The sequence below is a fragment of the Mobula birostris genome, chromosome 14, assembly GCF_030028105.1.
Source record: "Mobula birostris isolate sMobBir1 chromosome 14, sMobBir1.hap1, whole genome shotgun sequence".
Classification (NCBI taxonomy): Eukaryota; Metazoa; Chordata; class Chondrichthyes; order Myliobatiformes; family Myliobatidae; genus Mobula; species Mobula birostris.
In genome coordinates, this window is record NC_092383.1 from 99,330,447 (window position 1) to 99,618,804 (window position 288,358).

Genomic DNA, 288,358 nt, shown 5'->3' on the forward strand with positions numbered 1-288,358 from the left:
CTCCCTGTCTCTGTAAACCCCTCTGGCCACTACACGCCTCCCTGTCTCTGTAACCCCTTCTAGCCCTACACCCCTCCCTGTCTCTGTAACCCCCTCCGGCCCTACACCCCTCCCTGTCTCCGTAACCCACTCCGGCCCTACACCCCTCCCTGTCTCTGTAACCCCCTCCGGCCCCTACACCCCTCCCTGTAACCCCCTCCGGCCCTACACCCCTCCCTGTCTCTGTAAACCCCTCCAGCTCCTGCACCCCTCCCTGTCTCTGTAACCCCCTCCAGCCCCTACACCCCTCCGTCTCAGTAACACCCTCCGGCCCCTACACCCCTCCCTGTCTCTGTAACCCCCTCCGATCCCGACACCCCTCCCTGTCTCTGTAACCCCCAGTCCCTACACCCCTCCCTGTCTCTGTAACCCCCTCCGGCCCCAACACCCCTCCCTGTCTCTGTAAACCCCTCCGGCCCTACACCCCTCCCTGTCTCTGTAACCCCCTCCGATCCCGACACCCCTCCCTGTCTCTGTTACCCCCTCCGATCCCCACACCCCTCCCTGTCCCTGTAACCCCCTCTGGCCCCTACACTCCTCCCTGTCTCAGTAACCCCCTCCAGCCCCTACAGCCCTCCTTGTCTCTGTACCCCCTCCGGCACCTACACCACTCCCTGTCTCTGTAACCCCCTCCGGCACCTACACCCCTCCCTGTCTCTGTAACCCTCTCTGGCCACTACAACCCTCCCTGTCTCTGTAACCCCCTCCGGCCCCTACACCCCTCCCTGTCTCTGTAATCTCCTCTGATCCCTACACCCCTCCTTGTCTCTGTAACACCCTCTGGCCCCTACACCCCTCCCTGTCTCTGTAACCCCCTCCGATCCCGACACCCGTCCCTGTCTCTGTAACCCCCTCTGGCCCTACAGCCCTCCCTGTCTCTGTAACCCCCTCTGGCACCTACACCACTCCCTGTCTCTGTAACCCCTTCTGGCCCTACACCCCTCCCTGTCTCTGTAACCCCCTCCGGCCCTACACCCCTCCCTGTCTCCGTAACCCACTCCGGCCCCTACACCCCTCCCTGTAACCCCCTCCGGCCCTACACCCCTCCCTGTCTCTGTACCCCCTCCAGCTCCTACACAACTCCCTGTCTATGTAACCCCCTCCAACCCCTACACCCCTCTCTGTCTCTGTTACCCCCTCTGGCCACTACACCCCTCCCTGTCCCTGTAACCCCCTCTGGCCCCTACACTCCTCCCTGTCTCAGTAACCCCCTCCAGCCCCTACAGCCCTCCTTGTCTCTGTACCCCCTCCGGCACCTACACCACTCCCTGTCTCTGTAACCCCCTCCGGCACCTACACCCCTCCCTGTCTCTGTAACCCTCTCTGGCCACTACAACCCTCCCTGTCTCTGTAACCCCCTCTGGCCCCTACACCCCTCCCTGTCTCTGTAATCTCCTCTGATCCCTACACCCCTCCTTGTCTCTGTAACACCCTCTGGCCCCTACACCCCTCCCTGTCTCTGTAAACTCCTCTGATCCCTACACCCCTCCCTGTCTCTGTAACCCCCTCAAATCCCTACACCCCTCCCTGTCTCTGTAAGCCCCGCAAATCCCTACACCCCTCCCTGTCTCTGTAACCCCCTCAAATCCCTACACCCCTCCCTGTCTCTGTAACCGTCTCCAGTCCCTACACCCTTCCTGTCTCTGTAACCCCCTCCGGCACCTACACCCCTCACTGTCTCTGTAACCCCCACCGGCCCCTACACCCCTCACCGTCTCTGTAACCCCCTCCAATCCCTCCACCCCTCCCTGTCTCTGTAACCCCCTCCGATCCCGACACCCGTCCCTGTCTCTGTAACCCCTTCTGGCCCTACAGCCCTCCCTGTCTCTGTAACCCCCTCTGGCACCTACACAACTCCCTGTCTCTGTAACCCCTTCTGGCCCTACACCCCTCCCTGTCTCTGTAACCCCCTCCGGCCCTACACCCCTCCCTGTCTCCGTAACCCACTCCAGCCCCTACACCCCTCCCTGTAACCCCCTCCGGCCCTACACCCCTCCCTGTCTCTGTACCCCCTCCAGCTCCTACACAACTCCCTGTCTATGTAACCCCCTCCAACCCCTACACCCCTCTCTGTCTCTGTTACCCCCTCTGGCCACTACACCCCTCCCTGTCTCTGTAACCCCCTCCAGTCCCTACACACCTCCCTGTCTCTGTAACCCCCTCCGGCCCTACACCCCTCCCTGTCTCCGTAACCCACTCCGGCCCCTACACCCCTCCCTGTAACCCCCTCCGGCCCTACACCCCTCCCTGTCTCTGTACCCCCTCCAGCTCCTACACAACTCCCTGTCTATGTAACCCCCTCCAACCCCTACACCCCTCTCTGTCTCTGTTACCCCCTCTGGCCACTACACCCCTCCCTGTCCCTGTAACCCCCTCTGGCCCCTACACTCCTCCCTGTCTCAGTAACCCCCTCCAGCCCCTACAGCCCTCCTTGTCTCTGTTCCCCCTCCGGCACCTACACCACTCCCTGTCTCTGTAACCCCCTCCGGCACCTACACCCCTCCCTGTCTCTGTAACCCTCTCTGGCCACTACAACCCTCCCTGTCTCTGTAACCCCCTCTGGCCCCTACACCCCTCCCTGTCTCTGTAATCTCCTCTGATCCCTACACCCCTCCTTGTCTCTGTAACACCCTCTGGCCCCTACACCCCTCCCTGTCTCTGTAAACTCCTCTGATCCCTACACCCCTCCCTGTCTCTGTAACCCCCTCAAATCCCTACACCCCTCCCTGTCTCTGTAAGCCCCGCAAATCCCTACACCCCTCCCTGTCTCTGTAACCCCCTCAAATCCCTACACCCCTCCCTGTCTCTGTAACCGTCTCCAGTCCCTACACCCTTCCTGTCTCTGTAACCCCCTCCGGCACCTACACCCCTCACTGTCTCTGTAACCCCCACCGGCCCCTACACCCCTCACCGTCTCTGTAACCCCCTCCAATCCCTCCACCCCTCCCTGTCTCTGTAACCCCCTCCGATCCCGACACCCGTCCCTGTCTCTGTAACCCCCTCTGGCCCTACAGCCCTCCCTGTCTCTGTAACCCCCTCTGGCACCTACACAACTCCCTGTCTCTGTAACCCCTTCTGGCCCTACACCCCTCCCTGTCTCTGTAACCCCCTCCGGCCCTACACCCCTCCCTGTCTCCGTAACCCACTCCAGCCCCTACACCCCTCCCTGTAACCCCCTCCGGCCCTACACCCCTCCCTGTCTCTGTACCCCCTCCAGCTCCTACACAACTCCCTGTCTATGTAACCCCCTCCAACCCCTACACCCCTCTCTGTCTCTGTTACCCCCTCTGGCCACTACACCCCTCCCTGTCTCTGTAACCCCCTCCAGTCCCTACACACCTCCCTGTCTCTGTAACCCCCTCTGGCCACTACACCCCTCCCTGTCTCTGTAACCCCCTCCAGTCCCTACACCCCTCCCTGTCTCTGTAACCCACTCCGGCCAATACACCCCTCCCTGTCTCTGTCACCCCCTCCAGCACCTGCACCCCTCCCTGTCTCTGTAACCTCCTCTGATCCCTACACCCCTCCGTCTCTGTAACCCCCTCCTGCCCCTACACCCCTCCCTGTCTCTGTAACCCCCTCCAGTCCCTACACCCCTCCCTGTCTCTGTAACCCCCTCTGGCCACCACACCCCTCCCTGTCTCTGTAACCCCCTGCAGTCCCTACACCCCTCCCTGTCTCTGTAAACCCCTCTGGCCACTACACGCCTCCCTGTCTCTGTAACCCCTTCTGGCCCTACACCCCTCCCTGTCTCTGTAACCCCCTCCGGCCCTACACCCCTCCCTGTCTCCGTAACCCACTCCGGCCCTACACCCCTCCCTGTCTCTGTAACCCCCTCCGGCCCCTACACCCCTCCCTGTAACCCCCTCCGGCCCTACACCCCTCCCTGTCTCTGTAAACCCCTCCAGCTCCTGCACCCCTCCCTGTCTCTGTAACCCCCTCCAGCCCCTACACCCCTCCGTCTCAGTAACCCCCTCCGGTCCCTACACCCCTCCCTGTCTCTGTAACCCCCTCCGATCCCGACGCCCCTCCCTGTCTCTGTAACCCCCTCCAGTCCCTACACCCCTCCCTGTCTCTGTAACCCCTTCCGGTCCCTACACCCCTCCCTGTCTCTGTAAACCCCTCCGGCCCTACACCCCTCCCTGTCTCTGTAACCCCCTCCGATCCCGTCACCCCTCCCTGTCTCTGTTACCCCCTCCAATCCCCACACCCCTCCCTGTCCATGTAACCCCCTCTGGCCCCTACACTCCTCCCTGTCTCAGTAACCCCCTCCAGCCCCTACAGCCCTCCTTGTCTCTGTACCCCCTCCGGCACCTACACCACTCCCTGTCTCTGTAACCCCCTCCGGCACCTACACCCCTCCCTGTCTCTGTAACCCTCTCTGGCCACTACAACCCTCCCTGTCTCTGTAACCCCCTCCGGCCCCTACACCCCTCCCTGTCTCTGTAATCTCCTCTGATCCCTACACCCCTCCTTGTCTCTGTAACACCCTCTGGCCCCTACACCCCTCCCTGTCTCTGTAAACTCCTCTGATCCCTACACCCCTCCCTGTCTCTGTAACCCCCTCAAATCCCTACACCCCTCCCTGTCTCTGTAACCATCTCCAGTCCCTACACCCTCCCTGTCTCTGTAACCCCCTCCGGCCCTACACCCCTCCCTGTCTCTGTAACCCCCTCCGGCACCTACACCCCTCACTGTCTCTGTAACCCCCTCCGATCCCGACACCCCTCCCTGTCTCTGTAACCCCCACCGGCCCCTACACCCCTCACTGTCTCTGTAACCCCCTCCAATCCCTACACCCCTCCCTGTCTCTGTAACCCCCTCCGATCCCTACACTCCTCCCTGTCTCTGTAACCCCCTCCGGCCCCTACAGCCCTCCCTGTCCATGTAACCCCCTCTGGCCCTACAGCCCTCCCTGTCTCTGTAACCTCCTCTGATCCCTACACCACTCCTCGTCTCTGTAACACCCTCTGGCCCCTACACCCCTCCCTGTCTCTGTAAACTCCTCTGATCCCTACACCCCTCCCTGTCTCTGTAACCCCCTCAAATCCCTACACCCCTCCCTGTCTCTGTAAGCCCCGCAAATCCCTACACCCCTCCCTGTCTCTGTAACCCCCTCAAATCCCTACACCCCTCCCTGTCTCTGTAACCGTCTCCAGTCCCTACACCCTCCCTGTCACTGTAACCCCCTCCGGCACCTACACCCCTCACTGTCTCGGTAACCCCCACCGGCCCCTACACCCCTCACCGTCTCTGTAACCCCCTCCAATCCCTCCACCCCTCCCTGTCTCTGTAACCCCCTCCGATCCCGACACCCGTCCCTGTCTCTGTAACCCCCTCTGGCCCTACAGCCCTCCCTGTCTCTGTAACCCCCTCTGGCACCTACACCACTCCCTGTCTCTGTAACCCCTTCTGGCCCTACACCCCTCCCTGTCTCTGTAACCCCCTCCGGCCCTACACCCCTCCCTGTCTCCGTAACCCACTCCGGCCCCTACACCCCTCCCTGTAACCCCCTCCGGCCCTACACCCCTCCCTGTCTCTGTACCCCCTCCGGCACCTACACCACTCCCTGTCTCTGTAACCCCCCTCTGGCCCTACACCCCTCCCTGTCTCTGTAACCCCCTCCAGCCCTACACCCCTCCCTGTCTATGTAACCCCCTCCAACCCCTACACCCCTCCCTGTCTCTGTAATCCCCTCCAGTCCCTACACCCCTCCCTGTCTCTGTAACCCCCTCCGGCCCCTACACCCCACCCTGTCTCTGTAACCCCCTCCAGCACCTACACCCCTCCCTGTCTCTGTAACCTCCTCTGATCCCTACACCCCTCCCTGTCTCTGTAACACCCTCTGGCCCCTACATCCCTCCCTGTCTCTGTAACCTCCTCTGATCCCTACACCCTCCCCGTCTCTGTAACCCCCTCCGGCTCCTACACCCCTCCCTGTCTCTGTAACCCCCTCCGGCCCTACACCCCTCCCTGTCTCTGTATCCCCCTCCGATCCCGACACCCCTCCCTGTCTCTGTTACCCCCTCCGATCCCCACACCCCTCCCTGTCTCTGTAACCCCCTCTGGCCCCTACACTCCTCCCTGTCTCAGTAACCCCCTCCAGCCCCTACAGCCCTCCTTGTCTCTGTACCCCCTCCGGCACCTACACCACTCCCTGTCTTTGTAACCCCCTCCGGCACCTACACGCCTCCCTGTCTCTGTAACGCCCTCCAGCCCTACAGCCCTCCCTGTTTCTGTAACCCCCGCAAATCCCTACACCCCTCCCTGTCTCTGTAACCCCCTCCGGCACCTACACCCCTCCCTGTCTCTGTAACCCCCTCCAACCCCTACACCCCTCCCTGTCTCTGTAACCCCCTCCAACCCCTACACCCCTCCCTGTCTCTGTAACCCCCTCCAGTCCCTACACCCCTCCCTGTCTCTGTAACCCCCTCCGGCCCCTACACCCCTCCCTGTCTCTGTAACCCCCTCTGATCCCTACACCCCTCCCTGTCTCTGTAACCCCCTCCGGCTCCTACACCCCTCCCTGTCTCTGTAACCCCCTCCGGCACCGACACCCCTCCCTGTCTCTGTAACCCCATCCAACCCCTACACCCCTCCCTGTCTCTGTAACCCCCTCCAACCCCTACACCCCTCCCTGTCTCTGTAACCCCCTCCAGTCCCTACACCCCTCCCTGTCTCTGTAACCCCCTCCAGTCCCTACACCCCTCCCTGTCTCTGTAACCCCCTCCGGCCCCTACACCCCTCCCTGTCTCTGTAACCTCCTCTGATCCCTACACCCCTCCCTGTCTCTGTAACCCCCTCCGGCTCCTACACCCCTCCCTGTCTCTGTAACCCCCTCCGGCACCGATACCCCTCCCTGTCTCTGTAACCCCCTCCAGTCCCTACACCTCTCCCTGTCTCTGTAACCCCCTCTGGCCACTACATCCCTTCCTGTCTCTGTAACCCCCTCCAACCCCTACACCCCTCCCTGTCTCTGTAACCCCCTCCAACCCCTACACCCCTCCCTGTCTCTGTAACCCCCTCCAGTCCCTACACCCCTCCCTGTCTCTGTAACCCCCTCCTGTCCCTACACCCCTCCCTGTCTCCTTAACCCCCTCCAGCCCCTACACCCCTCCCTGTCTCTGTAACCCCCTCCAGCACCTACACCCCTCCCTGTCTCTGTAACCTCCTCTGATCCCTACACCCCTCCCTGTCTCTGTTACACCCTCTGGCCCCTACATCCCTCCCTGTCTCTGTAACCTCCTCTGATCCCTACACCCCTCCCTGTCTCTGTAACCCCCTCAAATCCCTAAAACCCTCCCTGTCTCTGTAACCCCCTTAAATCCCCACACCCCTCCGTGTCTCTGTAACCCCCTCAAATCCCTACACCCCTCCCTGTTTCTGTAACCCCTTCCAGTCCCTACACCCTCCCTGTCTCTGTAACCCCCTCCGGCTCCTACACCCCTCCCTGTCTCTGTAACCCCCTCCGGCACCTACACCCCTCCCTGTCTCTGTAACCCCCTCCAGTCCCTACACCCCTCCCTGTCTCTGTAACCCACTCCGGCCCCTACACCCCTCCCTGTCTCTGTAACCCCCTTCAGCACCTACACCCCTCCCTGTCTCTGTAACCTCCTCTGATCCCTACACCCCTCCCTGTCTCTGTAACCCCCTCCAGTCCCTACACCTCTCCCTGTCTCTGTAACCCCCTCTGGCCACTACACCCCTCCCTGTCTCTGTAACCCCCTCCAACCCCTACACCCCTCCCTGTCTCTGTAACCCCCTCCAGTCCCTACACCCCTCCCTGTCTCTGTAACCCCCTCCTGTCCCTACACCCCTCCCTGTCTCTGTAACCCCCTCCAGCACCTACACCCCTCCCTGTCTCTGTCACCTCCTCTGATCCCTACACCCCTCCCTGTCTCTGTAACACCCTCTGGCCCCTACATCCCTCCCTGTCTCTGTAACCTCCTCTGATCCCTACACCCCTCCCTGTCTCTGTAACCTCCTCAAATCCCTAAACCCTCCCTGTCTCTGTAACCCCCTTAAATCCCCACACCCCTCCCTGTCTCTGTAACCCCCTCAAATCCCTACACCCCTCCCTGTTTCTGTAACCCCTTCCAGTCCCTACACCCTCCCTGTCTCTGTAACCCCCTCCGGCACCTACACCCCTCCCTGTCTCTGTAACCCCCTCCAACCCCTACACCCCTCCCTGTCTCTGTAACCCCCTCTGGCCACTACACCCCTCCCTGTCTCTGTAACCCCCTCCAGTACCTACACCCCTCCCTGTCTCTGTAACCCCCTCCAGTCCCTACACCTCTCCCTGTCTCTGTAACCCCCTTTGGCCACTATACCCCTTCCTGTCTCTGTAACCCCCTCCGGCCCCTGCACCCCTCCCTGTCTCTGTAACCCCCTCCGGCACCTACACCCCTCCCTGTCTGTGTAACCTCCTCTGATCCCTACACCCCTCCCTGTCTCTGTAACCCCCTCTGATCCCTACACCCCTCTCTGTCTCTGTAACCCCCTCAAATCCCTACACCCCTCCCTGTCTCTGTAACCCTCTCAAATCCCTACACCCCTCACTGTCTCTGTAACCCCCTCCAACCCCTACACCCCTCCCTCTCTGTGTAACCCCCTCTGGCCATTACACCCCTCCCTGTCTCTGTAACCCCCTCCAGTCCCTACACCCCTCCCTGTCTCTGTAAACCCCTCTGGCCACTACACCCCTCCCTGTCTCTGTAACCCCCTACAGTCCCTACACCCCTCCCTGTCTCTGTAACCCCCTCAAATCCCTACACCCCTCCCTCTCTCTGTAACCCCCTCTGGCCATTACACCCCTCCCTGTCTCTGTAACCCCCTCCAGTCCCTACACCCCTCCCTGTCTCTGTAACCCCCTCTGGCCACTACACCCCTCCCTGTTTCTGTAAGCCCCAACAGTCCCTACACCTCTCCCTGTCTCTGTAACCCCCTCCGGCCCCCACACCCCTCCCTGTCTCTGTAACCCTCCCCCTCCCCCGCAGCCCCTTCCCTACTGTCACAAGCCTCTTCTCTGACTCCCTCTGCGGGTGTCCATTCGCTGTCAATATCCTCACTCGATGAAGGCTGTAGACCTGAAACGATGCTCTCCGTTTCCCCCGACCGCTGAGTTCCTCCAACACTCCGTTTAATTCTTTAAAGGTAGCACAGAATAGGTGATTCCAGTCCTTCGAACAGCAACGGCAGTAATCCCCTGATTTAACCCTAGCCTAATCATGGGATGATTTACAATGACCAGTTATGACCATAAGACCATGAGATATAGAAGCAGAATTAGGCCATTTGGCCCATCGAGTCTGCTCTGCCATTTCATCATGGCTGATCCATAGAACCATAGAACCATAGAAACTACAGCACAGAAACAGGCCCTTTGGCCCTTCTTGGCTGTGCCGTACCATTTTCTGCCTAGTCCCACTGACCTGCACACGGACCATATCGCTCCATACACCTCCCATCCATGTATCTGTCCAATTTATTCTTAAATGTTAAAAAAAGAACCCGCATTTACCACCTCATCTGGCAGCTCATTCCATACTCCCACCACTCTCTGTGTGAAGAAGCCCCCCCTAATGTTCCCTTTAAACTTTTCCCCCCTCACCCTTAACCCATGTCCTCTGGTTTTTTTCTCTCCTTGCCTCAGTGGAAAAAGCCTGCTTGCATTCACTCTATCAGTACCCATCATAATTTTATACACCTCTATCAAATCTCCCCTCATTCTTCTACGCTCCAGGGAATAAAGTCCTAACCTATTCAACCTTTCTCTGTGACTGAGTTTCTCAAGTCCCGGCAACATCCTTGTAAACCTTCTCTGCACTCTTTCAACCTTATTTATATCCTTCCTGTAATTTGGTGACCAAAACTGAACACAATACTCCAGATTCGGCCTCACCAATGCCTTATACAACCTCATCATAACATTCCAGCTCTTATACTCAATACTTTGATTAATAAAGGCCAATGTACCAAAAGCTCTCTTTACGACCCTATCTACCTGTGACAACACTTTTAGGGAATTTTGTATCTGTATTCCCAGATCCCTCTGTTCCACTGCACTCCTCAGTGCCTTACCGTTAACCCTGTATGTTCTACATTGGTTTGTCCTTCCAACGTGCAATACCTCACACTTGTCTGTATTAAACTCCATCTGCCATTTTTCAGCCCATTTTTCCAGCTGGTCCAAGTCCCTCTGCAGGTTCTGAAAACCTTCCTCGCTGTCTACTACACCTCCAATCTTTGTATCATCAGCAAACTTGCTGATCCAATTTACCACATTATCATCCAGATCATTCATATAGATAACAAATAACAATGGACCCAGCACTGATCCCTGTGGCACACCACTAGTCACAGGCCTCCACTCGGAGAAGCAATTCTCTACCACCACTCCCCACCCATCCAATACCGTCCCACAGCCCACAGACTCTCCCCCACCCATCCAATACCCTCCCACAGCCCACAGACCCTCCCCCACCCATCGAACACCCCCCTCGTCTTCATTCTAAAAGGATGTCCCTCTAGGATGAAGGTGTGTCCTCTGATCATAGACCCCCCACCATAGGAAACATCCTCTCCATATCCACTCTATCGAGTCTTTCAACATTTGACAGGCTTCAATGAGATCTCCCCTCAGTCTTCTGAATTCCAGTGAGTAGAGACCAGCGCCGTCAAACACTCCTGCTTTGATGAGCTTTGCAAACCCGGAATCATTTCCATGAACCTCCTTTCAACCGTTTCCAATGTCAGCACATCCTTTCTTAGATAACAGGCCCAAAATTACTCACAATACTCCAAGTGAGGCCTCGTTAATTCTTTATCAAGCCTCAACATTACATCCTTGCTTGTATACTCTAGTTCTCTCGAACTGAGTGCTGACATCTCACCACTGACTCAACCTGCAAATTAAGCTTTAGGAAATCCTGCACGAGGACTCCCAGGTCCCTTTGTACCCCAGATTTCTGAATTTACTTACTATTTAGAAAATAGCCTATACTTTTTTTCTTCTACCAAAGTGCATGACCATACACTTCCCGACTCTGTATTCCATCTGACATCTCTTTGCCCATTCTCTGAATCTGCCTACATACTTCTGTAGTCTCTCTGCTTCCTCAACGTTACCTGCCCCTCCACTTACCTTCATATCATCCACAAACTTGGCCACAAAACCATCAATTTCATCATCCAAATCATTGACATATATTGTAACAGGAAGCGGCCCCCGTGGAAACCCACTAGCCACGGGCAGCCATTCAGAAGAGGCTCTGTTTATACCCCCTCTTTGCCTCCCGCCAATCAGCAATGCCTTATCCATGCTAGAATCTTTCGGGTTATACCATGGGCCCGTAACTTGAGAAGCCGCCTCATGTGCGGCACTTTGCCAAGGGCTTCTGAAAGTCCAAGTATACAACCTCGACTGATTCTCCTCTATCCATCCAGCTGGGTATTTCTTCAAAGAATTCCAACAGATTTGTCAGGCAATATTTTCCCTTGAGGAAACAATGCTGACTACGGCCTCTTTCATCATGTCCCACCCAGTAGCCGGAAATCACATTGATTTGATTTGATTTAATCTTTTACCAACAGAGCCACGTCACTCATCAGCCTTCCTGCCTGTCCTTTTGATTCAATTTGTATGCTTGGATGTTACGCTCACGGCTATAATCTTCTTTCAGCCACAATTCAGTGATGCCCACAGCACCATACATTTCAAACTCTATCTCTGCTACTAGTGCATCTACCTTATTCCATACACTACATGTCCTTCAGTCCTGTATTCATCGCCCTTTTCGATTTTGTCCCCCCTTACATTGTAATTCATCTCATTGACTGCAATTTTGCCCCATCAGCAGCCCGTCTTTGTGAGTACTTTCACTACACACTGCACTTAATTGAGTACTAACTGTCCTGTCCTGAGCCCTATCACTCCAGTTCCCATCCCCCTGCCAGATTGGCCCCCTTGGGTTCAGGTGCAACCTGTCCTTTTTGTACAGTACAGGTTGTACCTTCCCCAGACGAGAACCCCATGATCCATCAATCTGAACTCCTGCCCACTTGTCCCAGTTCCTCAGCCAAATCATCCTGTTCTTACCCACACTGGCACATGGCACGGGCAGCAATCCAGAAACTCCTACCCTGGACGTCACGTTTCTCCCTAGCTCCCTAAGATCTCTCTTCAGGACTTCTTCACCTTCTCTACCTCTGTCATTGGTGCTAATATGTACCAAGTCTTTAGGCTGCTCAGCCGCTTCGTTTAGAAATCTGTGGACCTGATCCGAGACATCCTGACCCTGGAACCAGGGAGGCAGCATACCATTCAGGTGTGCCTATCGTGCCCACAGAATCTCATCTCTGTTCCTCTGACTAAGGAATCTTCTATCACCACTGCAGTCCTCTTCACCTCTCTGTTCTTCTGAGCCACAGTGTGTGACTCAGAGCCAGAGACCCGGTCACTGTAGCTCCTCCCCGGTGGGTCAACCCCCTCAACAGTATCTAAAGTGGTATACGTACTTACTATTGAGAACAGCCACAACAGTGCCCTGCACTGCCAGCCCAGCTCCCTTCCTCCTGACAGTCACCTGGTTCTCTGCCTCCTGCAGCCTGGGGTGTCTACCTCCCTGTAGCTCCTGTCTATCACCTCCTCAGGCTCCTGTTTGAGCTGAGGGTCTTCGAGCTGCAGCTCCAGTTCCTTAACTCGTTCCCTGAGGAGCTGAGGCTCAGTGCACCGGGTGAAGATGTGGTTATCCGAGCGGCTGCAGGTCTCCCAGAATTCCCACATCCCACAGCAAAGAACACAGCACAGGCCTTGGGGCCATTCTCACCACAGTAACTGTGCCTTGGGGCTATTCTCACCGTAACAACTGTGTCCTGGGGCCATTCTCACTGACTAACTGTGCCCTAACAGAGGAGGGTTAAAAATGAAGAAGAAAAAGGAAGTTACCAGATACTCACTCACTGACTCTCTATCCCTCTTGTCCCTCCCCTCTCACTGTCTCCCCCTCCTCTCCCCCCACTGACTCTTTACCCTCCTCCCTCTCCCTGACTTCTCTACCTCTCCTCCCTCCCCCTTCCTCTGTTCCAGACTCCCAGATTCCCCCTGCAGAGCGTGATCGAGTTGGCCTGTTTCTGTCTGCCTCCGTTCTGTTGCTGTTCTTGCTGCTGGTGTTGCTGTGGATGTGTTGCCGAGCGAGACCCTCCTAGAGCTGAAGGAAAGAAGGAAACCCCGCTGGTCCCAGGGTAGACTGACAGGCTGGTCCCGGGGTGCACTGAGAGGCTGGTCCCGGGGTAGACTGAGAAGCTGGTCCCGGGGTAGACTGACAGGCTGGTTCCGGGGTAGACTGAGAGGCTGGTCCCGGGGTGCACTGACAGGCTGGTCCCGGGGTGCACTGAGAGGCTGGTCCCGGGGTGCACTGAGAGGCTGGTCCCGGGGTGCACTGAGAGGCTGGTCCCAGGATAGACTGACAGGCTGGTCCCGGGGTAGACTGACAGGCTGGTCCCGGGGTAGACTGACAGGCTGGTCCCGGGGTAGACTGAGAAGCTGGTCCCGGGATAGACTGACAGGCTGGTCCCGGGGTACACTGAGAGGCTGGTCCCGGGGTAGACTGACAGGCTGGTCCCGGGGTACACTGAGAGGCTGGTCCCGGGGTAGACTGACAGGCTGGTCCCGGGGTACACTGAGAGGCTGGTCCCGGGGTGCACTGAAGGCCGGTCCCATGCACCCCAACGCACAAGGGACTGAGGCTGGGCAAGGGAGCAGCTGCTGACATCCCCTCCAGGAGGTGGGCCAGGGCAGAAGGGGCAATACAGATGATACCCTCACTGAGCGAGACCACTCAGTCCTTCCAAAGGGCTAGTCAAGCACAGGCGGCCATCAACCACTCCTGATCTTGATACGCAGGCTTATCAGGGAATGGAAATTAGAATCTGAACCAGGTTTATTATCACAAATATATTATGAAACTTGTCATTTTGCAGCACAAGTTATATATTAAATGAATAAAGACAAATGCACAGGTAAAGAATAAAGTGAGGGTGGTGTTCCTGGGTTCATCCACGGTCCTGAAATCTGATGGTGGAGGGGAAGAAACTGTCCCTGAAACTTCTGTTTGAAGACGTTGCTGGTAAAGCCCAGCGATTACTTACAGGCGGCATACAAAACGAAGAAAGCAACTGCAAACACGAGGAAATCTGCAGATGCTGGAATTTCAAGCAACACATACAAAAAATGCTGGTGAACACAGCAGGCCAGGCAGCATCTGTAGGAAGAGGTACAGTCGACGTTTCGGGCCAGACCCTTCGTTAGGACTAACTGAAGGAAGAGTGAGTAAGAGATTTGAAAGTGGGAGGGGTAGGGGGAGATCCAAAATGATAGGAGAAGACAGGAGGGGGAGGGATGGAGCCAAGAGCTGGACAGGTGATAGGCAAAAGGGGATACGAGAGGATCATGGGACAGGAGGTCCGGGAAGAAAGACAAGGGGGTGGGGAACCCAGAGGATGGGCAATGAGTATAGTCAGAGGGACAGAGGGAGAGAAAAGAGAAAAAAAAGGGGGTAAAAGAATAAATAAATAAATAGATAGATAGATAGATAAATAAGGGATGAGGTACGAAGTAGATGTGAGCATTAATGGAAGTTTGAGAAGCCAATGTTCATGCCATCGGGTTGGAGGCTACCCAGACGGAATATAAGGTGTTGTTCCTCCAACCTGAGTGTGGCTTCATCTTTACAGTAGAGGAGGCCGTGGATAGACATGTCAGAATGGGAATGGGATGTGGAATTAAAATGTGTGGCCACTGGGAGATCCTGCTTTCTCTGGCGGACAGAGTGTAGGTGTTTAGCGAAACGGTCTCCCAGTCTGCGTCGGGTCTCGCCAATATATAGAAAGCCACATCGGGAGCACCGGACGCAGTATATCACCCCAGTTGACTCACAGGTGAAGTGTTGCCTCACCTGGAAGGACTGTCTGGGGCCCTGAATGGTGGTAAGGGAGAAAGTGTAAGGGCATGTGTAGCACTTGTTCCGCTTACAAGGATAAGTGCCAGGAGGGAGATCAGTGGGGAGGGATGGGGGGCGCGAATGGACAAGGGAGTCGCGTAGGGAGCGATCCCTGCAGAAAGCCGGGGGGGGGGGGGGGACGGTAAGATGTGCTTAGTGGTGGGATCCCGTTGGAGGTGGCGGAAGTTACGGAGAATAATATGTTGGACCCGGAGGCTGGTGGGGTGGTAGGTGAGGACCAGGGGAACCCTATTCCTAGTGGGGTGGCGGGAGGATGGAGTGAGAGCAAATGTGCGTGAAATGGGAGAGATGTGTTTGAGAGCAGAGTTGATGGTGGAGGAAGGGAAGCCCCTTTCTTTAAAAAAGGAGGACATTTCCCTCGTCCTAGAATGAAAAGCCTCATCCTGAGAGCAGATGCGGCGAAGACGGAGGAACTGCGAGAAGGGGATGGCATTTTTGCAAGAGACAGGATGGGAAGAGGAATAGTCTAGATAGCTGTGAGAGTCCATCGACTTACAGTAGACATCGGTAGATAAGCTATTTCAGAGATAGAGACAGAAAGATCAAGAAAGGGGAGGGAGGTGTCGGAAATGGACCAGGTAAACTTGAGGGCAGTGTGAAAGTTGGAGACAAAGTTAATGAAGTCAACGAGCTCAGCATGCGTGCAGGAAGCAGCGCCAATGCAGTCGTCGATGTAGCGAAGGAAAAGTGGGAGACAGATACCAGTACAGGCTTGGAACATGGATTGTTCCACAAAGCCAACAAAAAGGCAGGCATAGCTAGGACCCATACGGGTGCCCATAGCTACACCTTTAGTTTGGAGGAAGTGGGAGGAGCCAAAGGAGAAATTATTAAGAGTAAGGACTAATTCCGCTAGACGGAGCAGAGTGGTGGTAGAGGGGAACTGGTTAGGCCTGGAATCCAAAAAGAAGCGGAGAGCTTCGAGACCTTCCTGGTGGGGGATGGAAGTATATAGGGACTGGACACCCATGGTGAAGATAAAGTGGTGGGGGCCAGGGAACTTAAAATCATTGAAAAAATTCAGAGCGTGAGAGGTGTCACGAACATAGGTAGGAAGGGATTGAACAAGGGGGGATAAAACAGTGATGAGGTATGCAGACACATAAAAATTGCTGCAGAAATGAGTTTGTTTGGGCAGGAGCAAGCTGAGACAATAGGTCTGCCAGGACAGGCAGGTTTGTGGATCTTGGGTAGGAGGTAGAAACGGGAAGTGCGGGGTGTGGGAACTATAAGGTTGGTAGCAGTGGATGGGAGATCCCCTGAGCGGATAAAGTCGGTGATGGTGTGGGAGACAATGGCCTGGTGCTCCTTAGTGGGGTCATGATTGAGGGGTAAATAAGAGGAGGTATCCGCGAGTTGTCGCTGTGCCTCGGCAAGGTAGAGGTCAGTACACCAGACTACAACAGCAGCCCCCTTATCGGCGGCTTTAATAATGTTAGGATTAGTGCGGAGGGAGTGGAGAGCAGAGCGTTCCGAAGGAGTGAGGTTGGAATGGGAACAAGGTGCGGTGAAGTCGAGACGGTTGATGTCCCGTCGGCAGTTAGCGATAAAGAGATCCAGAGCAGGCAGAAGACCAGAGCGGGGTGTCCATGAAGAGGAGGAGGGTTGAAGATGGGAGAGGGGGTCATCGGTGTGGTTGGAAGAGTCCTTGCCGAAGAAGTAGGCTCGGAAACGGAGACGGCGGAAGAAGAGTTCCGCGTCATGGCGAACACGGAACTCGCTGAGATGTGGGCGAAGGGGGACAAACGTGAGGCCCTTACTGAGAACAGAGCGTTCTGCCTCAGAGAGTTGAAGGTCGGAGGGGATGGTAAAGACCCGGCACGGATGAGAGCTGGGATCGAGGGGGAGAGGGGGGGAGGCTGGGGGTGTCAGTGGAGAGGGGATGGTTGGGGTGAGAGGAAGATGGAGCCTCTGAGGGCCCAGGAGCTGACGATGGGATCTGAAGGAGACGGGGTTGCAGAGTGGTGGTGGGGGAAGGGGAGACGGGAGTCACAACAGCAGCATATAAAGACCCGGCCTGGAGTTCAAGGCTGGCGTCGCAGTTGGTGGTCGTGCAATCGCTGTGAAGGTGTCCATGGTCGTTGCTGGAGTCCGGGTTTTGAATATGCCCTGAGGTGTTGGAGCCGGTGAGATCAGTGGCAGGGGCCACAATCTGAAGTTCATGCCTGCTAGTGTCGGGGCCGGCAGGCTCTGGAGTCCGTAGATGTAGCATCTTGCGATCTTTGCCTAACATGACAAAGTCAAAAAAAATGGCGATTGCAGGCGTGAATCCGACGGAGGGTGAAATAACGGGTAGGACCATTACAGACGGCGAAGAAAGTGTCCCGAAGGTGTGGAAGGGTCTGGGATAGGGACACCAAGTACCTCCTCATGGCGGAGAGAGTTGCCTTCAGAGCTTGACGGGAGAAGCGGCGAGAGGCAGAGTCAATAAAATGTGAGTACCCGGGATCCTCAGAAGGTCCAAATTGAGAGGCTTGGAAACGAATCCTAAAGCCAACTGGAGTAAATTGGTGGTGGAGACACGTTCCAAGAAAGGATATATGGCTGTGATAGCGAGTCTGAATCAAAATGTGGTCGAAAAGTTGAAAGGCCAAAGAAATTATAGATGGGGAGCAGTGAGAGAGGGTTTCACTGAACTCCCATCGAAGAGAGGATCTAAACTTCACTGTAGGCATCACTGGAAGAGGCTTCACAGTACTGAATTTAAAAACGCAAACACGAGGAAATCTGTAGATGCTGGAATTTCAAGCAACACACACAAAAATGCTGGTGAACACAGCAGGCCAGGCAGCATCTATAGGAAAAGGTACAGTCGACGTTTCGGCCTGCGACCCTTCGTCAGGACTAACTGAAAGCAACTGAACACTTTTCCTGGTAAAATTTATGGTAAACAATGAAGAGGCAAGTGAAAGCAAGGCTGAGTCGAGGGTGGATGAGTGGGTGTGAAGCAAAGTCTGGCCGAGCAGAGTGGACTAAAATTGGAACAGAGGAGAGGCAGACTGGAGGCCCAGAGCGAGGTTTCATCGATTTAGGTGCCCGGCCAATGTAGAAAAGTCGGTGTCAGGCTGAAACGTGGCAGTGGGGTCCAGGGCGTATCAATGTGACAGGGCCCGGGCTCCAGTGTGAAGAATGGCGTGAAGTCTGGACGATTTAAATGCTGGGTCTGATTGATTGAAGGGGCTGGGTGTCCGCACCAGAGGTGAAGGTCGGGCCAGATCTGCTGGCAGCTACGTGACGTTTACTTGGCTCTGAGCTCTGAGACCAAGGCTGTGCGTGGCCTGCTCAGGGATTTATGACTGTGGACTCACTTTCGTTCTGAATGCTGTTTGCTTATTTCTATTGCTTGCACAATTTGTTTGTTTTTCTCTCTCTGTACATTGGGTATTTGACTTTTTTAAATGGGCTCTTTTGTGTTTCTTCGTTTTATAGCTGCCTGTGAGGGGATGAAAGTTGTATAATGTATACATACATTGATAATAAGTGGACTTGGAAGACTTGGAACATTGAGTGTGTGTCTTCAGGCTCCTGTACCTCCTCCTTGATGATAGCAATGAGAAGAGGGCATGTCCTGGGTGACGGGGGTCCTTAATGTTGGATGCTGCCTTTTTGAAGATGTCCTCAACGATTGGGACGCTAGAGTCCATGAAGCAGCTGATTGAGTTCACAACTTTCTGCAGCTATTTCCAATCCTGTGCAGTGTCCCCTTCATACCAGAAAGTGATGAAACCAGTTAAATTCTCTCCACGGTACATCAGTAGAAATTTGCAATGTCTTTGGTGACACACCAAATCTCCTCAAACTCCTAATGAAATATACCCGCTTGTCTTGCCTTCTTCACAGTTTTTCAGAGATGTAGACACAGCTCACCCTTTCCACTTCTGATCCATATTGATGTGGTCCCTCCACTTCCCCCTTCCGATGTCCACAATCGATGCCTTGGTCTTACTGATGCTGAGTGCAAGGTTGTAGTTGCAACAGCACTCAACCAGCTGATCTATCTGACTCCCACACGTCTCCTTGTCACCATCTGAAATTCTGCCAACAATAGTTACGTCATCGGCAAATTTATAGATGGCACTTGAGCTCTGCTTAGCCACACAGTCATGAGTGTAGAGAGAGCAGAGCAGTGGGCTGAGCACACATCCTTGAGGTGAACCAGTGTTGACTGTCAGCGAGGAGATGATATTTCCCATCCACATAGACTGTGGTTTCCTCTTGTTCAATGTCAGCAAGACCGTGGAAATGATTGATTTCAGGAGAATGAAATCAGAGCTCCATGAGCCAGAACTGATCAGGGAATCAGAGGTAGAGAGGGTCAGCAACTTCAAATTGCTTGGTGTTATCATTTCAGAGGATCTGTCCTGCCTGAAGCACACAAGTGCAATTATTAAGAAGGCACAGAAGCGCATCCATCTTCTTAGAAGTTTCCAAGATTTGGCATGGCAACTAAAACTTTGATAAACTTCTATAGATGTGTAATGGGACAATATACCGACTGGTTGCATCATGGCCTACTATGGAAACCCTAATGCCCTTGAACGGAAAATCCTACAAAAAGTAGTGAATACAGCCCAGTCCCTCACGGGTAAAGCCCTCCCCGACAAAGAGCACATTTACATGGAGTGCTGTCGCAGGAAAGCAGCATCCATGATCAAGCACCCATACCTTCCAGGCTACGCTCTCTTCTCACTGCTGCCATCAGGAAGGTACAGGAGCCTCAGGACTCACACCACCAGGTTCAGGAACAGTTATTATCCCTCAACCATCAGGCTCCTGAACCAAAGGGGATAACATCCTAAACCGTTTCCACAGCCCTATGGACTCACTTTTAAGGACTCTCTATCTCATGTTTCCAATATTGATTGCTTTTTTATTATTATTTGTTTTTTTCCTCTTTGTATTTGCACACGTTGTTGTATTTTGCACATTGGTTGTTGCCCGTACTGCTGGGTGCATTCTTTCATTGATTCTACTGTGTTTCTTGTATTTACTGTAGATGCCCACAAGAAAATGAATCTCAGGGTTGCATATATGTACTTCAATAAAAAATTTCCTTTGAACTTTTTTCACAATCAAAAAAAGTTTATTTCTGAAATAAAGAATACACTCCTGGTTCTGTGCTGGCTCCTCAAGTTTCCCCCAGTAGGACCCGTGGAAGACAAGTTTCCCCCAGTAGGACCCGTGGAAGACAAGTTTCCCCCAGTAGGACCCGTGGAAGACAGTGGAGGCCAACAACGGACAGGAACTGCTCCTCCCACAGCCGGAGCCCCTCGAAGAGTGCAGATCTTCTTCAGCACCTGCCGAGCAGCCCCATGCCCTGTGATGCCCTCTGCAGAAGAAAAACCCATGAACATGATGGCTGAGGTCTATCTCGTCCAGGACAATACATCGCTGGGTGGGAGGTGGTTTTATTGGGTTCACAGTCCTGACTCTGATCAAACAGACCACCCACACACCTCTGCTCTGCCCTCACTGCTGGGGACAGAGGGACACCGACCAATTACAACTCATGGAGACATCCCTGACCTTTGATTCCTGCTCTTAGAACTGTCCCTTCCCCCCCCCCCACCCCTCCCGACTCTCTCCCTCCCTTCCCTACTACAGGAGGCATCAATTCAGGACTCATCCACACCCGCCCAGGAACCCTCTCGTCCTTCCCTGACCCCCGGAGCAGCACGGGGCCCCAGCTATGGTGAGTGTGGGTTCAGATCTCCCGCTGCTGTCTGTGTATCCAGACCCAACCCACATCCCCACCGAACCTCCCCTCACCCCCTTGCTGCTCTCTGTCTGTGTATCCAGACCCTCCCCCCGCCCCCCTGCTGCTCTGTCTGTGTATCCAGACCCTCCCCCCGCCCCCCTGCTGCTCTCTGTCTGTGTATCCAGACCCTCCCCCTGCCCCCCTGCTGCTCTCTGTCTGTGTATCCAGACCCTTCCCCTGCCCCCTGCTGCTCTCTGTCTGTGTATCCAGACCCTCCCCCTGCCCCCTGCCCCCTGCTGCTCTCTGTCTGTGTATCCAGACCCTCCCCCTGCCCCCCTGCTGCTCTCTGTCTGTGTATCCAGACCCATCCCACGTCCCCACAGGCCGTGCTCATCTCTGGACCCCACAGTAGGGTAGCGGCTAGTGCGATGCTATTACAGCTCGGAGTGTCGGAGTTCGAAGTTCAGTCCCGACGTCCCCTGTAAGGAGTTTGTTCGTCCTGTCCATGGAATGCGCGGGTGTTTTCTGGGTGCTCCAAGATCCTCCCACAGTCCAAAGACGCACGGATTAGGTTAATTGGTCGTTGTAAACTGTACCCCATTTCGTTCAGGGTTAATCGGTTTTTTGGGGGGGATCACTGGGGTGGCACTGTTCAAAGGGCCGAAAGGCCTACTCTGCGCTGTATCGGTAAAGGGGCCCTCCTTCCCCCTCATACCCTTCAAATCAGTCTCCCTTTCCCAAGCACGGCCTGCCACTGCCTCCCCTCTGTGGAATGTATCTCCACGCTGAGAGACCACACCATCGCTCAGCACAGAGAGCGGCCCATCAGCTCTTGGTGAGCATACTGAACTGAGTTAGTCCCATGTGCCTGCTTGCCAAACCAGGGGTCCAAAACCCCTCAGTTAAAGCTGAGGTTCAACGCCATTAAAAAGGTTGGAGACCCCTGCTCGAAACCATGAGGCTGTCCACAGGTAATTAACTAAAACACTGCAACGGTACCCACCTCTATCAGCTACTCTGGTATTCCACACACCCAGAGAAGTGTGATGCTCAAGTCCTTGAAATTTGTCTGCTCTCATCTTAAACCTGTGCTCTCTAGATCCAGGCTCCCACACCGAGAGACCACCTACCTTGCCAAGCTCCCATTTGATAAGCTTCTCTAATCCCAAGCCTCAGCATCTTATACTCCAGGGGAAACTCACCGGCCTAGATACAAGCACCTGCTAATACTTAGCCCAGCCTCAACAGCCCACTGTGCCACTGAGCTGAGGGGCATCTTCCTGTCCTTCTTCGGAACAGTGCAGTTAGGTGCGGGGAAACCCTAACACCATACTGGGGTCACACCGACACCTTTAGGGAAGAGGGAGCAAATACAATTACTCCTGGGTCTACCAATGGGGAGCCTAGGTGGAGGGGCAGGAGCACAGAGTTGAGAGGATGACAGGGTGAACACCCCACCTCAGTGGCAGAGACGCTCAACGCTACGCTGTGCCTGGTAGATGCAGTCGTTCACCGACACGCCCTGGTACGAGGCTCCGATCAGCGTCAGAGGGAGGCGGTTATGCTCAATGAATCCAGAGATGTCAGCTGTGGGTGGGAGTGAGGGGAAGGAAGAGGGAGAAGTGGGTAGAGGAGGTGGGGAAGAAGAGGAGGAGAAGGGAAGGGAGGGGAGGGGAGAGGAAGTGGGATGAGTTTGAACAGAGAGAAGAATGGTGAGGTTAGAAGTGGAAAAGTGAGAGGGTGGTAAGGTATGTGTGAACGGATGGCGGAGGTGGGGGAGAAATGAGACCATAAGACATTGGAGCAGAATTAGGCCATTTAGCCCATCAAGACTGTACTGCCATTCAATCATGGCTGATCCTGTTCCCCACCCCCCCACTGGCCTTCTCCCCATAACCTTTGAAGCCGTGACCAATCAAGAACCTATCAAGCTCTGCCTTAAATACGCCCAACGACCTGGCCTCCACAGCTGCCTGTGGTAACAAATTCCACAAATTTGCCACCCTCTGGCTAAAGAAATTTCCCCGCATTAAATGGACGCTGCTCTGTCCAGAGGCTGTGCCCTCTTGTCCTAGACTCCCCCACCATGGGAAACATCCTTTCCACATCTACTCTGTCTAGGCCTTTCAACATTCAAAAGGTTTCAGCGAGATCCCCTCTTATCCTTCTAAATTCCAGTATATACAGGCCTAGAGCCATCAAATGTTCCTCGCATGATAACCCTTTCATTCTTGGAATTATCCTTGTGAACCTCCTCTGGACCCTCTCCAATGCCAGCACATCTTTTCCTAGATGAGAAGCCCAAAACTGCTCACAATGCTCAGTGTGAGGCCTCACCAGAAAGTTTCAGCATCACATCCCTGCTCTTGTATTCTGGAGCTCTTGAAAGGAATACTAACATTGCATTTGACTTCCTCCACTGATTCAACCTGCAAGTTAACCTTCAGTGTGTTCTGCACAAGGACTCCCAAGTCCCTTTGCATCTCAGATTTTTGGATTTTCTCCCCATTTAGAAAATAGTCTGCATATTTATTTCTACTACATAAGTGCATGACCATGCATTTTCCAACACTGTATTTCATTTCCCACTTTCTTGCCCATTCTCCTAATCTGTCTAAATCCTTCTGCAGCCTTCCTGTCTCCTCAACACTCCCTGCCCCTCCAATCTTCATATCATCTTAAACTTTGTAACAAAGCCATCTAAACCATCATCTAAATCATTTATATACAGCATAAAAAGTATTCAAAATACTCATTTAGTTCATCTGCTATCTCCTCGTCCCCCATTATTTCTTGGGTCTCATTTTCTAGTGGTCCTATATCCACTCTCATCTTTTATATTTTATATACTTAAAAAGCTTTGACTATCCACTTTGATTTTGTTTGCTAACTTGTTTTCATCTTTTCCCTCCAAATGATTCTTTTTGTTGTTTTCTGTAGGGTTTTAAAAGCTTCCCAATCCTCATCTTCCTGTTAATTTTTGATTTGGTGTATGCCCTCTTTGCTTTTACATTAGCGTTGACTTCCTTTGTCAGCCACAGTTGTGCTATATTGTCATTTGAGTATCTCTTTGTTTTTGGAAGACATTCATCTTGCATCTTCCTCATTTTTCAAGGAAACAAGACATTTCTGCTCTGCTGTCATCCCTGCCAGCATTTTCTTCCAATTTACTTTGGCCAATTCTTCTCTCACACCACTGTAATTTCCTTTACTCCACTGAAATGCTGCTACATCAGAATTTACTTTCTCCCTCTCAAATTTCAAGTTGAATTGAATCATATTGTGATCACTCTCTCCTAAGAATTCCTTTACCTTAAGCTCCCTAATCGCCTCTGGTTCATTAAATAACAGCCAATCCAGCATAGCTGATCCCATATTAGTCTCAATGACAAACTGACTGTAAGGATGGGAGCAGAATTAGACTATTCAGCCCATTAAGTCTGCTCCACCATTCTATCATGGCTGCTCAACCACATACATCTGCCTTCCACATCTCGGCGGGTTGGGCAGCATCTGCGGAGACGAGTTAGCCGTCAGCATATCAGGCCAAGAGCCTTCATCAGGACTGGAAGAATAAGCTGTGGGTTGAAGGGTGGAAAGAGACTTGTTTTGCTGTTGTTGTTGCTATCACGTGAATAGCCAGAAGCTTTTTCCCAAGGCTGAAGTGACTAACACTAGGAGGCATAGTTTTAAGGTGCTTGGAAATAGGTAGCAAGGGGATGTCAGCGGTAAGTTTTACACACACACAGAGGTGGGTGTGTGGAATGTACTGCCAGCAAAGGTGGTATAGATGGATACAATAGGGTCTTTTAAGAGACTCTCAGATAGGTACATGGAGCTTAGAAAAATAGAGGGCTATGGGCTAGGGGAATTCTAGGCAGTTTCTAGAGTAGGCTACATGGTCGGCACAACATTGTGGGCCGAAGGGCCTGTAATGTGCTGTAGATTTCAGTGTTCATATCCTTTGATGCTTGACTAACCAGGAAACTATCAATTTTCACTTTAAATATACCCACGGTCTTGGACTCAATGGCAGTCTGTGGCAGAACATTCCACAGATTCACTACTCTCTGGCTAAAAACATTCCTCTTTACCTCTTTCTAAAGGGTCGCCCATCAATTTTGTTGCTGTGCCCTCTAGATCTGGACACCCCCACCATAGGAAACATCCTCTCCACATCCACTTTATCAAGTCCTTCCAGCATTTGGTAGGCTTCAATGAAATACCACCACATTCTTCTAAATTCCAGTGAGTACAGGCCCAAAGCTGCCAAACACTCCTCATATGTTAACCCCTTCGTTCCCAGAATCATCCTCCTGAACCTCATCTGGCTCCCTCCGATGACAACACATCCGTTCTGAGATATACTGTTGACAATACTCCAAGTGCAGCCTGACTCGTCTCATAAAGCCTCAGCATTCTCTCCTTGTTTTTATATTCTATCCACCTTGAAATAAATGCCAACATTGCACTTGCCTTTTTTACCACAGACTCAACCTGTAAATTAACCTTCTGGGAATCTTGCACGAGGACTCCCAAGTCCCTTTGCACCTCTGGTGTTTGAATTTTCTCCCATTTCGATAATAGTCCACACTTTTATTCCTTTTACCAAAATGCATTATCTTACATTTCCCAACACTGTATTCCATCTGCCTCTTTTTTGCCCATTCTTCCAACTTGTCCAAGTCCTGCTGCAATCACATTGCTTCCTCAGCACTACCTACCCCTCCACCTATCTTTGTGTCACCGGCAAACTTTGCTACGAAACCATCAATTCCATTATCCAAATCATTGACAATCAATGTGAAAAGTAGCGGTCCCAGTACTGTCCCCTGAGGAACACCACAAGTCACTGACAGTCAATCAGAAAAAAACCCTTTATTCCCACTTGCTGCGTCCTGCCTGTCAGCCATTCCTCTATCCGTGCCAGTATTCACAAGAATGATTCCAGGAATGAAAGGGTTACCCAATGAGGAACATCTGGCAGCTCTTGGGCTGTATTCCCTGGAGTTCAGAAGAATAAGGAGGTATCTCATTGTGAATGTTAAAAGGCCTGAACAGATTAGATATGGCAAAGTTATTTCCCATGGTAAGGGAGTCTAGGACAAGGGGGCACAACTTCAGGATTGAAGGATGCTCACTTAGAACAGAGATTCGGAGAAATTACTTTAGTCAGAGGGTGATAAATCTGTGGAATTTGTTGCCACGAGCAGCTGTGGAGGCCAAGTCATCGGGTGTATTTAAGGCAGAGATGGATAGGTTCTTGATTAGCCAGGGCATCAAAGGGTATGGGGAGAAGGCAGGCGAGTTGGGTTGACTGGAAGAATTGGATCAACACATGATTGAATGGCAGAGCAGACTCGATGGGCCGAATGGCATACTTCTGCTCCTATATCTTATGGCCTTATATTATCTTCTGTGTAATGCCATGGGATTTTATCTTGATAAGCAGTCTCATGTGTGACATCTTATCAAATGCCTTCTCAAAATCCAAGTAAATTATGTCTCCACCCTGCTGTAACAGATTTGTCAGGCAAGATTTCCCTTTACAGAAACCATGATGACTTTGACATTTTATCATTAGCCTCCAAGCACCCCGAAACCTCATCCTTAATAATAGACTCCAACAATTTACCAACCACTGAAGTTAGGGCTAAGTGGTATATAATTTCCTTTCTTTTCTCTTCTTCCCTTCTTAAAGAGTGGAGTGACATTTGCAATCTTCTGGTCCTCCGGGACCATACCAAAATCAAGTGATTCGTGAAAGACCATGACCAATGCATCTGCTATCTCTTCAGCAACTTCTTTCAGAACTCTAGGATGTAGTCCATCTGGTCCAGGTGACTTAACCACCTTCAGATTTTCAGTTTGCCTAGCACTTTTTCCCTTTGTAATAGCAATGACACTCACTCCTGCTCCCTGACACTCACAGACCTCTGACACACTGCTAGTATCTTCCACAGTGAAGGTAGATGCAAAATACCAATTAAGTTCATCTGCCATTTCTTTGTTCCCCATTTCTACAACCAGCATCATTTTCCAGTGGTCCAATACATAACTGAAACAAACTTTTGGTATCCTGATTTATATTATTGGCTAGTTTGCACTCATATTTAATCTTTTTCCTTCTCGTGGCTTTTTTTTTAAGTTTCCTTTTGTTGTATTTTTAAGAGTTCCTTACCATCCAACTTCCCACTTACTTTTGGTAGATTATATACCCTTGGCTTTAATGCAGTCCTTAACTCCCCTTGTCAGCCACAGTTGCCTGCCCCTGCCATTTGACAACTTCTTCTGTGGGATATATCTGTCCGCACCTTGTGAGCTATTCCCAGAAGCTTCAACCACCTCTGTTCTGCTGCCATCCCACCAGGATCTCCCTCCACTCCACCTGGCCATTGTGATACTGATACATGTGAATTATACTTCTCCCTCTCGAACTGCAGTATGAACTCAATCATATTATGATCAATGTCTCCTAAAGGTTACCTTACCTTAAACTCCCTAATTATATCTGGATTATTGCACAACACCCATAGCCTTTCCCTAAGAAGGATCAAACACAATCTGCTCTAAAAAAAACCATCTCGTAGGCATTCAACAAATTCCCGCTCTTGCAATCTGACACCAAACTGGTTTTCACAATTCCCTTGCATTTTGAAGTCTCCCATTACAATCGTGTCATTACCCTTATTAATGCCTTTTCCAGCTCCACATTTTGGCTACTATTTGGAGGCCTATAGATGATTCCCATGATGCTTTTTTCACCTTTGTAGTTCTTATCTCTACCCACAAAGATTCGACGTTCTCTGACCCTAGGTCACTTCTTTCTAAAGATGTAATTTCATCTTTTACCAACAGAGCCACACCACCGCCTATGGACCAAACAATCACTAATTGCGCCACGAGTTCATCCACCTTATTCTGAACACTACGTGTATTTAAATACAGCTCCTTCAGTCCTGTGTTCTTCAGCCATTTGAATTTTGCCTCTGCGGTACAACTTAACTCTTTGTCTGCATTTGTTTTTGGTTTGTCATTGGTTTGTCCTTCCTTATATTCATGTTATATCTATCATCTACTTGTAAACCTGCTGGCTCAACCTCGGCTCTATCATGCTGGCAAAATCACTCTCGAGATCCACTTCAAACCTGATTTTCCCAAGCTACCTGCATGTTGAAATCTCCCAGGACTATCATAACATCACACTTTTGACAAGCCTTTTCTACTTCCTCTTCTAATCTGTAATCCACAACACAGCTACTAATTGGAGGCCTGTATATAACTGCCAGCAGGGTTCCTTACCCTTTCCAGTTTCTCAACTCAACCCTCAAGGATTCAACATCTTCCAATCCTATGTCACATCACAAATATTGCACCATCAGTGACACAAGGAGTAAAACATCATCCGACACACAGGCAGGGGTGAGCAGTCACAAAGAAATCATGGCGAGGGAGTTCTGGAACGTACAAATGGAGGAGGCAGGAAGAGGGGCAGAGGGATGCCGACAGATCAACGTCCAGTCAACTTCTGCACATGGACCTTCAACAACAGAGACAGGGACGAGTGTATGAGCTGGCAGCGTTACGGAAACGGAGAGGTGTAGGGGGCAGTGGTGGTTTCAGACACACGGAGAGGTGTAGGGGACAGTGATGGTTTCAGACACACGGAGGGGTGTAGGGACAGTGGGGGTTTCAGACACACGGAGAGGTGTAGGGACAGTGATGGTTTCAGACACGGAGAGGTGTAGGGGACAGTGATGGTTTCAGACACACGGAGAGGTGTAGGGGACAGTGGGGGTTTCAGACACACTTAGAGGTGTAGGGGACAGTGGGGGTTTCAGACACACGGAGAGGTGTAGGGGACAGTGATGGTTTCAGACACATGGAGAGGTGTAGGTGACAGTGGTGGTTTCAGACAGGGAGAGGTGTAGGGGACAGTGATGGTTTCAGACACACGGAGAGGTGTAGGGTCAGTGATGGTTTTCAGACACACGGAGGGGTGTAGGGGACAGTGGTGGTTTCAGACACGGAGAGGTGTAGGGACAGTAGTGGTTTCAGACACGGAGAGGTGTAGGGGACAGTGATGGTTTCAGACTAAGAGAGGTGTAGGGACAGTGGTGGTTTCAGACACACGGAGAGGTGTAGGGACAGTGATGGTTTCAGACACGGAGAGGTGTAGGGACAGTAGTGGTTTCAGACACGGAGAGGTGTAGGGGACAGTGATGGTTTCAGACATGGAGAGGTGTAGGGACAGTGGTGGTTTCAGACACACGGAGAGGTGTAGGGACAGTGATGGTTTCAGACACGGAGAGGTGTAGGGACAGTGGTGGTTTCAGACACACGGAGAGGTGTAGGGGACAGTGGTGGTTTCAGACACACGGAGAGGTGTAGGGGACAGTGATGGTTTCAGACACACGGAGAGGTGTAGGGGACAGTGGTGGTTTCAGACACACGGAGAGGTGTAGGGGACAGTGGTGGTTTCAGACACACGGAGAGGTGTAGGGACAGTGATGGTTTCAGACACGGAGAGGTGTAGGGACAGTAGTGGTTTCAGACACGGAGAGGTGTAGGGGACAGTGATGGTTTCAGACATGGAGAGGTGTAGGGACAGTGGTGGTTTCAGACACACGGAGAGGTGTAGGGACAGTGATGGTTTCAGACACGGAGAGGTGTAGGGACAGTGGTGGTTTCAGACACACGGAGAGGTGTAGGGGACAGTGGTGGTTTCAGACACACGGAGAGGTGTAGGGGACAGTGATGGTTTCAGACACACGGAGAGGTGTAGGGGACAGTGGTGGTTTCAGACACACGGAGAGGTGTAGGGGACAGTGGTGGTTTCAGACACACGGAGAGGTGTAGGGGACAGTGATGGTTTCAGACACACGGAGAGGTGTAGGGGACAGTGGTGGTTTCAGACACACGGAGAGGTGTAGGGGACAGTGGTGGTTTCAGACACACGGAGAGGTGTACAGACAGTGATGGTTTCAGACACATGGAGAGGTGTAGGGGACAGTGATGGTTTCAGACACACGGAGAGGTGTAGGGGACAGTGGTGGTTTCAGACACACGGAGAGGTGTAGGGACAGTGATGGTTTCAGACACACAGAGGGATGTAGGGGACAGTGATGGTTTCAGACACGGAGAGGTGTAGGGACAGTGATGGTTTCAGACACACGGAGAGGTGTAGGGGACAGTGATGGTTTCAGACACACGGAGAGGTGTAGGGGACAGTGGTGGTTTCAGACACACGGAGAGGTGTAGGGACAGTGATGGTTTCAGACACACGGAGAGGTGTAGGGGACAGTGGTGGTTTCAGACACACGGAGAGGTGTAGGGACAGTGGTGGTTTCAGGCACACGGAGAGGTGTACGGACAGTGATGGTTTCAGACACATGGAGAGGTGTAGGGGACAGTGATGGTTTCAGACACACGGAGAGGTGTAGGGGACAGTGGTGGTTTCAGACACACGGAGAGGTGTAGGGGACAGTGGTGGTTTCAGACACACGGAGAGGTGTACAGACAGTGATGGTTTCAGACACATGGAGAGGTGTAGGGGACAGTGATGGTTTCAGACACACGGAGAGGTGTAGGGGACAGTGGTGGTTTCAGACACACGGAGAGGTGTAGGGACAGTGATGGTTTCAGACACACAGAGGGATGTAGGGGACAGTGATGGTTTCAGACACGGAGAGGTGTAGGGACAGTGATGGTTTCAGACACACGGAGAGGTGTAGGGGACAGTGATGGTTTCAGACACACGGAGAGGTGTAGGGGACAGTGGTGGTTTCAGACACACGGAGAGGTGTAGGGACAGTGATGGTTTCAGACACACGGAGAGGTGTAGGGGACAGTGGTGGATTCAGACACACGGAGAGGTGTAGGGGACAGTGATGGTTTCAGACACATGGAGAGGTGTAGTGACAGTGATGGTTTCAGACACACGGAGAGGTGTAGGTGACAGTGATGGTTTCAGACACGGAGGGGTGTAGGGACAGTGATGGTTTCAGACACGGAGGGGTGTAGGGACAGTGATGGTTTCAGACACACGGAGAGGTGTAGGGTCAGTGGTGGTTTCAGACACACGGAGAGGTGTAGGGACAGTGATGGTTTCAGACACATGGAGAGGTGTAGGGACAGTGATGGTTTCAGACACACGGAGAGGTGTAGGGACAGTGGTGGTTTCAGACACACGAGAGGTGTAGGGGCTGGAGGGCTTTACAGGAAACAGAGTGTGTGCCAGAGATGGTGTGTAGGATAGAAGGGGGATTTGGAGCTGGCTGATAAGGAGAGAGGGTGGAGTGTGTGTGTTGATTGTTCCTGGCTGGCTGCATACTGACTGTAGGAGAAAGTGACACGGGCAGCAGGGTGGGTGGGAACAGGACAGGAAGTCATGTCCAGAGTTGGCTTGGGGATAGCAACATGGAAAACCTACAGCACAATACAGGCCCTTCAGCCCACAATGCTGTGCCGAACATGTACTTACTTTAGAAATTACCTCTGGTTACCCATTTTTTTGAGCTCCATGTACCTGTCCAGGAGCCTTTTAAAAGACCCTAACGTATCCATCTCTACCACCGTTGCCAGCAGCCCATTCCACGCACTCACCACTCTCTGTGTAAAAAACTTACCCCTGACATCTCCTCTGTATGTACTCCAAGGACCTTAAACCTGTGTCCTCTCACGCTAGCCATTCCAGCCCTGGGAAAAAGCTTCTGACCATCCACATGATCAATGCCTCTCATCGTCTTACACACCTCTGTTAGGTCACCTCTCATCCTCCGTCACTCCAAGGAGAAAAGGCCAAGTTCACTCAACATATTCTCGTAAGACATGTTCCCCAATCCAGGCAATATCCTTGTAAATCTCCTCTACACCCTTTGTATAGCTTCCACATCCTTCCTATAGTGAGGTGACCAGAACTGAGCACAGTACTCCAAGTGTGGTCTGACCAGGGTCCTGTATAGTTGCACATTACCTCTCTGTTCCTAAACTCAATCCCACGATTGATGAAGGCCAATACACCGTATGCCTTCTTAGCCACAGAGTCAACCTGCGCAGCTGCTTTGAGTGTCCTATGGACTCGGACCCCAAGATCCCTCTGATCCTCCACACTACCAAGAGTCTTACCATTAATACTATATTCTGCCATCATATTTGACCTACCAAAATGAACCACTTCACACTTATCTGGGTTGTACTCCATCTGCCACTTCTCAGCCCAGTTTTGTATCCTATCAATGTCCCGCTGTAACCTCTGACAGCCCTCCACACTATCCATAACACCCCAAATCTTTGTGTCATCAGCAAATTTACTAACCCATCCCTCCACTTCCTCATCCAGGTCATATATAAAAATCATAAAGAGAAGGGGTCCCTGACGCACACCACTGGGATAGGTTTGCATCTCTCAATCAGGGTCGTCTGAATGCCTGGACAGAGTCATGGGGTGGGTGCTGAGGGGTTGGAGGCAGACTTGTGGGTGGTGGGTGCTGAGGGGTTGGAGGCAGACTTGTGGGTGGTGGGTGCTGAGGGGTCGGAGGCACATTTGTGGGTGGTGGGTGCTGAGGGGTTGGAGGCAGATTTGTGGGTGGTGGGTGCTGAGGGGTCGGAGGCACATTTGTGGGTGGTGGGTGCTGAGGGGTTGGAGGCAGACTTTGGGTGGTGGGTGCTGAGGGGTCGTTGGCAGACTTGTGGGTGGTGGGTGCTGAGGGGTCGGAGGCAGATTTGTGGGTGGTGGGTGCTGAGGGGTCATTGGCAGATTTGTGGGTGGTGGGTGCTGAGGGGTCAGAGGCAGATTTGTGGGTGGTGGGTGCTGAGGGGTCATTGGCAGATTTGTGGGTGCTGGGTGCTGAGGGGTCAGAGGCAGATTTGTGGGTGGTGGGTGCTGAGGGGTTGGAGGTAGATTTGTGGGTGGTGGGTGCTGAGGGGTTGGAGGCAGACTTGTGGGTGGTGCGTGCTGAGGGGTCGGAGGCAGATTTGTGGGTGGTGGGTGCTGAGGGGTCGTTGGCAGACTTGTGGGTGGTGGGTGCTGAGGGGTCGGAGGCAGACTTGTGGGTGGTGGGTGGTGGGTGCTGAGGGGTGTGGGTCACACACCAGGTTTCCATGCCAACTTACCCAAGAGCTTCCAGTGTCCAATTTCATATTGTGGGATACAGTCCTGTGTGTCAAGAACATGGACAAAGTTACTCGGAAACACTCTGGAGGTTTCACTCGTGTGTCTGACCCGTGTCCTGGGAGTGTGTGATGGGACAGTGTAGAGGGAGCTTCACTCTGTGTCTGACCCGTGTCCTGGGAGTGTGTGATGGGACAGTGTAGAGGGAGCTTCACTCTGTGTCTGACCCGTGTCCTGGGAGTGTGTGATGGGACAGTGTAGAGGCAGCTTCACTCTGTCCCCTGCGGTGTGTGTTGGGCACTTTGCCCCTTCTCTCCCGCGGTTGAGTAGTCCCCTCACCTGCTGTACTCTGACGACAGTCCTCAGTGGCTGTGCTACAATGCCCAGCTGCTCCTGCACTGCCTGCACTGCACGCTGTAGCAGCTCATCGTCAGCCACACTCCTCGGATCTCCGAAGGCCTCAGTGAACCAGGATCCACCCATCATCACCTGCCGAGAGTGGAACCCAATCAGGGTCAGCGTTCTCTGGCCTTGCTTGAGGACCCCCCCCCCCCCCGGGTAACTAATATCATCCTGACCCTACCCCTGAGAAAGTCCCTCTGTCCCTCCCAGTAGGGCACGAATGCCCCCGTGGAGCAATTGTTCTGTCCACAATGAACATGTCTGCTCTTATAGCCACTTGCCTTCTTCCCTCCCCATCATTCATCCTGGGACAACTACACTCTTCCCTCCCCATCATTCATCCTGGGACAACTACACTCTTCCCTCCCCATCATTCATCCTGGGACAACTACACTCTTCCCTCCCCATCATTCATCCTGGGACAACTACACTCTTCCCTCCCCATCATTCATCCTGGGACAACTACACTCTTCCCTCCCCATCATTCATCCTGGGACAACTACACTCTTCCCTCCCCATCATTCATCCTGGGACAACTACACTCTTCCCGGTCTGTGACTTAGTGCCCCGTGGTCCCCACACATACACTATGAATGGTCGGACAGTTGGGAGAAATGAGGAACAGAGGGGTCTTGGAGCTTGTTGAGAAAGACCAATGATTCTTGTAAATGACAGCACAGGTAGACAATGTCATTATACTACTGGCACAGAGTACAAGAGTAAAGAAGTTGTTTCAATTTCTAAAAACCTTGCTTAGTCCTCAGCTGGACTACTGCGTGCAGTTCTGGTCTGCAGGCCACAGGAAGGATGTGATCATCACTGAACAGTGCAGAGGGGAATTCACCAAGATGTTGCCTGGGACATTGGATTTCACTTCTGAGGAGAGGCTGGGTCTGTTCCCCCAGGAGTGGAGGAAGTTAGGAGGGGTAAGACTGGGATATTTAAAATGAGACAGAACAGACTGCAGCAATTTTCCCCTACCCTGAGGTAGATGAAATTTAAGGACACAGATCAGGGTGAGGAGGAAGCGAGGTAGGTACCTTTGTCACTCAGAGAGTGACGACGACCTGTGACACACAGCCGGACAGAGTCACTGACCGTTTAATGGCCTGTTTCCCTCCTGTCTGACTCTGTGACCCTCCTGCTCAGCCCAATGAGAAACACTGAGTGCTTGGCTGTTCGTGTGGATTGGGTTGCCTGTCTGGCTCAGTGTCGACATGAAGCAAGCTTCAATTTGCAGGAGGGGTGGGGTTTGGGGAGAGGCGTACAGAACAAAAGGGGAAGGTGTGGTGTGAGCAGGATTAAATATCAGAGGGCGGACTGACAGAGCTGATCGGGTTACCCGCAGGGGTGGCAGAGCCCAGAGGTGAGTGAAGTCTAAAGTCTGTAACCCAAGAAGGGGAGAGAGTGCAAAACAACGCAGGGAATGTGAGGCAGAAACTGGAAAGTCTGGCCCGAGAGCTGAAGCGTGTTGGTTGGGAGATTACATTTTCAGACCGCAGGGAATTTTGCGATATTGATACTGAGAAGGGTTGTTTTACAGATACAGATTAATTGACAGAACAACGACAGGTGGAATCTATTTCTGAGAAGTGAGAAGATGCAGCTTGGCTGGTCTGATCAGGGTAGGCTGTACATGTCGAAAGGTGGGATTCCAGGGAGAGCCGAGGAGCAGTGGGGTCTTAGGGTACCAATCGCAGGATTCCTGAAAGCAGGGGGGCAGTGAGTTTAGCAGGTGAAGGGTGAATCCTGCCCAAGGGCTACCAGGTCCATTTACACCATGGAGTTTTGAATTTTCTCCCCGTTTAGAAAACAGTCCATGACTTTATACCTTCTACCAAAGTGCATGAACATACACCTCCCTACATTGTCTTCCATTTTCTACCTCTTAACCAATTGTCTTGATCTGTCTAAGCCCCTCTGTAGACTCCCTGCTTCCTCAACACTATCTGCCCCTCCACCTATCTACATATTGTCTAGAAACTTAGCCACAAACCCATCAATTCTGTCAACCAAATAACTGACACACAACATAAAAAGCGGTCCCAACACAGACCACTGTGGAACACCACTAGTCACCGACAGCCAATCAGAAAAGGCTCCCTTTATTCCCACTCTTTGTCTCCTACCAATCAGCCAATTCTCGATCCATGCTAGTATCTGTCTCGTAATACCACGGGCACTTAACTTACTTAGTAGCCTCATGTGTGGCACCCTGTCGAAAGCCTTCTGAATATTCAAGTACACAACATCCACCAATTTTCCTGACTGTTATTTCCTCAAAGAATTCCAACAGATTTGTCAGACAAGATTTTCCCTCAAGGAAACCGTGCTGACTTTATCACATGCCCCCAAGTACACTGAATCCACACAACATCTTCAGAAACACTGAGCTGGGAAAACTGACCTAAAATTTTCTCTCTTCTGCCTCCCTCCCTTCTTGAAGAGTGAAGTGACATTTGCAACTTTCCAGTCCTCTGGAACCATTTCAGAATTGGGTGATTCTTGAAAGATCACTACTCATGCCTCCACAATCTCTTTAGCCAGGTGAGTTATCTACTCCAGACCTTTCAGTTTCCCAAGCACTTTCTCCTTAGTATTGGTAACTTCACTCATTTTTACCCCTTAACACTCTGGAATATCCGGCACACGGTTAGTGTCTTCCACAGTGAAGAATAATGCAAAATACGTATTCAGGTCGTCCACTATACCCTTGTCCCCATTACTACCTCTCTAGTGTCATTTTCTAGCAGTACAATACCTACTCTTGCCTCTCTTATACCTTTCATATATATCTCAAAAAGTTCTGGAATCCTCTTTGATATTGTTGGCTGGCTTACCTGCACATTTCATCTTTTCCTCCTTGTGGCTGATTTACATCTCGGTGCCTCAGTAAATCAGTCAGCATAATCAAAGATCCCACCCACTCTTGACATTCTCATCGGGAAAAAAATACAAAAGCCTGAAAGCACGTAAAATACAACACAGAAACAGGCCCTTCAGCCCACCTAGTCTACGCCAAACCATTTAAACTGCCTACTCCCATTGACGTGCATGAGAATCATAGCCCTCCATATCCCTACCATCCATGTAACTTTCCAAACTTCTCTTAAATGTTGAAATCGAGCTCCCACGCACCACTTGTTCTGGCAGCTCATTCCACACTCTCATGATCTTTTGAGTGTGCAAGTTTCCCCTGATGTTCCCCTTAAATTTTTCACCTTTCACCCTTAACCCATGTAGTTGGGTTGTAGTCCCTCCCAAGCTCAGTGGAAAAAGCCTGTGCATTTACCATATCTATATCCCTCATAATTGTGTATACCTCTATCAAATTCCCCCTCACTCTTCAATGTTCCAAGGAATAAAGTCCTAACCTATGCAATCTTTCCTTATAACTCAGGTCCTCCAGTCCTGGCAATGTGCTTGTAAATTTTCTCTGCACTCTTTCACCCTTATTTACATCTTTCCTGTGGGTAGGGTGACCAAAACTGCACACACTCCAAATTAAGCCTCACCAACGTCTTATATAACTTCAACATAACATCCCATCTCTTGTACTCAACCTTGGCCTTTAGCATTATCATGGAAAAGGATAGAATCAGAGAGGACAGGAAAATTTTTAATTGGGGAAAGGCAAATTATGAGGCTATAAGGCTAGAACTTAAGGTGTGAATTGGGATGATGTTTTGCAGGGAAATGTACTATGAACACGTGGTCGATGTTTAGAGATCTCTTGCAGGATGTTAGGGATAATTTTGTCCTGGTGAGGAAGATAAAGAATGGTAGGGTGAAGGAACCATGGGTGACAAGTGAGGTGGAAAATCTAGTCAGGTGGAAAAAGGCAGCATACATGAGCAAGAAAGGAGCTTAAGAAGGGGCTGAGAAGAGCAAGAAGGGGGCATGAGAAGGCCTTGGCGAGTAGGGTAAAGGAAAACCCCAAGGCATTCTTCAATTATGTGAAGAACAAAAGGATGACAGGAGTGAAGGTAGGACTGATTAGAGATAAAGGTGGGAAGGTGTGCCTGGAGGCTGTGGAAGTGAGCGAGGTCCTCAATGAATACTTCTCTTCAGTATTCACCAATGAGAGGGAACTTGATGATGGTGAGGACAATATGAGTGAGGTTGATGTTCTGGAGCATGTTGATATTAAGAGAGAGGAGGTGTTGGAGTTGTTAAAATACATTAGGATGGATAAGTCCCCGGGACCTGACGGAATATTCCCCAGGCTGCTCCACGAGGCGAGGAAAGAGATTGCTGAGCCTCTAGCTAGGATCTTTATGTCCTCGTTGTCCATGGGAATGGTACCGGAGGATTGGAGGGAGGCGAATGTTGTCCCCTTGTTCAAAAAAGGTAGTAGGGATAGTCCGGGTAATTATAGACCAGTGAGCCTTACGTCTGTGGTGGGAAAGCTGTTGGAAAAGATTCTTAGAGACAGGATCTATAGGCATTAAGGGAATCATGGTCTGATCAGGGAGAGTCAGCATGGCTTTGTGAAGGGCAGATCGTGTCTAACAAGCCTGATAGAGTTCTTTGAGGAGGTGACCAGGCATATAGATGAAGGTAGTGCAGTGGATGTGATCTATATGGATTTTAGTAAGGCATCTGACAAGGTTCCACACGGTAGGCTTATTCAGAAAGTCAGAAGGCCAGGGAAGTTTGGCCAGGTAGATTCAGAATTGGCTTGCCTGCAGAAGGCAGAGGGTCATGGTGGAGGGAGTACATTCAGATTGGAGGATTGTGACTAGTGGTGTCCCACAAGGATCTGTTCTGGGACCTCTACTTTTCGTGGTTTTTATTAATGACCTGGATGTAGGGGTAGAGGGGTGGGTTGGCAAGTTTGCAGATGACACAAAGGTTGGTGGTGTTGTGGATAGTGTAGAGGATTGTCAAAGATTGCAGAGAGACATTGATAGGATGCAGAAGTGGGCTGAGAAGTGGCAGATGGAGTTCAACCCGGAGAAGTGTGAGGTGGTACACTTTGGAAGGACAAACTCCAAGGCAGAGTACAAAGTAAATGGCAGGATACTTGGTAGTGTGGAAGAGCAGAGGGATCTTGGGGTACACGTCCACAGATCCCTGAAAGTTGCCTCACCGGTGGATAGGGTAGTTAAGAAAGCTTATGGGGTGTTAGCTTTCATAAGTCGAGGGATAGAGTTTAAGAGTCGCGATGTAATGATGCAGCTTTATAAAACTCTGGTTAGGCTGCACTTGGAGTACTGTGTCCAGTTCTGGTCACCTCACTATAGGAAGGATGTGGAAGCATTGGAAAGGGTACAGAGGAGATTTACCAGGATGCTGCCTGGTTTAGAAAGTATGCATTATGATCAGAGATTAAGGGAGCTAGGGCTTTACTCCTTGGAGAGAAGGAGGATGACAGGAGACATGAGAGAGGTATACAAGATAATAAGAGGAATAGATAGAGTGGATAGCCAGCGCCTCTTCCCCAGGACACCACTGCTCAATACAAGAGGACATGGCTTTAAGGTAAGGGGTGGGAAGTTCAAGGGGGATATTAGAGGAAGGTTTTTCACTCAGAGAGTGGTTGGTGCGTGGAATGCACTGCCTGAGTCAGTGGTGGAGGCAGATACACTAGTGAAGTTTAAGAGACTACTAGATAGGTATATGGAGGAATTTAAGGTGGGTGGGGGTTATATGGGAGGCAGGGTTTGAGGGTCAGCACAACATTGTGGGCTGAAGGGCCTGTACTGTGCTGTACTATTCTATGTTTATGTTAACCTCGTTATTGGGAGCTCCTTTACCTATGCAATTAGTTGAAGTTGTTAATTTAAACCTATATCCTGCGATTAAGTATTCTTTACAAATTTGGCTCCAGTTCTGCAATTTTTTTTAATCTTAAAAAATTTAAACTTTGTAGTTTAATTTATCAAAATTACTTTTTTAAGCCTTCTTTGAGTGATCCAATTTTTTTACTTTGGAAAAATAAAGGTATTAATTCTTTTTTGGATTTATTTAAAGAAGATAGATTGATGTCTTTTGAACAATTAATTGATAAATATTCCCTTTCATACTCACACTTTCTGCAATACCTTCAAGTTAGACAGTTTTTACAAAAATATTTAAGTAATTTTCCCTACATATTGGAGGCTGACCTGTTAGATACTATTATGAGTATGAATCCTTCGACCAAGGGTTCTATTGGAAGAATTTATAATTTATTACTACAATGGGATAAGCGTCCTTTATCTAAGATTAAACGGGATTGGGAAAAGGAACTTAATTTGACTCTTATGATGGAGGATTGGACGTGGATTTTGAAGTTGGTTAACTCTTCTTCAATTTGTGCTAGCCATTCATTGATTCCATTTAAAATTGTACATTGTTATCATTTGACGAAGGAGAGCCTCTCTAAAATCTTTTCTAATGCTGATAGTCATTGTGATAGATGTAAAACTGAGATAGCTACACTGACACATATGTTTTGGTCTTGTTCTATATTGGAACAGTTCTGGAAGTTGGTTTTTTCAACAATTTCTAAGGAAATAAAATTAATTTACAACCTAATAAATTAACTGTGCGTTTTGGAATAATTCCTCAAAATATATTCATGGTATCTCTGTGTCTGACCAACACGTTATTGCATTTGTTACATTGATAGCTAGGAGGGCCATTTTGTTGAAGTGAAGGATACATCAGCTCCCACTTTGTCACAATGGTTCTCTCAAGTGATGCTATGTCTTAGTTTGGAGAAAATTAGAAGTCGGACCTTTGAACCTTTATTTGATTTTGAGAAAAGATGGGGTTCACTTGCTCGTTATTATCATTTGAGTTAATTGATTTCCTCCACGATCTAACTGTAAATTTTTAGTATATTTTCTTTTCCTGCTGGCGGTTTGATGTTTATCTTTAGAAGCTTTTTGTATGACGCATGGCTCCGGGGTTGAACATCTAATGGGTCATTTTTTCACTTTTTCTTGCTTAGTAGGGTTTTTTCCTCTTTTTTTTGGTCACCAAAATTTTTTCAATCTTTGAAACAATGTTTTTTTTCTTGAGCCATCGTAAGTGTTGCTTACTTTGATATACTCTTGTTAATTTTGGATAATACTAACAAAGGGATTTGAAAAAGAAAGAAAGAGGGAAGGAGGGAGCAAGCAGAACCTGCCGGAAGGTGTTAATAGTGGGTGTGGGGAAAGGGAAAGAAGTGAGTATAGGATAGATTTGATGGCACGAATAGACTCCTTTGGTGTCTACCCACACCCTCACCCTCACCTCACCTCCAACCTCAACACTGCCAAATGCGTACCGTCAGTCTGGTGGTCTGTGGCCCCGATCGGTCTTGCTGGGGGAAGCAGCAGGAATCGTAAACGACACCCAGGATCTCGCTACACTCTCCCGAGGGAACCAGATGTCCAAATCCCTATTTAAAGAGGGGAGATCACCCACAGAGACACAGGAGAGGGGTGGTGGAGGGAGTGGTAAGGTGGGGAATGTCGGGGAGGCAGAGGGAGCATGGGATCGGGGAGGGGTAGCGCAGGAAGGGAGGGGGAGTGCGGGGAACGGAGGGGAATGTGGGAAGGGAGGGGTAGCGCAGGAAGGGAGGGGGAGCGCGGGGAAGGGAGGGGGAGCGCGGGGAAGGGAGGGGGAGCGTGGGGAAGGGAGGGGGAGAGCGGGGAAGGGAGGGGGACTGCGGGGAAGGGAAGGGGACTGCGGGGAGGGGAGGGGGAGCGCGGGGAAGGGGGGAGGAGGGTGGGGAAGGGAGGGGAGCGCGGGGAAGGGGGGGAGGGTGGGGAAGGGAGGGGGAGTGCGGGGAAGGGAGGGGGACCGTGGGGAAGGGAGGGGGAGCGCAGGAAGGGAGGGGGAGCGTGGGAGAGCGGTGAAAGGAGGGACGAAGAGGTCAGGACAGACGAATGGTTCCCTCACCGACACAGGCAGCACCAGACCCTCATACTCCATGTTCACCACAGCCACCGACACACTCCCAATGGTATTCAGAGTCTTTGCCAGCGGCTGCCAGACTGGGGGGAGCAGGCTGCTGAGTACTGGGAGAGGAAGGAGAACAATCTCTGTCAGAAGAATTGAAGGGAACACACACCTGTCCTCATAGAGGGATCAGCAGTGGAAAGGGTGAGCTGTTTTAAGTTCCTGGGTGTCAACATCTCTGACGATCTATCCTGGGCCCAACATATTGTTGCAATCGTGACGAAGGGCCGACCAGAGGCTATATTTCATTATGAGTTTAGAGGTGAATTTGTGGAATTTATTACCATGGGCAGCTGTGGAGGCCAGGTCGTTGGGTGTATTCAAGGCAGAGATTGATAGGTTCTTGGTTGGCCATGGCATCGAAGGTTACAGGGAGAAGGCCAGGGAGTGGGGCTGAGGAGGGGAGAAATGGATCAGCCATGACTGAATGGTAGACCAAATGGCCTAATTCTGCTCCTATATCTTATGGAGATTTGGTGTGTCACCAAAGACCCTAGCAAATTTCTACAGATGTACTGTGGGGACCACTCTAACTGGTTGCGTCACTCTCTCATATACGGGGCCCATGGCACACGGTCAGAAACAACCTGCAAAGGGTTGTAAACTCAGCCAGCTCCATTACGGGTACTGCCTGCCCCAGCAGCAAGGACACCTGAAAAAGACAGTGCTTCAGAAAGGTGGAACCCTCAGCACTCAGAACACACCCTCTTCTCATCACTACCATCAGGGAGGAGGGACAGGAGCCTGACCGTACACACTCCATGTCTTAGGAACAGCCTCTTCTCCTCCACCAAAGATTTCTGAATATATATCCCTTATTGTAACTTATAGTGTCTTGTTGTAATCTATAGTATGTTTAGTGCAATGCTGCCACAAAATTTCATGACATACATGTGTGATAACAACAATCAACACTGGCGCACCTCAGGGATGTGTGCTTAGCCCACTGCTCTACTCTCTATATACACATGACTGTGTGACTAGGCATAGCTCAAATACCATCTATAAACTTGCTGACAATACAACCATTGTTGGCAGAATTTCCGATGGCGATGAGAGGACGTACAGGAACGAGATATATCAGTTAGTTGAGTGGAGTGACAGCAATGATCTTGCACTTAATGTCAGTAAGACAAAAGAGCTGATTGGGGACTTCAGGAAGGGCAAGATGAAGGAACACATACCAATCCTCGCAGAGGGATCAGAAGTGGAGAGAGTGAGCAGTTTCAAGTTCCTGGGGTCAATATCTCTGAGGACCTAACCTGGATGCAACATACTGAAGGCAAGACAGCGGTTACATTTCATTAGGAGTTTGTACAGGTGACTGGCTGTCTGACAGACTGCATCACTGTCCGGTATGGGGGTGGGGGGGCTACTGCGCAAGACCAAAGTAAGTTACAGAAACTTGTAAAATTAGTCAGCTCCATCATGGGTACCGGCCTCCGTAGTATCCAAGACATCTTCGAGCAGTGCTGCCTTAGGAAGGCGGTGTCCATCATTAATGAACCCCACCCACAGGACAGGCCCTCTTCTCGCTGTTACCATTGGGAACGAGGTACAGAAGCCTGAAGGCACACACTCAGCGATTCCGGAACAGCTTCTTCCCCTCTGCCTCACACCTTCTCCATGAACTGTTTGTTCTTCTGCCATCAGGCAAACGTTACAGGAGCATCAAAACTAAAACCACAAGGCTACTAAACAGCTTCCTCCCACAGGCAGTCAGACTGCTAAATAGCTGCTCCACCTGACTCTGCTTTGGACACTTTTAACTTGCACTGGACACTTATAACTGACATGTGGCTGTTGTGTTTTACTATTTATTGTTCCTGTATTTTGGCACTACTTATTTTAACTACTATTTAATAGACTACACGTATATATGTACTTACTGTATTTCAGTGTTTCCCCTCTACATTTATCACGTACTGTATTTCATTGCACTGCTGCTGCAAAGATCATAAATTCCATGACATATACCGGTGATATTGAACCTGATCCTGACTCTGAGGTCAGGAGCTGCACACACAGAGACTTGGCTCACTGCTGCACCATCCTACCAACCTCGAGCGGGAACTGAGGAGAAAACGTGGTCTGCAGTCAGGGTCCCTCCATCCGTCAGCACCTAGCAACGACACAAACCAATCACAGGGCTGAAATCCGATCCAAGGGCTTCCAGGCTGGGCTTTATACACAGAATGACAGATTGCCAAGAGTCAGTGACATGCCGGGATCCAATCCTGGGACTTTGGGGGTGGGGGGGTGGGGGGGTCTATATATAGAATAACATATCCCCAGGGCAAATTACAGGATGAAATCTAATCCAGGGACTCAGTGGGTCTATATACACAACAACAGATCCCAGGAGTGGGTTACAGGCTGGCATCTACAGATCGAACAGATCCCTGGGGGTAAATTACAGGCTGGAATCTAATGCAAGTATTTGGGGGGGGCCTGTTTACTTAATAACGGATCCCTGGAAGTGGGATGTAGACTGGGATCTAATCCAGGGGCTCAAAGTTCGAAGTAAATTTATATTCCAAGTACATATACAACCCGAAGTTCATTTTCTTTCTTTATTCAGTGATGCTGTGTAGAGCAGAGCCTTCTGGCCGTCCGGGCTAAGCCGCAGCACCTCTACGACCCAAATTAACCCCAGGCTAATCGCAGGGCAATGAGCTGAGCTGCTCTGCCTTTGGACTGTGGGAGAAAGCCGAAGGGCCCGGAGAAGACCCATGTTTTCCACAGGGAGGACGTGGGGGCTCCTACAGGTGCCGCCGGAATTGAACTCTGAACTCGGAGCTGTCATAGTGTTGTGCTAACTGTGCGTACCACGGCGTCCAACCTCCTTGCAGACACTCACAGTAGATACGAAACAAAACAGAATCAATGAGAAGCTGTGCACGACAAAGACCAACAACCAATGTGTAAAAGACAATAAACTGAGGAAATACAAAATAAAGAAACGATAAAACACTGAGAACTCGAGTTGTAGAGCCCTGCGGGTGAGTTTATACACAGGAGTGAGGAGTCGTCGAATGCTGTCACTCACCTGACAGGCCCCATGTTCGGTGGGCTGAAGACGGGTGACAGGTGTGTGCAGGCGGATCTCCACACCTCTCCTCCGTAAAGTAGCCTCCATGGCTTCTGGCAAGGTCTGCATGCCGCCCTTCAGGGTCCACTGTGCCCAGCCTTCACGCCGAGCTCGGTCCATCAGGCCAGTCTGCACTCCATCCCACTTGGTAGCTGTGGGGAGACAGAGCACCGGAAGGGGTGAGGCATTGCACAGGAGGGGTGCCTATCTCTGTCTGTCAGTACTGGTGCCCATGTCGTTGTACCTCACTCTGTCCCACCAGGCCGCAGTGCCTTCAGGTGACTAACCCACCCACAGGGGTCAGACAGATACTACAGGGACTGTGTGAGGGGAGGGGACTGGCACAGACACTGGGACAATGAGATAGAAGAGATGTGATGAGAGCAGAAGGCTGGGGACAGGGGGTAGATGGGGGAAAGGATGGGGACATGGAGGGAGAGGCTGACAGAAGGTGGAGACGGGGAAGAGAGGGGTTGACGGGCAGGGGACGGGGTATGGAGGGAGAATGGGGAAGAGGGACGGGGGGGCAGGCATGGGGGTTTTGCAAGGACAGGTTGCTGTGGTTGAGGGCCAAGTTGAGAGCACACAGACCTCCTACTCCAGCCAACATCCCGAGGATCACAGAGCCAAAACTCCTCTCGGCCTGGAAGAAGGCGGGGAAGCAGGAACGCGCACTGAGTTTCCGACTATCACCGGCAAAGACCCCACGGCACAGGCTGTCCACTGCGTAGATTGCCATCTGTGGGTAGAGAAGGGACAAGGGGTGAGTGGGTGGGTTGGGGATCCAGACCTGGGGCTGTGGTGAGGGGGGCAGAGAGGATGGGGGATGGGGAGTGAGGAACAGGCTAAAGAGCGAGTGGGAGAGTTGGAGAGATGGGTAAGAGGAGGGAACGGGATAGGTGAAGGTGAGATGGGGAAGGAAATCAAGGAGAAGAGTCCTGCACCGTGCTACAGCGTTAGGGGAGACGGGGCACCATGGTGAAGGGGGAGGGATGCTGTGGTGATGGGGGGATACCATGGCAACAGGGAGGGGTTGGTGTGGCAGCAGCTGCATGGGGGTGTCTCAGTGAGGAGCGATACATGTTACCCCACCATCCCTGGCCTCACCTCCTCCCCGAACCTTCGAGTGCAGAAGTGATGCACACTCTCGTCTGTCTCCTTGCCACGTGTAACGAATGGCTCCCGAGCCAGGCTGCGCGCTAGGGGTTGGGAGAAGGGGGGCAGCCTGTAGAATGCACTCCTGTCAAAGGGAAGGTACACAGAGGGGCAGGGGTCACATTGTTGCCAAGGAGGCTGCCCAGAGCCCAAGACACAGAAGGAAGCACAGCCCAACCACCAGCCCCATCCAATGCCCAAATACCCTTCACTCCTGTGACTCCCCCAACCTATCCCCCAAGCCCATGTACACCAATGATATCCCTCCCCACCCTCCACTCAGCTCCATCTGTCTCCACATGATCTCTTGCACAAATACCCCTTACCCCTGTCCAAATCCACCCACTCCATCCCTGTCTGTACCCACAGCTGGTTCCTCTCCCATCCCACCCAGTGCCCACCACAGCCCCTGGACAATGGAGCCACAGGGAAGGTGCAGAGGCCACGCCTCAGTACAGTAAGGATGGGGAAGCTTTAGAGAGAGTGTTGAGGAGATTTACCAGGACGCTGTCTGAAAAAGACAGCATGCCTTAAGGAGCTAGGTTGAGCGAGCTCGGGGTTTTCTCTTTGGAGCGAAGGAGGAGAGGTGACCAGACAGAGGTGTGCAAGACAATAAGAGGCAGAGATCAAGTGGAAAGCCAGGGACCCCTCTCCGAGGCTGGAAATGACCAATAGTAGGGGGCACAATTTTAAGGTAATTGGAGGAAAGTATAGGGGAGATGCCAGAGGTAAGTTTTTTACACAGAGAGTGGTGGTGCACAGAATACCTTGCCAAGGTTGGTGGGAGAGACATGGAACTTCTTAGATAGGCACATGGTTGATAGAAAAACGGAGAGAAAGGGTTAGATTAATCTTAGAGTAGGTTAAAAGACCACCACAACATTATGGACAGAAGGCCCATACTGTACTGTAAGTGTTCTATGTCCCATGTTCTGTCTCTGGGTCAGACCACACTGGGAGCACTGTGCACAGTTCTAGTCTGTATATAACACCATAAGAACTAGGATCAGAAATAGGCTATTCAGTGCATTGGGACTGCTCCGACATTCCACCATGGCTGATTTGTTATCCTTCTCAACCCATTCTCCTGCCTTCTCCTTGCAATCTCTGAGTTAGACCTACACTGGGAGCACTGTGTACAGTTCTGGTCTCCATATCCCTGGGTCAGACAACACTGGGAGCACTGTGCACAGTTCTGGTCTCCATATCCCTGGGTCAGACAACACTGGGAGTACTAAGAGGGAGGCAAAAAAAATGGGAGCGTGTCACTGTTGATCAGAGATAGTGTCACAGCTGCAGAAAAGAAGGAAGTCATGGAGGGATTGTCTACGGAGTCTCTGTAGGTGAAGTTAGAAATAGGAAGGGGTCAATAACTATACTGGATGTTTTTTATAGACCAATAGTAACAGGGACATTGAGGAGCAGATAGGGAGATGGATTCTGAAAAGGTGTAATAATAACAGGGTTGTCGTGGTGGGAATTTTAATTTCCCAAATACTGATTGACATCTCCCTACAGCAAGGGGTTTAGATGGGGTGGAATTTGTTAGGTGTGTTGAGGAAGCTTTCCTGACACAATATGTAGGTAAGCCTACAAGAAGAGAGGCTGTACTTATCTGGTATTGGGAAATGAACCTGGTGGGAGAGCATTTTGGTGATAGTGATCACAATTCTATCTCCTTTACCATAGCATTGGAGAGGGATAGGAACAGACAAGTTAGGAAAGAGTTTAATTGGAGTAAGGGGAAATATGACGCTATCAGGCAGGAACTGGGAACAGATATTCTCAGGGAAATGTATAGCAGAAACGTGACAAATGTTCAGGGGATATTTGCGTGGCATTCTGCATAGGTATGTTCTAATGAGACAGGGAAAGGATGGTAGGATACAGGAATTGTGGTGTACAAAGGCTGTTGAAAATCTAGTCAGGAAGAAAAGAAAAGCTTACGAAAGGTTCAAAAAACTAGGGATTGATAGAGATCTAGGAAATTATAAGGCAAGCAGGAAGGCGCTTAAGAATGAAATTAGGAGAGCTAGAAGGGGCCATGAGAAGGCCTTGGCAAGCAGGATTAAGGAAAACCCCAAGGCATTCTACAAGTATGTGAAGAGCAAGAGGATAAGACGTGAGAGAATAGGACCAATCAAGTGTGACAGTGAAAAAGTGTGTATGGAACCGGAGGAGACAGCAGAGGTACTTAATGAATACCTTGCTTCAGTCTTCACTATGGAAAAGGATCTTGGCGATTGTAGTCATGACTTACAGCGGATTGAAAAGCTTGAGCATGTAGACATTAAGAAGGAGGATGTGCTGGAGCTTTTGGAAAGCGTCAAGTTTAGATAAGGCACCTGATCTGGACGAGATATACCCCGGGCTACTGTGAGAGGCGAGGGAAGAGATTGTTGAGCCTCTGGCGATGATCTTTGCATCATCAATGGGGACGGGAGAGGTTCCGGAGGATTGGAGGGTTGCAGATGTTGTTCCCTTATTCAAGAAAGGGAGTAGAGATAGCCCAGGAATCTATAGACCAGTGAGTCTTACTTCAGTGGTTGGTAGGTTGATGGAGAAGATCCCGAGAGGCAGGATTTATGAACATTTGGAGAGGCATGATTAGGAATAGTCAGCATGGCTTTGTGAAAGGCAGGTCATGCCTTATGAGAGTGATTGAATATTTTGAGGATGTGACTAAACATATTGATGAAGGTAGAGCAATAGATGTAGCACATATGGATTTCAGCAAGGCATTTGATAGGTACCCCATGCAAGACTTATTGAGAAAGTAAGGAGGTATGGGATCCAAGGGGACCTTGCTTTGTGGATCCAGAACTGGCTTGCCCACAGAAGGCAAAGAGTGGTTGTAGACGGGTCATATTCTGCATAGAGGCTGGTGACCAGTGGTGTGCCTCAGGGATCTGTTCTGGGACCCCATTCTCTTTGTGATTTTTATAAATGACCCGGATGAGGAAGTGGAGTGATGGGTTAGTAAATTTGCTGATGACACAAAGATTGGAGGTGTTGTGGATAGTGTGGAGGGCTGTCAGAGGTTACAGCGGGACATTGATAGGATGCAAAACTGGGCTGAGAAGTGGCAGATGGAGTTCAACCCAGATAAGTGTGAGGTGGCTCATTTTGGTCGGTCAAATGTGATGGCAGAATACAGTATTAATGGCAAGACTCTTGGCAGTGTGGACGATCGACTCTGTGGTTGAGAAGGCATACGGTGTATTGGCCTTCATCAACTGTGGGATTGAGTTTAAGAGCCGAGAGGTAATGTTACAGCTATATAGGACCCTGGTCAGACCCCACTTGGAGTACTGTGCTCATTTCTGATCACCTCACTACAGGAAGGATGTGGAAGCCATAGAAAGGGTGCAGAGCTTTACCAGGATGTTGCCTGGATTGGGAAGCATGCCTTATGAAAACAGGTTGAGTGAACTTGCCTTTTCTCCTTGGAGCAGCGGAGGATGAGAGGTGACCTGATGGAGGTGTATATGATGATGAGAGGCATTGATTGTGTAGATAGTCAGAGGCTTTTTCCCAGGGCTGGAATGGCTAACACAAGTGGGCACAGTTTTAAGGTGCTTGGAAGAAGGTACAGAGGAGATGTCAGGGGTAAGTTTTTTATGCAGAGAGTCGTGAGTGTGTGGTTGTATTGCATTGCACTGCTGCTGCTAACAAATTTCATGTCACATGCTGGTGATAATAAACCTGATTCTGATTCTGAATGAGCTGCCGGCAACGGTGCTGGAAGCGGAAATGATAGGGTCTTTTAAGAGACTCCTGGATAGGTACATAGAGCTTAGAAAAATAGAGGGCTATGGGTAACCCGAGATAACTTCTAAAGTAAGGACATCATCGGCACAGCATTGTGGACCGAAGGCCCTGTATTGTGCTGTAGGTTTGCTGTGTTTCTACTGTGCACGGTTCTGGTCCCTACATCCCTGGGTCAGACCACACTGGGAGTACTGTGCACAGTTCTGGTCTACATATCCCTGAGTCAGACCCACACTGGGTGTAGTGCCGAAACAGGTGAGACAGGAGATTGCACGGTATGTGGGTGGACTTCACACTGACTGCTCAGCTGTGAGGTCACCAACCTGATATTGGAAGGTAACTTGCAAAGCTGGCCACCTACGAAGAGGTATCGGTCCTTTGATGCATTATTACTGTAAGTAACAGGAATAACGTCGGTATCCAGAGCAAGCTCAGAAACCTACGGAGAGCAAGGAGAAATGCAAAAAGTCGGCACTTGGATTAGATCCCATCCTATAACCCACTTCCATGGAAACGTTAAATGGTATATTGACCCCGGAACCCCGGCACTGGATCCCAACATGTGACCCAATCCTGGGGATCTGTTAGACCATATATCAATCTGATATTCTATATATAAACTGTCCAAAACCATTGATCAGATCACAGCCCGTGACCCACTCCTGGGGATTTGTTAGACCATTTATCAATCTGATATTCTATATATAAACTGCCCAAAACCCTTGATCAGATCACAGTCCGTGACCCACTCCTGGGGATTTGTTAGACCGTATATCAATCTGATATTCTGTATATAAACTGTCCAAAACCATTGATCAGATCGCAGCCTGTGACCCACTCCTGGGGATTTGTTAGACCGTATATCAATCTGATATTCTATATATAAACTTCCCGAAGCCCTTAACTGGATCACGGCCCGTGACCCACTCCTGGGGATCTGTTATACTGAACGTTGATTCTGGAACCCCTGAATTGGACCGTAGCCTGTAATCCCTACCACCCCCCCCCCCCCCCCCCAGTCTCACTCCCTCACCAGCTGGAGCGTGTTCTTCCCCACTGTTCCAGCGGGGCGCACTCCCCTGGGTCCATGCTCGAAGATTGCCCCGTCTTCTGTCCGTGTAGTCTGCAGCCAGCCGCCAGTGCCATCGCTTGCCTCCAGCAGGAAGACCTGTCAGGAAGAAATGGAGGGAAAAGGAGAGAGGGGTTGGGACCAGGATAGGGAGCGGGGGGAGGTGGTGAAGAGTGAGTGTCGATATGGTGGTGGGACCAGGATAGGGAATGGGGTGGGGGGAAGGTGGTGGAAATGGTGCCAATGGTGGTGGAGGGAGGGGATTAGATTCGAGAGGAAGTGAATTCTGGATTAGGCTTTAACAGCCCGAGTTGGGAACTGAGTAGAATTGGGCGCCAGGGTAGCATAGCTGTGAGCACGATGCTCCTAATAGCTCGGGGTGCTGGTGTTGAGTTCAGTTCTGGCATCCTTCTTAAGGAATCTCTGTACGTCCTCCCCGTGGAATGCGGGTGCACCAGTTTCCTCCCACAATCCAAAGACGTACCAGATAGGTTAAATAGTCAATGTAAATTGAATTGAATTCAGGAGCCGAGAGGTAATGTTGCAGCTATTTGGGACCCTGGTCAGACCCCGCTTGGGAGTGCTGTGCTCAGTTCTGGTCGACTCACTATAAGAAGGACGTGGAAATCATAGAAAGGGTGCAGAGGAGACTTACAAGGATGTTTCCTGGGTTGGGGAGCATGCCTTATGAAAACAGGTTGAGTGAACTTGGCCATTTCTCCTTGGAGCGACGGAGGATGAGAGGTGACCTGATAGAGGTGTACAAGATGATGAGAGGCATTGATCGTGTGGATAGTCAGAGACTTTTTCCCAGGGCTGAAATGGTTGCCACAAGAGGACACATTTTTAAGGTGCTGGGGAGTAGGTACAGAGGAGATGTCAGGGGTAAGTTTTTTTTACGCAGAGAGTGGTGAGTGCATGGCATGGCCTGCTGGCAATGGTGGTGGAGGCTGATACGATAGGGTCTTCTAAGATACTTTAGGATAGGTACATGGAGCTTAGAAAAATAGAGGGCTATAGGTAAGCCTAGTAATTTCTAAGGTAGGGACATGTTCGGCTAAACTTTGTGGGCCGAAGGGCCTGTATTGTGCTGTAGGTTTTCTATGTTTTAAATTAGATCCCACCCTATAACCCACTTCCATGGAAATGTTAAATGGCATATTGACCCTGGAACCCCGGCACTGGATCCCAACCTGTGACCCACTCCTGGGGATCCGTTAGACCATATATCTATCTGATATTCTATATATAAACTGCCCAAAACCATTGATCAGATCACAGCCCGTGACCCACTCCTGGGGATTCGTCACAATATCGTGAAGTGGGAAGGTCAGAGGTCATGGTACATATTGGTACCAACAGCATAGGCAGGAAAAGGGAGGAGGTCCTGAAAACAGACTACGGGGAGTGAGGAAGGAAGTTGAGAAGCAGGACCTCAAAGGTAGTGATCTGAGAATTACTGCCTGAGCCACGTGACAGTGAGTATAGGAATAGAGTGAGGTGGAGGATAAATGCGTGGCTGAGGGATTGGAGCAGGGAGCAGGGATTCAGATTTCTGGATCATTGGGACCTCTTTTGGAGCAGGTGTGACCTGTACAAAAAGGACGGGTTGCACTTGAATATGAGGAGGACCAATATCCTGGCAGGGAGGTTTGCTAAGGTTATTGGGGAGAGCTTAAACCAGGATTGCTGGGGGGTGGGAACCGAACTGAAGAGACGGAGGAAGGGGTGGTGGCTCACATATAGCGAAAGCTTGGAGACAGTGCGAGAGGGAGGATAGGCAGATTATAGAGAAGGGATACGCTCAGACCAATGACTTGAGGTGTGTCTATTTTAATGCAAGAAGAATCATGAACAAAGCGGATGAGCTTACAGCATGGATCAGTACTTGCAGCTATGATGTTGTGGCCATAACAGAGACGGATGGCTCAGGGTCAGGAATAGTTACTTAGAGTGCCAGGGTTTGATCGTGTGGATAGTCAGAGGCTTTTTCCCGGGGCTGAAATGGCTAACACGAGAGGACACAGTTTTAAGGTGCTTGAAAGTAGGTACAGAGGAGATGTCAGGGGTAAGTTTTTTTACGCAGAGAGTGGTTGAGTGCGTGGAATGGGCTACCAGCGACGGTGGTGGAGGTGGAAACGATAGGGTCTTTTAAGAGACTCCTGGACAGGTACATAGAGCCCAGAAAAATAGAGGGCTATGGGTAACCCTAGGTAATTTCTAAAGTAAGGACATGCTCAGCACAGCTTTGTGGGCCGAAAGGCCTGTATTGTGCTGTAGATTGTCTATGTTTCTAAATTGTCCCGTGGTTAGGTTAGGGGTTGCCGGGGTGGCTGGGGCAGCATGGCTCGAAGGGCCGAAGGGCCTACGCTGCTCTATTTCACTGAATTAATACAATAAATAAATTGCACGTTGTTCTCTGGGTCCGCATGCCTCCTGCGTGTTTGATTGGCCCGTCCAGCCAATACTTCCCTGTGGGATCGGCTGTGCAGGGGCAATGTGGGAGCGCTATGGCGGGAGGGGCAATTCGAGAGTGCGGCTCACAGTAGGGTGGTTCTGCAGCGTTGTTACCTTGGGAGCAGCAGCAGCAGATCGGGTGAGGTGAAGAGCAGCGGCAAGGCCACTGATACCAGCCCCAACGACAACCACCGTCCGTGGCATCCGGCTGTAATCACAACATGGAGAGTGACAACCAGAGAGGGGGAGGGGGGAGTGAGGGGGAGGGAGGGGGGAGTGAGGGGGAGGGGAGGGGGGAGGGGGAGAGAGGGGGGAGGGAGAGAGAGGGGGAGGAGAGGGGGAGGAGAGGGGGAGGAGAGGGGGAGGAGCAAGAGGGGAGGGGAGGGCAGAGTGAGGGGTAGGGGAGAGAGGGGGTTGTGGGTGAGAGAGGAGTGGTGAGGGGGTGAGGGGGAGAGGGCGAGGGGGAGAGGGGGGAGGAGCAAGAGGGGAGGGGAGGGCAGAGTGAGGGGTAGGGGAGAGAGGGGGAGAGGGGGAGAGAGGGGGAGAGGGTGAGAGAGGAGAGAGGGTGAGGGGGAGAGGGCGAGGGGGGAGAGGGTGGGGAGGAGCAAGAGGGGAGGGGAGGGCAGAGTGAGGGGTAGCGGGGAGAGAGGGGGAGGGGGAAGAGTGAGGAGAAGGAGAGGGGAAGAGAGGAGGGAGAGATGGGGAGAGTGAGGGTGGGGCAGGTGAGGGGGAGATCACTGGGGAGGAAGAGGGGTTGAGAGAGAGGGGCTGAGGGTGATGGGGGTAGAGGAGGAACAGGGAGGCTGGGGGATGGAGAGAGAGAGATGGAGAGAGGGAGAGATGGAGGTGTGTGGGTGAGTGTGTCAGAGAGAGAGAGAGAGAGAGAGAGAGAGAGAGAGAGAGACAGGGTCAGAGAGAGACGGGCACATAGAGGGAAAGAGGGGGAGGTAGACAGTGAGAAATAGAGAGGGGGAGAGAGTGACAGGGGCAGGGAGCGAGAGAGCAAGACGAGGGAGGGAGAGTGACAGGGGCAGGGAGTGAAGAGAGACAGGCAGAGAAAGAGATAGACAGGAGCAGGGAGCGAGGGAGCAAGAGAAGCAGAGAGACAGAGTGAGAATGAGACATACATACAGAGTCAGAGAGAGAGAGACACGCGCACACGCACATGACAGGCACAGTGACGGATACACACACACACAGACTGGAGTGAACTTGCCTTCCTCGCCAGAGTCCCAGAGCTTGTGGCTCAGTTGGTGCAACAGATACTGTGTCCGTTTATCGGGGTGACGCAGCAACTTCCTTTATCTCAAATGTTTCAGCAGTGTCTGGATGTGAGTTGTCTGTGCCGGTACACCACACACTTGAGAAGCTGAATGGCCTGCTGTCACATACCAGGTCTATGTGAAAGAGTTTCTGTTGGTCTCATTGTTCATGGAATAATATTGATCCACCATTCAGCCTCGTGCACTCTGCCGTTCTGTCTCGGTGCTCTTCACCACACCCTGCTATGTAACTGTCAGATCCCCACCCACTAGGGAAACATCTTCCCTCCTCTCCTCTCTAATGTGTCCCAGTTCCTGTAAACCTCTGCTCCTGGTCTCAGTGACATTGCTCCTTCCTATTTACCCCTCACCACTTTACACCCTCCGCCTCCTCTGCTCCTGGAGACAAGCCCAGCCTCTCCCATGGGATCTGGCAAGAACCTCATAAACCACCACCTTCACCTTCTCCAGTGCGACTCCTTCTCTCCACAATTGTCCCCAGTGTCAGTCAGTGGTCTAACTGGTGCTGAACACGGTTCCAGTGCCCCCTCACTGATCTAATGTGATCTCGCCTGTAGGAAAGTGAACAGTCTGTCCTTCTAGGTCCAGATCAAGCAGTCCTGCTCCTTTAGGGATCTGTAGACGAATCTCACCCCCGTCCCTTCAGTTACTGAGCATTCCTGAGCCAGTTTCACCTCCCACACCTCACCTGTCTCTACCTTAAACTGCATTCGCCACCTCCCTGACCAGCTGGCCGGACCCTCTCCCTCTCCCAGCGGTGTGAATCTTCTTTGCTCATTGACAACCACAAGGCTGCTGTTGAAGCCCACAGAGAACTCGAAGAACCTTCCAGCTGCACCAGCCTCAGTTCAATAATGACCTTAGCTTCCCCTGGACCCCAAGGTGGTTCTCTAAATGAAGCTGCCACGTGGCTGCTGCCTTGAGGCTGTGAGACAGGCCATGAGGAGCTTTCAGCCTCAGGGCTGGTCAGCCCTCCTTATCTCCCCTCAACACTCAGTGCAGCCCGTCCTGGGTTAGCCCTGGCCTCCCCGTGCTGAGACACTGGTTGGGGTGGTACACCCACATGACAGGACTGCCTGCAAGGGCATGCTCTTTCCTGATACACCCCCCACCCAGCCTGCAATGGGACTCAGGGCAACACCACCAGAGATATACAGAAACACTTTCACCTCCAGTGCTAGCGAGGGGAGCAACTACATAGATAGTATTTAGAACACTCACTAATCACTCTACTCCCTCAGGAGGCTAAAGAAATTTGGCTTGTCCCCATTGACCCTGATCAATTTTTATCCGCGCACCATAGAAAACAACCGACCCGGATGCATCACCGCTCGGTATGGCAACCGCTCTACCGTGACCAGGAACCGCAGAAAGCTGTGGACACAGCTCAGCACCTCACAGAAACCTGCCTCCACTCCATCAACCCTGGCCACACTTTACTGCTGCCTCAGTAAAGGCATCCTCATAATTAAAGACTCCACGCCCTCTCCCCTCTCCTGTCAGCCTGAAAGTGTGTACCATCAGGCTAAGGGACAGATCCTACCCAGCTGTTACTGAATGGTTCCCCAGTACAAGATGGAATCTTGACCTCACATTCTGCCTTCATGTTACATGTATTTCTGGATTCTGGTTACTCTTCCTTTCACTGTTTGCGAGTGGTTTGATGTGGACTGGGGCGAGGAGTGCCCCGCGGCCTGCAGTGGCGTGACACTGAATTGAACACCACTGGACTCCAGGTTTGATCTTCGATATTCGAAGAAGGATGCTTACGTGAGAATGCTGCTCTCGGACTACAGTTCAGCATTCAACAACATAGTTCCATCCAAGCTCAACAAGAAGCTCAGAGACCTCAGCCTTGACCCTGCCTCGTGAAGCTGGATCCTGGACTTCCTGTCAGATCGCCAACAGGTTGTAACAGTGGGCTCCCTCACCTCCAACCCTCTGACTCTCAATACAGGAGCCCCTCAGGGCTGAGTACTGAGTCCCCTCCTTTACTCCCTGTATACCCATGACTGTATTGCCACCCACAGCTCCAATCTGCTAACTAAATTTGCTGACATCACTACACTGATTGGCCTAATCTCAAACAATAACGAGGTGGCCTACAGGGAAGAAGTCATCTCTCTGACACAGTGATGTCAAGAAAACAACCTCTCCCTCAATGTCACAAAAACAAAGGAGCTGGTTGTGGACTACAGGAGGAATGGAGACGGGCTAACCCCTATTGACATCAATGGATCTGGGGTTGAGAGAGTAAACAGCTTCAAGTTCCTCGGCATCCACATCACCGAGGACCTCACGTGGTCTGTACACACCAGCTGTGTGGTGGAAAAAGACACAACAGCGCCTCTTTCACCTCAGATGGTTGAGGAAATTTGGTATGGGCCCCCAATGCTAACAATTTTCTGCAGGGGCACAATTGAGAGCATCCTGACTGGCTGCATCACTGCCTGGTATGGGAACTGTACCTCCCTTAATCACAGGACTCTGCAGAGAGTGGTGCGGACAGCCCAGTGCATCTGTAGATGTGAACTTCCCATGATTCAGAACATTTACAAAGAGAGGTCTGAGAAAAAGGGCCCGAAGGATTATTGGGGACCCAAGCCATCCCAACCACAATCTATTCCAGTTGCTACCATCCGGGAAATGGTACCGCAGCATAAAAGCCAGGACCAATAGGCTCCGGGACAGCTTCTTCCACCAGGCCATCAGACTAATGAACTTACGCTGATTTGTGTACTCTATATTACATTGACCGTTCTATTTATTATAAATTACTATGATTTCTCATTGCACATTTAGATGGAGATGTAACGTAAAGATTTTTACTCCTCATGTATGTGAAGGATGTAAGAAATAAAGTCAATTCAATTCAATATCTGTTGTCTGCTCGCTCTTTGCCATTTGCACAATCTGTTCTTTTTTCGCACTTTGGGTGTTTGACATTTTGTTAGAATGGGCTCCGTGGTGTTCCGTTGTTTCATAGTTGCCTGGGGAGAATGGATCCCAGAGTTGTATTCTATACATATATTTTGATAATAAGTGTACTTCGAATCTTTAATTTGATCAGTATGAACATGAGGCAAGAGAAGCTTTTCACTGTATCTCAGCACGTGACAATTAACCAATTCCTGTTCCAGGGCGCTCTTGTGTACGCGCTCCCTGCTCACCAGCCAGTCCCGCCCGAAGGTCCTCATATACCCTGCCCTTGCCCTGCTTCCTTTCCTGTTCATGGACCTGCACGCTCCTACTGTCGTGTTACCCACTCTCACAGCTCTGTATGTCTGTTATTGAGGGCAGTTCACACTCCAGTGATGATGTAGTTAATGAGAGAGGTTTTAGTTGCCCAGTAGTCCATAAAACATAGGAGCAGAGTTCAGCCCATTGCGTCTGCTCTCTCTGCCATTTCATCACAGCTGATTTATTTTCCCTCGCAACCCCATTCTCCTGCCTTCTCCCTGTAAACTTTGATGACCTTATTAATCAAGAACTTATTCACCTCCGCAGTCATTTATGGCAATAAATTCAACAGAGTCACCACTCTCTGGCTAAAGAAATTCCTCATCTCGGTTCTAAAAGGGACATCCTTCTATTCCGAGACTGTGCCCTTTGTTGCTAGACTCTGCACTAAAATAAACATCCTCTCATCCACTTGATCTAGGCCTTTCGATATTTAATATGTTTCAACAAGATTCTCTGTTATTCATCCACATCACCAAACATCTCACATAGACTGTGTGGTGAAAAAAGCACAACACCACCTCTTTCACCTCAACCAGTTGACGAAGTTTGGTATGGGCCCCCAAATTCTAAGCACTTTCTATAGATGCACAGTTGAGACCATCACTGCCTGGTATGGGAACCGTACTTCCATCAATCGCAGGACTCTGCAGAGAGTGGTGTGGACAGCCCAGCCTGTGAACTTCTCACTATTCCTGATATTTACAGTGACAGGTGCGTAAAAAGAGCCCAAAGGATCATTGGGGTCCCGAGTCACCCCAACCACAAACTGTTCCAGCTGCTACCATCCAGGAAACGGTACCGCAGCATAAAAGCCAGGACCAACAGGCTCTGGGACAGCCCTTTCCACCAGGAATGCAATTGCTCATACAATTGTATTTCTATGTTGTATTGACTATCCAGTTGTACATACTATTTATTATAAATTACAGGTCGACCTTCACTAATCTGACTACCTGTAATCCAGTTCCTTGGAAAATCCGCACTGATTTCAAATTTTCCGCGCAACTGTAATTTCAAATTTTCCGGGCCACCGTACCAATCTGCTGCGCATTGTTTTGGTTGCACTAGATCTGTTCACATGTTGGTGCGCTCTTGTAAGCACAGACAGGCGATTCCTGCTTGTTTTCCTGCATTTATTAATATCATTTGCGTGAGGCGCGGCCGCCTGGCACCCGCCCGTCTCACCCGCCAGAAGCGGGGGAGCTGGCGCGCGCTGGGCCGGTCCGCCTTCTCACCCGCCTGCCGGAAGTCGCGCACTGCCCTCCGGCGTCGCCCGGCTGGCGCTCCGTTCTCTTCTGCCTATGACCTCAGATCAGACGTGGTAACCCCGTGAATTTAAGCATATTACTAAGCGGAGGAAAAGAAACTAACGAGGGCCTCAGTAACTGCGAGTGCAATGTGGTCTTTGGGATAACTGCAAGTCTGTCTTTGCTATCACTTAGCTCACACGAGTGCTGGTAGTGGGTGCACTTTGCTTTTTGCCGGTGGGGAGGGGAGAGTGTTGCTTACACACGAGAGGAAAGGGAACTGGTGGGGGTGGATTTAGGGGTTCTAACATTTAACTGTTGTTCATTCTTTGGGGCACTCCTCTATTTTCGTAGATGGCTCTGAAGAAAAAGCTTTTCAGAATGTGTATTGTATATATTTCTCTGACATTAAATGAAACTTTGAATCCTTTGAAATTTTAAAGGTATGATAAGGTGGTTAGCTATTGCTTAATGTGATCCATCTGTAGTTCGGCATTTTCACTAAGCCGGCACTCCTCAGGTCCCGATGGTGCCGGATTATAGAAGGTCGTCCTGTATTATAAACTGTACACTTAGGTGAGGACGTAACATAAAGATCTTTACTCTGCACGTATATGAAGGATGTAAGAAACAAAGTCAGCTCAATTCAATTCAATTCCCGTGAGTACAGGCCAGAGACATCAAATGCTCCTCAAATGTTAATCCTTTCATTCTGGAATATTCTTGTGAACTTCTCTGGACCCTCTCAATTGCTGGCAGACATAGTTGATATTTTAGTGAATAACAGTTTTAACAGTTTTTAGGGGGAATAGAATAGCTATCTCCCAACTTCTAAGAGAGGTAGATATTCTATCTAGAAGTGGGAGGTGGGAGTGTCCTGGTGCAAAGATTACAAATTGTAAGATTTTCGAAAAGATAGGGAGCATCTTATTAGCAACTAAATAGGCAGGTCAGGGATTAACTGGGGGGGGGGGACCTGAATCAGTGTGACTCACCCCTGACACCCCAAGGCCTTTCCCCCATCCACAGGTTAGGAGTGTGATGGAACACTCTTCACTTGCCTCTCCTGAAGTTCATTGCCACTCAGGGCAAAGCAGATGCTCGATTGGCTTCCTGTCTGCTCTCCCAATTGTACTTCAATGTTTGGAAAATAAACCCCTGCTGCAGTCTGTCAGGAAAGATGGGGTACTGTGGATTGGATTCAGGTCCAGCCTGTGGCATTTAAAGTTTCAGCTACAATGCTTTATTCTGCTGGACGGCGCAACGTGAGCTCTCAGCTCAAAAAAGGTGTGCAACACTTCCTCCTTGTTCCCGCTGCCCCAGTCACTGATACGTTTGGGTGGAGCAGAACAACAGAGTAGCACAATTCAATGTTTTTACTGAATTGTGTCAGCGATGGAACTTGTCGGAGATACAAATTGGGCCCCGACACCAAAAACAGATACACTCGAACGCCCGTGCCCAAAAGAGAGCGTCTCCTGCTCGTAGGCCCAACTGGTTCCCCGCGCAATCGATTGGCCACATGCTCACTCAGCGCACTGTCGCAATCGATCTGACATAGTACACCCTCAGCCCCTCTTCCTGCACTCCCCCTGCTCACATCAATATCCAACAACACAGCTATCTCAGCTCTCACGGAGAGATCATTCCAAGGACTTCTGCCCATCTACCCTGAATGGCCAAATCATTATTCGGAGCCGATGACACCTGGTTCTAGAGAACCCGGCCAGGGGAAACACCCTCCCTGCCAAGCCCTGTAAGGAGTCTGGACATTTCAGCAAGATCAACTCTCGTTTTTCTAAACTCCAGAGAGGATAGTCCCAGTCTGCTCCACCTCTCATGGGACAAACCCCACACCCATCTCCCGGGAACCTTCACTGCACTCCCCATATCACATGTAGATCCTCCTTCGGGGGGGGGGGGGCGGGAGTGCCCAGACCTGTCCACAATATCCCAGGCATGGTTTCCCCAGGGCCTGGGATAATTGAACGAGGTGTCTCTGCTTTGGATCAGAACTCTCTCACGATGAAGGTCATGGGACCATTTTCCTCCTGAAGTTTCTGTTCCCTGCAAGGTAATGTCCAGCGACTGGTGTCCCAGCACCCCCCATTACCAACATCATCCCGTCCTTCACTGTCTCAATCTTAGTTTTCCACTTTCTTACACTGAGTTTACATCTGCTCCTACCCACCCACCCCTGAAGCCTCTCTTCATCCTCCAGACACCCCTCATTGCCTTCAGCTCCGGTCTCCAGATACGACATGATCACCTCGTCCAATCTGCGATGTAGTGAACAGCCAGAGTCTCAATCCCTGTGGTATCCACTGGTAATACCTCCCAGCACAATCATCTGTACTCCCGCTGTCTCCTATCTGTTACCCAATTCCCAGTCTGCACCCACAGTCTGTTCATCTCTTGTGTGGCACCTTATCAAAAGTCGACTCAAGGTCCAGATACATCACACCCACTGGGTCACCCTTCTATACATAATGCTGGCTGACTGGAGAAATACAGTTTACCTCTGGGAATTGGGATCTGGTAGGCGTTGGGAACAGGAACAGGGAGATCACTTCTTTCTGAGGAAGGTGAGCTGAGGAACAGTGGGGTCTGGGAGCAGACTGGGAATTCCCTCATTGAGGACCCTCTGCAGGTTAGCAAGACCGTACAGAAGGCAAATTCATTGCCAAAGGCAGAGGGCTGAAATGGAGGAGGTTACACTGAGCTGGTGTCTGACACTGGGATATATAATCTATAGATTTGCTGTGTATGCCCACAGGAAAATGAGTCTCAGGGCTTGTATGTGGTGACGTTTATGTACTGTGATAATAAATTTTACCTTGAATTTTTGACTTTCACTTTTGCCGCTGCCAAAAAAAAGTCACTCCGTGTAAGTCAGTGACAATAAATCTGATTCCAGTAGAGAGTTCTGGATATCACTACATGGTATCTGGTGATACAAAAACTTAGATATTGAGTCTTCTCACCTTAAACCTGCGCCCTCCTGCATTTGTGTCAAAAACGTACCCCGGGGAGACCCCCGTTATCTGTCCTGTACATACCCCACTCCAGGAAACAGTGAGCCTGTTCACTCTCACCCCTCCGCCTCCCCAACACCACGCCCACACCTTTCCCCCGCAGTGCTGACCACAGCCAGGGGGTGGCAAATGGGACAAAACAACTTCAACACCAACCCCACATTTACTTACCTCCAAGCACCCCACCTCCACGCCAACTGCGCATGTCCACACTTGGAGGAACGGCGCAGAGCAGCTGAGCGTTTGCCGGCTGGGTCCTCCGAACGCGCTGGAGGACCCAGCCGTGCGCACGCGCGACCAGCTCCCCACTTTCCGCCGGTTGATCGTAGGCGCCTGCGCCGGGGCCGGTGGCTCCACGCAAGGGGGACCGAGCCGCGCCGGCGTAGAAGGATCCGAAAAGCGCAAGCAACGCGCACAAAATGCTGGAGGAACTCAGCAGGCCGGGCAGCATCTAAGGAAAAGCCTGCCGAAAGGTTTCAGCCTGCATGGCCAGCTGAGTTGCTCCAGCATTCTGTGCGCGTTGCACGGATTTCCAACACTGCGGATTTTCTCGTTTAAGAAAAGCGCACACACAGGGTAGCCCCCCCCCCCCCGGCTAGTTGTCAGACTGGGAGACCGCTTCGCTAAACACCTTCGCTCTGTCCGCCAGAGAAAGCAGGATCTCCCAGTGGCCACACATTTTAATTCCACATCCCATTCCCATTCTGATATGTCTATCCACGGCCTCCTCTACTGTAAAGATGAAGCCACACTCAGGTTGGAGGAACAACACCTTATATTCCGTCTGGGTAGCCTCCAACCTGATGGCATGAACATCGACTTGTCTAACTTCCCCTAATGCCCCATCTCCCCTTCTTACCCCATCCCTAATTTATTTATTATTATTTATTTTTTCTCCCTCTGTCCCTCTCACTATAACTCCTTGACTATCCTCTGGGCTCCCTCCCTCTCCCTTTCCCTTTCTTTCTCCCCAGACCTCCCGTCCTGTGATACTCCCCCTTCTCCAGCCTCGTATCCCTTTGCCAATCTCTTTGTCCAGCTCTTGGCTCCATCCGTCCCCCTCCTGTCTTCTATCATTTCGTATCTCCCCCTCTCCCTCCCACTTTCAAATCTCTTCTTTCACTTAGTCCTGACGAAGGGTCTCGGCCCGAAACGTCGACTGTACCTCTTCCTATAGATGCTGCCTGGCCTGCTGCGTTCACCAGCAATTTTTGTGTGTGTTGCTTCAATTTCCAGCATTCGCGGATTTCCTCGTCTTCTTGTTGTCAGTCGCTGCGCAATCGCAAGGAGACTACTGGGATTTGTAGTTCCTTTTTTCCTTCTCCTCCTCTCACACACACAGAATGCAGGTAGTCTTCTGATCAGTGACTTGACTCACTGTCGCCCTGAGTTATCCCATTCCCCCACTAATCTCCCTACAACCTATTCTTTCAATTTATTCTGACACCCATCTACAGACTGGGACAATTATTCCAGCACCTGCACATCTTTGAGATGTGCGAGGAAACCTGAGCACCCAGGAAAGACCTGCAGGCTCCCAAGGAGAAGGTGCAAACTCAAACCAGACAGCCCCTGAGGTCAGGATTAAACCTGAGTCTCTGGGGCTGGGAGAAAGCAGCACCGAGCTGCACCATTGCTACCTCACACAGGTCACTTACATTTCAGTGTTGACAATGCCCCATAGCTGCTCTCATCACAGAGGTGACGTCCTGCAGCCTCACTGACACCTCGTCTGCAGTGAAGGTGTCAGGTCTCTGAAGTTTCCAGCCAATGCCCAGCTCCAAATGGAACTGGCAGGTCAGGATGGAGCCTCTGCCAGCCTAGATGAGAATGGCCAAATCCAGGGCCATTTCCTTACTGCCTATCATGCTTCAGCAGCATTGCAGGGCCTCCATTTCATTGCCGCTTCCATAACAATTCTTTTTGCCCTGTTATTAACCCTGAGCTGAACTACTGAAACTGGAGGACTGGTGGACCACTCTCAGTCTGGTCTCTACCCTTTGACCTGTTTGGCATAGGTGACTGTACCAAGAATCCAGAGCCACAGTTAATGCAGAAATTGAGCCAAGTGCCATCATAAAGAATTAAGCCATTAGGCCCATTGAGTCTGCTCCATTTCATCATGGCTAATCCATTTTTCTTCTCAGCCACAATCTTGTCTTCTCTCCTGTATCCCTTCATGCCCTAACCAATCAACAATCTATTAGCCTCTGCCTTAAATATACATTGCCTCCACAACTGCCTGTGACAATGAATTCACAGATTCATCACTCTCTGGCTAAAGAAATTCCTCCTCGTCTCTGTTCTAAAAGGCCACTCCTCTATCTTGAGGCTGTGTCCTCTGGTTTTAGTCTCTCCCTCCATAGGAAACATCCTCTCTACATCCACTTTACGAACATCTTTCACCATTTGACAGGTTGTAATGAAGTCCTCATTCTTCTGAATTCCAGTGAATACAGGCCCAGAGCCATCAAATTCTCTTCACATGACAAGCCATTCAATCATTTTCATGAACCTCCTTTGAACCCTCTCCAGTCTCAGCACATCCTTTCCAAGATAAGGGACCCAAAACTGCTCACAACACTCCAAGTGAGGCCTCACCAGTGCTTTACAAAGTTTCAATATTACATCCTTGCTTTTATATTCTAGTCCTCTTGAAATGAATGCTAACATGGCATTTGCATTCCTCACCACAGACTCAATCTGCAAATTAACCTTTTGGGAATCCTGCACAAGGACTCCCAAGTCCCTTTGTGATTCAGATTTTTGAATTTTCTCTCCATTTAGAAAATTGTCAACCTTTTCATTTCTTCTAATAAAATGAATAACCATACACTTCCCAACACTGTATTCCATCAGTCAATTCTTCACCCATTCTCCTAAGTCCTTCAGTAGCCTCTCTACATTCTCAAAACTACCTGCCCCTCCATCTATCTTTGTATCATCTGCAAATTTCACAACAAAGCCAGCAATTCCATCATCCAAATCACTGACATATAACGTAGAAAGAATCAGTCCCAGTCAATCCTTGTGGAACACCACTAGTCACCGGCAGCCAAACAGAAAAAGCTCCCTTTATTCCCACTCTTTGCCTCCTGCCAATCAGCCATTGCTTTATCCATGCTAGAATCTTTCCTATTATACCACAGGCTCACAGTTTGTTAAGTAGCCTCATGTATGGCACCTTACCGTAGGCCTTCTGAAAATCCAAGCATACAACAGCAGATTCTCCTTTGTCTACCCTGCTTGTTGTTTCTTCAAAGAATTCTAACAGATTTTTATGGCAAGATTTTCCCTTGAGGAAACCATCTTGACTACAGTCTATTTTATCATGTGCCTCCAAATACTGCAAAACCACATCCTTAACAATCGACTCCATCTTCCCAACTCCTGAGATCAGACTAACTGGCCTATAATTTCCTTTCTTCTGCCTCTCTCCCTTCTTGAAGAGTGGAGTGATATTTGCAATTTTCCAATCTTCCAGAACTATTCCAAAATTTAGTGATTCTTGAAAGATCATTACTAATTAATTACTACACGATCTCTTCAGCCACCTCTTTCAAAATTCTGGGGTGTACTCCATCTGGTTCAGGTGACCTATCCACCATAGGACCTTTCAGTTTCCCAAGAACCTTCTCCCTAGTAATGGAAACAACACACTTCATGGCCCCCAACACCTAGAACTTCCATCAGACAGCTAGTGTCTTCCATAGTGAAGGCTGATGCAAAATACTTATTCATCTTCCATTACTACTTGTCCCCCATTACTACTTCCCCAGCAATGTTTTCCGGCGTTCTGATATCCACTCTTGACTCTTTTACACTTTGTGTATCTCAAGAAACTTCTGGTATCTCTTTAATATAATTGGCTAGCTTATTTTCGTATTTCATCTTTACCTTCCAAAGATATTTGGTTCTCTAGGATTTCTGCTAGATTCTTGTGTCTTCTGCAAAGACAGACACCAAGTATTTGTTTAACTTCACAACCAGGTTTTTATTATAATCTCCCCTACCTTTGGCTGTAGAAGACCTATTCTTGCTCTCGTTAATCCTTTCTTTCTAACATACTCCCGCTATCCCCTCCCCTCACTACCTGCTCTCAGGAGAAAGAAGGAATGCAATAGGATGCTGGATCAGTGATGTTTGGCTCAGATGCTCCTCCCTGCTGCTCATCTTTGCCTGTCCATGTATCGAGGTCCCATTCACTCTCCCGTAGACCCTGGTCCCACTTTCCAGATGCATCTACACCCATGTCCATAAGACATCAGAGCAGAATTAGACCACTTGGCCCATCGATTCTGCTTCACTATTCCATCATCTCTATTGCTATTACTAAGCCCCTTCTCCTTGGTAATAGCAACTACACTCACTGAAAGACTGTCAAAAGTGAAAAGACCTTGATAGAGTAGATACAGAGAGGATGTTTCCTATGGTGGGGAAGTCTAGGACCGGAGGGCATGGCCTCAGAATAGAAGGAAGCTCATTCTGACTGAAGATGAGGAGGAATTTCCTTAGCCAGAGAGTGGTGGGTATACTTAATGCAAAGATTGATAGATTCTTGATTAGTCAGGGCATGAAGGGATACGGTGAGAAGGCAAGAGATTAGCGCTGAGAGGGAAATGGATCAGTGGGCAGAATAGGTTCAATGGGCCAAATGACCTAATTCTGCTCCTATATCTTATGGCCTTATGGAAAGCAGTGCCATGGTGAGAGGGAAATTGTGGATATCTAACATAAAGAAGGGTAAATGAGGAGGTTAATGATGCATGAGACAGAGCTGGAGGTGTAGCAATAGGGAACAAAGGAAGGACAATGAACTAAATAAGTATTTTGCATCCATCTTCACTGTGGAAGACACTAGCACTATGCTGGAGGTTTGAGAGTGTTGAGGTAGAAGTGAGCAAACATACCATTACCAAGCTTGAAGGTGCTTGGGAAACTGGAAGTTCTAAAGGTACATAAATCACCTGGACCAGATGGTGTACACACCAGGGTTCTGAAAGACGTGGCTGAAGAGATTGTAGAGGCATTAGTAATGATCTTTCAAGAATCTATTGATACCAGAAGACAGGAAAATTGCAAATGTCACTGAAGGGAGGAAGACGAATGGAAACAATAGGATGGAATTCCAGTGAGTACAGGCCCAAAGCTATCAATCAGTCCCCATATGGTAACCCTTTTATTCCCTGAATCATTCTCATGAACCTCTTAATGTCAGCACATCCCTTATTAGACGAGGGACCCAAAACTGCTCATAATACTCCCAAGTGAGGCCTTACCAGTGCCTCATGAAGCCTCAACATTATATCTTTGCTTTTATTTTCTAGTCCTCTCAAAATGAATGCTAATATTGCATTTGCCTTTCTCACCACCAATTCTACCTGCAAATTAACCTTTAGGTAATCGTGCAAAAGGACTCCCAAGTTCGTTTGCATCTCAGATTTTGAATTTTCTCACCATCTGAAGAAAATTTTGGTATACTCTTTAACATGATTAGCTAGCTTACCTTCGCATTCCATTTTTTCCTTCTTTATATGACTGTTTTAGTTGCCTTCTGGTGCTTTTAAAAAACTTCCCAAACCTCTAACCTCTCACTAGTTTTTGCCCTATTATATGCCCTCTTTGGCTTTCGTGTTGGCTTTGACTTCTCGTCAGTCAGTTGTATCATCCTGGCTTTATAATATTTCCTCTTTGGAATGTATATATTCTGCGCCTCTGAATTGCTCCCAGAAATCCCAGCCATCGCTGCTCTCCTGTTGTCCTGCTAGTGTCCCTTTCCAATCAACTTTGGCCAGCTCCTCTCTCATGCCTCTGTAATTCCCTTTACTCCACTATAACACTGATACCTCTGACTTTAGCTTCCCCCCTCTCAAATTTCAGCATGATTCAATCATATTGTGTTCACTGGCCCGAAGGTTTCTTTTATCTTAAGCTCTATTCTGGTTGATAGCTGATCCCTTAGTGGGCTCAACCATGAGCCGCTGATACCTTCCACAGAAGAGATCCCAATGATCCAGAGATCCGAACCCTGGCCCCTCAGCCATGCATTTATCTGCCAAATGCTCCTCCTCACCCTCACTGGCGTGGGGCACAAGCAGTAATCCAGAGATTACCTCCCTGGTGGTCCTGCTTTTCAGCTTTCTACCTAGCTCCCTAGAATCTTTCCTCAGGATCTCCTCACCCTCCCCCTTCAGAATGCTGTGGGTTGATCCAATATAAGCCTGACCCTGGCACCTGCGAGGCAGCACACCTTCTATCGTGTCCACAATGGCCTCTCTGATTGCCCTTACCTTATTTTTATTCACCCTTTCTAATGAATCCTGTTCACTGATTGGCCACAGTTCAAACTCTGAAAACTGCCACAAAGCGCTGCTGTTCGAATCCTCCATCATGGACCTGTGTGAAGCTGCCTCTTCTTCTCATGCTCCCGTCCACTGACGGGCCATAGTTCATTCCTTCAAGACTACATCACCCTTCCTGCGTGTCCTGGGAGTGTGTGATGGGACAGTGTAGAGGGAGCTTCACTCTGTGTCTAACCCGTGTCCTGGGAGTGTGTGATGGGACAGTGTAGAGGGAGCTTCACTCTGTGTCTGACCCGTGTCCTGGGAGTGTGTGATGGGACAGTGCAGAGGGAGCTTCACTCTGTGTCTGACCCGTGTCCTGGGAGTGTGTGATGGGACAGTGTAGAGGGAACCTCACTCTGTGTCTAACCTGTGCTCTGGGAGTGTGTGATGGGACAGTGTAGAGGGCGCTTCACTCTGTGTCTGACCCATTCCCTGGGAGTGTGTGATGGGACAGTATGGAGGGAGCTTCACTCTGTCTATCCCTGTCCCAGGAGTGTATGTTGGTACAGTGTAACGGCAGTTTCGCTCAAAATTTGAAAGACAGAGACCAGGAAGTTGTACAAAAATTAAACTATTTATCTCCATTTATAGATTTTCACTAGAAAATTAAAACAGAGATTTAAAGTACATTATCAAAGATGACAGACTTGCATTCCACACGTCTTCAGGGACAAAGTTTGGATACACACAGACATACAGCTGCACACAGCCACAGGCATACCCACATGGATACAGTTTCTCACACACCCACATGGATACAAGTTTCTCACACGTGTACATACACACCCAGATATAAACACACACACACGGAATTAAAAAGACAGGCTCTCACACACACAGGTAGTGATGCAAGACCTGCAAACAGATGGTCAGACACACTCCAGTGCACTCATGACCACTCACATACACACAAGGTGATGACCTGCTCCCCACTGTATCCAACAACACAGACAGCCATTCCCACGACGACACCGTAAGGCTGTGCCCCCTAACCGGCTCTGGCTGGGACAGCAGGAGTGGGGAGAGAGATGCTGTGGTGGGGCGAGTGATGGCTGCTGAAGATCTGACTGACCCACAGCCCTATCCCACCAAACCGATACTCTGAGCATGGCCCAGCCAGACACACCCCCCAACCCACTGAGTCCACGAGTTCACCCGACTCCAGTATAAACATACAGCAAGACTGTTGAAGGTGGCAGGGGTAAGTCACACTCCCCTCGACCTCTCTGACAGAGAACCCCCTGCAAGTGAGGGGGGCGTGGGAGTCGCTCGCTGCTGCCGAGGAGCTGGGCCGATGTCCACGGTCACGTTGGTGAACAAAGGAAGGTGCTGGCGAGCAAGGGTAGTATAGACCAGAGAGTTCATCCCATCCTGCGTCCAGGACCGGCGGGTGCGGAGTAGTAGGTCAAACCTGTTGAGGGGGTTGGGCAAGGGAGAACCAGAGACAGCGGAAAGGGAGGGAGAGAGGAGGAGGAGTGGGAAGACAGAGGGGAGTGAAGGGGTAATTGAGAGTGAGGGAGGGGAGAAAAGATAGATAGAATGACAGAGAATGAGAGGGAGGATAGAGGGAAGGTGAGAGAAGCAGTGAAATGAAATAAGGGAGAGAAAGGGAGAGGGATATAGAGATGGAATGAGAGTGTGACAGAAGAAGGGAACATGAGGAACAAAGGTAAATGGAATACAAACCAGAAATGAGCGAGAGAAAGCAGATAGAAAAATAGAAGAAATGTGACAGATAAGGGAGAGGGAGGGAGGGAAACAGAGCATGTCAGTGGGTGATTAAAATGCTGATCACTCCCCACTACTGCAGCTGTACCCACCCCAGCGCAGGCCACATCCACTGGAGAAGAACGCATTCCCAAAGGTCCGCCTAATGCCCCAGGACTGATCCAGTCACAAAGGCCACCTGCCTTGCTACACACATAAACCTCCCCTCCACGTCCTCCCTGTTCCCTAGTCCCAACACACACCTCCGTGGGTTCTGCTCATTTCCTTGGTCCAAGTTGTGTTTGATCATCTTGTAGCGCCCCAGAGAGAGGGAGGGGCGGGAGATGCTCATACCGGCCAGCTGCAACCTGTGGAACAAATGCAGAGGATGTGAAACGGGCACTGGGACTTATGGGGAGGGAGGGGGAGAGGAGATAGAGACAGAGAAGATAAGGGGAGACAAAGGGAGATAGAGAAGAGGAGAGCGGAGAAAAGAGAGAGATGGAGAGAGAGAGGAGAGAGTGGCAGAGACTGGGAGCAGGAGGGAGATGAATGGAGAAAGACCATATAGTGAGTGACAGAGACAAGGTGCAGGAGGGAGATGGATTGAGAGAGACCAGTTAGAGAAGCAAAGGGAGAAGGGAGAGAAGGGAGAGAGATGGAGAGAGATCAGATAAGGAGTGAAAGAGTGGCAGAGACAGGGAGCAGGGGAGAGAGAGATGTAAATAGACCAGATAGAGAGTGGCAGAGACAGGCAGAGATAGGGAGAAAATGACAGAGGTAGACAAAGAGGAAGAAAAAGAGTGCTGTACCAAAGAAAGACAAAGTGAAACAAAAACAACAGCAAGAGATCCATGACAGTTGCAGAGAGAGAGTGTAGAGAGAGGGAGAAAGGCAAGGAGGGGCAGAGAAAGAGAGGCAGGGAGAGGTGAAGATAAAGAGCAAGGCAGAAGTGAGAGGTAGAAAGAGTCAAACCGAGAAGACGTGGAGAGAGCAAGAGACAGAAGGAGGCTGGGAGCAAGAGGGAGACAGACAGTGGGGGCCAAAAAGGGTGCAACACATAAAACAGAGACATGTGTACCGAGAGGTGGTATGCAGAGAGGAAAAAGGGGGAGGGGAGAGGGGAAAATAGTCAGGTAAGAAAGAGGCCAGCATGGCAAAAGAAGATAGTAATAAATCATTAAATATTAACAACAAGAGGTCACAACACTAAGACTAACAAGCGACAGTGTCAGAGAATCATATTAACATTCATGGGGATAGTAACACGTGATACTGGGGGCAAACAGCTTACTGAGAATGAGGAAGGAAAAACAACTGGGATACAGTCAGTAACACAGGAGCTGGGGGAGAGGGGTTACTGAGGGGTAGTGTGAGGGAGCTGGATTAATGTCAATGGAGGATACTGTGAGTGACACAGGGTTCGGGGAAAAGGGTTACTGAGGAAGTTGGGTTGTCAGTGGGGATACAGTCAGTGACACAGGGTCCTGCTGAAAGGTTTCGGCCTGACATGTCAACTGTAATCTTTTCCTAAATGCCTCCTGGCTTGCTGAGTTCCTCCAGCATGTTGTGTGTGTTGCTTGGGTTACTGAGGGAGTTGGATTGTCATTGGGGATACAGTCAGCGACACAGGGCTCTGGGGGAGAGGGGTTACTGAGGGAGTTTGATTGTCAGTGGGGATACAGTCAGTGACACAGGCCTCAGGGAGAGGGGTTACTGAGGGAGCTGGATTGTCAGTGGGGATACAGTCAGTGACACAGGGCTCAGGGAGAGGGGTTACTGAGGGAGCTGGATTGTCAGTGGGGATACAGTCAGTGGCACAGGGCTCAGGGAGAAGGGTTACTGAGGGAGTTTGATTGTCAGTGGGGATACAGTCAGTGACACAGGGCTCAGGGAGAGGGGTTACTGAGGGAGCTGGATTGTCAGTGGGGATACAGTCAGTGACACAGGGCTCAGGGAGAGGGGTTACTGAGGGAGCTGGATTGTCAGTGGGGATACAGTCAGTGACACAGGGCTCAGGGAGAGGGGTTACTGAGGGAGCTGGATTGTCAGTGGGGATACAGTCAGTGGCACAGGGCTCAGGGAGAGGGGTTACTGAGGGAGCTGGATTGTCAGTGGGGATACAGTCAGTGGCACAGGGCTCAGGGAGAGGGGTTACTGAGGGACAGTGTTGCACTCACCTTAAATTGCCGGTGTTCCTGGACAGAAAAGTGACAGGAAGATGTAGAATAGTGTGGGATTGGGAGAGAGAATGGAAAATGAGTGATACATCAGGCAAGACGGAGAACATCAGGTACAATTGACAAGGAAAATCAAAGAGGGCTCAGTGACTCGCTCTCCCTCTCTCTTCTTTACCAACATTCCCTCTCAATCACTCTCTCCCAGTCTCTCCTCCTTTCACTTTCTCACAATCTCTGCACATGGAATTACCCACACTGATATCCAGGTCTGAGTTATTGTCTCAGACCAAATTTATTGGTTCAGATTTTATACACAGGAACAATAGATGCCTGGAGTTGGTTACAGAGATCTAACCCAGGTCTTCAGGGAGTTTATATATAGAATAACAATCCCTAGGAGAGCAATACAGGCTAGGATCTAATCCGGGGGTTCGGGGGGGGGGGTTAAATTTCAAATGGGGTTTATAACAGATCAGGAGTTTTCAACAGATTCCCAGTAGCGGGTTACAAGCTGGGATCTAATCCAGGGGTTCAGGGGGGGTTATCTATAGAATGGGATTTTTAACAGATCCCTAGGAGTGGTTTATAGGCTGGGATCTAATCCAGGAGTTCAGGGTTTGTTTTAAACAGATCAGGAGTTTTTAACAGATCCCTTGGAGTGGGTTACAAGCTGGGATCTAATCCAGGGCCTTGGTGAGTGTTTTTTTATATAGAACACGCATTCTGCAGCACAGTGACAGGGGTACAGGGCTCATTCAGGGTTACCTGGTAGCGATATCATCATCTTCACCCCCCCAGCCCCAATACTCATTGGGGAATCCATTCATTCGTAGGTACTGCTCAGGTGTCACAGCAGATACACCTCCAAAGTATGTCTTGTACGGCAGTCTGGAAATTTAATAACAACAGATTGGTAATCTTCTCAAAACTCTTCCAGGAAAAGTTACGTCAGATTGTAACGGGATCAGAATTTGGTATCTATAATGGTGTCAGAGGAAATGTTCCTTTAATAGTGATTTCTGTGCATGCATGTAACTATGTGCATGCATTTGTGTGTAATGTGTATTTGAATTAAATTGACTTTATTTTTGACATCCTTCACATACACAAGGAGTAAAGATCTTTATGTTACGTCTCCATCTGATTGTGCAATGTGCAAATTATAGATTTGTAATAAATAGTATGTACAGAAAGATATACAACAGAACAGTCAATATAGCTTAGAAATTTATCTGTGTGTTGCGTGTGTGTACTGTATGTGCAAGTGTGTGTGCATGAGTGTGTGTGTGTATATATCTAAGTATGTGTGTATACATATATGTGAGAGAGTGTGGGTGTGTCTCTGTGTATATATGTGAGAGGGTGTGGGTGTGACTCTGTGTATATATGTGAGAGGGTGTGGGTGTGTCTCTGTGTATATATGTGAGAGAGTGTGGGTGTGTGTGTATATATGTGAGAGAGTGTGGGTGTGTCTCTGTATATATGTGAGAGGGTGTGGGTGTGTCTCTGTGTATATATGTGAGAGGGTGTGGGTGTGTGTGTATATATGTGAGAGAGTGTGGGTGTGTCTCTGTGTATATATGTGAGAGAGTGTGGGTGTGTCTCTGTGTATATATGTGAGAGGGTGTGGGTGTGTCTCTGTGTATATATGTGAGAGAGTGTGGGTGTGTCTCTGTGTATATATGTGAGAGGGTGTGGGTGTGTCTCTCTGTATATATGTGAGAGGGTGTGGGTGTGTCTCTGTGTATATATGTGAGAGGGTGTGGGTGTGTGTGTATATATGTGAGAGAGTGTGGGTGTGTCTCTGTGTATATATGTGAGAGGGTGTGGGTGTGTGTGTATATATGTGAGAGGGTGTGGGTGTGTCTCTGTGTATATATGTGAGAGGGTGTGGGTGTGTGTGTATATATGTGAGAGGGTGTGGGTGTGTCTCTGTGTATATATGTGAGAGGGTGTGGGTGTGTGTGTATATATGTGAGAGGGTGTGGGTGTGTCTCTGTGTATATATGTGAGAGGGTGTGGGTGTGTCTCTGTGTATATATGTGAGAGGGTGTGGGTGTGTGTGTATATATGTGAGAGGGTGTGGGTGTGTCTCTGTGTATATATGTGAGAGGGTGTGGGTGTTTCTCTGTGTATATATGTGAGAGAGTGTGGGTGTGTCTCTGTGTATATATGTGAGAGGGTGTGGGTGTGTCTCTCCGTATATATGTGAGAGGGTGTGGGTGTGTCTCTCTGTATATACGTGAGAGGGTGTGGGTGTGTCTCTCTGTATATATGTGAGAGAGTGTGGGTGTGTCTCTGTGTATATATGTGAGAGAGTGTGGGTGTGTCTCTGTGTATATATGTGAGAGGGTGTGGGTGTGCCTCTCTGTATATACGTGAGAGGGTGTGGGTGTGTGTGTATATACGTGAGAGGGTGTGGGTGTGTCTCTCTGTATATATGTGAGAGGGTGTGGGTGTGTCTCTGTGTATGTGAGAGAGTGTGGGTGTGTCTCTGTATATATGTGAGAGGGTGTGGGTGTGTCTCTCTGTATATATGTGAGAGGGTGTGGGTGTGTCTCTGTGTATATATGTGAGAGGGTGTGGGTGTGTGTGTATATATGTGAGAGGGTGTGGGTGTGTGTGTATATATGTGAGAGGGTGTGGGTGTGTGTGTATATATTTGAGAGGGTGTGGGTGTGTGTGTATATATGTGAGAGGGTGTGGGTGTGTGTGTATATACGTGAGAGGGTGTGGGTGTGTCTCTCTGTATATATGTGAGAGGGTGTGGGTGTGTCTCTGTGTATGTGAGAGAGTGTGGGTGTGTCTCTGTATATATGTGAGAGGGTGTGGGTGTGTCTCTCTGTATATATGTGAGAGGGTGTGGGTGTGTCTCTGTGTATATATGTGAGAGGGTGTGGGTGTGTGTGTATATATGTGAGAGGGTGTGGGTGTGTGTGTATATATGTGAGAGGGTGTGGGTGTGTGTGTATATATGTGAGAGGGTGTGGGTGTGTCTCTGTGTATATATGTGAGAGGGTGTGGGTGTGTGTGTATATATGTGAGAGGGTGTGGGTGTGTCTCTGTGTATATATGTGAGAGGGTGTGGGTGTGTCTCTGTGTATATATGTGAGAGGGTGTGGGTGTGTGTGTATATATGTGAGAGAGTGTGGGTGTGTCTCTGTGTATATATGTGAGAGGGTGTGGGTGTTTCTCTGTGTATATATGTGAGAGAGTGTGGGTGTGTCTCTGTGTATATATGTGAGAGGGTGTGGGTGTGTCTCTCCGTATATATGTGAGAGGGTGTGGGTGTGTCTCTCTGTATATACGTGAGAGGGTGTGGGTGTGTCTCTCTGTATATATGTGAGAGGGTGTGGGTGTGTCTCTCTGTATATATGTGAGAGGGTGTGGGTGTGTGTGTATATATGTGAGAGGGTGTGGGTGTGTCTCTGTGTATATATGTGAGAGAGTGTGGGTGTGTCTCTCTGTATATACGTGAGAGGGTGTGGGTGTGTCTCTCTGTATATATGTGAGAGAGTGTGGGTGTGTCTCTGTATATATGTGAGAGGGTGTGGGTGTGTCTCTGTGTATATATGTGAGAGGGTGTGGGTGTGTGTGTATATATGTGAGAGAGTGTGGGTGTGTCTCTCTGTATATATGTGAGAGGGTGTGGGTGTGTCTCTGTGTATATATGTGAGAGAGTGTGGGTGTGTGTGTATATATGTGAGAGAGTGTGGGTGTGTGTGTATATATGTGAGAGGGTGTGGGTGTGTGTGTATATATGTGAGAGGGTGTGGGTGTGTCTCTCTGTATATATGTGAGAGGGTGTGGGTGTGTCTCTCTGTATATATGTGAGAGGGTGTGGGTGTGTCTCTGTATATATGTGAGAGGGTGTGGGTGTGTCTCTGTGTATATATGTGAGAGGGTGTGGGTGTGTCTCTCTGTATATATGTGAGAGGGTGTGGGTGTGTGTGTATATATGTGAGAGGGTGTGGGTGTGTCTCTGTGTATATATGTGAGAGGGTGTGGGTGTGTGTGTATATATGTGAGAGGGTGTGGGTGTGTCTCTGTGTATATATGTGAGAGGGTGTGGGTGTGTCTCTCTGTATATATGTGAGAGGGTGTGGGTGTGTGTGTATATATGTGAGAGGGTGTGGGTGTGTGTGTATATATGTGAGAGGGTGTGGGTGTGTCTCTGTGTATATATGTGAGAGGGTGTGGGTGTGTCTCTCTGTATATATGTGAGAGGGTGTGGGTGTGTGTGTATATATGTGAGAGGGTGTGGGTGTGTCTCTCTGTATATATGTGAGAGGGTGTGGGTGTGTCTCTGTGTATATATGTGAGAGGGTGTGGGTGTGTGTGTATATATTTGAGAGGGTGTGGGTGTGTGTGTATATATGTGAGAGGGTGTGGGTGTGTCTCTCTGTATATACGTGAGAGGGTGTGGGTGTGTCTGTGTGTATATATGTGAGAGAGTGTGGGTGTGTCTCTGTGTATATATGTGAGAGGGTGTGGGTGTGTCTCTCTGTATATATGTGAGAGGGTGTGGGTGTGTCTCTGTGTATATATGTGAGAGAGTGTGGGTGTGTGTGTATATATGTGAGAGGGTGTGGGTGTGTCTCTGTGTATATATGTGAGAGGGTGTGGGTGTGTCTCTCTGTATATATGTGAGAGGGTGTGGGTGTGTCTCTGTGTATATATGTGAGAGGGTGTGGGTGTGTCTCTCTGTATATATGTGAGAGGGTGTGGGTGTGACTCTGTGTATATATGTGAGAGGGTGTGGGTGTGTCTCTGTGTATATATGTGAGAGGGTGTGGGTGTGTCTCTCTGTATATATGTGAGAGGGTGTGGGTGTGTCTCTGTGTATATACGTGAGAGGGTGTGGGTGTGTCTCTCTGTATATATGTGAGAGGGTGTGGGTGTGACTCTGTGTATATATGTGAGAGGGTGTGGGTGTGTGTGTATATATGTGAGAGAGTGTGGGTGTGTGTGTATATATGTGAGAGGGTGTGGGTGTGTCTCTGTGTATATATGTGAGAGGGTGTGGGTGTGTGTGTATATATGTGAGAGGGTGTGGGTGTGTCTCTGTATATATGTGAGAGAGTGTGGGTGTGTCTCTGTGTATATATGTGAGAGAGTGTGGGTGTGTCTCTGTGTATATATGTGAGAGGGTGTGGGTGTGTCTCTGTGTATATATGTGAGAGGGTGTGGGTGTGTCTCTCTGTATATATGTGAGAGGGTGTGGGTGTGTGTGTATATATGTGAGAGAGTGTGGGTGTGTGTGTATATATGTGAGAGGGTGTGGGTGTGTGTGTATATATGTGAGAGGGTGTGGGTGTGTGTGTATATATGTGAGAGGGTGTGGGTGTGTCTCTGTGTATATATGTGAGAGAGTGTGGGTGTGTCTCTGTGTATATATGTGAGAGAGTGTGGGTGTGTCTCTGTGTATATATGTGAGAGAGTGTGGGTGTGTCTCTGTGTATATATGTGAGAGGGTGTGGGTGTGTCTCTCTGTATATATGTGAGAGGGTGTGGGTGTGTCTCTGTGTATATATGTGAGAGGGTGTGGGTGTGTCTCTCTGTATATATGTGAGAGGGTGTGGGTGTGTGTGTATATATGTGAGAGGGTGTGGGTGTGTCTCTCTGTATATATGTGAGAGGGTGTGGGTGTGTCTCTGTGTATATATGTGAGAGGGTGTGGGTGTGTCTCTCTGTATATATGTGAGAGGGTGTGGGTGTGTGTGTATATATGTGAGAGGGTGTGGGTGTGTCTCTCTGTATATATGTGAGAGGGTGTGGGTGTGTCTCTGTGTATATATGTGAGAGGGTGTGGGTGTGTGTGTATATATGTGAGAGGGTGTGGGTGTGTGTGTATATATGTGAGAGGGTGTGGGTGTGTCTCTGTGTATATATGTGAGAGGGTGTGGGTGTGTGTGTATATATGTGAGAGGGTGTGGGTGTGTCTCTCTGTATATATGTGAGAGGGTGTGGGTGTGTGTGTATATATGTGAGAGGGTGTGGGTGTGTCTCTGTGTATATATGTGAGAGGGTGTGGGTGTGTCTCTGTGTATATATGTGAGAGGGTGTGGGTGTGTCTCTGTATATATGTGAGAGGGTGTGGGTGTGTCTCTGTGTATATATGTGAGAGGGTGTGGGTGTGTCTCTGTATATATGTGAGAGGGTGTGGGTGTGTCTCTGTGTATATATGTGAGAGGGTGTGGGTGTGTCTCTGTATATATGTGAGAGGGTGTGGGTGTGTCTCTGTGTATATATGTGAGAGGGTGTGGGTGTGTGTGTATATATGTGAGAGGGTGTGGGTGTGTGTGTATATATTTGAGAGGGTGTGGGTGTGTGTGTATATATGTGAGAGGGTGTGGGTGTGTCTCTGTGTATATATGTGAGAGGGTGTGGGTGTTTCTCTGTGTATATATGTGAGAGGGTGTGGGTGTGTCTCTGTGTATATATGTGAGAGGGTGTGGGTGTGTCTCTGTGTATATATGTGAGAGGGTGTGGGTGTGTGTGTATATATGTGAGAGGGTGTGGGTGTGTCTCTCTGTATATATGTGAGAGGGTGTGGGTGTGTGTGTATATATGTGAGAGGGTGTGGGTGTTTCTCTGTGTTTAAGACCATTTGGCACTTCGAGTCTGCTCTACACAAATGGCTGAAATTGGATGATTCAATTTTCCCCTCAGCCCCAGTCTCCTCCCTTCTCCCTGTAACCCTTCATGTGCTGACCAGTCAAGAATCAATCAACTTCAGTCTTAAATATTCAATAAGGCTTGGCCTCCACAGCTGCCTGTGGCAAAGAATCCCACAGATTCACCTCTCTCTGACAAAAGAAATTCCTCTTCATCTCTGTTCTAACGGGACACCCCTCTATTCTGATACTGGGTCCTCTGGTCTTAGACTGTCCCACCATAGGAAACATCCTCTCCACATCCAAATATCCAGGCCATTTCACCATTTGATAGGTTTCAATGGGGTCACCCTTGACTCTTCTGAATTCTAATACAGGCCCAGAGCCATCAACTGCTCTTCATATGACAAGCCATTCGATCCTGGAATCATTTTTGTGAACCTCTGTTGAACCCTCTCCAGTTTCAGCACATCCTTTCTAAGATAAGAGGCTGAAAACTGTTCACAACACTCCAGTTGCTGGTGAACGCAGCAGGCCAGGCAGCATCTCTAGGAAGAGGTGCAGTCGACGTTTCAGGCCGAGACCCTTCGTCAGGACTAACTGAAGGAAGAGTGAGTAAGGGATTTGAAAGTTGGAGGGGGAGGGGGAGATCCAAAATGATAGGAGAAGACAGGAGGGGGAGGGATGGAGCCAAGAGCTGGACAGGTGATAGGCAAAAGGGGATACCAGAGGATCATGGGACAGGAGGTCTGGGAAGAAAGACAAGGGGGGGGGACCCAGAGGATGGGCAAGAGGTATATTCAGAGGGACAGAGGGAGAAAAAGGAGAGAGAGAGAGAATGTGTGCATATAAATAAGTAACAGATGGGGTACGAGGGGGGAGGTGGGGCCTAATGGAAGTTAGAGAAGTCGATGTTCATGCCATCAGGTTGGAGGCTACCCAGACGGAATATAAGGTGTTGTTCCTCCAACCTGAGTGTGGCTTCATCTTTACAGTAGAGGAGGCCGTGGATAGACATGTCAGAATGGGAATGGGATGTGGAATTAAAATGTGTGGCCACTGGGAGATTCTGCTTTCTCTGGCGGACAGAGCGTAGATGTTCAGCAAAGCGGTCTCCCAGTCTGCGTCGGGTCTCGCCAATATATAAAAGGCCACATCGGAAGCACCGGACACAGTATTTCACCCCAGTCGACTCACAGGTGAAGTGTTGCCTCACCACTCCCTCCGCACTAATCCTAACCTTATTATTAAACCCGCCGATAAGGGGGGTGCTGTTGTAGTCTGGCGTACTGACCTCTACCTTGCCGAGGCACAGCGACAACTCGCGGATACCTCCTCTTATTTACCCCTCGATTGTGACCCCACTAAGGAGAACCAGGCCATTGTCTCCCACACCATCACCGACTTCATCCGCTCAGGGGATCTCCCATCCACTGCTACCAACCTTATAGTTCCCACACCCCGCACTTCCCGTTTCTACCTACTACCCAAGATCCACAAACCTGCCTGTCCTGGCCGACCTATTGTCTCAGCTTGCTCCTGCTCCACCGAACTCATTTCTGCATACCTTGACACTGTTTTATCACCCCTTGTTCAATCCCTTCCGACCTACGTTCGTGACACTTCTCACGCTCTTAAACTTTTCGATGATTTTAAGTTCCCTGGCCCTCACCGCTTTATTTTCACCATGGATGTCCAGTCCTATATACTTCCATCCCCCATCAGGAAGGTCTCAAAGCTCTACGCTTCTTTTTGGATTCCAGACCTAATCAGTTCCCCTCTACCACCACTCTGCTCCGTCTAATGGAATTAGTCCTTACTCTTAATAATTTCTCCTTTGGCTCCTCCCACTTCCTCCAAACTAAAGGTGTAGCTATGGGCACCCGTATGGGTCCTAGCTATGCCTGCCTTTTTGTTGGGTTTGTGGAACAATCTATGTTCCGTGCCTATTCTGGTATCTGTCCCCCACTTTTCCTTCGCTACATCGACGACTGCATTGGCGCTGCTTCCTGCACGCATGCAGAACCCGTTGACTTTATTAACTTTGCCTCCAACTTTCACCCTGCCCTCAAGTTTACCTGGTCCATTTCCGACACCTCCCTCCCCTTTCTAGATCTTTCTGTCTCTGTCTCTGGAGACAGCTTATCCACTGATGTCTACTATAAGCCTACTGACTCTCACAGCTATCTGGACTATTCCTCTTCTCACCCTGTCTTTTGCAAAAACGCCATCCCCTTCTTGCAATTCCTCCGTGTCCGCTGCATCTGCTCTCAGGATGAGGCTTTTCATTCTAGGACGAGGGAGATGTCTTCCTTTTTTAAAGAAAGGGGCTTCCTTTCCTCCACTATCAACTCTGCTCTTAAGCGCATCTCCCCCATTTCACGTACATCTGCTCTCACTCCATCCTCCCGCCACCCCACTAGGAATAGGGTTCCCCTGCTCCTCACCTACCACCCCACCAGCCTCCGGGTCCAACATATTATTCTCCGTAACTTCCGCCACCTCCAACGGGATCCCACCACTAAGCACATCTTCCCCCCCCCCCTGCATTCCACAGGGATCGCTCCCTACACAACTCCCTTGTCCATTCGTCCCCCCCATCCCTCCCTACTGATCTCCCTCCTGGCACTTATCCGTGTAAGCGGAACAAGTGCTACACATGCCCTTACACTTCCTCCCTTACCACCATTCAGGGCCCCAAACAGTACTTCCAGGTGAGGCAATACTTCACCTGTGAGTCGACTGGGGTGATATACTGCGTCCGGTGCTCCCGATGTGGCCTTTTATATATTGGCGAGACCCGACGCAGACTGGGAGACCGCTTTGCTGAACATCTACGCTCTGTCCACCAGAGAAAGCAGGATCTCCCAGTGGCCACACATTTTAATTCCACATCCCATTCCCATTCTGACATGTCTATCCACGGCCTCCTCTACTGTAAAGATGAAGCCACACTCAGGTTGGAGGAACAACACCTTATATTCCGTCTGGGTAGCCTCCAACCTGATGGCATGAACATCGACTTCTCTAACTTCCGTTAGGCCCCACCTCCCCCTCGTACCCCATCTGTTACTTATTTATATGCACACATTCTCTCTCTCTCTCCTTTTTCTCCCTCTGTCCCTCTGAATATACCTCTTGCCCATCCTCTGGGTCCCCCCCCCCCTTGCCTTTCTTCCCGGACCTCCTGTCCCATGATCCTCTCGTATCCCTTTTGCCTATCACCTGTCCAGCTCTTGGCTCCATCCCTCCCCCTCCTGTCTTCTCCTATCATTTTGGATCTCCCCCTCCCCCTCCAACTTTCAAATCCCTTACTCACTCTTCCTTCAGTTAGTCCTGACGAAGGGTCTCGGCCTGAAACGTCGACTGCACCTCTTCCTACAGATGCTGCCTGGCCTGCTGCGTTCACCAGCAACTTTGATGTGTGTTGCTTGAATTTCCAGCATCTGCAGAATTCCTGTTGTTTGCACAACGCTCCAAGTGAGGCCTCACCAGTGCTTTATAAAGATTCATCATTACATCCTTGTGTTTCTATTCTAGTTCTCTTGAAATGAATGCTAACATTGCATTTGCCTTCCTCACCACAGGCTCAACCTGCAAATTAACCTTTTGGGAATCCTGCACAAGGACTCCCAAGTCCTTTTGTGTCTCAGTCTTTTGTATTTCTCTCCAATTAGAAAATAGTCAGCCTTTTCATTTCTTCTACGAAAGTGCATGACCATATATTTCCCGACACTGTATTTTATCCGTCATTTCTTTGCCCATTTACCTCAACTAAGTCCTGCTGTAGCCTCTCTACTTCCTCAAAATTACCTGCCCTTCCACCTACCTTTATATTGTTTACAAACTTTGCAACAAAGCCATCAATTCCATCATTCAAATCATTGACATGTAGAGTAAAAAGAATCGATCCCAATACAGACCCCCGTGGAACACCACTAGTCACTGGCAGCCAACCAGAAAAGGCTCCCTTCATTCCCACTCTTTCCTCCTGCCAATTAGCCACTGCTTTATCCATGCTAGAATCTTTCCTGTAATACCCTGGGCTACGCAGCCTTAGGTGTGGCACCTTGTCAAAGGCCACCTGAAAATCCAAGTATACAATATCCACTGATTCTCCTTTGTTGTTTCTACAAAGAATTCCAACAGGTTTGTCAGGCAAGGTTTTCCGTTGAGGAAATCATGCTGACTACGGCCGGTGTTGTCGCATACCTCCAAGCACCCCGAGACCTCATCCGGGATTATCGACTCCAACATCTTCCCAACACAAAATGCTGGAGGAACTCAGCAGGCCAGGCAGCATCTATGGGAAAAAAGTAGTGTTGACATTTCCACCCCATAGAGGCTGCCTGGCCTCTGTTCCTCCAGCATTTTGTGTGTTTTACTTGGATTTCCAGCATCTGCAGATTTTCCCTCGTTTGTCATCCAACATCTTCCCAACCACTGAGGTCAGACTAACTAGCCTACTTTCCTTTCTTCTGCAATCTCCCCCTTCTTGAAGAGTGGAGCGACATTGGCAATTTTCCAGTCTTCCGGAACCAATCCAGAATCTAGTAATTCTTGAAAGATCATTACTAACGGATTCTGCAGGGAGAGCTCACGGAGTGAGGTCTCTCTGGCTTCGCTCCATTCCCATTATCCTTTTTAACCTATGATCACCTTGATTTAATCAACTTTAAGTACACCAGAAGACTTACTTTATCTCTCTGAATTACTGATTAATTGACTTCCTTTTGTCAATTGCAACTTTTGAGCTTAAAGAAATGAGTACGAGATCTAAAACCAAAGATGGGAAAGACGCTGATGGGAACGGAGGAAAGAAGAAAGGTGACTCTAAATCAACGGAATTAACTTACGAAGTTATGGTGAAGTGTTTGGACGAAATGTTTGAGCAGCATCAGATAAAATTATCCGAAAGTTTAACTGCTCAATTTGAACAACATCATCAAAGCCTCAATGAAGATTTAAAATCAATCACGGAATCTTTGAAATTCCTGAATTCTGATGTTCAAAACCACGATGCAAAAATTTCTGAGCTGGATACTAAATTTCAGAAGACGGATACAAAAGTTGAGATCTTAGAGAAGAATCTAGCTTCGACTACTAAACAGCTCCAACAACTTAAATTCAAAGTTATTGATCTTGAGAATCGATCGAGATGACAAAATTTACGTTTAATTGGCTTACCCGAGGATGTTGAGGTTGGAGATCCTGGAATATTCTTTGCTCAACTTTTAAAGGATTTGTTCGGTTCAGTTTTTCCCAACGATCCTCCATTACTCAACCGTGCCCATCGTATACCGTGGGTAAAGTCGGCAGCGGCTGTTTCCAAACCCAGACCAGTTATGCTTCGTTTCCATTATGTTAATGTTAAAGAACAACTTCTCCAGACCGCTCGTCGACAAGGGATGATCAAGTATCATCAGCATTCCTTCAGGATAGTTCAAGATTACAGTCCTGAAGTGATGAAGGAACGACTGACTTTTAAACCTTTAATGTTGGAATGCTATCAAAAAAATCTCAAACCGGCACTATTGTATCCTGCACGACTCAGAATCTCTCTTCCCGATGGAAATCGTCGTGTCTTCCACTCTACCGTTCCCGCTCGAAGCTTTTTGGATGATAATTTCCCATCTGATACAGACACCCTCTCTTCATCAGTGTCGGGTGCTTCCAGCACCAATTTTTTTTTCTTTCTGGTGTTTTTCTTCAAAATAAACCTTCTACTACTGTGTGATGAAGGTTTTTTATAAGTCTAAGATTTTCAGTTCTTTGTTTATTACTATAGTGATTATTCTATAATTTATATAGAATATTTATCTCCTGTGAATAATATCATTTTCCCTTAGTTAACCATTTTTTTTAACTTTTCCTTTTTCGTTATTACTAATGATCCGATCCGATGGTCATTTGTAGTTATATGTTTCCTATTTTTGGTCTTCGCATAATTAAAATGGTGATTTCTCTTTCTTTTTGTATAACCTTTTTTTTTCGGGACGCCATGTTCTTATGCTTCTTCTTCCCATAATCCATTTTTCTTCTCTTGGAAGTGATTTTTTATTTACTCGCTTATAATTAACTAATTATATGTACTGATACTGTTTTTTTTATTTCATATATTTTAGTAATTTTTACTAGGTAGACTAATTTACTATATTGTTTATTTTTCACATATATTAGTCTTCGGGAGGTCACTTATTTAACATATATTTTTGGAGTTGCCCCCTGCAGAAATGGGGTTAAAGTTAGTATTAGTTAGCGCTTTCTTCAGCCTTTTCTGGTTTAGTTCGGGTTTCTACTTGGGGTTGGGGGAGGGGATAGTCTTTTTCTTTTTTAATTTTTTCTATTGGGCTGATTCAGAACTACAAAGATGTCCCCAGTGTCGAGATTTCTGGTTCCTCTCTAATCATGTATTCCTCTTCCGATTTCATGAGCTCACATTATGGTTAACCCCTTACTTACCAAAGGGTTAATTTTTAGTTATGGCTCATACTATTAATTTTGTCTCTTGGAATACAAATGGTTTAAATCATCCAATAAAACGGAAAAAGATTTTCAAAATATTCCAAAGACTGAATGCTCATATTATCTTTGCTCAAGAGACTCATGTAAGGAAAGAGGACAGTCATCGCTTCTTTAAATTTTGGAAAAAACAACAATATCACTCAAATGCTCAAGCCAAAATTAAAGGCGTTTCAATTTTTATTGATCCCTCAATTATATTTATTCATCAAGACATTATTTCAGATCCTAATGGCAGATTTCTGTTAATTACGGGGGTACTTTTTAATAAAAAGGTCGCTATGGTTAATGTTTACACTCCAAATGTGGATTATCCTGAATTCTTTAAAACTTACTCACTTCCTTTCCTAATTTAAACGAGTATATGTTGATAATGGGCAGTGATTTTAATTTATGTTTGAATCTCATGTCGCATAGATCCACAAGTAGTCCGGCTTTACCGAATAAGTCGGCTACTATTATTAACTCTTTTATGTTGGATTCTGGGATTTCACAAATTTGGAGATTTCTACATCCAAATGATAAGGAATTCTCCTTTTTTTCACATGTACATCATTCTTTTTCCCGAATTGATTATTTCCTGATTGACTCTCGTTTGATTCCATATGTAGTTGATTGTAATTATGACATTATTGCTATTTCAGATCATGCTCCATTGAAACTTTCCATCAAGTTAATGGATACCTTTTGTACTAGCAGACAATGGCGATTTAACCCTATTTTGCTTCAAGATCAGGACTTTGTCAAATTTATAAAGGAGCAGATTGATTTCTTCTTTTCAACTAACACTACGGAAGAAGTTTCCAACGGAACTGTTTGGGACGCCTTTAAAGCTTATATCCGTGATCGGATTATTTCCTATTCGGCTGGTTTGAAAAGACGTATTAACAATGAAATACTTCTGTTGGTTGATAAAATTAAAGAAGTCGATAAAAAATATGCCGTTTCTCCCAGTAAGGAGCTGTACAAACACAGAGTTGAACTCCAATTGGAACATAGCTTATTATTAACATCCTCGATCGAAAATCAATTAATGAGAACTAGAAGTGATTTTTATATTCATAGTGATAAATCGGGTAAATTACTGGGTAACCAATTGAAATTTGATTCGGGTAAATGTCAAATTACTAAGATCCGCAAACAGGATGATACTTTTACAGTTGATCATGTTGGGATAAACCAAACCTTTCAAGAATTTTATACCTCTTTATATCACTCTGATTTTCCTCATGATTCTAATTTCATGCATGATTTTTTAAGTAAATTGAGTTTTCCGAAACTATCTCCCGAAGATTGCCTATCATTAGAAACTTCCATTTCAGAGGAAGAAATAGTAACTGCAATCTCATCATTGAATTCTGGTAAAGCACCCGGTCCCAATGGGTTTACAGTGGAATTTTTAAATTTTTTTTCCTCCATTCTTTCTTCTAAGTTGTCTAGAATATTTAAGGAAGCAATCAGTTTAGGTAAATTACCACAATCGTTTTATGAAGCCTCTATTTCCTTAATTCTTAAAAAGAATAAAGATCCTATGGATTGTACATCATACACAGACCGATATCTCTTCTGAATGTAGATCCTAAAATTTTTTCAAAAATTCTAGCTACTAGACTGGAGAAGGTGTTACCTCAAATTATTTCCATGGATCAAACCGGATTTACTAAAAATCGCTATTCATCCTTTAATATTAGGAGGTTAATGAATATTGTTTACACCCCCTGATTTACTACCACGGAATGTATTATCTCATTAGATGCTGAGAAAGCCTTTGACAGAGTTGAATGGCCTTATTTATTTAATGTTCTTGAGAAATTTAATTTTAATTTGACATTTATATCTTGGATTAAATTGTTATATTACTCCCCGGTAGCCTCGGTTTGTACAAATAATTATAGATCTCCTTTTTTTCGTCTTTTTCGCGGTACTAGGCAAGGTTGCCCTCTTAGTCCTTTACTATTTAATATTGTTCTTGAACCTTTAGCAATTGCTATTCGTGACTTGCCAAATATTGTTGGTATTACCCGTGGAAACGAAATACATAAATTACCATTATATGCAGATGATTTGTTGTTACATATCTCTAACCCGGAGAAATCAATTCCTGTTATCTTAGATCTGTTAGCTCAATTTAGTAACTTCTCTGGTTACAAATTGAATCTTAATAAGAGTGAATTATTCCCTTTAAATAAGCATGTACCTATTTATGGACGTTTACCATTTAAATTGGTTACTGATTCATTTATATATTTAGGGATAACAATTACGAAAAAATATAAAGATTTATTTAAAGCTAATTTTTTACCTTTAATTGATCAGATTAAACTTTTATTTACCAAATGGTCCCCAATCTCTTTGTCTTTGATTGGTCAGATTAATGTTATTAAGATGATCATTTTGCCCAAATTTTTGTATATATTCCAATCGGTTCCAATTTTTATCCCAAAATCTTTTTTTGATAACGTAGATTCAAAAATTTCCTCATATATCTGGCTGAATAAAAATCCTAGGTTAGGTAAAAGATATCTACAGAAATCTAAAAAGGAGGGGGGGCTCGTCCTCCCAAATTTTAGATTCTATTATTGGGCAATTAATATTCGATATTTAAAATTTTGGCTACAAGATTTGGACGCATCTTTAAACCCTCATTGGGTAAATCTTGAATCTAATTCATTACAAGGGTTTTCCTTGGGTTCGATTTTAGGAACTTTACTTCCTTTTACTTCTTTTAAATCATATAAACAAATGAACAACCCAATAGTTAAGCATACTTTACATATATGGTTTCAATTCCGAAGATTTTTTGGGTTTAATCAATTTATTCTAGCAAGTCCCATTATATCAAATTTTCTTTTTCAACCTTCCACGATGGATCAAGCTTACTTTGATTGGAAAACCAAAGGTATAATATCTTTTCGCGATTTATTCTTGGATAACTGTTTTATGTCTTTTGACCAACTCTCTAATAAATATAACTTACCCAGATCTCACTTTTTTAGATATCTACAGATTAGAAACTTTTTAATTACTGTCTCTCCTAATTTTCCACACCCCTATCCAATGGACACTTTGGAAAAAATCTTAGATTTAAATCTTTCTCAGAAAGGTGTAATAGCAATTATATATAATATAATTATGAATCTATGTCCTGATGCCTCTAATAAAATTAAAGCTGACTGGGAAAGAGAACTTGAGATTAATATACCGACTGAAAAATGGGAAAAAATTCTTCAGTTGGTGAATTCATCCTCTGTATGTGCTAAGCATAGGTTGATACAGTTTAAAGTAGTCCACAGGGCTCATATGTCCAAAGATAAACTATCTCGTTATTACTCTTATATTAATCCAATATGTGACAGATGCCATTCTGAGATTGCTTCTTTAACCCACATGTTTTGGTCATGTCCCTTGTTGGAGAAATATTGGAAAGATATTTTTGATATTATTTCAACGGTCCTAAATATAGACTTACAACCTCATCCAATTACTGCTATCTTTGGACTACCAATGATAGACTTAAATAATTTAACCTCTTTATCACAAAGGATGATTGCATTTCTTACTTTAATAGCTAGAAGGTCCATTTTGTTGAATTGGAAAGAGATCAACCCTCCTACTGTATTTCATTGGTTTTCACAAACTATGGTGTGTTTGAATTTGGAGAAAATTAGAAGTGCAGTTTATGACCCTTCTATTAAGTTTGAAAAAATTTGGAGGCCATTCATTCAGCATTTTCATTTGATGTAATTTGATCATTTCCAAACTTGTTTTATTTCTCTGTACTGTTGTTGGAGGGGAATGGAGTCGCCGGCACTGAGGTTTTCTTCTTTTCCATTTTCAAGTTATTAGTTTTGCCCAAGTCTTTTAGTTTAGTTGATTTTTTTTTTCTTTGAGGATGGTTTTTTTTTTGTTTTGTTTTTTTTTTCTTTTTTTTTCTTTCCTTTTTTTTTGCTTTGTATTATCCGTGATTAGTTCTACATGTATGGGAGCTTTGTTAATTTCTACTATTTGGTTTTGCAATTACTTTTTTTAAGTGTAACAATGTATCTCCTATTATCTGTATTATTGCTATGTTTTGTTTCTGTATTCTGAAATTAATAAAAAGAATGAGAAAGAAAGAAAAGATCATTACTAACATCTCCATGATCACCTCAGCTACCTCTTTCAGACCCTTGGGTGTACATCATCTGAGCCTGGTGACTTATCCACCTTCAGACCTTTCAGCTTCTCAAGAACCTTCTTCCTAGTAATGGTAACTTCACACACTTTAGGGTCCTTGACACTTGGAACTTCCACCATACTGCTGGTGTCTTTCACAGTAAAGACTGATGTAAAATACTTGCAACACACATCAAAGTTGCTGGTGAACGCAGCAGGCCAGGCAGCATCTCTAGGAGGAGGTACAGTCGATGTTTCAGGCCGAGACCCTTCGTCAGGACTAACTGAAGGAAGAGCTAGTAAGAGATTTGAAAGTGGGAGGGGGAGGGGGGAGATCCAAAATGATAGGAGAAGACAGGAGGGGGAGGGATGGAGCCAAGAGCTGGACAGGTGATTGGCAAAGGGGATATGAGAGGATCAAGGGACAGGAGGTCCGGGGAGAAAGACGGGGGGGGGGGGACCCAGAGGAAGGGCAAGAGGTATAGTCAGAGGGACAGAGGGAGAAAAAGGAGAGTGAGAGAAAGAATGTGTGAATAAAAATAAATAATGGATGGGGTACGAGGGGGACTTGGGGCATTAGCAGAAATTAGAGAAGTCAATGTTCATACCATCAGGTTGGAGGCTACCCAGACGGAATATAAAGTGTTGTTCCTCCCCCTCGTACCCCATCATTTTTTTTTTATACACACATTCTTTCTCTCACTCTCCTTTTTCTCCCTCTGTCCCTCTGACTATACCCCTTGCCCATCCTCTGGTTTCCCCCCACCCCTGTCTTTCTCCCTGGGCCTCCTGTCCCATGATCCTCTCATATCCCCTTTGCCAATCACCTGTCCAGCTCTTGGTTCCATCCCTCCCCTTCCTGTCTTCTCCTATCATTTTGGATCTCCCCCTCCCCCTCCAACTTTCAAATCTCTTACTCACTCTTCCTTAGTCCTGATGAAGGGTCTCGGCCTGAAACGTCGACTGTACCTCTTCCTAGAGATGCTGCCTGACCTGCTGCGTTCACCAGCAACTTTGATGTGTGTTGCTTGAATTTCCAGCATCTGCAGAATTCCTGTTGTTTGATGCAAAATACTTACTCAGTTTGTCTGCCATTTTGTCGTTCCCCCATTACTAGCTATCCAGCATAGTTTTTCAGCAGTCCAAAATCTGCTCTCGCCTCTTATTTACACTTTATGTGTCTGAAGAAATTCTTGGTGTCCTCTTTAATATTATTGTCTAGTTATTTTCATATTCAGAAATCATATTGATTTCAAATCAATTATGATTCACTGCACCACACCATGAGCAGCTCTAAAAAGCCATCTTGTAGACACTCCAGAAATTCCCCCTTCTGGAATTCAGCACCAACCTGATTTTCCCAATCTACCAGCATATTGAAATCCCCCATGACTATTGTAACATTACCCTTTTGGCATACATTTTCTATCTCCTATTGTAATTTGTCGACCACATCCTTACTAATATTTGGGAGTCTGTATCCAACTCTCATCAGGGTCTTTTTAACCCTTGTAGTTCCTTAGCTCTATCCACAAAGATTCAACACCTTCTGACCCTATGTCACCACTCTCTAATGACTTGATTTCATTTTTAACCAACAGAGAAACACCGCGCCCTCTGCCTTCTTGCCTGTCCTTTCAATACAATGTGTATCCTTGGACATTAAGCTCCCAGCTATAATCATCTTTCAGTCATGATCCAGTGATTCCTACAACATCATCCCTACCAATCTGCAACTGTGTCACAAGTTCACCTATCTTATTCCACATAGTGCATGCATTCAAATAGAAGCACCTTCAGTATTCTCCCTTTTCGATTTTGTCTGTTTTTTACATTGCAGCTCATCCTGTTGACTGTTGTGTATAAAACCCTTTTAGTGGCCAACTCTGGAAATGCAGTTCGTTAGCCCCTTGCTAACAGCCACTAGATTCTGCGGTGAGAAACCCACCTTTCTCAGGCTTCATATGTCTACAGCGTATACAACTTTAGTCCAATCAAATCCTTGAGGCTGGGATGCCTTTCCCACCCAAACCCCGGTCTGTGTGAATGCTGTGTGATTTACTGCTGCCGACAATCGCCTGTTGCAAAAAATAACAGAATGTACACTGCATACAATTAATCACGAATATATTTAAGAATGCTGACTTAGGCAAACAGTTATTAAAGGAAAGAAAGAAAAAAACAAAAGGGTCCATTATACTTAAACAGCGCACGGTGGAGCTCAAATCTTGAACTTGTCTGTAACTCACCCGCTGGACCTTTGGTCTGTGTGAAAACACACACCACCTTTTGAAGGTCATTTGAAATCCATCTTGAACAAATGGGCTCTCCCATGGGAGTATTGGCCCTTCCTCCTCAAAGCCATTCATCTGCACAAAGCACCTTGGTGCAACAGGAACGGTATCTTCCATCTTCTTCACCCAGCTCCCGCCAACAAAGCCCTCTCTGCCCCGGGTTCTCTAAAACCTTCTCCCAATTCTACCTTCCTGATTGGCTGACACATTTCTAAGTTGAAAAATAAAGGCTCTTATCTCAAATCCAAACAAGCTGAAGCAGAACAGCCTGCTCTTACATGAAGTACCTACAGCATTGAACTAACGCCCTGGTTAAGATTTTATATCTGTACACACACGGGTGCTGGGATATCAGGGAACGTTCCTTTAATATTAATTTCAGTATATGTGAGCCCGAGTGTGTGGGACTGCTGCGTTAACAATGTGTGTTACTCACTGGTAGCCGAACTTGTTCATGGCAATGGAGACATGCTTCGGGTGATCAGGGTCGCAGGTGTAAATGTTGTGGTCGTTCTCTGGGATGAGATCCACGTCGTGGAGGAAGAGGCAGTCCCAGTCCTCATCCTTCATCGCTTCCTTCACGCCCACATTCAGCAGCTTGGCACGGTTGAAGGTCTCGTTCCAGCCTGGGCAGCGGGAGAGCGATGGGGAGCACATTATCCAAACTGGAGATACTGGACTGGACCAGCGAGTTGGTCATTCAGCCCCTCTAGATTCTGCTACATGGCTACAGGAGAAGGTTGTTTAGGCTGTCATCCACCTGGAACATGGGGACAGGAGGAGGTCATTCAGCCCCTTTCCTATCTAGTACACAGGGACAGGAGACCTTTATAGCTGTTAGAGGTTTGTGGTAGGTAGGGAGAGGAATTGGAATGTTATTAGCATCAGAATCCTGTCACAGGGGAGGGTGATGTCAGGGGGTGGGTTTGGGAGGGGTGGACATCGGATTCGTCATGGTGGAGGTAGGGAACAGAGTTGTGGGTGGGCATGGAGAAAGGTTGGATGTGAGAGGTTGTAGCTGAGAGAAAGCGGTGAACAGGTAGGAAAGTGTAGGGAGCTGGTGGTTGAAGGGTGTGTGGAAGTTTGGTGAGTGATTAAAAGGGTTGGAGGTTTGGTGGTTGTGGCAAGGTTTAGGGGGTGGGGTGGTTGAAGGCTGGGGAGGAGTAGGACAGAGTGAGGAGGATTGCAGGGCTGAGGAGGAGTGGTGAATGTTTGGAGAGTGCAGGGAAGGCTGAGAGGTGGGGAGAGGTATGTGAGTGGAAAAGTGGGGAGGGTTATGGAGGAGGAGTGGGTGTTAGAAGGGTTCGGGGGGTTTGGAGGGTGAGAATGTTTAGGGAGTGATGAGGGATGACATTGAATGTCCTGATGAAGGGTCTCGACCCAAAGTGACGACAGATCATTTCCCTCCCCAGGTACTGCCTGACCCCCTGAGGGATGAGGGGCGGTACTGAATGTCCTGATGAAGGGTCTCGACCCAAAGTGACGACAGATCATTTCCCTCCCCAGGTACTGCCTGACCCCCTGAGGGATGAGGGGCGGTACTGAATGTCCTGTTGAAGGGTCTCGACCCAAAGTGACGACAGATCATTTCCCTGTCCAGGTGCTGCCTGACCCCCTGAGGTCCTCCTGCACTTCCTGGGTAGGGTGTGTCATCTCTCTTGTGTCTGTCTTTATAGGGTGTGTGTGGGGAACGGTTGCAGATGAGAGTGGAGGTAGAGTGGAAGAGGGTGGAGGTATTGTGGTGTGAGGGATTAGCAGGGAGGAGTGGGGTTTGTATAGAGATGGGGAGGGAGAGGACAGTCCCACCTGGTGGATAACACAGAACCCATTCTGTACAGATTGGAGGGGTGGGGAGTGATTAGGAGGGTTGGAGGGTGGGTGGGGAAGGGTTGAGTATGGTGGGGAGGAGAGAGAGGAGTTGGGTGGGGGGGAGAGAAGAGCTGGGTGGGGTGGGGGAGAGGAGGTGGGGTGGGGAAGGGGAGTGGGGTGGGGAGGGGAAAGGGGAGTTGGGGAGGGGAAAGGGGAGTTGGGTGGGGGAGGGGAGGGGAGTTGGGTGGGGGAGCAGAGGGGAGTTGGGTGAGGGAGGGGAGGGGAGTTGGGTGGGGGAGGAGAGGGGAGTTGGGTGGGGGAGGAGAGGGAAGTTGGGTGGGGGAAGGAGAGGGGAGCTGGGTGGGGGAGGAGAGGGGAGTTGGGTGGGGGAGGAGAGGGGAGCTGGGTGGGGGAGGGAGAGGGGAGCTGGGTGAGGGGGAGCGGAGTTAGGTGGGGGAGGGGAGGGGAGTTGGGTGGGGAAGAGATGGGTATGGTGGGGAGGGGAGAGGAGCTGGGTGGGGAGGGAAGAGGGGAGTTGGGTGGGGGAGCAGAGGGGAGTTGGGTGGGGGAGGGAGAGAGGAGCTGGGTGGGGAGGGGAGAGGAGTTGGGTGGGGGAGGGGAGAGGAGTTGGGTGGGGGAGGGATGGGTATGGGGGGAGGGGAGAGCAGCTGGGTGGGGAGGGAAGAGGGGAGTTGGGTGGGGGAGCAGAGGGGAGTTGGGTGGGGGAGGGAGAGAGGAGCTGGGTGGGGGAGGGGAGAGGAGTTGGGTGGGGGAGGGGAGAGGAGTTGGGTGGGGGAGGGATGGGTATGGGGGGAGGGGAGAGCAGCTGGGTGGGGAGGGGAGAGGGGAGTTGGGTTGGGGAGCAGAGGGGAGTTGGGTTGGGGAGCAGAGGGGAGCTGGGTGAGGGGGAGGGGAGTTAGGTGGGGGAGGGGAGGGGAGTTGGGTGGGGGTGGGAGAGAGGAGATGGGTGGGGGAGGGAGAGAGGAGTTGGGTGGGGGAGGGATGGGTATGGTGGGGAGGGGAGAGGGGAGTTGGGTGAGGGAGGGAGAGGGGAGCTGGGTGAGGGGGAGGGGAGTTAGGTGGGGGAGGGGAGGGGAGTTGGGTGGGGGAGGGAGAGAGGAGCTGGGTGGGGGAGGGTAGAGGAGTTGAGTGGGGGAGGGATGGGTATGGTGGGGAGGGGAGAGGAGCTGGGTGGGGAGGGGAGAGGGGAGTTGGGTGGGGGAGCAGAGGGGAGTTGGGTGGGGGAGCAGAGGGGAGTTGGGTGGGGGAGGGAGAGGGGAGTTGGGTGGGGGAGGGATGGGTATAGTGGGGAGGGGAGAGGGGAGTTGGGTGGGGGTGGGAGAGAGGAGATGGGGTGGGGAGGGAGAGAGGAGTTGGGTGGGGGAGGGATGGGTATAGTGGGGAGGGGAGAGGGGAGTTGGGTGGGGGTGGGAGAGAGGAGATGGGTGGGGGAGGGAGAGAGGAGTTGGGTGGGGGAGGGATGGGTATGGTGGGGAGGGGAGAGAGCAGCTGGGTGGGGGAGGGGAGAGGAGTTGGGTGGGGAAGGGATGGGTATGGTGGGGAGGGGAGAGGAGCTGGGTGGGGAGGGGAGAGGGGAGTTGGGTGGAGGAGCAGAGGGGAGTTGGGTGGAGGAGGGAGAGGGGAGCTGGGTGAGGGGGAGGGGAGTTGGGTGGGGGAGGGAGAGAGGAGCTGGGTGGGGGAGGGATGGGTATGGTGGGGAGGGGAGAGGGGAGTTGGGTGGGGGAGGGAGAGGGGAGCTGAGTGGGGAGGGGAGAGGGGAGTTAGGTGGGGGAGGGGAGGGGAGTTGGGTGGGGGAGGGAGAGAGGAGTTGGGTGGGGGAGGGATGGGTATGGTGGGGAGGGGAGAGGGGTGTTGGGTGGGGGAGGAGAGAGGATTTGGGTGGGGAAGGGATGGGTATGGTGGGGAGGGGAGAGGAGCTGGGTGGGGAGGGGAGAGGGGAGTTGGGTGGGGGAGGGAGAGGGGAGCTGGGTGAGGGGGAGGGGAGTTAGGTGGCGGAGGGGAGGGGAGTTGGGTGGGAGAGGGAGAGAGCAGCTGGGTGGGGGAGGGGAGAGGAGAGGGGAGGGGAGAGGAGTTGGGTGGGGAAGGGATGGGTATGGTGGGGAGGGGAGGGGAGTTGGGTGGGGGAGGGAGAGAGGAGCTGGGTGGGGGAGGGGAGAGGAGTTGGGTGGGGGAGGGATGGGTATGGTGGGGAGGGGAGAGGGGCGTTGGGTGGGGGAGCAGAGGGGAGTTGGGTGGGGGAGGGAGAGGGGAGCTGGGTGGAGGGGGGGAGTCAGTCCCACCTGGTGGATGACGTAGAGCCCGTACTGTAGCTGCTGCCGCTGCAGGAAGGGGTGCAGGTAGTAGAGGAAGTGCCGAAGGTGAGGCTCCCTGTGTCGGTGTGGAACAATCACAGCTGTCCGGTGACGGGCCTGGCAGTTCGGCGGTGCATAGAACCCTCCCGGCCTCACCAGAGGGTTCCGGACCTGGATCTCATCAGTGAGGGCGTCCGGTTAAAGGAAATGGCCAGTGGGCCAACTGTGGGGGTGGAAGGTAGTGAGAGGGGTCAACGAGGAGAGGAAGGGGTGCAGAAGCAGAAGGGGGGTGTTAGAGAGGAGAAAGGAAGGGGGGCAGACATGGGAGAGGATGGTGAGAGAAGGGTGTGGGACAGGAGGGAAAAGGATGGGTGAGGGGAGGGGATTGTGAGAAGGGTGGGGAGGAGGAGAGGGGAGGGAATATGTTGGTGATGGGGTGTGGGGGAGGGGGGAGAGAATGAATGAATGAATGAATGAATGAATCAGGGCCAAAAAAAGCCAGCCAGAACATTCTCCCCACCTCAATCCAACATTCACACCCTCTCCCTCCTCGTTGCACGTCTGTCTTTTCATTACAACTCCACTGCTCTTCTTTCCTGCTTTCTCACATCACTGGCTGGTTCCCTGATTATGCACATTGACTGGTTCTTCATTTTCTGTGGCCACAGTTATTTTAAACTGTGAGTTTTTCTTCCAGCTACACAGTACAGGATCATCCATCCTTCTTGTCTGCTCTGGCCAATATAACTGACCCCAACACTTGGCACATCCATGCATTCCCTTCTAGTTTCTGCATTTTCCTAATAGTCTCTTGAAAATTGTTATCACATTTACCTTCACCATCACCTATGGCTTGCATTCCAGGTACCTACCACTCCTCAGGTACAAAAAAACTTGCCTCATAAATCTCTTTTAAACCTTCCCTCTTTCACCTTAAGTTTATAGAAACATAGAAACATAGAAAATAGGTGCAGGAGTAGGCCATTCGGCCCTTTGAGCCTGCACCGCCATTCAGTATGATCATGGCTGATCATCCAACTCAGAACCATGTACCAGCCTTCCCTCCATACCCCCTGATCCCTTTAGCCACAAGGGTCATATCCAACTCCCTCTTAAATATAGCCAATGAACTGGCCTCAACTGTTTCCTGTGGCAGAGAATTCCACAGATTCACCACTCTCCGTGTGAAGAAGTTTTTCCTAATCTCGGTCCTAAAAGGCTTCCCCTCTATCCTCGAACTGTGACCCCTCATTCTGGACTTCCCCAACATTGGGAACAATCTTCCTGCATATAGCCTGTCCAATCCCTTTAGAATTTTATACGTTTCAATCAGATCCCCCCTCAATCTTCTAAATTCCAACGAATATAAGCCTAGTCGATCCAGTCTTTCATCATATGAAAGTCCTGCTTTCTGTGTCTGTACCTCGACATTACACAGCTGGGGAAAGAGACTCTCACTGTCTGCCCTATTTACCTGTAATGCTGCTGCTGTTTTGGGGCTGCACTGAAGGACCCCATCTGTCTGCCCTTGGCCACGAAACCAATTCTGGTCTTGTTTCCACGGGTTCCTTCATCGTGTCAGTAGCCCTGATTCCAGCCAGCAAAGATCTCTGAGTCATTGAGGCATGCAAGCCTCCAAACCTTGACAAGACCGTGGTCCCCTTTTATAAACTTTCAGCTCACTCATTCCAGAGAAAACATCCCCAATTAATACTCTGTAATCCAGGCAGTATTCCGGTAAACCTCGTCTGCACTCTCTCCATGGTCTCCTGTAATGAGATGACCAGAACTGCACACAATACTCAAGAAGTAGCCTAACCAAAGTTTCATATTCTGCAAGAGTTTGATACAGACTTTTATAAAGAACACCTCCACTGATGAAGCATGCTGTCCATCTACCTCTGTTGTTACTTTCAGGGAGCTGTAAATCTATGTTATCTAGGTCCTGGACACAAGGTATTCATCTGATTATGAAAAAGGCATGTCAGCGACTAGGAGTTTGAGGAGCTTTGTTATGTCACCAAAGACTCTCGTAAATTTCTACAGATGTAACATGGAGAGCATTCCGACTGGTTACATCACCGTCTGTTATGACGGGGCATCTGCACAGGATTGCAAGAAAGCCAAAGAGAGTTGTGAACTAAGCCAGATCCATCATGGGTCTCTCGAGTACTCGGCCATGCACACTACCTCAGTATTTTTGTACTACTTATTTAAGATAATAGTTTTAATGTACTTCTCATTATAATTTATATTATTTTTATCTATTGCACTGTACTGCTACAGCAAAACAACACATTTCATGACGTATGTCAGAGACATTAAACCTAATTCTGATTCTAATTCAGTGGATGCATCCCAAGTTCCCTCTGTACACCAAGGGTCCTGCCATTAACTATACCATTTCCTGTTACATTTGATCTCTCAAAGTGCAACATCTCACACTTGTCCGTATTAAACTCCGTCTGCTACTTCTCTGCCCTCAGTCCCAACTAATCTCTCTCCTGCTGAATCTAAATCCTGCAAGCAACCCTCTTCACTCTCCACAACTCCACCAAGTTCTGTGCTGTCTGCAAACATACAAATCAGCCCACCCACATTTTCATCCAAATCATTTAAATATATCATAAACAAGGGAGTTCTCAACACTGATCCCTGTGGAACATCACTGATCACAGACCTCTAGTCAGAATAACGCCCCTTCACTGCTACTCTATCTTCTACGGGGTGTATGGGGTGTCAGGGAGGGGTAGCACCTCTGCTGGGGGAACATGTCGCGTCCTTTTTAAGGCGGTTAGTCCACCTTTGGTCCCTACCTGGCACTCAGCTCTCACCTGTGGCTCCCTGTAGCTGTTTGCATGCGACAGCGGCCACACCCCGGGCAACGGCTTCGACAAGCCAGCTAAACCAGGTGAGGGTAGCCAACGGGTCTCAAACCCTCGGTGAGATAGGGAGTTGTCTATCCCAGCATGTGAAGGCAGACTCCGGCGGATTGAGCGGACGAGACCAATGGAAGGTCCAACGGTCAAGAAGGCGGTCTCTGCAAGCGTCGTGGAACGTGTAGAGCAGGACAAGACACAGAAGACGTCCTGGTCATCCACTGTGACTAGTCCCATTTCCAGCCGTCACGACTCTGTCTTGCCACTGGATCCAGATGGGAATTGGGAAGAGACAGTGAGGCTGACGCTGCACAACTCTCCCTCACTTAAACCCAAATCACGCGCTAGTCTCGACACCATCAATAATGGTGTCGAGGTCGTCACCAATGTACGATGGACGAACAACAACAACAACAACAACATCTTTTACAGGCAGACAATTTTTGAATCCAATCTACAAAGTCTCCAGGGGTCGCATGTGCCTTAATCTTCTGGATCAACCTACCATGAAGGAACTTGTCAAAAGCCTTCATTCAAATCCAAGATCACAACATCAACTACCCAACCCTCATCAATGACTTTTGTCACCACCTCAAAAGCTCAGGTTGATAAGAACAGGACAAAGCCATGCTGACCATCTATAACAAACGCCTGCCTTTTCAGGTGTGCATATAACTTATCCAGAAGAGCTTTCTCTGTAGCTCTCCTTTCACAGATGTAGGACTTACCTGCCTACAATTTCCTGTTTGTCCCTATTGAGCTTCTTTTAGGTTGTAGTACCCAAAGCTGCAACCCTAGAAGTCCTCGTTTTCAAATTTGCTGCCTAACTTGCTAACTTCTCTTTGCAGGACCTCATCTGTTTTGTGCCCATATTATTAGGAACAAGAACAAAAACATCTGGAGCAATAGGTTGAGGAGTGTCTGACAAATGAATCCCCCACCATCTTACTTTGCCTTCCCTGCTGTACATTTTGGTGAACCCAGTCCTCATCCCACCTCCATTCATTGCTTCCCCACTCCTATCGTTTCCAATACCCTCCTCATTCTCATCCCTTTGCCTCCACCACACCCACATACCCATTGCCTGACTCACAGCTCACATTATCAACATTCCTCCACCTCAACCCCCCCAACAGACAGACAGACAGACACACACACACACATATTTGAGCCGCTTACCTAGATGGGGAGGTTGCTGGGGGCAATAGAAGAGGTGTTGGGTCTCTGGTATGGGCTGCTGAATCAGGCTGATGTTGGTGTAGACGTCCTGCGTCCTGGAGTAGTCCCAGACAGGCTGGGACCCCCGCCACAGCAGGGATGCCACGCTGCGGATCCCGCCGAACGTGTAATAAAGCAGGAACAGGAGCTGTGAGGCCAGGAGTAGGCCAAAGGTGCACTGTCGGTCCCAGCAGGAGGGCAAGGAGAGGCACCGCATCATCCTGAAGTGTGTGCTACAGCCGTCAGCCTCAGGACCCTGTAAACAGAGCAAAGTCTGTAAGGGGGAGTCATTAACCCCCACTTCTGTAATGGAAGAGTTGTTAATCCTAGGAATTATTAATCCCAGGATTGTAAAGGATGGGAGAATGAATATGAGCCATTAACACTGACGTTGTAATGGAGGAAATATTATAGCAGAGGACCTGGATGAGGGGACAGACAGCTGGGATGATGATGTTGTTAGGCAGAATCAGGGTGATGGACAGCTGCATTTGAGAGGGTCATGGTCAGTTCTGTGTGAATGAACATTTTAAATAAGCTGAAATGCCGGAAATTTGAAAGGTAAAGATACAGAAAATGCCGAAACACTCAGCAGGTCTGGCAGCATCTGTGAAGAGAGAAAGTCAACGATTCACTTGGCCAGAACCATTCTGACATCCATGAACTTTCTAAACTGACTGTGTCTCTTTCTACAGATGCTGTCTGACCTATTGAGTATTTCTAGCATTTTGATTTTTTTTTTGTTTCAGAGAATTAGGATGCCACAGTCATGGTAGCAGTTAATGCATTACAGCTCGGGGCATGAAGTTCCGAGTTCAACTCTCGCTGTCTGTAAGGAGTTTGTAACATTCTTCCAGTGACTGCGCGGTTCTCTGTTTTCCTCCCATAGTCCAAAGACGTACCGGTTAGTAGGTTTATTGGTTATTGTAAATTGTCCTGTGATTAGGCTAGGGTTAAATAGGTGGGCTATTGGACAGCATGCATCAAAAGGGCCTGTTCCCGGAATCAGAATCAGGTTTATTATCAAACAACAGGAATTCTGCAGATGCTGGAAATTCAAGCAACACACATCAAAGTTGCTGGTGAAGGCAGCAGGCCAGGCAGCATCTGTAGGAAGAGGTGCAGTCAACGTTTCAGGCCGAGACCCTTCGTCAGGACTAACTGAAGGAAGAGTGAGTAAGGGATTTGAAAGTGGGAGGGGGAGGGGGAGATCCGAAATGATAGGAGAAGACAGGAGGGGGAGGGATAGAGCCAAGAGCTGGACAGGTGATAGGCAAAAGGGATACGAGAGGATCATGGGACAGGAGGTCCGGGAATAAAGACGGGGGGGGGACCCAGAGGATGGGCAAGAGGTATAGTCAGAGGGACAGAGGGAGAAAAAGGAGAGTGAGAGAAAGAATGTGTGTATAAAAATAAGTAACAGATGGGGTACGAGGGGGAGGTGGGGCATTAGCGGAAGTTAGACAAGTCGATGTTCATGCCATCAGGTTGGAGGCTATCCAGACGGAATATAAGGTGTTGTTCCTCCAACCTGAGTGTGGCTTCATCTTTACAGTAGAGGAGGCCATGGATAGACATGTCAGAATGGGAATGGGATGTGGAATTAAAATGTGTAGCCACTGGGAGATCCTGCTTTCTCTGGCGGACAGAGCGTAGATGTTCAGCAAAGCAGTCTCCCAGTCTGCGTCGGGTCTCGCCAATATATAGAAGGCCACATCGGGAGCACCAGACGCAGTATATCACCCCAGCCGACTCACAGGTGAAGTGTTGCCTCACCTGGAAGGACTGTTTGGGGCCCTGAATGGTGGTAAGGGAGGAAGTGTAAGGGCATGTGTAGCACTTGTTCCGCTTACACGGATAAGTGCCAGGAGGGAGATCAGTGCGGAGGGATGGGGGGGACGAATGGACAAGGGAGTTGCGTAGGGAGCGATCCCTGCGGAATGCAGAGGGGGGGGGAGGGAAAACTTTCACCCTGCCCTCAAGTTTACCTGGTCAACTTTCACCCTGCCCTCAAGTTTACCTGGTTCATTTCCGACACCTCCCTCCCCTTTCTAGATCTTTCTGTCTCTGTCTCTGGAGACAGCTTATCCACTGATGTTTACTATAAGCCTACTGACTCTCACAGCTATCTGGACTATTCCTCTTCTCACCCTGTCTCTTGCAAAAACGCCATCCCCTTCTCGCAATTCCTCCGTCTCCACCGCATCTGCTCTCAGGATGAGGCTTTTCATTCTAGGACGAGGGAGATGTCTTCCTTTTTTAAAGAAAGGGGCTTCCCTTCCTCCACTATCAACTCTGCTCTTAAACGCATCTCACCCATTTCACGCACATCTGCTCTCACTCCATCCTCCCGCCACCCCACTAGGAATAGGGTTCCCCTGGTCCTCACCTACCACCCCACCAGCCTCCAGGTCCAACATATTATTCTCCATAACTTCCGCCACCTCCAACGGGATCCCACCACTAAGTACATCTTTCCCTCCCCCTCCCTCTCTGCATTCCGCAGGGATCGCTCCCTACACAACTCCCTTGTCCATTCGTCCCCCTCATCCCTCCCCACTGATCTCCCTCCTGGCACTTATCCGTGTAAGCGGAACAAGCGCTACACATGCCCTTACACTTCCTCCCTTACCACCATTCAGGGCCCCAAACAGTACTTCCAGGTGAGGCAACACTTCACCTGTGAGTCGGCTGGGGTGATATACTGCGTCCGGTGCTCCCGATGTGGCCTTTTATATATTGGCGAGACCCGACGCAGACTGGGAGACCGCTTTGCTGAACATCTACGCTCTGTCCGCCAGAGAAAGCAGGATCTCCCAGTGGCCACACATTTTAATTCCACATCCCATTCCCATTCTGACATGTCTATCCACGGCCTCCTCTACTGTAAAGATGAAGCCACACTCAGGTTGGAGGAACAACACCTTATATTCCGTCTGGGTAGCCTCCAACCTGATGGCATGAACATCGACTTCTCTAACTTCCGCTAATGCCCCACCTCCCCCTCGTACCCCATCTGTTACTTATTTTTATACACACATTCTTTCTCTCACTCTCCTTTTTCTCCCTCTGTCCCTCTGAATATACCCCTTGCCCATCCTCTGGGTACCCCCCCCTTCCCCGTCTTTCTTCCCGGACCTCCTGCCCCATGATCCTCTCGTATCCCTTTTGCCAATCACCTGTCCAGTTCTTGGCTCCATTCCTCCCCCTCCTGTCTTCTCCTATCATTTTGGATCTCCCCCTCCCCCTCACAAATCCCTTACTCACTCTTCCTTCAGTTAGTCCTGACGAAGGGTCTCGGCCTGAAACGTCGACTGTACCTCCTCCTAGAGATGCTGCCTGGCCTGCTGCGTTCACCAGCAACTTTGATGTGTGTTGCTCAGGTTTATTATCATTGGCATGCATCCACACTGTTTCTCTAAATAAATAATCAGCTGGTTTGTGATGCAGAGAAAGATGGAGATAGCAGGGATACTCTCCGAAAGAGCGAATTGATGAGAGAGGGTGCTGTGGTGTGAGGCTGATGTTAATCTGGCACCCAGGATACGTCCAATACGGCAGACAGAGGGGCTATGAAGAAAGGATGGCAGGTAGAATTGGCTCCTCTGTTTTCAGGCAGAGAGTACATTATCTAGAGGTCGAGAATGCAAAATGAAGTCTCACAGTCTGCCGCTGGTCGGGGTGGAGGATGAGGGGTTGGTCCTTCAGGATGTGTTAGACTGGTTGTACCAGTGCAGGAGGTAACAAACAGAGAGGTGGGAGTGGCAATTAGGGAGCTCAGAGTGATCACTCCCCAGGTTTGTGCCTGGTTTCTCCAGTGTGGAGAGGAGCACAGTGTGAACAGCCAGCAGGCTGACTGGGACTGACTGGATCACTTCTTCACCTGACAGGACGTTTCGTCCCTGAATGGAGGGGAAAGGTCAGGTGTTGCCCTCCTGTGGTTACCAGGGATGGAGGAGTGGTCCAGGGAGTCACAGAGGGAGTGGTCCCTGTGAAATGCTGACAGGAGATGGGAGGGGGAGATGTGTCTATCGGGGAATCTCATTGGAGTTGTGGAAGTTGTGAAGGACTATCTGTTGGGACAGTAGGAGGGTTGTAAATCAAGGCGGTGTAATCAGGGTGATGGACAGCAGGGGATGGTGGGTTGAAGGGTGGGGTCAGGATGACAGGCATTGGTCAAGGTCTGGGTGCTGGACCTCAGGGTGATATCTCTCTCATTCTCATTCTGATTTCCCTCTTACCCCTGGTATTCTCCTCACTTGCCCATACCCCTATTCTGGTGTTCCTCCTACTTCCCTTTCTTCTACGGTCTACTGTCCTCTCCCATCAGATTCCTGCTTCTTCTTCAGCCCTTTACTACTAAAACATCTGGGGTGTATGGGGTGTCAGGGAGGGGTAGCACCTCTGGTGGGGGAACATGTTGCGTCCTTTTCAGGGCGGTTAGTCCACCTTTGGTCCCCACCTGGCACTCAGCTCTCACCTGTGGCTCCCCGTAGCTGTTTGCATGCGACAGCGGCCACACCCCGGGCAACGGCTTTGACTAGCGGGCTAAACCGGGTGAGGGTAGCCGACGGGTCTGAAACCCTCGGTGAGATAGGGAGTTGTCTATCCCAGCATGTGAAGACAGACTCTGGCGGATTGAGCGGACGAGACCAATGGAAGGTCCAACGGTCAAGAAGGCGGTCTCTGCAAGCGTTGTGGAAAGTGTAGAGCAGGACAAGACACAGAAGTTGTCCTGGTCATCCACTGTGCTTAGTCCCATCTTTAATCGTCTAGACTCTTGTCTTGCCACTGAATCCAGATGGGAATTGGGAAGAGAGAGTGAGGCTGACGCTGCGCAACTCTCCCTCACTTAAACCCAAATCAAGCGCTAGTCTCGACACCATCTTCATCATCATCACCCTCAACCTTTGAAGCCCTGTGGCGATGGGCGAGCGACGAAGCAGCAGGTGTGGATACACTGAGAGCTGTAGTCACGGACCTGCACACAGGCAGCTCAGGTTTAATGGTCATTTTTCGCTGACCGAAGCATCTACCTGGGCGACTGAACAGCCCTCTTTCGGAACACGCTGCTCACCTCCGTAGTATGAGGAAGGGGCTAGAAAAGATGCCCTAAACATTGCCTGCTTCATTACACCCTGGCCAGTTTACCGCAGCTGGCGGGGATTCTATCTTGGCGGCCAAACAAACACAACAAAATGCAAGGTGACACCGCTCACCATTGGCACTTGGAACGTGCAGATGCTATCGGACAACCCTACAGCAAACAGACCAGAGAGAAGAACAGCCTTAGTTGCCAGAGAGCTCGCAAGATACAACAATGACATAGCAGCCCTGAGTGAGACTCGTCTTGCCAATGAAGGTCAGCTGACAAACTGGAGGCGGATACACTTTTTTCTGGAGCAGTCACGGCACCGATGAGTGTCGTGATGCTGGAGTTGGATTCGCCGTCAGGAGTCACCTTGTTCGGAAACTTGCCAGTCTCCCCAAGGGCGTGAACGACCGGCTCATGACACTACAGCTTCCACTACAGAACAGAAGTCAAGCCACTCTGATCAGCACCTATGCCTCCACAGTGACCAACCCGGAGGTGACAAAAGACAGGTTCTGTGAAGAACTAGATGCTCTACTATCAGCAGTGAGCAGCACCAACAAGCTGATCTTGCTCGGCGACTTCAGTGCAAGAGTAGGGTGCGACTCTGCAGCCTGGCAGGGAGTCGTTGGGAGACGTGGAGTGGGCAAATGTAACAGTAAAGGCCTACTCTTACTGAAGACCTGTGCAGCACACGACCTGCTCCTCACCAACACAACTTTCTGCCTGCCTACCCGTAACAAGACCTCCTGGATGCACCCCCGCGCTAAGCATTGGCATCTTATCGACTATGTCATTGTGAGGAGAAAAGACAGGCAGGATGTCAGAGTGACCAAGGTCATGTGTGGCACTGACTGCTGGACAGATCACAGGCTCACCGTCCCTAAAATGAAGCTCCGCATCAGATCCAAGAGGCGATCACAAGGAAGCAAGGCTATGAAAAGAATTAATGTGGCCAGGCTGAAGAACCCCAGCATAGCTTCGGCACTGGCTGAAGATTTAGAAACCAAGCTTGCTGACCTACACCTTGCAGGCAGCGCTGTGCACGACTGGGATCGCTTCAGGGATGCTGTGCATTCATCTGCACTGAAGATGCTAAGGCTCTCTACCCGCAAGCAGCACGACTGGTTCGATGAGAACGATGAGGAGATACAGGCTCTACTTGTTGAAGAGCACCGTCTTCATCGTGCCCATCAGAACGACCCATCATCAGCTGCCAAGAAAAACGCCATTACCAGTGCTCACAGGACAGTCCCGAATAAACTGCGTAAAATGCAAGATGTCTGGCTGAGCGCCAAGGCAGATGAAATACAGGGATACGCTGACAGAAACAACCTGAAATGATTCTATGAAGCCCTCAACACACTGCACGGACCTCAGTCTCTCGGGAGTCCCCCCTCCTGAGTATAGACGGTACAACTCTCATTACAGAGAAGGCTCAGATCCAGCAGAGATGGGCTGAACACTTTGAAGCCGTCCTCAACCGACCGTCATCCATTAACGATGAGGTGATAGACAAGATTCCCCAGGTCGACATCAACAGCGCCGTGGATGACCCACTGTAGTAGCCGAAAGCTGTCAGCCAGCTATCCAGTGGCAAAGCCCCAGGGGCAGACGCCATACCTGCAGAGATCTACAAAGCCGGTGGTCCTGTACTTATAGAGAAGCTCACCGAACTGTTCCAGTCTTTTTGGGAGCAAGGATCCATTCCTCAGAAACTTAAAGATGCATCCATCGTACACCTCTACAAGAGGAGGGGCAATTGACAAGTATGCAACAACCACCGAGGAATCTCACTGCTCTCCACCGCAGGAAAAACCCTTGCAAGAGTCCTGCTAAATCATCTGGCCACACATTTGGAGCTGGGCCTGCTGCCAGAATCACAGTGTGGCTTTTGCAAAAGTCGTGGGACTATTGACATGATTTTGCCGCGCGCCAGCTTCAGGAGAAGTGTCAGGAGCAGAATCGCAAACTCTACACAACTTTTGTTGACCTCACGAAAGCCTTCGACACCGTCTGCCAACAAGGCCTGTGGAGGATCATGTCAAAGTTCAGCTGCCCCGCCAAATTCATTCAGCTGGTACGCCAGTTCCATGATGGCATGATGGCCAGAGTGCTGGACGGCGGAGAATCCTCTGAGGCGTTCCCAGTCACCAGTGGTGTCAAACAGGGCTGTGTGCTCGCACCCACACTGTTCAGCATGATGTTTACTGCCACGCTGAATGATGCCTTCCAGGACAGTGATGCTGGAATCAGCCTCAAGTCCAGAGTGGATGGGAAGCTCTTCAACCTGAGGAGACTTCAAGCTATTACCAAAGTGAAGGAGACTGTTCTGACAGACTTCCTCTTTGCTGATGGCTGCGCCCTGTATGCTGGTTCAGAGCCAGAGATGCAAGTCAATATGGACAAATTCTCCATGGCTTGTCAAAACTTTGGACTCACCATCAACATCAAAAAGACCAAAGTCATGCAGCAGCCTACCCCTCATGCACCGTACACAGAACCCAAAATCACAGTCAAAGGACAGAAACTACAGGCAGTGGACCAGTTTACTTACCTTGGCAGCACCCCCCCCCTGAGCAGTGACTATTGATACAGACGTTAACTGCAGAATAACAAAGGCAAGTTCTGCTTTCGGTAGACTGCGCTCCACTGTATGGGAACGTCGAGGAATCAGTCCAGCAACAAAACTGAAGGTCTACAGAGCCGTGGTACTCACTACCTTCCTGTATGCCTGTGAAACGTGGACTGTGTATCGAAGGCATGCAAGACAGCTCAACCATTTCCACATGACTTGTCTTTGCAGAATATTAGGCATCAGATGGCAAGACAGAGTCCCAGACACTGAAGTTCACTCTAGAACAAGTCTACCACCAGTCCACACACTGCTGATGAGAGCACAGACCCAGTGGGCAGGTCATGTCATCCGCATGCCGGACAAGCGCATACCCAAGCAGCTCCTTTTTGGGGAACTCTCTGCTGGAAGACGCTCGTATGGAGGGCAGAAGAAATGTTACAAAGACACACTAAAGGCCTCCCTGAAGTCGCTTGACATAGACACGACTACCTGGGAAATGCTGGCGCAAAACTGCCCTACCTGGTGCTGCCTCATCCACTAGCTTACGAACCAAGGCGCACTGCTGAAGCACAACATAAGCACAAGTGGCGCAAGTCCAGAGCCACCAGCACAGCAACTGCAGAGCCTAAACATGTCTGCCCAACATGTGCCAGGACATTCCATGCCCGAATTGGCCTGACCGGTCATCTTTGGACACACCACATCCAGTCTCAAAGTGACTAATGGTGTCAAGGTCTTGATCGACGACGACGGACAAACAACTACTACAACTACTAGTACTACTACTGCTACCACGACAACTACTTCTTCTTCTTCCTCCTCCTCGTCCTTTTTCGGGTGGTTGGCAGTCATGGACTGGAGTAGAGAATTAGGAAGTAAAACCCTTTCTATTTCTCTTTTAAATAAAAAGCTAATTTACCCCCAAAACCACATAGATTGTAAGCAATGAAAGACAATACCATGAGTTAAATTAAAGTTACTCCCCTAACAATCTCTTTTTCTGACTTTTCGTGGCGGTTGGCAGTCCAACATAAAGGTGCATTACCGCCACCAACTGGACTGGCATGTGGTGTAGAGAAATGGGAAATAAAACCCCTTTATCAAATAAAAACTAAATTACCCCAAAAAGTCCTATAGATTGTAAATAATGAAAGACAATAATGTGAATTACACTAAAGTCACTTCCACTACTTAGTAAAGATTTTAAATGAAAACTGTGAACTCCTAGAGATAGCAGTGAAGCCTGCATCTGCTTTCTTTCAATCCTATATGCTTCACATTGTAAAAGAATGTGTTCAACTATTTCATAATGACGACAACATCTACATACCCCAGAGTGACGTTTTCTAGCTACAAGGAATAATTAAGCATTTTGAGCCAATATAATTCTTTCCCTTCATGTTTTACCCCCTTCTCCCATCAGTCCAACGGTTTTATGTTCTCTGTAATGGTCCTTCCCTTGTGTCCATTATCCCACAGGTCTTACCGTAATCCCCTACCCTTAGCCCCAGCAACCCCTTAGCTTCTGATTTGCCATAATCCCCTAATCCCTAGCCCCACCAATCCCTTAGTTTCTGATTTGCGAAGTGGAAGGTCTATATCCATAGTTGAAATTTTAACAGCTTTTTTGGCCAAGCAATCGACCCACTTATTCCCCTCAACGCCTCTCTGTGCAGGGACCCATAAGAAAGAGACATGTAAACCAATACTTTGAATATGAAATAAAGTTTAAAGAGCTTCCAGCAGTAAATCTGACCTACTACTGGAATGACCTGGTTTAAGACTAGTCAAAACCGAAAAAGAATCTGAACAATTTGCAACTTTGCAAGGACAAATTTCCTCCTTCACTATAAGGTGAAAATGATGGCAACCAATTCTGCTGTATATACTGATAAATGGTTAAGACATTTCTTTATTGTTACCTGTAATTCAGGCACAAAGCCAGCCACACCAACATTCCCAGTTAAATTATCTTTTGATCCATCAGTAAAAATGGTTAATTTTCCTTAACATATTGATGTACCAAAAGATTCTCAGGCATATTAGGATCCTTGGACTTCATTAAATCATGCAACCTAAAATCAACTAAAGCTATTGGAAACAACAAAGGTGGGATTACCAAAAATGCTACAGTGGGGCATACTGCGTAATCCAGCAAATCCATATTCCTAGTTTAGCAAGAACCCAGACACCCTAAACTAAAAATACTCTTCTTGTGATGTTCTCAACAGTCCTCCAACACACTTTTAACAGGGTGATCATTTCAATGCTCCCTCAAGTTAACCCAGTATGTTAACAACAACTTCAACCTCCACAACTGTGGTGTAATTGTCCCATTTCAACCAGTAAAGCTGAAACAAGAAATTACCTTACTGCACCACAACACAGTCTCAAAGCCTGTGCTCATATCAACATTTTAAAATTGAAGATGAAGGTGAGCCATAAGCCACACAGCTTATAATCAAGTACAGTACAGATCTTAATACATAAATATAAATGGCCAACAGATTTTTGTGTAGCACCCCAAGAATGCCCACATAGACACGAGGATATTTAATGGCCCTTCGCATTTGTCAATTATTGTACTAATATGCTGATTCCATGTCAGCTTTTACCCAGGCACATGCTGAGAAATGTTCAGTTTGATGATATAATTTCAAATTAAGTGCATGTCTATTGATTCCCTTTGTAGAAGCTCTGGAGAACAGTGCGGAAAGAACAGGTGCTGTTTTCTCCCAGTAGGGATCAGTTTTTAGTTCCAATTGCTCCTGCCACGTTTTGTCACCCTGCAACCTTATCCTTCAATCTCTTTGAATTATGGAGGACAGCATGTGTATAAATGTCTCTCACCAGCAGACTTCATCGTGATCATCATGACTCCAGTATTTCTGCTATTTTTTAATGTTTCTTAATTGTACATATGATTTTTCGTGTTCTATCGCTGAGCCGCAGTGAAACATCTGATTGGCCTATCAGAGTTCTCTTTGGGAACTAGTTGATTTGATCAGCATTTCTGATCTGGCTATTGTTCACGATTGCACTTAATAAAAAAAACATATAACATGTCTTAGCTACTGAAAGCTTAAAACCCCATCTACTTGCCCTCCGTTTGATTTTATTAACCGCTAATTGCATCCTATATACAGTTAAATTGAAATCTCTACCTCTGATCCATAAAGCTCCATCATCTGCAAAAAGTGATTTACCTACCCCAGTACCTATCTCAAAGAAAATATTATTAATCATATTAATAAATAATAAAGGACTATAAATACTGCCTTGTGGGATCCCATTCTCCCTCATAGAAGCCAACTACACTTTACCTACCCTTACCTGTGTAGACTGTCCACATAAAACACACTGAAAAAATTATACAGCATTCCTCTCACTCTTAATTTCCATAATTTAATCAAAAGACCTTCCCTCCAGAACATATGCTTTAGTAATTTCAAAAAATACTGCTAATACAGCTTCTTTTCCCTGTGCTTTCCTAATATCACCTTCCAAACACAAAACTGAATCCAATGTCCTAACAAAATTTGCTTCAAGAAAACGCTGTATCACCTTTTTTTCCAAAATATAATTCAACTGCTCTACTACCATACGTCCTATAAGTTTACACAAATGGGACGTTGGTGATATTGGTCTATAGCTAGAAAGATCCGACGGGGGTTTCCCGGGTTTTAGAATAGGCACCACTACTACCATTTTCCATGAGGAGGGAAAATAGCCTAAACTCCAAATATGATTTCAAAATTTTAATATTATCTCAATATGGTAGTCAGCCATATGTTTTAACATACAATAACTTATAACTTCCTTTCCTGGAGCCAACTGATCTGTATTATTAACAACTTTCTTAAATTCACATAAAGAAAATACTACATCACTATCATTGCTACAGCTGGTTTCAAACATATCAGGGTATTCACTTAGATCCTTATCTCTACGTTGTTTAACGACTTCACTTAAATGACCTTGATTATGAATTGCAACAGATGACTGAGCCAGTAACTCAACCTTCCCTATTTCAGTAATGATCATATGACTTTCTTTAATCAATAATGGAATGTTCCTAGCCCTACGAATCCACATTTTCTTAATCATTCCCCAAACATCTCCAAGTTTAATATCCTGTCCAATATTATCACAATATGGCCTCCAGTAAACCTTTACCACGGCCTGTGCCCTCTTATACCTAATGTCACTCAGAGACTGCTACTTCTGAACTTTCCTAAACAACTTGTTTCTCTCCCTAATTGCCGCTTCACACTCCTCAGTCCACCATGGTACAGCCTTTCTCATATTAAGGCCCCTTTTAATAAGAATCACTTTCACGCTGTTTGAAGAATATTGTGACACAACCTTTCATTGCAGAAATCCACATCATCCTCAACATTCAGCCCTAATAGATGTTCATCACCTAAAACCTTAAGCTTCTCCTAATTTGCTTCACCAAAGTTCCACCTCCTTAAAGTGATCTCCTGTCCCAGGTATAAATCCCAACCCAAGCTTATAAATATAGGAAAATGATCACTCTCCCATGTTTCATCTCCCATGACATCCCACTCACTCACTCACTCCAGGCAGAATGTTTGAAACTAAAGTTAAATCTATAGTTAAATTAAAGTTAAATCTCCCATAACTTAACAAAGTTGTTAAATAAAAATTATCAATGCTTAAAAATTGTAATGAAAGCTGCATTGATTTCTTTCAACCTTATTTGCTTCCATATTTCATGATGACAAAATCTACACAACCTAGAATGACATTTTCCAACAAGATATAAGGAATAATTAAGCATAGTATACCCATAATATACCAGCTGGTAAGAGTGGGCTCCCTCACCTCTACCCCTCTGACCCTCAACACAGAAGCCCCTCCTTTACTCCCTGTATACCCATGATTGTATTGCCACCCACAGCTCCAATCTGCTAATTAAATTTGCTGATGACACTACACTGATTGGCTTAATCTCAAATAATAACGAGGCAGCCTACAGAGAAGTCAATACCCTGACACAGTGGTGTTAAGAAAACAACCTCTCCCTCAATGTCGCAAAAACAAAGGAGCTGGTTGTGAACTACAAGAGGAATAAAGACAGGCTAACCCCTACTGACATCAATGGATCTGGGGTTGAGGGGTGAAGAGCTTAAAAACTCCTTGGCATAAACATCACTGAGGATCTCCTGTGGTCTGTACATACCAGAGGCGTGATAAAAAAGGCACCTCTTTCACCTCAGACGATTGAAGAAGTTTGATATGGGCCCCCAAATCCTAAGCACAACTGACAGCATCCTGACTGGCTGTATCACTGCCTGGTATGGGAACTGTACTTCCCTCAATCGCAGGACTCTGCAGAGAGTAGTGCAGACAGCCCAGCACATCTGTAGAAGTGAACTTCTCTCTATTCAGGCCATTTACAAAGAGGTGCGCAAAACGGGCCTGAAGCATCATCGAGGACCCAAGTCACCCGAACCACAAGCTGCTCCAGCTGCTGCCATCCAGGAAACGGTACCTCAGCATAAAAGCCAGGACCAACAGGCTGATCAAACTGATTAATTCATGCTGACACAACTGTATTTCTATGTTATATTGTTGTAAATACTAGTTATTATAAAGTACTATAGATTGCACATTGCACATTTAGACAGAGACGTTACGTAAAGATTTCTACTCCTCATGTATATGAAGGATGTAAGTAATAAAGTCAATTCATTTCTGTGTCAAAATAATTCCCTCCCTTCTTGCTTTACCCCCTGTTCCCATAAACCCAACAGTTTAATGTATTCTGTAAAGGTGTCTCGCCTTACCTTCTCCACCTACCCCCACCCAGTTCCCCCTAAACAGGTTTCACCTATCACCTGCCAGCTCGTACTCCTTCCCCTCCCCCACCTCCTTATTCTGGCTTCTGCCCTTCCGTTCAAATTGTGATGAAGGGTCTCCAGCCATGGGGCAAAACTGAAAAGAGTGATGAATAGAGGACTGGAGGTATTATACAGATGCTAATACTGACAGCATATATTATAGAGGACTGGAGGTATTATACAGATACTAATACCAACAGCAAGTATTATTCCCCTCCATAGATGCTGGCTGACCTGAGCATTTTGTGGGACAGAATAGGGCGGGTTCTGAGTGTGATTGACAGATTTGCGCCGTCAATGCCAGGGCGGAGTCGGTTTGACTGACAGCTGTGATACATATGAAAGGGGCGGTGCCTGGTTGACGGACGGCAGAGGGTAAGAACAGGCGTGACCGTGGAGGCTGGTCCGCCCGAACCCTGGGTGAGTCTGCGGGACTCCGTAGCGACGTTGCGAAGACGCGGACTGGATACTCACTTGGCGCCACTGGATGGCCCACGACCCGGCGCCGGTCCACGGCGACAGCTCGCGGCTCTCAGGCCTAGGCTGGCGGCGGTGTGGCGTAGCGTCGCCACGCTGGAACGTCACTAGGCCCACCCTGCACTGACGTCACTTTTTACATCATGTACCATGTGTCATCATACCTCCCCCCCGCACTGAGGACGCTCCTTCTGTCAGTCACCCCTCAATGACATCACCAGTTGTCCAGCGAATCGCGCCCCTTATGTTTAAATTCTGATTGCAGACGAACTATTCGAATAGGTACCGGCGGAATGAATGAGCGGCTCGGGCCAACACCATTAATCCCCTCCTTTCCCTTTAAGATGGTGAAGCTGTTGGTTTTCAGCGCCAAACCAGCGCACGACCGAGGTGACGTCAGTCGTACCCTCCGCAACGTCTCCTGAACAAAGGGCGTAATGACAACAACCCTGCGCGTCGTGCGTCAATGACGCCACGGCCTGTGGGGAAAATCTAAGATGGCGCTGTCGTCGTCGGCGGCAGGATTGCCGCTGAGGTAACTGGTTTGTTGAAGGGACGGGAAGCGGGTACAGTCTGGGTCAAAGTACTGAGTGGTCAGGGGGCTGCGGATGGAAAGCGGAGCGGCACGATAGCTGGGAATTAATCTGGGACCAGGTGGTTCTTGTCCGGTGGAGGGGTCACCGGGAGGTCAGAGTTTTATTCGCAACACCCATGGGTTGGGTCCTACAGGCAACAACCAATCGATCTAGGCAACAATCAGTAAACCCAGTGCCGGCCAGTTGTCAATTACTAAACCCAGTGCCGGCCAGTTGTCAATTACTAAACCCAGTGCCGGCCAGTTGTCAATTACTAAACCCAGTGCCGGCCAGTTGTCAATTACTAAACCCAGTGCCGGCCAGTTGTCAATTACTAAACCCAGTGCCGGCCAGTTGTCAATTACTAAACCCAGTGCCGGCCAGTTGTCAATTACCGAACCCAATGCTGGCCAATAACCAAGCAATAGAAGCTCATCTGTGTGAAACATTAAATGCAGTGACCAATCAGTAAACCCAATGGTGATCAATAATCAGTGAATAAGCCCATACATTTGTTAGTATGCATCTAGAAAATGGCAAAAATCGTTCAGACATTTGTCAGTCAACCTATTACTGGATGCTGTCCTGCTGATCCTGTAATTTCTTCTCTTTCCATTCATCCTCTGGAGACTGATAGATCCTGTTTCCAACACTAAGCACCAAGAGTCTGATTGAATCTGTGCTGCATAATATAAACAATGTTGATAATGCCCACCTTTTATCTTCTGAGCAAAAACTTTAAATCCACATTCCATGTCCATGAATCCTGCAACTCCCTCTTTGATTCCAGCCCCAATGTGTCTACCCCACCCCAGCACCTCTGTTCCTTCCGCCCTTGCTGTGAGACCATCCTTCAGTCTATCTCAGGAGCCATTCAGGGAAACCCCTTCTGCAACCTTTCTTGAACCTTGAAAGTGGCCACTGAAATGGACTGAGACACTGGGATTTGCAGTCGGACCAGTGGTGAGCCCAGGCTCAGAATGGCCTCCCTGCTTTTCTTTGTGGATCCAGACTATCACCTAGTTCCCTAGTGATCTCCCCTTAATCCCTATCACTCACCTCCATCCAGGTCCCTTGTTCGGACACCATGGAGAATAATCTTGACTACGTTAACTCCTTCAACCAATATCAAAATCATAGTACGGGCAATTCAGTACCCTGACTTAATTCTGGGATGTATGAGCATTTTCAATAGCCTCGCACCCTTCCTCCTCTCCGCACATTCTGCATCTTCCCCCCCTCTCCCTCACTGATCCAGCCCCCTATCGAACACTGCATTTACCCTTGGCAGTCTTCATTTTCCTCCACTTGACCCTGACCCCGACTCCTCACTTGGGGAACCAACCTTCCCCTTGGCTTTCTGCTTTTCCTTCCCACTGCCTTCATTCCATGACCCTGGTCCATGAGCTGTCCACCGTCGAGACCCTCGTTTTCCGTTGCCCCGCCTGTATCCTTCATGCTTTAAAATTCTCTCCATCGGTGCCACTTCTGTTCCAAGAGTCTCCAACCACCACTAAAATCCCTTGTCGACAAATAATCTGCTGGAGGAATTAGTGGGTTGAGCATATAATCACAGTTTCTGTTTGATCTGCAGATTTCCTCAGCATGTTCACTCTTCGAAATTTCAGTAGTGTCTCTAAACTCCCCCATTCACTGGAACGCATTGGGAAATCCCATCCCCACCCTCCCTTGAGTCCTTGTATTATTCAGAAGATTCAGTGAAACCTGCTCCCCACCCTCTCCAGAGTCCTTGTATTTTTCAGAAAATTCAGTAAGGAACCCCAATCCCCACCTTCTCCAGAGTCCTTGAATTGTTCAGAAAATTCAGTGAGGAACCCTATCCTTACCCTCCTCAGAGCCTCTATATATATATATATATATATATATATATATATATATTTCAACGCTCAGAACAGGACATAAGGCTCCATTAAAAACTAATTCTGTGTTTAAAACCATAGAACACTACAGCACAGAAAACAGGCCATTCGGCCCTTCTAGTCTGTGCCAAAACATTATTCCACTAGTCCCATTGACCTGCACCCAGTCCATAACCATCCAGACCTCTCCCATCCATGTATCTATCCAGTTTATTCTTAAAACTTAAGAGTGAGCCCGCATTTACCACGTCAGATGGCAGCTCGTTCCACACTCCCACCACTCTCTGAGTGAAGAAGTTCCCCCCAAACCTTTCCCCTTTCACCCTAAAGCCATGTCCTCTGGTGTTTATCTCTGTGGAAAGAGCCTTTCATAAAGCCTGATTTCCAAGGAGCTGATTTTAAACCCTGACTTGTGGTTCTGCCTATGTGGAGTTTGCATGACTTTCCCTGAGGGCTCCGTTCTCCCACATCCCGGGGATGCTGGGGGAGGGGGAGGGGGGGGTCGATGAATTTGCTGCTGTTAATCTGCTCTTACTGTAAGTAACTGACAAATAGATCACAAAGGTGTGTGTGGGAGAAGCAGTGCAGGGTGACAGGGGAGAAGGAAGGATTGGGTGACTGGCATTGCTCTGTTTGCATGTTTGGGCCAAATGGCTTCCAGATTCATAATTAATATTTGAAACGTATCACTATCGCTTCACTCTTAGTGTTAAACTGCAGCCACCACTTGACTGCCCAGCCATCTGAATTCCCTGCCAGCTTCAGCATCCTCCTGACTATTCAACACAGCTCCAAGCTTTGTATATCAAATGGTATCTGCTCCCTCTCTGCTCGGTCTCCCAGGCACTCCATTTCCTCACACTGAGATTCTTCAGAGTGTTTATCCTTTGAGCATTTGCACTCTTGATCTCCTCAGAATCATGTGTTATAGAATGATCACCTCTAAGTCTTCTAAACTCTATGAATATTGTCAAACCAATCTGAATCAGGTGACTCACAGACCAAAGCCATCTCCCCAACATCCCTGGTCTGGCCTCCTCAGCATCCCCAGTTTTTGGAATCAACTGTCGGTCTAATCTCCAGCTAGCACTGCCCCACTATCCTCAGCCTCACTTGGTGAGACCACCTGGGATGGACTCAGTCACCCTCCTCTGCACTGCCCCCCAACACTGAGAGATCCCCTCCTTCGATGCACTCCAGGTGAGGTTCCACCAACACCTTATTTGCTACCACTGATCCTTCCCCATTGTTACACCCTCCCCCCCGTAATAAAAATTAACAATCACTTGCTCCGGGAATGATGCACCGTCCCCACGTGCTGACGTCATGTGTTCTGCTACAGGGATACTACATCCCTCTAAACCCAGAGTCCTAACCCTTCTCCATTTACATAGAGTTCTGCCACTCCATCACAGATAGCTGCTTCACACTTCCTTGCAACTAAGATGCAGCTGGTTCATATATATAACACTTCCTTTTTTCTGCAGTTGATCAGAACTTAGATGGAAAAGAAATAAATTTCACTTGTCAGCCATAAACAATTATTGATACTGTAATTTCTATAATTGCAGTACACATTCGCTCCCTGACTGTATTGAATTTTTGAATTGAATTTATTTAAATCTTACATCCATCTCACACTGTGAGGGAGTAAAAATCTTTGTGTTATGACTCTGTTGCAATGTACAGACATGAATTTAAGAGTCTAATGGCTTGTAGAAAGAAGCTGTCCCGTAGCCTGTTGGTCCTGGTTTTAATGCTGTGGTACTGTTTGCCAGACGGAAGCAGCTGAAACAGTTTATGGTTGGGGTGACTGGTGTCCCCAATGATCTTCCAGGTCTTCTTTATACACCTGCTGCTGTAAATGCCCTCAATGGAGGGCAGTTCACATCCACAAATGCGCTGGGCTGTCTGTACCACTCTCTGCAGTGCCCAGCCATCAAGGTTGGTGTGGTTCCCATACCAGACGGTGATACAGCCAGTCAGGATGATCCCAATGGTGCCCTGTAGAAGGTCTTGAGGATTTGAGGGACCACGCCAAACTTCTTTAGTCACCTGAGGTGGAAGAGACGCTGTTGTGCTTTTTTTTGCCACAAAGCCAGTGTGTACTGTCCAGGTGAGATCTTCGGTGATGTGTATATCGAGGAACTTGAAACTACTCATCTTTTCAACTCCAGACCCATTGATGTTGATTGGGGCAAGCCTCCGTTCCTCCTGTTATCCATGATCAGCTCTTTTGTTTTTTAGACATTGAGGTTGTGTCAGGGTATTAACCACTCCTCTGTAGGCTGTCTCATCACTGCTAGAAATGAGGCCGATCAATATCATGTCATCTGCAAATTTGATCAGTAGATGAGAGCTGTGTGTGGCAGCACAGTCATGTGTGTAAAGGGTTTATTCCAGATCTCATACTCTCAGCAGCCTCACACACCTGGCATCCCTATTGCCACTTCCCTCACAAACCTGAGACACCTATGGTGTCTTCATAGATATTAATGCAATTCCCTCACACTTTACATCAGTATCCCCTCTGCCCCAACATCCTACATCACTGACTGTATCCCCATTGACAATCAAACTCAGTAACCCTTCTCCCCCCAGAGCCCTGTGTCACTGACTGTATCCCCACTGACAATTCAACTCCCAGAGTAAACCCCTCTCCTCGAGCCCTGTGTCACTGACTGTATCCCCATTAACAATCACACTCAGTAACCCCTCTCCCGAAGCCCTGTGTCACTGACTGTATCCCCACTGACAATTCAACTCCCAGAGTAACTCCTCTCCCCGAACCCTGTGTCACTGACTGTATCGCCGCTGACAATCCAACTCTCTCAGTAACCCCTCTCCCCGAACCCTGTGTCACTGACTGTATCCCCACTGACAATTCAACTCCCAGAGTAACTCCTCTCCCCGAACCCTGTGTCACTGACTGTATCCCCACTGACAATTCAACTCCCAGAGTAACTCCTCTCCCCGAACCCTGTGTCACTGACTGTATCGCCGCTGACAATCCAGCTCCCTCAGTAACCCCTCTCCCCGAACCCTGTGTCACTGACTGTATCCCCACTGACAATTCAACTCCCAGAGTAACTCCTCTCCCCGAACCCTGTGTCACTGGACTGTATCCCCACTGACAATTCAACTCCCAGAGTAACTCCTCTCCCCAAACCCTGTGTCACTGGACTGTATCGCCACTGATGTTAATCCGGTTTCCTCAGTAACCCCTCTCCACAGACCCTGTGTCACTGACTGTATCCTCATTAACAATCACACTCAGTAACCCCTCTCCACGAACCCTGTGTCACTGACTGTATCCTCACTGACAATCCAACTCCCTCAGCAACCCCTCTCCCCCGAGCCCTGTGTCACTGACTGTCCCTAGGTAGACCCTTCCGCAACACCCTGTGTCACTGACTGTCGATAGATAGACCCTTCCCCAACACCTTGTGTCACTGACTGTCGATAGGTAGACCCTTCCCCAACACCCTGTGGCATTGACTATCCCTAGGTAGACCCTTCCCCAACACCCTGTGTCACTGACTGTCGATAGGTAGACCCTTCCCCAACACCCTGTGTCACTGACTATCAATAGGTAGACCCTTCCCCAACACCCTGTGTCACTGACTATCAATAGGTAGACCCTTCCCCAACACCCTGTGTCACTGACTGTCGATGGATAGACCCTTCCGCAACACCCTGTGTCACTGACTGTCGATAGATAGACCCTTCCCCAACACCCTGTGTCACTGACTGTCGATAGGTAGACCCTTCCCCAACACCCTGTGTCACTGACTGTCGAGAGGTAGACCCTTCCCCAACACCCTGTGTCACTGACTGTCGATAGGTAGACCCTTCCCCAACACCCTGTGGCATTGACTGTCGATAGGTAGACCCTTCCCCAACACCCTGTGTCACTGACTGTCGATGGATAGACCCTTCCCCAACACCCTGTGTCACTGACTGTCGATGGATAGACCCTTCCCCAACACCCTGTGTCACTGACTGTCGATAGGTAGACCCTTCCCCAACACCCTGTGTCACTGACTGTCAATAGGTAGACCCTTCCCTAACACCCTGTGTCACTGACTGTCGATAGGTAGACCCTTCCCCAACACCCTGTGTCACTGACTGTCGATAGATAGACCCTTCCCCAACACCCTGTGACGTTGACTGTCCCTAGGTAGACCCCTCCCCAACACCCTGTGTCACTGTCCCTCAGTAACCCTTCTTTCCCCATTCACTTGTGTACTGACTATGACCCCACTGATGTTAGTCCAGCTCCCTCACATCCTCTGTCAGTAATCCCTCTGCCTCACTGACTGTATTTGCTCTGCTTCCCTCCACAGGGCCGTCATTCCTCCAGCCTCACCGTGATGAGAGATGCCTCAGCCCTCTTCACTCCGCTCCCCTCATCACAGCCACCTCCTTCCTACTCCCCTGACCCCAAGACCTACCCGCCGTCCCCTGCCTGCCTCAGCCCGTCCTGCACCGAGGGACCCCAGTCAGGAGCGGATGGCCCCCCGCGGGGTCAGGACCAGCGAGCTGCCTCCTGCCAGCCGCCAGCCTCCGGCTAAGCCTCGCCCTCTGCCCCCGGGGCCTGGCCCGCTGGATCAGCGGGGGAGGAGGCTGGAGACAAAGAGTCGGCGGCCTCGGGCTCAAGTGCAGCCCGTCCTCTCCAGCTCCTCCACAAAGCGTGCCCCCATCCGGGCTGATCACTCGCTGGGGATGAAAGTTGCCCTGCTACCCAACCCACCTTCCTCCACCTCTTCCTCCTCCCCTTCCTCCTCCCCCTCCTCCTCTCCCTCTGCCTCGCCCCCTGCCCAGCCCTTGCCCGGCTGTTCCCGGGACCACTGGGGTGTGCGGGAGTGCCTGCGCAACCTGCCTAGCCCTGAGCTCCGCCGCTCACCCTCCCTGGGGCGGTTGGAGATTTCGGAGCGGGTCTCCAGTCCTGAGCTCCGCCGCTCGCCCTCCCTTGGGCGGCTGGAGACCCAGGAGCGGGCACCCGTGCTACGGCGCAGTTCCTCTCTGCGGGGGCTGCGCGGAGATCCTGAGGCGAGGCCAGCCGGGGTGATGGCGGGGGGAGGAGGAGGGGGATCAATCCGGCCTGGGCTGACGGACCCGCTCCCTGGCACTTCCCGGACTTCCAGCAGCTCAGCGGCGCCCTCTCATGGCCGACAGACCCACCCCAGCCAGGAGCAACAGCACAGGAGCCAGGTGAGCCTCCCTTAGCCCTTCATCAGCTGGTTGCAGGGGGTGGTCAGCTGCCGAGCTCACTCTAACCGCCCGCCTCGGTCCCCAGCCCTGGCCACTCACCCCACTTTTCACCCTCACCTCTACCTCCCCCAACTGGTTTCCAATCTCTGGTGGACCACAGTGCCCCTTGGGCTTCTCTGTGTCCCCAGCTCCTTATGATTCAGAGCACCCACCATGTCTGGTTACATAGAACACAGAACATTACAGATCCTTCGGCCCAATATGCTGTGACAATGTATATAAACCTACTCCATGATCAATCTAACCTCTCCCTCCTATAGAATCCTTACTCTTATTTTTCTTTCACCTATGTACCAATCTAAGGGTCTCGTAAATGTCCGTATTGTATCAGCCTCAACTACCACCTCCAGCAATACACTCCAGGTACCTAGCACTCTGTGTAAAAACCTACCTTTGACATCTCATAGATTTTCCTGCAATCATCTTAAATGGATGTCCTCTGGTATTGGCCATTATCACCCTGGAAAAATGGCACTGGCTAATATCCATAAGACCATAAGGTGTAGGAGCAGAATTAGGCCATTGGCCCACCTAGTCTGTTTTGCCATTCAATCATGGCTGATCCTCAGCCCCACTCCCCGGCCTTCTCCCCGTAACCTTTGATGCAGTGGCCCATCAAGAACTATCAATCTCTGCCTTAAGTACACCCAACGACCTGACCTCCACAGCTGCCAGTGGTAACAAATTCACCACCCTCTGGCTAAATAAATTTCTGTGCATCTCTGTTTTAAATGGATGCCCCTCTATCCTGAGGCTGTGCCTCTTGTCCTGGATTCCCCCACCATGGGAAACATCCTTTCCATGTCTAATCTGTCTAGGCTTTTAAACATTTGAAAGGCTTCAATGAGATCCCCCCTCATCCTTCTAAATTCCAGAGAGTACAGGCCCAAAGCCATCAGACATTCCTTATGTGATAACCCTTTCATTCCTGGAATCATCCTTGTAAACCTCCTCTGAGCCCTCTCCAATGTCAGCACAACTTTTCTTAGATAAGGAGCCCAAAACTGTTCACAGTACTCAAGGTGAGGCCTCACTAGAAAGCTTCAGCATCATATCCCTGCTCTCGTATTCTAGACCTCTTGAAAGGAATACTAACATTGCATTTGACTTCCTCACCACGGACTCAACCTGCAAGATAACCTTTTGCACGAGGGCTCCCAAGTTCCTTTGCATCTCAATCTTTGGATTTTCTCCCTGTTTAGAAAATAGTCTGCACATTTATTTCTTCTACTAAAGCACATGACCATACATTTTCCAACATTGTATTTCATTTGCCACTTTCTTGCCCACTCTCCTGATCTGTTTAAGCCCTTATGCAGCCTCCCTGTTTCCTCAACACTACCTGCCCCTCCACCAGTCTTTATATCATCTGCAAACAGCAATAAAGCAATATCACGTGAGTCACACCACTGATTCGAGGAGCTGCACTGTCAGGGTCTGCCAGGCCTTTCCTGCTTTTTCCTGCCTCTCCCTGACACTGGCTGGATGGGTGGGTGTCACAGCAAGTCTGCTGACACTGGTTTGCTCCTCTGACCTATTAGCTCTCTTCTCTCCACAGGTTTTTGCCCCTTCAAGGCATCCTTCGCCAATCTGCTCCCACTCACCTGCTTCATAGTTCCTCAACAAGTGAAACTTACTGTGACCAGAGCTCTCCCTGACTTCCTGTTGGTCACAGAGCATTGCACAATGTTCAGTTCCATTCCCACCTCAGCAGGTGAAGCAGCCCATGCTTGCAACAAGACCCAGGCAACATTCAGACACACGCTGAGAAGTGACAAGTAGCAGTCACACACACACACAGGTACCGGGCAGTGACCATCTCCAACAAGTGAGTATCTGACATTCCCATCATCAAGTCCCCACCATTAACGTCATGGGGTCACCACTGACCAGAAACTCAACTGGACCAGTCACATCAACACCGTGTCTACAGGAGCAGCTCAGAGACTGGGGATCCTGTGGGAGTAACTCACCTCCTCTCCCCAACACCTGTCGCCATCAACACCTCTCCCCCATCAGCACCTCTCTCCCATCAACACCTCTCCCCCATCAGCACCTCTCTCCCATCAGCTCAGAGACCGGGGATCCTGTGGGATTGACTCACCTCCTCACACCTCAATGCCTTTCCCACATTCACGAGTGGGGAGTGTGATGGAACATTGTCCTCTTGCCGGGTGAGGGCAACTCCAACAACTGTAAAGAAGGTCATTACACTCCAGGACAAAGCAAACGCTCAATCGGCTCCCTAAACACTTCTTCCACCACCTTAAGCACTCCTTCCCTCAGCCTCCATTAACACCCCCCCTTTGTCCCCTCTCCCTCCAAACACTCCCTTCCAACACCACATGCGGGTTCCACTCCAAGCCCTTCGCATTCCATACGGGGAAATATATCAATGGTCCTTCCCTGTCACTGGGTCTACATCCTGGAATTTCCCCCCCACCCCAACAGCCCTCTTCACCAGAAGATGTCAGCAGGTCAGAAAGGTAGCTCACGCCCCGCTGTCTCCAGGGTAACGAGGGATGGCAATAAATGCTGGTCATCTCGATCTCAGTTTCAAGATAAAACAATCCTCATTTGTTAACTTTGGATGTACTGGTATGTTAAATACGCAGCACATCCATCAGTTTGTCCTTTTATTCTCTTTTATTTTCCAGAGGGATATGATCATCTCCATCGGCAATGGTCAAATTGGACTTAGGAACCTTGGAAATACGGTGAGACTGAAGGGAGCAGGAGTGACCTTGTGTGAATGGGAGGACACGTTACCAGGGGAATAAGAGGGAGCATGTAAATGAGAAGATGACAGGGGAGAGTGTAAAGTGGAAGACATAGAGGGAAGCATATAACTGGGAGATCGGGGCGGGGGGGAGCATGTAAATGAGAGGACAATAAAGAGAGAGGAAATAGGAGGGTTTGTGACTACACAGTAGTGCAAGGCACTGGGCACGAACAGTGGTCCTCTTCACTAGAGTCAGGTTACACGGGTCATTTTCGGCTTGCAGGAGGGTCAGTACCCAATGGGGCCACGGGGGTCAGTGCAGGGCCTCAACTATTTAAGCTCTGGGAGGCAGCAGCTGAGTGCAACTGAGCCAGACCTGCTGATGAGACAAGGATCAGTGTGTTCTCCAGTATTGGGGGCACTGAGAGTCTGCAGAGGGATCTAGATAGGTTAAACAGGTGTGTGAAAGTTGGCAGATGGGGTGTATTTGAGGTCATCCACTGTAATATGAGGACAGAAGAACAATCAGAATGGGGTGAAAGTAGAGACTGCACTGCAGAGGGATTGGGAAGTCCAGTGCATGAAGCACATAGAGTTGGCCTAGATGTTCAGCAAGTGATCAGGAAGGCAAAGGCAAAGTTGCAAAGGGTGTAGAATATAAAAGTGGGAGTCCTGATGCAATTTCACAGCAAACAGCTTTGGTCTGGTCCTGAAGGAGCAGTGGACTTGTGTTGGAGCTGTGCAGAGAAGGTTCCCTGGGCTGAACCCCACGGTGGATGGGGCGATGTGTGAACCAGAGCTAAAGAAAATGGACACATGGAAATGAGGGGTGAACTTGTGAAGCATATAGGCTTCCAGGGAAATTGATGGGGTGGCTGCTGAGAGGGTATTCAGGGGAATCTAGGGCATATGTTGAGATAAGGGATCATCCGCTTCAGGAGGAAGTGAAGAGAAATTTCTTTGAGGGGATGGCAGCTCTGGAACCTCCCACCTGTGGAAGTGGAGTCACTGATTGTACTCAAGACAGAGATGGTAGATGGTGGTGGGGAAGGACGACATTGTCCAAGATTGGATCAGCTAGAGGTACTGAATGGTCTTACTGCCATTACAGTGTTTTTGTTGATTGGGCCTTTAGGGAATGCTAGGGATGAGTCGAGTCTGTGGGGAGAGCTAATGTTCCAGGTCACAGTAGGTCTGAAATCAAAGCCATCTGAAGATACAGAGATGTGCAGGGGTGGGAAGAGGCGGAACCGGGGATCTGGATGTCATCAAGGCTGGTGGTCCTGGCTGGGAGGGAACGGAAGAAGGATGGCTAATCCCAGCTGATATGTGTGGATAACAGGTAAATAGAGGGGAGTGAATGAGGAGGTGGGAGAGGGGAAGGAAAGATTATGTGAACTATGAGTTGCAGAGCATGATAATCACCAAAAATGTGAAGTTGTAGAGACTTAGGAATGCTTGCCACATCAGGCAGCGTGTACAGAGAGAGAAAAACTGGATTACATTGCAGGTGGATCAGGTCTAGCCAATTCTGAGACAAACTGGAATGCCTGGTTATCTGAAATAGTTGAAGTCAATGTATGTCTAGTTAGAAGATGAGGTGATCCTCCTCAAGCTCATGGTGAATCTCACTGGAACACTGCAGGAAAGTCAGCAGGTTAGAGCAGGCGATGGGGTGGAGCATTAGTAAAATCAGGGCATGCTGGAGAATAGTCAGCGTCTGTGTAGAGAGAAGAAGGATAACTACATTGAAAGGGGTTTGAGTCAGTTGAGAAAGAGTTGAGAGCACTGACATCACATACTGCAGCGATTCAAGAGCACACACCCTGACAGAGGAAGTGGCCGAGGCGGATACATTTGATGAGATGCCTCAGAGGAGAGGGGCTTGTAGGGTTATGGGATGAACACAAGCAACTGAGACGAGCAGGGAGGATGTGTGGTTGGCATGTACAGGTTGGATCTAAGGGACCTTTTCACTCTGTGGCTCGCTCCCGGCAGGCAGCTGGGGAAGTGGGCAACATTGGCAGCCTCGTCAGTGATAGCTGAGACTGTGAAGGTTATCCTAGCCATGGAGGATGATATATTCAACTGGTGTAACCAACTGGATACGCAATTTGCTTGGTGGTAGGATATAGAGGGAGGGTTGCTATTCAGATTGGAGGCCTGTAACCAGTGGGATGTCACAGGGATCAGAGCTGTTGTTTTCTCTTTATTAACAAATTATGAGTTAATGTGCTTAGCAATGTTAATAAATTTGTGCATGACACCAGTGAAGAAGATTTTTTTTTAATTACAAAGGAATATGGCAAATGAATGTGTGAGGAATAAGCGCAGGGACAAGATTTAGATTTATGGATCGTTGGGATCTCTTCTGAGGAAAGTATGACCTGTACAATGAGGACAGGCTACCTACCTTACAGGCAGGTTTGCTAGGGCTGATGGGAAAAGTTTAACCTAGTTTGGCAGGGGAATGGGAGCCCAGAGGATGGAGCAGTTGGTGTAAAGGTAGATGCAATCTGTAGAGAGACTGTGAAGATAAATAGACTTTGGATAGAACAGGAATGCAGTCAGTCAGAGAGGTTAAAACGTGTTTAATGCGAGAACAATTTAAAGCACAGTCAGTACAGGGTACTATGATGTTGTGGTCATTACATAGACTTGGCTGTTACAAGGGCAGGAACGGCTACTGGATGTTCTGGTGTTCAGATATTTCAGAAGAGACAGGGAGGGAAGTAAACAAGGTGGAGGAATGGTATTGCTAACAGATTGTATCTCGGCTGTAGAAAGAAAGGACATTGTGGAGAGATTGCCTACTCAGTCAGTGTGCATGGAAGTCAGAGAAATAGGAAGGAAATATTCCCTCTATTGGGAGTATTCTATAGATCCTCTAACCCCACCACCCCAATAGCAGCAGAGACACTGAGGAACAGATGGGGTAAGAACATTTTGGAGAGGTGCAAAAATAACTGGGTTGTTGTCATGGGTGATTTCAACTTCCTAATATTGGTTAGCAACTCCTTAGTGCAAGATGTTTATGAGGGGCAGAATTTGATAGGCGTCTGGGAAGGATTCCTAACCTAATATATGGACAGGCAGACTAGAGCAGAGGCCACATGGGATCTAGTACTAGGCCATGGACCTGGTCAGGTGACAGATTTCTTGGGCAAAAATTTTGGACCACAACCTTTTGCATAATTATGGACAAAGATCAGAGAAAACCATATGGGAAAGTATTTAATTGGGAATTAGCCATAATCCTAGCTCTGAGGCATAGCAGGGAAGGGTAATATCAGGTAGAGTGATAGTGTTAAGAGACTTGATAGGGGCCATACAGGAGCTTCTGTAGTCATGAAAGAGACACCAAGAGGCGTTGCCTCTTAGGTACTAGGGTCAAGGATGCCTCAGAGTGGCTGCAGAATATTCTCAATGGGGAGGGTGAGCAGCCAGAGGTCATGGTGCACATTGGCACCAAAGGCATAGGTATAAAACGGGAAGAGGTTCTGCGAAGTGAGTACAGGGAGCTGAAAGACATAGATTCAGAAAATGTAGAATCCTCGTGGGTAGAGTTAAGAAACTGCAAGTGTAAAAAGATCCTGTTAGGAGAAATATACAGGCCTCCAAACAGTAGCCAGGATGTGGGATACAGATTACAACAGGAGGTTGAAAAGGCATTTAAAAAGGGCATTGTTACGATAGACATGGAGAATTTCAATGTGCAGATAGATTTGGAAAATCAGGTTGGTGCTGGATTCCAAGACTTGGAATTTGTAGAATGCCAATGAGATAGCTTTTTAGAGCAATTTCTGGTTGAGCCCAGCAGAGGAAAGGCAATTCTGGATTGGGTGTTATGTGGTTTGATGTATCAGTATTTCAGTGGAGTAAAGGGAATTACAGTGGCAAGAGAGAGGGATTGGTCAAAGTTGTTTGGAAGGGAACACTAGTAGGGATGATGGCAGAGCAGCAATAACTGGAGTTTCTGGGGGCAATTTGGAAGGCACAGGATACATACTGTACATCCCAAAGAAGAAGCATTCTCAGCAGAGGATGAGGCAACTGTGATTGACAAGGGAAGTCAAAGACAGCATAAAAGGAGAAGAGAGGGGATATAACACAACAAAGATTAGTGGTTATGTTTGACGATTGGGATGCTTTTAAAAACCAGAAGAAAACAACTAAAAAACTAATAAGGAATTGATGGAAGAGGTAGCTGAAGAGATTGTGGAGGCATTAGTGTTGATCTTTCAAGAATCACTGGATTCTGGAATGGTTCTGGAGGACAGAAAAATTACGTGTCACTCTACTCTTTAAGAAGGGAGGGAGGCAGAAGAAAGGAACTTATAGGCCAGTTAGCCTGACTTCAGTGGTTGGGAAGATGTTGGAGTCCATTATTAAGGGTGAGGCTTTGGGGTACTTGGAAACACATTATAAAATAGGCTGAAGTCAGTATGGTTTCCTTCAGAGGAAATTTTGCATGGTAAACCTGCTGGAATTCTTTGAGGAAATAACAGACAAAGGAGAGTCGGTGGATGTTGTTTACCTAGATTTTCAGAGGGCCTTTGTCAAGGGTGCCACACATGAGGCTGCTAAACAAGGTAAGAGCCAGGAAACATGGATAGAGAACTGGCTGTGTGGCAGGAGGCAAAGAGTGGGAATAAAGGGGCCTTTTCTGGTTGACTGGTTGGAGTGGTGTTCCATTGGTCGATGTTGGGACCTTTTCTTTTCATGTTATATGTCAATGATTTGGATGATTTTGTGGCCTTGGTGAGTATGATTAAGGAAATTTGAAGGCATTGTACACATACACAAAGAACAGGAGGATGATTAGAAATGAGGGTAGGACTGATCAGAACTATAAGAAGAAACATAGAGGAGGTCCTTATTCACCAGTGAGGGGACAAATGTGAGGTCAGTGTAGAATAGGCTAATGTGCTGGAAGATGTTGAGGTTAAGAAAGAGGATGTATTGGATCTTTTGAAAATATTAGCACAGATAAGTCCCTGGAGGCAGGCAAACTATACCTCAGGTTTATACAGGAAGTGAGGATACATATTGCCGCACCATTGACAGAGAGTTTTGCATCCTCATTGGTCACAGAAGTAGTACCAGACTGGAGGATGACAAAAGTTATGCATTTGTTTAAGAAAGTAATAGGGACAATCCTGAAATTATAGACCACTGAATCTTACGTCAGTGGTGGGTAAACTATTGGGGAGGATTCTTAGGGGCAGGATTTACAAGCATTTGGAGAAGCATGGTCTGATTACAGATAGTCAACATGGCTTTGTGAGGGGCAGGTTGTGTCTCAGAGCCTGAAGTTACAAAACAAGTTTTATTTTATTTAGAGGTACAGTATGGAACAGGCCCAGCAGCCCACCTATTTAACCCTAGCCTATTCACAGGTCAATTTACAATAACTAATTAACCTACTAACCTACATAGTCTTTGGACTATGGGAGGAAACAGGAGCACCCAAAGGAAACTCTGAGCTGTACTACCATCGCGCTAACTGCTGGAACCCAAAAGTTCGGGAATCAGACCCTGATTTCCTGCGTGAAAGTGGGGATACCTTCCACTATACTAATGTAGAGTAGTGATGTAGTGTATAAGGATTGTAGTAATGCATTCTGCAAGGGTCATTCAGAATATGATAGTCTCATTCAGAAAGCTAGAAGATATCGGATCCAAGGAAACGGCAGCATGGATTTAGAATTAGCTTGCCCACGGAAGGTGGAGGTTGATTGTAGGTGGAGTGTATTCTGCTCTTCATGATTTGAATGAGCAAGTGGAAGGGTGAGTTAGTTATGCAGATGGCAGGAGGGTTGTGGATAGCATAGAAGCTTGTCATATAGTTACAACGGGCATTGACAGGATGCAGATGTAGATGGCAAGATGGCATCGAGCCTGGGGTTTACCTCCAGAACAAGCTTTCTCTTTATTGCGAGCTGACATGAACAGGAATGTCACTTGTCCCAGAGCAATTGTTCCCCAATCCATGATTTAGTATTCATTATTTTTATGCTACTGTATTTCATATCTACAAACACTTTACTCCCCACTACCTCTACCCGATATAGAGTGAGGAAGCCTTTTGAAATGCCAAGCTAAAGCAGCTACATTTTAAGATAGATAGTAGATAGATACTTTATTAATCCCAAAGGAAATTAGAGTCACAGTCGCATTACGAGTGTGCAGATATACAAATATATAAATATTAGAAGTAAGAAAGAATGAAAAGTAAGTTACCTGAAGCAGTCTAACAGGAGGGGGGTATCACTTCCTCTGCTATAGGTGGACTCATTACAGAGAATAGCCGAGGGTAAGAATAATCTCGTATAGCGCTCTTTGGAGCAGTGTATTTGTCTTAGCCTATTGCTGAAAGTGCTCTTCTGTTCAGCCAAGGTGGCATGCAGAGGGTGAGAAACATTGTCCAGAATTGCCAGGGTTTTGTTCTACCACAGCCTCCATGGTGTCCAGATTGACTCCTGTGACACAGCCAGCCTTTCTAATCACTTTATTGAGCCTACTGGCATCACCCATTTTGATGCCATTGCCCCAGCATACCATAGCGTAGAAGATTGTACTGATGACAGCAGACTGGTAGAACATGTATACTCCAAAGGACCTCATTCTCCTCAGGAAGTAGAGGTAACGCTGGCCTTTCTTATACACAGCCTCTGCTCCACTCAAGTCTGTCATCCATGTGCACCCCCAGGTACTTGTAGGTCCTCACCATCAGTAGCAACAGGGAGCAGTGCTGCTTGGTCTCCCTGAAGACCATCACCATCTACTTGTCTTACTGATGTTCAGCTGCAGTTGATTCAGCTTGCACCATTTGACAAAGTCCTCCACCAGGGCCCTGTGTTCATTCTCCCATTCTCGTTATACACCCAACTATTGCTGAGTCATCAGAGAATTTCTGCAGATGATATGACTCAGTGTTGTATCTAAAGTCTGAGGTACGAAGGGTAAACAGAAGGGGAGCCAATATAGTCCCCTCTTATAGCCATGTCTGACAAACTGTGATGAGCTGTGTGCAGTTCCACTGTCACCTTATACACACAGTAGCCACCTTATGAGGTACGTCGGTACACCTTGTTAATACAAATATGTTATTCACATCAAACATCAGGATGGGTAAGAAATGTGATCTAAGTGACTACCTGTGGGATGATTGTTGATGCTAGATGGGGTGGTTTGAGTATCTTAGAAACTGCTGCTCTCCTACAATTTTCATGCACAGCAGTCTCTAGAGTTTACAGAGTCTGGTGTGAGAAACAGTAACCAGTGAATGGCAATTCTGTGGGCAAAAGCGCCCTGTTAATGAGAGAGGTCAGAGGAGAATGGCTGGACTGGTTGAAGCTGGCAGGAAAGTGGCAGTAAGCTCAAATAACCACGTGTAACAACAGTGTGCAGAAAAGCATTCAGAATGCACAACACGTCAAACCTTTAGTGGATGGGCTACAGCAACAGGAGAGCACAAACACACAGGAGTTATCTAATAAAGTGTACATTTGTTCAACGGTAAACTTTTGTCCAGGAGTTTTCTGAAGCCGTTGCTAGGAAAGTAAACAGGTATGAGTTCACTGACGATAGTGACTTGGGCCTATTGAGTCTGTTGCTGGCTTCCGTTGGCCCCCTATATCTCACAATTACATGTTCACCCCCCCCCCCCATCTCTCTACTGTGTAACAGAACCAAGAATTCATTATTCCCTGTATGAATTTACTATTGCCTACTACTCAGAGCCAGGCTGAAAAGTGACAGATGGAGTACAATGTGGGAAAGTGTGAAGTGATACACTTGGGAAGGTCAAGCTTGAAGGCAGAATACAAGGTTACTGTAGGACTCTTAGCAGTGTGGAGGGACAGGGGGATCTTGGATTCAGAGTCCACACATCCCTCAAAGTTGCTGAGCAAGTTGATAGGGTGGTTAAGATGTGTGTGTTGGCCTTCATTAATGGGGGGGGAGGCAGGAATTGATTTCTAGAGCCACAAGGTAACGTTGCAGCTCTATAAATGGTTAGACCACACGGAGTATTGTGTTCAATTCTGATCGCCTCATCATAGGAAGGATGTGGAAGCTTTAGAGAGGGTGCAGAGGAGATTTACTAGAATGCTCTCTGGCTTCGAGAACAGGACTTGGGAGGAAAGGTTGAGCAAGCTCGGGCTTTTCTCTTTGGATTGAAGGAGGATGAGAGGCAACTTGGTAGATGTGTACAAGATGATAAGAGGCATAGATAGGAGTGGACAGCCACAGCCATTTTCCTTAGGTGTCAATGGCTAATACAAGTGGACATACTTTTAATGTGATTGGAGGAAAGTATAGGGGGAATGTCAGAGTGTGGAATGCACTGCAAGGTGCAATAGCAAAGGCAGATATATTGGAGACATTTAAGGGCCTCCTGGATAGGCACATGAATGAAAGAAGAGTGGGATGGAGGGTTGATGGATCTCGGAGTAGGTGAAAAGGTCCTCCAACATTGTGGGCCGAAGGGCCTGTACTGTTTTATGTTTGTATCTAGATCTACTGGGAAAGTAGGCCAAAGCAGATGAAAGTTAACTCTAACTAGTGTGAGGTATTGCACTTTGGTGAATTAAACTAGGACAGAGCTTAGACAGTAAACGGTAGTGCTCGGTAGAACAGAGGACCTAGGGATGAAAGTGGCAGGGTGGTAAAGAAGGCTTTTGGCACTCTTGCCTTCTTCAATCAGGGCATTGAGTATGGGAGTTGGGATGTCATGTTACAGCTGTAAAGTTAATTGATGAAATCCCATTTGGATTGTCCACTTGTATGCAATTGTAGTCACCCATTATAGGAATGGTATCACTGAGCTGGAAAGGGTGCAGACAAGATTCGCGAAGATGGTACCAGAACTAGAGAGTCTGAGTTACAGTATATGGATAGACTGGCATTTCTTTTTTCTCTGGAGTGTGGGAGGCTGAGGAGTGACCTTAAGGGGTATAAAATCATGAACATAGATATTAGTCTGTTTCCTAGGGTTTGGCAGTCTAAATCTAAACGGCAAAGGTAAAGGGGAAAGATTGAAGATGGACTTGGGACAACTTCTAAGAGGGTCTATGGAATTAGCTGACAAAAGATGCAGCTTCAAAGGTGGATTAAAATTACAATGTTCAAAAGATAATTGAACAGGTACATGAATAGGAAAAGTTTAGAGGGATATGGGGCAGATGCAAGCAAAAACATCCAGTTGTGATAGGGAACTTGATTGGTATGCAGAGAGTTGGGCTGAAGGGCCGTAAGCATGCTGTAAAACCAATGAGTCTGTTCAGCTCACTGAACTGACATAGAGCGTTTGGTTCCACAGTGTTTCATGAATGCTATTCTCCAGTGTCTGAGCAACACCAGGGAACTGCGGGAGTACTGCATCCAGAAGGAGTATCGGCTGGATGTAAATGGATTGGGAAAGAAACATTGTGAACTGATGGATGGTAAGAAGAATGTGAATGGGGTGATGTAATGTACAGGGAAATCAGACAAAATATATATACAGGGATACAGACGTGTTGTATATACAGGGAGATACAGACATTGTATATAAACAGTGAAATACAGATACAGTGTGTATACAGGGAGATACAGAGAGATACAGACACGGTGTATATACAGGGAGATACATGGTGTATATACAGGGAGATACAGACACGGTGTATATACAGGGAGATACAGACACGGTGTGTATAGAGCGAGGTACAGACACGGTGTGTATACAGGGAGATACGGACACGGTGTATATACAGGGAGATACAGACACGGTGTATATACATGGAAGTACAGACACGGTGTATGTACAGGGAGATACGAACACGGTGTATATACGGGGAGATACAGACATGGTGTAAATACAGAGAGATATAGACACGGTGTGTATACAGGGAGGTACAGACGTGTGTACACAAGGAAATACGAACATGGTGTATATACAGGGAGATACAGACACTATATACAGGGAGATACAGACACGGTATATATACAGGGAGATACAGACACTATATACAGGGAGATGCGGACACAGTGTATATACAGTGAGATACGTGGTGTCTGCATGGAAGTACAGACACGGTGTATGTACAGGGAGATACGAACACGGTGTATATACGGGGAGATACAGACATGGTGTAAATACAGAGAGATATAGACACGGTGTGTATACAGGGAGGTACAGACGTGTGTACACAAGGAAATACGAACATGGTGTATATACAGGGAGATACAGACACTATATACAGGGAGATACAGACACGGTATATATACAGGGAGATACAGACACTATATACAGGGAGATGCGGACACAGTGTATATACAGTGAGATACGTGGTGTCTGCATGGAAGTACAGACGCGGTGTATATACAGGGAGATACAGACGCGGTGTATGTACAGGGAGATACAGCCACGGTGTATATACAGGGAGATACACTATATACAGGGAGATACAGACGCGGTGTATGTACAGGGAGATACACTATATACAGGGAGATACAGACACTGTATATTGCAGGGATCATCAATCTATGTGTATATTACAGGCTATTTCAGCCCTTGTGTACAATATAGGGAGCATTGGTCCCTGTGGATATTACAGGGAACATAGGTCCCCATGTACATTAAAGGGTATATGAGATCCCATATTCAATATAGGGAGCACTGGTCTCCGTATATATTGCAAGGAACAGTAGCAGTTCTTTTATTTTGGAGAAAAATATTTCCTCTGTATGTTGTTGGTTGTATATTTCTTACTTAGGCTAATGTATTTTTTTCCACTTTGCTCGTGTGAAATTGTTTTGTTTTTCCATTTTGTCATCTCTTTATATTTTCCCCTCTTTCTCTCTTCCCCCCACCCTCCCTCACTCTCCCTCTACCACCACTACCTCTCCTTCCCTTTCCCTCTGCTTTGTTTCCTTTTTCTTTTTCTCCCTGTTTGAATCTCCCTCTATCTCTCCCTCCCTGTCTCGCTTGTCTTCTGCCCCTCCCCTGCCTCCATTATCTCTTCTCTTGCCCCTTATAGCCTTTGCCGATCTGATTGCTGCTCTTTGGGACCCCGTAAGCTCAGGTTCTGTCAGTCCATTGCGCTTCCTCCAGACATTCCAGAGATTTGTTCCACACTTCATTGGATACAGGTAAGCTGTGGAGGCTCCCAACCCTGTCAATCACTCCATCTTCCTGCTGAACCTGTCTCTTCTTGTGTACCTCCCCCGTCTCCTGGGACATTGATGTAGCAGAATTTATCGTTCATCCTTGGCTGCCCATGATAAGGTTGGGGTGCGTTGTCTTCTTATGCCACTGCAGTCCTCTGTTACAAAGGGAGTTCCCGTAATTAGACAGTGATGATGAAGGAACTCACTCAACCTCTCCTGGTAAGACCTTCCTGGCCTGGATGGATCCAGTCACCCCTAGTGCATGTGGACCTCCTTAGACAGAGGGGGAACACTGTGTCTGTGCTCCAGGTGAGGTCCCACCAACACTCTTTCCATTGCTACTGACCCTTCCCCCCTGTTACACCCTCCCTTCCATAGTAAACACCAACCAACAGTGAGATGTGGGAATAATTTGCCGTTTCCGCGTGCTGATCTCCTGTATTCAGTATATGGGGACACCACATTCCTCTACAACCAGCCTTTGTCCACAGTGCTCTGCTTTTCAAGACTGAAGAGTATTGTGTGAACACAGCAGTTCAATTACTGGTCTAGTGACAGAAGCTAAGTTAACAATCCAATGTCCCAGGTCTAATTAGGGATTCATTGTAAATTGGCTGGGAATCCAAATTCAGTTAAAAATTCAATCGTGATCAACAAAACCCGGCTGGATAGTGATAATGTAAGGAGACTTAGAGATTTAGGGTAGGTTTATGTAAGAATATGTGTGTTTTGGTCTGTGCAAACTTTGACTGTAACATTGAACACAAAATCTCCCTCTGGTTGACCAATGTTCCATAAGGAGAAACATCTGCCTTGCTCATCTGGTCTGCTGCCAATGTGCCTCCAGAGCCCCAACGTGGTTAACCCTCTGGTGCCCTCTGAAACAACCGAGTTCCAAGAGATTATGATACGGGCATCAGCAGTGGCCCTCCTGGGGTCTGAACCTTCTCTTTCTCGGTGCTGACCTGATCCTGAATCAGGAATGAGTGAAGACCTCCTTCCCCATGAGGTACTCTCTCTGCCCCTTCACTGACAGCCCTACCCTCCTCGTAACTCATTCCAATCTTGGAACTGGAGAAGATGTTGTTGGTCCCATCATCAAGGAGATTCATTGTAAGTAGTGCAGTTGCGAGCACTAATATCTGTGGCACATTGCTAGTTAGAGCCCTTGCGCCTGAAAAAGATCCTTTAATCCTCAACTACTCCCCATCTCTAACCTTAGCCTCTTAAGTTATTATCTATCATTTTCTCACTGGTCTCCCCTTACCCTCTCCAATTGGACCCTGGTGTCTGCAAAATGATGACCACAACTGTCCCCATTGTCTAATTGGTGTAGGACAGAGTTTGAGCATCTCCTCTCCTGATTGTATACACTGACCTTTGGCCTTTCAACCCTGTATTGAGCTGCCAGTCCTGACGAAGGGTCTCGGCCTGAAACGTCGACTGCACCTCTTCCTAGAGATGCTGCCTGGCCTGCTGCGTTCACCAGCAACTTTTATGTGTGTTGCTTGAATTTCCAGCATCTGCAGAAATTCCTGTTGTTTGAGCTGCCTTACTCCTTTCGGGATCCCTGGACAGAAACTCCTTCTGTGTCTCCACACCCCAAGTTATTGTGTATTGCTGATGCTGTTTCACCTGCCATCACCACACACTTCTCTGTGTTAACTTGCATTTGACCCTTTGTCAGTTGCCAGACGTTCTCCATCTCCATATTAACTACAGTTAGGGGCACAATCCTGGAATGGGAGCTTTGGGAAAGAAGTGGAAAGGGATTCTCCAGAATTCTGCTCCCCCTGAAGATGTCCAGTCCTTCAGTTTGGTGGTTGGGGAGGGAGGGGTGATCTGAGGGGTCAGGCAGAAGGGTGAACTTGAGGCACAGGATTGTCCACGAGCTGATTGAATGGGACTGTAGACTCAAAGGCGCTGAATGCCATTACTTTCCATCGCATCTGTTCTTGGGGACTTGTTACTCCTCAACATCTCAGAGTTTGGCACGAGCAATGAACACTCCCTGCAGTGTAGCTAGTGTGGTAAGGTAGCGAATGAGGTAGTCAGTATGGATACAGCACGATCCCACCACCCATCACCGTGACAGCATGTCAGATCTGGAGGGCCAGAGCAACCTTGACTGCTTCCCGTGTAACGGTTTCAAGAGGAAGTGAATGGTCTTGTTCCCTTGTAAAGCTAACTGACTCCCTGACCCTATCTTTCCCCAATCTGCTTCTCTTTACCCCTCCTGCCCTTTCTCATTCTCTCTGTCTTCCCCCACCCTCCGCTCTACTCAACCTTCTCCCTCCACTCCATTCTGCCCCGCCCCCTCTCACAGCCAGCAGGATGCTCAGGAGTTCCTTCGCTTCCTCATGGACTGGCTCCACATGGAGATCAATCGGAAATCCCGCAAAGCTCCCAGCATCATGTCAGTGTCTGGGATACGGGGCTTCACTGGAAGTGTGGAGCGAATGCGGTGAGTGCTCTTGGCTGCCTCTGTCCCCCTCTCAGTGCCCATTGTCATCTCTGCTTTTCTCTCTGATTGTCATGTCTGTCCTCTCTTGTAGCCATCCCCATCTCCTTCACTGCCTCTCTCCATCTCCCCCTTCAGACCTTCTGTCTTTCTATGTGTGTCTCTCCCCTCCTCTATCTCTTCTGCAGTCCCTCCCTCAGTCTGACTGTCTCTCTGCCTCTCGCACTACCATTCCCCTCTCTTTCATTCCAATTCTTTGTATGCTTCTAAAGAGCTGAACCAGCAGTCTGAATTCACGTGGAGCCATTTTCATTTCTGCACTTGTCCACTGGAGGGCCGGACAACAGCACAAGTGCAGTACGGTTCCTACTGAGTCCCATTACAAACAAAAGAAAATCTGCAGATGCTGGAAATCCAAGCAACACACACAAACGCTGCAGGAGCTCAGCAGACCAGGCAGCATCAATGGAAAAGAGTAAACAATCGACATTTCAGCCCAAGAACCTTCATCAGAACTCCTGATGAAGGTCTCAGCTCGAAACATCAACTGTTTACTCTTTTCTATCAACGCTGCCTGCCCTGCTGAACTCCAAGAGCATTTTGTGTGTGTTCCTACCGAGTCCCGAAAACTGCAGTGCCCTAGAACTAAACCTACTGATCCCAAGGCTGCAGTGCCCTGAAACAACACCTTCCCCTGCCAATCCCAAGGCTGCAGTGCCTTGGAACGACACCTTCCCCCATCGATCCCAAGGCTACAGTGCCCTGAAACAACACCTTCCCCTGCCGATCCCAAGGCTGCAGTGCCTTGGAACGACACCTTCCCCCATCGATCCCAAGGCTACAGTGACCTGAAACAACACCTTCACATCTCAGTTCAGCTGGAGACAAAATCTTAGTTGAAAATATAATGTTGACCACACGTGTCCCTATTTGCAGTCCTCACTCACGGGAACAATACAGTTAGGTATGTGCTTGACGATCACTGGTAGATGCTAATATACCATCTCAGGCCTGTCAGTCCCTGGCGAGCAAGAGTGGTTCTGTGGTCCTATAGTGAGTTCAGTGTGGGACCCACAGTCTCTTCCACAGACAGGTCAGGAGGTATGTGATGAGACAAGTGAGTGGGGAGTTTGTGAGCTGGTAGCTCCACCCCATTGCTCACACAGGACCACTGCATGTTCACGATCCACAACTCCAGGTTTCCAATCCCATCCTGAATGCTCTCTCTATGCTTTCAGTGTCATTGGCTGGAGATTCCCCAGACCTAGGGAAGATTTTGTGGTACTTCACAGAGCACTTCTTCACGTTGTTCCTTCTATCTGCCCAATTATCTCTCCCCACGGGGTGAGCGGGTTAACTTCACACAGACAGGACCTGAAGTCAGGATTGAACCTGAACTCAGAGCTAGCAGCTCTAGTAACTGGACAAGTATTGGAGACATGGTGTTGATGTAACTGGTCCAGATGAGTTTCTGGTCAGTGGTCATCCCAGGGTATTGATGGACAGGTCAGGGCAATGGGAATGTCAGGGGAAGGAGATCGGGCTCTCTTATTGGAGATGGTCACTGCCTGGTACTTGTGTGTGTGAATTTTACCTGTCACTTCTCAGCCCGTGTCTGAAAGTTGTCTGGGTCTTGCTGCACACAGGCATGGGCTGCTTCACCTGCTGAGGTGGGAATGGGACTGAGTATTGAGTGCTGATCCATCTCCCACACCAGGACACTGGGACAATTGAGGTCACCATGTACCAGGAGAGAGTGACAGCAAGTTTACGAAGATGTTACCATGACCGGAAAATCGACATCTCAGAATGGGAGGAAGGTCAGTCACGAAAGGAACTAGGTGTGGTTCTGGGTCAGTGCAGTGTCTGAAATAGGGGGACATGGAGATTGAAGATCAGGACAGAGGAGCCCACCACACACTCCTGTGAGTGCGATAGACAGTACCTTTATATGAACCAGAGGGACCACACCCACAGCTAGAGTCAGCAGTGCAAATTCAGGGTAGATATGGAGGATAGGGTGCAGAGCTTGTCCAGTTGCAGACCTCCATTCGCACACAGTTACCCCCCAAGCACCACACCATCTGGTGTCCTATTCTCTTCATTTTCACGTAACTGCTTGGGATTGAATACCACCCCCTGGCACAAGGTCTTGAGGGAACAGAGCAGCACTAATGGTGTAGTTAGCTTGGGCTCCTCATTGTTACCACTCCTGTACTGCCATGGATGGAGCCAGCAAGCTTTCCATGTAATGAAATTCCCCACATGAACTATCCAGAGGATGGGGATGGAGAAGACCCAGGTTGTCCTGGCGAATGCAGGTCCAAGTTCAGCTAATGCAAGCATCAGAGACCAGATGTGCCTGCTCCTAGACAGGGTTGCTCAAGAGCTTTAAGAAAATTATCCCACAGTCCAGTCAGGATCACACACACTCGCAGTGTACCTGAACATCCAGTAAAACGGCAGCCTCAGTTCCACAGGCAATTCATGATGCTGCAGGCAGGAAGCCACTCCTACCAATGCTCAACCATTGGAGAGTGTTGATAACAAGAGGGCTGTAACTGGTTATCAGTAGCATGCTGGCATGGTCCCTTTCTTTCTCTGTCTCACAATCTTGCTCCCTCTCTGTATCTTTCTCGCTCTCATTCTTGCTTTCATTCTTTCTTTTACTATTTTATCTCCTGCACTTTTTCATCTTCACTGAATCGTCTCTCTTTCTTGCATGCCCACCCACTCTCCCTCAACACCTTTCTTTTGCCCTCTCCCTCATCCGCTGTCCCCCTTCCCCTCTGTCACTCTCTCCCCGATAGTCTCTCACTCTATGCTGCCTCTCAATATGATTCTTTCTCTCTGGAGGTCACATCCCTTTTCTTTCCTTTGCCCTCATGTTCCCGATTCCCAGGACCTCTTACTGTTTCTAATTCTCCCACACTTTTTAACTCCCTCTACTGCTCTGTTCTTCTGCCTCACCCTCTCCCACTCTGACCAACATTAATTTCTTCCTCAGTGACGATGAGAAATCAATCCACATGTGGAAGCGATACCTGGAGCGAGATGACAGCAAAATCGTAGGTAAGGAAATAGTGACTCATTGTACACTCTCACTACACTGTCCTGTCACACTCTCACCTCACACTCCCACTACACTGTCCCGTCACACTCCCACTACACCATCCTATCACACTCTCACTACGCCGTCCCATCACACGTTCCCACTACACCGTCCCATCACACGTTCCCACTACACCGTCCCATCACACGCTCCCACTACACCGTCCCATCACACATTTCCACTACACCATCCCATCACACACTCCCTCTACACTGTCCAATCGCATGCTCCCGGGGCATGGTCAGACACAGAGTCAAGCTCTCACTACACCATCCTATCACACTCTCACTACACCGTCCCATCACACATTTCCACTACACCATCCCTTCACACACTCCCACTGCGCTGTCCCATCACACACTCCCTCTACACTGTCCCATCACACACTCCCAGGGCATGGTCAGATACAGAGTGAAGCTCCCTCTACACTGTCCCATCATACACTCCCAGGGCACGGGTCAGACACAGAGTGAAACTCCCTCTACACTGTCCCATCACACACTCCCAGGACACGGGTCAGACACAGAGTGAAACTCCCTCTACACTGTCCCATCACACACTCCCAGGACACGGGTCAGACACAGAGTGAAACTCCCTCTACACTGTCCCATCACACACTCCCAGGGCACGGGTCAGACACAGAGTGAAACTCCCTCTACACTGTCCCATCACACACTCCCAGGACACGGGTCAGACACAGAGTGAAACTCCCTCTACACTGTCCCATCACACACTCCCAGGGCACGGGTCAGACACAGAGTGAAGCTCCTTGTACAATCTTTATTACACCTCCGCAGGGCATGGGTTAGACACAGTGCAAGACCTGGGAGCAGAATTAGACCACTTGGTTCATTGTGTTTGCTATGATAGTCTATCATGGCTGATTTATTATCCCTCTTAACCCCATCCTCCTGCCTTCTCTCTGTAATCTTAGGTGCACTAAGATTCAAGAACCTATCAGCCTCTGCCTTAAGTATACCCAATGAATTGGCCTGGACAGTCTTCTGTGGCAATGAATTCCACAGATTCACCACCCTCTGGCTAAAGAACTTCCTCCTCATCTCTGTTCTAAATGGACTTCCCACAATTCTGAGCCTGTGCCCTCTCCCCCGACCATAGGAAACATCCTCTCGACATCCACTTTATCCAGACCGTTCAGGATTCGATAGGTTGCAATGAGACCCCCTCCCATTCTTCTAACTCCAGTAGGTACAGGCCTAGAGCCACCAGTCGGCTCCTCACGTGTTCACCCCTTCACCCCTGGGATCATCCTCATGAACCTCCTCTGGACTCTTCCAAATGCCAGCACTTCTTCTCTTAGATAAGGGGCTCAAAATTCCTCACAGTATTTCCAAGTACAGTCTGACCTATGCCTTATAAAGCCTCCATGTTACCTCCTTGCTGTGGTATTTAAGCCCTCTAAAATAAATGCCAACATATAATTTACCTTCCTTATCACTGACTCAACCTGCAAGTTAACCTTTAGGAAATCCTGCACAAGGCCTCCAAAGTCCATCTCTGATTCTGGAATTTTCTCTCTGTTTAGAAAATAGTCCATGCCTTTATTCCTTCTGCCAAAGTAGATGAACATTATATTCCATTTGTGTCTTCTTTGCCCATTCCCCCAATCTGTCCAAGTCCTTCTGCAGGCACCCTGCTTCCGTAACACTACCTGCCTCTCCACCTATCTTTCTATTGACCGCAAATTTGATCACAAAGCCATCAATTCCTTCATTCAATTCATTGACATACAACATGAAAAGAAATGGTCCCAATACCACACCATGTGGCATACCACTAATCGATGGCAGCCAACCAGTCAAGGCACCCTTTATTCCCACTCTTTGCCTCCTGCCAGCCAGCCAATTTTCTATCCATGCTAGTACATTTCCTGTAATACCATGGGCTCTTATCTTGTTAGCAGCCTTATGTGTGGCACCTTGTCAAAGGCCATCTGAAAATCCAAATAAACAACATCCACTGTCTCTCGTTTGTCTGTCCTGTTTGTTATTAAAACAGATTTGTCAAGCAGATTTCTCCTTAAGGAAATCATGCTGACTTTGGCTTATTTTATCATGTACCTCCAAGTACCCCAAAGCTGCATCCTTAACCCTGACTCCAACACATTCCCAACCACTGAATTCAGGTGATTTTTTTTCTATTTCCCGGTGTAAATTGTCACCCACATCTTGGGTACCGTTCGGAGGCCAGTATATAACTCTCATCAGTGTCTTTTTACTTTTGCAGTTTCCAACTCTATCCACGATTCTAAGTCTTCCAATCCTGTGTTACCTCTTTTTCAGGTTTTGAGTTCATTTTTTACGAAGAGAATGCTCTCTGACTACCTGCCTGTCCTTTTGATAAAGTGTCCTTGGATACCTGAAGTCCTGAAAAGGGTCTCTGCCCGAAATGTCAACTATCTATTCATTTCTATGCTATTCTATTCTGCCTGACCTCCTGAGTTCCTCCAGTATTTTGTGTGTGTTGCTCAGATGTAAATTATCCTTTTTGTACTGGTCATAACTCCCCCAGAAGAGATCCCAGTGATCCAGAAATCTGAACCCCTGCCCTCAGCCACACATTCATCTGCAAAATCATCCTATTCTTACCGTCACTGGCGTGTGGCATAGGCAGCAGTCCGGAGATTACCCGAGAGGTCTGCACAACTCCCTATATTCTCTCTTCAGGACTTCCTTCCTTTTCCGATCTATCTCATTAGCACCATTACATATCATGACTTCTGGTTGTTCACCCTCTCCTTTAAGAATGCCATGGACCTGATCTGACACATCCTTGATCATCTGGGTGTCTCTTTCACATCAGAGAATCTGCTTTCTGCCCCTCGAATTAAAAGCTCCCCATCACTACTGCGCTGCTTTTCTCCCCATTTCCCTTCTGAGCCACAGAGGTTCTGAGAGTGAGTACCAGAATCCTGCGCCTCCTCATTCTCCTGTGTGAGCTGAAGGTCACTGAGCTGCAGCTCCAGTTCCTTAACACAGTCTCTAAAGAGCTGCAACTTGATGCACTTTGTGCAGATGTAGTTATCGGGGGAATTGGAGGTCACCCAAATCTCCCACCTCACACGAGGAACATACCACTACCTCTGGATCCATTTTCAGCACACTAGCTATGTACTAACAGACAAAAAAAACTTACTAAAGCTTTATTTAATATTTAGAGTTTCCACCTGTGCATGCCCAAGCCTGTTGAGCTAAAGTCGGACCACTCTAGCACTGGCACTCTGCTAAACCACCCGCTCTGCTTGTACCTCTGTTCTTGTTAATGACCCCATGCTGATTTCAGCCTGCAGAAAGAACTCTTTAAACCTTGCACTGTGTCACCAATGACTGACTTCTTGCTAGGATTTCAGCCCGCAGAAAGCAAAATGTGAGATTCCTTTCACACGGTGTCAGAGCACGACAGTTCTGATGTGGGTACAGAGAGTAACAATGCCTCCACCTCTTCCCCAGATCTCTTTGTGGGACAGTTGAACAGCACCCTCAGGTGTACATCATGTGGCTATCAATCCAGCACCTTCGAGGTGTTTTGTGATCTCTCACTGCCCATTCCCAAGGTACATCTCTCTCCCTGTTCTTCCATGTGGGGGGGAGGGCTGGGTTCCAGGAAGGGTGGGGGTGAGTTCAGTGAAGGGATAGGAGAGAGGGTGATGGATGGAGTGAAGAGGGCTCCAAGGGAAGAGTGGTGGTTCGGGGAGAGTTGGTGGGGGCCTCAGGAAGGGAGTGTATCTCTAGGAGAAAGGAGGGCTGCTCCAAGGGAGGAAAGGAGGTGCCCAAGTAGGGAGAAGAGGGTTGCTCCGGCAGAGGGGGTCGAGCCCTGGATAGGGAAGGCTCTCCAGGGAGGGTGGAAGGTAGGTTCTACCGGAGAAAGAGTGAGGCAATTTAAAAGGCAATGTGGGTCCTTGTAGGGACTCCGGGGAGGAGGGCTCCGGGAGAGGTGTAGGGACTCTAGTCTACCAGAAGCTGGACGGGGAGAGCATTGCCAGTCACTCAATTCCGGCTCCCTCTTGGCCTCACAGAGGATGTCGATCTCAAGTCGGGTGCCACTGGACGAGTGCCTCAGCCTCTTCACCGCAGAAGAGGAGCTGGATACGGAGAATGCTCCGGTAAGCACACGGAGAGCACTGCCTGCCATCCTGGGCTTCACAGAGAGCACTGCCCGCCGTCCTGGGCTTCACAGAGAGCACTGCCCGCTGTCCTGGGGTTCACATGAGTGCATCCCACTGTGGGCTTTCAGTGCCTCACTGTGTTCCCTCACTAACCAGAGCTGGCCGAGAGAGGGGCAGAATCAGGTGCTCACGTTCCAGGGGTTCAGTGTTGTAGAAGAGAAAGGCAGGACGTAAAAGAGGGAGAGGCATTACGAGTCAGAGACAATATTACAGCTGCACTCAGAGAGGTCGTTCAACTGAGTGTGTGTGGGTCAAACTTAAAAATAGGAAAGCTGCAATCACTGTGATTGGATTATACTACAGACCCCCCCTCCCCACCCAGTAGCCACTGGGACATTAAGGAAAATATACAGTCCTGTCAAAAGTGTTAGGAGGGGTATGGGACAGGTGGCAGAGAAGGAGTGCCTAGGACAGGTACAGAGACACCTAGCCCAGAGACTCCAAGCAAGGTCATCTTTGATTCCAAACAAATGGTTTATTGGTTATTATAGAATGTCTCTCTGGTGGTTCCCATTTCCGCCTCTCTCCCTGCCCCCTTCCCAGTCTCAGTCCACAACAGAGACCCATATCAGAATCAGGTTTATCATCATTCACATATGTCATGAAAGTTGCTTTCTTTTTGTGGCAGCAGTACAGTGCAGTACATAAAATTACTACAGCACCCTGCAAATGTCTTCAACACCCTAGCTATATATATGTGCCTAAGAGTTTTGCGCAGTACTGTATGCAGGCACATTAATGAAAGGAGCAAAGACAACAGGGTTATTCCTGTGGATAACTTTAATTTCCTCAGCATAGACTGGAAACTGCTTAGACGGGTTAAAATTTGTTAGGTGTATCCACAGGATGGTTCTTGAAGCAGTCTGTGGTCAGTGCAACTAGAAAGTAGGCTAGATCTTGGATTGGGGAATGAGCTTGGCTGGGTGACTAGTGAGGCATTTTGGGTGTAACTGAGGAGTAAGAAAGGTATGACTACCTTAATGGGACTATAGTACAGACCATCCAACAGTCCATCGGATTTAGAGGAACAACCTTGAAGAGGGATTGGAGACGGTTGCAAGAATCATAAAGTTGTTTTAGTAGGTGATTTTAACTTTCCAATATTGCCTGGGAATCCCATACTGAAAAAAGACCAGATGGAATAGAGTTTATCAGATATGTTCAGTAAAATTTCCTTAATCAGTGTGTAGAAATCCCAACAGGAGAGTGTGCGATACTTGATCTGCTATTGGGGAATGAGACTGGGTGGGTGACAGAAGTCTGTGTAGGGGAACACTTGGCATCTAGTGATTACAATGCCATTAGTTTCAAAGTAAATATGGAAAAAGATCGGTCTGATCTGCGGGATGAGATTCTAAATTGGGGAAAAGCCAATTTTGATGGTATGAGAAAGGATCTGGCATGTGTATATTGGAACAGGCTGTTCTCTGGCAAAGGTGTAATTGGTAAGTGGGAGGCGTTCAAAAGTGAAATTTTGAGAGTACAAAGCTTGTATGTGCCTGTTAGAATAAAAAGTAGAGATGGCAGGTTTAGGAAACCTTGATATTCAAGAGATATTGAGGCCCTGGTTAAGAAAAAGAAGGAGGTGCATAGCAGGTATAAGCAGGTAAGAACAAATGAGGTGCTTATGGAGTATAAGAAACGCAAGGAGAACCCTTGAGAAAGAAATCAAGAAGGCTAAAAGAAGGCGTGGGGTTGCCCAAGCAGATAAGGTGAAGGAGAATCCTCGGAGATTCTGCAGATAAGTTAAGAGAAAAGGGATTGCAAAATTATTTCTCTGTAAGATCAGGATGTTAATCTATGCATGGAGCCAGTAGAAATGGGGGAGATTTTAAATGATTCTTTTGCATCTGCATTCACTGAAGAGATGGACACAGAGTCGATATAAAGTGAAACAAAACAGCGCCGTCTTCATCGACCCTGTACAGGAGGAGGTGTTTGCTGTTTGCGGTAAATTACGATGGATAAATCCTCAGATCCTGCAAAGGTGTTCCCTTGGACCCTGTGGGAGCCAAGTGCAGAAATGGCAGGGTCCCTAGCAGAGATGTTTAAATTATCCTTGGCAACAGGTGAGGTACTGGAGGATTGCAGGATAGCAAATGTTGTTCCACTGTTTTAAAAAGGCTCTAAGAATAAACAAGAACATTTAGACTGGTGAGCCTGACATTAGTTGTGGGAAAAGTATTGGAAGGTATTCGAAGGGACTGAATATATGAGTATTTAGATGGACATTGACTGATTGGGGATAGTCAGCATGGTAGGTCCTGTCTATTCAATCTTATGGCGTTTTTCGAGGAAGTTACCAGGAAAGTTGATGCAAGGCAGTGGATGTTGTCTACATGAACTTTAACAAAGCATCTGACAAGGTCCTACATGGGAGCTTGGTCAAGAAGGTTCAGTCATTTGGCATTCAAGATGAGGTAGTAAATTGGATTAGACATTGGCTTTGTAGAGAGTGGTAGTAGAGGGTTGCCTCTCTGACTGGAGGCCTGTGCCACGGGGATCGGGGCTGAGTCTGGTGCTCTTTGTCATCTGTATCAATGATCTGGATGTTAATGTGGTTAACTGGATCAGCAACTTTGTGATTAAGGGTGTAGTGGACAGTGATAGAGACTGTCAGAGCTTGTAGCAGGACCTGGACCATCTCAAAAAATGGGTTGAGAAATGACAGATAGAACTTTAATGCAGGCAAGTGCAAGGTGTTGCCCTTCAGTAGGACTAACCAGGATAGGTCTTACACGGTGAGCGGCAGACCGCTGTGGAGTGTGGTAGAACAAAGAGGTCTAGCAATACAGGGCCATAATTGATTAAATGTGGCGTCACAAGTAGATAGGGCCGTAAAGAAAGCTTTTGGCACATTGGCCTTCATATATCAAAATACCAAGTACAGGAAACGAGATGTTATGTTGAAGTTGTATAAGACATTGGTGAGGCCTAATGTGGAGTGTTTTATGCAGTTTTGGTCACTTACATACAGGAAAGATGTAAATAAAATTGAAGGGCGACAGAGAAAATTTGCCAGGATGCTGCAGGGACTGGAGAACCTGAGTTATAAGGAAAAATTGAAAGGGTTAAGACTTTATTCCTTGGAAATGTAGAAGATTGAAGGGAAATTTGATAGAGGAATATAAAATTATAAGAGGTATAGATAGGGTAAATGCAAGTAGGCGTTTTTCACTGAGGTTGGGTGGGACTACAACCAGAGGTCATGAGTTAAGGGTAAAAGGTATAAAGTTTAAGGGGAACATAGAAACTAAACTATAGAAACTACAGCACAGAAACAGGCCCTTTGGCCCTTCTTGGCTGTGCCGAACCATTTTCTGCCTAGTCCCTATCAAACCCTATTATATACCTCTATCAAATCTCCCCTCATTCTTTTACGCTCCAGGGAGTAAAGTCCTAACCTATTCAACCTTTCTCTGTAACTGAGTTTCTCAAGTCCCGGCAACATCCTTGTAAACCTTCTCTGCACTCTTTCAACCTTCCTGTAATTTGGTGACCAAAACTGAACACAATACTCCAGATTCGGCCTCACCAATGCCTTATACAACCTCATCATAACATTCCAGCTCTTATACTCAATACTTTGATTAATAAAGGCCAATGTACCAAAAGCTCTCTTTACGACCCTATCTACCTGTGACAACACTTTTAGGGAATTTTGTATCTGTATTCCCAGATCCCTCTGTTCCACTGCACTCCTCAGTGCCTTACCATTAACCCTGTATGTTCTACCTTGGTTTGTCCTTCCAACGTGCAATACCTCACACTTGTCTGTATTAAACTCCATCTGCCATTTTTCAGCCCATTTTTCCAGCTGGTCCAAGTCCCTCTGCAGGCTCTGAAAACCTTCCTCACTGTCTACTACACCTCCATTCTTTGTATCATCAGCAAACTTGCTGATCCAATTTACCACATTATCATCCAGATCATTGATATAGATGACAAATAACAATGGACCCAGCACTGATCCCTGTGGCACACCACTAGTCACAGGCCTCCACTCAGAGAAGCAATTCTCTACCACCACTCTCTGGCTTCTTCCATCGAGCCAATGTCTAATCCAATTTACCACCTCTCCATGTATACCTAGCGACTGAATTTTCCTAACTAACCTCCCATGCGGGACCTTGTCAAAGGCCTTACTGAAGTCCATGTAGACAATATCCACTGCCTTCCCTTCATCCACTTTCCTGGTAACCTCCTCGAAAAACTCCAACAGATTGGTCAAACATGACCTACCACGCACAAAGCCATGTTGACTCTCCCTAATAAGCCCCTGTCTATCCAAATGCTTGTAGATTCTGTCTCTTAGTACTCCCTCCAATAACTTACCTACTACTGACGTTAAACTCACCAGCCTATAATTTCCCGGATGACTTTTCGATCCTTTTTTAAGCAACAGAACAACATGAGCCACTCTCCAATCCTCCGGCACTTCACCCATAGACAGCAACATTTTAAATATTTCTGCCAGGGCCCCTGCAATTTCAACACTAGTCTCCTTCAAGGTCCGAGGGAACACTCTGTCAGGTCCCGGGGATTTATCCAGTTTAATTTTCCTCAAGACAGCAAGCACCTCCTCCTTTTCAATCTGTACAGTTTCCATGGTCTCACTACTTGATTCCCTTAATTCCATAGATTGCATGCCAGCTTCCTTAGTAAATACAGACGCAAAAAACCTATTTAAGATCTCCCCCATTTCCTTTGGTTCCGCACAAAGCCGACCACTCTGATCTTCAAGAGGACCAATTTTATCCCTTACAATCCTTTTGCTCTTAATATACTTGTAAAAGCTCTTTGGATTATCCTTCACTTTGACTGCCAAGGCAACCTCATGTCTTCTTTTTGCCCTCCTGATTTCCTTCTTTAGTATTTTCTTGCACTTCTTATACTCCTCAAGCACCTTATTTACTCCCTGCTTCCTATACATGTCATACAATTCTCTCTTCTTCTTTATCAGAGTTGCAATATCCCTTGAGAACCAAGGTTCCTTATTCCTATTCACTTTGCCTTTAATCCTGACAGGAACATACAAACTCTGCAGTCTCAAAATTTCCCCTTTGAAGGCTTCCCACCTACCAATCACATCTTTGCCATGAGGGGAAACTTCTTCACTTAGAGTCATGAGCGTGTGGAACGAGCTGCCAGTGTGTGGTGCGTGGGAACACCATTTCTACGTTTTCAGAGAAGTTTGGATAGGTACATGGAGGGCTATAATTTTGGTCCGGGTCAATGAGAGTAGGCAGTTTAAATGGTTGTGCCGAAGGGCCTGTTTCTGCGCTATACTTTTCTATGACTCTAAGGGAGTTAGGAGAGCCAGGTGGGGCCATAGATTAAAGATAATTCCATCAATCGAGAGCAAGCGTATAACAAGAGAGTAGGGAAGACTGCTCAAGGATAAAGGAGAGGATTTGTGCTTGAAGTTGGAAGATGTGGGTGAGATCTTAAATGAGTTCTTTATATCATTATTTACCAAAGGGAAATAATGTAGAGGATAGTGAGATCAGTGTGGAGTGTGCTAAGTGGTGGTTTATTTCAAGATTAGGAAAGTAGTAGTGTTTAGTCTTCTGAAAGACATGGCTGGATAAGTCCCCATGGTCAGAATATATGGCAGATTATTGAGAGAGGCAAGAGTTGAGATCGCTGGCGCCTTAACCACGATCTTTGTATCTTTGCTAGCTGCAGATGTAGTGCTGGTGGACTGGTGAGTAGCTAATGTTCCTTTGTTCAAGAAGGGAAATGGGAATAATCCTATAAACTACACGCAGGTGAGTTCCATTCAGTAGTAGAGAAACTAATGGCGAGGATTCTTAGGGATAGGATTTCCGAGCGGTGTGGTCTGATTAGGGACACTGATTGTGGTTTTGTGTGGGGCAGGTCATGTCTGGCTAATCTGACTGAGTTTTTAAAGGTGTGACAACGATGATTGATGAATGTAATGCAATGAATGTTGTGTATATGGTTTTTAGTAAGGCATTTGACAAGGTTCTGCATGGTAAGCTCATCCAGAACATTCAGATGATGGGAGTCATAGCGACTTGGCTGATTGGATCCAAATTTGACTTGCCCATTGGTGGCAGAGAGTTGTGGTGCATGGGTCTCGTTCTACATGGAGGTTCATGACTAGTGGTGTTCTGCAGGGATCCAGACTGGGACCTCTGCAGTCTGTGATACATAGATAATGTGATCGGTGATTGAGTAAGTGTACAGATAATACAACAATTTGTAGGGTTATGGATAGTGTAGAGCATTGCCAAAGTGATTAATGGAGTTTAATCTGGCCAAAGGTAAGAGGCTGCATTTGGAAGATCCAACATAAAGGGAGAGTACGCAGTTAATGGCAGGATCCTTAGTAACACTGATGTACTGAGGGATCTCGTACATGGCTCCCTAAAAGTGGTTTACAGGTTGACAAAGTGGTAAGAAAAGGCAAATGGTATATTAGTTCAAGGGTTGAGTTATATTGCATCTTCATAATAAACTCTAGTTCGGCTTCCTCTGGAGTATTGTTTGCCCCCTTATAGGAAGGATGGGGGAGTTTTGGAGAGCGGGCGGAGGAGGTTTACCATACTACTGCCTGGTTTGGGGGACAAGTGCTATGAGAAGACGTTATACAAGCTGTATCTGTTTTCTACAGAGAGGCAGAGGCTCAGGAGGATTTGATGAGAGTTTATAAAATTGTGCAAGGACTAGAACAGACAGCTGGTATATTTTCCCCAGCATTGAAATGTCTGGTACTAAAGTGAGAGAGGACGAGTACAAAGGAGATGTGTGAGATGTTTTCTTTACATACAGTGCAGTAGGAACCTGGAACACACTCCCAGAGATGATGACAGAAGCAGATAGGGGCTTGTGTGGGGAATAAGAATTAAATTAATTTAGAGCCATTGGTTTGACGCAACATTGTAGACTGGAGGGCCTGTCCTGTGCCTTTTTGTGCTCTGTGTTTATACATTCTCCCTCTGCAGATGTGTGAAATGTGTAAGCAGAGGAAGAGAAGCACTAAGAAGTTAACAATCCAGAGATTCCCCAAGATACTTGTTCTACGTATCCTTTCCTGGTCAGCTCCAGCCTGCTGTAGTCTATCTCTATCTATTGCTACCTGCCTTTCTGGCCCTCACTGGGCATCACCATCCCTCTTCCCTTCTTTCTTTACCCTTCTCCATTTCTCCATTCCCCTCTCCCTTTTCCCCTCCCCTTTCCTCATCTTACTCCTTCCTTCCTGTGCCCTCTTCTCCATTTCTTTCCCGTTCTCTATCTCTCTTTCCATTCTATTCTCTCCCTCTCCCTCATCTCAACACTGCCACCTCCGCATGCAGACAGAGGGGCCGATCTTCTGTTGATTCTCTTTAATCAGCTCCACAGATCTGAATCGATTTGCTTTCAGTCGCTATGCGATTAAAAAATGCACCACCTTTGTGGACTTCCCGTTGTACGGGCTAAGCTTGCGACACTGTGCTGCAGAGAGAGCAGGTGAGTGAACTCGCTGACGGAGTGAAGGGACGGGGTCTCCCCATGAGAGGTATATAACCTGGGGTGGACAGAATGGGTGCAGAGGGAGGTTTCTGCTGCTTGGGAGGAACTGAATCAGAGCAGTCAGTGGAGAGAGTCGCGAGGTTTGCCATACGGATTCAGAGAATATGTGACCCACCCCCACAGGGAGGGTATGAAGGCAGCAACCCCCAGTATGTTTACAGGGGGATGGGTACACAGATTCACCATTCTTTGGAAAAAGCAGTTCCTCCTCATCTCCGTCCTAAATCTACTTCCCTAAATCTTGAGGCCATGTCCCCTAGTTCTAGTCTCATCTACCAGGGGAAACAACTTTCCTGCCTCTATATTATCTATCCCTTTCTTAATTTTATACATTTCTATAAAATCTCCTCTCATTCTTCTGAATTCCAGCGAGTAGAGTCCCAGGCAACTCAATCTCTCCTCATAGTCTAATCCCCTCATCTCAGGGATCAACCTGGTGAACTTCCTGTGCATCACGTCCAAAGTCAGTACTGAATATCCTTCCTCAAGTGAGGAGACCAAAACTGCACGTAGTTCTCCAGGTGCGGTCTCACCAGTACCCTGTACAGTGGCAGCATAACCTCCCTGCTCTTAAATTCAATCCCTTGAGCAAATGAGGCCAACATCCCATTTGCCTTTTTGATAGCCTGCTGCACCTGCAAATCAACCTTTTATGATTCATGCACAAGCTCTCCCAAGTCCCTCTGCACAGCAGCATGTTGCAGTCTTTTACCATTTAAATAATAATCTGATCTTCCATTTTTCCTTCCAAAGTGGATGACCTTGCATTTACCAACATTATACTCCACCTGCCAGACCCTTGCCTATCTACTGTATATCCCTCTGCAGACTCTCCGTATCTTCTGCATAATTTGCTTGTCCACTGAATTTAGTGTCATCAGAAAACTCAGATACACTACACTCGGTCCCCTTTTCGAGATCGTTAATGTATATTGTGAACAGTTGCAGGCTCAGCACCGACCCCTGCAACACACCGCTCACCACTGATTGCCAACCAGAGAAACACCCATCTATCCCAACTCTCTGCTTTCTATTAGTTAACCAATCCTCTATCCGTGCTAATACAACACCCCAACTCTCTGCATCCTTATCTTATGGATAAGTCTTTTATGCAGCACCTTAGCGAACACCTTCTAGAAAGCCAAATAAATAACCTCATCTGTTCCCCTCTATCCACTGCACTCTTTATATCTTCAAAGAGCTCCAGTAAATTTGTCAAATAGGACCTGGCTTTCCTGAATCCATGTTGCGTCTGCCTGATGGATCCATTTCTTTCCAGATGCCTCAATATTTCTTCTTTAGTGATAACTAATAGGGTTGGTCGCCAGCCGCTCGACCATGGTTTTCGGTCGGGCACTGGATGCTCGGAGAGATTCGGTGGGGGGCGGGCGCTTGGCCGGGGGCCGTGGTCGAGTGGTCGGCGACTTGGCTGGCTCCCCCACCGGACTTAGTCTGGTGAGGAGGGTGTGAGGATACCCAGCAGGACTAAAAAAAAACAAGACCTGACAAAGGGTGGATGAGCTCCTTGTGAGCCAACGGCCATTTTCTGTGGAAGAGATTAAAGCCTCACCACATATCTACAAATCGTATGCTATGCACCTAATTGGAAGAGACATGATGAACTTGGACGCTGCACCGTGTCCTGCCCAAGGCCTCCACCTAAGGAAGGGCCAAGTTCGAAGAAGCGGCCGCGGCTGGAGGCTGACACGGCCTTGGGCTCGAGTTCGACGGGGCGGGGGCAGGCGGTGCCAAGGCGGCCAGCAAGAACAAACTGGAGGAGAGGCTGTACTCAGTGCTGCTGAAGAAGATGGAGATGCGTAGCTGCCAACCCCGGATTCGCGATGGCACCCACTGACTGACTGAGTTCCAACTACAGATGTCACACTAACTGGCCTATAGTTCCCTGCCTTTTGCCTACATCCTTGTTTGAATAGTGGTGTGACATTCGCTGTCTTCCTGTTTGCCGGGACCTGCCTTGTGTGCAGAGAATTTTGGTAAATTATCACCAAAATCTCTGCTATAACTTCTGCCATTTCTCTCAGTACCCTGGGATGCATTCCATCAGGACCAGAGATTTATCTATCTTCAGGCCCACAAGTTTGCTCAGCACTACGTCTTTAGTGATGGCTATTGTATCAAGGTCCTCACCTCCCATCACATCCATAACATCTCTCCTTGGCATGTTAGATGTGTTCTCCACCGTGAAGACCGACACAAAATAGTCCTTCAAAGCCTCGGCCGTTTCCTCATTACCTAATATCAATTTCCCCTTCTCCTCCTCCAAGGGACCTATGTTCACTTTAGCCACCCTTTTCTGCTTTATATAATTATAAAACCATTTACTGTCCATCTTTTTATCTTGTGCTAGTTTATTTTCATAATCTAGCTTCCCTTTCTTTATTGCTCGCTTAGTAGTTCTCTGTTGCTTTTTAAAGTTTTCCCAATCTTCCAGTTTCCCACTATTGGTGACTTTGTATACACGAGCTTTTAGTTTGATACCATCTTTTATTTCCTTAGTTATCCAAGGCTGGCTCTCCCCACCCCTACTGTTCTTGCTTTTAACTGAAATATACTTTTGTTGAGCATGAAGAATCTCTTTGGAACTCTTCCACTGTTTCTCAACAGTCCCACCATATAGCCTGTGTTCCCAGTCTATCCAAATCCTCCCTCATCCCATTGTAGTCTCCATTGTTTAGGCTTAACACACTGGTTTTAGATCAAACTATTGCACCTTCCATTTGTATGAGAAACTCAGTCATACTCTGATCACTCTTTCCAAGAGGATCCCTAACTATAAGATCTCTAATTTTACCTGTCTCATTACTCAGGACCAGATCTACGATGGCACGTTCCCTTGTAGGTTCAGTAACATGCTGTTCAAGAAAACCACCACCGATGCATTCTATGACGTCCTGCTCAGGACTGCCTTGGCCAACTCAATTCACCCGATCTATGTGCAGTAAAGTCCCACACGACAATTGCTGTTCCATTCTTCCATGTCTCAGATACTTCTCAGTTTATTGCCTGTACCACTGTAATGTTTTTCGGTGGGGGATAGACAACTCTTACCAGAGATTTTTTTTCCCTTTCCTATTCCTAATCTCTACCCAAATGGATTCAACATTCTGCTCCTTGGATCTAATATTATCTCTCACTATCGCCATGATCTCATCTATAATTAAGAGTGCTACCCCCCCTCCTTTACCTTCCTGCCTATCCTTGCGTATTACCTGATATCCTCAATTATTTAATTCCCAATCCTCTTCACCCTGTAGCCACATCTCTGTAATGGCCACTAAATCATACCTCTTTGTACTGATTTGTGCACAAGTTCACTGACTTTGATCCGAACACTACGGCCATTCGGACAAAGTGCCCTCACGCTCATTGTGCTTTTTCTCTTTTGCACTTGACTTCTCTTTACTCCACTCTAACTTTTCTCTTTTTCATCTCTTGCTTTTACTTTATCTTTATCCACACTTTTCTCTTTTACTTTATCCATACTTTTCCAATCTGTTGAACCCACCCCTGTACTATTTAGTTTAAAGCCCTATCCACAGCCCCATTTAAGCAATTTGCTAGGATCCAGGTCCCATCACAGTTCAGGTGGAGCCCGTCCCATTGGAACAGCTCCCTCCTTCCCTAATACTGGTGCCAATTTCCCATGAATTCAAACCCAGTTCTCCCACACCAATCCTTGAGCTACACATATGCCGATTTACAAGTGGCTCGGGTAGTAATCCAGAGATTACCACCTTTTTGGTTCTGCTCTTTTAGTCCCTAGCTGCTTAAATTCCCTCAGAAGAACTTCTGTCCTCGTTCTACCTATGTCGCTGGTACCCACGTGGACCACAACAGCTGGATCTTTCTTCTCCCACTGCAAACTCCTCTGCAGGGCTGATAAGATGTCCCAAACCCGGGCACCAGGCAAGCAACACAGCCTTCAGGGTGCTCTAACCTTGCTACAGAGAGCTCTGTCTATTCCCCTGACTATACCTTCCCCAATTACCACTACAGTTATTTTCTTTCCCACCTCTTGAATGTCTCCCTGAACTACGGTGCCACAGTTAGGTTGCTCATCCTTCCTGTGGCCTCCACTCTCATCCACACATGGAGCAAGAATCTCAGACCTGTTGGACAAGCTCACGATCTGAGGCTCCTCTAGTACTGTCTCTTGGATCCCACTCCCCACCTCACTCACAGTCACACCCTCTTGTCCCTGATGACAGACCGAATTTGAGGCAGCTAATCTAATGGGTGTGGCTACCTGCTGTAACAGAGCGTCCAGCTAACTGCCCCCCTCCCTGATTGCCGCAGTGTTTGAATCTCAGATTCCAAGTCATCGAACTTCCAGCCTGAGTTCCTCGAGCCGCCAACACTTGCTGCAGATGTGGTCACCAGGAACCACAGTGGGGTCCACCAGCTCCCACATCGTGCAGCTACAGCACATCAGCTGATCCTGCGTCATCCCTACTTTATTTAATTAGCTGTAATTTAGTGATTTTTTAATCAACCATTACAAAAGCTTTACCTGCTATTCACTTGTGTCTCCTCGCCAAAGCCTCAAGTTCCCACTCCTACACTGATCCACCCAAATAATGGCCGCTCTGCTCTGACCCTACTTAATTTTATTTGTTCCTGCTAATGAATCATGAATCGATTGATCCGCCACTAATGCACCGAGCACGCGAAACACTCCGTTTTTGAACTCTTCACTCTGACCTTTGCGAATCTCTCCCTCTCTCTCTCTCTCTCATCGCTTGGTCCGCTGCTAATCACCCCATGCATTTCCACAGGTAACAGTGTCTACGACCTCTATGCGGTATGTAACCACATCGGTACTGTAAACGGAGGGCACTACACTGCCTACTGCAAGTCTGCCGGCAAGTGGCACGTCTACAATGACTCCAGGTAGGCACAGCCGGCTGCCAAGACCCTCCCTCGGGCAGGGGGCAAAGAGACAAGCCCATTACCTCCCCCTTCAGTGATTCCCACTCAACCCCTAATTAACAGTCTCCAAGTGTCCCACTCTCGAGACTTCGCAGATGTCCCACATTCATGTGGGCCAGTATTGAGCTGTTCTACCTTCCAGTCTGAAGATACTGCATGGTAGAAAGTGGAAGACAGGGCTGTGTTGATGCACAGAGGGATCTAGCTGTCCCTACACACCAGTCACTGAAGGCTAATGAGTAGATGGTAGGTTGGACTGCACTACAGAAAGATTTAACTCTGGGAGTAAAGACATGGTATCCCAACTCTATCATGGAGACCACACCTGGAGTACTGTGTCCAGCTGCTGTAAAGGAGGGACAAAGATGGGGAAAAGATATCTCCACCCAGAGGATAATGAACCTGTGGGACACTCTGCCCAGTCACTGAGTTCATTCACAGTACAGTGGGGAACATTTCTGAATATTACAAGGGACAGCAATAGGGCAGGAAATTGGAGCTGAGGGAGGTGATGGTCTGCCATCTCATTGAGAGGTGGCCATGCTCTTGTGTCCAACACCTCCCAGTCTCCAGGTGTCCCGGGCACCAGATGTTCTCTACTCCAGCTGGCCTAGTCTCCAGATGTTCCAATCTTCACGAAGCCAGTTATCTAGAGATTGTCTCCCTACCCCGTTGTTCCAATCTCCAGATGTGCCATCATTTCAGACATCCAATCCACTGTTGTGATGTTCTCCCTAAATAATATTGCCACTTGCCTGCCTCGTTGACCTCCACCCTATCACCTGTGGTAATTGTAGACCAGAATACTGAGACGCCAGTCCTGCCCATCCTTCTGTCATGTTTCTTTAATATCCAGTCCCAAGTTCCTATCCAAGCCCTGAGTTCATCTCCTTTTCCTGCAGTTTAGTCCACCTGGCCTTCCCTGCTCCTGTTTGCCCTCTCTAGTGGGATATCAGCAAGTCATAAAGTCATACAGCACAGAAACTGACCCTTCAGCACAACTGTTCCATGCTGTGCAAGGTGCCCATTGTAGCTACTCCCATTTAACCACGTCTAAACCTTTCCAATCCATGTACTTATCCAAATGTCCTTTAAGAGTTGTTATTGTACCTGCCTCAACCACTTCGTCTAGCATCTCATTCCACATACCAACCACCCTCTGTGTAAAAACAAAAGATGTTTCCCTCTCACCTTATACCTCCGCCCTCTTGATTCTTAATTCTGTGACCATGGGCTGTGCACAGACACCCTGTTTATGTCCTTCATGGTTTTATACACCTCTATGAAACCAGCCCTGAGTCTCCAACACCAATGTCTTGTGCAACTGCAGCATAACGTCCCAACTTCTGTACTTAGTCCCCTGACTGATGAAGGCCTTACTCACCGCCCTGTCTACCTGTGTTGGCACTTTCAGGGAGCTACATTGTGAAGCCTGACAGGGGAGTGACAGAGATCCTCCCCATAGTGAAACAACAGCGGGGAGCAGGGTGTGGGTGAAGACCCATGACCTGCAGTAGTACAGACTCAGTATGGGAAGGTGTTTCCTCCCACCTCCTGTATCAAAAGCCAGAATCAGAATCACAATGAGATTTAATATCATTGGCATACGTCGTGAAGTTTGTTAACTGTGCGGCAGCAGTGTACTGCGATGTATGATAAACATAGAAAAGAATCTGTGAATTACAGTAAGTACAGTTGCAAGAAAAACTTTGTGAAACCTTTGCAATTACATGATTTTCTGCATAAATTACTCATAAAATGTGGTCTGATCTTCATCTAAGTCACAATAATAGACAAACACAATCTGCCTAAACTAATAACACACAAACAATTATACTTTTCAGGTCTTTATTGAACACATTTCTTAATCATTCGCAGTCCAGGCTGGAAAAATATGTGAACCCTTGTATTTAATAACTGGCAGAACTTCCACCAAACATTTCCTGTAGCTGCTGAGCAGACTTGCAGAACAGCAAGGAGGAATTTTAGACCATTCCTCCGGTTCATCAATATTTCCGGAATACCTTGCTACAATTTTGAATTCATTGTTCCCTCAACAACTGCAAGCTGTCCAGGCCCTGAGGCAGCAAAGCAGCCCCAAACCATGATGCTCCTTCCACCATGCTTCACAGTTGGGATGAGGTTTTGGTGTTGGTGTGCAGTGCCCTTTTTCCTCCAAACACAGCAGTGTGCATTTCTGCCAAGAAAGTTGTCTCAGAAGCATTGTGGAACATCCAGGTGGTCTTTTGCAAACTTGAGACATGCAGCAATGTATTTTTTGGACAGTGGTCGTTTCCCTGTGGTGTCCTTACATGAACATCATTCTTGTTCAGTGTTTTTCTTATAGTGGCCACATGAACAGAGACTTTATCAAGTTCTAGAGATTTCTGCAGGTCTTTTGCTGTTACCCTTGGGTTCTTTTCCACCTCCTTCAGCATTGCACGTTGCACTCTTAGTGTGATCTTTGCAGGACACCCACACCTGGGAAGAGTAGCAACGGGACCAAATTTCCACCATTTTTCTTACTGTGGACTGAATGCTCAGGTCTTTAGAAATTTTTTGTAGCCTTTTCCAGCTTCGTGCATCTCTACAATTCTTCGACCATAAGACATTGAAGCAGAATTAGGCCATTTGACCTGTCGAGTCTGCTCTGCCATTTCACCAAGGCTGATCCAATTTTCCTCTTTGCCTCAGTCTCCTTCATTTTCCCCGTATCCCTTCGTGCCCTGACCAATCAAGAATCTCAACCTCTGCCTTAAATATACATAGAGACTTGGCATCAAATGTTGCCTGTGGCAACAAATTCCACAGATTCACCTCTCTCTGGCTAAAGAAATTCCTCCTCATCTCCATTCTAAAAGGATGCCCCTCTATCCTGAGGCTGTGTCCTCTGCTTTTAGACTCTCCCACCACAGGAAACATCCTCCCACATGTTCTCTTATCACTTCAACATTCGATAAGTTTCATAAGAACATAAGAGATAGAACGTAGAAATCTGCAGCACATTACAGGCCCTTCAGCCCACAATGTAGTGCCGACCATGTAACCTACTCTGGAAACTGCCTAGAATTACCCTACCGCATAGCCCTCTGTTTTTTCAAGCTCCATTACCTCTCTAGATGTCTCTTAAAAGAGCCTATTTTATCCGGCTCTACTACTACCACTGCCAGTGTCTTCCATGCACCTGCCACTCTGTGTGGAAAAACTTACCCCTGACATCCCCTCTGTGCCTACTTCCAAGCACCTTAAAACTGTCCCCTCGTGCTAGCCATTTCAGCCATAGGAAAAGGCCTCTTTTGATCCACATGATCAATGTCTCTCATCATCTTATAAGATAATGGAAGGAGCAGGAGTCGGCCATCCAGCCCGTTGAGCCTGCTCCGCCATTTAATAAGATCATGGCTGATCTAGGCATGGACTCACCTCCACCTACCTGCTTTTTCCCCATAACCTTTAATTCCCCAACTATGCAAAAACCTATCCCACCTTGTCTTAAATATGTTTACTGAGGGAGCCTCCACTGCTTCATTGGGCAGAGAATTCCACAGATTCACCACTCTCTAAGAAAAGCAGTTCCTCCTCATTTCTGTCTTTGAATCTTGAGGCCATGTCCCCTAATTCTAGTCTCAACTACCAGTGGAAGCAACTTTGCTGCCTCTATCTTATCTATCCCTTTCATAATTTTATATGTTTCTATAAGATCTCTTCTCATTCCTCTGATCCAATTTCAATGAGGTCACCCCTCTTTCTTCTGAATTCTAGTGCATACAGGCCCAGAGCCATTAAACTCTTCATATGACAAGCCATTCAACCTGGAATCATTTTCATGAACCTCCTTTGAACCCTCTCCAGTTTCAGCACATCCTTTCGAAGATAAGGGGCCCAAAACTGCTCTCAATTCTGCATGAGGCCTCACCAGTGCTTTATAAAGTCTCAACATTACATCCTTGCTTTTATATTCTAGTCCTCTTCTTCTAAAGTCTTTTGAAAGTTGTTTGAATCAACGCATGGTGCACATAAACAGATCTTTCTTGAGGAGAGCAGGCTCTGTCAGTACCCTGACCTTGTGTGTCTTGTTTATAGGACAGAGCACCTCTACAACCCACAGCTCCAATCTCATTGACTGGAACACCTGACTCCAAATAACTTTTGTAGAAGGCATTACCCCAGATACTTTTTTTTTGTTTTTTTTAAACCTAGATTGTGGTGGTTTAAATGGTGTGTTCAGTATTAATGAGAAGTATAATTGTTTGTGTGTTATTAGTTTAAGCTGATTGTGTTTGTCAATTACTGTGACTTAGATGAAGATCAGACCACATCTTATGAGTAATTAATACAGAAAACCAGGTAACTGCAAAGGGTTCACAGAGTTTTTCTTGAAAGTGTATAAATTTTAAATGGTTAAATTAAATAAGTAGTGCAAAAACAGAAATAAAAAAAAGTAGTGAGGTGTATTGTTCATGGGTTCAATGTCCATCCAGAAAACAGATAGCAGAGGGGAAGAAACTAATAGAAACATAGAAAACCTACAGCACAATTTCAGCCCACAATGCTGTACCGAACATGTACTTACTTTAGAAATTACCTAGGGTTATCCATAGCCCTCTATTTTTCTGAGCTCCATGTACCTAACCAGGAGTCTCTTAAAAGACCCTATCAAATCCACCTCTACCACTGTCGCCGGCAGCCCATTCCACGCACTCACCACTCTGCGTAAAAAACTTACCCCTGACATCTCCTCTGTACCTACTTCCAAGCACCTTAAAACTGTGCCCTCTTGTGATAGCCATTTCAGCCCTGGGAAAAAGCCTCTGACTATCCACACGATCAATGCCTCCCATCATCTTATACGCCTCTATCAGGTCACCTCTCATCCTCCATCACTCCAAGGAGAAAAGGCCAAGTTCACTCAACCTATTCTCATAAGGCATGCTCCCCAATTCAGGCAACATCCTTGTAAATCTCCTCTGCACCCTTTCTATAGCTTCCACATCCTTCCTGTAGTGAGGCAACCAGAACTGAGCACAGTACTCCAAGTGGGATCAGACCAGGGTCCCATATAGCTGCAACATTACCTCTCAGATCTTGATGAAGGCCAATGCACTGTATGCCTTCTTAACCACAGAATCAACCTGCGCAGCAACTTTGAGTGTCCTATGGACTCAGACCCCAAGATCCGTCTTACCATTAATACTATATTCCACCATCATATTTGACCGACCAAAATGAACCACCTCACACTTATCTGGGTTGAACTCTATCTTCTCAGCCCTGTTTTGCATCGTATTGATGTCCCGCTGTAACCTCTGACAGCCGTCCACACTATCCACAACACCCCCAACCTTTGTGTCATCAGCAAATTTACTAACCCATCCCTCCACTTCCTCATCCAAGTCATTTATCAAAATCACAAAGAGTAGGGGTCCCAGAACTGATCCCTGAGGCACACCATTGGTGACCAGCCTCCATGCAGAATATGACCCATCTACAACCACTCTTTGCCTTCTGTGGGCAAGTCAATTCTGGATTCACAAAGCAAGGTTCCCTTGGATCCCATGCCTCCTTACCTTCTCAATAACCCTTGCATGGGGTATCTTATCAAATGCTTTTCTGAAATCCATATACGCTGCATCTTGTGCTCTACCATCATCAACATGTTTAGTCACATCCTCAAAAAATTCAATCAGGCTCATAAGGTACAACCTGCCTTTGACAAAGCCATACTGACTATTCCTAATCCTATTATGCATCTCCAAATGTTCATAAATCCTGCCTTTCAGGATCTTCTCCATCAACTTACCAACCCCGGAAGTAAGACTCACTGGTCTATAATTTCCTGGACTATCTCTACTCCCTTTCTTGAATAAGGGAACAACATCTGCAACCCTTCAATTCTCCAGAACCTCCCCCGTTCCCATTGATGATGCAAAGATCATTGCCAGCGATCAAGCTGTTCCTGAATTGCTGAGTGTGTGCCTTCTGGCTCCTATAGCTCCTCCCTGACGGGAGCAATGAGAAGAGGGTGTGCCTTGTTTTGTGGGGGCCAGCAGACTAGTTGGCCCCTCTGGACCCCAGCCTTCCCACTGAGTTCAGGAATGGTCTGACTTTGTCCTCATCTCTGCTTCCCTGCCTGTTCCCCACAGTGCCTGATTGCTAAAGCACGTGGGAGAGGTACAGATGGAGGGCTAAGGCTCTTGGTGTGGTGAGCGTGGGGACACAGAAGGCTGTGTAAATGGAGAGAGCGGACAGAGGCTCTGGCGTGAAGGGAGATGACATCCCCATACACAGAACACAGGAAGCCGGCACGTGGGGACAGTGAGTCATTTGCAGGGAAAGTGTCCGGCTGGTGTTTATCACAGTGGCAAGGGTCTGTAACAGTGGACTGGGGTTGGACCTCACCTGGAGTACGGTCGCAGTGCTGCTGCTTTTGTTGAAGGAGAGACCCCGGTGTTGGGCGCAGGGCAGAGCAGGGTGACTGGGACCACCCCAGGGTGCTCTCACCAGCAGAGGCTGAGAAGGGTGGAGTGGTGCTGGCTGCAGGAGTGACTCAAGAAATCAGAGATGCTGAGGGGCCGCACCGAGGAGATGCGAAGAGGTTCCCTCCAGTGGAGAATGGAAACGGGAGCTGGGGGTGTCTGGGAATATGGGGGTCTGCCCAATTCTTACCGTGAATCTGTGGAACATTGAAAAGAGAGCCCCACCCTGTCACTGAGTGTGTTCTGGTTCCAGTGGTCAGCCTATATTGGGGGGGGTGAATAGGTCAGGGTGGGGAACATGCAAGGAAGTGGTCAGACCGGCCATGATCTCAGAGGTAGGGCAGGGAGCAGGAGGGGCTGAATGGCCTATAGGCTCTGAAATCAGTTTTACCATTTGGGAGGTGAGAGGAAAATGCTTCCCTCACTTGCCCCCACCCACCCACACTGGGTCTGTACCTATGCAGGACATGGGGGGGGTGGTTCTCTGTCTCTCTCTGTTCCAGACACCTTCCTCTCCCCTTTAATCCATGCCTCAGTTCCTGTAAACCTCTGTTCCCGATCTCAGGGAAATTGCTTCTTCCTATTTACTCTGCCCAGACCCCTCACCATTTTACACCCTCCACTGTCTCCACTGTTCCTGGGGAGGCAAGCCCAGCCTCTCCCATTTCTCCTCAGAGTGACAGTGTTTCAGTCCGGGCTGGAACACTTAATTCTGCATTCTGTTGTTTTCCCTTGAGCTACCTTGATGCACTGTAGTGTGAAAACGATACGCATAGATTACATTCAAAACAGTTTCTTACCATATCTCAGTACATGTGACAATTTACCTTCCAGGTCAAAGCAGCCATTTGATTGGCAACCCCTCCAACACCCCAAATACTCCCTCCCTCCACCTGCCTAACTCTCCTTCTCTCCAAAAATGATGTGTGCTTGTCAGAAAATGAATCGATATCCCTTTCCCCTCACTTACTGACTCTCTCGCTCTCTGCCCCTTCCTCCTCCCTCATCCACCCTTTACTCCCTCCCCTCTTCCCCACTCTTCTACAGGGTCTCTCTCATTCAGGACAACCAGGTTGTCTCCAGTGAGGCTTACCTGCTGTTCTACGAGTTGGATCAAGGGGTACCGTCACGGTGAGATTTGAAGAGGATGTCGGTTAAGCTGGGTCATCTCAAGGCACCTTCCACCTTGCCGACACGCCGGAGATTTAACCAGAGGCAGAGAGAGAGAGAGAAGAGCAGATTAAAGTAATGGCTTTGGGCAGTAGCTGTCTTTGCCTGGTCTGCCTGGGGCTGGGACGGGGAGGGTGGGTTGGGAATGGATCATGGCCAGGATAGGGAGAGCAATCACAAAGATCCCAGGTTGCATCCCCATCAGCTTACTGACCCCTGGCCTCAATCATCTCCCGCTGACCCCCTGATTCTGCCCAATCCCTGTCCGCGGTCACTGACCTATAACCCTGACCCTCGTTACTAACCTCTCCCCAGTCACTGACCCCTGATTCTGGTCACTGATCCCTGTGTTGAACTGACTTGGGGGCTTTTTATCTCCCTCATGATCATCTGATGACAGTTTTTCTTATCCCCTCCCCACTCCCCTCTCTCACTCCCTCTGTCCCCTCTCTCTTGATCCCACTTTCTCTCCAAAATTTCTCCATCCCTCTTACTCTTTCACATCCTCGGTGGTGAAAGCAAAAGGGCTTCAAGAACTAAGAGAGAGATTGTGAGGAGTCCCCAGGGCAGCAACTGGGCACAGCCACCCTCAGCTAGTCCATCCTCCCATGCTGAGGTCACACGTAAACTGCATAACATCAGTTCCATTTCCTCCTCAGCCTCTACCTTTGCCCCCCTCTCTCCACATCACCCTCACTGTTTACTGTAAATATGTAAATACAAATGGTCAACTGTAAATCTTGTGACAGTATCAAGCTGTACAGAAAGATACTACCTGTGCACACAAAATAAAATATTTTCCAGTTCTGTCTTGTTTCTGTTGTTTGCACCTCGTGGTTTGTTCTCTGGCCTCTGAACCTTATCACAACCACTCATTATCAATGCTCTTAAACTATTTTCCATTCAGAGTTTCAATGTCAACAGTCCTGCTGCAGCTGCAGACCTGGTCTACTGACCCCTGCCGGTGTGATTGTGTGAATGAGACAAGGGATGGCATCAGCCTGATGTAGCACCATCTTCCCCTTTATATGTCAGCATCACTAAACTGCAGTGACTGTTTACATATGAAAACACAAGAGCTTCAAGGGCTAAGAAAGAGGTTGTGAGGAGTTCCCCAGGGCAGTGTCCTGGGCCCAACCACCTCTAGCTGCTCCATGAGAACTATTCTTGCATCCTGAGGTCAGGAGTGGGGATGTTCACTGGTGACTGCGCAATGTTCAGTTCCATTTCCACCTCAGCAGGTGAAGCAGCTCCTGTCTGCATGCAGCAAGACCCAGACGATATTCAGACATGGGCAAAGAAGTGACAGGTTCATCACACCACACAGATACCAGGTAGTGACCATCCCCAGCAACAGAGTCTGACCAACTCCCCCTGATATTCCCATTGTCCAGTCCCCCCACCATCAATACCCTGGGGTCACCACTGACCAGAAACTCAACTGGATGTGTCACATCAACACCATGTCTACAGCAGCAGGTCAGAGACCAGGGATCCTGTGGGAGTGACTCACCTCCTCACACCCCAATGCCTTTCCCACATCTACAAATCAGGAATGTGATAGAACACTCTCCACTTGCCTGAGTGAGGGCGGCTCCAACAACCAGGACAAGGAACTTCTCAATCAGCTCCCCAACCACCTCCTGAAAGATTGGCTCCCTCTGCAGCCCTAACACTCTCCTGCCACTTCTGATATGCTGTGACTACAGTGCCCACCTCAAAGTTACTATTTACACATCACTTTCCTGGACAAATGATTGGCATTTACTGTGAGGGACAGAATAAGCCCTCACCTAGACAGCATAGGTCAATCAGGCACTATATGATTCTGCCGTCTAAGTTAATTTGGGTTCATTGCAAGTCTCAATGAAGGCAAAATGCTACAGTCTACCTGAGTATTATCAAAGATTTTCACATCGTTGATTCATAACCAGCGAAATCCAGAGGTTCAGTGTTCCATCCATTGCTTCATTTTGTAGGCAGTAGTGATAACCAACCAAATGTGTGGTCACAGAAACAAGCCTTGTAGTTGCCAGTGAGGAGGAAAGATTCCAACCGTGGTGAGACAAATTGGGTTTGGACAGGAAGGAGGTGACTGTAGTTAACACATAAATATGTGGTGATGGACTGAAGTTGCAGGACTGGGGTCTGGGGTGTAGAGGGACGGAGGAAATGTCCGTTCACAGTTCCTTAAAGGAGTGGGACAACAGGATCCAGGGCTAGAAAGGCAGGTGGTTCACATTCTCCCAGCTGAGCCACAATATAAGGGAGGGGATGGTGAAGTTAGTCTGACACTGGGGGAAGTTGTGGTCACCACATCCCGAGAGAAACTGGGTCCCATCAGATGGTGGGGGGGGGGTGGGGCAGAGGTTGTGAGGAAGTTGCTGAAACAAGAATACTATCGCTGTGAGGAGAAAGGGGAGACAGAGAAGGGGTGTGAATCGGTGATGAGTCTAGACAGAGTAAATACAAAGGAGCAATTTCACTGAGACCAGATGCAGAGATTTACAAAAACTAGGGCAAGGATTAAAGGAGAAGAGATGGTGTTTCCCCAGAGGTTGGAGGTCTGAGATGCACTGCTTGGCAGGGGAAGAATCAGAAATAGATTTAGTATCACTGACGTGCAGTATGTTGTGAAATGTGTTGTTCCGCAGCAGCAACACATAATAAAATCTAAAAATTACAATGGAACTATACAAAACTAGTAGAAAAATAGAGAAAAACATAGTGAGATAGTGTACATGGGTTCAATGGCCATTCAGAAATCTGATGGTAGAGGAGAAGAGGCTCTTCCTGAAACATTGGGAGTGTACCTTTGGGCTCCTGTACCTGCACCTTGATGATAGCAATGAGAAGATGGCATGTCCTTGGTGATGGAGGTCCTAAATGATGGATGCCACCTTGTCAAGATGTCTTCAGTGCTGGGGAGAGTAGTGCCCATGATGGAATTGGCTGAGTTTTCAACTATCTATAGCCTTTTCTCATCCTGTGCAGTGACCCCTCCTTACCAGACAGAGATGCAACCAGATCAGTACATCTGTAGAAATTTGAGAGTTTTGGTGACAAGACCCTTTCCACAGTTATGCAGCTGGGAGTGTTGAAGAGCTGCAAACTACAGAGGAACAGACCCAAGATGAGATGGGTGAGGTGGAGGGGAGGGAAGCACAAGTAGAATGCTCCCGATGTTATATTTGAATGCACTATACAGGAAAAGGCAGATGATTTTGTAGTGCAGTTAGAAATTGGTAGGTATGATGTTGTGGGAACCATTGAGACATGGCTGAAAGAAGATCATAGTTGGAGCTTAACACCTGAGGATACATCTTGTATTGAACGGACACCCACGTTGGCAGGGGTGGTGAGCCGGCTATATAAGTGAAAAAAATTAAATCAAATCCTGAGAAAAAGGTGACATAGAAGATCGTTAAAGTGAAGAAGCTGCAAGGGTTAAAAGATCCTTCTGGGAGTTATACAAGACCATGAGGAAAAGGAGTAGCAGTAGGCCAATTGGCCCATCAAGTCTGCTTCACCATTCCATAATGGCTGATTCATTTCTCATCTCTACCCCAATCTCCTAACTTCTTCTTGCCCTGTCCAATCAAGAATCTATCAACCTCTACCTTAAATATACATAAACACTTGCACTCAGTGGCTGCCTGTGACAATAAATTCCAAAGATTCACCACTCTCTGACGAAAGAAATTCCTTCTCATCTCTGTTCTAAAAATACACCCCTGTATTCTGAGGCTGTGTCCTCTGGTCATAGACACTCCCACCAAAGGAAACATCCTCTCCACATCCACTCTATCGAGGCCTTTCACTATTCAATAGGTTTCATTGAGGTTACCCCTCATTCTTCTGAAGGGTTCCTTTACCTTAAGATCTCTAATCAATTCTCATTCATTGTACAACACCCAATCCAGAATGGCTGACCCCCTAGTGGGTTCAACCGTGAGCTACACTGAATAGCCATCTCATAGGCATTCTAGAAATTCACCCTCTTGCAATCCCATACTAACCTGATTTTCCCAATCTACTTGCATCTTCAAGACCCCCATGGCTATTGTAACATTGCCCTTTTGGCATGCATTTTCCATCTCCCATTGTGACTTGTAGGCCTAATCCGTACTACTATTCGGGGATCTAGATATACTGAAACTCCCATCAAAGGTCTTTTTACCTTTGCAATTCCCCAGCTCTATCCACAATGATTCAACACCTTCCAACCCTATATCACCTCTTTCTAATGATTTAATTTCATTTTTTTACCAACAGAGCCACGCTACCCTGCTACCTTCCTGTCTATCCTTCCAATACAAGTGCATCCTTGGACATTAAGCTCCCAGCTATAATCTTCTTTCAGCTATGATTCTGTGATGGCCACAACATCATCCCTGCCAGTCTCTAACTGTGATACGTTCAATGACCTTATTCCATATAATGTGTGCACTCAAATATTAAACCTTCCATCCTGTACTCACCCTTTTTGATTTTATCCACCTTTTACATTGCAACTCATGCTGTTGACTGCAATTTTACCCTATCATCAGCCTCTCCTTCCTAGGAGTCTCACTACTCCTCAGGTAGTTGAACTCATGGTGCAATTAGAGATTGTGTGCCGCTGTGGGCATCACTGAGTCGTGGCTGAAAGACCATGGTTGGGAGCTGAACATCGAAGGATATACTTTGTATTGAAAGGACAGGCGAGAAGGCAAAGGCGGTGGTGTGGCTCTGTTGGTAAGAGATGGAACGACACCTTTTGAAAGAGGTGACATAGGGTCAGAGAATATTGAATCTTTCTGGGTGGAATTAGGAAATTGCAAGTTTGATAAAAACTTTATGAGAATCATATATAGGCCTCCAAATAGTAGCCAAAATATGGGGCTGAGATTGCAAAGAGAGCTGGAAAGGGCATGTAATAAGGGTAATGTCACAATTGTAATGGGGGTCTTCAATATGCAAGGGGATTTGGAAAATCAGGTTTGTATCAGATCACAAGAGAGGAAATTTGTTGAATGCTTATGAGATGGCTTTTTAGAGCAGCTTGTGCTTGAGCCTACTTGGGGAAAGGCCGTCATAGATTGGGTGTTGTGTAATAACCAAGATCTTATTAGAGAGCTTAATGTAAAGGAACCCTGAGGAGGCAGTGATCATATGATTGAATTCATACTGCAACTTGAGAGGGAGAAGCACAACTCACATGTATCAGTATCACAATGGAATAAAGGAAATTGCAGAGGCACGAGAGCAGAGCTTGCCCAGGTAGATTGGAGGAAGATATTGGCGGGGATGACGGCAGAACAGAGATGGCTGAAGTTTTTGGGAATAGTTCATTAGGTGCAGGATAGGTATGTCTCACAGAAAAAGAACTGTGGCTAACAAGTGAGTTAAGGACCGCATAAAAGCCAAGGAAAGGGCTATAATGTTACAAAAGTGATTGGGAAGTTGGATAATTAGAAAGTTTTTAAAATCCAACAAAAAGCAACTGAAAAAAAGCTATAAGAAGGGAAAAGATAAAATATGAGGGCAAGCTAGTCAATAATATAAAGCAGGACACCAAAAGTTTTTTCAGTTATATAAAGAGTAAATGGTAGGTGAGAGGTGATATTGGACGACTGGAAAATGATACTGGTGAGATAGTCAAGGGAGAGGTAGAAATGCCAGATGAGCTAAATAAGTACTTTGCCTCCATCTTCACTGTGGAAGATAGTGTGCCAGAGGTCCGTGAGTGTCAGGGAGCAGCAGTGAGTGCCATTGCTATTACAAAGGAAAAAGTGCCAGGCAAACTCAAAGGTCTTAAGGTGGATAAGTCACCTGGACCACGTGGACTACATCCCAGAGTCCTGAGAGAGGTTGCTGAAGAGATAACGGATGCATTGGTCATGATCTTTCAGGAATCACTTGATTCTGGCATGGACCTAGAGGACTGGAAGATTGCAAATATCGCTCCACTCTTTAAGAAGGGAGGAAGGCAAAAGAGAGGAAGTTATAGGCCAGTTAGCCTAACCTCAGTGGTTAGGAAAGTGTTGGAATCTATTATTAAGGATGAGGTTTTGGAGTACTTGGAGACTACTGATAAAATAAGTCAAAGTCAGCATGGTTTCTGAGAAAAGAATCTTAACAAATCTGTTAGATTTCTTCGAGGAAGTAACAAGCAGGGTGGACAAAGGAGAGGCAGTGGATGTCATTTACTTGGATTTTCAGCAAGCATTTGATAAGGAGCCACACATGAGGCTGCTTAACAAGATAAAAACCTATGACATTACAGGAAAGATACTGCCATGGATAGAGGAATGGTTGACAGGCAGGAGGCAGTAATTGGGAATAAAGAGGACCTTTTCTGGTTGGCTGCCGGTGACTAGTGGTGTTCCTCAGGGGTCAGTATTGGGACTGCTACTTTTCACATTGTTTGTCAATGATTTAGATAATGGAATTGATGGCTTTGTGGCAAAGTTTGCGGATGATACGAAGATAGGTGGAGGGGTAGGTAATGCTGAGGAAGCAATGTGATTGCAGCAGGACTTAGACAAATTGGAAGAATGGGCAAAAAAGTGGCAGATGGAATGCAGTGTTGGGAAACGTATGGAATGCATTTTGGCAAAAGGAACAATAATACAGTCTATTATCTAAGTGGGGAGAAAATTCAAACATCAGAAGTTCATAGGGACTTAGGAGTCCTTGTGCAAGACTCCCAGAAGGTTAACTTACAGGCCGAGTCTGTAGTAAAGAAGGCAAATGCAATGTTGGTATTTATTTCAAGGGGAACAGAATATCTTGTAAAAGCGGAAGATAATACTGAGGCTTTATAAGACACTAGTCAGGCTGCACTTGGAGTATTGTCAACAGTTTTGGGTCCCATATCTCAGAAAGGATGTGTTGTCATTGGAGAGAGTCCAGAGGAGGTTCTTGAGGATGCTTTGGACCTGTAGTCGTTGGAATTTAGAAGAATGCGGAAAGATCTCGTTGAATCCTATTGAATGTTGAAAGGACTATATTGGGTGGATGTGGAGAGGATGTTTCCTATGGTGGGGGTATCCAGAACTGGAGGACACAGCCTCAACATTGAGGGATGACCCTTTAGAACAGAGGTAAGGAGGAAGTCTTTAACCAGAGATTAGGAAATCTGTGGAATGCTCTGCCACAGACTGCGGTGGAAGCCCATTTCCATGCATACATTTAAGGCAGAAGTTGATCGTTTTCTGATCGGTCAGAGCATCAAAGGATATGGCGGGAAGGTGGGTGTACGGGGTTGAGTGGGATCCAGGGTCAGCCATGATGGAATGGCAGAGCAGACTTGACAGGTGGAATGGCTTTATTCCGCTCTTATATCTTATGGTCTTACATATTGCCTCTGTTTTTAAACCTCCCTCTGCACTATCACTCTGGTTCCTATTCCCATTTTAAACCCACTTGAACAAGAGTACCTGGAGGCAGATGACAAGATAGGCCAAAGCCAGCATAGTTTCCTGAAAGGAAAATCCTGCCTGACTAACCTACTGCAATTTTTTGAGGAAATTACAATCAGGGTAGACAAAGGGGATGTAGCAGACGTGGTGTACTTGGATTTTCAGAAGCCCTTTGACAAGGTGCCGTACATGAGGCTGCTTAGCAAGATAAGAGCCCATGGAATTACAGGGAAGTTACTAGCGTGGGTGGAACATTGGCTGATCGGCAGAAAATGGAGAGTGGGAATAAAGAGATCCTATTTTGGCTGGCTGCTGGTTACCAGTGGAGTTCCACAGGGGTCGGTGTTGGGACCGCTGCTTTTTATGATGTATGTCAATGATTTGGACTGTGGGTTTAATGGACTTGTAGCTAAATTTGCCGATGATACAGAGGTAGGTGGAGGAGCGGGTAGTGTTGAGGAAACAGAGAGCCTGCAGAGAGGCTTAGATAGTTTAGGTGAATGGGCAAAGAAGTGGCAAATGAAATACAATGTCAGAAAGTGTATGATCATGCACTTTGGTGGAAGAAATAAACGGGCAGACTATTATTTAGATGGGGAGAGAATTAAAAATGCAGAGATGCAAAGGGACTTGGGAATCCTTGTGCAGGATACCCTAAAGGTTAACCTCCAGGTTGAGTTGGTTATGAAGAAGGCAAATGCAATGTTGGCATTCATTTCTCGAGGTATAGAATATAAGCCCAGGGATGTGATGTTGAGGCTCTATAAGGCACTCGTGAGACCACACTTAGAGTATTGTGTGCAATTTTGGGCTCCTTATTTTAGAAAGGATATACTGATATTGGAGAGGGTTCAGAGAAGATTCACAAGAATGATTCCAGGAATGAAAGGGTTACTGTATGAGGAACGTCTGGCAGCTCTTGGGCTGTATTCCCTGGAGTTCAGGAGAATGAGGGCAGATCTCATAGAAACATTCCGAATGTTTAAAGGCCTGAACAGGTTACATATGGCAAAGTTATTTCCCATGGTAGGGGAGTCCAGGACAAGAAGGCATGACTTAAGGATTGAAAGACGTCCACTTTGAACAAAGATGCAGAGAAATTACTTCAGTGTGAGGGTGGTAAATCTGTGGAATTTGTTGTCATGAGTGGCTGTGGAGGCCAAGTCATTGGGTGTATTTAAGGCAGAGATAGATAGGTTCTTGATTAGCCAGGGAATCAAAAGGTCTGGGGAGAAGGCAGGAGGGTGGGGATGACTGGAATAATTGGATTAGCCCATGATTAAATCACGGAGAAGACTCAATGGGCCGAATGGCCTACTTTCTGCTCCTATATCTTATGGTCTTATGGTCTCAACAACTCGAGCCAACTTGTCCGCAAGGATATTGGACCCCCTCAGATTCAGGTGTAATCCTTCCTTTTTGTACAGGTCATTTCTTCCCGAGACGGGATCCCAATGATCCATAGATCTGAACCAGTTCCTCAGCCACGCACTCATCTGCCACAGCATCCTATTCTTACCCTCACTGGCATCTGGCACAGGCAGCAATCCAGAGATGACAACTTCAGAGGTCCTGTTTCTCAGCTTTCTACCTAGCTCCCTGAAAGCTCTCCTCAAGACATCCTCACCTTGGCTACCTATGTCATTGATGCCAATATGTACCAAGACTTCTGACTGCACACCCTTGCCCTTGAGATCCTGGCAATGTACCATCCGGGTACCTCGGTTATTCCCACAGGACCTCGTCTCTGTTGCTCTGACTAAGAAATCTCCTTCAAACACTGCATTCTTCCTCTTCTGCTCTTCTGAGCCACAGCAGCAGAGATCTGGTCAATGAGCCCCCCACACACACTGCCCAGTAGGTCATCCCCCTCAATAGTGTCTAAAGTTGTATAATTATGATTGAGGGAAACGGCCTCCGGTGTACTCTGCATTGGCTGTGCATTTCCCCTCCTCCTGACATGTCTCCTGCAACCCAGGGGTGACAGCCTCCCTGTAGCTCCTGTTTATCACCTCCACCTTCTCCCGTATGAGTCGAAGATCGACAAGCTGCAGTTCCATTTGCTTAATACGTTCTCTCAGGAGCTGCAGCTCGGTGCACCTGGTGCAGACGTGTTTATCCGGGAGACTGGAAGTCTCGCAGACTTTCTACATCCCACACGGAGTATAGAACCCTGCCCCTGGAGCCAGTCTCACTGTGCCATGCACAAACAGAGCAATGGACAATCAAGAACTACAAGACAGTTGCTGAATGGTTGCTCCTCAACTCAGGGAAACTGTTGTGAAACTCTGCCTTTCAAATCTTGATGGTCAATCTGACTTAAAAAGTAGCTCTTTTTATAGCTCTTTTTACACATTGCTTCCTACAGGCATTCAAGACCTGTGACCCAGGCCTGTACCAGAAAATCAGGTATGACTTGTGGAAGGGTATTTCAAGGGTGAAGAGAGAATTTCGAACGAGGTTGGAGGTGATATTGGATGCACAGCAGCTCTGGCAGGGACTGCAAGACATTACTGCCTACAAAGTGAAACCCAATAGTATGAATGGCAGTGATGTTTCACTACCAGATGAACTCAATGCCTTCTCTGCACGCTTTGAAAGAGAGAACACAACCACAGCTGTGAAGATCCCTGCTGCACCTGATGACCCTGTGATCTCCGTCTCAGAGGTCGATGTTAGGCTGTCTTTAAAGAGAGTGATCCCTCGCAAGGCAGAAGGTCCCGATGGAGTACCTGGTAAGGCTCTGAAAACCTGTGCCAACCAACTTGCAGGAGTATTCAAGGACATTTTCAACCTCTCACTGCTATGGGTGGAAGTTCCCACTTGTTTCAAAAAGGCAATAATTATACCAGTGCCAAGGAAGAATAATGGGAGCTGCCTTAATGACTATCGCCCAGTAGCACTCACATCGACAGTGATGAAATGCTTTGAGAGGTTGGTTATGACTAGACTGAACTCCTGCCTCAGCAAGGACCTGGACTCACTGCAAATTGCCTATCACCACAATAGGTCAACAGCAGCTGCAATTTCAATGGCTCTTCATGCAGCTTTAGACCACAAGGACAACACAAACACCTATGTCAGGATGCTGTTCATCGACTATAGCTCAGCACTTAATATCATCATTCCCACAATCCTGATTGAAAAGTTGCAGAACCTGGGCCTCTGTACCTCCTTCTGCAAATGGATCCTTGACTTCCTAACCAGAAGACCACAGTCTGTGTGGATTGGTGATAATATCTCCTCCTCACTGACGATCAACAAGGGTGTATCTCAGGGGTGTGTGCTTAGCCACTGCTCTACTCTCTATATACACATGACAGTGTGGCTAGGTATAGCTCAAATACCATCTATAAACTTGCTGATGATACAACCATTGTTGGTAGAATCTCAGGTGGTGACGAGGGGGTGTACAGGAGTGAGATATGCCAGCTAGTGGAGTGGTGCCGCAGCAACAACCTGGCACTCAACGTCAGTAAGGTGGAAGAGCTGATTGTGGACTTCAGGAAGGGTAAGATGAAGGACCACATACCAATCCTCACAGAGGGATCAGAAGTGGAGAGAGTGAGCAGCTTCAAGTTCCTGGGTGTCAAGATCTCTGAGAATCTAACCTGGTCCCAACATATTGATGCAGTTATAAAGAAGGCAAGACAGCGGCTATACTTCATTAAGAGATTGAGGAGATTTGGTACATTCAAAAACTTCTATAGTTGTACTGTGGAGAGCATTCTGACAGGCTGCGTCACTGTCTGGTATGGAGGGGCTACTGCACAGGACTGAAAGAAGCTGCAGAGGGTTGTAAATTTAGCTAGCCCCATCTTGGGTACTAGTCTACAAAGTACCCAGGACATCTTCAAGGAGCAGTGTCTCAGAAAGGCAGCGTCCATTATTAAGGACCTCCAGCACCCAGGGCATGCCCTTTTCTCACTGTTACCATCAGGTAGGAGGTACAGTAGCCTGAAGGCACACACTCAGCGATTCAGGAACAGCCTCTTCCCCTCTGCCATCCGATTCCTAAATGAACATTGAACCCCTGGACACTACCTCACTTTTTTAAAATATAGTACTTCTGTTATTCTGCATGATTTTTAATCTATTCAATATATGTATACTGTCATTGATTTACTTATTTATTAATTATTATTATAATTTTTGTTTTTTTTCTCCTATGTTATGTATTACATTGAACTGCTGCTGCTAAGTTAACAAACCTCACGTCACATGCCAGTGATAATAAACCTGATTCTAATTCTGATTCTTAACTCAGAGGCCTGAATGAGAAATAGAAAAGGCATGTTTAAAAGACAATGTTACAATAGTCATGGCGAATATCAATATATAGGTAGATTTGGAAAACCATGTTGGTGCTGGATCCCAAAAGAGGGAAATTATAAAATGCCTACAAGATGGCTACAGTATTCAGAGTAGCTAAAGGCAATTCTGGATTGTGTAGTGAGCTAGATCTGATTAGGGAGCTCCCAAGGAACACTTGGGAGAAAGTGATCATAATATGATAGAATTCATCTTGCAGTTTGAGAGAGAAAAGATAACATCAGGTGTATCAGTATTACAGTAGAGTAAGGGGAATTAGGAATTAGAGAGGAGCTGGCCAAAGTTGATTGGAAGGGAACACTAGCAGGGATGATGGCAGAACAGCAATGACTGGAGTTGCTGGGGGAAATTCGGAAGGTGCAGGATACATATATCATAAAGATGAAGGATTTTTCTGAAAGGAGTATGAGGGAACTGTGGCTGACAAGGGAAGTTAGAACAAGAATCAGAATCAGGTTTATTGTCACCAGCATGTGTTGTGAAATTTGTTAACTTAGCAGCAGCAGTTCAATGCAATACATGGTAATATAGGTAGGAAAAAGATTAAATAAGTAAATCAATTATAGTAAATTATATATATGTATGTATATTGGATAGATTAAAACAGTGCAAAAATAGATATAATATATATTTTAAAAAAGTGAGGTAGTGCCCAAGAGTTCAATGTCCATTTAGGAATCGGATGGCAGAGGGGAAGAAGCTGTTCCTGAATCACTGAGTGTGTGCCTTCAGGCTTCTGTACCTCCTACCTGATAGTAACAGTGAGAAGAGGGCACGCCCTGGGTGATGGGAGTCCTTAATAATAGACGGTACCTTTCTGAGGCACTGCTCCTCAAAGTTATCTTGGATACTACGGAGGCATGTACCCAAGATGGAGCTAACTAATTTTACAACTTTCTGTAGCTTCTTTTGGTCCTGTGCAGTAGTTCCCCAGCCCCCTCCACACCAGACAGTGATGCAGCCTGTCAGAATGCTCTAAACAGTACATCTATAGAAATTTTACATAGAAACATAGAAAATAGGTGCAGGAGTAGGCCATTCGGCCCTTCGAGCCTGCACCGCCATTTATTATGATCATGGCTGATCATCCAACTCAGAACCCTGTACCAGCTTTCCCTCCATACCCCCTGATCCCTTTAGCCACAAGGGCCATATCTAACCCCCTGTTAAATATAGCCAATGAACTGGCCTCAACTGTTTCCTGTGGCAGAGAATTCCACAGATTCACCACTCTCTGTGTGAAGAAGTTTTTCCTAATCTCGGTCCTAAAAGGCTTCCCCTTTATCATCAAACTGTGACCCCTCGATCTGGACTTTCCCAACATTGGGAACAATCTTCCTGCATCTAACCTGTCCAATCCCTTTAGGATTTTATATGTTTCAATAAGATCCCCCCTCAATCTTCTAAATTCCAACGAGTATAAGCCTAGTCGATCCAGTCTTTCATCATATGAAAATCCTGCCATCCCAGGAATCAATCTGCTGAACCTTCTTTGTACACCATCTATGGCAAGAATGTCTTTCCTCAGATTAGGGGACCAAAACTGCACACAATACTCCAGGTGTGGTCTCACCAAGGCCTTGTACAACTGCAGTAGTACCTCCCTGCTCCTGTACTCGAATCCTCTTGCTATAAATGCCAGCATACCATTCGCCTTTTTCACCACCTGCTGTACCTGCATGCCCACTTTCAATGACTGGTGTATAATGACACCCAGGTCTCGTTGCACCTCCCCTTTTCCTAATCGGCCACCATTCAGATAATAATCTATTTTCCTGTTTTTGCCACCAAAGTGGATAACCTCACATTTATCCACATTAAATTGCATCTGCTATGAATTTGCCCACTCACCTAACCTATCCAAGTCACCCTGCATCCTCTTAGCATCCTCCTCACAGCTAACACTGCCGCCCAGCTTCATGTCATCCGCAAACTTGGAGATGCTACATTTAATTCCCTCATCTAAGTCATTAATATATATTGTAAACAACTGGGGTCCCAGCACTGAGCCTTGCGGTACCCCACTAGTCACTGCCTGCCATTCTGAAAAGGTCCCGTTTATTCCCACTCTTTGCTTCCTGTCTGCCCACCAATTCTCTATCCACATCAATATCTTACCCCCAATACCGTGTGCTTTAAGTTTGCACACTAATCTCCTGTGTGGGACCTTGTCAAAGGCCTTTTGAAAATCCAAATATACCACATCCACTGGTTCTCCCCTATCCACTCTACTACTTATATCCTCAAAAAATTCTATGAGATTCATCAGACATGATTTTCCTTTCACAAATCCATGCTGACTTTGTCTGATGATCTCACCGCTTTCCAAATATGCTGTTATCACATCTTTGATAACTGACTCTAGCATTTTCCCTACCACCGATGTTAGGCTAACCGGTCTATAATTCCCCAGTTTCTCTCTCCCTCCTTTTTAAAAAGTGGGTTTACCCTCCAATCCTCAGGAACTAGTCCAGAATCTAAAGAGTTTTGAAAAATTATCACTAATGCATCCACTATTTCTTGGGCTACTTCCTTAAGCACTCTGGGATGCAGGCCATCTGGCCCTGGGGATTTATCTGCCTTTAATCCCTTCAATTTACCTAACACCACTTCCCTACTAACATGTATTTCCCCCAGTTCCTCCATCTCACTGGACCCTCTGTCCCCTACTATTTCTGGAAGATTATTTATGTCCTCCTTAGTGAAGACAGAACCAAAGTAATTATTCAATTGGTCTGCCATGTCCTTGCTCCCCATGATCAATTCACCTGTTTCTGTCTGTAGGGGACCTACATTTGTCTTTACCAGTCTTTTCCTTTTTACATATCTATAAAAGCTTTTACAGTCAGTTTTTATGTTGCCTGCCAGTTTTCTTTCATAATCTTTTTACCCCTTCCTAATTAAGCCCTTTGTCCTCCTCTGCTGAACTCTGAATTTCTCCCAGTCCTCAGGTGAGCCGCTTTTTCTGGCTAATTTGTATGCTTCTTCTTTGGAATTGATACTATCCCTAATTTCCCTTGTCAGCCACGGGTTCACTACCTTCCCTGATTTATTCTTTTGCTAAACTGGGATGAACATTTTCAAGTGTTTTAAGTAACAAACCAAATCTCTTCAAACACCTTATGAAATATAGCCACTGTTTTGCCTTCTTTATAGCTGCATCGATATGCTGTGACCAGGTTAGATCCTCAGAGATCTTGACACCCAAGAACTTGAAATTGCTCACTCTCTCCACTTGTGATCCCTCTATGAGGATTGGTTCATGACCCCTCGTTCTACCCTTCCTGAAGTCAGCTCTTTTGTCTTACTGACATTGGTCGCAAGTTTGTTGCTAAGACACCACTCAACTAGCTGGTATATCTCACTCCTGCATGCCCTCTCATCTCCATTTGAAATTCTACCAACAATGGTTGTATCATCAGCAAATTTATAGATGATATTTGAACTATAGCTAGCCGCACAGTCATAGGTATTGAGGGAGCAGAGCGACAGCAGTGAGGTGTGCCAGTGTTGGTCATCAGCGAGGAGGAGGTATTATCACCAATCTGCACAGATTGTGTCTTCCAGTTAGGAAGTCGAGGATCCAATTGCAGAGTGATGTACGGAGGTCCGGGTTCTGTAGCTTATTGATCAGGACTGTGGGAATGTTGGTGTTAAACACTGAGCTATAGATATCGAACAATACCCTGACATAGATGTTTGAATTGTCCAGGTGAAGGCTCTGTGAAGAGCCATTGAGATTACATCTTCTGCAGAGCTATTGAGGTGATAGACAAATTGCAGTGGGTCCAGGTCCTTGCTGAGGCAGGGGTTATTTTCTAGCCATGACCAACCTCTCAAAGCATTGATGGAAGTCAAAGACAGAATAAAAGCTAAAGAGAGGGCATAATAATATAGCAAAAATAGTGGGATGTTTGAGGGTTGGGAAGATTTTAAAAGCCAAGTGAAGGCAACTAAAACACCGTAAGGAGAGAATAGATGAAATATGAAGTTAAGCTAGTTAATAATATTAAAGAGGTTACCAAAGTTTTTACTTCTGATATATACAGTATAAACAGTAAATGAGTAGTGAGAGTGGAAATTGGACCACTAGAAAATGATGCTGGAGAGGTAGTAATTGGGGACAAAAAATGGTGGGTAAATTTGATCAGAATTTTGGATCAGTCTTCACTGTGGAAGACATTATCAATAAGCCAAAAGTTCAAGAGTGTCAGGGGGCAAAAGTGAGTACAGTTGCTATTACTAAGGAGAAGGGGCTTGGGAAGCTGAAAAGTTTGAAGGTTGATAAGTCACCCTGACCAGATGGACTACACCCCAGGGTTCTGAAAGAAGTAGCTGAAGAGATTATGGAGGAATTAATGATGGTCTTGCAAGAATCACTAGATTCTGTAATGGTTTTGGAGGACTGAAGATTTGCAAATGTCACTCTGCTCTTTAAGAAGGGAGGGAGGCAGAAGAAAGCAAATTATTGGCCGGTTTACTTGATTTCTGTGGTTGTGAAAGTGTTAGATTCCATTTTTAAGGATGAGGTGTCCAGGTACTTGGAGGCACATGGAGGCCAAAGTCAGCATGGTTTCCATAAGGGAAAAACTTGCCTGACAAACCTGTTGGAATGCTTTGCAGAAAGAACAGGCAGATTAGACACAAGAGAGTCCGTGAATGTTGGATTTTCAGAAGGCTTTTGACAGTGTGCCACACATGTGGCTACTCAGTAAGATAAGAGCCCTGGTATTACAGGAAAGATACTATATAGATAGAAGACTGGCTGATTGACAGGAGACAAAGAGTTGAAATAAAGAGGGCCCATCCTGGTTGGCTTCCCATGACTAGTGGAGTTTCGCAGGGGTTGGTATTGGGACTGCTTATTTTCATCTCAATAATTTGGATGATGGAATTGATAATTCCTACTGTGATCAAGTTTGCAGAGAGAGGTAGAGGGACAGGTAGTGTTGAAGAAGTAGAGAATCTGCCGAAGGACTTGGACATATTTGGAAAATGAACAAAGAGGTGACAGATGGAGTATAATGAAGGGAATTGTAAGGTCATGTTGTTTGGTAGAAGGAATAAAGGCATAGATGATTTTCTAAATAGGGATAACATTCAAAGATCAGAGGTGCTAAGGGACTAGGGACTCCAGGTGTCCTAGTATATAATTCCCTAAAGATAACGTGTAGGTTGACTCAGTGGTAAGAAAGGGAAATGCAATGTTAGCATTCATTTCAAGAGAGCTAGAATATAAGAACAAGTTTTGATCCTGAGGCTTTATAAGGCAGTGGCCAGACCGCACTTGGAGTACAGTGAGTAGATTCTGGCCCCTTATCTAAGAAAGGATGTGCTGGCATTCGAGAGGGTCCAGAGGAGGTTCAGGAGAATGATTACAACAATAAAAGGGTTAATGTATGAGGGGCGTTTGATGGCTCTGGACCTGTACTCCCTGGAGATTAGAAGAATGTAGGGGCATCTTATTCAAACTTATCAAATACTGAAAGGTCTAGCCAGACAGCGTGCATGTAGAGAGCATGTTTCCTATTGTTGGTGAGTCTAGGACCAGAGGGTACAGCCTCCAAATAGAGGGACATCAATTTTGAACAGAGATGAGAAGGAATTTCTCTAGCCAAAGGGTAGTGAATCTATGGAATTCTTTTGCCGTAGATGGCTGTGAGGCCAAGTCATTGAGCATATTTAAAGCAATGATTGATAGGGTCTTGCTTAGTTAGGGAATCAAAGATTACATGGAGAAGGAAGGAAAAGAGGTTGAGAGGGATAACAAATTATCCATGATCGAATGGAAGAGCAGAATCGATGGGCTGATTGGCCTCATTCTGCTCTTATGTCTTATTGTCCTATACACTCTTTATAAGACAATAACTCCTGTTGTAGCTGATTGTGGACTTCAAAAAGGGTAATACAAGGGAACACAAATCAATCCTCATAGAGGGGTAAGAACTGGAGAGAGTGAGCAATTTCAGGTTCTGGTATGTCAATATCTCTGAGGATCTAACCTGGTCTCAAAATATCAATGCAACTATAAAGAAGGCAAGACAGTGGCTATACTTTGTCAAGAGTTTGAAGAGATTTGGTTTGTCACCTGAAATACTTAAAAACTTCTTCAGAGGTACCCTGGAGAGCATTCTGGCTGGCTGCATCACTATGGGGTATGTGGGGGGGGGGGGGGAGTGGTCTGCTACTGTACAGTATCGAGTAATCTGTAGAGAGTTATAAGAAAAGTCAGCTTGATCTTGGGTACTAACATTTGCAGTATCCAAGACATCTTCAAGAATAGGTGCCTCGGAAAAGAGGGTTCCATGATCAAGTCCCCTCACCACCCAAGACACACCCTCTTCTCACTGTTACCATCAGGGAGGAGGCACACACTCCGTGAATCAGGAACAGTTTCTTCCCCTCTGCCATCCGGTTTCTAAATGGATTGTGAACCATGAACACTATTTCATTACTTTTGTTTAAATTTCTGCTTTTGCATTGCTTATCTGAATTTAGCTATTTAATACACACACACATATATATGTATATTATATATACACATATACACTGTAATTCCGATTTTCTATATTTATCATATATTACATTGCACTGCTGCTACAGTGTTAGCAGAATTCATGACATATACTGATGTTATTAAACCTGACTCTGATTTTGTCAGGAGAGGGAAACCAGAGGTCCATGACCCAGTGACTATCGGTGGATCAGAGGTGGAGAAGGTCAGTAACTTTAAATTCATGGTTGTCACCATCTCAGAGGACCTGTGCTGGACCCACCATATAAATATTATTGCAAAGAAAGCACGAAAGCGCCTTTACTTTGTCACGAATTTGTGGAGTTTGGTTTGTCATCAAAATCACTGGCAAACTTCTATAGATGTGTGATGGAAAATGTACTGACTGGCTGCATTATGGCCTGGTACGGGAAACACCTTTTGAGTGGAAAATTCTTCAAAAGTAGTGGATTCGGCCCTGTACATCACGGGTGAAACCCTCCAAACTATTGTACACATCTACATGAAATGTTGTTGTAGAAAAGCAGCATCCATCATCAAAGATCTGCACCACCCAGGCCATGCTCTTCTCTCGCTGTTGCCATCAGGTAAAAGGTACAGGTGCCTCAGAACTCGCACCACCAGGTTCAAGAATAGTTACTAACCCTCAAGCATCAGGCTCTTGAACAAAAGGGTATAACTACACTAATTTAAGGACTTTGTTATATTTTTATATTGATGGATATTATATTGTTATTTAATACTCGCTATTTATTGCTATTTATTTATATCTGCACTTACACAGTTTGTTTACAGTTTACAGTTACTGCTCTATAGATTTCCTAAGTATTTCCGCAAAAATAATCTCAGGGCTGCACGTGGTGACATGTACTCTGATAATAAATTTTACTTTGATCTTTGAATATCCGACGCTCGCTGAAATGAGTGCGAACCAAATGTTCAGCACCACGGACAGTCCATTCCGCTTTCAGCACCACGGATAGTTCCTGACTCATTCCGCACCAGACCTGCTCGACGTACATATTCTGGGCCGGAATCTGAAGCTTCTCTTCGCTTCCTCCTGCCCATCCACTCACATCTCTCCCCACATTCCTCCCCCACACCCACACACACACACGCACACAGCCCCACAAACACAGAGAGGCCACCTATTATTGTGACTCTGGCTATGGGGTTGCTGCAGATGGAATGCTACATGGCGACAGAGAGAGAGAGTAAGAAGCGGAAGGGTCAGGCGAGGGACGGAGATAGATGGTTAGATACAAATAAATGACATAAACTACAGTGAAAGGAGACAGAGAGAGTTACGTGTCGAATGCTTAATAGATGGGGTGAGAGAAAAGGTAAAGTGGTCTCCATAGAGAGATAGCTAGTTAATACATAAGTAGAATAGAGATAGATGGATGGAGAAAGGGGCAGGATGGGACATGGGAGGGAGGGATAGAAGGAGGAAAGGAGGGAGAGAGAGAGGGAGGAGAAATTGTGCAGGTATTGAGAGAGGACCAGATGGCGACAGATGGTTGAGAGGCAGAGAGATGGGAGTTTCCTTGTAGGTCTAAAACCTTGCCCTGTCGTGGGACAAAACCTGGCAGCTCGTGGAGCTCGGCCGCTGTCCATTCACCGGAGAGACTCGAGTCGGTGATCAGCTTCCACCGGCGGACGGCCGACTAATGTGCCTGGCTGCGAGCTGAAAATTGCTTTGCAGAAATCTGCAAATTTTATTCCGTGCGTTATAATTTTGGGGGGAAGGAGAAAGGGCTTAAAAAAATTATTTTCTTAATAATCATCTCCGCCGGGACTCGAACCCGGAACCTCTGGATTAGAAGTCCAGCGCGCTCGTCCATTGCGCCACAGAGACCGACCCGCTCTCATCGTTCCTGGATGCAAGAATTTGAGTAAATTTTCATCGCAGCGATATTACAATGTAGTGTGGCGCTTGGCAAGATCTGGATGTGGATTTCTTCCGTGACTGGACTGGGATTCAGTGAATCAATGGAGAGGAGAACGATGGCGCTAAATATTAAGGCCATTCGCTCCGTTCCTGCTCCCAACACCGCCGTATCTTCAGCCCCATTGCCCCCCACATTTCCATTTACTTCTTCCACCCCCCGCACCCAAACACTGGAGACAATTTACAGCAGAAAATTAACCCATAAAATTGCACATCTCTGAGCTGTGGGGGTGGGGAACCGGAGTACATGGGGGGGACACCAGGTGGTCAGAAGCAAACTCCACGCAGGCACCTCCAGAGATCGCGACTGAACCTGGGTCGCTGGAACTGGAAGGCAGCGTCACTACACACTGCACTTCTCCGGATGAGTGGCTGGTGACCTGCATAGTTGATCACCCATTCCTGGATCTCCCTTGCTGGAACTGAAGGCAGAAAGGTGTGCGTCCTAGTGCTGGAACGGTTGGGATTTGATACAGAATATGGGGGGAGAGCATGCGAGCATGGGTTTCCTGACGGGCTTTCGGTAAGCTGCCTCACAAGCCTCATCATCTGCTGGAGACCAGCGTTCAGCAGAATTTGCTTCAGGCCCAGGACAGAGCACGTCATTGACACCTTGCTCCAGTTATCCCAAGCTCTGGGGAGACTACACCAGGATTACGTATTTATTTAGTTATTGAGATACAGTATAGCATGGAATTGGCCCTTCCAGCCCCACTTCCCAGCTCCCCCCAACTTAACCCTAGCCTAATGACCAGACAATTGTCCTACAAATCAGTATGTCTTTGGACTGTGGGAAGAAACTGGAGCACCCAGAGGAAACCTACGCAGTCATGGGGAGAGTAAACCATCTCTTTACAGACTGTGGCAGCAACTGAACCTGGGTCACTGTAAAGCCTTGTTCTAACCACAGTGCTAGCATGCCAACCCAATATTGTGGATGGGTCTGGGCTCACCACCTAACAGAGGGAGTGCAGTGAAGGGAGAGCGGTTGTTTGTCCCACGAGAAGAGATGAAGCAGACTGGGACTGTCCTCTCTGGAGTTTAGAAGAACGGGAGATGATCTCACAGAAATATCCAAACTCTTTAAAAGAGGGTAGGTGTGGGGAAAATGTTTCCCCTGGCTGGGGTATCAAGATGCAAGGATCACAGCCTCAGAATAAAGGCTCGCCTCGGTCTATAATAACACCCACCCTCTCCACTGGGACCCCATCTTTCTTGGGATGTGGTTACCATGACCGTCCTCAGTGTCATACTGGGGCCCACCCACTGCTCCTTCGGAGCCGCACAAGTGCGAGTCCGCACTGTAACTAAGGGGCTCCTGCACAATGGCCTTTGTTGCCACACAACATTGAAACAGTCAGAGCGCCATACCATTTTCAGGCCGTATGATAATTTCCTGCTCAGAGCAATGGTTGGTCTGTGCAGCTGTAAATAAATTGAGAGGGAATATTGGGTCTAAGTGGTTTGGACACAGTTTCAGTGTCCCCACTCTGTGTTTGAGGTGGAGGACAATGAACCGTCTGTCTTCCTAACCCGGGATTGACCCCCTCAAACCGGGTGTGGTGGGTGGGGGGGTGATGTGTCACCAGAGAGAGGTGAGGGAGGTAAATCTGTGGATACCAACTGCCACCACCTTCCTCCCTGCCCACTGCTCGTCTTCCATACTTTGGACGACACAAAGCCCCATTGCACAACCTCTCGGTAACCAGAATGCCTGGTGAGGGAGATGGGTGGCAATTAGGTAGGAGGAGAGAGGGAGAGAAGGAGGGGAAGGCAGACAGGGAGAGAGGACAGAGAGAAGAGGTGGAGAGAGGGAGGGGAAGTGGGAGGGGGAGGGGACGGGAGAGGTAGGAAGGAATAGAGAGATTCAATATTGAATGATTGACACCTGAGTGACTAATACGAAGTCTTTATTCCCAGTTGTCCAGTTCACTGCGTCACTTGGTGCTCTGAGACGCACAGTCCAATCCCAGTGTCGGAGGAGGGTGGCCTGCTGCCGAGGGTGCTGGGAGACCCCTCCCTGCCACAAGGACCTTGCCGCCCCCTGCACCTCCTGAAACTCAGCCCACAGGGCCGCGCAGCGGGATCTGGGCGAAGGGAGGCCGTCTGCTACGGGCTGCCCACGCTGCCGGTGCCACGGATGACCCACTCCTGTGTCTGGGGGGGGGGGAGTGGGGAGGGGTCAAATTGGAGAAGCAATTCATGCCCAACTCCCCTCCCATCAGCCATCAATCCACTTCCCCCCCCACCACAGCCCAACTCCCCTCCCCCACCTCGGCCCAACTCCCCTCCCCCTCCCCACCACGTTCCCTCCCCCACCGTCTAACTCCTCCAACTCTCTTCTCCCACCTCCCCTCCTAGCTCCATCTCTCCTTTCCCACCCAACCTCCCCTCTTACCTCCCACTCCCTCCCACTCACACCTCCACCCACTTTCCCCTCCTACTTCCTACCGTCTCCCACTCAGACTGCCACCCACCCCTCCAATCTCCCACTCCCTCCCACTCACTCATCCACCCAGCCTCCCCTCCTACATCCTACACCCTTCCATTTATCACCCACCCTCTCACCTCCTACACCCTCTGACACACACCTCGACTCATCCTCTCCTCCTACGTCCACACCCTCTGGTCCTATCACCTACCCCCTCCCACTCATTCCTCCACCCACACTCAACTCCTACCTCCTACACCCTCTGACACACACCTCCACTCACCCTCCCGTCCTACGTCCTACACCCTCCCACTCATTCCTCCACTCACCCTTCCCTCCTACCTCTACTCCCTCCGACACACACCTCCACCCACCCTCCCGTCCTACCTCCTACACCCTCCCACTCATTCCTCCACACCCTCCGGTCCTATCTCCTACTCCCTCTCATTTATTCCTCCACCCACTCTCTCCTCCTACCTCCTACTCCCTCCAACATACAATCCACCCACCCTCCCCCTACCTTGTATTCCCTCCCAGACACACCACCACCCACCAACCTCCCCCACTCCTCTGTGACTCACCTACCTCACACCCCCCATCCCACCAATCAGAGCCCTCGCTGGGATCTTTCTGGTTGGCACTGACCTTGCCACCCTGAATAGGACAGCGTGATGGAGGAGGGTCTTCGCCTTGTCCCAGCACTCCGCCTCTCTTGCCGCTCAGCAATCCCGCCCGGGGACAACTCCCTGTGAGGAGACAGGGGGTGGTGGAGTGAGAGATTCGATGATGGGTGGACAGACTAACACCCACAGACTCCTTCCCTTCAGCTCACCTGCTGCCTGCTCCAGTCTCCCCAAGGACGCTCTGCCATATTGCTCCACTGGTGGTGGTCGCTGGTGGAAAGTCGGGACCCACAGGTCGGGGGTGGCTCGCTATCTCTGCCCAGAGAGGGGGCGGTGTGTGCGGGCCAGGACCCCAGGCCGTAGGAACAGAGTCCGTCCCTGGTGAAGACAGGATGGGGCTCAGTCCCGGTATACAGAGAGGGCTGTTCTCACCGGCTGGGGTGCTGCAGGCCAGGGCGAAGTAATAGCAGTGGCTCTGTCCCGGGGAACCTGGCCCTTTTTCCCTGTCCAGTCCCGAATTCCAGGGAAGCTCTGGGAGTTCGTCCCCAGGCCACAGCAGCGTCTTATTCCTGCTTGCCTCCGGCTCGACCACGAAGTGACCATCCACGCCTCGGCAAATACCCTGCAGTGGATGGATGGCCTGGGAATCCCGGCTAACGAGTGCACATTGGGGGGAACTGGGGGCATCGGGAAATGTCTGATAGATTGGGATCGGGACCTTCAGCTTCAGAACACTATCTGGACTGTTGGAGGATCTGGAAAAGGAGAAAGGACGTTTGATCAACATTGCTCTGCCACACATTCTTGGAGCATGGATTAGATACAGAGTGAAACTCCCTCTACACTGTCCCATCACACACTCCCAGGACATGGGTCAGACACAGAGTGAAACTCCCTCTACACTCTCCCATCACACACTCCCAGGACACGGGTCAGACACAGAGTGAAACTCCCTCTACACTGTCCCATCACACACTCTCAGGGAACAGGTCAGACACAGAGTGAAGCTCCCTCTACACTGTCCCATCACACACTCTCAGGGAACAGGTCAGACACAGAGTGAAGCTCCCTCGATAATGTCCCATCACACACCCCCAGGGTATGGGTCAGACATAGAGTGAAACTCCCTCTACACTGTCCCATCACACACTCCCAGGGTATGGGTCAGACATAGAGTGAAACTCCCTCTACACTGTCCCATCACACACTCCCAGGGCATGGGTCAGACACAGAGTGAAGCTCCCTCTACACTGTCCCATCACACACCCCAGGACGCAGGTTAGACAGAGTGAAGCTCCCTCTGCACTGTCCGATTATACACTTATTGTGTAACTTATTGTGTTTCTGGAGATTTCTGGAAACGACTGAAAATGATCGGAATATCTGGGAAAGTCAAAAGAAAACAGTAGATTTAATTCCACATAATTCCAGTATCTGGTCCTGGGACCGAAAGGCAGTGGGGAGATCCCACCAACACTGTCTGCATGACATCCAACAAGTTCACAGGAAGGATCAATGAATTACCAGTGTGCGGATCTGAGGAGTGTAGGGCCTGCAAGTGCAGAGAGAAGGATGGAAAGGTATTGGAGTCACAGAGATATGGAGGCATGTAGGGGCTGGACGGGTTACAAAGTTAAGGTGGGATGTAAGGGCTGGTGGAGGTGACAGAGAGCGGAGAGTGGTGAAGGACCAGAGAGTGCTTCATAGGTTGGGAGAGGTAAAGACATGAGAGGTTTACAATTGGCACGTATCAATAGATATTATTGTTTATACTATGGATGTGTGGCAGAGAATATGTTGACTGGTCGCGTTGCCGGCTGGTATGAGACACCAATGTCTTTGAATGGAAAATCTTACAAAAAGTAATGAATAAGGCCCAGGCCATTGTGGATAAAGCCCTCCCCACCAATGAGCACATCTACATGGAGAACTGTCACAGGAAAGCAGCATCCATCATCAAGGAACCCCACCATCAGAAAATGCTCTCTTCTTACTGTTGCCATCAGGAAGATGGTACAGGAATCACACTGCGGGGTTCAAAAACAGTTATCATCCCTCAACCATCAGGCTCCTGAACCAAAGGGGATAACTTCATTTGCCCCACCATTGAAATGTTCCTACAAACTATGGACTCTCTTTCAAGGATTCTTTATCTCATGTTCTTGAATACAGAAGATGATTTATTTATTATTATTGTTGTTTTTCTCTTTTGTATTTGAGTAGTTTGTTGCTTTTTGTACATTGGTTGTTTGTTCAATCTGTTGGCCGGGTCTTTCATTGATTTGATTATGTTTCTTGTATTTACTGTGAATTGTGCACAAGGAAATGAATCTCGGGGTTGTCTATGCACTCTGACCATAAGACCATAAGACATGGGAGCAGAGTCGGGCCATTCAGCCCATCGAGTCTTTTCTGCAATTCCATCATCGATGATTCGGACCAGAAGACCACAAGAAAATAATGAACTTTACAGCGGTTTGAAAAGCTTGAGCATATAGACATTAAGAAAGAGGATGTGCTGAAAATTTTGGAAAGCATCAAGTTGGATTAGTTTCCAGGAACAGATGAGGTGTACACCAGGCTACTGTGGGAGAAGAGGGAGGAGATTGCTGAGCCTCTGGAGATGATCTTGCATCATCAATGAGGACGGGAAAGATTCTGGAGGATTGGAGGGTTGCAGATGTTGTTCCCTATTCAAGAAAGGGAGTAGAGATAGCCCAGGAAATTATAGACCAGTGAGTTTTACTTCAGTGGTTGGTAAGTTGATGGAAAAGAACCTGAGAGGCAGGATTTATGAACATTTGGAGAGACGTAATATGATTAGGAATAGTCAGCATGGCTTTGTCAAAGGCAGGTCGTGCCTTACGAGCCTGATTGAATTTTTTGAGGATGTGACTAAACACATTGATGAAGGTAGAGCAGTAGATGTAGTGTATATGGATTTCAGCAAGCATTTGATAAGGTACCCCGTGCAAGGCTCATTGAGAAAGTAAGGAGGCATGGGATCCAAGGGGACCTTGCTTTGTGAATCCAGAATTGACTTGCCCACAGAAGGCAAAGAGTGGTTGTAGACAGGTCATATTCTGCATGGAGGCTGGTCACCAGTGGTGTGCCTCAGGGATCTGTTCTGGAACTCCTACTCTTTGTGATTTTTATAAATGACCTGGATGAGGAAGTGGAAGGATGGGTTAGTAAATTTTCTGATAACACAAAGGTTGGGGGCGTTGTGGATAGTGTGGAGGGCTGTCAGAAGTTACAGCGGGACATCAATAGAATGCCAAACTGGGCTGAGAAATGGCAGATGGAGTTCAACCCAGATAGCGTGAGGTGTTTCATCTTGGTAGGTCAAATAGGATGGCAAAATATAGTATTAATGGTCAGACTCTTGGTGGTGTGGAGGAACAGAGGGATCTTGGGGTCCAAGTCCATAGGACACTCAAAGCTGCTGCACAGGTTGACTCTGTGTTTAAGAAAGCATACGGTGTATTGGCCTTCATCAACTGTGGGATTGAGCTTAAGAACTAAGAGGTAATGTTGCAGCTATATAGGACCCTGGTCTGACCCCACTTGGAGTACTGTGCTCAGCTCTGGTCGCCTCATGAGAGGAAGGATGTGGAACCTTTTCCACATGGATGAGGCTTTTTCCCAGGGCTGAAATGGCTAACATGAGAGGGCACAGGGGAGATGTCAGGGGTAAGTTTTTTACGCAGAGAGCGGTGAGTGTGTGGAATGAGCTGCCACCAATGGTGGTGGAGGCAGATATGATAAGGTCTTTTAAGAGACTCCTGGATAGGTACATGGAGCTTAGAAAAATAGAGGGCTATGGGTAACCCTAGGTAATTTCTAAATTAGGTCCATGTTCGGCACAGCATTGTGGGCCAAAGGGCCTGTATTGTGCTGTAGGTTTTCTATGTTTCTGACTTTGAGCTTTGAAAACTTACGGTGGTACAGTGGCAACACTATTTTGCATATTGCCCATACAATTCAGCTCATCTCAATGGTGCACTGAGGCAGCACAGGGTAACGTCAGGAAGACAGTATGATGCAAGGTCACATTGAGGTAGATCGTGAGGTCAAGTGTTCAATTTATCGTATTCAGTAACTATTTAGCTTTATAACAGTCGGTAGAAACTGCCCCCAAGCCTGCTGGTACATAATACGTACCACCAGGCTCAGGGACACTGAGTCTTGTATCTTCTGCCCGATTGGAGGGGGTGATGAGAGAATGTCTGCTATGGGTGGGGTCTTTGATTATGGTTGTTGCTTTACGGAGGCAGTGAGAAGTGTAGACAATATACGGAGGGGAGGTTGACGTGCCGAGCTGCAGTTTCTTGCGATCACAGGCAGAACAGTTGTCATCCCAAGTTGAGATGCATCCGGGTAGCTCAGTTTCTACGGCGCATTGATAAACATTGCTAAGGGTCAGATGGGGCATGCAACATGTCTTTAGCTTTCTGAGGAACTAGAGGCATGGCTGAGTTTTTTGGTTGCGGTGTCCACATGGCTGGACCCGGACGGGCTGTTGCTGATGTCCACTCTGGTTGCCCCGTCACTAAGCTCTCGATCTCCTTCCTGTACTCTGACTCACTCTTTCTTGTGACAGGGCCCAGTATGATGGGATCACCTGCAGCCTCGTAGATGGAATAGAATTGGGTGCTGAGTTGAGTTACAGAGACACAGTGTAGGGGCCAGCCGGGCCGGGGGAAGGGGTGGTTACAGAGAAAGGGTGTAGGGGTCAGAGGGGGTTAAAGGGAAAGGGTGTAGGGTCAGATGTGTTACTGAGATGGGGTGTAATTGTTGGAGGGAGATTACAGGGAAAGGGTGTAGGGGTCAGAGGGGGTTACAGGGAAAGGATTTAGGGGTCAGAGAGGGTTACAGGGAAAGAGTGTAGGGGCTGGGGCGGGGGGAAGGGGTGGTTACAGAGAAAGGGTGTAGAGGTCAGAGGGAGTTAAAGGGAAAGGGTGTAGGGGTCAGAGGGGGTTACAGGGAAAGGGTGTAGGGGTCAGAGGGGGTTACAGGGAAAGGGTGTAGGGGTCAGATGGGTTACTGAGATGGGGTGTAATTGTTGGAGGGAGATTACAGGGAAAGGGTGTAGGGGTCAGAGGGGGTTACAGGGAAAGGATTTAGGGGTCAGAGAGGGTTACAGGGAAAGGGGGTAGGGGTCAGAGGGGGTTACAGAGATGGGGTGTAGTTGCTGGAGGGAGATTACAGGGAAAGGGTGTAGGGGTCAGAGGAAGTTACTGAGAAAGGGTGTAGGGGTCAGATAGGTTACTGAGAAAGGGTGTAGGGGTCAGGTAGGTTACTGAGAAAGGGTGTAGGGGTCAGATGGGTTACTGAGATGGGGTGCAATTGTTGGAGGAGGGTTACACAGATGGAGTGGGTGTAGGGATTAGAAGGAGTTACAGGGACAGGGCGTAGGGGCCGGGGAGGGATGGGGTGGCTACAGAGGTGGGGATGGAGCAGTGGATTGTAAATGTCAGCAGTGTGGGTGTGGGTGTGGGGGATGAGGGTCAGGATTTGGGTGGTCTATGGTCTGCGGGAAGAGCGGGGTGAGTGCGGCATGAAGAGGAGGGTCCCCACCCTCACCCCACCACCTCACCCTGCCTGCGCCTGGCCTTTCGCCGGTTACTGAGACAGGATACCAGAGCATTGACAGTCACAGCTGTGGCCAGGAAGCAGCTGCCAGCGATGACTCCAGCGCTCACTGGGCTGTCCAGGGAGACCCGCGTACCATCCCGGGGAGGAAGGATCACCATACCTGTGGAGAGAGGGCTTCCAGTCAGAACAGGGCACAGGGGGGCTGGCACACTGGATAATGGGTGTTACAGTTCATTACAGCCTCATTCCTCCCCTCTCCCACACCCCACCTCTCCCCACCCCACCTCTCCCCACCCCATCTCTCCCCACCCCACCTCTCCCCACCCCATCTCTCCCAACACCCCATCTCTCCCCACCCCATCTCTCCCCACCCCACCTCTCCCGCACCCCAACTCTTCCCACACCCCACCTCTCTCCACCCGATCTCTCCCCACACCCCACCTCTCCACACCCCACCTCTCCCGCACCCCAACTCTTCCCACACCCCATCTCTCCCCACACCGCACCTCTCCCCACCCCATCTCTCCCCACACCCCACCTCTCCCCACCCCATCTCTCCCCACACCCCACCTCTCCCCATCCCATCTCTCCCAACACCCCACCTCTCCCAACACCCCATTTCTCCCCAAACCCTATCTAACCCCACACCCTAACTCTCCCAGACCCCACCTCTCCCCAATCCATCTCTCCCCACACCCCACCTCTCCCCACCCCATCTCTCCCCACACCCCACCTCTCCCCACCCCATCTCTCCCAACACCCCACCTCTCCCCACCCCATCTCTCCCCACACCCCACCTCTCCCCACCCCATCTCTCCCAACACCCCACCTTTCCTAACACCCCACCTCTCCCCACCCCATCTCTCCTACACCCCACCTCTCCTCCACACATCATCTCTCCCCCACCCTACCTCTCCCCCACCCCACCTCTCCCCATACCCCATCTCAACCCCACCCAACCTCTTCCCACACCCACCACCTCCCACCCCATCTCTCCCCACACCCCACACATCATCTCTCCCCCACCCCACCTCTCCCCATACCCCATCTCAACCCCACCCAACCTCTTCCCATACCCCACCTATCCCCACACCCACCACCTCCCACCCCATCTCTCCCAACACCCCATCTCTCCCCAGACCCCATCTAACCCCACACCCTAACTCTCCCAGCCCCCACCTCTCCCCACCCCATCTCTCCCCACCCCATCTCTCCCCACACCCCACCTCTCCCCACCCCATCTCTCCCAACACCCCACCTCTCCCAACACCCCATCTCTCCTCACCCCATCTCTCCCCACCCCATCTCTCCCAACACCCCATCTCTCCCCCACCCAACCTCTCCCCACACCTCACCTCTCCCAGCACCCCATCTCTCCCCACCCCATCTCTCCCAACACCCCACCTCTCCCCACCCCATCTCTCCCACACACCCCACCTCTCCCCCACACATCATCTCTCCCCCACCCCACCTCTCCCCATACCCCATCTCAACCCCACCCAACCTCTTCCCACACCCCACCTATCCCCACACCCACCATCTCCCACCCCATCTCTCCCAACACCCCATCTCTCCCCAGACCCCATCTCTCCCACACACAACCTCTCCCCCACACCACATCTCCCACACCCCATCTCTCCCACACCCCATCTTTCCTACACCCCATCTCTCCCCCACACCCCATCTCTCCCCACATCCCCTCTCTTCCCACACCCCACCTCTCCCACACCCCATCTCCCCACACCCCACCTCTCCCCACCCCATTTCTCCCACACCCGCCTCTCCCCACACCCCATCTCTCCCCACCCCATCTCTCCCCACACCCCACTTCTCCCACACCCCATCTCTTCCCACACCCCACCTTTCCCCACCCCATCACTCCCCACACCCCACCTCTCCCCACCCCATCTCTCCCACACCCGCCTCTCCCCACACCCCATCTCTCCCCACCCCCCATCTCTCCCCCACCCCATCTCTCCTCACTCTCCCTCACTGATTCTGCCACCTATTAAACAACACATTTGCCCCTGGCAGCTCTGATGCCCCTCCCTTGCCCCTCCCGATCCTGACACAGTGCTGCCCTTGGCTTCTTTTTGCTACTCCCACCATGTCCATTATGCGACCCTGACCCTGACCTCTCCTCTGATGGGGACCCCTTCCCTCCATCTGAGACTGTCACCAGCATCGCTGTTCCTAGAAGAATGACCCCAGTCTCCTGTCTCCCCCCACAACTAAACCCCCTCACCCCTGGAACCCCATGGAAACCCCATGCCCTCACACCTCTCCCACAGCTCAGATCCCGGCGGACACCCCCTTGAAGCCTCCACTTTGTCCCGCTGTCAGCAGTGATGCCCACACTCGATCCCTGCATTGTTCAGTCAGGGTGGGGCTTCCCTTCTCTGTGACCAACTTGCTCCTCGTCTGCCGGCCTCACACTAGCTGCCCCCACTGGGTGGGGGACGTGGGGCCTTTTTGGCAGGCACCACTCACCTCCCGTGGAAACATTCACCACCTGGCTGGGCACACTGACCCAAGGCCCACGCCGGGAGCGCAGGCGCACGTGATACAGAGTGTCCTGGAGGGGGAAGAGGAAACAGTGTGAGGGAACTTGTCCCCAGGTTGACCCTGTACCCCTCACTCTCTGTCTCTTCTCCACCTCTCTCTGACCCCTTTCTCTCTCCTCTCTCTCTCTAGCTCTCTGTCCCTCCCACTCTCTCTTGCTGTCTCTCTCTCCCCACCTACCTCTGTCCACCCTTCTCTCTCTCTTTCTCTGTCTAGCACTCTGTCCGTCTCTCACCGGCTGTCTCTCTCTCTCTCTCCACCTACCTCTGTCCCTCTCTCTCTCTTTCCAGCTCTCTGTTCCTCCCTCTCTTCACCTATCTCTGTCCCTCCCTCCCTCACTCCCTATTTCTATCCCTCTCTGTCTCTCTCTTTCCAGCCCTCTGTTCCTCTGTTCCTCCCTGTCTCTCCAGCTCTGTCCCTCCCTCTCTCCCCCACTCTCTCTCTCTCTCTCTCATTTTCTGTCTCTCTCTTTCTTCCTCACTCCTTTATAGTTCCTTTTTCTCTTTTCATTTCTCCCTCTATTTTCTCTTCCACTCTTCCATCTCTTTCTCTTTCCTCTTTTCCTTTGTCTATCAATATGCCTGCCTCTCTCTCTCTCTCTCTCCCCACTCTCATGGTTGCAGAATAGCATAGGCTCTTCACTAAGTCTCTGCCCACCCCGTACTAATCTGCATTAAAGCCACATCCCCCTGTACCCTGCTCGTTGAAATACCCCTCCACATGCCTCTTCAATGTTCCTATTCCTGCCTCCGCCCCTCCTCTGGCAACTCATTCCGGATACCAGCTACACCCCTGTGAACTCTTTTGAACTCAGTGCCTTGACTAACAAAAACAAGCCTTTTTAACCACATTATTGACCTGTGTAGCCACTCACACGGAACTATGAATTGAGATCCCGAGATCTCTCTGCTCAGCGACAACACTAAGGATCAGTGTGCTGTCTCCATGCATTTGCCCTACCAAGGTGCAATGCCTCACATTTATCTGGGTTAAACTCCATCTGACTGAGCTTTGGCCAGCAACCAATCTGGACACTGCAAGTCTGAGAAGGGGATTTCACTCAGGTCCACTGACCGAGCAGAAAAAGGGATCAGCGGGTCACAGCATCAGAATACAGCTTTGACTAGCGACCAATCCACGTTTGAGATTACTTAGCAAGGGCAACTTAAAGGAAGGCAGGGACAAGCACAGCCTCCTGCCTGCTCCTTTTCCTACCACTCCCCTCTCCCCCTCTTCCTTCCCTCTCTCCCGCTCTCCCAGTCCCTTTCTCCCCCTTCCCCCCCATATCTCCCTCTCTCTCTACCTCTCCCCTCCATCTCGCTCGCCCTCTTCCTCCACCCTTCCTCTCCCTCTGACTCTCCACCTCCCCTTCCCCTCACCCTCACCCTCTCACTCCCAGAGAGGAGGTGATTTCACTCAGGTCCACTGCCTGAGTAGAAAAGGAAGCAGAGAGTCACGGCAGCATAATACAGTTTTGACCAGCAACCAATCCATGTTTGAGATTGATTAGCAAGGGCAAATTAAAGGAAGACAGGGCAAGCACAGCGGCCGTCGTCTGAGTGGACAGTCAGACTGGTGATCTTGAGGCTTTAGCTCTTCAAGGCTTCAGTGAAGAGAGGCTTCAGTCAGAGGAAGTAATGAAAAGGAAAAGCTCCAGGTTAAGTTTTTTTTCCTTTCACTTTTTTACATATACTCAGCTAAGACAGTAGAGAGGCCAGACAGGATAGTTGAATGCTCCTCTTGCGGGATGTGGGGAAACAGGGAGACGCCCAGTGTCCCAGACCACTACAACTGTGAGAAGTGCATCCAGCTGCAGCTTCTAACAAACTGCGTTAAGGAGTTGGAGCTGGAACTGGATGAACTCCGGATAATTTGAGAGGCTGAAGGGATGATAGATTGAACCTATAGAGAGGTAGTTACACCCAGGGTAGAGGACACAGGAAACAGGGTGACAGTCGGGAAGGGGAAAGGGGTTAAGGAGCCATTGCAGAGTACCCCTGTGGCTGTCCCCCTCAACAAAAGTATCACTTTGGGTACTGTAGGGGGGTGGGGCGGGGTGTGGATTGACCTTAACAGAGGAAAGTCACAGTGATTGGGTCTCTGGCACTGAGTCTGCCTCTGTGACTCAGAAGGGAAGGGGGAGAAGAGGCACACTGTGGTGATAGGGGATTTGTTAGTTAGAGGAACGGACAGGAGGTTCTGTGGGTGAGAATGAGATTCCAGGATGGTATGTTGCCAGGGCCTGGGACATCTCAGATTGAGTCCTCAGCATTCTTAAGTGAGAGGGTAAACAGCCAAAGGTCATTGTCCATGTGGGTACCAATGACAGGGTAGAACGAGTGATGATGTTCTGCAAAGGGAGTTCAGGGAGTTAGGTGCTATACCTCCTGGGTTGTGATCTCACAATTACTACCAGTACCACGTGCTAGTGAGGCCAGAACCAGGAAGATTATTCAGTTTAATATATGGCTAAGGAGTTGGTGCAGGGGAAGGGGCATCAGATTTTTCCATCATTGGGCTCTCTTCCATTGAAGGTGGGACCTGTACAGGAACGGTTTGTACCTGCTCTGGAGGGGGACTAATATCCCAGCTAGAAGGTTTGCTAATGCTGTATGATGGAGTTTAAACCAGAATTGAAGGGGGATAGGGAGCAGAGTGCTGGAGCAGAGAGTGGAGAGGTTGTGGAGGCAGATGCCGATAAGACCTCAGACAAAGTCAGGAGTCAAAAGTCTGAGCATGGCATGACTAGTGTCCTGAGCTGCGTATATTTCAATGTAAGAGGTATCGTAGGAAAGGCAGATGAGCTCAGTACATGGATCAACACCTGGAATTACGACGTTGTAGCCATTACTGAGACTTGGTTACAGGAAGGACAGGACTGGCACCTTGATATTCCAGGGTTCCTCTGTTTTAGAGGTGACAGAGCAGCAGGGATTAAAGGAGGAGAGGTGGCATTACTAGACAGGGAAAATGTCATGGCAGTTCTCCATCAGGACAGACTGGAAAATATGACTAGTGAGACATTATGGGTGCAATGGAGAAACACAAGGCTGTTATAGTAGGTGATTTTAACTTTCCACATATTGACTGGGAATCCCATACTGTTAAAGGACGAGATGGGATAGAGTTTGTCAAAAATGTTCAGGAAAGTTTCCTTCATTAGTATGTAGAGGTCCCAACGAGAGAACCTCTGATACTGGATCTGCTATTAGGCAATGAGACAGGGCAGGTGGCAGAAGTTTGAGTAGGGGAACACTTTGTACCTAGTGATCATAATGCTCTTAGTTTCAAAGTAAATATGCAAAGAGATAAGTCTGGTCTGCGGGTTGAGATTCTAAACTGTGGAAAGGCCGATTTTGATGGTATCAGAAATGATCTGGCAAGTGTGTATTGGGACAAGCTGTTTTCTAGCATAGTTGTACTTGGAAACTGGGAGGGCTTTAAGAATGAAATTTTGAGATTACAAAGCTTGTATTTGCCTGTCAGAATAAAAGGTAAAGGAAACAAGTGTAGGGAACCTTGATTTTCAAGAGAAATTGAGGGCCTGGTTAAGAGAAAAAAGGAGATGCATAGCAGGTACAGGCAAACCAGAACAAATGAGGTGCTTATAATGTACAAGAAATGCAAGAGAACACTGAAGAAAAATCAGGAGGGCTAAAAAAATCATGAAGTTGCTCTAGCAGACAAGGGGAAGGAGACTCTTAAGGGATTCTACAGATGTGTTGAGAACAAAGGGACTGTTAGGGACAAACTTGGTCCTCTGGAAAACCAGAATGGTAATCCATGTGTGGAGCCAAAACAAATGGGGGAGATCTTAAATGCATACATTACGTCTGTATTTACTTGGGAGACAGATACGGAGTCTATAGAAGCGAAGCAAAGTGGCATCAACTTCATAGACCCTGTCCAGATTACAGAGGAGGAGGTGTTTGCTACACTGAGGCAAATCAGGGTGGATAGATCCCCAGGGCCTGACAAGGTGTTCCCTCGGACCCTACGGGAGGCAAGTGCAGAAATTGCTGAGGCCCTAGCAGAGATATTTAAGCCATCCTTAACGATGGGACATACTAGAGGATTGGCAGATAACCTATGTTGTTCTGCTATTTAAAAAAGGCTCTAAACATAAACTAGGAAATTATAGGCCAGTGAGTCTGACAGTTGTCAGAAAGTTATTGGAAGATATTCTAATAGACTGGATATATAAACACTTGTATAAACATGGACTGATTAAGGATAGTCATCATGACTTCGTACCTGGTAGGTCATGTCTAACCAATCTTATAGAGTCTTTTGAGGAAGTTACCAGGACAGTGGATGAAGACAAGGCAGTGAATGTTGTCTACATGGACTTTAGTAAGGCATTTGACAAGGTCCCACTTGGGAGGCTGGTCAAAAAGGTGCATTTGTTCCGCATTCAAGATTAAGTATAAATTGGATTAGACATTGGCTTTGTGGGAGAAGCCAGAGAGTGATAGTGGAAGGTTTCCTCTCAGATTGTGCCACAAGGATCAGTGCTGGGCCCTTCGTTATTTGTCATCTATATCAATGGTCTGGATGATAATGTGGTTAACTGGATCTGCAAATTTGTAAATGGGGGTGCAGTGGACAGTGAGGAAGGTCATCATGGCTTGTAGAGGGATCTGCCTCAGTTGGAAAAATGGGCTAAAAAATGGCAGATGGAATTTAATGCAGACATGTGCGAGGCTTTGCATTTCGGAGGACCAACCAGAGTGGGTCTACACAGTGAATGGTAGGACACTGAGGAGTCTGGTAGAACAAAGGGATCTGGGAATATAGGTCCATAATTCGTTGAAAGTGGCGTCATAGGCAGATAGGGTCATATAGAAAGCTTTTGGCACATTGACCTTCATAAATCAACGTATTGAGTACAGGAGATGGGATGTTATATTGAAGTTGTGTAAGATGTAGGTGAGGCCTGATGTGGTGTATTGTGTGCAGTTTTGGTCACCTATCTACAGGAAAGATGCAAACAAGGTTGAATACATGCAGGGAAAATTAACAAGGATGTTGCCAGAACTGGAGAACCTGAATTATAAAGAAAGATAGAAGAGGTTAGGACTGTGTTCTTGAGAACATAGAAGATTGAGAAAAGATTTGATAGAAGTTTACAAAATGAAGAGGGGTATAGATAGGGTAAATGCAAGCAGGCTTTTTCCACTGAGGTTGGGTGGGACAACAACCAGAGGTCATGGCTTAAGGGTGAAAGGTGAGAAGTTTAAGGGGAACATGAGGGAAAACTTCACTCAGAGGGTAGTGAGAGTGTGGAACCAGCTGCCAAAACAAGTATTCCATGCAAGCTTGATTTCAATGTTTAAGAGAAGTTTGGATAGGTACCTGGATAATAGGGATAAGGAGGGCTATGGTCTCGATGCAGGTCGATAGAAGTAAGTAGTTTAAATGGTTTCAGCACAGACTTGTTTCTGACCTGTACTTTTCTATAATCCTATGCGATTTCTCAGCCCATATCTACAACTGGTCTATGTCTTGCTGTATTCTTTGTCTGTCTTTTACACTATTCACAACTTCACCATCTTGGTATCATCTGCAAATTTACTAACCCACCCATCTACATTTTCATCCAGGTCATTTATATACAGTACATAACGAACACCAGAGGTCCCAGCACAGATCCCTACAGAACTCCACTAATTACAGACGTCCAGCTCAAATAAGTCCCTTCAACCACTATCTTCTGTCTTCTGTGCACAGGCCAGTTCTGAAACCAAGCAGCCAATTCACTGCAGGCCCCCTGCATCTTAATCTTCTGGTTAGCTGCCCATGAGGGACTTTGTCAAACACCTTACTAAAATCCTTGTATATAACATCTACTGTCCTACCCTCATCAATCTCTCTCATCTCCTTGTCAAAAAACTCACTCAAGTTCATAAGGAGTAAGCTACGCACAAAGCCTTAGGCCACAGGTTTCCAAATGCTCACATATCCTATCCATTAGAGTTTTCTCCAGCAATTTCCCTTCACTTGACGTGAGACTTGCCAGCCTATAGTTCTCAGGATTTTCCTTTGTTCCCTTCTTAAATGGAGGTACAACATTAACCACTTGCCAGTCCTCTGGAACCTTGTCTGCGGCTGGAGAGGACACAGAAATACTGGTCAAGGCCCCAGCAATCTCGCCTCTTGCCTCCTTCAACAATGTGGGATAAATCCCACCAGATCCTGGGACTTATCTACCCTAATACTTATCAGGAGGCCCAACACCTCCTCTTCCTTGACATCTAAACGCCCTAATGTATTTATATACTCACACTGATCTCCTGGTCTTCATATCCTTTTCCTTGGGAAATACTGAAGCAAGGTACTCATTAAGTACCTCACACACATTCTCTGTGTCCAAGCAAATGTTCCCCTCTTTATCCTTGAGTGGTCCCAGCCTCTCCCTCATTAACCCCTTCCTCTGATGTATGTATAGAATGCCTTGGGATTCACCTTAATCCTACTTGCCAAGGACTTTTCATGGCCCTTCCTGGCTTTCCTAATTCCTGCCTTTAGTTCTTTTCTGGCTTTTTATACACCTCGTGTGCTTTGTTTGATCCCAACTTCCAAATCTTTACATTCTTTTCCTTTTTCTTCTTGACTAAATTCATCACCTTTCTGGACATCCAAGGTTCTCTTATCTTTCCATCTTTGTCTTTCTTTCTAACAGGAACATACCTTTCCAGTACTCTATGCAATTGATCTTTAAACACCCTCTACATGCCTGATGTGGACTTGCCAGAGAAAGGCATCCATTAGTCTTGCAAGACCATGGATCTGCACCTGGAAAGTCTTCACTCTCCAGGGCGCAGGCCTGGGCAAGGTTGTATGGAAGACTGTGGTTGTCCATGCTGCAAGTCTCCCCTCTCCACGACACTGATGTTGTGCAAGGGAAGGGCAAGGGCCGATACAGCTTGGCACCAGTATCGTCGCAGAGGAGGCCTTGCTCAAGGATAAAACTCGCTGCCTCGGCTGGGGCTCGAACTCACGACCTTCAAGTTGCTAGTTGAGTGCCTTAACCACTTGGCCACATGCCCACATGCCAGAGAAAAGGTGATCCCAATTAACACTTCTTGATTGTGGCCTAATGCCCTTGAAATTTGTCCTACTCCACCCACTTTGAAAACCTGGTATATTAATCACGCATTCCTGCCCCTCTCTTAATCAAATTTCAGAAATGGATACAACTTTGTAGTTCCATGTACTGATCTATGCTCTAATTTCATCACCCTTACCCATAATACTCCTCGCAATAAACTTCAAACTATCCGACCCAACATACCTGTTATTTCGATTTTGCTTTTCACGTCCTTCCCTGACATCTACCTTCTGGTTCGATCCTTCCCTTACTGACTTGGGGCTCTGGTTCCCAGCCACCTGTAAAACTAGGTTAAACTCTCCCGAGTAGCATCAGCGAACCCCTCAACCCTCTTGTACTGTTCAATTCACCCCTTCCCAGGAAAAGGCTCCAATGATCCAAGAATTTGAAACCCTGTCCCCCGCACTGTCTCCTCAGACACTCATTCATCCGGCTGTTACCCCATTCCTACCCACACTAGCCCATGGCATAGGGAGTAATCCAGAGATTACAGCCTTAGATGTCCTTCTCATCAGCCTTTCCTAACTCTAAATACTCACTGTGTAGGACCTCTTCCTCTTTCCTGCCTGTGTCATAATGTTATAGACCCCTGTCATGTCACGTCTCGACCTCCTCTGCTCCAGAGAAAATATTCCTGCCTATCCAGTCCCTCTTTACAACTCAAACCCTTCAGCATCCTCGTAAATCTTTCCTACACCCTCTCAAGCTTAATCACACCCTTCCTAGAACTGCACACAATGTTCCAGGTGCATTCTCACCATTACCTTGTACAGCTGTAGTGCAAACTCCTGGACTCAATGCTCATTGGATGCAGGCAAGTGTGCCAAATGCCTTCTTCACCACCCCATCTCCCTGTGTTGCCGCTTTCAGGGAATTATGTACCTATACCCCTCAGTCCGTCTGATCTACAACACTCCCTGTGGCCCCGCCAATTACAGTGTAAAAGTCCTGTTACCAAAATATATCACTTCACACTTGTCTGAGTTAAATCCCATCTGCCTTTCTATGCCCACTTTCCCACATGATGTAAGACCTGCTGAAACCTTAGACAACCTTCTTCAGTGCCCATTATACCAGCAATATTGGTGGCAGCTAAAAACTATTAACCACTTACATTTTCATGCAAATTAGTAATAATACTGGGAAGCACATGTCACTGGTCACAGGCCTCCAATCTGAAAACCAACTCTCTACCCGCCCCCACCCCCCATCACCACCCACTAACTCTGAGCACCAAGCCAATTTAACATCCAGATAGCTAGCTCACCATGTGTCCCACGTCATCTCATCTTCTAGACCAGCCCACCATCTGACATTGTCATGGACCTTGCTAAAGTCAATGTAGACAATGTCCTCGCAATTCTCCAGGACACCTCTCACAAACTCTGAGTTAAATTTGTGAGACATAGCTTCGCAGCACAAAGCCATGCTGACTATCTCTAATCAGTTCCTTCCTTTCCAAATACAGATAGATCCTGTTTCTTGGAATCTCCAGCAGTAAATTTCCAATCACTGATGCTAGCCTGACCTTCCCTTTGTCAATAAAGGCACAATATTAGCCACCCTACAGTCTCCTGGCACCTCACCAGTGCCACAGAAAACTCCTTCTCTGCTTCTCATAATGTCCTGGGGGGATTATCCAACTCTAAGCACTTTAACATTGCCAGCACCTCCTCAGTTGTAATGTGGACATATTCCAGGACATCACTGTTCTCCTCCCTGAACTCCCTGATTTTCATGTCCTTCTCCACAGTCAATATAGACAAAGACCAAGAGCTAAGATAAGAGGCTCTGACTGTCCAGTGTGTTGGTGTGGGAGAGCGTTTTTCAGCATTAAAGGTTTACGAGTCCACCAAGCAAAGTTGAAGTGCTATTCCATCCCAGTGGATGAAGATGAGATTTCTTCACCAAGCACAGATGATGTGGTCTTTTCAACCACTGATTCACAAGCCACAGTGATTCGCTCTGGAGAGCGTCATCATACTCCAGGTCAGACGAGAGATAACCCAGGTCAGGTTTCAGACCACAGCACCCAGGTAGATTCTTCGCATGATGGTGGTGGTGAGGAGGTAGAGAAGAAGAGGAAGGTCAAGTGGCCAGCAATGGCAGATGAGAAGGCTTGGCGTGTGTTTGATGAGGATATCAGTATGATGTTGGAGAACACTCTCAGGGGAACATCAAAGGGAAAGTTGGAAGTGATGGGCGATATGATTTACAATGTTGGAAAGTACAGGTTTGGTTTGGTTGAGTTGAAGAAAACAAAGCCTACACAGCAACCAAGCAGGCGCCAGAAGGAGATTAATAGGTTGAGGAGAGAGCTTAGATCGTTGAGACAGAGGTGGAAGGTAGCACGTGAGGATGACAAGCCAGGGCTTGCTGATCTCCGAGAGCATTTTCGAATAAAGTTAGCATCACTCTGTCATGCAAAGTCACAACGTAAAAAGAGAAAGAAGAGAGAGAAGGCAAGAAAATCGTTCTTTGAGAACCCTCACGAGTTCACAAAGAAACTGTTTGAACAAGGTAAGAGCGGGCAGCTTAACATCTCTCAACAAGAACTTGAGGATCACCTGGCAAGCACTTACTCTAACGAACAGCAGGAGGCTCCTTTGCTTGACATTTCAGGGCTTGTGAAGCCTACCAAGCCGGGAGTGAAGTTCGATCTGTCGGAACCCAAACTGGCAGAAGTGGAACGGTTCATCAGAAAGGCAAGGTCAGGCTCAGTGCCAGGACCTAATGGAGTGCCGTATAAGGTGTTCAAGAAGTGTGAACAGCTGAGGAAATGCTTGTGGAGATTGTTAAAGGTGGTGTGGAGACAAGGTGTTGTTCCTTTGTCATTGAGTGAGGCTGAAGGAGTATACATCCCGAAGGAAGAGAATTCTTCTACATTGAATCAGTTCTGACCAATTTCACTCCTGAATGTAGAGGGGAAGATTATGTTTGGCAATCTGGCAGAAAGAATATCTTCATTTGTGATTGAAAATGGATTGGTAAATACATCTGTGCAGAAGGCAGGAATACCAGGCTTCCCAGGATGCCTTGAACATTCTAGTATGATATGGCATACCATCCAGGAGTCAAAAAGGTTGAGAAGAAATCTGGCTGTAGTTTGGCTTGATCTGGCAAATGCATATTGTTCTGTTCCCCATGTCCTGATTGAGTTTGCGATGGAATTCCTATGGATTCCTGCTAAGGTGAGGAACTTTGTTATGCAGTACTACAACGATTTCCGGATGAGGTTTTCCACTCAGCAGTTTACAACTAGGTGGCAGAGCTTGGATGTTGTAATCCCAATGGAATGTGCAATTTCACCCATCCTTTTTGTGTTAGCCATGGAGGTCATTGTGAGGGCTGCAGAATCAGTGGGACCAGGTGTCGCACTTGATGGTGGAGGGGAGTTACTACTAATACGAGCGTTCATGGATGACCTTACCCTTTTGGGTCCCAGCACGGAGGCAGTGGAAAATGTACTATCTAGACTCGAGGAGCTAATGGATTGGGGAAAAATGAAGTTCAAGACCAAGAAGTCAAGGAGCCTTGTTGTTAGGAGAGGAAAGCTGGTTGACTTTCATTTCACCCTTTGTGGAGAGGAGATTCCATCCATTCAGGACCAACCAGTTAAGAGCCTCGGGCGATGGTACACAGAGGAGCTGAGAGACACTAAGAGGGTTCAAGAAACAGGAGAACAGATCAGCAGAGGTCTAACGTCTGTTGACGAGTGTGGCTTACCTGGCAAGTTGAAGTTGTGGTGCTGGCAGTACGGACTGATGCCACGGATAATGTGGCCACTAACTGTCTATGAAGTGGCAATGTCCCATGTTGAGGCAATGGAACGGAAGATCAACAAGTATGTGAAGAAGTGGCTTGGAGTACCGAGCAGCCTCACCACTGTTACAATCCACAGTAGCCAGACAAAGCTTACCATCCCAGTGCAATCCCTTGTTGAGGAGGTCAAGGTAGCCAAGGTAAGATCATTCTTGATGCTTCGAGACTCAAAAGACCCTGTCATCAAGAACACCCAGCCGGGTGTGAGATCAGGCAGGAAGTGGTCAGCCCGTGTAGCAGTTGATGAGGCAGAGTCCAGATTGAAGCACAAGGAGACGGTTGGGGCTATCCAGCTAGGCCGCCAGGGACTTGGATGGACAATCCACAAGTGGTGGTCATCTTCTACAGGTAAGGAGCGCCGTGAGCTTGTAACACAAGCAATACGAGAGGTAGAAGAGGTTAGCTAAAACAGCTGGCCTGGCCAAACAAGGGGCTTGGACCCGGTGGGAAAGTGTTGAACAACGACACCTATCTTGGAATGTTCTGTGGCAGATGGAACCGCTCCGCATTTCTTTTCTATGCAGAGCAGCGTACGATCTGCTCCCAACACCTGCCAGCCTCAGCACCTGGTATGAAGATAAGACAGACAGGTGTGCTGCTTGTGGCGAGAAGGAAACACTTCAACATATCTTGAGTGCATGCAGAGTCAATCTTTCCAGCGGCATGTACACGTGGAGACATAACAACATTCTCAAAGTTGTAACAGAAGTGGTTGAGCAGAGAGTACTGCAGCACAACTTATCTCATGCCCCATGCTGCACAGAACATCGCTTATCATTTGTGAAAGAAGGCTCCAAGTCAAGGGTGTACAGCGCAGGCTCACGACCAAGCATACTTTCTTCAGCCAATGATTTGTGTGTCAAGGCTGATCTGGATGGGAAAGGCAGTTTCCCGGAGCAAATAGCTTTCACCACATTGCATCCAGATATAATCGTATGGTCTGACACCAGTAGAGAAGTGGTTATTGGTGAACTCACAGTCCCCTGGGAAGACAACATCGATGAAGCCCATGAGCGCAAGTTAACCAAGTATGCAGAATTAAGTTCAGAGTGCAGAGACAGAGGGTGGAAGGTCTCATGCTATCCACTCGAAGTAGGCTGCCGTGGGTTTATTGTGTTCACTCTCCAGAAGTGGCTGCGTGACCTTGGCTTCACTAGAAGAGAGATCAAGTCAACCAGCAGGGCTGTAGCTGAGGCAGCAGAGAAAGGATCAGCATGGGTGTGGACCAAGTATGTCCAGAGGGGCAGATAATCAGACAGTGTATACATATCTTGCAAACCCTTCAGTAGTTGCATAGACACCTGAAGAGCAGACTATCTGTTGGATGGAAGTGACCAACAACTCTGATAGAGGCAGATGCCAAGTTTTTAAGCTCACCAGTGGGAGGTGGTGCTTTAGCACTGCTGGCCCACCACCTCGAGGGAGTCTTGATCATAAGCGGGCCGAAACTCCTGAAGACAGGTGGCAGATCAACTGATGATCCCACTGATGATAGCACAGGACAGTTAACATCTTAGTCCACGTGTATTTTGTAAATCTAAGACCTTACCCATCTCCTGTGGTTTCATGTACAGACAACCATATTGATCCATAAGGAACCCATTGCCCTTGTAGCACTTTGATCATAATGTACTTGTAGAATCTCTGAAAACAATATATCAGGGATACCCCCTTCCGCCCTCCTGATTCCCCTCATAAGGGTACTCCTACATCCCACATTTTCCTGCAGGAATTCACTTGTTCCCAGCTGCCTGTACCTGACCCAGGTCTCCTTTTTCTTGACATGAGCCTCAATATCCCTTGTCAACCAGGCTTCCCTCATCCTGACAGCCTTGCTTTTCATTCTGCAGGAACGTGTCAGCCCTGAATTCACCCTATCTCACCCTAAGACCCCCGTTTATCTGCATGCAGCCTCCCATAATCAAAAGTAGCCTCGCTCCAAAGTAGGACTTTTACCTGGGATCAGCGCTATCTTTTTCCATAACTGTTTCAAAATTCTATAATTACATTTCTCTCTCTTTCTAAAAACACTCTTTCCTTCTACCCTTCTCTAAATTGCTTCCATCTCTCCTCCTTTATCTCTCTCCATTCCTCCTCTCCTCCACCTCATAATTTCACTCTTTCCCCCACCCTCTCTCCATTTCTCCCTCCCTCCATCTCTCTTCCCTCTCTCTCCCTCTCTCTCCCCTCTCTTTTTCCCTGCCTGTCTCTCTCCATTTACCCTTTCCCCCTCTTTCCATCACTCTCCCTCCCCTCTCTCTCCTCTCTCCCTCATCTCTCCATCTCTCTCCTCTCTCTCTCCCTCTACCTTCCTCTCTCCATATCTCTCCCTATCCTCTCTCTCAATCTCTCTCCCCTCCACATCCATCTCCCTCCCCCTTTCTCTCTCTCCATCTTTCCACGTTCCTGTCTCTCTCTCTGCATTCCTCTCTCCCTCTCTCCCTCTATCCCCCCACATCCATCCTTCAACTCCCTCCCCACTCTCTCACCTTGACCAGACTGCTCAGCAGAAGCTTCTCTTGGGTAGCTGGGATGGTGCTTTGCATCAGTCTCCAGCCACTCTCTGTCCAGGACTCCAAGAGGTAGGTGGTGGGAGTCAGTGAAGGGGGAAGGGGTGGTTTCCAGCGCAGTAAGATGCCATGCTGTGTCCAATTGGCCGTAGGGGATCTGGGTGGGAGGAGGTGAAGTCCCTCCATCACCGGAGGCCGAGGTGGGCTTGTTGCCATGGGAATATCTGTTGGGGGTGGAAGAGCATTAGACAGCTTAGGAGTGACCTCTTCGTATTACTGGTCAGTTATGAATGTCGGGTCTGCATTTGGAAATCTCACATTTCTTGCAGGGGCCAGAGAATTGTAGCTGAGGGTCAGCATGGGTTCAAGGTTCAACAAGGGCTGGAGGTCAGAAGTCAAAGGTCAGGACTCAGGATCAAGAGACAGAATGGTCAGTGTGACATTAGCTATTAGAAAACATAGCGTTAGGCCAGTGGTATTCTAGGTTCAGAGGTCATGGTCCTATCACAGATAGGTCAGGGGTGAAAAGGGAGTCAGAGGGTGAAGAGATCAGCTCGGGGTTAGAGATTAGAGCCCAGGATCAGCGCAGGAATGTTCCTTGAGAGGTCCAGGGTCGGATGAGCGGTCAGAATCATGAGTCAGTGCAGGTCACAGATGGTCAAAGCTGAGCAATGTTTTGGAGGAGTCAGGAGGGGTAAAGGTCAATGTGGGATTAAGAGTCAGGAATTAACATGGAATTGAACTAAATCAAGTCAAATTTATTGACATTTACCTATATATGTGTATACTGTCAAACAAGACGTTGCTCCAGACCAGAGTGTAAAGCACAGTAATGCAAATAACACACATATAACTCACAATAGTTTATGATAGTAAGGATAAAAACTACAGATGAATTATACATAAATAAGATACAGAGCAGATTAACCATGACACTTTGAATATGATGCGGCAGAGATTTCAGTAGCCGAATGGCCTGAGGGAAGAAACTGTTTCCCACCCTGACCGTCCTTGTCTTTATGCATCATAGTCTCCTTCCTGCCTGACAGTAGAGAGTCAAAGGGATGCTGGATGGATGGGTGGGATTCCTTATAAAACTAAGGGATCTGTGTACGTAACGCCCCTGATAAATGTCTCTGATAGTTGGTGGAGAGACTCCTATGATCCTCTTAGCCGTTCTCACAGTCCTTTGTAGGGACTTCTGGACTGCTCCCATCCCAGAAGGGCACTCTCAGTGTAAGATGGGAGGGCGGTGGGAGCCTCGCTTGCCTCAGTCTCATTGCCTGAACAATTGGCGCCCTGTCGCACTCACCTCAGTAATAAGCAAATGCTTTGAGAAGCTGGTTAAAGATTACATCTGAAACATGCTACCACCCACACCGGATCCCTACAATTCGCCTACCGATGGAACCGGTCTAGTCAGAGTCATACTTTATTGATCCCGGGGGAAATTGGTTTTTGTTACAGTTCCACCGTAAATAATAACTAGTAATAAAACCATAATTAGTTAACTAGTAATATGTAAATTATGCCAGGAAATAAGTCCAAGACCAGCCTACTGGCTCAGGGTGTCTGACCCTCCAAGGGAGAAGTTGTAAAGTTTGATGGCCACAGGCAGGAATGACTTCCTATGACGCTCAGTGCTGCATCTCGGTGGAATGAGTCTCTGGCTGAATGTACTCCTGTGCCCACCCAGTACATTATGTAGAGGATGGGAAACATTGACCAAGATGGCATGCAACTTAGACAGCATCCTCGTTTCAGACACCACCGTCAGAGAGTCCAGTTCCATCCCCACAACGTCACTGGCCTTACGGATGAGTTTGTTGATTCTGTTGGTATCTGCTACCCTCAGCCTGCTGCCCAGCACACAACAGCAAACATGATAGCACTGGCCACCACAGACTCGTAGAACATCCTCAGCATCATCCGGCAGATGTTAAAGGACCTCAGTCTCCTCAGGAAATAGAGATGGCTCTGACTCTTCTTGTAGACAGCCTCAATGTTCTTTGACCAGTCCAGTTTATTGTCAATTCGTATCCCCAGGTATTTGTAATCCTCCACCATGTCCACACTGACCCCCTGGATGGAAACAGGGGTCACCGGTACCTTAGCTCTCCTCAGGTCTACCACCAGCTCCTTAGTCTTTTTCACATTAAGCTGCAGGTAATTCTGCTCACACCATGTGACAAAGTTTCCTACCATAGCCTCATCTCCCTTGCTGATGCACCCAACTATGGCAGTCATCAGAAAACTTCTGAAGATGACAAAACTCTGTGCAGTAGTTGAAGTCCGAAGTGTAAATGGTGAAGAGAAAGGGAGACAAGACAGTCCCCTGTGGAGCCCCAGTGCTGCTGATCACTCTGTCGGACACACAGTGTTGCAAGCACACATACTGTGGTCTGCCAGTCAGGTAATCAAGAATTCATGACACCAGGGAAGCATCCACCTGCATCGCTGTCAGCTTCTCCCCCAGCAGAGCAGGGCGGATGGTGTTGAACGCACCGGAGAAGTCAAAGAACATGACCCTCACAGTGCTCGCTGGCTTGTCCAGGTGGGCGTAGACACGGTTCAGCAGGTAGACGATGGCATCCTCAACTCCTAGTCGGGGCTGGTAGGCGAACTGGAGGGGATCTAATACCGGTCTGTAGTCATTGAGGCCGCTGGGGCGCGGCGTCTTCGGCACAGGGACGGGGCAGGACGTCTTCCACAGCACAGGAACCCTCTGGAGCCTCAGGCTCAGGTTGAATACATGGCGAAGTACTCCACGTAGCAGAGGGGCACAGGCTTTGAGCACCCTGGTACTGACACCATCCGGTCCTGCAGCCTTGCTTGGGTTGAGACGTTTCAGCTGTCTTCTCACCTGTTCAGCTGTGAAGCCCACCGTGGTGGTTTCGTGTGGGGAAGGGGTATAGTCATGAGAGCAGGGTGGGGGACTGTGAGGAGGGGTAGGAGGGGAGAGTGGAATATGTGTTGGTTGGGGGCCGAAAACAGATGACTCATGTGGGGGATGGGCAGGGGTCACAATGTCAAATCTGTTAAAGAACAGGTTAAGTTCGTTGGCCCTGTCCACACTGCCTTCCGCTCCTCTGTTGCTAGTTTGCCGGAACCCAGTGATGTCCTCATCCCACTTCAGACCTCTCTCATGTTGTTCTGCTAGAGTTTCCACTCAAGCTTCCTTCTGTACCTGTCTTTAGCCTCCCTGATCCTGGCTTTCAGGTCCCTCTGTATTGCCCTCAGCTCCTCCCTATTTCCATCTCTAAACGCCCTCTTTTTAGCATTCAGGATGTCCTTAATGTCCTTTGTTACCCATGGCTTGTTATTTGAATAACAAAGGATAGCTCTTGTCGGAACATTGCAGTCCACACAGAAGTTGATGTAATCAGTGATGCATTCTGTGAGCCCATCAATATCCTCTCCATGTGGCTCACAGAGTGCCTGCCAGTCTGTCACCTCAAAACAACCCTGGAGCGCCTCATAAGCCTCCTCCGACCATTTCCTCGCTGTCCCCGAGGTTGCAGGTTTACTCTTCACCAGAGGCACGTAGCAGGGTTTTAGATGCACCAGGTTGTGATCTGACCTTCCCAGTGGGGGGAGGGGAGAGGAGCTGTATGCATCCTTAACGTTAGCCTACATCAAATCCAGAGTCCTCTCCCCTCTGGTTGTACAGCTCACATACTGCGTGAAGTTGGGCAGTGTTCTAGCCATGGTAACATGGTTGAAGTCACCCGAGATGGTAATGAGGGCACTTGGGTGCTGGGTTTGTAATCTGGCTATGACGGTGACTGATGACACCATAGTCACAGAACTACACACCATCCTCACTCACCTGGAGAACAGGGATGCATATGTTAGAATGCTGTTCCTGGACTACAGTTCAGCATTTAACACCCTAATTCCCTCCAGAGATGTTAGGAAGCTCAGAGACCTCGGCTGCACCCTGCCTTGTGCAGCTGGATCCGAGACCTCCTATTGGATCACCGACAAGTGGTAGGGATAGGCTCCCTCACCTCTGCCTCTCTGATCCTCAACACGGGTGCCCCGTATCGTGTTATGTGTCCCCTTCTCTCCACCCCTTACACCCATGACTGTACTGTCACATACAGCTCTAATCTGCTGATCAAATTCACAGATGACATGACTTTGATTGGCATTTCTAGCAGTGATGAGACACCCGACAGAGGAGAAGTTGACACCCTGACACGGTGGGCCAAGGTAACAACCTCTCCCTCAATATCTAAAAAACAAAAGAGCTGATTGTGGATTACGGGAAGTACGGAGACAGGCTTGCCCCGATCAATGTCAATGGTCTACAGTTGAGAGGGTGAGTAGTTACAAGTTCCTCGATGTATACAATACCAATGATCTCACCTGGACTGTACATACTGGCTTTGTGGCAAAAAAAGCATAACAGCGTCTCTTCCACCTCAGGCGACTGAAGAAGTTTGGCATGAGCCCCCAAATCCTCAAGACCTTCTACAGGGCACCATTGGGATCATCCTGACTGGCTGTATCACCGTCTGGTACAGGAACTGCACCAACCTTGATGGCTGGGCACTGCAGAGAGTGGTACAGACAGCCCAGCACATCTGTGGGTGTAAACTTCCCTCCATTGAGGACATTTACAGCAGCAGGTGTATAAAGAAACAGCAGCTGGAAGATCATTGGGGACACCAGTCACCCCAACCATAAACTGTTTCAGCTGCTTTCGTCTGGCAAACAGTACCACAGCATTAAAACTGCGAGACCAACAGGCTACGGGACAGCTTCTTTCTACAAGTCACTAGACCCGTAAATTCATGTCTGTACATTGCAGTGGAGTCATAATGCAAAGATTTTTACTCCCTCGTGTTGTGGGATGGATGTAAGATTTAAATAAATTCTAAATTCTAATTCTTAGGAAATGGAGGTGCTACTCTGCCTTCTTGTTCAGGGAGGTAATATTAAGGGACCAGGTGAGGTCAACCATGATCTGAACTCCCAGGAATGGTGCACTTTCTACGGAGGAGCCATGCATTTGCAGAGGGGAATTGTTCATCTGCACCTTCTTGATCTCCTTGGTCTTCTCCACGTTCAGGCTTAGGGTGTTCTTCTCACTCTAGTCCGCTAGCTGCTCCACTTCCTCGCTGAACCCCAGCTCATCATTGTTGATGAGGCCAGCTACTGTTGTGTCATCCACAAATTTAAGCAGAGCGATGGAGTTCGTCACAGGGCTAGGTCAGCATGGGGCCAGGGGTCAGCGGTCAGTAGGACTGAGAACAGATGGAGCTGAGCTGGCTAGATCAGAGGTCAGTATAGGGTCAGCGTGAGACCGAGGTCAGGATGCGGGTCCAGGGTCAGGGGTCAGTACTTACTCAGGGTCCAGGCTGTGACGATCTCACTGAAGAGGCTGCTACCGTGCTCACTCTGGGCTAACACGCTGAACTGGTAGCACGTCTCTGGCCACAGACCCTCCACCCACAGCCAGGAGGCACCCAGTGGAACCTTCCGGTAAACCCAGTCATGGGGTTGGGGAGCCGCCTGACGAAACCTGAGGGAGGGGAAGGGGAGAACGTGTGAAAGAGGGACATAGCACGAGGGCAAGAGACAAATGGAATGAAAAATGAGAGGACCGAGTAGAGAGAGGGGGGAGAGAAGTTGAGGGAGAGAGAGAGAGATTGGGTTCTAATCCTCACCTCATCCCTGCATTCAGATGGACAAGTGTACAATGACAAGTATTGCCCTAACTGGTGCATCAGACCATCCAAGGAGCCATCGCTCAGCCAGCAGGTCACACAGTACTGCTCAGGCCTAACCTCAGCCCACAGGGAACGGTGGGTGGTGAGAGCTGTAAAGTTGTCCACACCGAGGCTCAAAGGCAGGGTGAAAGGTCAACAGCAGCATTGGCCCCCACTAAATCATAAGTCACTGAATCATAGGACCCCAGATCTCCCCCACTGACAGTTTGAGGCTGACAAGCCCCGAGCAGTGTCCACCACCTACCCACACACCTTCACTGCTCCTGTCCCATGCCTTACCAGACAGAGAAGTGCTGCTGGTGACCTCCGTCGAAGCCAGGACACCAAGAGACGTTCACTCCGAAACTCCCAGCACTAACCGTTAGCTCAGTAGGCGGGTGAGGGCTGGTCCCTGGGGCAATGGTCAAAGGGCAGAGTTAATCCCACCTGACCCTGGAGCCATCTCCAACCCACCTCCCCAGAGCATGAGTACCACTCTCCCAAACACTGACCTCCCCCCCCACCTCCCAAATCACAGGATCCACCTCTCCGCAAGCCCTTTGCAACCTCTATGTAAACCTCTACCCCTCCTCAAACAGAGAATTCATCCCCCCCTCCAACCGTGGCCCCCCCTCTGCAAACTGAATGAACCACCCCCCCATCCCTAAAACCCCTCACCAAACCCCAGGCCCTCCTTCCCCCACCCTGACGAACGTGGCTGCCAGAGGCCTGGACGGGCAGTGACATCTGACCTGTCACCTGGAGCAGGGTATTGCTAGTAACCATGGCAACATCAGTGCTGGCAATGCATTCCCAGAGCCCGTGGTGCTCCCGGGAAACCATCCTTAGCACCAAGGTCCTGTCCTCGAGGACCCGATAGTTGACACTGCCTCCTCCCACCTACAAAGGAGCAGAGGGAAATTATCAGAAGGTCTCAAAGCTCTACACTTCTTTTTGGATTCCAGACCTAATCAGTTCCCCTCTACCACCACTCTGCTCCGTCTAGCGGAATTAGTCCTTACTCTTAATAATTTCTCCTTTGGCTCCTCCCACTTCTTCCAAACTAAAGGTGTAGCTATGGGCACCCGTATGGGTCCCAGCTATGCCTGCCTTTTTGTTGGGTTTGTGGAACAATCTATGTTCCGTGCCTATTCTGGTATCTGTCCCCCACTTTTCCTTCGCTACATCGACGACTGCATTGGCGCTGCTTCCTGCACGCATGCAGAGCTCGTTGACTTTATTAACTTTGCCTCCAACTTTCACCCTGCCCTCAAGTTTACCTGGTCCATTTCCGACACCTCTCTCCCCTTTCTAGATCTTTCTGTCTCTGTCTCTGGAGACAGCTTATCCACTGATGTCTACTATAAGCCTACTGACTCTCACAGCTATCTGGACTATTCCTCTTCTCACCCTGTCTCTTGCAAAAACGCCATCCCCTTCTCGCAATTCCTCCGTCTCCGCTGCATCTGCTCTCAGGATGAGGCTTTCCATTCTAGGACGAGGGAGATGTCTTCTTTTTTTAAAGAAAGGGGCTTCCCTTCCTCCACTATCAACTCTGCTCTTAAACGCATCTCACCCATTTCACGTACATCTGCTCTCACTCCATCCTCCCGCCACCCCACTAGGAATAGGGTTCCCCTGGTCCTCACCTACCACCCCACCAGCCTCCGGGTCCAACATATTATTCTCCGTAACTTCTGGCACCTCCAACGGGATCCCACCACTAAGCACATCTTTCCCTCCCCCCTCTCTCTGCATTCCGCAGGGATCATTCCCTACACAACTCCCTTGTCCATTCGTCCCCCTCATCCCTCCCCACTGATCTCCCTCCTGGCACTTATCCGTGTAAGCAGAACAAGTGCTACACATGCCCTTACACTTCCTCCCTTACCACCATTCAGGGCCCCAAACAGTCCTTCCAGGTGAGGCAACACTTCACCTGTGAGTCGACTGGGGTGATAGACTGCGTCCGGTGCTCCTGATGTGGCCTTTTATACATTGGCGAGACCCGACGCAGACTGGGAGACCGCTTTGCTGAACATCTACGCTCTGCCGCCAGAGAAAGCAGGATCTCCCAGTGGCCACACATTTTAATTCCACATCCCATTCCCATTCTGACATGTCTATCCACGGCCTCCTCTACTGTAAAGATGAAGCCACACTCAGGTTGGAGGAACAACACCTTATATTCCGTCTGGGTAGCCTCCAACCCGATGGCATGAACATCGACTTCTCTAACTTCCGCTAATGCCCCACCTCCCCCTCGTACCCCATCTGTTACTTATTTTTATACACACATTCTTTCTCTCTCTCTCTCTCCTTTTTCTCCCTCTGTCCCTCTGAATATACCCCTTGCCCATCCTCTGGGTCCCCCCCCCCACTTGTCTTTCTTTCTGGACCTCCTGTCCCATGATCCTCTCGTATCCCCTTTTGCCTATCACCTGTCCAGCTCTTGGCTCCATCCCTCCCCCTCCTGTCTTCTCCTATCATTTTGGATCTCCCCCTCCCCCTCCAACTTTCAAATCCCTTACTAGCTCTTCCTTCAGTTAGTCCTGACGAAGGGTCTCGGCCTGAAACGTCGACTGCACCTCTTCCTAGAGATGCTGCCTGGCCTGCTGCGTTCACCAGCAACTTTGATGTGTGTTGTTATCAGATACCCCTTTTCTTTTGCCCCTCCTCTCATGAATTACACCGTCCTCTCTCCCCCTACCCCTCGCAGCGCCCACTCCACTTCACACTCCCATCACACCCTCCTCTCCCCAACACACTCTCCACGTCCCCTCTACCCCACAGTGCCCACTCCACTCCTCTCCCACTGCATTGCTTGCAGTGCACACACCTATCCTCCCCACTTCCGTAGCCCTGGCAATGCACACACTTCTCCATCTCTCCACTGCACACCTTACAGTGCACATACTCCTCCGATAGCACCCTCCCCTGCTCCATCACCCCTTCTCCCCTCTGCATCCTCTTCTCACTTCCTCTCTCTCCATCTCCCTCTGTCTCTCTCTCCTCTCTCTTTCTTGTGGTGTCAAGAAAACAACCTCTCCCTCAATGTTGCAAAAACAAAGGAACTTGTTGTGGACTACAGGAGGAATGGAGACAGGCTAACCCCTATTGACACCAATGGATCTGGGGTTGAGAGGGTAAACAGCTTTAAGTTCCTCAGCATCCACATCACCGGAGACCTCACGTGGACTGTACACACCAACTGTGTGGTGAAAAAGACATCAGACGGTTGAGGAAGTTTGGCATGGGCCCCCAAATCCTAAGAACTTTCTACAGGGGCACAATTGAGAGCATCCTGACTGGCTGCATCACTGCCTGGTATGGGAACTGTACCTCCCTTAATCGCAGGACTCTGTAGATGTGAACTTCCCATGATCCAGGACACTTACAAGGACAGGGTGTAAAAAGGGACTGTAGGATCACTGGGGACCCGAGTCACCCAACCACAATCTATTCCAGCTGCTACCATCTGGGAAACGGTACCGCAGCATAAAAGCCAGGACCAACAGGCTCCGGGACAGCTTCTTCCACCAGGCCATCAGACTGATGAACTCACGCTGATTTCTGTACTCTATGTTACATTGACTGTTCTATTTATTATAAATTATTATAAATTACTATGATTACACATAGCACATTTAGATGGAGACATAACGTAAAGATTTTTACTCCTCATGTATGTGAAGGATGTAAGAAATAAAGTCAATTCAATTCAATTCTCTGTCTCTCTTTCTGCCTCTCTATCTCTCTCCATCTCTCTCACTCTCTGTCCTGCTCCCTCTCTCTCTGTTTGTCTCCCCCTCTCTCTCGATCTCTCTTTCTCTTTCAGTCTCTTGCTCACTCTCTGTCTGTATCTCAGTCTTTCTCTCTCTCTGACTCTGTCTGTCTCTTTCGTTTCCCTCTCTCCCTCCCTCTCTCCGCTCTCCCCCACCTTTCTCCAGCTGATCCTGGGCTGTGGATCTCCTGACGCTGAACAGCCAATCCTCAGTTCCTGCCCCACCTCCTCCTGGTAGCGCCTCGCTGGTCTCTTGACAAACTTCGGCGGGTCCTGAGGACAAAGACTGAGAGTTCAGTTGGGTGGGGAGTTGCGGAGGGTGCGATGGAGGAGGGAGTGAGAGGGAGAGTGACTGCATGAGGTGAGTACCATGTTGGGGACAGAGATGGAAGGGGGTGTAGTGAGTGGGGTGAGGTGGGAGGGGGAGAGTTGCGATGGGTGTGCCATGGAAGGGGGGGCAGAGGTTAGCAGTGGAGAAAGCGGGTGGGGAGGGAGAGGGGTGGGAATGGGGAAGGACAAGGAGTGGCAGGGTAGGGAGGGGTAGGAGTAAGGATGACGGAAGAGGGAGTAGTGTTGTGGTGGGGGTAAAGGTGGGTGGATGAGGGGACAACAGATTCAGACCTTCAGTACGATGTGGGTGGATGTAGAGCTCCCCATGGTCCCCAGGCTGTTGTATGGAGGGCAGCTGTAGTTCCCTAGAGCTGTGGAGTCCACTGTATCGATCACAATCGCCCCCTCATCATCCAGAGACCAACCAGGCAGCTGTCGGAGGTTGTAGAGATATGAAGGAATGGGGAAAATAAGGAGAAAGGGGAGGGCAGGAGAGGGTAGTGGTTGGAAGGAAGATAGAGACGAGGGAGGAATGTGAGAGGGTGTGTTTAAGGGAGTGGGAAGATGGGAGGAAAGGGAGGGTCCAAAGAGAATAGAAAAAAAAGAGTGTCAAGGAATGGGGAATGAGTTGAAGTGAGGGGCTATGGAGCAGTGAGAGAGGGGATGGGGAGTGAGAGAGGAGAATGGGGGAGTGAAAGAGACAATATTGGGGTGAGAGAGGGATGGGGTAATGAGAGAGTGGGCAGGGAGTGAGAAAGGGGATGGGGAAAGAGGGAGGGACGGAAAATTGACAGAGGGAAGGGTGTGTGATAGTGGGATGGGGGAGTGAGAGGGCTGATGTTGGATTGAGAGGGGCGATGAGGATTGAGAGAGGGGATTGGAGTGTGAGAGAGATGATACTGGAGTAAGAGAGGGGATGTGGAGTGAGAAAGAGAAAAAATAATGAAATAGGGAGATGAAGAGATGGTGAGATTGTGAGCAGGTGGACAGGTGGTGAGTGACTGGGAGGGAGAGAGTGGGGAGATGGGAAGTGACTGGGAGGGGGAGTGTGGGAGATGGAGAGATGGGGAGATGACAGGGAGATTGGAGATGGTGAGCAGATGGACAGATGGTGAGTGACTGGGAGACAGTGGGGAGACAGGGAGACTGGGGACATGACTGGGCAGTAGGGAGATGGTGAGATGGTTGGCAGATGAGAGGATGGTGGGGAGATGGCATGTACATGGGGTTCAAAGTATATTTATTATCAAACTATGTATACATTATACAACCTTGATATTTGTCTCCTTACAGGCAGCCATGACACAAATAAACCAAAAAAAACCTAACATTCAATGTGCAGAGAATAAAAAACCACATCAGATCCATTAGAAAATAAAAGAATAAAATAACCCATAAAAAGACCGTCGAATACTCAATGTGCAATAGAAACAATCCATCATGTAAACAGTAACTGCAAGCCAGTCGTATTTCTGAACTGAGGTCTGCAAGAGAGTCCCATACTTTAGTGTAGAGCCATGTAAACATTGTGGAGCAGCGATCTTAATCAGCCCGAACCTCACCTCGGTCCCCGTCACCCAGACCTTTCTGACACCCTGACGTTTCCAATCTGGGTCAGCGTGTAACTCTCCATCCCAACATCGGGTTCTGCTGCTTTGAGCAGCGATCTGAGGCAGCCCAAGCCTTGCCTCGGGCCTCAACAACCTGACCTTTTCTATCTGGCCCTGTGGTTAAATCTCCGTCCGAACAACAGGCTCTGTTTCTTGGATACACTGGACCTCACCACTTCAATTCTTCTGTAAATCTCCATCCATAGATCATCTGCAGTCACGTCTGGCACCTGGACCAGTGGCTTCAATTCGGCCTGTAACTCTCTGTCCGTAGATTGTGCTCAGCCGCGTCTGGCACCTGTACCCCATGGTTTCGATTAGGACTGTGCCCGATCTTTCATGCTCTTCCATGCTCTCGGTGCCGGGCCTGTCACCTCATCTTGCCTCGATTCTGCCACTTCACCTCACCTCGGTTCCGTCACATCGAATTGCCTCCAAGCCCAAAGGGAAGTTACAGACTATTGTGATGATCGCTTGCCAGAGAAAGTGTGGTTAACAAAGTACTTAGTTGTTTTCCTTGTTTAATTAACCACCAGCCAGAATTCGCAGAGGTTCACCAGTGCCATCTTAAATCAAATGGCAGATGGTTGGCAGAGGGCAGGTTGGTGGGGAGATGGTGGGCAGAGGGCAGGTTGGTGGGAAGATGGTGGGCAGACAGGAGGATGGTTGGCAGATGACAGGTTGGTGGGGAGATGGTGGGCAGATGACAGGTTGGTGGGGAGATGGTGGGCAGACAGGGGGATGGTTGGCAGAGGGCAGGTTGGTGGGGAGATGGTGGGCAGACAGGGAGATGGTTGGCAGAGGGCAGGTTGGTGGGGAGATGGTGGGCAGACAGGGAGATGGTTGGCAGAGGGCAGGTTGGTGGGGAGATGGTGGGCAGATGGAGATGTTTGGCAGATGACAGCTTGGAGGGGAGATGGCGGGCAAATGACAGGTTGGTGGGGAGATGGTGGACAGATGACAGGTTGGTGGGGAGATGGTGGGCAGACAGGGGGATGGTTGACAGGTGGCAGGTGGGGAGATGGTGGGCAGACAGGGAGATGGTTGGCAGATGGCAAGTTGGTGGGGAGATGGTGGGCAGACAGGATGGTTGGCAGATGACAAGGTGGTGGAGAGATGCTAGGGGGTCTGGGAGACAGTATGGAGAACTGAAAAGGCGGGCATACCTGGGTGACCTTCAGTGGGTATCCATCCTTGCTCCAGGAGACATAGCTCAGTGGAGGGTTGGAGATGGCAGGACACTGGATCCGACCCCCCCGACCTGAGACTAAGACCGTGGTCAAGGGCATTGCTTGGCTGAAGGCTGGATCTGGGGAGAGAGGTGGGAAGACAGTCCCATTTCAGATTAACCCTATCCTATTCTGGGGATCTTAGAGCTATCTCCACTCTTTTGAAGGTGATCTAGGCCTGAACAAGGTCTTTTCTTTTATCAAACATAATACAGCAAATCACTATCAAATACAAGAATATTTAACACGAATATTACAATCTTCCCATCTTCAACCAGGTTGCAGGTATCCCCTGTAGTGCCCAGTGGTCCCATAGCATTTCCATGGTGCCCGTGTTCGTTCTCCAGGATACCTGGGATCGGACATATCCCTGGAATATTGCCGAGCAGTCAGCCGGACAGAGGCCTCTGCTGTCCACCCCCAGACCCACTGATAGCAGCTTTGGCCAATCCTAGGAGCCAGTTTATCAGGACATCCTTCTTTACCCAGTGCTCCACTGCCCCCCCCCCCCCGCACACTGGGTGACCAGATATGGAGCAAAAATGCAACAGAATTAGGTCCTGTATATTGATCCCATCTCAGTCAATCCACCCCACCCAATTCTAGGACAATACTAGAGCAATCCAGAACAGATTTAGAACAAATCACTCAAATTCCTAACCAATCCAGATTCAGTTTACAACAATCGGTCCAGTTCCCGGACAATCCAGCTTAATTCTAATACAGCCCAAGCCTATTCAGTGAGTCTTGTTCTAGAGCAAACTGGTCTGGCTCTAGAGGAGCGTGGTTATAACCTTGGGGGCCCAGCCCTTTTCCCAAGGAACCCAGTCTGGTCTGAGAGGGTTCCTGACATGTTCTAGAGGGACCCAGTGATGTTCTAAAAGAAATTAGGCTTGTTTTAGAGGGCCTCTGTGCATTCTAGAGGAATCTAATCCTATCCTAGAGGAAGTCAACCCCCATTCTATATTAACCATTTGTTTTAGAGCAGCCACATACCATTCTAGAGCAATCCTATTGTAGAAACATAGAGCACTGCAGCTTAAAAACAAGCCCTTCATCCCACCTAGCACGTAGCAACCTGGTCTTCTCCCTAGTTCCATCGACCTGCACCTGGACCATAGCCCTCAATATCCCTCCCATCCATGTAGTTGTCTAAACTTCTCTTATTGTGAAAATTAAACCTGTATTCACTACTTCATCTGACAACTTGTTCCATGCTCGACTCATCAAGTTCTCCCCCAGATTCTCCTTAAATATTTCACCTTTTACCCTAAACCTATAACCCTAGTTCCAGTCATGTCACGGGTAGATGGGTTCATATTGAAAGCTTTCAGCACACTGGCCTTCATAAATCCAAGTATTGAGTACAGGGATCGGGATGTTATATTGAAGTTGTATAAGATGTTGCTGAGGCCTAATTTGTGTATAGTTCTGATCACCTACCTACAGGAAAGATACCAATAAGCCTGAAAGAGTGTAGAGAAAACTTAAAAGGATTTTGCCAAGACTTAAGGGCCCTGAATTATCGGGAAGGGTTGAATAGATTAGGACTTTATTCACTGGAGTGTAGGAGAATGAGGAGAGATTTGATAGAGGTATATATAATATGAGAGGTATAGATAGGGTAAATGCAAGCAAGCTTTTTCCACTGAAGGTGGATGAGACCAGAACTAGAGGTCATGGGTTAAGGGTGAGAAGTGAGATATTTAAAGGGAATGTGAGGAGGAGTTTAGTAATTCAGGTGATGGTGAGAGTGTGGAATGAGAAGTGGTGGATGCAGGTTCAATTTGAGAGAAACTTGGAGAAGTACGTGGAAGGGAGGGGTATGAAGAGATGTGCAGCTCGATGGGACAGAGCTGTATGATAGCTTGTCATGGACTAGATGGGCCAAAGGGTCTGCTACTGAGCTAGTCCCACTCAGCCTGAACGGAAAAAATCCTGCACACTATCTTAATACTTAAGGAATATCTATACTCTTTATAATTCTGTATATCTCTGCGAAATCTCCTCTCATTCTCCTGTGCTTTAGGGAATAAAGTCATGCGCTGTTCAAACTTTCCCCATTGCTTAGGTCCTCAAGTCCCAATAGCATCTTTGCAAGTTTTCTCTGAACTCTTTCAGCATATCTCTCTTGTAGATTGGTGACCAGAACTGCACACAATACTCCAAATTTGGCCTTACCAACATCTTATACAACTTTAACATGACATACCATCTCCTGTACTTTGATTTATGAAGGCCAATGTACCAAAGCTCTCTTTATGATCCTAAATACATGAGATGCCACGTTATAGGAATTATGTATTTGTATTTCTGAGTTTATTGCTGTGTTTTACTGCACACCTTCGAGCCCCACCATTCACTGTCCTGGACCCTGTGCTGCTCTAGCAGGAGCTGCTCCTGTGTTAAAGGGATCTGGTTGTGTTCTGGAGGATGGCAGCCCAGCTCTGAGTGGTGGGAGTCTCACTCTGCTGGAGTGCACTCACAGCCTGGTACACTTGAGCCATTGAGGGGTTAGTGGACAGTGTGAGACACAGTAAGATGTCTGGAGCTCCAGGACCTGGAGAATACAGGCTGCTGCAACCAGTTGGATCAGCTCCCATATCGGGTTATCACCAGCTTGATGGGCTGAATCATCCCCTCCCACACTGTGGCAGCTCTCTCACTCTCGGTCCCTAACCCCAGTACACACCCCATCTACCTTCCCCACACCACCCAGCACAGTTCCATTCCACAACCCCCCCCCACCACCCCCCGCCGCCCCGACTCCTGCGGTGGACTAAGCTCACACACACTGGTACTCACGAAGAACAGAGAGGTAGGCTGTGGCTCCAGGTGACTTCCCTACTCCGTTACTAGCTGTGCAGGTGTACCAGCCGCTGTCCAGGGGGGTGGCAGCCGTCAGCCGCAGACTCCCATTTGAGTGTACCGACACGCGGTGACACAGCTGACTGCGGGCAGCATGAGCCAGGGCAGAGGGGAGAGAGGGTAAACACCATCACTGACCAACACTCAGAAGGTATACTGAATCACACATCAGGACTGCTCAAGCTCAGGGGCTCAGAGACCGGAACTGTGCATGATGCTTACAAAATGGCTCTGATATAGGGATACAGAAATTAGAACTGTGTGTGGTGATCCCAGTGTGGGTCTGACCCAGGGGTATGGAGACCAGAACTGTGTGTGGTGATCCCAATGTGGGTCTGACCCAGGGGTATGTAGACCAGAACTGTGTGTGGTGATCCCAATGTGGGTCTGACCCAGGGGTATGGAGACCAGAACTGTGTGTGGTGATCCCAGTGTGGGTCTGACCCAGGGATACAGAGACCAGAACTGTGCACAGTACTCCCAGTGTGGGTCTGACCCAGGGATACAGAGACCAGAACTGTGTGTGGTGATCCCAATGTGGGTCTGACCCAGGGGTATGGAGACCAGAACTGTGTGTGGTGATCCCAATGTGGGTCTGACCCAGGGGTATGGAGACCAGAACTGTGTGTGGTGATCCCAGTGTGGGTCTGACCCAGGGATACAGAGACCAGAACTGTGTGTGGTGATCCCAATGTGGGTCTGACCCAGGGGTATGTAGACCAGAACTGTGTGTGGTGATCCCAATGTGGGACTGACCCAGGGGTATAGAGACCAGAACTGTGTGTGGTGATCCCAGTGTGGGTCTGACCCAGACCAGAACTATGTGTGGTGACCCCAGTGTGGGTCTGACTCAGGGATATGGAGACCAGAACTGTGCACAGTGCTCCCAGTGTGGATCTGACTCAGGGATATAGAGACCAGAACTGTGCACAGTGCTCCCAGTGTGGGTCTGACTCAGGGATATAGAGACCAGAACTGTGTGTGGTGATCCCAGTGTGGGTCTGACCCGGGAATATGGAGACCAGAACTATGCACAATGCTCCCAGCATGGGTCTGACTCAGGGATATAGAGACCAGAATGGTGTTCCCAGTGGAATCTCATCCAGCGATACATAGAGCTCCAGTGTGGACTAACCCAGAGATACAGAGACCAGAAACTTGCATGGTGAGGTGGTAACTTGCTGGTGACTGACCTGAGTTGGTGAACGTTTATGCCGTGTTTGGACCAGGTGTACGTTACGTTGACAGGATACGCTTCCGCCTCGCACTCAAAGACTGCATCCTGTGTGACGTTGATGGTGGTGTTTTGGGGAGGGTGCACAATAATTGGTGGTCCTGTGGTGCACAGCAAGATCCACAATTATCATCTGTCCAGCAGCTCCCATGTATTGACGTTCTGTAGAGACCCTGCTTCCCAATTGTTTATCCGGGTATTAATGTGCTTCCCAAATGTTTATCCGGGCATTAATGTGCTTCCCAATTGTTTATCCAGGTATTAATGTGCTTACCAAATGTTTATCCGGGCATTAATGTGCTTCCCAATTGTTTATCCAGGTATTAATGTGCTTACCAAATGTTTATCTGGGTATTAATGTGCTTCCCAATTGATTATCCGGGTATAATGTGCTTCCCAAATGTTCCCATCTGTAGACGTGCTTCCTGACCGAGCAGCTGTCCTGTTTTGGCCTTGTTTCTCCCAAGTTGTACTTGCCCCTTCCTCCAGATGTTCCCCACTGATCTCCAGTAAATCTCCAGATGCCTCACATGGGACTCTGAAGGTCTCATAAGACCATTCCCCACCCCACCCTGATGTCCAACTGTCCACAGAGATGGATTGAAATGAGTTTGAGTCAGAGTGACAGAGAAGGACAGAAAAGGGGAGAGAGGGAGAGTGTAAGAAGGAGGGAAAGAAATAGAGAGGGAGAGGGGAGAGAGTGAGAGAGAGCGAGAGAAAGGGAAGAACCATAGACATATAAACAGGCCCTTCTGCCCATCTCATCCATGCTAAACAATGTACCCACATGAGCTAAATCCCATTTGTCCACAAGGCCCATATCGCTCCAATCCAGGGGCTCCAAACCTTGATATGCCACGGATCCTTACTATTAACTGAGAGCTGCGTGAACCCCGGATGGGGAATCCTTGTTCTAAACCTTTCCTATCTGTGTACCTGTCCGTATCCCTCTAAACCTTTCCTATCCGTGTCCCCGTCCGTATCCCTCTAAACCTTTCCTATCCGTGTACCCGTCCGTATCCCTCTAAACCTTTCCTATCCGTGTCCCCGTCCGTATCCCTCTAAACCTTTCCTATCTGTGTACCTGTCCGTATCCCTCTAAACCTTTCCTATCTGTGTCCCCGTCCGTATCCCTCTAAACCTTTCCTATCTGTGTCCCCGTCCGTATCCCTCTAAACCTTTCCTATCTGTGTCCCCGTCCGTATCCCTCTAAACCTTTCCTATCTGTGTCCCCGTCCGTATCCCTCTAAACCTTTCCTATCCGTGTACCCGTCCGTATCCCTCTAAACCTTTCCTATCTGTGTACCCGTCCGTATCCCTCTAAACCTTTCCTATCTGTGTACCTGTCCGTATCCCTCTAAACCTTTCCTATCTGTGTACCCGTCCGTATCCCTCTAAACCTTTCCTATCTGTGTACCTGTCCGTATCCCTCTAAACCTTTCCTATCCGTGTCCCCGTCCGTATCCCTCTAAACCTTTCCTATCTGTGTACCCGTCCGTATCCCTCTAAACCTTTCCTATCTGTGTACCTGTCCGTATCCCTCTAAACCTTTCCTATCTGTGTACCCGTCCGTATCCCTCTAAACCTTTCCTATCTGTGTACCTGTCCGTATCCCTCTAAACCTTTCCTATCTGTGTCCCCGTCCGTATCCCTCTAAACCTTTCCTATCCGTGTACCCGTCCGTATCCCTCTAAACCTTTCCTATCCGTGTCCCCGTCCGTATCCCTCTAAACCTTTCCTATCCGTGTCCCCGTCCGTATCCCTCTAAACCTTTCCTATCCGTGTACCCGTCCGTATCCCTCTAAACCTTTCCTATCCGTGTCCCCGTCCGTATCCCTCTAAACCTTTCCTATCCGTGTCCCCGTCCGTATCCCTCTAAACCTTTCCTATCCGTGTACCTGTCCGTATCCCTCTAAACCTTTCCTATCTGTGTACCCGTCCGTATCCCTCTAAACCTTTCCTATCCGTGTCCCCGTCCGTATCCCTCTAAACCTTTCCTATCTGTGTCCCCGTCCGTATCCCTCTAAACCTTTCCTATCCGTGTACCTGTCCGTATCCCTCTAAACCTTTCCTATCCGTGTACCTGTCCGTATCCCTCTAAACCTTTCCTATCCGTGTACCTGTCCAAACGTAAATACCATTTCCTCTGGCAGCTTGTTTCTCATACTCACCAGTCTCTGTGAGAAAATGTTGCCCCTCAGTTCCCTTTTAAATCTTTCACCCCTCACCTTGTACCTATGGCCTCTAGTTTTAGACACCCCTACCCTGAGAAAGAGACCATTCACCTTATCTGTGTCTCTTATGATTTTATAAATCTCTATAAGGTCACCCTTCAGCCTCCTGCACTCCATGGAAAACAGTCCCAACCTAGAGAGTGTCTCCATATAGCTCAAGATCTCCATTCCTGGCAACATCTTCCACAATCTCTTGGGCAACTTCTCCAGCCTAATGACTTGCTTCCTATATCTGGGGTGAGCCAAACTGCACACAATTCTCCAGGTGATATCTCACCAACACCTTGTTTAGCTGTAACATGAGGCACAACTCCTTTACTCAGTATCCTGACCGATTCAGGTAAACGTGCCAAGCGCCTTGTCAGCACTTTCAAGGAGCTATGTATTTGCAACTCTAACTCTGTCCGTTCTACAGTGGTTCCCTGTGTCCACTCATTCACTCTGAAAGACCTGCCCTGCTTTATATCACTTTGACCTTGCCTGAGTTAAGTTCCATTTGTCTTTCATTCACTCAGGTTCCTAGGTGATTTAGATCCTGTTGTAATATTAGACTACCCTTTCACTTTCCACTATATTGCCAAGTTTGGTGTCATCTGTGAATTTGCTAAGCATGTTAACAACATTTTAATCATTGACATAGATAACAAACAACAGGGGACCCAGCACCGATCCCTGCGGCATATCGCAGATCAGAGGCCTCCAGTCTGAAAATAACCCTCCTTTCCTACCCTCTGACTCCTACCACAAACCTGATTTTGTATTCATTTGGTTATTTCATCCTGGATCCCATGTGATCTCACCTTCTAGAATAGTCTACCATGAGGGATCTTGTCAAAGGCCTTGCTAAAGTCCACGTAGTCAAAATCCACCATCCTGCCCTTGTCAATCTTCTTCCCAGTCTCCTCAGAAGTTCAAAAATAATTACGAGTCATGGCTTTCCCCACATAAGGCCAGAGAGAGGGAGGGAGGGAGTTGGAGGGAACGAGAACAAGACAGAGGCCCAGAGAGAGGAGGGAGAGAGGTGAATATGGATAAAGGTGTGTGCGTGGAGAAGAGGTAGAAAGACTGACAGACAGTTGGAGACAGGGTGGGATGAAAGAGAAGTGAAAAAGTAAAGCAGGGTTGGTGTTGGGAGAGAGCTGGGTGTCCTGACACATCAGCCACTGTGTGTTATCCTGCAGGAACAGTAGCATCAAGGAGGAAACAGTCCGATGGCCTTTGTTGTGGGACAGTTTGGCTCCAAGAGTAGAGACACCTTGTTCAATTATCCCGGGCCCTGGGGAGACCATGCCTGGAATACTGTGGACAGGTCTATGCCCCCGACCTAAGGAAGGATCCACATGTGACAGAGGGAGTGCAGAGAAGGGTCCTCAAATCAATTCCTGCGATGGGGAGGGGGTTTATCCCATGAGAAGAGCTGAAGCAGACTGGGACTATACTCTCGAGAAGAACAAGAGGTGATCTCACTGAAGTGTCCAGACTCATTACAGGGCTTGGCAGGGTAGGAGTGGGGAGTGTGTTTTCTCTGGAGGGCATGTCCAGAACCAGGGATCACACGCTCAAAATGAGGGGTCGGCCATTCAGGTCAGCAATGGGAAGAACTTTCTTCACCCAGAGAAGTCTTGGGAGGAATCTCCCCCAGAGACTGTGGGGACTCAGTCACTGTACAGAGATCACAGGGTTGTTGGATATTGAAGGATGGGGTGAGGGTGCTAGTGCAGAAACTGGGGTTGAGGTAGTGGATCAGTCGAGGTCCGAGTGATTTGTCTCTCCAGATTTGGTTTCTCATGTTCTCCCCAGATGGTTCACTCTCCCTATCACTGGATATTCCCCAGGTGTCCATATTCACCTGAGCTCCACTTACTACTCAACACACGTATCAGGACACTCTCGCGGATGTAGGTGACTGTAGAAATGTCCCTGCACATCTCTCCAGATAGCCTCAAATGGCTCTACCACCCCTTGTGTGCATCCACCTGGATGCCCTCCAGATACTCAACTCTCTGGATGGACCCCTGCCTCAACCATGAGGTGTAACCACTGCAGGTATCCTGCTGTTTGCAGCTGTCCCCGCTGTTGTCACTGGTGTCCTCATCTAGATGTCCTTAGCCTCCATCCAGGTGTTTCTCTGATGCCCTCCCCATTCCCAGATGTTTCCCCGTTTCTAGATGTTTCCTGGCTATCCTGCAGCCAGGTGCTTATTTCCAGAAGTTCTGTGTGAACCCGGTACTAGGCAGCACACAGCTGGGGTGTTCCTGACCTGTGCGTGGCAATGTCCTAATGGGACGAGGTAGCGGGGGGCTGGGGAGGTACCGACCTACCTATTACCAGGAGGGTGGTGCTGTGATTGACACTCCCTTCAATGTTGCTAGCTTCACATGTGTACAGCCCTCGGTTCCGTGCATCCACCGGCCCGATCTCCAGCACCCCTCCACTCACCTAAGGGCAGAGGGAGGGAAGGGGGGCTGCGTCAATGACTCCTGGTCACGGAAAGTTCCCCTCCCCATCCTGGAGACCCACAAGAGGTCCTGCCAACCCAGCAAACAAATGGTTGGCACCTTCTTATAGACTTTGGTTCTTAGCACCAGATGTTCCTGGGTGTACTTCTACAAAGCATCACGGCTTGATATAGCAACTGCTCCATCCATGGCCATAAGGAGCTGCAGAGAGCTGTGGATAGAGCTCAGCACATGACAGGAATCAGCCTCCCCTCAATGGACTCTCTTTACACCTCTTGCTGCTTCATTGTAACAAACAGCATAATCAAAGCTCCCACCCACCCTGGGATTTCTCAAGTTCTTCAAGGAAGTAACAAGCAGGTTGGACAAAGGAGAGGGAGTGGATGTCATTTACTTGGATTTTCAGAAAGCATTTGATAAGGTACCACACATGAGGCTGCTTAACAAGATAAAATCCCATGGCCTTACAGGAAAGATACTGGCATGGGTAGGGGAATGGCTGACAGGCAGGAGGCTATAAAGGGGCCTTTTCTGGCTGGCTGCCTGTAACTAGTGGTGTTCCTCAGGGGTCAGTATTAGGACCGCTACTTTTCACATTGTTTGTCAATGATTTAGATAATGGAATTAATAGCTTTGTGGTAAAGTTTGTGGATGATACGAAGATAGGTGGAGGGGTAGGCAGTGTTGAGGAGGCAACGAGATCGCAGCAGGACTTAGACAAATTGGAAGAATGGGCAATAAAGTGGAAGATGGAATACAGTGTTGGGAAATGTATGATAATGCATTTTGGTAACAGGAACAATAGTGCAGTCTATTATCTAAATGGGGAGAAAATTCAAACATCAGAGGTGCAAAAGGACTTAGGAGTCCATGAGCAAGACTCCCAGAAGGTTAATTTACAGGTTGAGTTTGTGGTAAAGAAGGTAAATGCAATGTTGGCATTTATTTCAAGGGGAATAGAATATAAAAGCAAGGAGAGAATGTTGAGCCTTTATAAGACACTAGTCAGGCTGCACTTGGAGTATTGTCAACAGTTTTTGGCCCTATATCTCAGAACGGATGTGTTGTTATTGAAGACAGTCCAGAGGAGGTTCACGAGGATGATTCCAGGAATGAAGGGGTTAACATATGAGGAGCATTTGGCAGCTTTGGGCCTGTACTCACTGGAATTCAGAAGAATGTGTGGGGATCTCATTGAAACCTACTGAAAGTTGGAAGGACTAGATAAGGTGGAAGTGGAGAGAATGTTTCCTATGGTGGGGGTATCCAGAACTGGTGGGCACAGCCTCAAAATTGAGGGATGACCTTTTAGAGCAGAGGTAAGGAGGACTTTTTTATAGCCAGAAAGCAGTGAATCTGTGAATTGCTCTGCCACAGACAATGGTGAGGCCAAGTCTGTGGGTATATTTAAAGAGGAAGTTGATAGTTACCTGATTGTTCAGGGCATCAAAGGCGAAAAGGCAGGAGTATGGGGCTGATGATGGACTAGCACAGCAGACTGGATGGGCTGAATGGCCTAATTCTGCTCCTATGTCTTACGGTGTCATGGTCTTATTCTCTCTTCTCCCCTCTCTTGCCATGGCAGGAGATACAAAACCCTGAATGCACATACCATTAGCGTCAAGGACAGCTTCTACACCACTGTTTTCAGATTCTTGTGTGGACTTTGTGTGCAATAACTCTTGACCTCTTGACTTGTTGAAGGTTGTTTATCGGCACTGTACTTTCTTGGTAGCCTTTTTGCATTTTCTAGTGGTTTGCCTTTGTTCTACCTCAATGCACTGTGTAATGAGCTAATCTGTATGAACAGAGTGCAAGACAAACTGTCCACTGTATCACGGTAACAAGTGACAATAATAAAACAGTTACAATACCTGCCTCAGTCTGTGTGTGTGTCTGTCTGTCCCTGTGGGTGTGTATGTGTGTCTGTGTGGGGGGAGGAAGTTGGATGGGGCTTGTTCTTCTCAACAGCCAGACTAATCTTGAGATCCTCTCCCATCTTCATAGACCCCTCCCTCTCTCTGCTTCTCCCCATTCACAGCAAGGAGGCAGAGCTCCTATGATAGTGTGTCTCCTGATTGTGTTGGGCACGTGGCCAAGTGGTTAAGGCGTTCATCTAGTGATCTCAAGGTCGCTAGTTCGAGCCTCAGCTGTGGCAGTGAGTTTGTGCCCTTGAGCAAGGCACTTAACCACACATTGCTCTCGTGTCTGTGTGAGGAGTGGCGCCCCACACAGACTTCCAATCTGCGCCATGTAAGGCATGAAAATGCCCGACGCAGGCCTCTCATGGTCTGAGTCGATGTTTGCTCCTGTTCTCACAGCCCCATGGTTCAAAAATATCTGTCACTGTCGGGCCTCACCCACAAGCAGAACAACTTCTGTGTGCCCCACCTCCAGACACCCCAAGGCGTTTCCCTCATCTACCTGTCAGTTGTGAGATGGAACACTCTCCACTTGCCTGTGTACCTGTGGCTATAATAAACCACAACCAATACAATTCCTGCAGATGCCCCTCCTCCCAGGAATGTCCCATGTACAGCCCTGGGGAGGAGGCTTCCAGCAGAGCCTAGGACACAGCCCGTATGGCAGCAAGATCTCAGGTGCTGTGTTGTGGGTCTGGGGAGTGAGTTTGTGCATTCAATATTATCGAGGAATGGGATGACCCAGGCAGAAGCACACAGCTGTTGCACTGCCTCCTGTTGTCAAACAGCCGACACAGTGCGTGGGACCACGATGGATTCAGGCAGCTATGGGTTGTTCTGTCCTCGGAACGTCCCACAGTGTGTGGGACCACGCTGGATTCAAGCAGCTATGGGTTGATCTGTCCTTGGGACGTCTGTCTCCTGCAGGCGCTGCTCGACACCGTCTCACCTGATGCCACACCACAGGTGAGTGGGGGCTCCCCGGTGACAGCTCAGCCCCGTCCTTACGCCAGCTCACCTCCGGCTCTGGGATCCCGCCCACTTCACACACCAGCCGCGCCCGCTCCCCCTGGTGCAGCTCCAGCACAGTGGGAGGGGTGCTCTGGAACGTGGGTGGGGCTATGGAGAGGGTGAAGGAGGGTGGAATGGGTAAAGAAGGGAAGAAAGGATCACAAATTAACTGACAGGAACTCCCAGGATGGACTATCACCCCGCCTCCAAAGAAATGAACCCTAATACTGGGAGGCTAGTGAAACAAGTGTAACCCTCTCACCAGCCTCGTATGCAAACTTGGCTTGTTAGCTAGCTCTGCTAGCAGCCATGTCACTCAGCAGTGAAAAGGCACCTTTCATAAACAATAAACAATATAAGTCTCAGGTGTGTATGATTTGGGGTTTAACCCAACTGGAATGTTGTGATGTTCCAATTAAAGGAACCGCGATTTGAGCAAATGCTGTGTAAATACTGCCAGTGCTCAATTATCAATTGGCAAAAAATAACAGATCGTACACTGCATAAAATTATAAACAGAGTATATTTAGTAATTTCAGCTTTATCAGTTAGTAAGAGAAAGAGAAGGAAAAAAAACAGTCTAAATATGCGATGACTGTTGGAGCTCGTCCCTCCCAAAGCTGAAGAAAACCGTTACTCATGGCACTGAACCCATGGTCTGCATTAAAGCACCAGCCACTATCCAAACTTCTCTTGAAGTCCACCTTGAGCAACTGGCTCTCTCTCAAGAATATTGGTCCTTCTTCTGTGGAGCCATTCATCTCCACAAATCACTCCTTATGACAGGGCTCTGCTTCTCAGGCATTCTGCAACAGCTCCCACCAAAAACAAACAAACCAGACTACTTTCCGTCACAAATCTCTCTCTGCCCCACATTATCTAGACATTTCTCCAGATCCCACCATCCTGATTGGCTGACACAACATTCCTACGTAGAAGAACAGGGCTTCTTATCTTAGCTGAAACCAAAATACATTGCAGTAAAAATCCTAATCATGGCATTACACAAGGGAGGAGGAATATTACACAACTGCGGCCCTCATGGAGACGGAGCATCACGTTTTGGGAGTGGTGGTGAGGGAGCATCGCAGTGTTAACAGGTTAAAATTCCATCAGAAGCTCAGTCCGTTCAAACACAACAACATTGTTTCAGTGCAGCGTGAATAAGGAACTAATCCGTGTCCTGGGAGTGTGTGATGGGGCAGTGTAGAGGGAGTTTCACTCAGTGTCTGACCCGTGCCCTGGGAGTGTGTGATAGGACAGTGTAGAGGGAGTTTCACTCTGTGTCTGACCCGTGTCCTGTGAGTGTGTGATGGGACAGTGTAGAGGGAGTTTCACTCAGTGTCTGACCCGTGCCCTGGGAGTGTGTGATAGGACAGTGTAGAGGGAGTTTCACCCTGTGTCTGACCCGTGTCCTGGGAGTGTGTGATGGGACAGTGTAGAGGGAGTTTCACTCTGTGTCTGACCCGTGCCCTGGGAGTGTGTGATGGGACAGTGTAGAGGGAGTTTCAGTCTGTGTGGTGTGACACTGACTTACTGGTGACAGAGAGGTGAATCCAGCTACCATTACGGTCTCCGTGGGGTTGGGTAAGGAACAGCAGCCGACATTGGTACCAGCCCTCATCCTCTTGCCGTACGGCATCAACTTGCAAAGAGGCACCGTTCTGTAAACTCAGGCGACCTGTTGGGATGAAACAGGACACTATTCTCACACTGGTCAGCACATCCTCATTCTCTCCCCTTCTCTCTTTCTCTCCCATGTTCAATTACAGTGAAATCATTGGGAACATCTCAATGAGGGGGCAAGTGAGTGTTTTTAACTCCTTTGTTCAAGAGCCAATGGCTGAAGGCTAGTAATTGTTCTTGAACCAGGTGGTGTGAGTCCTGAGGCTCTTGCACCTTCTACCTGATGGCAGCCACAAGAAAAGAGCTTGGCCTGGGTGGTGAGGATCTTCAATGATGGATGCTGCTTTCCTATGGCAACGTTTCATGTTGGTGTGCTAAATGGTTGGGAGGGTTTTACTTATGATGTACTGGGTGAATCCACGACCCTTTGTAGGATTTTCTGTCCAAAGGCATTGGTATTTCCATACCCGGCCATGATACAGCCAGTCAATATACTTCTGCTAGACATCTTTAGAAGTCTGTCAAAGTTTTAGATGTCATGCCAAATCTCTGCAGACTCCGAAGGAAGTAGATGCACTGTCATGCTTTCTTCACAATTACACTTTTGTGCTGTGTCCTGGAGAAGTCCTTTGAAATAATAACACTGAGGAATTTAGAGTTACTGACCCTCTCCACCTCTGATCCTGCAATGAGGACTGGCTCATGGACCTCTGGTTTCCCTCTCCTGAAGTCTACAATCAGTTCCTTGGTCTTGCTGACATTGAGTGAGAGGTTCTTATCATGACACCATTCAGCCAGATTTTCAATCTCCCTTTTGAATGCTGATTCATCACCACCGTTGATATGACCCACAACAGCGGTGTCATCAGCAAACTTGAATATGGTGTTGGAGCCGTGGTTAGCCACACGGTCATAGGTGTAAAGCGAGTAGAGCAGGGGATAAGCACACAGCCCTGTGGTGTACCTGAGCTCTCATGACGATACCCCTTCCCCACACGAAACCACCACGGTGGGCTTCACAGCTGAACAGGTGAGAAGACAGCTGAAGCGTCTCAACCCAAGCAAACCTGCAGGACCGGATGGTGTCAGTACCAGGGTGCTCAAAGCCTGTGCCCCTCTGCTACGTGGAGTACTTCACCATGTATTCAACATCAGCCTGAGGCTCTGGAGGGTTCCTGTGCTGTGGAAGACGTCCTGCCCCGTCCCCGTGCCGAAGACGCCGCGCCCCAGCGGCCTCAATGACTACAGACCGGTATTAGATCCCCTCCAGTTCGCCTACCTGCCCAGACTAGGAGTTGAGGATGCCATCGTCTACCTGCTGAACCGTGTCTACGCCCACCTGGACAAGCCAGCGAGCACTGTGAGGGTCATGTTCTTTGACTTCTCCAGTGCGTTCAACACCATCCGCCCTGCTCTGCTGGGGGAGAAGCTGACAGCAATGCAGGTGGATGCTTTCCTGGTGTCATGAATTCTTGATTACCTGACTGGCAGACCACAGTACGTGTGCTTGCAACACTGTGTGTCCGACAGAGTGATCAGCAGCACTGGGGCTCCACAGGGGACTGTCTTGTCTCCCTTTCTCTTCACCATTTACACTTCGGACTTCAACTACTGCACAGAGTTTTGTCATCTTCAGAAGTTTTCTGATGACTCTGCCATAGTTGGGTGCATCAGCAAGGGAGATGAGGCTACGGTAGGAAACTTTGTCACATGGTGTGAGCAGAATTATCTGCAGCTTAATGTGAAAAAGACTAAGGAGCTGGTGGTAGACCTGAGGAGAGCTAAGGTACCGGTGACCCCTGTTTCCATCCATGGGGTCAGTGTGGACATGGTGGAGGATTACAAATACCTGGGGATACGAATTGACAATAAACTGGACTGGTCAAAGAACACTGAGGCTGTCTACAAGAAGGGTCAGAGCCATCTCTATTTCCTGAGGAGACTGAGGTCCTGTAACATCTGCCGTACGATGCTGAGGATGTTCTACAAGTCTGTGGTGGCCAATGCGATCATGGTTGCTGTTGTGTGCTGGGCAGCAGGCTGAGGGTAGCAGACACCAACAGAATCAACAAACTCATTCGTAAGGCCAGTGATGTTGTGGGGATGGAACTGGACTCTCTGACGGTGGTGTCTGAAAAGAGGATGCTGTCTAAGTTGCATGCCATCTTGGACAATGTCTCCCATCCACTACATAAAGTACTGGGTGGGCACAGGAGTACATTCAGCCAGAGACTCATTCCACCAAGATGCAACACAGAGCGTCATAGGAAGTCATTCCTGTCTGTGGCCATCAAACTTTACAACTCCTCCCTTGGGGGGTCAGACACCCTGAGCCAATAGGCTGGTCCTGGACTTATTTCCTGGCATAATTTACATATTACTTTTTAACTATTTATGGTTTTATTACTATTTATTATTTATGGTGCAACTGTAACGAAAACCAATTTCCCCCAGGATCAATAAAGTATGACTATGACTATTATTATGATGGAGATCATGGAGAAGCTGTTGTTGCCAACCTGAACTGACTAGGGTCTACAAGTGAGGAAATCCAGGATCCAGTTGCACAAGGAGGTATTGAGGCCAAGGTCTTGGACCTTACTGATTAGTCTTGAGGGGAAGATGGTATTAAATGTTGAGTTGTAGTTGATAAAGAGCATCCTGATGTATGCATCTTTGCTGCACAGGTGTTTCAGGGTTGAGTGAAGAGTCAATAAGTTTGCACCTACTGCGGAATTGTTGCTCCAGTAGACAAATTGGAGCAGATCCAAGCCGCCACTCAGACAGAAGCTGATATGTTTCATCACCAGCCCCTCAAAACACTTCATCACCGTGGACGTGAGTGTTACTGGGCGGCAGTCATTGAGGCAGGTCACTGTGCTATTCTTGGGCACTGGTATAGCTGAAGCCTGCTTGAATCAAGTAGGTACCACACATACTGGAAGCGAGAGTTTCAAGATCTCAGTGAGCACACAATCCAGTTGGTCAGCTCAGTTCTTTAGAATGTGGCCTGCTCTGGATGTTTTCCATGGATTCACCCTCCTGAAGTCAGATGCACGCCATCTTCAGAGACTGAGATCATAGGATCATCAGGGATGTGGGAATTCGCAATGGTTCCTCCATGCTCTGTTTCGTTTCCTCTCTGACTCACACATCTCGTCCCTACCCTCTCTACCTTCCTTTCCCTTTCTCGCACACAATGTTGTTCTCTCCCCATTCTCTCCACTCCCTTCCCTTCACCATCATTTACACTCTCCCCTGAACATTCTCCCCCTCCCTCTGTCCTTCTCAGTCCCACACCTCTCTCCCTTTGTCAATGATGTCTCTGACTGGGCATCAGACTCTCCACTTATGCACAGAACAAGAGACAACAAGTGCAAATCCCTTCAGTGCAGATGATCCTTGTAAATTACCCAAAAACCCATGTAGGAGAGAGACAATTCCCAGGTGAGTATCATCCCTCTCTCTCATGAAGCTATCTATTCACTGACTGGTGTCTCTCAGTCCCTCTCTCTCAGGGGGATATCTGTACACTGACCGGTGTCTCTCAGACCCTCTCTCTCAGGGGGATATCTGTACACTGACCGGTGTCTCTCAGTCCCTCTCTCTCAGGGGGATATCTGTACACTGACCGGTGTCTCTCAGTCCCTCTCTCTCAGGGGATATCTGTACACTGACCGGTGTCTCTCAGTCCCTCTCTCTCAGGGGGATATCTGTACACTGACCGGTGTCTCTCAGTCCCTCCCTCTCAGGGGGATATCTGTACACTGACCGGTGTCTCTCAGTCCCTCTCTCTCTCAGGGGGAGATCTGTACACTGACCAGTGTCTCTCAGTCCCTCTCTCTCAGGGGATATCTGTATACTGACCAGTCTCTTTCAGTCCCTCTCTCTCAGTGGATATCTGTACACTGACCAGTGTCTCTCAGTCCCTCTCTCTCAGGAGATATCTGTACACTGACCGGTGTCTCTCAGTCCCTCTCTCTCAGTGGATATCTGTACACTGACCGGTGTCTCTCAGTCCCTCTCTCTCAGGGGATATCTGTACACTGACCGGTGTCTCTCAGTCCCTCTCTCTCAGGGGATATCTGTACACTGACTGGTGTCTCTCAGTCCCTATCTCTCAGGGGATATCTGTACACTGACCGGTGTCTCTCAGTCCCTCTCTCTCAGGGGATATCTGTACACTGACCGGTGTCTCTCAGTGCCTATCTCTCAGGGGATATCTGTACACTGACCGGTGTCTCTCAGTCCCTCTCTCTCAGGGGATATCTGTACACTGACCGGTGTCTCTCAGTGCCTATCTCTCAGGGGATATCTGTACACTGACCGGTGTCTCTCAGTCCCTCTCTCTCAGGGGATATCTGTACACTGACTGGTGTCTCTCAGTCCCTATCTCTCAGGGGATATCTGTACACTGACTGGTGTCTCTCAGTCCCTATCTCTCAGGGGATATCTGTATACTGACCGGTGTCTCTCAGTCCCTCTCTCTCAGGGGACATCTGTACACTGACCGGTGTCTCTCAGTCCCTCTCTCTCAGGGTATATCTGTACACTGACCAGTGTCTCTCAGTCCCTCTCTCTCAGGGGATATCTGTACACTGACCGGTGTCTCTCAGTCCCTCTCTCTCAGGGGATATCTGTACACTGACCGGTGTCTCTCAGTGCCTCTCTCTCAGGGGATATCTGTACACTGACCGGTGTCTCTCAGTGCCTCTCTCTCAGGGGATATCTCATGGGGTGTAATCTCTCTCTCTGTCTCTCTCCGTCTCCCCCTCTCTGCTTGCCCAGGATTCCCACATACCGAGATAAGAAGCATCGACCCGTGGAGGATATATTCCAAACTTGAGATAGATTGGGAGCACATGATTCCGGGAAACCCATTCCACCACAGTGGTGGTGGGGTCGTCCTGTTCCTTGTGAAGGTCACAGCCCAGGACAGCAGATGCACCCTCTGTCACACGCATTGCCACTGGTGGAGTCCGGTCCCCCAACAAACCTGCAACTGGGAGCAGGAGAGAGGGAGTGTAATAGAGAAGGGTGGGAGGAAGAGAGGATGACGGAGAGTATGGGGAGAGCCGCAAGAGGGCGAGGGTGTTGGAGAAAGGTGTGGGAGCAAGTGTGATCGGGGGGTGCAGAGAGGGATGTGAAGGAGGAGGTTATGGGAAGAGGGGATGGAGGAATGCAGGAATGGAGTTGGGAGAGAGGGTGTGATGTGATGAGAAGAGAAGGTGACGTCAGTACTTGTCTTTGGTTTGTCAATCCCTGATCTCAGTACCGACACTCCCTCAGACTGGGCCCCCAGAGGATCAATCATTCTTGATCGAGATAGCAGGCTCACCTGGCCTGTGCCACGAACCTCCAGGACCCATGTCATTCACATCCTGATCCTCCACCTGTCCTACCATCCCTCAGGACACTCATCTCCCCCACCACGTTGCAGACACAATCACACCCACACCTGGACCCCACTACACCCACCCTTGGACATTCATCGCTCCCATCCTCGGATATCCATCTCTCTCACCTCCAGACACCCATCACTTACACCCAGAGGCACCCATCACTTTCAGCACCAGATATCCATCACTCCCACCCCTCGATATCCAACAGTCACACTCCTCCCCTGGATACCCGTCACTCCCACTGCCAACACCCATCACTCCCATCCTTGGACACCCATCACTTCCACTACCAACACTAATCACTCCCACCCCCGGACACCCATCACTCCCACCCACAGACACCCATCACTGCCACCACCAGACACCCATCACTCCCACCCACAGACACCCATCACTCCCACCCACAGACACCCATCACTTCCACCACCAGACACCCATCACTTCCACCCACAGACACCCATCACTCCCACCCACAGACACCCATCACTCCCACCCACAGACACCCATCACTCCCACCCACAGACACCCATCACTTCCACCACCAGACACCCATCACTTCCACCCACAGACACCCATCACTCCCACCCACAGACAACCATCACTCCCACCCACAGACACCCATCACTTCCACCACCAGACAACCATCACTCCCACCCACAGACACCCATCACTTCCACCCACAGACACCCATCACTTCCACCCACAGACACCCATCACTTCCACCACCAGACAACCATCACTCCCACCCACAGACACCCATCACTCCCACCCACAGACACCCATCACTCCCACCACCAGACACCCATCACTTCCACCCACAGACACCCATCACTTCCACCACCAGACACCCATCACTTCCACCACCAGACACCCATCACTTCCACCCACAGACACCCATCACTCCCACCCACAGACACCCATCACTCCCACCCACAGACACCCATCACTCCCACCCACAGACAACCATCACTCCCACCCACAGACAACCATCACTCCCACCCACAGACACCCATCACTTCCACCACCAGACACCCATCACTCCCACCCACAGACACCCATCACTCCCACCCACAGACAACCATCACTCCCACCCACAGACAACCATCACTCCCACCCACAGACACCCATCACTTCCACCCACCAGACACCCATCACTCCCACCCACAGACACCCATCACTCCCACCCACAGACACCCATCACTTCCACCCAGCAGACACCCATCACTTCCACCACCAGACAACCATCACTCCCACCCACAGACACCCATCACTTCCACCACCAGACACCCATCACTTCCACCACCAGACAACCATCACTCCCACCCACAGACACCCATCACTCCCACCCACAGACACCCATCACTCCCACCCACAGACACCCATCACTCCCACCACCAGACACCCATCACTCCCACCACCAGACACCCATCACTCCCACCCACAGACACCCATCACTCCCACCCACAGACACCCATCACTGCTACTGCTCAACAACCATCACTTCCATCCTTGGTCCTTATCACTCCCACCCTTAGACACCAGCATCCCAATCCCACCCTTAGACACCAGCATCCCAATCCCACCCTTAGACACCAGCATCCCAATCCCACCCTTAGACACCAACATCCCAATCCCACCCTTAGACACCAGCACCCCAATCCCACCCTTAGAGACCATCACCCCAATCCCACCCTTAGACACCAGCATCCCAATCCCACCCTTAGACACCAGCATCCCAATCCCACCCTTAGACACCAGCACCCCAATCCCACCCTTAGACACCAGCATCCCAATCCCACCCTTAGACACCAGCATCCCAATCCCACCCTTAGACACCAACATCCCAATCCCACCCTTAGAGACCATCACCCCAATCCCACCCTTAGACACCAGCATCCCAATCCCACCCTTAGACACCAGCATCCCAATCCCACCCTTAGACACCAGCATCCCAATCCCACCCTTAGACACCAGCACCCCAATCCCACCCTTAGAGACCATCACCCCAATCCCACCCTTAGACACCAGCATCCCAATCCCACCCTTAGACACCAGCATCCCAATCCCACCCTTAGACACCAGCATCCCAATCCCACCCTTAGACACCAGCACCCCAATCCCACCCTTAGAGACCATCACCCCAATCCCACCCTTAGACTCCATCACTCCAATCCCACCCTTGAACCCCATCACTCCCACCCTTACATGCCATCACTCCCACCTTTAGACCCCATCAGTCCCACACCACCCCACCCCACCCTTGGCCCCATCACTTCACCCTTGGACCCCTTTTATTCCCATACATGGATCCCCATCGCTCTCACCTTCCCAAAACCCATCATTCCCAACCATCCCAAACTGCCAACCTTCCCAACCCTGGCCTCCATCAATTCTAGATGGCTGCTTCCCAGGAGACCAGATCTACACATGGAACAGAACCTTGGCACCAGTATTGGAACCGAAGGCAAAGACATCCCAGCACCCAATGTCCTGTGCCCGAGGATAGAAGCAAGTGTCCATAGAGACAGTGAAGTCGCTGATTTTACAAACCTCACTGAGCTCCAGGAAGCCTTGTTATTTTCATTCGTGATTTTTTGTTGTCACAAGTACCGAGTGCTTTGTTTGACTTCAACCATATGGGCCCTTATTCAAGAAGAGAGGGAGACAAAACGCTGGGACCTGTCTGTGACACCCTACTGGCCCAGGTTTGTGGCTGGGACAGGTCTGTGACAGGCCCGACTGGCCCAGGTTGGTGGCTGGAACCTGTCTGTGACACCCCACTGGCCCAGGTTGGTGGCTGGAACCTGTCTGTGACACCCCACTGGCCCAGGTTGGTGGCTGGAACCTGTCTGCGACAGGCCCCACTGGCCCAGGTTGGTGGCTGGAACCTGTCTGTGACACCCCACTGGCCCAGGTTGGTGGCTGGAACCTGTCTGCGACAGGCCCCACTGGCCCAGGTTGGTGGCTGGAACCTGTCTGTGACACCCCACTGGCCCAGGTTGGTGGCTGGAACCTGTTTGTGACAGGCCCCACTGGCCCAGGTTGGTGGCTGGAACCTGTCTGTGACAAGCCCCACTGGCCCAGGTTGGTGGCTGGGACCTGTCTGTGACAGCCCCACTGGGTCAGGTTGGTGGCTGGAACCTGCCTGTGACAGGCCCCACTGGCCCAGGTTGGTGGCTGGAACCAGTCTGTGACAGGCCCCACTGGCCCAGGTTGGTGGCTGGAACCTGTCTGTGACACCCCACTGGCCCAGGTTGGTGGCTGGAACCTGTCTGTGACACCCCACTGGCCCAGGTTGGTGGCTGGGACCTGTCTGTGACACCCCACTGGCCCAGGTTGGTGGCTGGAACCTGTCTGTGACACCCCACTGGCCCAGGTTGGTGGCTGGGACCTGTCTGTGACAGCCCCACTGGGCCAGGCTGGTGGCTGGAACCTGTCTGTGACAGGCCCCACTGGCCCAGGTTGGTGGCTGGAACCTGTCTGTGACAGGCCCCACTGGCCCAGGTTGGTGGCTGGGACCTGTCTGTGACACCCCACTGGCCCAGGTTGGTGGCTGGAACCTGTCTGTGACAGGCCCCACTGGCCCAGGTTGGTGGCTGGAACCTGTCTGTGACACCCCACTGGCCCAGGTTGGTGGCTGGAACCTGTCTGTGACAGGCCCCACTGGCCCAGGTTGGTGGCTAGGACCTGTCTATGACAGGCCCGACTGGCCCAGGTTGGTGGCTGGAACCTGTCTGTGACAAGCCCCACTGGCCCAGGTTGGTGGCTGGGACCTGTCTGTGACAGCCCCACTGGGCCAGGTTGGTGGCTGGAACCTGTCTGTGACAGGCCCCACTGGCCCAGGTTGGTGGCTGGAACCTGTCTGTGACAGGCCCCACTGGCCCAGGTTGGTGGCTGGAACCTGTCTGTGACACCCCACTGGCCCAGGTTGGTGGCTGGAACCTGTCTCTGACAGGCCCCACTGGGCCAGGTTGGTGGCTGGAACCTGTCCGTGACAGGCCCCACTGGGCCAGGTTGGTGGCTGGAACCTGTCTGTGACACCCCACTGGCCCAGGTTTGTGGCTGGGACCTGTCTGTTACAGGCCCCACTGGCCCAGGTTGGTGGCTGGAACCTGTCTGTGACACCCCACTGGCCCAGGTTGGTGGCTGGAACCTGTCTCTGACAGGCCCCACTGGGCCAGGTTGGTGGCTGGAACCTGTCTGTGACAGCCCCCACTGGCCCAGGTTTGTGGCTGGGACATGTCTGTGACAGGCCCCACTGGCCCAGGTTGGTGGCTGGGACCTGTCTGTGACACCCCACTGGCCCAGGTTGGTGGCTGGAACCTGTCTCTGACAGGCCCCACTGGGCCAGGTTGGTGGCTGGAACCTGTCTGTGATACCCCACTGGCCCAGGTTTGTGGCTGGGACCTGTCTGTGACACCCCACTGGCCCAGGTTGGTGGCTGGAACCTGTCTGTGACAGGCCCCACTGGGCAGGTTGGTGGCTGGAACCTGTCTGTGACAGGCCCCACTGGGCTAGGTTGGCGGCTGGAACCTGTCTGTGACACCCCACTGGCCCAGGTTGGTGGCTGGAACCTGTCTGTGACACCCCACTGGCCCAGGTTGGTGGCTGGAACCTGTCTGTGACACCCCACTGGCCCAGGTTGGTGGCTGGAACCTGTCTGTGACACCCCACTGGCCCAGGTTGGTGGCTGGGACCTGTCTGTGACAGCCCCACTGGGCCAGATTGGTGGCTGGGACCTGTCTGTGACACCCCACTGGCCCAGGTTGGTGGCTGGAACATGTCTGTGACAGGCCTCACTGGCCCAGGTTGGTGGCTAGGACCTGTCTGTGACAGGCCCGACTGGCCCAGGTTGGTGGCTGGAACCTGTCTGTGACAAGCCCCACTGGCCCAGGTTGGTGGCTGGGACCTGTCTGTGACAGGCCTCACTGGCCCAGGTTGGTGGCTGGAACCTGTCTGTGACAGGCCCCACTGGCCCAGGTTGGTGGCTGGAACCTGTCTGTGACAGGCCCCACTGGCCCAGGTTGGTGGCTGGAACCTGTCTCTGACAGGCCCCACTGGGCCAGGTTGGTGGCTGGAACCTGTCTGTGACACCCCACTGGCCCAGGTTGGTGGCTGGAACCTGTCTCTGACAGGCCCCACTGAGCCAGGTTGGTGGCTGGAACCTGTCTGTGACAGGCCCCACTGGCCCAGGTTGGTGGCTGGAACCTGTCTCTGACAGGCCCCACTGGGCCAGCTTGGTGGCTGGAACCTGTCTGTGACACCCCACTGGCCCAGGTTTGTGGCTGGGACCTGTCTGTGACACCCCACTGGCCCAGGCTGGTGGCTGGAACCTGTCTGTGACAGGCCCCACTGGCCCAGGTTGGTGGCTGGAACCTGTCTGTGACACCCCACTGGCCCAGGTTGGTGGCTGGAACCTGTCTGTGACAGGCCCCACTGGCCCAGGTTTGTGGCTGGGACATGTCTGTGACAGGCCCCACTGGCCCAGGTTGGTGGCTGGGACCTGTCTGTGACACCCCACTGGCCCAGGTTGGTGGCTGGAACCTGTCTGTGACACCCCACTGGCCCAGGGTGGTGGCTGGAACCTGTCTGTGACACTCCACTGGCCCAGGTTGGTGGCTGGAACCTGTCTGTGACACCCCACTGGCCCAGGTTTGTGGCTGGGACATCTCTGTGACAGGCCCGACTGGCCCAGGTTGGTGGCTGGAACCTGTCTGTGACACCCCACTGGCCCAGGTTTGTGGCTGGGACATGTCTGTGACAGGCCCGACTGGCCCAGGTTGGTGGATGGAACCTGTCTGTGACAGGCCCCACTGGCCCAGGTTGGTGGCTGGAACCTGTCTGTGACACCGCACTCGCCCAGGTTGGTGGCTGGGACATGTCTGTGACACCCCACTGGCCCAGGTTGGTGGCTGGAACCTGTCTGTGACAGGCCCCACTGGCCCAGGTTGGTGGCTGGAACCTGTCTGTGACAGGCCCCACTGGCCCAGGTTGGTGGCTGGAACCTGTCTGTGACACCCCACTGGCCCAGGTTGGTGGCTGGAACCTGTCTGTGACACCCCACTGGCCCAGGTTGGTGGCTGGGACCTGTCTGTGACAGCCCCACTGGGCCAGGTTGGTGGCTGGAACCTGTCTGTGACAGGCCCCACTGGCCCAGGTTGGTGGCTGGAACCTGTCTGTGACAGGCCTCACTGGCCCAGGTTGGTGGCTGGGACCTGTCTGTGACACCCCACTGGCCCAGGTTGGTGGCTGGAACCTGTCTGTGACAGGCCCCACTGGCCCAGGTTGGTGGCTGGAACCTGTCTGTGACACCCCACTGGCCCAGGTTGGTGGCTGGAACCTGTCTGTGACAGGCCCCACTGGCCCAGGTTGGTGGCTAGGACCTGTCTGTGACAGGCCCGACTGGCCCTGGTTGGTGGCTGGAACCTGTCTGTGACAAGCCCCACTGGCCCAGGTTGGTGGCTGGAACCTGTCTGTGACAGGCCCCACTGGCCCAGGTTGGTGGCTGGAACCTGTTTCTGACAGGCCCCACTGGCCCAGGTTGGTGGCTGGAACCTGTCTCTGACAGGCCCCACTGGGCCAGGTTGGTGGCTGGAACCTGTCTGTGACACCCCACTGGCCCAGGTTGGTGGCTGGAACCTGTCTCTGACAGGCCCCACTGAGCCAGGTTGGTGGCTGGAACCTGTCTGTGACAGGCCCCACTGGCCCAGGTTGGTGGCTGGAACCTGTCTCTGACAGGCCCCACTGGGCCAGCTTGGTGGCTGGAACCTGTCTGTGACACCCCACTGGCCCAGGTTTGTGGCTGGGACCTGTCTGTGACACCCCACTGGCCCAGGCTGGTGTCTGGAACCTGTCTGTGACAGGCCCCACTGGCCCAGGTTGGTGGCTGGAACCTGTCTGTGACACCCCACTGGCCCAGGTTGGTGGCTGGAACCTGTCTGTGACAGGCCCCACTGGCCCAGGTTGGTGGCTGGAACCTGTCTGTGACAGGCCTCACTGGCCCAGGTTGGTGGCTGGGACCTGTCTGTGACACCCCACTGGCCCAGGTTTGTGGCTGGAACCTGTCTGTGACAGGCCCCACTGGCCCAGGTTGGTGGCTGGAACCTGTCTGTGACACCCCACTGGCCCAGGTTGGTGGCTGGAACCTGTCTGTGACAGGCCCCACTGGCCCAGGTTGGTGGCTGGAACCTGTCTGTGACAGGCCCCACTGGGCCAGGTTGGTGGCTGGAACCTGTCCGTGACAGGCCCCACTGGGCCAGGTTGGTGGCTGGAACCTGTCTGTGACACCCCACTGGCCCAGGTTTGTGGCTGGGACCTGTCTGTGACACCCCACTGGCCCAGGTTGGTGGCTGGAACCTGTCTGTTACAGGCCCCACTGGCCCAGGTTGGTGGCTGGAACCTGTCTGTGACACCCCACTGGCCCAGGTTGGTGGCTGGAACCCAGGTTGGTGGCTGGAACCTGTCTGTGACAGCCCCCACTGGCCCAGGTTTGTGGCTGGGACATGTCTGTGACAGGCCCCACTGGCCCAGGTTGGTGGCTGGGACCTGTCTGTGACACCCCACTGGCCCAGGTTGGTGGCTGGAACCTGTCTCTGACAGGCCCCACTGGGCCAGGTTGGTGGCTGGAACCTGTCTGTGATACCCCACTGGCCCAGGTTTGTGGCTGGGACCTGTCTGTGACACCCCACTGGCCCAGGTTGGTGGCTGGAACCTGTCTGTGACAGGCCCCACTGGGCAGGTTGGTGGCTGGAACCTGTCTGTGACAGGCCCCACTGGGCTAGGTTGGCGGCTGGAACCTGTCTGTGACACCCCACTGGCCCAGGTTGGTGGCTGGAACCTGTCTGTGACACCCCACTGGCCCAGGTTGGTGGCTGGAACCTGTCTGTGACACCCCACTGGCCCAGGTTGGTGGCTGGAACCTGTCTGTGACACCCCACTGGCCCAGGTTGGTGGCTGGGACCTGTCTGTGACAGCCCCACTGGGCCAGATTGGTGGCTGGGACCTGTCTGTGACACCCCACTGGCCCAGGTTGGTGGCTGGAACCTGTCTGTGACACCCCACTGGCCCAGGTTGGTGGCTGGAACCTGTCTGTGACAGGCCCGACTGGCCCAGGTTGGTGGCTGGAACCTGTCTGTGACAAGCCCCACTGGCCCAGGTTGGTGGCTGGGACCTGTCTGTGACAGGCCTCACTGGCCCAGGTTGGTGGCTGGAACCTGTCTGTGACAGGCCCCACTGGCCCAGGTTGGTGGCTGGAACCGGTCTGTGACAGGCCCCACTGGCCCAGGTTGGTGGCTGGAACCTTTCTCTGACAGGCCCCACTGGGCCAGGTTGGTGGCTGGAACCTGTCTGTGACACCCCACTGGCCCAGGTTGGTGGCTGGAACCTGTCTCTGACAGGCCCCACTGAGCCAGGTTGGTGGCTGGAACCTGTCTGTGACAGGCCCCACTGGCCCAGGTTGGTGGCTGGAACCTGTCTCTGACAGGCCCCACTGGGCCAGCTTGGTGGCTGGAACCTGTCTGTGACACCCCACTGGCCCAGGTTTGTGGCTGGGACCTGTCTGTGACACCCCACTGGCCCAGGCTGGTGGCTGGAACCTGTCTGTGACAGGCCCCACTGGCGCAGGTTGATGGCTGGAACCTGTCTGTGACACCCCACTGGCCCAGGTTGGTGGCTGGAACCTGTCTGTGACAGGCCCCACTGGCCCAGGTTTGTGGCTGGGACATGTCTGTGACAGGCCCCACTGGCCCAGGTTGGTGGCTGGGACCTGTCTGTGACACCCCACTGGCCCAGGTTGGTGGCTGGAACCTGTCTGTGACACCCCACTGGCCCAGGGTGGTGGCTGGAACCTGTCTGTGACACTCCACTGGCCCAGGTTGGTGGCTGGAACCTGTCTGTGACACCCCACTGGCCCAGGTTTGTGGCTGGGACATCTCTGTGACAGGCCCGACTGGCCAAGGTTGGTGGCTGGAACCTGTCTGTGACACCCCACTGGCCCAGGTTTGTGGCTGGGACATGTCTGTGACAGGCCCGACTGGCCCAGGTTGGTGGCTGGAACCTGTCTGTGACACCGCACCGGCCCAGGTTGGTGGCTGGAACCTGTCTGTGACAGGCCCCACTGGCCCAGGTTGGTGGCTGGAACCTGTCTGTGACAGGCCCCACTGGCCCAGGTTGGTGGCTGGAACCTGTCTGTGACACCCCACTGGCCCAGGTTGGTGGCTGGAACCTGTCTGTGACACCCCACTGGCCCAGGTTGGTGGCTGGAACCTGTCTGTGACACCCCACTGGCCCAGGTTGGTGGCTGGGACCTGTCTGTGACAGCCCCACTGGGCCAGGTTGGTGGCTGGAACCTGTCTGTGACAGGCCCCACTGGCCCAGGTTGGTGGCTGGAACCTGTCTGTGACAGGCCTCACTGGCCCAGGTTGGTGGCTGGGACCTGTCTGTGACACCCCACTGGCCCAGGTTGGTGGCTGGAACCTGTCTGTGACAGGCCCCACTGGCCCAGGTTGGTGGCTGGAACCTGTCTGTGACACCCCACTGGCCCAGGTTGGTGGCTGGAACCTGTCTGTGACCGGCCCCACTGGCCCAGGTTGGTGGCTAGGACCTGTCTGTGACAGGCCCGACTGGCCCAGGTTGGTGGCTGGAACCTGTCTGTGACAGGCCCGACTGGCCCAGGTTGGTGGCTGGAACCTGTCTGTGACAAGCCCCACTGGCCCAGGTTGGTGGCTGGAACCTGTCTGTGACAGGCCCCACTGGCCCAGGTTGGTGGCTGGAACCTGTTTCTGACAGGCCCCACTGGCCCAGGTTGGTGGCTGGAACCTGTCTCTGACAGGCCCCACTGGGCCAGGTTGGTGGCTGGAACCTGTCTGTGACACCCCACTGGCCCAGGTTGGTGGCTGGAACCTGTCTCTGACAGGCCCCACTGAGCCAGGTTGGTGGCTGGAACCTGTCTGTGACAGGCCCCACTGGCCCAGGTTGGTGGCTGGAACCTGTCTCTGACAGGCCCCACTGGGCCAGCTTGGTGGCTGGAACCTGTCTGTGACACCCCACTGGCCCAGGTTTGTGGCTGGGACCTGTCTGTGACACCCCACTGGCCCAGGCTGGTGTCTGGAACCTGTCTGTGACAGGCCCCACTGGCCCAGGTTGGTGGCTGGAACCTGTCTGTGACACCCCACTGGCCCAGGTTGGTGGCTGGAACCTGTCTGTGACAGGCCCCACTGGCCCAGGTTTGTGGCTGGGACATGTCTGTGACAGGCCCCACTGGCCCAGGTTGGTGGCTGGGACCTGTCTGTGACACCCCACTGGCCCAGGTTGGTGGCTGGAACCTGTCTGTGACACCCCACTGGCCCAGGTTGGTGGCTGGGACCTGTCTGTGACAGCCCCACTGGGCCAGGTTGGTGGCTGGAACCTGTCTGTGACAGGCCCCACTGGCCCAGGTTGGTGGCTGGAACCTGTCTGTGACAGGCCTCACTGGCCCAGGTTGGTGGCTGGGACCTGTCTGTGACACCCCACTGGCCCAGGTTGGTGGCTGGAACCTGTCTGTGACAGGCCCCACTGGCCCAGGTTGGTGGCTGGAACCTGTCTGTGACACCCCACTGGCCCAGGTTGGTGGCTGGAACCTGTCTGTGACAGGCCCCACTGGCCCAGGTTGGTGGCTAGGACCTGTCTGTGACAGGCCCGACTGGCCCAGGTTGGTGGCTGGAACCTGTCTGTGACAAGCCCCACTGGCCCAGGTTGGTGGCTGGGACCTGTCTGTGACACTCCACTGGCCCAGGTTGGTGGCTGGAACCTGTTTCTGACAGGCCCCACTGGCCCAGGTTGGTGGCTGGAACCTGTTTCTGACAGGCCCCACTGGGCCAGGTTGGTGGCTGGAACCTGTCTGTGACACCCCACTGGCCCAGGTTGGTGGCTGGAACCTGTCTCTGACAGGCCCCACTGAGCCAGGTTGGTGGCTGGAACCTGTCTGTGACAGGCCCCACTGGCCCAGGTTGGTGGCTGGAACCTGTCTCTGACAGGCCCCACTGGGCCAGCTTGGTGGCTGGAACCTGTCTGTGACACCCCACTGGCCCAGGTTTGTGGCTGGGACCTGTCTGTGACACCCCACTGGCCCAGGCTGGTGGCTGGAACCTGTCTGTGACAGGCCCCACTGGCCCAGGTTGGTGGCTGGAACCTGTCTGTGACACCCCACTGGCCCAGGTTGGTGGCTGGAACCTGTCTGTGACAGGCCCCACTGGCCCAGGTTTGTGGCTGGGACCTGTCTGTGACACCCCACTGGCCCAGGTTGGTGGCTGGAACCTGTCTGTGACACCCCACTGGCCCAGGGTGGTGGCTGGAACCTGTCTGTGACACTCCACTGGCCCAGGTTGGTGGCTGGAACCTGTCTGTGACACCCCACTGGCCCAGGTTTGTGGCTGGGACATGTCTGTGACAGGCCCGACTGGCCCAGGTTGGTGGCTGGAACCTGTCTGTGACACCCCACTGGCCCAGGTTTGTGGCTGGGACATGTCTGTGACAGGCCCGACTGGCCCAGGTTGGTGGCTGGAACCTGTCTGTGACAGGCCCCACTGGCCCAGGTTGGTGGCTGGAACCTGTCTGTGACACCCCACTGGCCCAGGTTGGTGGCTGGAACCTGTCTGTGACACCCCACTGGCCCAGGTTGGTGGCTGGGACATGTCTGTGACACCCCACTGGCCCAGGTTGGTGGCTGGAACCTGTCTGTGACAGGCCGCACTGGCCCAGGTTGGTGGCTGGAACCTGTCTGTGACAGGCCCCACTGGCCCAGGTTGGTGGCTGGAACCTGTCTGTGACACCCCACTGGCCCACGTTGATGGTTGGGACATGTCTGTTTCAGGCCCCATTGGCCCAGGTTGGTAGGGTCCTCATGTCAGAAACTGTGTCTGTGGTGGGATGCTGTCAATGGGGAGTACTTAGATATGGAGAGGACAGTTGGAATGAGCTGATTTTTGGCAATGTTTCAGGGACCATTGCGTGAAGTTGCATCTCCAGCTGGTATGGGATCAGTGGAGCATTGGACCAGCAGTCTCTATAACAGACTATGAGAACAGCTGAGAGGATCATAGGGGTCTCCCTACCATCCATCAGGGATATTTATCAGGAGCGCTGCTTACGCAGGGCCCTTAGTATTATTAAGGATCCCACCCATCCATCCAGCATCCCTTTGACTTTCTATCATCAGGCAGGAGACTCCAATGCATAAAAGCAGGAACGGTCAGGATGAGAAACAGTTTCTTCCCCAGGCCACTAGGCTTCTGAACTCCCTGCTGCATCGTACTTGAAGTTTCACTGCTTAATCTATTCTGATTCTTATAATATTTACTATTTAATCACTTCAGTTTGTTGTTTATGTGTGATTCATCTGTAGATTTTATCCTTACCTTCGTAAGTTATCGTGTGTGATTTCTGTTATGTGTTTTACACCCTGGTTTCAACAAATGTTTCATTTCTATATACATTATATACATGAACATAGTTAAATGAAAATAAACTTCACTTGACTTCAGCATAGTCCAAAAACATCAAGGAGCATGAAGAAATGAGGGTTCAGTTGGGATCCATGTTGATGGGGATGTGGATGTGATGTGACGGTGTCAATGGGATAAGTGGGTGTGATGTGGATGTGATGTGACGGTGTGATGTGGATGTGGGAGTGATGTGCCGGCGTCGATGGAGATAAGTGGGAGTGATGTGGATGTGATGGGACGGTGTCAATGGGATAAGTGGGAGTGATGTGGATGTGATGGGACGGTGTCAATGGGATAAGTGGGAGTGATGTGGATGGGATGGGACAGTCTAGATAGGGACACGGGAGTGATGCGGATGGGATGGGATAGTGTAGATGGAGATAAGTGGGAGTGATGTGGATGTGATGGGACGGTGTCAATGGGATAAGTGGGAGTGATGTGGATGTGATGGGACGGTGTCAATGGGATAAGTGGGAGTGATGTGGATGTGATGGATGGTGTAGATGGGGACGTGGGATGATGTGGACGTGATGGGACGGTGTCAATGGGATAAGTGGGAGTGATGTGGATGTGATGGGACAATGTAAATGGGGACATGGGAGTGATGTGGATGTGATGGGATAGTGTAGATGGAGATAAGTGGGAGTGATGTGGATGTGATGGGACAATGTAAATGGGGACATGGGAGTGATGTGGATGTGATGGGATGGTGTAGATGGGGGCGTGGGATGATGTGGACGTGATGGGACGGTGTCAATGGGATAAGTGGGAGTGATGTGGATGTGATGGGACGGTGTCAATGGGATAAGTGGGAGTGATGTGGATGGGATGGGACAGTCTAGATAAGGACACGGGAGTGATGCGGATGGGATGGGATAGTGTCGATGGAGATAAGTGGGAGTGATGTGGATGTGACAGGACGGTGTCAATGATGACGTGGGAGTGATGTGGATGTGATGGGATGGTGTTGAACGGTGTTCGATGGAGATAAGTGGGAGTGACGTGGATGTGACGGATGGTGTAGATGGGGATATGGGAGTGATGTAGATGTGATGGGACGGTGTCAATGGGATAAGTGGGAGTGATGCGGATGGGATGGGATAGTGTAGATGGAGATAAGTGGGAGTGATGTGGATGTGATGGGACGGTGTCAATGGGATAAGTGGGAGTGATGTGGATGTGATGGGACGGTGTCAATGGGATAAGTGGGAGTGATGTGGATGGGATGGGACAGTCTAGATAGGGACACGGGAGTGATGCGGATGGGATGGGATAGTGTAGATGGAGATAAGTGGGAGTGATGTGGATGTGATGGGACAATGTAAATGGGGACATGGGAGTGATGTGGATGTGATGGGACGGTGTCAATGGGATAAGTGGGAGTGATGCGGATGGGATGGGATAGTGTAGATGGAGATAAGTGGGAGTGATGTGGATGTGATGGCACAATGTAAATGGGGACATGGGAGTGATGTGGATGTGATGGGATGGTGTAGATGGGGGCGTGGGATGATGTGGACGTGATGGGACGGTGTCAATGGGATAAGTGGGAGTGATGTGGATGTGATGGGACGGTGTCAATGGGATAAGTGGGAGTGATGTGGATGGGATGGGACAGTCTAGATAGGGACACGGGAGTGATGCGGATGGGATGGGATAGTGTAGATGGAGATAAGTGGGAGTGATGTGGATGTGATGGGACGGTGTCAATGGGATAAGTGGGAGTGATGTGGATGTGATGGGACGGTGTCAATGGGATAAGTGGGAGTGATGTGGATGTGACGGATGGTGTAGATGGGGACGTGGGATGATGTGGACGTGATGGGACGGTGTCAATGGGATAAGTGGGAGTGTTGTGGATGTGATGGGACAATGTAAATGGGGACATGGGAGTGATGTGGATGTGACAGGACGGTGTCAATGGGGACATGGGAGTGATGTGGATGGGATGGGACGGTGTCAATGGGATAAGTGGGATGATGTGGATGGGATGGGACGGTGTCAATGGGATAAGTGGGAGTGATGTGGATGGGATGGGACAGTCTAGATAGGGACACGGGAGTGATGCAGATGGGATGGGACGGTGTCAATGGGATAAGTGGGAGTGATGTGGATGTGATGGGACGGTGTCAATGGGATAAGTGAGAGTGATGTGGATGTGATGGGACGGTGTCAATGGGATAAGTGGGAGTGATGTGGATGTGATGGGACGGTGTCAATGGGATAAGTGGGAGTGATGTGGTTGTGATGGGACGGTGTCAATGGGATAAGTGGGAGTGATGTGGATGTGATGGGATAGTGTCGATGGAGATAAGTGGGAGTGATGTGGATGTGATGGGACAATGTAAATAGGGACATGGGAGTGATGTGGATGTGATGGGACGGTGTCAATGGGATAAGTGGGAGTGATGTGGATGGGATGGGACAGTCTAGATAGGGACACGGGAGTGATGCGGATGGGATGGGATAGTGTAGATGGAGATTAGTGGGAGTGATATGGATGTGATGGGACAATGTAAATGGGGACATGGGAGTGATGTGGATGTGACAGGACGGTGTCAATGGGGACATGGGAGTGATGTGGATGGGATGGGACGGTGTCAATGGGATAAGTGGGATGATGTGGATGGGATGGGACGGTGTCAATGGGATAAGTGGGAGTGATGTGGATGGGATGGGACAGTCTAGATAGGGACACGGGAGTGATGCAGATGGGATGGGACGGTGTCAATGGGATAAGTGGGAGTGATGTGGATGTGATGGGACGGTGTCAATGGGATAAGTGAGAGTGATGTGGATGTGATGGGACGGTGTCAATGGGATAAGTGGGAGTGATGTGGATGTGATGGGACGGTGTCAATGGGATAAGTGGGAGTGATGTGGATGTGATGGGACGGTGTCAATGGGATAAGTGGGAGTGATGTGGATGTGATGGGATAGTGTCGATGGAGATAAGTGGGAGTGATGTGGATGTGATGGGACAATGTAAATGGGGACATGGGAGTGATGTGGATGTGATGGGACGGTGTCAATGGGATAAGTGGGAGTGATGTGGATGGGATGGGACAGTCTAGATAGGGACAAGGGAGTGATGCGGATGGGATGGGATAGTGTAGATGGAGATTAGTGGGAGTGATATGGATGTGATGGGACAATGTAAATGGGGACATGGGAGTGATGTGGATGTGATGGGATGGTGTAGATGGGGGCGTGGGATGATGTGGACGTGATGGGACGGTGTCAATGGGATAAGTGGGAGTGATGTGGATGTGATGGGACGGTGTCAATGGGATAAGTGGGAGTGATGTGGATGGGATGGGACAGTCTAGATAGGGACACGGGAGTGATGCGGATGGGATGGGATAGTGTAGATGGAGATAAGTGGGAGTGATGTGGATGTGATGGGACGGTGTCAATGGGATAAGTGGGAGTGATGTGGATGTGATGGGACGGTGTCAATGGGATAAGTGGGAGTGATGTGGATGTGACGGATGGTGTAGATGGGGACGTGGGATGATGTGGACGTGATGGGACGGTGTCAATGGGATAAGTGGGAGTGATGTGGATGTGATGGGACAGTGTAAATGGGGACATGGGAGTGATGTGGATGTGACAGGACGGTGTCAATGGGGACATGGGAGTGATGTGGATGGGATGGGACGGTGTCAATGGGATAAGTGGGATGATGTGGATGGGATGGGACGGTGTCAATGGGATAAGTGGAGTGATGTGGATGGGATGGGACAGTCTAGATAGGGACACGGGAGTGATGCAGATGGGATGGGACGGTGTCAATGGGATAAGTGGGAGTGATGTGGATGTGATGGGACGGTGTCAATGGGATAAGTGGGAGTGATGCGGATGTGATGGGACGGTGTCAATGGGATAAGTGGGAGTGATGTGGATGTGATGGGACGGTGTCAATGGGATAAGTGGGAGTGATGTGGATGTGATGGGACGGTGTCAATGGGATAAGTGGGAGTGATGTGGATGTGATGGGACGGTGTCAATGGGATAAGTGGGAGTGATGTGGATGTGATGGGACGGTGTCAATGGGATAAGTGGGAGTGATGTGGATGTGATGGGACGGTGTCAATGGGATAAGTGGGAGTGATGTGGATGTGATGGGTCGGTGTCAATGGGATAAGTGGGAGTGATGTGGATGTGATGGGACGGTGTCAATGGGATAAGTGGGAGTGATGTGGATGTGATGGGACGGTGTCAATGGGATAAGTGGGAGTGATGTGGATGTGATGGGACGGTGTCAATGGGATAAGTGGGAGTGATGTGGATGTGATGGGACGGTGTCAATGGGATAAGTGGGAGTGATGTGGATGTGATGGGACGGTGTCAATGGGATAAGTGGGAGTGATGTGGATGTGATGGGACGGTGTCAATGGGATAAGTGGGAGTGATGTGGATGTGATGGGACGGTGTCAATGGGATAAGTGGGAGTGATGTGGATGTGATGGGACGGTGTCAATGGGATAAGTGGGAGTGATGTGGATGTGATGGGACGGTGTCAATGGGATAAGTGGGAGTGATGTGGATGTGATGGGACGGTGTCAATGGGATAAGTGGGAGTGATGTGGATGTGATGGGACGGTGTCAATGGGATAAGTGGGAGTGATGTGGATGTGATGGGACGGTGTCAATGGGATAAGTGGGAGTGATGTGGATGTGATGGGACGGTGTCAATGGGATAAGTGGGAGTGATGTGGATGTGATGGGACGGTGTCAATGGGATAAGTGGGAGTGATGTGGATGTGATGGGACGGTGTCAATGGGATAAGTGGGAGTGATGTGGATGTGATGGGACGGTGTCAATGGGATAAGTGGGAGTGATGCGGATGTGATGGGACGGTGTCAATGGGATAAGTGGGAGTGATGCGGATGTGATGGGACGGTGTCAATGGGATAAGTGGGAGTGATGCGGATGTGATGGGACGGTGTCAATGGGATAAGTGGGAGTGATGCGGATGTGATGGGACGGTGTCAATGGGATAAGTGGGAGTGATGCGGATGTGATGGGACGGTGTCAATGGGATAAGTGGGAGTGATGTGGATGTGATGGGACGGTGTCAATGGGATAAGTGGGAGTGATGCGGATGTGATGGGACGGTGTCAATGGGATAAGTGGGAGTGATGTGGATGTGATGGGACGGTGTCAATGGGATAAATGGGAGTGATGCGGATGTGATGGGACGGTGTCAATGGGATAAGTGGGAGTGATGTGGATGTGATGGGACGGTGTCAATGGGATAAGTGGGAGTGATGTGGATGTGATGGGACGGTGTCAATGGGATAAGTGGGAGTGATGTGGATGTGATGGGACGGTGTCAATGGGATAAGTGGGAGTGATGCGGATGTGATGGGACGGTGTCAATGGGATAAGTGGGAGTGATGTGGATGTGATGGGACGGTGTCAATGGGATAAGTGGGAGTGATGCGGATGTGATGGGACGGTGTCAATGGGATAAGTGGGAGTGATGTGGATGTGATGGGACGGTGTCAATGGGATAAGTGGGAGTGATGCGGATGTGATGGGACGGTGTCAATGGGATAAGTGGGAGTGATGTGGATGTGATGGGACGGTGTCAATGGGATAAGTGGGAGTGATGTGGATGTGATGGGACGGTGTCAATGGGATAAGTGGGAGTGATGTGGATGTGATGGGACGGTGTCAATGGGATAAGTGGGAGTGATGTGCCGCTATCAATGGAGATGTGGGATGACGTGGATGTGATGTGATGGTGTAAGTGGGGACATGGGAGTGATGTGGATGTGACGGGTGGTGTAGATGGGGACAAGGGTGTGATGTAGTTGTGATGGGTTGTTGGGTTGATGTAGATATGATGGGATGATATAGTTGGGGATGTGGGAGTGATCTGGATGGAGTACTTTTCCCGTATATATATTACCTGCTTTAGGAAAGATGACATTAAGCTGAAAAGTGTTGCCGTTGAGATGAACCAGCGTTTTCCTGGGACTCAGTGGCCTGTGTTATGGAGAGAGCTTGAGCAGGATGCGAGTGTTTTTATTGGAAAATCGGAGACTAAGATTTATCCTATAAAATGTGTAAAATATCAAAGGGCATCGATGGGGTGAATGCACACAATTTTTTTTCCAGGGCTTGAGAATGATGAGCCAGAGGGCAGAGGATTACGGTGATCAGGCAGAGAATTTATAGTAAGTTTAGAGACAAGTTTTTCACCCAAAGATTAGATAGATAGACACTATATTGATCCCAAATGAAATTACAGTGTCACAGTAGCATTGCAGGTGCACAGACATACAAATATACAAATATTATTAGAGAAGTAAGAGAGAATACACAGTAAGTTACCTCAAATAGTCTAACAGGAGGGGGTCATCACTTCCCTGGCGATAGGTTGACTCATTATAGAGCTGAATAGCTGAGGGTAAGAATAACCTCATATGGTGCATAGTTGCCTTAGTCTATTATTAATAGTGCACCTCTGCTCAGCTGAGGCAGCATGCAGAGGGTGAAAAACATTGTCTAGAATTGCCAGGATTTTCAGTAGGGTCCTTTGTTATATTCCAGCCTATAGGGTGTCCATTTTGATTCCAAAAGCAGAGCCAGACTTTCTAATCAGTTTATTGAGCCTGCTGGCATCACCCGTGTCAATGCCATTGGCCCAGCACATCACCGCATAGAAGATTGTACTAGCGACAACAGACTGGTAGAACATGTGAAGGAGAGGCTTGCATGCTCCAAAGGACCTCAGTCTCCTCAGAAAGTAGATGTGGCTCTGGCCCTTCTTGTACACAGGTTGGTCAGTATCTGGAATGAGCTGCCAGAGGGAGTGATTGAAGCAAGAGCACTAACAACATTTAAAAGATACTTGGATGAGAAATGTTTATCAATGGATGAAACATGGGCACATAGTACTCGTTTGATAGGAAATTTGGTTGGCATGGCTCAGTTGGGTCGAAGGTCTTGTTTCCTTACTGTCTCCCCTGACCCTGTCCCACCCTCGTCACACCCTGTCTCCCGTCCCCCATTGTTTCTCTCCACTAGTCCAACCAACCCCACGGATTGACCCGAGCTGCTCCTACCTGCAGAAGAGACGGACAGTGTGCAGAACGCTGCAAGGACAAAGCAGATGAGACGGCTGCACGTCATTTCACTGTTGGCAGAGGAGGGAAGGCCTGAGGTAGTGGGCTAATACTTGTGGGGTTGAGGACAGAATGTGGACAGGCTGATCCCTTGAGTCACCGGCTGGATGCACCATTCCCTGGGTTGGAGGCCCTCCATCGTTCCAAACTGGGCTCTTAAATCCCCATCTGCGGTTAGTCTGCGACAGTCCCAGACAGTCCCCTCACCACACTCCCCATCTTGCTCCTCCTCTGTCTCTGTTCCCCTCTCTACTAAATCCCCTCCCTCACCCTGTCCTAGATGCCTCTCCTTAAACCACTTTAGATCACTATTGTCACTCCCTCTGCTTACCCACTCTCCTTTCCCATCCCACTTTCTTGTACCAAGAAACTCCAAATACAAAATCTCCTCTGCCTTTTGTCTCTTTCTCACTCTCTATCCGTCTGCCTCTGCCTCACACCCTTTCTCACATGTTCTCTCCTTCTCTCTCTTTCTCTGTCCACTCTTTTTCTCTTTCCTCCTCTCTCCCTGAGCCAGTCTCCTGCACTTTCTTTCTTTGTCCCCATCTCCCTCACTATTTCTGTGCCCTCTGACTCTTTCTCCCCTCTCTCTCTCTCTCTCTCTGTCCCTATACCTCACTGCCTGTGCTCTCTCCTCTCCCTCCCTGGCCCTCTCTCACACTTTTCTTTCTTGGCTCTCTCTCTCTCTCTTTCCCAACACAACCCCGTCCCTCTCGGTCTGGGCCTCTCTCCCTCTGCCTGTCCTGTGCGCTAGAGCCCTGTGCCCCTCCAGTACCTGTGGTGACTGGACTGGCAGTGAGAGTTCCTAGCCAGACTGTAGTCTGCCTTCAGACTGCCAGGGCCCCAAGCCTCGATTGAAATCTGATGTCCTTTCTCTCACATTTCCTCCTCACACAACCCAGCTATAACAATAGAGCACTGTCCCTCATTCCGCCAACCCCCTCACTCTGTGCCGATGGGAGGGGCCAGTAACAAAAGGGGACGGGCCTATGAGCCTTCATGGCTTCGCCCTGCCTGGCGTTGCCAGGGGCAACAGCCTCAGCTTACAGGCAAAATTAGGCCAAAGGCTTGGAGGCCAGCCTGAGGCAAAGAGGGAGGGATAGAGAGGGAGAGAGAGACAGAGGAGGATGGGGAGGGGGAGAAAGAGATGGAAAGGGAGAGAGGGAGGAGGAGGAGGGGGGAGGGGAGAGAAAGTGAGGAGGAGAAAGAGAGGAAGGGGGAGGGGGGAGAGAGAGAGGGAGAGGAAGAAAGAGAGATGGAAGAACCCATCCTAGATACAGCCCATCAGAGACCCCACTCACTGAGACTCCTCTCTCTGAGCCCAACAAGGACTCCTTTCAGAGACAGTCTCTCTGTCTCTCTGTCTCTCTCTCTCTCCCCCCCCCCCCCCCCCAACCTCTGTTGAGGCACCAGCACTAGATGGGAGCCTCTCTCTCTCTTCCTTGGCCTCCTAACCCCTGCAGCAAACTCTTCGAGAGTCTATGTTTCTCTGAAGCTACTCCTCTCCCCTCAAAGACTGCCAGTTGATTTTGCTCTCGTCCGTTCACAGGACCTACAGGACAGTCTCCCTCTCACCCCTTCGCTTCAAATATGTCCCTCTCCCTCCCATGCACTTCCTTGCCAAACCCTACACTTGCCTCTTCTCACCTTCCTTACTCCCTAAGCTACACCCTCTTCACCTATGACTACTACTACTACTAGTACTACGTCGACTCAGGCCTAGGGGGCTGGCGTCGGGCACGATGACAGACCCTCTACTTCTCCCTCTCCCTCATCAGTGTGTTCAGTCCATCTACATTAGCCGTGCCGCTGTCTTCTAGGAGCGTATTGACCATAGTCTTGGGAGGGTGCCCAGGGTTCATCCTCCCGTGTTTGGGCTCCCATATGATGAGTGGACTGGCAGGTAGCTCGGGGTGGCGTAGACAGTGCCCCGCTAGTTGCAGTCTTCTCGCCTCGATTTTAGTGGAGAGCATCGGTAGGTTGTTATAGAGCTCGACGTTCGTCATGTGCTGTTGCCAGCTCACATCGAGAGCCATCCAGAGCATTCGTGTATAACAACCATCTAGAGACTTTCACATAGTCTTGGTGAGTGTCCACGTCTCACATCCGTACGTGAGAATGGACTCTATGACTGCTATGAAAATCCTCTTTTTAAGCCCTCTGGTCAGGTTCAACTTCCAGATTTCCTTCATGTCGTTCATAGCCCTACACGCCAGCGCCTTCTGTATCTTTATGACCTTCTCCGAACTCATCATTCGTGACCTGAGGTACTTGTAGTCAAAGACTTTCTTAATGGTATCATTCTCTCTGGCCTTGAGAGTACCTTTGTTGCAGTTAAATACCATGTACTGTCTTTTTAGCGTTTAGGTGAAGTCCAACTTTGTTGCATTCAATTTGCACCTGTGACCCTCTCTCCCAAATACCGCACTACCCCCCCAAACCCACCCCTCCTGAACCCCTCCCACCCAGCCCCTCCCTTGCAAACCAATCCAATCCTTCATTCTGCCCACCCCATTTCCTCCCCTTCTCCCATCCCTCCCTCTCCTATCAATGCCCCACTCCCACTCTCCCGCTCTTCCTTCCCTCTAAACAGGAATACTTTCCAGCAGTCAGGCCTTTGCCGATTCCTTACTCTCTCATTGCAGACCGAGCCAACTATTCCGTTCCTCAGTGCCTTTCCTTGACCACCTGCAGCTCAAGTGCCAACCCAGAAAGGAAAACACATCTCTCGCTGAAGGGTTTAAATCTTTCCCTTTTATTATTTAAAATATTTGCAAAAACAACACCCAATACCCCCAATGACCAAACCCAGATACAACACGTTGCCCTTACTGTGTGTGGGGCAGAGTGCAGACACAGCAAACAACCAATTACAGCGCTGCTTAATATACACGTGAAAACTCCCAGCCAGTTGCAGTGCTGCTTTTTCAAGACACATGTAGACATCCACTTATTATTCATAGTTATATGTATATATTTATAACATATATGTATATAATTCCAGCCAATCATATCAAACTTTGCAGAACAGGAGTGTGGTTGGGAGGGGTAGTAAGACTTGGCCTATTGCAATCAAGCCCAAAGGGTCACTATTGAGAAACTGGAAGACCAGTGATGCAGCTGTCTTCCAATGCTTAGCCAGGGTAGAGGACTTGCTGCTGAGGGGTGACCATGCAAACATCGATAATGCCGCCAAACTCCAAAATGCAGGAAATATCTGTCGCCAAGACAGGCCGGCAGTTGTGCAGGTCAGACACAGAGTGAAACTCCCTCTACACTGTCCCATCACACACTCCCAGGACACGGGTCAGACACAGAGTGAAACTCCCTCTACACTGTCCCATCATACACTCCCAGGACACGGGTCAGACACAGAGTGAAACTCCCTCGACACTGTCCCATCACACACTCCCAGGGCACGGGTCAGACACAGAGTGAAACTCCCTCTACACTGTCCCATCACACACTCCCAGGACACGGGTCAGACACAGAGTGAAACTCCCTCTACACTGTCCCATCGCACACTCCCAGGGTCAGACACAGAGTGAAACTCCCTCTACGCTGTCCCATCACACACTCCCAGGGTCAGACACAGAGTGAAACTCCCTCTACACTGTCCCATCACACACTCCCAGGACACGGGTCAGACACAGAGTGAAGCTCCCTCTACACTGTCCCATCACACACTCCCAGTACACGGGTCAGACACAGAGTGAAGCTCCCTCTACACTGTCCCATCACACACCTCCAGGACACGTGTCAGACACAGAGTGAAGCTCCCTCTACACTGACCCATCTCACACTCCCAGGGAATGGGTCAGACACAGAGTGAAACTCCCTCTACACTGTCCTATCACACACTCCCAGGACACGGGTCAGACATAGAGTGAAACTCCCTCTACACTGTCCCATCACACACTCCCAGGGTACAGGTCAGACACAGAGTGAAGCTTCCTCTACATTGTCCCATCACACACTTCCAGGGCATTATTTGGAGGAATAATCTTGAAAAAACCCAGGCGAGGATGGACATTGCCCATGATGTCTGGTCCCCGTACCCATCAGAATTTACTGGCCTGCCTTCTTTCCCTACCCCTCCCCTCTGTTCCTCCTGTTTTCTCACAAATAAATCTTTGAACAGAAGGATATTAAACCAATAACTAGACTTAACAGCGATCGTGTTTACGACAGTAAGTTATAATCAGGCTGCACGCTAGGCATAAGTTTGAGCAAACTCTGGTGGTGCTTGTGCAGGAGCAGGAGCCATCCACTCTCACCGGCAGTGGACCAAGGTGCTCCCATCTCCTTCTCAACCGCCGGGACCCTTCACTTCTCTTCTCTCCCGTGCTCTCTCTCCCCCTCGCTCCTGCACTAAATGAAATACTCCTTCTTCTCCTCCGAGCTGGAGTGACCCACCTCCGCGTTAATGATGGCTGTGTCAGCATCTGGAGCATCATCCAAGCCCTTGGCCTCGTGAGTCAGGTAGGTGCCTGTGGGGGAGAGGGGTTGTGTGTTAGGATGGGAGTCGGTTCTACACTGGCTTTCGAAGCAGTGTGGAAGAGGCTTAAGAGCTTCATTCTGGAGATACAGGGTTTAGCCTATGAGCAGAGACGGCACTGCCTGGGTCTGGAACTCAGAATAACAATATAAATTTATGAGGGGGGGTAAGTATTTGAGACGAGGAATAAGGGACATAGACTTAAGATCTAGGATGTTGATGAGAAGGAACTGCTTTCCTCAGAGGGTAGTACATCTGAGAAATTCTCTGCCAAGGGAAGCAGTAGAGGCTACGGTACCTCATTAAATAGATATAAAACATGGATAGATTTTTGCACTGCAAGGCATTCTACAAGTATGTGAAGAGCAAGAGGAAAGACATGAGAGAATAGGACCAATCAAGTGAGACAGTGGAAAAGTGTGTATGGAACCAGAGGAGATAGCAGAGGTACTTAATGAATAACTTGCTTCAGTATTCACTAAGGAAAAGGATCTTGGCGATTGTAGGGATGACTTGCAGTGGACTGAAAAGCTTGAGCATGTAGATATTAAGAAAGAGGATGTGCTGGAGCGTTTGGAAAGCATCAGGTTGGATAAGTCACGGGGACCGGATGAGATGTACCCCAGGCTACTGTGGGAGGCGAGGGAGGACATTGCTGAGCCTCTGGCGATGATCTTTGCATCAATGGGGATGGGAGAGGTTCCGGAGGATTGGAGAGTTGCAGATGTTGTTCCATTATTCAAGAAAGGGAGTAAAGATAGTCCAGGAAATTATAGACCAGTGAGTCTTACTTCAGTGGTTGGTAAATTGATGGAGAAGATCCTGAGAGGCAGGATTTATGAACATTTGAAGAGGCATAATATGATTAGGAATAGTCAGCATGGCTTTGTCAAAGGCAGGTCGTGCCTTACGAGCCTGAATGAATTTTTTGAGGATGTGACTAAACACATTGATGAAGATAGAACCATAGATGTAGAGTATATAGATTTCAGCAAGGCATTTGACAAGGTATCCCATGCAAGGCTTATTGAGAAAGTAGGGAGGCATGGGATCAAAGGGGACATTGCTTTGTGGATCCAGAATTGGCTTGCCCACAGAAGGCAAAGAGTGGTTGTAGACAGGTCATATTCTGCTTGGAGGCCGGTCACCAGTGGTGTGCCTCAGGGATCTGCTCTGGGACCCCTACTCTTCGTGACTTTTATAAATGACCTGGATGAGGAAATGGAGACATGGGTTAGTAAATTTGCTGACGACACAAAGGCTGGGGGTGTTGTGGACAGTGTGGAGGACTGTCAGAGGTTACAATGGGACATTGATAGGATGCAAAACTGGGCTGGGAAATGGCAGATGGAGTTTAACCCAGATAAGTGTGAAGTGGTTCATTTTGGTAGGTCAAATATGATGGCAGAATACAGCATTAATGATAAGACTCTTGGCAGTGTGGAGGATCAGAGGGATCTTGGGGTCTGAGTCCATAGGACACTCAAAGCTGCTATGCAGGTTAACTCTGTGGTTAAGAAAGCATATGGTGTATTGGTCTTCATCAATCGTGGGACTGAGTTTAAGAGCCGAAAAGTAATGTTGCAGCTATATAGGACCCTGGTCAGACCCCCGTGCTCATTTCTGGTTGTCTCACTACAGGAAGGATGTGGAAACCATAGAAAGGGTGAAGAGGAGATTTACAACGATGTTGCCTGGATTGGGGAGCATTTCTTATGAGAATAGGTTGAGTGAACTTGGCTTTTTCTCCTTGGAGCGATGGAGGATGAGAGGTGACCTGACAGAGGTGTACAAGACAATGAGAGGCATTGATCGTGTAGATAGTCAGAGGCTTTTTCCCAGGACTGAAATGGTTACCACAAAAGGACACCAGTTTAAGGTGTTGGGGGCAGCTACAGAGGAGATGTCAGGGGTAAGTTTTTTATGCAGAGAGTGGTGAGTGCATGGAATGGGCTGCTGGCAATGGTGGTGGAAGCGGATACGATAGGGTCTTTTACGAGACTTTTGGATAGGTACATGGAGCTCAGAAAAGTAGAGGGCTATGGGTAAGCCTAGTAATTTCTAAGGTAAGGACATGTTCGGCACAGCTTTGTGGGCGAAGGGTCTGTATTGTACTGTAGGTTTTCTCTGTTTCTAAGTTTCTATGGAATTAAGGTTTTTGGAGAAACACCAGGTAGGTGGAGCTGAGTCAATGGCCACAAATTTTTTAATGGTGGGCATTGGATTGATGGGCCAAATGGCCAATTCCTGTTCATTACTTACGTCCTGTTGCAGGTGGGAGACCAGAGTCAAGTTCTGCGGAGTTGGGGGCCAGACTGCTCAGCCCCTCTCATTAACTCGGCCTGCGTTTGCAGGAAGGCCTGACGAGACCAGTCACTTGCTGGGGCCAGGCCCAAATGCAGCCTTCTATCTGGGCAAGACTTCAGAAGCTTTCCCCATTCCTAAAATCCTTGAACATCAAGGGTAGAGTGAAGGTGGATTTCATAACTGGGCCAGGGCTGGGCTGAGAGATGCAGGGAGTCCCGAGCCTGGACGTGCACAGGGCCAGAGGTGGGGGGGGGGAGACAGTGATGCTCCCTCTCCACATTTAATGTAGATAAGGCTCTCCAGATCACAAGCCACTGTCAGTTCAACATGAATGAGGGCAGTGAGCCAGTGAGCCAGTGAGCCAGTGAGCCAGCGGGGGTGATGGGCAATGGAGAGAGGCCAGTTTATCGAAGGAAATGCAGAGATTAGGCCCCGTGCAACATGGACACCCACGGCCTGGTAACGTTTTCATGCTGGCATGGCAGAAGGAGGACATCTATGGCATTTGCAGGAGGGGGCAAGGAAATCCATTCAGAGGGGGGTAAATGTATTCTAATAGACAGGGAGGGGTGTAGGGGCCAGAGGGTTTTACAGAAACAGGGAGGGGTGTAGGGACTGGAGGGAGTTACAGAGACAGGGAGGGGTGTAGGGGTTAGAGGGGTTACAGAGACAGGGAGGGGTGTTGGGACTGGAGGGGGTTACAGAGACAGGGAGGGCGTAGGGGCTGGAGGGGGTTACAGAGACAGGGAGGGGTGTAGGGATCTGAGGGGGTTACAGAGACAGGGAGGGGTGTAGGGGCGAGGAGGTTACAGAGACAGGGAGGGGTGTAGGGATTGGAGGGGGTTACAGAGACAGGGAGGGGTGTTGGGACTGGAGGGGGTTACAGAGACAGGGAGGGGTGTAGGGATCAGAGGGGTTACAGATTTAGAGAGGGGTGCAGGGCTGGAAGAGGTTACAGAGACAGGGAGGAGTTTAGAGGCCAGAGGAGATTATAGAGACAAGAAGGGGTCTAGGGGGTGGACAGTCTCACAGAGACAGTGGGGTGTGGGGGCTGGAGAGGGTTATAGACACAGGGAGGGGTGTTGGTATTGGAGGAGGGGGAGGTTACAGATTCAGAGAGGATTTCAGGGGTTGGTAGGGTTTACAGAGACAGGATGATATAGGACCCTGGGGGAGGGATGGGTTACAGAGACAGGGATGGGTGTAGTGGCTGGAAGGGGTTACAGAGACAGAAAGAGGAGGGGCTTACAGAGATTGGGTGGGGTTTTGGGGAGGGAGTATTTTACCCTTGTGTCTGATCAGATAGCGGACCAGAACGATGAAGAGACACAGTACGATGAAGACAATGACGGCCACAATCCCACCGATGACAGCGTGGTCAATGCTCGACTGGGTGACCTGTGAAAGAGGATCTGGTGGAGAGAGAGAGAGAGAGAGAGCAAACAGGGGGAGAGGGAGAAATAGAGAAGTTGCAGAAACAGGAATCAGAGCACAGAGCTCTCACAAATTTAGGAACTCCAAATTAGTATCAAAATTGTGGCATTCCTTCACCAACCCTCCACAACTGGCCCTTCCTCACCACCCCTTCCAGATCGTGGTGCTCCTTCACTGACCCTCACACAATGCAGCACTCCCTCACTTCACCCCCACCCGTTCTTCATATCAGAGCCCTCCCTACTGCCTGTCCCATGTTACTCAGGCTCCGTCCCTGCGTGTGGGCACACGTGCATCCTCTCCCTGCGGATAGGAGGTAAGGGTGCCAGGACCCTGGGTGTAACCAGACCCCACCAATTCCCATCCTCACCTGTAAACTGTCTCCGCGGTATAAACTCAATCCCAGACTCTCCTCTACCCTGCCTCCGTCTTCGTACTCTGGGACCACTCTTACCCTATCTGTCCCTCACTCACCCTCCCTCTTGAACTTCTGCCATGTCATCTCATTTATGGACTCTCCGTCTCAACTGCAAACATTTGGTCTCTGCCCCAGTCCAAGAATCACATTTGCTCTGTTGCATCCTCAAACCTGGAACTGTAATGACTATCTCATGACTGTGGCTAAGCACAAACTCCATCCATCAATTCGCCAATGACACCACTGTTGTTGGCAGAATCACAGATGGTAACAAGGAGGCAGTCATGAATGATCTGGGTTGGTTGATTGAGTGAGGATACAGCAACAGCCTTGTATTCGATGTCAGTAAGACCAAGGAACTTCAGAAAAGGGAAGTTGGGAGAACACACACTAGTCCTCATTGCGGGGTCCACAGCAGAAAGGGTGTGCAGATTCAAGTTTTTAGGCATCAACATCTCAAAGGATTTTTTCTGGGTTCAACATATCAATGCAAAGATGAAGGCGCGACCGTCACTATATTTTGTCCAGGGATTGAGGAGATTTGGTTTGTCACCAAACACTCGTCACCAAACACTCCAGCAAATTTCTACGGATGTACTGTGGAGAACATTCTGACCAAATAACCTGGAGACATTTGTGGGAAATTGGAGGAGATACCAGATCTCCTCAAACTCCTAATGAAGTTTTGCCAGTGGAGTGCCTTCTTCCCTTGAGATGTTGACGGCCAGGGATTTGAAACTGTTTACCCTTTCCACTACTGATCAATCAATGAGGACAGGTGTGTGCCCTCCTGCTTCCTCTCCCTGAAGTCCACAATTAATTCCTTGGCCTTACTGACACTGAGTGCAAGATTGGGGAGACTATTGAGAAACAATCTGAGAGGCAAAATTGATGATCGCTTGGAAATGTCGGGATGTATTGTGCACCAGCCTATTAATGCAGTCACGAAGAAGGCACACCAGTGACTGCTCTTCATTAGAATGTTGAGATCTGGTATGTACCAAAGACTTTGGCAAATTTCTGCGGGTGTGCATTGGTGAGCATCCTGTCTGGTTGCATTCTGCCTGGTGTAGAGGCTCCAATGCACAGGAATAAAAGAGGTCACAGCTCCATAACAGGCACAACCTTCCCCATTATCAATGTCATCTTCACAAGGAGGTGCCATCTATCTTTAAGGACCTTCACGATCTGGGGCATGCCCTCTTCTCATTATTACTATCAAACAGGAGATACAGGAGCTTGGAGGCCAACACTAAATGTGTTAGGAATAGTTTTACCCCTCTGAATGTTCCATGGACATTAACTTGCTATATCACTTTTGCACCATTAATTTATTTAGTTCTGTATTCATTTGTAGTAATTTTTTATGTTGCATCGTACTACTTAAAGAAAACAACACATTTCATGACAGTTTACAATCCCCAATCACCTCTCCTCTTTCCTTACGTCCCCAAATCACAGTCTCAAACGAGCTATCCTACTGGGAATTCAGAATCCCAACCACGTTTTTGAACAGGATTCTACAACTAAATCACTCCACCCTAAATAAAAAAACACAGCCCAGATATGGGAAAGCCATGAAAAGGCCATTCTTGTTATGGAACGCAATCACATTTCCAGTTCCACATTCATGCAAGAAATTGTAAAATATTTACTGGCTCTGACATCTCAGACTAGGTCCTGTAAACTAATACACCTCTCTGTAATAACATCCCAACTAATCTACCTCCCTGTAACCCCATCCCAAACGAATCCACCTCTCCGTAACCCCATTCAAAACGAATCCACCTCTCCATAACCCCATCCCAAACGAATCCACCTCTCTGTAACCCCATTCAAAACTAATTCACCTCTCCGTAACCCCATTCAAAACTAATCCACCTCTCTGTAATCCCATCCCAAATGAATCCACCTCTCAGTAACCCCATCCCAAACTAATTCACCTCTCTGTAATCCCATCCAAAACTAATCCACCTCTCCGTAACCCCATCCAAAACTAATTCACCTATCCATAATCCCATCCCAAACTAATCTACCTCCCTGTAACCCCATCCCAAATGAATCCACCTCTCCGTAACCCCATTCAAAACTAATTCACCTCTCCGTAACCCCATTCAAAACTAATCCACCTCTCTGTAATCCCATCCCAAACGAATCCACCTCTCAGTAACCCCATCCCAAACGAATTCACCTCTCTGTAATCCCATCCAAAACTAATCCACCTCTCCGTAACCCCATCCAAAACTAATTCACCTATCCATAATCCCATCCCAAACTAATCTACCTCCCTGTAACCCCATCCCAAACGAATCCACCTCTCCGTAACCCCATTCAAAACGAATCCACCTCTCCGTAACCCCATCCCAAACGAATCCACCTCTCTGTAACCCCATTCAAAACCAATCCACCTCTCTGTAATCCCATCCCAAACGAATCCACCTCTGTAACCCCATCCAAAACTAATTCACTTCTCCGTAACCCCATTCAAAACTAATCCACCTCTCTGTAATCCCATCCCAAATGAATCCACCTCTCAGTAACCCCATCCCAAACTAATTCACCTCTCTGTAATCCCATCCAAAACTAATTCACCTCTCCGTAACCCCATCCAAAACTAATCCACCTCTCCGTAACCCCATCCAAAACTAATTCACCTCTCCATAATCCCATCCCAAACTAATCCACCTCTCAGTAACCCCATCCCAAACGAATCCACTTCTCCGTATCCCCATCCCAAACGAATCCACCTCTCCATAACTCCATCCAAAACTAATCCACCTCTCCGTAACCCCATCCAAAACTAATTCACCTATCCATAATCCCATCCCAAACTAATCTACCTCCCTGTAACCCCATCCCAAACGAATCCACCTCTCCGTAACCCCATTCAAAACGAATCCACCTCTCCGTAACCCCATCCCAAACGAATCCACCTCTCTGTAACCCCATTCAAAACCAATCCACCTCTCTGTAATCCCATCCCAAACGAATCCACCTCTGTAACCCCATCCAAAACTAATTCACTTCTCCGTAACCCCATTCAAAACTAATCCACCTCTCTGTAATCCCATCCCAAATGAATCCACCTCTCAGTAACCCCATCCCAAACTAATTCACCTCTCTGTAATCCCATCCAAAACTAATTCACCTCTCCGTAACCCCATCCAAAACTAATCCACCTCTCCGTAACCCCATCCAAAACTAATTCACCTCTCCATAATCCCATCCCAAACTAATCCACCTCTCAGTAACCCCATCCCAAACGAATCTACCTCTCCGTATCCCCATCCCAAACGAATCCACCTCTCTATAATACCACCCTAAACTAATCCACCCTTTGTAACTCCATCCAAAACTAATCCACCTCTCCATAACCCCATCCAAAACTAATTCACCTCTCTGTGAACCCATTTTAAACTAATCCACTTCCCATAACTGCATCCTAAACATATCCACCTCTTTGTAACACCATTCCAAGATAATCCATGCACTGTAATCCCATTTCAAACTAATCCATCCATGTAATCCCACCCCAGACTAATTCACATCTCTGTAACCCCACCACAAATTTATCCAGCTCTCTATAATCCCATTCCAGGCTAATCAAACTCTCTGTAACCTCATTGCAAAATAATACACTTCTCTGTAAATCCATCCCAAACTAATCCCACTATGTAACCGCACCCCAAACTAATCCATCTCTCTGTAATCCCATCCCAAATTAATCCATTTTCCATAATCTCATCCCAAACTATTCCACCACACTGTAATCCCATTACAAACTAATTATCCCCTGTAATCCTATTTCACACTAATCCACACCCCTGTAATCCAATTCCAAACTAATAAAAACCCTTAATAACATCCCAAACCAATCAACCTCTCTGTAATCCCATCCTAAACTAAACCACACCTCTGTAATCCAATCACAAATTAATCCACCTCTCTGTAAAACCATCCCAAAGTAATCCACCCCAGTAATCCGATTTGAAACCAATCCACCTCTCTGTATTCCTATCCCAAACTAGTACACTTCCCTGTAATCTCATCCAAAACTGATCCACCACTCTCTAATCACATCCCAATACAATCCACCCCCATAATCCCATTCCAAACTAATTCACACAAGTAATCCCATCCAAAAATTAACTCTAACCCTCCCTGTAAACCCAACTCAAACAAATTCATCTCTCTGTAATCTATCCCAAATCAATCCCCCATATTATAATCCCATCAGAAACTAATCAAACCACGTAAACCCATTCCAAACCAATCCACCTCTCTGTAGTCCCATCCGAAACTAATCCACCTCTCTGTAACCCCATCAGACATTTATTCACCACTCTGTAATCCCATTCCTTATTTATCCAAATCTCTGTTATCCCATCACAAACTAATCCACCTTTATGTAATCCCATCTCAATCAAAGACAACTCTCTGTAATCCCAATTGAAACTAATCCACTTCCCATAACTGCATCCCAAAATAATTCAGCTCAGTAATCCCATCTCAAATGAATCCACATTTCTGTAATCCTATCTCAAAGTAATCCAGCTCTCTGTAATTCCATCACAGACCAATATATCCCCATAATCCCATCCCAAACTATTCCACCACACCATAATCCCCCGGTAATCCCATCCCAAAATAATCAACCTACTGAATTCCTATCCCAAACTAATCCATCCCCATAATCTCAACACAAACTAATCCATCTTTGTCATCCAGTCTCTAACTAATCGACCTGCTGTAATCCCATACCAAAGTAATCCACCTTTCAGTAATCCCATCCCTAACCAATCCACATCACTGCAATCCCATCACAAACTAATCCAGCTCTCTGTTATTCCATCCCCGTAACCCCATTCCAAAATAACCCACATTTCTGTAATCCTGTCCCAAACTAATACACCTCTCTGTAACCCCATCCCAAACTAATCTACCACCTGTAATCCCATCCCAGACTAATTCACACCCTGCAAACCCACCACAAACTGATCCACCCTGGAATCTCATCCCAGATTTATCCTCCCAAACTAATCCACCTCTGTGGAAACCATCTCAAACTCATCTATCTTTCCAAATGAATTCACCTCACTGTCATCCCATGCCAAACTAGTACACTTCCCTGTAATCCCATCCCAAAATAATCCAGTGTCTGTAATCCCATTTCAAATTAATCCACCCCCATAATGCCATCCAAAACTAATACATGCAAAGACATAGTGAGAGACAGACAGACAGTCAAATCACAGAGACCAGGAAAGAGAGCGAGACACAGAGACAGAGTGAATGAGAGTGAGAGGAAAGAGAGAGGCAGACAGAGAGAGAGTGAAAACTCCAGAGGGGGAAATGAGGATTGAGAGAGAGAGAGAGGGGTGGTTACAGAGAGTGGTGTGAAAGACAGAAGAAGAGAAAGACAGATAGAGAGAAAGAGACTGAGTGAGAAAAAGAGGGATGGAGAGAGAGAGAGGGAGAGATAATTGGAAAATGGACAAAAGAGAATGAGAGAGACGGACAACAATGAAACAGAACAGAAGGACAGGCAATGAATGAAGGGGAGGGAGGGAGGGGCAGGAAGAGTGAGACAATCACTAGAGTGCTGAGTGATGAGTGGAAAGTGTAACAGAGGGAGGTGAAGAATGAGAAAGGGACAGAGTGCCGAGAGGGAGAGCAGACTGTACCTGTGTCCGGGGAGGGGCTTGAGGTGGAGGCTGACGGTCACACCGATGGATGAAATCAGTGATGGAGGTGGGTGGGGAGTAAGGGAGGGGGTGGGGGAGGGAGAGATGGAGAATGGGGGTGAATTGCAATGAAGGATGTGAGCGAGAGTGAGGTAGATGGAAGGGGAAGTGGAGAGGAGGGAGTGGGATGTGGTGGAGAAATGGGAAGGGAGAGGTGCAGGGGAGGGAGTGTGAAGTCAAGGAAGGGGAGGGAGAGTTGGACAGGAGGTAGATGGAAGGAGGGGGGAGTGTAAAAGGTGGAGCAGGATGGGATGGGAGAGTGAGATAGAGAGGGGAGGTGAAAGTGAAGCAGGAGGTGCAGGGAGGGAAGGGGTGGAGGGAATAGGGGGTAGGGGTGCAGGGATGGAGGGGGTGGAGGGAATGCGGGTAGGGTGCAGGGAGGGAGGGGTGGAGAGAATAGGGTGTAGGGGTTCAGGGAGGGGGGGTGGAGGGAATGGGGGTAGGGGTGCAGGGAGGGAGAGGTGGAGGGAATAGGGCATAGGGGTGCAGGGATGGAGGAGGTGGAGGGAATGGGAGTAGGGTGCAGGGAGGGAGGGGGTGGAGGGAATAGGGGGTAGGGGTGCAGGGAGGGAGGGGGTGGAGGGAATGGGGGTAGGGTGCAGGGAGGGAGGGGGTGGAGGGAATAGGGCATAGGGGTGCGGGGAGGGAGGGGTGGAGGGAATAGGGCGTAGGGGTGCAGGGATGGAGGGGGTGGAGGGAATGGGAGTAGGGTGCAGGGAGGGAGGGGGTGGAGGGAATAGGGCGTAGGGGTGCAGGGATGGAGGGGGTGGAGGGAATGGGGGTAGGGTGCAGGGATGGAGGGGGTGGAGGGAATGGGGGTAGGGTGCAGGGAGGGAGGGGGTGGAGGGAGGGAAGGAGGGAGTGAGGGTCGTGCAGGGAGGGGCAGGTGGTGTAAACAATGAACAGAGAAATGTAGACAATGATTGGAGCAATAAAGCATGACTGACATCTTACCATACCAATCAGCACAGAGAGGTGGGACCAGACACCACTGAGTGAAGCTCAGGCAATGAACATGGAAACTGACAATGATATGGGGCAGGGGAAAGAGAAGTAAGGGGGAGGATAGGGAAAGGAGGACAAAGAAAGCAGGGAGAAAGAGACAGCATTGGGGTTAGAGTGGAGCAGAAAGGGAGAAAGGGATAGAGGGGGAGTGAGGGGGAGAGAAAGAGTCAGCAAGGGGTAGAGAATGGGGGAAAGAATATGAAAAGAGACAGTGAAGGAAGAAGAAGAAGGTAATGGGGAGAGACTGAGGGAGGAGAGAGGAAGAGAGGGATAGTGAAATAATTGGGGGAGAGATAGGGAAAGTGAGGGATAGACAGTGAGAGTGAAAGAAGGAGAGAATGAGGAGCAGAGGGTGTGGAAGAGAGACTAGGAAGTGGGTTGACAGTCAATGTGAGAGGGGACGTGTAAGATATTGAGAACAGAGAGAGACAGGAGAAGCAATAGAGACTGTGAGAGGGATAGAAGTCGAGGGAGAAGGGTGAGAGGGACATTGAGTGGACAATGAAAGGGTAGGGGTTGAGAGGGAGTCATGAGAGTAGGGAGAGAGTGTGAGAATGCGGAGAGACACAGAGAGGGAAGGAGAGAGACAGGGAGTGAGAGGAAAAGAGAGAAACAGAGAGGGAGTCGGAGAGTGGTGAGAAGTGAGGGAGAGAAAGAAAAGGTGGGATGCTGGAGAAGAGAGGGAGGAATTGGGGAAGGGACAGGGAGTTGAGAGGAAAGAGAGAGTGATATTGGGGTTGTGACCAACAGACGGTCACACATCTGATGCCTTGTGTGGTTGAACAGCTAGGACCTCTCCTGAGCTCACCAGTGGTCTGGGACCACCATCCTCACTCAGATTGCCTGCACACCACACCCACAACACTACAAGCAGACCTGCCCACACAAACCTTGGTGCAAGACAGAGTGATGTGCACATCACCATGAAACCAGAGAAGTTTCAGCCCCTCCAGCCTCTTCCACATAAACAACACTGTTGCGATACCTGTAATCATATCTTCACTCACCCCCAATGAACCTCCACCCTGCTCCAACCCCATGCTCCCCATCACCAATCCATCTCACTCTGCCCTCGGAACACCCGAAGGCTCTACTCCCACTATCCTGGGAGGGAAAGAACCCACCCTCTGAGAGAAAACATCTCCTCGTCACCCACAGCCGTGACCCCTTCTGGCCCTGTCCCATCACACACTCTCAGGGAACGGGTCAGACACAGAGTGAAACTCCCTCTACACTGTCCCATCACACACTCTCAGGGAACGGGTCAGACACAGAGTGAAACTCCCTCTACACTGTCCCATCACACACTCTCAGGACACAGGTCAGACACAGAGTGAAGCTCCCTCTACACTGTCCCATCACAGGACATTGGTCAGACAGAATGAAACTCCCTCTACACTGCCCCATCACACACTCCCAGGACACGGGTCAGACATAGAATGAAGCTCCCTCTACACTGTCCCATCACACACTCCTTGGACGTTGCTCAGACAGAATGAAACTCCCTCTACAATCTTATTGGTTCCTTTCTCTTGCACCAAGTTTGTTACTGGCCCAAAGCATGCTTATCTCTAGACAGGCAAGGGTATTGCAAGAACCACTGGGATTGGTCACCTGGCTCTGCCTGTTTTGATTGGCTGTTGTTGTCCCGAAGAGCAGAGCAACAAACCCCAATTTGTACTAATTCCCCAGCCTATTGGATTCCCTTCAGCCAATCGTGTTTTCTGGAGCAGTCAGCAGGCGACCAACCCTATTCCTGCACGCATGGCCGTATCAGGCCAGCTCTACCCCACCCCACTGGTGGAGGGTGGAGGAGTCACGGAGGAAGCAGAAGGGAGTCACGATAAACCTACCGCCGATGGTCAGTGTCAGGGAGTCATTGACAGAAGCAGGGGACGAGGTGGGGGCCATCTCCAGGGCGTCCCCTGCGGTTGGGTGAGAAGGAAGACACACGCGTGACACATAAGACACAAGGTGATCGGGCACGTGAAGACGCTTGGCACCCACCCTCAGAGAGAGACGTTCACCGAAACACACAGACGGGACTGGAACATCCATATCAGATTCACCCCACTCACCCCGACGTAACCCCGGCCCCTCCTACCCACTCCCCACCCACCCACTCTCTCCTCACCCTCCCACCCATTCACTCCCCTCCCATTCACTCCCCACCCACTCACTCCCCACCTTCCCTCCCACCCACTGACTCTCTCCTCACTGTCCCACCCACCCACTCCCCACCCTCCCACTCAATCCCCACCCACCCACTCACTCCCCACCTTTCCATTCCCCACCCTCCCACTCACTTCTCACCCACCCACTCACTCCCCACCCTCCCACTCTCTCACTCCCCACCAACCCACTCACTTCTCACCCACCCACTCACTCCCTACCTTCCCTCCCACCCACTCATTCTCTCCTCACCGTTCCACCCACTCACTCCCCACCCTCCTACTCACTCACTTTCCACCCAAACCCTCACTCCCCACCCTCCCATCCACCCACCCACACTCCACCCTCCAATTCACTCCCCACCCTCCCACTCGCTCCCCACCCTCCCATTTACTACCCTCTCACGCACCCATCCTCACCCTCCCACCCACCCGCCCCATGCTCATACTCACTCACCATCCTCACTACCTGCCCCTCCATCCTCACACTCAGCACCCCTCCATCACTTCCCTCGCCCTCCATATCTCACTCATCTCTTGCACTGAACTCCCTCACTCCTCACTCTCCCATCCCTTCTCACCCTGCCTTATTCCCCTCACACCCCTCCTTCTCCACCCCTCCCTCCCCTCCATTCCTCCCTCTTCCTCCATCCCCTCCATCACCAGCCCTGTATCCACTCCATCACTCCCCTTGCTCACCCCCCATATCTCTCTGCCCCTCTCTTGCATTGAGCTCCCTCCATTTCCCACCCTACATCCCTTCCCTCCTACAAGGGAGTGTTTCTCCTCACTCCTGCTGAATCAAGCGGACCCCGTATTCCCAGACTTATTCCCTCGCTCCCCCCTTTATCATTTGCCACTGGAGAGAACCTCTCTGCTTATCCCTAGTGGAGACCCCTGGCATCTTCAGTTTCCCGAGTCACCTGGCACACTAAACTACGGCCAGCACCACCCCTGGAGAGAGCACCCCAAAGTGCACCCAATCACCCCGTCTGTGCTGACACCAATACCAGCCGGTGGATCCCTGCAAAAGCAGAGGCACATTGACAGACTACATGAGTGTGCCCGGAGACGTGTGGGAAAGATGAAGCCCCTGGTGTGGTGAGGACAGAGACCCAGCGGGCTGTGTAAACGGAGAGGGGCTGAAGGCTGGGTGTGGTGTCCCCATGCACGAACAGAGGAGGGACGGAGCACATGGGGACAGCAAGTCTTTCCCAGGGCAAGTGGCCGGCTGGGGTTTATCACAGAGGGGACGGTGTAATAGTGGGCAAGAGTCTGTACCAGCAGACAGGGTGTTGTGGGACCTCACCTGGAGCACAGACATACTGCTACTCTTGTTTAAGAATGGATCCATGAGAGAGAGATACAGACAGAGAGAGAAAGAGAGAGAGAGAGATACAGATAGAGGGAGAAAGGGGGGAGAGAGATGGATGGACAGAGAGACAAAAAGAGAAAGGGCAAAAGAGAGAAAGAAATGGGGTAAAGAATGTTTTTATTTTGAAAGAAAAGGAAACAGAACAGAGGAAAGAGAGCATGAGACAGAAAGAGAGATAGACAGGGAGAGAGGTGATGAAACAAAAGGATTTTAAACTGGGGCTTGCACACTCGCCAGCTCTAGGAACACCACACCCTATAAACAGCAGACGGCACTGATCTGGTGTGGGAAGGCAGTTACCAGCTCACCATGCACTGTCAGTGTGTAGTTCTTGCCACCAGTCCCAATGATGTTCTTGGCCTCACAGCGATAGACTCCTGCGTCAGTCTTATTCAGATTAGTGAAGGTCAGGTTCTCGTTCCGGACAAATGCATATTCAGACAGATCCCCGTTAAAACGGACCCAAGTGAAGAAACTGGGTCTGAAGTCAGAAAGAGTACAAAGTCACCAACAGAAAGCCTAACAACACCATGCAAACACATTGACAAAATGAAGCTCCCTCTACACTGTCCCATCACACACTCTCAGTACACGGGTCAGACAGAGTGAAACTCCCTCTACACTGTCCCATAACACACTCCCAGGACACGGGTCAGACACAGAGTGAAGCTGCCTCTACACTGTCCCATCACACACTCCAAGGACACGGGTCAGACACAGAGTGAAGCTGCCTCTACACTGTCCCATCACACACTCCCAGGACACGGGTCAGACACAGTGTGAAGTTCCCTCTACACTATCCATTCACACACTCCCAGGACACGGGTCAGACACAGAGTGAAACTCCCTCTACACTGTCCCATCACACACTCCCAGGACACGGGTCAGACACAGAGTGAAGCTCCCTCTACACCGTCCCATCACACGCTCCCAGGCCACGGGTCAGACACAGAGTGAAGCTCCCTCTACACCGTCCCATCACACACTCCCAGGACACGGGTCAGACACAGAGTGAAGCTCCCTCTACACCCTCCCATCACACACTCCCAGGACACGGGTCAGACACAGAGTGAAGCTCCCTCTGCACCGTCCCATCACACACTCCCAGGACACGGGTCAGACACAGAGTGAAGCTGCCTCTACACTGTCCCATCACACACTCCCAGGACACGGGTCAGACACAGAATGAAACTCCCTCTACACTGTCCCCTCACACACTCCCAGGACATGGGTCAGACACAGAGTGAAGCTCCCTCTACACTGTCCCATCACACACTCCCAGGACACGGGTCAGACACAGAGTGAAGCTCCCTCTACACCGTCCCATCACACGCTCCCAGGCCACGGGTCAGACACAGAGTGAAGCTCCCTCTACACCGTCCCATCACACACTCCCAGGACACGGGTCAGACACAGAGTGAAGCTCCCTCTACACCCTCCCATCACACACTCCCAGGACACGGGTCAGACACAGAGTGAAGCTCCCTCTACACCGTCCCATCACACACTCCCAGGACACGGGTCAGACACAGAGTGAAGCTGCCTCTACACCGTCCCATCACACGCTCCCAGGACACGGGTCAGACACAGAGTGAAACTCCCTCTACACTGTCCCATCACACACTCCCAGGACACGGGTCAGACATAGAGTGAAGCTCCCTCTACACCGTCCCATCACACACTCCCAGGACACGGGTCAGACACAGAGTGAAGCTGCCTCTACACCGTCCCATCACACACTCCCAGGACACGGGTCAGACACAGAGTGACCCTCCACGTGTCCTTTTTACTCACTCTGGGTTTCCTCTTCCAATACAACGCAGCATAAAATCTGCACCCTCCTCAGGAACAGCTTTGGACTCCCGGATCTCAACAGTTGGGGAATCTGTAGAGGAGAGAGAGAGTGATCAGTGTGCCTGTGACCAGTACACATGGCAGACTCCATGGAACCATGGCCAGAAGAGAGGAGGTGCATTGAGTCTAAAATAAAAAGGAAGCACATGTGAGATTCAAGGAGATAAAATCAGACAGGGCCTTTGAGGGATATAAATGTAGCAGATAACAGCTCAATAGGGAATTAGAAATGCTGACAATGACTATGAAATGTCCTTGGCAAGCAGGATTTTGGAGAATCCGGACGTATTTTATACTAACAAGTGGAGGACAATGAGGGGGAGGGTTAGATCACTCAAGCATAAAGGATGGAATTGAGGGCTGAAGCCAGAGGATGTAGACAAGGTATTTTGCTTTGGTATTCACAAGGTGAAGAACATGAAGGACAGTGAGAGTGGTATGGAGGGTGCTAATGTATCAGGTTGTTATGAGATTGGGAAGGAGGTGGTGCTGGGTCTCCTGAGGAGCATTAAACTGGGTAATTCTCCAGAGTCTAACAAGATATAGCTCCAGTTATGGAGAGAGGCGACGCAGGAGAATGTGGGGCATTGACAAAGATCTTCATATCCTCTCCAGCAACAGGTGATGTGGTGGAGAACAGGAGAGCAGCAAATCTTCATTTGTTCAAGGAGGGAAAATGGGATATTCCAAGTAATGTTAGCCTATCTCACATCTGTACTAGGGAAGCTATCGGAAAGAATTTCTTAGCCATAGGAACTATGTGCATTTGGAAAGGCATGGCTTAATTAGGGACAGTCAGCATGGCAAGTTATTCCATTAACTTAATAGATTTTTTTGAGGAGGTGATAAAGGTGATTGTTGAGGGCAGAGCTGTGGATGTTGTCCACATGGACCTCAGTAAAGCTTTTGGTAGGGGCCTCATTGTATGCTGGTACAGATTAACATGCATGTGATCCATAGTGACTTGGCAGTTTGGAATCAGAATTGGCTTGCCCAGAGAAAACAGAGCATAGTGATGGAGGGACATTATTCTGGCTGGCAGTCTGTGACTAATGGTGTTCTGTAGGGGTCAGTGCTGGGATCTCTGTTTTATATATTCATTTAGGGATACAACATGGTAACAGCCTTTCCAGCCCAATGAGCCCCTGCTGCCCAATTAACCTCCTCACCCTTTGGAGTGTCTTTGGACTGCGGGAAGAAACTGGAGCACCAAGAGGAAACCCATGTGGTGACGGGGAGAACGTTAAAAAACTCCTCTCAGACAGTAGGGGAAGTTGCTGATACTGTAAGTGTTACACCAACCAGTCCACACGCTCTGTTGTGTGTAATGTATAAAAATTACCTTGATGAAAATGCAGGCAGGTGGGTTAGTAAGTTCACAGGCAGCATAAAGGTTAGTAAAGTTGTAGACAGTGAAGAGGTTGTCAAAAGATGCAGCAAGATATAGGTCAATAGATATGGGTGAAGAAATTGCAGATGTCATTTAATCCAGGCAAATGTGAGATGTTGCACTGTAGGAGATCAAATGTAAGGGGAAAGTACTCAGTTAATGTCAGAACTCTCAAAGGGACTGGTGTACAGAGAGATCTTGGCAGCCAAGTCCATAGCTCTCTTTAAGTGGCCATGCCAGTGGCAAGTGGGTAGAGTGGTAAAGGTGTATGCAAGTTTGCCTTCACTGGTCAGAACATTTAGTGCACGAGTCAGCAAGATATGTTCCAGCAATAGAAAACTTTGGTCAGGGAACTGTGTACAGTTCCAATTGTCCCACTAGGGGAAGGGCGTGGAGACTTTGGAAAGGTTGCAGAAGAGGCTCACCAGGATATTATGGTGGATTTGAAGTTAATACCTACGTGGAGAGGATGGGCAAACTTGGGCTTTTTTCTCTGAAGTTTTGGGCAGGATGGGTAGACAGAATCTCTTTTCCTGGGGTCGAAATATCAAACACCAGAAAGTATGCATTCAAGGTGGGAGGAGGAAAATTTAGAGGTGATGGAGGCGTGTTTGTCTTTGACGCTGAGACTAGTGGGTGTTGAGAAAGGGTTGCCAGATATGGTAATGGAAGCAAATGGTGATCATGGTGTTCAAGAGGTGTAATGGCATGGTAAGATTTTTACTGCTAGTGTGGTAGGGTATTTAATTTAGTAGCTTTCTGTAGAAGCAGTGTGTCCTGCTATACCATGTTTGGGTTTTCAGCTCAAGGTAAAACGGTTATGATGCTCAACTTAGGAATGTTGTGTCCTTTTATTTTACGTAATGGGCTCTTTTATTTTTTCCCTTTTCTTTTTCCTACTAACTGTTTGATAAAACTGAATTTTGTAAATATACTTTCTTTATAGCTTTATAGAGTGTACAGTTTGTTATTTCTTGCCGATCAACAATTGGGTATGGGCAGTATTTATACAGTATTCACTCAAATCAAGGTTCCTTTAATCAGAACATCGCAATGTTCCTGTTTGGTTGAACCCCAAACCATACCGACCATCGACACCTATTGTTCATGAAAGGTGGCTTTTCACTGCAGACTCCTGTGCTGTTAGTGGGGCTGGCAAAGAGTCAAGTTTCCATTCGAGCCCGGTGAAGGGGCTTCAGAGAATTTTAAATCAGAATGTGAAGAAGCGTGGAACAGAGCAATATGACCAAAGAGAGGAAGTTTAATTTGGCACCGCTGTCAGAACAGACCAGCTGGACCTTCTGTTCCTATGCAGGAATGTTCTATGGTCCCTCCCTAGAAATCCACCCCAAGGTCATACATTGGAGGCCAGTGTCTGTGGAAGGGGGATATGGGGATAATTCAGAGGTGCAAGGAATCTCTGATGTCACTATCACCCAGGGCAGACAGATTCAAAGCAGAGTGGAGACCCCTCTGCACTGTCCTGTATCAGTTAGACAGTGGGAGCGAAGGGGAAGGGTGGGATGCATTGGGAGTGTGAATGGTGGGATTGAATGGGAAGGAGGGTAGGGTGTGTTGGGATTGTGGACGGTGGGAGTGAATGGGAATGGATGGGGTCCGTTGGGATTGTGGATGGCGGGAGTGAATGGAAATGGGTGGGATCTATTGGGATTGTGGATGGTGGGAGTGAATGGGAATGGATGGGGTCTGTTGGGAGTGTGGACGGTGGGAGTGAATGGGAATGGGTGGGATCTATTGGGATTGTGGATGGTGGGAGTGAATGGGAATGGATGGGGTCTGTTGGGAGTGTGGACGGTGGAAGTGAATGGGAATGGATGGGGTCTGTTGGGAGTGTGGACGGTGGGAGTGAATGGGAATGGGTGGGATCTATTGGGATTGTGGACGTTGAGAGTGAATGGGAATGGATGGGGTCTGTTGGGAGTGTGGACGGTGGGAGTGAATGGGAAGGGGATGTGATTTGTTGGGAGTGTGGACGGTGGGAGTGAATGGGAAGGGGATGTGATTCGTTGGGAGTGTGGACGGTGGGAGTGAATGGGAATGGATGGGGTCCATTCGGAGTGTGGATGGTTGGCGTGAGTGGGGAGTGGATGGGGTCTGTTGGGATTGTGGACAGTGGGAGTGAATGGGAATGGATGGGGTCCGTTGGGAGTGTGGACAGGTGGGAATGAATGGAAACAGATGGGGTCCATTGGGAGTGAATGGGAATGGATGGGGTCCGTTGGGAGTGTAGATGGTGGGAATGAATGGGAATGGATGGGGTCTGTATGGATTGTGGACGGTGGGAGTGAATGGGAATGGATGGGGTCTGTAGGGATTGTGGACGGTGGGAGTGAATGGGAATGGATGAGGTCATTGGGATTATGGAAGGTGGGAATGAATGGGAAGGGGATGGGGTCCATTTGGAGTGTGGATGGTTGGCGTGAGTGGGAAGTGGTGGGGTCTGTTAGGAGAGCGTAGGGTGATTCTCGATAAGGCAGCAGTATGGACACTCACAGTAAACTTCAATCTTCTGTTGTGTCTTGTAGTCGTTGTTGTCAATGGCCGGTTGGTCCAGTGCACATATGATGAGGGCACCGTTGTCCTCCCGTGACACGGTGATGTTCACCAGGCTGAGAACAGAGGTTTGCTGGTCAGTGGATTCCCCCTGGTGGATGGAGTAACCTGGGGCAGGGGGTTGGGAAGGGACAAGGGAGTGCGTTGGGGGTAATAGATGGTGGATGACATTGGGGAGGAGGGTGTAGGGGGAGTAGGCAAGGTGGAGCAGGGAGAGGCAAAGTGATGGGGAGGAGAGAGTGAGTGGTGGAGAGAAAGGGGAAGGAGGGGGAAGTGAGAGGGGTGAGAGGAGAGAGGGGTGTAGGGAGGTGGGGGTATGGGAGAGTGAGGAATGGGGGTTGTAATGAGGGGAGGAGTAAAGTGAGCAAGAGGGAGGGAAGGGAGTCAGAGAGAGGAGTGTCGGAGTGGGGAGGATGGAGGCCAAGGGATAGGGTTCAGAGGGAATGAGTGGAGAAGGAGAGGAGGGAGAGAGGGAGGAAAGGTGGAAGGGAGGGCAGGAGGGAAGGGGAGAGATGGAGGGAGGGAAGGAGGGGAGGGGTCAAGGTAAGAAGAAGACAACAGAAGAAGATGAATGAGGGTGGAACAAGGAGAGGTAGAGGGAGGAAAGAGAGTGTAATGGTGGGAGAAAACAGAGAAGAGAAAAAGAAAGAGGAAGAGACCAATAAAATAGAGACAGATTACACCCACACCCATCCCTATCTGCCATCCCCTCTGGCCCCTACACCTGTCCTAGCCTCTAGAAAACCCTCTGGCCCATACACCATCCCTATCTCTCTAACCCTCTCCAGCCCCTCCATATCTCTGTAATCTCCCCCACCCCGAGGCACCTCTATGCCTCCGTAAACCCCTCCACCCCTCTGTGCCTTCACCAGTCAACCCTCACTGGTCCCTATATCTTCTGATTCCCTGACTCCTGTTATTCCGCAATGTGCCCCCACGGCTGTGGTATGTACTCCGAAATGCCTGATCTCCGCGATCTTTCCCCCTTGTGTTTCAGGTGCTCACCGACACTCCCCCTCACCCCATCACTGCCGATGGGATAGGGTGCCCTTACTCCGGAGTCAGGTGCCCTGGGCAGGACATGGGAGAGGTACTGCGGGCAGTCACTATCGTGGAGAGGAATGTCAGAGTGCCTGCACTCACCTTGCAGTTCTTCATTGCCCTTGAACCAACGGATGCTGGGGAGTGTCCTACTGCCCGTGGTGTTACACATCAGTGTGATCGTCCGCCCTTCTGCAATTGGACCACGATATCCCGAAATCTCTGGCTTCTTGGGAACAGCTGATGTACACAAAAAACAATGCCATCACACACTCCAGGACACAGGTCAGACACAGAGTGAAACTCCCTCTACACTGTCCCATCACACACTCCCAGGACACGGGTCAGACACAGAGTGAAACTCCCTCTACACTATCCCATCACACACTCCCAGGACACGGGTCAGTCACAGAGTGAAGCTCCCTCTACACTGTCCCATCACACACTCCCAGGACACGGGTCAGACACAGAGTGAAACTCCCTCTACACTATCCCATCACACACTCCCAGGACACTGGTCAGACACAGAGTGAAACTCCCTCTACACTGTCCCATCATACACTTCCAGGGCACGGGTCAGACACAGAGTGAAGCTCCCTCTACACTGTCCCATCACACACTCCCAGGACACGGGTCAGACAGAGAGTGAAGCTCCCACTACAATGTCCATTCACACACTCCCATGGTCAGACGCAGAGTGAAACTCCCTTTACATTGTCCCATCACACACTCCCAGGGCACAGGTCAGACACAGAGTGAAGCTCCCTCTACACTATCCCATCACACACTCCCAGGACACGGGTCAAACACAATGGGACTGTTCCTTACCCCAGACCTCCACTCTAGCCACTGCTGTGCGGACAGGCTTGGTGAAGATGGAGCAGGTGTAGTTGCCCTCATCCTTCAAGCTCATATTACTGATGCTGATGGTGAGTTCGTGCCATGAGTAGTAGACCAGGGAGATCCGATTGTCCCGCAGTGCTGGAGGGAGACCAGGAGATCGGCATTCTCAACGTCAGTCTTACTGAGTCCGCTCGCTCCCTACTCCTCCCACAAGCTCTGCCGCCCACATCCCACCAGGGAGAACCAACACCACATTGGCAGGTGTGAGTTGAGTGGGGAGAGGCTGCAAGGGGAGGGAGGGTAGCTGGAGTGTTCCTCTGTGTATGTTGTTGTGGGAAGGTCATCCTCCACTTTTCCCCACTGCTGGTGACAACATGTCTGAGTTACTCTCTGCATTGACTGGAATTGCCACAACGCCCAGGGCTTTGGTGAGACAGAACTTGTTCAGTGTGCCCAGCGCAGCCGTATGTGGATAGCCCGACTAGAGAGGGGGCTCACACTGCAAATATGGCTGGGAAAGTGGCTGGGTGTCAGCGGTAGGCACCATTGGTCAGTGGGACCTGTGACTTCAATTCCACATGACATCTAAAGCTGACAAACCTCCATAGATGTGTGGTGACGAATATGTTGACTGGTTGCATCATGGTCTGGTAGGGAAACTTCAATGTTCTTGACCAAAAGATTCTTCA

At 49.2% G+C, this 288,358-nt stretch overlaps 5 protein-coding genes and 1 non-coding gene across 20 annotated transcripts in view; 1 reads left to right on the forward strand and 5 right to left on the reverse strand.

Annotated features, from left to right (window-relative positions):
• Window positions 1-20,128: 20,128 nt before the first annotated feature.
• ppox (protoporphyrinogen oxidase) lies at window positions 20,129-62,819 on the reverse strand. Of its 10 annotated transcripts, none has more exons than XM_072279043.1 (15): window positions 62,726-62,815; window positions 61,362-61,472; window positions 53,969-54,149; window positions 52,867-52,960; window positions 50,260-50,394; window positions 49,550-49,665; window positions 45,408-45,540; window positions 44,892-45,039; window positions 44,259-44,452; window positions 43,271-43,331; window positions 41,150-41,268; window positions 40,533-40,646; window positions 33,209-33,358; window positions 32,872-32,914; window positions 20,129-20,388 (listed from the first exon to the last, which is right to left on the reverse strand). In XM_072279043.1, exons 4-15 carry the CDS (start codon window positions 52,954-52,956, stop codon window positions 20,132-20,134), a joined length of 1,560 nt encoding a protein of 519 aa, XP_072135144.1. In that variant the 5' UTR covers window positions 52,957-52,960; window positions 53,969-54,149; window positions 61,362-61,472; window positions 62,726-62,815; the 3' UTR covers window positions 20,129-20,131. The 10 variants fall into 10 exon arrangements, with proteins under 10 accessions (XP_072135144.1, XP_072135148.1, XP_072135146.1 ...); XM_072279047.1 differs by lacking the exons at window positions 61,362-61,472; window positions 62,726-62,815 and adding an exon at window positions 61,732-61,862 and having other exon boundaries at window positions 20,129-20,251; window positions 20,282-20,388; XM_072279045.1 differs by lacking the exon at window positions 62,726-62,815 and adding an exon at window positions 61,732-61,862.
• A 5,640-nt stretch (window positions 62,820-68,459) lies between these two features.
• Window positions 68,460-114,000, reverse strand: LOC140210160 (beta-1,4-galactosyltransferase 3-like). Its single transcript, XM_072279060.1, is given in 8 exon segments — window positions 68,460-69,315; window positions 69,875-69,979; window positions 72,557-72,679; window positions 91,816-92,002; window positions 95,485-95,685; window positions 95,688-95,723; window positions 99,559-99,853; window positions 113,609-114,000. Coding segments are annotated over 7 exon segments (1,116 nt in total). The 5' UTR covers window positions 99,818-99,853; window positions 113,609-114,000; the 3' UTR covers window positions 68,460-69,110.
• LOC140210158 (ubiquitin carboxyl-terminal hydrolase 2-like) lies at window positions 113,486-165,913 on the forward strand. 6 transcript variants are annotated; one of them, XM_072279053.1, is made up of 14 exons: window positions 113,503-113,554; window positions 113,956-114,146; window positions 120,413-121,280; window positions 123,998-124,057; window positions 133,388-133,511; window positions 135,087-135,198; window positions 137,543-137,680; window positions 140,685-140,749; window positions 144,260-144,363; window positions 144,826-144,912; window positions 151,947-152,025; window positions 152,344-152,451; window positions 157,311-157,425; window positions 164,988-165,913. In XM_072279053.1, exons 3-14 carry the CDS (start codon window positions 120,447-120,449, stop codon window positions 165,073-165,075), a joined length of 1,914 nt encoding a protein of 637 aa, XP_072135154.1. In that variant the 5' UTR covers window positions 113,503-113,554; window positions 113,956-114,146; window positions 120,413-120,446; the 3' UTR covers window positions 165,076-165,913. The 6 variants fall into 6 exon arrangements, with proteins under 6 accessions (XP_072135159.1, XP_072135155.1, XP_072135160.1 ...); XM_072279054.1 differs by lacking the exon at window positions 113,956-114,146 and having other exon boundaries at window positions 113,496-113,554; XM_072279056.1 differs by lacking the exon at window positions 144,826-144,912 and having other exon boundaries at window positions 113,499-113,554.
• Window positions 165,914-185,146: 19,233 nt separating this feature from the next.
• On the reverse strand, window positions 185,147-185,220 carry trnar-ucu (transfer RNA arginine (anticodon UCU)). The gene has a single exon. It is a non-coding gene; the product is annotated as a tRNA-Arg (tRNA).
• Window positions 185,221-187,256: 2,036 nt separating this feature from the next.
• Window positions 187,257-261,226, reverse strand: LOC140209424 (protein turtle homolog A-like). Its single transcript, XM_072277671.1, has 16 exons — window positions 260,956-261,226; window positions 240,796-240,996; window positions 235,906-236,049; window positions 231,298-231,415; window positions 226,702-226,843; window positions 225,446-225,591; window positions 219,665-219,744; window positions 216,440-216,587; window positions 215,988-216,099; window positions 215,325-215,500; window positions 209,950-210,194; window positions 196,456-196,540; window positions 193,967-194,125; window positions 188,577-189,122; window positions 188,390-188,490; window positions 187,257-187,470 (listed from the first exon to the last, which is right to left on the reverse strand). The coding sequence occupies exons 3-14, from the start codon at window positions 236,008-236,010 to the stop codon at window positions 189,094-189,096; spliced, it is 1,545 nt and encodes a 514-aa protein (XP_072133772.1). The 5' UTR covers window positions 236,011-236,049; window positions 240,796-240,996; window positions 260,956-261,226; the 3' UTR covers window positions 187,257-187,470; window positions 188,390-188,490; window positions 188,577-189,093.
• A 2,544-nt stretch (window positions 261,227-263,770) lies between these two features.
• Window positions 263,771-288,358, reverse strand: part of LOC140209425 (cell adhesion molecule 3-like) — a 37,020-nt gene continuing 12,432 nt past the window's right edge. Inside the window, exons 3-10 of the mRNA XM_072277672.1 lie at window positions 287,655-287,807; window positions 286,929-287,066; window positions 285,726-285,893; window positions 281,762-281,852; window positions 280,276-280,448; window positions 278,275-278,346; window positions 269,107-269,232; window positions 263,771-265,505 (exon numbers count right to left, since the gene is read on the reverse strand). Coding sequence (XP_072133773.1) covers window positions 265,387-265,505; window positions 269,107-269,232; window positions 278,275-278,346; window positions 280,276-280,448; window positions 281,762-281,852; window positions 285,726-285,893; window positions 286,929-287,066; window positions 287,655-287,807 — 1,040 coding nt within the window. The 3' untranslated portion in view covers window positions 263,771-265,386. The remainder of the gene's footprint in view (window positions 265,506-269,106; window positions 269,233-278,274; window positions 278,347-280,275; window positions 280,449-281,761; window positions 281,853-285,725; window positions 285,894-286,928; window positions 287,067-287,654; window positions 287,808-288,358) is intronic.

Coding starts and splice junctions, on each gene's coding strand:
- ppox (XM_072279046.1), bottom strand. CDS start 52,956: ATGCCACGGACGGTGGTTGTCGTTGGGGCTGGTATCAGTGGCCTTGCC. Junction 41,269..43,270: donor CTCCTCAGTTCCCGCTCGAG/GTTGGTAGGATG, acceptor TTCCTCTCCCAG/TACTCAGCAGCCTGCTCCCC. Junction 32,915..33,208: donor CTGTCGTCAGAGTACAGCAG/GTGAGGGGACTA, acceptor CTTGACACACAG/GACTGTATCCCACAATATGA.
- LOC140210158 (XM_072279054.1), top strand. CDS start 120,447: ATGCCTCAGCCCTCTTCACTCCGCTCCCCTCATCACAGCCACCTCCTT. Junction 124,058..133,387: donor TTAGGAACCTTGGAAATACG/GTGAGACTGAAG, acceptor TTGGTTCCACAG/TGTTTCATGAATGCTATTCT. Junction 157,426..164,987: donor CACGTCTACAATGACTCCAG/GTAGGCACAGCC, acceptor ACTCTTCTACAG/GGTCTCTCTCATTCAGGACA.
- LOC140209424 (XM_072277671.1), bottom strand. CDS start 236,010: ATGCCGTACGGCAAGAGGATGAGGGCTGGTACCAATGTCGGCTGCTGT. Junction 225,592..226,701: donor ATAAACGTTCACCAACTCAG/GTCAGTCACCAG, acceptor TGCTGCCCGCAG/TCAGCTGTGTCACCGCGTGT. Junction 210,195..215,324: donor CGTCACAGCCTGGACCCTGA/GTAAGTACTGAC, acceptor CACCCCCAACAG/ATATTCCCATGGCAACAAGC.